Here is a 209217-nt window from a genome sequence, read left to right as displayed (position 1 = left end):
CCGTGTTAGCGTGGCGAGCCCATCCATTACTGTCCGCTCGTGTTCAAGAGCGAGGTTCCTTTCCAGCCTTTTAGTGTCCAAACAACCTCGACCACGTCAGCATTGAACTCTCATTTGGCAAGAACAGGTCCCGCATCTTCACTGAGACATTTTCGGAAGGTTTCTTCCACGTGGCCCAACTCGGCCGACAAAACAAAAGCCAACAGTTTCATCAATTCAAAGTTGCCTTCCAGTGCACTGGAAAATGTAACCTCTCTAATTTGCACTTGTGTGTAATGACATGCAAATGAAGGGGGGTGGTGGGGGGGGGGGGCGCTGTCAAGTGGAAGATTGATGGCGGGTACGTGACCGCAGTCAACCATTAAAATGCTTTTTAACCCCTAAGCATCTCTCATACAGAACATCCATCCATACATACGCTAATTAATTGCATGTAAAAATAGACAAATAAATGATTAATTCTGATTAATTAATTTTGTTTCATAATTTAATAATTTCGCTTATTTCGCAATTCATTAATTTGAAGCAACCAATTGTATTTATTTGCATTCGCCGTTGTAGCTAAACATTGCTGTTTGTCTGTCTGACGACGCGTTCATGGTCGCCATATGGAACTCGGCAGGAAGTTGAATGTAAGACAACAAGAGACAAATCTATAGAGTTCCATCTATTATTCATGTCCTCTCCAAGGGTCAAACATACATATTTCAACATGCGCTCCTGATCTGTCTCCATCTGCGCTTGCTGTACATATTTCAATATTACAACACTTTGGAACCATCTTCTTTGTTTTGCAGCATTTGACCACCAACCTGAGCGTATTTGACATCCTGCTTCCTGTCCTCAACTCGGTTGGCCGTTTGTGTTTGAACTCATCAGAGTCCCCGGGCCAGACGAGTCTAATCTGCAAAGGACATAAAAATGTTCAATAGCTGCTTCATCGCCACTTCAGGCCCGTTGAAGCACCCTGGAGTGCAGGTATGGATTGTACCGTGCGGCGCTTTTGATGATAAAGTGCCATTGTGCCGGTTCACCGGCGGTCTATCACCCCCCGACCCCCCGCCCCAGTTCACTTAATTACTTTGTGAGTATGACAATCAAAGTATTGATTAGCGCACACATACTGCTAGGTGTGGGTTAGCATGGGAGGGATTGTTTTGGTTTCTAGTTGGGATGGCCAATATCATCCTCAGTTTCTAGTTTTCCACAATACTCCAGAATGTGACCAGTCCATTCAGCATCCAAACAAGGAAGTAGCCTGCTAGTTAACATCCAGACAACAAACACAAATATGATGCTAATTTGTTATGAATACACATTATTATTGACCAAAATACTATTTTAAATAGTATTAAATAAAATAAGACAAGTTATTTAGTCTTTCGTGGCATCCGCACAGGAAACAACAATAGCAGCATTCCATACGTGGCATTCAAGCACCGTGGGAGATTAGATTGTATTTTTTTAGTGATGATTCACAGCTTGTATCTTGCAGATTTGGTAATTTGACTGAAGGAGCTGTGAAATTACTCAAGGGAGAGATAAAATGAGAATTTTCTCCGCCTACGCATGAGATGGTATCGCTTTTGTGAAGTTTAAAATCACGTTATATGTGTGTGCTGTTTCAGAGTGAAGACTTTTTCATGACAAGAAAAGGAATAAACGCTGTAAACGTTGCCACAAGAGACACTGCGCTCAGTTTGGTTTGGTTTCTTTGCTAGCTTAGCTTAATCATTGCTAGCTTAGCTTAAATAATAAGTTATATGCATGTTGAATCAGTTTATTTGGTTTCTTTGTGATCTTGGCTTAACTTAAGCATTGCTAGCTTAGCTTAAATAATAAGTTATATGCATGTTTAATCATATTTTATACATTTGTGACCAAAAGCACTTTCAAGCCTAAAAATGGCGACATGACTGAAAACCCAAATATAAGGCTTTCAGAAGATGCATTCAAAGATGTTGCTTATATGTAGTATGTAGTATTCTACCAGTCACTAAGTGTCCGTAATGTCACTTGTATGCTGTCAATGCTAACATGTGCATTTTTTTAGGAGTGCAAAAGTGACTATAGGGGTGTTGTTTCATGTCTAGAGGGCTATAATAACATTAAAAAGCATATTTAGAAGGTCCTAAACATTGTAATTATAAATAAAGAATTCTATTTTGTAGAAATTCACTTATCACGGTTGAACCTGGAAGCCATTAACCGAAATAAATGAGGGATTGATGTACTAACAGTCAAAAATAATAGCAGCAGCAGCAGTAAAAAAAAAAAGGCGGCCACTTCCCTATGCAGCCGGAATCCGATCTAAAATCCATGATTATCCGATGAAACGTGCCCTTGGTTTGATGGCTAATGGATGGCGGGCCACTTCTCCAAGTGGGTCTATTATTGCTTTTGTGTTCTTCTATTTGACTGCACGGAAAAAGCTCCAAAAAGAACCTGTGAAAGCTCCTCCGTCTGAGCTTCGACGGTGGCTCAACCTGTCAATCATCCTCTCGGCGGGTTCGGGTTCCTGGCTGTTTTTTTTGTACCGCACTACCTGGAAGTCTGTCTTTTGTGGCGGCGGGGCTGGTGGCTTGCAGACGTGTTCTGCAGCATATTATTTCACACCCGAATTGGCATTAATGGCAAATGGAACACCGTTTCTTCCAATTCCGCTAATGAGTCTCTCGGAACATCGCCTGCATCGGCCATGTTTGCTGGCAAGCCTGCGTATCTTCCAGACAGCCGAGGCTGCTCTTATTATAGCTTCAAAACGGCTTCAGAAGGAGCAACAATTACTCAGCGCTGCTGCTGCAGCAGCAAAGAGCAAAGTGAATAAAAGTTGGATCAAAATATGATATAAAAATATCTCCGCTTCAGCCTTTATGACTTGCCGGATGTTGGGATATTTGCACTTCAATGGGAGCAACCTCACTTTTGGTTTTTATATATTTAATACAAAACTCAATGACTTCGATTTTTTGTTAGCCTGATGATTAATCCCCATGATTTCTGCCTAGCAACAAAAAAACTATAATATGGTGTTACTTTGCTGTAGTACAACTTCAAAAAAATGCTCATGTCATTTCCCCGCAGGTCCGTGATGGGGGCGAGGAGGAGGCAGCAGCAGGCAGCGAGGAACGTCAATCACGGGCAACGGAAGTTGAGGACGTGATGGGAATAATGTGGAAGGTAAGCGGCGAGGCCCGCAGCGTGACAAGGAGCACCAAGCTGCTAATAAATATTAGCCGGCACGTTTCCACGTCTCATCTCTGGAGACGCTGTTTAATACCCCCTCACCCATGACGTTAATTATTCACATGAAACCTTTGTCCATTATATTAGGTACACTGTATCTGTATCAAAGATTTTACCTTCACAGATAATCCATGGGATGCCAGTCAGAGTCCCTCAATCTTCATCTTTCATCTTTTTGGACAACTTTTACTTTTACACTGCTAGCTAGTTAGCTGTCAATCTCGCATTGTGGCCACCTTTTGTGGCTAGTTAGCATACATCTATTGATTTATACTAGTTAGCTTATGAAGGTTGTCAGCATATCTCTATCTAGCTTGCAAAGCTATAGTTAGCGAATTGATCAAGAGTAGTTAGCTCTTGTGGTTAGTTAGCGTACATCTATTGAGCTATACTAGTTAGCTCATGCAGCTTGTCAGCATATCTCTATCAAGCTTGCAAAGCTATAGTTAGCTCATTGATCAAGAGTAGTTAGCTCTTGTGGCTAGTTAGCGTACATCTATTGATCTATAGTAGTTAGCTTATGATCTCTATTGAGCTTGTGAAGCTGGTTAGTATATTGATCAAGAGTAGTTTTGTCGCTAATTAGTGTATATCTATTGATGTACACTAGTTAGCTTATGAAGTTTGTCAGCATATCTGCCTATCTAGCTTGTGAAGCTAGTTAGCATATTGGTCAACAGTAGTTATCTTTTGGCTAGTTTATGGCTAGTTAGCATGTGAAGTTAACATATCTGTCTCCACAGTAATTAGCTCGTGTGGCTAGTTAGCTTTGTTTATAATTTTTTTTTTCTCATTTCAATGAGATCCCAATCCTCCTTTTTACTGTTTTGAATGCAGGTTATGTTGAATATTTCTTTAATGGCCACGGGCTACAATTTGGACACCCTCGGTTAATGCTAACCTGTGCCGAGTTTTACTGTACGACATTTCCCGACTGGAAATAAATATTTCGCCTTTGCCCCCTTTGGACGACGCCTCGGGGCAAACATAAATCAGTAAACGTGCTGACTAACGATGCGTGGCTCCTAAATAAATGAGTGCAAAGTAAACACAGATGCTAACGGCGGCATTGTTCCCTGCCACAGCCTTTTATGTAATTGGCATCCAGATGTGTTTCCTTGGTGATTATTGATGAAAGACGACACCAAAGCCCAGGCGGACTCATTTTGCAAGGAGAGAGGACTAATTAGACGCAAGGACTAATTAGAAGCAGCTTGTTGATGATGATGATGATGATGGCGTAATCCCACAGTGATGGATAGATGTTTTTGTATAAGCCATCCTTTCCCATGAATATATTCTATTTGATAATGTTCTTTCGCCTGCCATATCCCCCCTCCTGTTTTTTGTGCTGGTCCTATTTTCCAGCAGGACACAAAAGAGTCTTTTTGGTAGGAGAAATAGCGGCGGGGAGGAGGGGTGTGGGTTTAAAAAAGAGCTATTTGAGCTATCAAACGGCTCTTTTCATCTATAGCTTTGTGGAGAAAGTGGAAGTAGGACAAGAGTTTGTGCGAATGCAGGTAGTGATTATTGAAGCAGTGGAATGGAGTGAAATTACATTTGGGAGCGGCCATCAAAAATGGCGCCCCCTGCTGAATGAATAGCAGAGCATTTTCTAGTGTACACTGTACAGAAATGACAACTCTTTGCGTCCCGTTGGTGATGCTCCTTCCATTTTCAGAGCACGCTTCTTATATGGCAAGAAGATGAGCTGCCAAGTGGGTCACTGGAAATCCCCACGTGGGCTACACACACACACACACGGTGGATTTTCACACAGAATAAATCCTTACATATGATTTGACTCCATTGCACGGCTCAATAGAGTCATTTTGCTTGCTTGGAATCTGCATGAATGGCTGCATGTGGCGAGAAGGGGGAATCAGACTCTTATAGTTGTCTCTCATTTATCGCGATTAACTGGTTCCAGTACTGGAGAACAAGCCAAAAAGTTACCACTTCCACACAGAATGGGTAGAGACCTTTTTTCATTCATGGCTGACTCCATGCGGTGCAATTTAAGGTTTTGTCATCCTCCATATCTTTCATTCATCCATTTTCTATGCCGCTTATCCTCACTAGGGTCGCTGGATGTATGCTGGAGCCTATCCCAGCTGAAGGTGTACCCTGGACTGGTGGAGCCGCCATCTTTCCTCCTCCTGTCTTGTGAAGCCCAAAGCTAATCCTACCAAAGACAAACTTAAAGTTCCACCATCCCGCCATGCTGCTCACGGCATCCGTGTAGAGGAGCGGTTCGGTTCCCCAATTGGCTTCATAAAACTCCCCCTCAAATTCATTTCCTAACGTGCCCTTGAGCAAGACACCGCTTGGCAAGACTTAACCCATAAGAAAATATAGTCACTGTGTTTAATTAAAGGGAAATGGTAGACTGACGAGCCCTCTGGTCTTTCTCCATTTGCATATTCACCTCTGTCATTATGGTTTTTGCTAACGTGGTCGCCGTGGTAACCACCATGTGGGCCTTGTTAACTTAACCCCTGCTAGCGAGCGCCATCCATCACCGTTACGGGGAATATGACACCTCCGGGGGCCACGATTCTTCATCGCTATCTTACATGGGAACCACTGAGCTGTTAAAACGCAGCGCAAGGCGATATCAGCGGCGTACAAAAGCGTTGGAGATGGAGCATAGGCGTTGGAGATGGCGCATAGGCGTTGGAGATGGAGCATAGTCAAAGGCTGCTGTGATAGAAGTGTTGGGAAGACCAGGTGTAGTCATAAAGCAAATGTCAGATATATATTTTTAATGGATCGCTCTCCGTCACGTCCAACGTGTCACATCGTGGCCTCCCTGGGAAGAAGTTTGACTCGCGTTGACAAACTAAGAAATGTTTCTGGAGCCCACAAGGTCGCAGCGGCGCTCTGATGCTGTCTTTTTTGAAGTGCTTCAGGCATGAAAGCGGTCGATGTGATCACATTTTTTTCCCCACTATTTATTATATGTACATGCAGACCTTGTAGTGTGCATGTCGGGCCAGTAGGGGGCGATGTAGAACTACAGCAGTATGCACATTGCCACCTTATGGTGCAATTATTTGTTTTTAATTAATTTTTATTGTTAAAATAAAAAAATACAATACAAATTGTAAATAAAATATTAAAATACATTTAAAAATATTAAATACTATTTTTAAAAACATTATATTATTTATTCTGAAATCAATTGTTTATTTATATATATGTGTTTTTACTTTATGTGGCTCTTTCTTCAGGGACAAAAAGAGCTAATAGTTATTTATTATTATCTTCTTGACGCACCGCATTTAAATTCAAGTGTGGCACCCACTAAGAATACCACTTTCTCGGGGGAGACCACCAAGCGAGAGTACATTGCGCATTTATCGCCCTCCTTGTTGTTTGTGTTTTAATTGCATTCTGTTTGATGAGATTGTTTGCCACCAGAGAGGAAACCTACAAGCTTTTTTTCCCGCCACCTACGGTCTATGCATGATACACACACACACACACACACAGAAAGAAGACTAGTTGTGTGAGAGTGACATGTTTGTCTTTGTGGACACATGTCTCTCTGCACTTTGTGTTGCGCTGCAGGAAGCATGGAAGCATGACAGGCTGCAGAGGCACCAATCACACCAGGAAGGCTCTGCTTCCTCTTGTGGGCCGTCAAATTGACATCCCTGTTTTTTTCCTGTTGCTCGTTTGCAGGAATAATCTTTTTTTTTTAAGTATCACAGAGAAGGCCATCTGGAATGCAGACCTGTTGGGAAATGTCAACCCGACAAGCCTATATTTCATTTTTTCAAGGATTCTACAGCTTCTAAAAAAGAAATAATAGAACTTTTACAGCAACTGAAGTGTGTTTTTCAGGGTCAAAAGCACTTTTGGACTCATGTGATCTTAGTGAAACCTCTCCTCCTTGCCATCTTGTTATTGCTGTTGCCATGACAACAGCAGCCATCATGTTTTTATTGTGCAGCAAAACCTTAACTCTCAAAGGGCTGCAGATGGACCAAAATATACTCTCATCTAAAGCTGCTTCTTCACATTGAAGTACGTCCCATACACCATTCAACGTGTTCAAAAAGGAGTAGGAAGAAGCACATCTTATTTCATCCCACCCCTTCTCAAGTCTCAGCAAATTAGGTGTACCCAATGAATTGGCCAGTGTTACAATGGCAGGCCATCCATCCTGAAGCACTTCCTCTATGTTAGCGGCTCAAGCGTGAAGGCGCTACGCGTCGACGTCGTCGGATGACTGATGCCCGGTAATAACCACGTCTCACTCGCAGATTGATGGTGCCGATAAAAACTGTGTCACCGCGTAGAAAGGCTGATTATGACACTCGGCATATTGGAGGGGGTAAGGGAGAACAAACCTGTGCTTGGATATAAACTCATTTGCACATATGGACTGTATGGTGCTGATGAAGCCAGACTACTGCCACCTGCTGTTGCAGAGGAGTATTGAAAACTGTCCAAGGTGCTGAAACCAATTTTATTCTTGCGAAATCTCCTGTTGAGAGAATAACTCATGGTCCTTATGGCCCGATATCAAATCCTGCGTCTCATTTCCATACGTGGATCTCTTGGCTGCCGTATCGCTGTTTCCGCTCTCCTCCCCCTCCGGCCCCACCGCCCGGGTGCCTTCCCGAGATTCATTTAGGAGGATTTCATTTGGGCACAGATCACATTTCCTGCCGCTGCTGAAACAGATCCGTTTAAGATGAGGATTTCCTGGCAGGACAATATTACAACTCTCGGGAGTCTATCTATTATACAGTTAACAATGACACGTTTCACACAAGGCAGATTAATCCTCCGTGTGGGTGTTTGATGCTCAGAGAGTTTAACATAACCCCCAGCGCCATCTACGCTACTTCCCGGCGCAAGAAAGCACCGTTTGATGTCATTCCGAGGGGCGCTGGCAGACAGGCGGCGCGTGTGGACTGTGGATTGGCCCACAGCAACACTAATCCCTGAATCCATCAGGCGACCTTTTACTCATCTGGGCTTGTTTGAAAGTCAGAATCAGAGGCTGGAAATTCTCAGTAGTTGACTGCTGACATCGGTGCATGTATTCACTAGACACACGCTTTCAACAAGATATACAGCATATGTTTGCTACCATTTTTGATGGACTCCTTGCTCAGAGGCAAGGAGGAGTTCTTTAAGGGATCAGCTCCAAAGCTGCAGATGGCGCTATAACTGCCAGGCCTATTGGCACAACAAAAAGTCAAAGAGAGTTTGATTGTTTTTGTTGCTTGATTAATCACATGTTCACGCTTTTAACATGTCTGGAAAGGAAGCAGATCTTATTTGAGTGTAAGGATTGCTGTTTACGCCGCACGGTGGCCGAGTGGTGAGCATGAAGGCCTGGGTTCGAATCATGCATGTGTCAGTTTTCTTCAAATTAGCTGGGATAGGCTCCAGCATACCTGTGACCCTTGTGAGGATAAGCGACATAGAACATAGATGGGTTGCTGTTCACTAAGACTGAGAAAAGAATACGCAACGTCTGCTAGTGGATTGATCACTTGTTCAAGTCCCATTCATTTTACTCCATATATAGATTGGTATACCATACGGTTAGCATGCGTGTGTCAAATCCACATTTGATTAAAATCCACTTGATTGTGCCCTGAACTCCAGCATTATTCAACACTAATTGAGCAGTGGCTCGTGTGATGCCAACACAAGGTGCATAGATAAGCACATAAATAAAAGCGTCTTTGATGAGATGAAGATGCTATCGGGCCTCCACAATGAGATTATCCCGCACTGAGCATTATTGTGCATAAATCCATTATGTGCTTAGAGCCAGGCGGGAAAGGAGCAAATTAACATTCACCAGCGTGTGCAGCTGCGTCGCAAAAGGTTAGGGGGAAAAAAAACCATCAAGATAATCTCTGTCATGTCTTTGGAAGCTTTGCAGGGGGAAGACGCCCCCTCCTTGGATTTTACCTTTCGACATTTCCAATTTTTCTGAGAGGTAGAAACTCACTCCTCAAGAGTTAAGGGGAATTGAGGAAACTGCGGGCTTGTTTCCTCGTCTTAACAAGCGTCGACAAGATTTTGGCGGGTGTTTGTGGGACTTTTAGGAGGCCAAAGGTTGGATTCCAGCTTGTTCTTCCGCACAAAATTAATTCGCCCAAAGGCCTGCAACTCTTGTGGAAGCCTACCATTTTCTCTATTGTATATTTCATTAGCTTAGTGTTTGTTCATATTTGTGCTGCCGTACTCTGTATGTAACCAGGCACGCCCATAAAGGAGGTCTGTGACATCACAGTGAAAACGATATAATCGAGTTAGAAAAGTTAAAAAGCACAATAGGTCCCTTTTAACGGCGGTTGGTGTCACATGGAAGCGCAAGTCAAGCGTACACACCAGGATGGGATGATCACCTTCACACGTGACTACCCCGCGCGTGCTAGCAGATCAAATGCACACCAATTCATTTTAGCAAAACCAAACAGGACAAGTGTGAACACACCTTCAATGAAACACTGGATCTCTCTCACAGGAAGATGTGCTGTTAGTCGGGTTTTAATGAAGATCTCCACACAGCACGCCGCCAAACGACTGCAAGTCAGCACTTGTGCCTAATGGAGTGTGGAAAAAACAATCAAGGTTCACGGTTGCTGCATACCCGACGACAATGTCATACAGAGAGGACTTGACGGGAGGCACGGAGCTGCCGGAGTTCACCTTGGCGCCATGGAGGTGAGTCTCGCGTGGCACTCACCTGTCAGAACAATGCAAACAAGCCGCTTGATGGCTGTCCTGATGTAGCTGCTGTCAATAGGATGATCCTTGCTCTTCTGATACCTGACACTCAAGGTCTACACACGGCCTTGGATGTGCTGGACACGCGGAGGCCGCTTCATTAGGCACACCGTCCAACCAGATCCAATGCAAACATGATGAAGATAATCATCATCATGTTTGTTATTGTGGTTTGCTAGATAGAGAAATTATTTCAATTATGGCAACAATACAAAATCTAAAATCATCACAATGGTTTCAGATTGCGTGCACATTAGTCTAAACTACAAAGCTGCTTGACAAGATTTGTCTTTTTTTTTTAAAACAAAACACTCGAAATCAACTTAGTTTTTAATACAAATATTTATTCATCCGTGTCTTGAAACCTAACTCCATTATCCAACTCATTTAAATCAATAAAACTTAAAAGGCTAAACTGCCATTTACAGATTCAAATAACCATATACGTATTATTGCAATGTTACCTTCTCAGTCAGGCGTCTTAGTTGGTGCAAGCTGCTGCTTTACACACAGAGAGGACTCTGCTTCTTAGACGCTGTTGACAAGTGGAATAAACAACATTGTAGTGACAAATAATGAAAATATCATGTGTTAAAATATGTGAAATTAAAACAAACGTTTATTTGGTTATACTTGGATCATTGGTAGAACACGTACAATATTTTGTACATTAAAATGACCACAGATGCGGTGAACTAACCTTGCTCCAAAATTTCTAATCCTTCCAGTCAGGTTTCAGTCATTATTGATATATTTTCAGGGTCTGGACAAGCTCTTCTTATTGCTGAAATTTTGCAATTCAGTTCCATTGAATACCATTGAATCCATTGAATCACAAAGAAAAACTCCCGCTCCGCGACAGCATCCACCAGGTCGATAGCATACTTCAACCGCGTGTAGTTTAAGCTGTTCCCATGGCTTAGAGGACACTGCTGCTGCCAAAATAATCGAATAACATATAAGGAATGAATCATTACAGATTTAATAAACATAAAAAAATCTCCTGTTCTGCAACCGAAAACACCTCCACAAAGCTCGCAGTTGATAGCTGGCTAGCTGGCAGGCTAAGCTAGCTGGCAGGCTAAAGGTAAGCTAATGCTAACGTCGAGTATTTCATATTATAACACTGACGTAAACAGATGAGGAAATGTGCCAGAAAATGTCAGATAAACATATGACCTGCCCATATGGTTCCACGTCGATGAATTTCCTTGTTAGACGACTGTCCATGTCGTCTTCAACCGTCTCATGTGAAAACCTTGCGCCCTCAAACTTGGCCTTGGGAAGTCTGAGTGCGAAGATCCTCCGACGCATGCGCAGAATGGCCACAAGGTGGCCAGGTTCACTGCTATTACCCAAGCACATTTTACTATCTGGTATCAGGTTGTAAAATCAATAATGTGAGGATACAAAGTTACACACAATCATCAAGTAAGGCATTAAATAAATAGTGAGATTTTAGAGTATAAGAAGTTAAATAATAAATCCTTGGAATATTTAAATTAATATGTGAGGTAATAATTACAGGGCCAAAAATCTTTTTTTCCAGTGTGACGCTGATATCCTAGCCTCGGTATCGCTACTATCGACATCGGGATCGCCCCCACAGCACCACCAGACGGTTCCACGCTCACACCGAGGCACGCTGCGGTGAGTCGGTTTGCTCGGCGAACGGCGACGTTTCTTCTCACCAGAAGTTGTTCTGTCAGCACAGGACGTCTTGTGGATCCAGCGGAAGACGAGCCATCAGCAGCTGTCTTGTCACCGCCAACTTCGAGGCGTTCCGGGGTCGGAAGTTGTCGCCATGAACCAAACAGCAGGGGCCACCAACGTTTACAGGAGGTGTTCCAAAGCAGGGAAGGTAGGAGCAGTGATGGGAATTTGAAGCACCGACGTGTACTTTATATAGTTTCATTGTTGTACTTGTGTTATGTGGTACTTGGATACACTTGGAGGTACTTTTTAAGCTTTGCTCGCCGCTGGGCGAAAAAAAGCCACACCTGCACTGGGAGCTTTTTAATTGGCGTGGGCAGGTCGATACAAACGGTAGTGGATATCCACGGTCGTGGCAATGTTGGTCGATACGATTAGGTTTTCGGTTGTCTGTTTTATTTATTTTTTGTATTATTATTACTATTATTTAGTGTTTTTGCTTTGTGGTGTTAAGTTTGCTGACGTTGCAGCTCATTACTGGTTGGTGGTGCCGTACCAGGATTTGCACCAGTCCCTACTTTTGAAGCCCTTATGCTGGAATCTTACGGTAAATGTGTTTCTCGGTGTTCTTATTGACACGAAATACAAACATGTCCGTAAATGATATAATAAAGTCATGTGGAAGACATGAAGAAAAGTAGAAAAGGTCTTTTTAGAAAGTAATGGCGTCTTCCAATCAGCGCAAATGAACGTCAGCTGCGTTGCTCCCAACTGACTGCCCTCGTAATAAAAGCTAGGACTTGTATTAGTTTATTGTGTAAGTGCACACCTGCCAACATGTATGATAGTTGTTGTACTCGGCATACGGTTTGACCCTTGAATGCACCTGGATGCTTCACTGCCCTCCATTTTGTTGACGTTTGGTTAAGTCCGAACAGTACAGCTCAATAAATGTTTATGGTAGACCCCCAAAAGTAGAAAAAACACATCTTCAGCGTCCAGTAAGTGGGTAATGATTCCAAGTACGCCATAATCCTGTTCAAATGTAAAGCATGGAACCCTGTTAGGAAGTCCATTTGTCATTGTGCTTCACTGATAATGTTCAGCGGTCCTTGAACGCCTCATTGTTGCTCCAGAAGCACCAGCCTGGACACCTGGCAGGTTGATGATGGTTGGTTGGTTAGTGGAATAACAGGCGAGAGATCATGTGACCGCCTTCTCTCGCCTGCTAGCCCAACTCTGGGTTGCTGTACTTTAGGGCTTAAATGTGGAATGTCACGAGTAAACAATGGCAATTGAAGAGAAAAGGGTGGGGTTCTCGAGCTGAAACTAACGTAATAATTACATCTGTCACTTTTATTGCTAATGTTGATCTGAAATTGAAGGAGAATGTAGAGGGGGATCTGCAGCCTTGATGTGTCTGTGTTTGCTCCTTTTCTGCAACCAAACAGCTGCTAATGCTCTTCCTGGGAGGTTAATTGCATTTCCTGTTTTGATGCCCAGCGTCCATGCGTGCGTGTCTCTGTCTGCTTCCTACCTGTGAAGTGTGTGTTCTAATTGCGGCCACTTTCATCCCGGCCTGCGTGCGCCGTCAGGAGATGAGATGCAAGCGGGCCCAAGCCGCCTCCAGGCAGAACCTTTCAATCGTGCCCGCCGGTGGTGCCGATTCGGAGCCGCTGAAAGCTTGACGACGCTTTGATGAGTCGTGTCTCGGTGGAGTTTTTCTATTTACGGCAGCGCTGACAGCCCGCTAGGTCCGTGGGGACGTTTGTTTCTCGCTTTTGGACTTTTAATGGCCGACTTGTGATTGGCTCCCCGCGATGGGCCGCTCCATGCAGCCGGGCTCCCAGTGCCGAGCGTCTAAATGGAGACGGGGGGAGATTAGATGGTTCCGGTGTTCCTTTAAAGGAGAACAAAATGATTTTCTTTATCTGTAACGCAGCGATGTCATGTGCGACCTTCTTATCAGAGATGGGCGCCTTATCTCTAACGCGACACCAGCACAAGTCTGTTTTTCTGTACGCTATAAAGAGAAAAGTGTTGGAAAAAGAAATAAAATATGGATTTGCTCCCCTGCTATTACATCTACAGGATTTTATTTATTTATGTAGGACTTTTTGTGCATTTGTGAGGTCACTGATGATGAACTTGGGCAAACAATACTAAATATGCTGTAACTGTTGGAAGCACACAGTGTGTCCAAAGTGATCAATCATTGACATCCTGCTGGCTAATTGATTGATTATTTGACTTAGTGCGTCCCATGCATTGTGTGCATACATTTGTGATATTCTAGTAGATTGATGCAAGAGATTTCGGGGCTGGGTGGGAAAATGAAGTCATTTCAGGACGTGCAAGTTGCAATGTGAGCAGACTTCTAAGCACCGAGTTTCCCTTTTTAACCTCCCGACATATTCAGCTTTCTCTCCCTTTGTGGCTTTGTTTCATATGCTGGATGACGAGTCCAATTTGTATTATTAAACACCACCAGCCTTTTAATAGTTGTTACTGTACTGTATACGCTCCGTCTTGTTGTTCTTCATTTTATAGATTATTGTGGTGAAAAAATGATGAAAGCATTCATTTGTTTTGATGGTGTGCAGCACATGCTCTCCTGGGCTTACATTACTTGGCCACTAGGTGTCAGTGTTTCACTATAAATAGTTGTAAAGTAAGGTAGTCTTTCTGGAAGTCATGTACTATTCATCATAATTATAATCATCTTCTTCATTCTTTGTGTTCCTTTTATTGTCTGCTTGTGGTGACGACACCTCCCAAGTCCTGATGACACCTCCCGAGTCCTGGGTGTTCTTGCTAAGTCCTAATAACTTCACACTTCTTCCAGCGTTTGCAAAGCAAATCCAAATGGGACCCAAAGGTTCACCGTGCAACATTTCCTTCCTTTTCCTGTATTAAAAATCTGCACCTTTTTGTCTGGGTAGATGCTTTTACATCATGATGATAATATAAAAATAATGCAAATAAGCCAGGCATTATTCCAAGAGCTGCAGTCCTAAATGGATATTTCAAGGCGCTCAAAGGTATTTGGGTGGTAGGGCAGACTTCTTAATTACCCCCCGCCTACAAATGTGCCAAGTATTGATCCACACCCCCCCTCCCCGCTCATTACATTGCGGGACATTATAATGCACGGTTATCACTTCAGCACCCTCACAGGAGTTTATGGAAATGATTATTGATTTCCTCCCCACAGTCTGAGGTGAAATTTTATCTCCATCAGGCCGCCCATATCCGCGCTCGGGGCCATCCTTGGCTCATAAGACACTCTGGTTTTGGCCCCCGTCAACACGATGAGGCAGGAGAGAGTGTGGTCGCTTTGCTTTGAGAGGAAGACAAAAGTAGAGCTGCTGGTTATTACATCACAACACATCATAGCAATCCTTGGATACCATGTAGTTGCGCCCCCTAGTGGCTGGAAGCTGCATAGGAAACATGTCAGAATTCTCTTATCATTACTTGTATATGTCCTTATATTGTATTAATATATACTCTATTAATTGAATCAAAATTATTGATGTTTGCTGTTACAGCATTTGCTGTTTTGGATATTTTTTAGGTGTCATCCTGTCAAAGATATGATGCAAGTGAATTAGGCATGCTTCTTTTGAATGTAACTACCTGATGTTAGTATGTTAATACTCATATGAAGCATATTTGGAACCATATCATTCCATCCATAGGCAGGCGTATGTATTTATATACCTTATTTATAAGCCCAGCCAGAAGTGCTGATGTTCTGTGGTCAGATACTCCAACATAAATAGTCATCCCTCCTCTTGGATGTATTTATTCATGCCATATTATTAGATATTTTTTGTTTTGTGTTCCCAGGCTGCAGGAAAAACAGCTCCATCTGCAATATTTATAGCACCGTAAAACGTATAGACTCGCAAATAAACTTTTTACTGCTCACACGGAATTATTCATTTTTATCGAGTGTGAAAATCCAAAGACGGAGATGGCGGCGGCGGCGGCAGGGGGGGAAAAAAAAAAACATGATTAGCTTTTCACCGCAAATAACAGCCTTTGCTATTATACTTTCTTGAATTTAGAATGAGGCTCTTGCGTTGGGTCACGTGACTTCCCATCGGTCTTCACTCGGGTTGAACTTGGCTGCCTGCAAACCAATAGAGACCTCGCTCTGACGTACAGCAGATCCATAATACCCCGAAGACCCGAGAGCTGTTGTTTCCAAAACAAATATGACTTGTTGAGCTCCAATCTGACCTTTGAACTCTGACAAAGCCCCTCCCTCGAGCCAAAATGGATTTTATTCCGTGCATAGGCACTCTGACACTTACTCTGTAAGTAATCTTACCCGAAAAGGAACACCTCCTTATTGACCCTGAAGGAGTCATCTCTGCTATTTAGTGGTGGTTATTGATATTGATTGCTTAATTGATTCCCTTGCTGCCAATCACCTTATTATTATTATTATGGGATGTCATGACAACAACTAGACACACTAGTTTGACTATTTAAAAGTTTTTTAAATTGAAATGTGTGATTGGCGTTGCATACGTTTAATAAAGCACTACCGTTATCTAGGACTTCATGATGCGTATCTCACACTTTTGTACTTATACTTTTATTAGAGCCATGTAGACATGAAATAGCACCCCTATAAATCACCTTTACACCTATTTTTCTATGTTTGCTCAACTCTTATGCTGCAGGGACTCGAGATGGCTAGCTAGCTAGCGAGCTGGCAAGCTAACCAGTTGGTCTCTAATATAGTTTTTTCTAAACTAAAAAAGCCAAAACTTTACCACTTCCACATGCAATGGTTGGAGAACCCTTTTTTGTGTGTTAAGTTAATATCATGTATGGTCATGTGTCATTACCGCCAGTCATGCCTTGGACCAGCGGTGGCGTTCTACTTGATGACGCTATCTCGAAGGTAGGAAGCTCTGCTTCTTCCTACTCCTTTTCGGACATGTTGAGTTATGCAAGTGTAAATGTGATGTGGGTAAGTGTAACTGTGTTAAACCATCGCTGTGTATATCAACAAATTCATCTTTTTCATGAAATCCACATTCAGCCGTTTTCCTGCAGCGTCCGCTCATGTGACGCTCCGCTAATTTGCATGTCGCCAGCGACTTTACAAGCTGATTGATGGCCACGCTGTCGCCCCCAAAAGCCACCTTGGGCGACGCGATATGACTCACCCCCCCCCCCCCCACCACTTCGCTATCAGACTCCAAAGAATATTCCCACATAGTTAATCTTCCCCACATGCGCAGAAGATATCCGCATTGCACGGGCCTAGAAATGGAACGTCAGCCACGTCTGAACGTGAGCGATTTCAAAGCGGGCGAACGTTCCAGAGAGGACGGCAGCAAGAGGGAGTCTTGATGTCGCTGATTCCTCTGATGAGGAATGATGTCGGCGGGCTTGTAGAGAACGTGTGACAGCGTGACAAGGAATTGCATTAACTTGGAAATGATGCTATCATGCAAGAATCCGGGTGAATTGTGAGACATTTGCTGTTTTTGATTGAAATCCCCGACTCACCGAGGCTTTTTTCTGTAACCTAAATGCGTCTATTTGATGAAGTAGAGTGTCCTATAGTCGCCGGGTGTGCCGTCTACCAAGGCTAATCTCTCATTAGGTGACAAAACCGTTATCAAAAAGCCGTTATCTAGCTCTACGTGCGCCTTAAAATGTTGCCGTACTGTTGGTTTACCATCAACCGACCAGCGCTATTAACTAATTCGGTCTCAGACATTTTTCTAAAGACATCCTCCTCGGTACCCCTCAGCTATTTTTGACCATTTGAATGATGATGAGACTCATCTTTCATCAGTTTGAGCAAAAATCGGTTCCCAACAAAAAAGGAAAATGCCTCTAGAACGTATTTTTGCCACCTTGTGGCAGTTTTTACAGATTAAAGCGGCACCGGACTTGTTCTCTTCTATTGTGGAGTTGTATCATCACTTCTTTCATCACTACTATTACAACATTGGTTCTGTTGCTGCAAAAGATTAGCTAATAAATACCCACGCCGTCAAAGATTGCACTCCAACTGTAATGAGGGTTGAAATATATTAGCACAATGTTGTATTTCATAGCCGAGGAAAAGTTGGAGCGACCTCCAAGGTCAGTGTTAAAACAACACACACACACACACACACACATTATTGATTCACATTATGAGAATAAAAGAAAGATGGCATAAAAGGGCCAGCTGCTGCCGTTTTGTTTGTAGTTGAAACGTGTCCATTTAAACACCTCGCCCCGTTGTTAGTGGTCTTGAGACGACGGCGCCGCTGCCCTCCCTCCCCGCTCCATAAATCAATAACCCTCAAAGTCTGAATTTAGACGCTGCATTAAAAGCTGTGATGGTGCCGCGCCGGAGACGAGAAGCGAAGACGGCGCATCTCGCTAAGAAATCCCATTTAGCCAGGGAGTGGTATTAATTACTGTGAATAACGGTGTCAAAACAACGAGCTGGCGGGGGCATCCAGCGCCTCCCACTCCAGCTGGACTGCTGACAGCAGGCAGATAGCAGCTGAACTTGTTATCTGTGCCTTACATGCAAAGGGCGCTGTTAAAAGCCCTCGTCAACACCGCGGAGCGCCGCTTTGAGGCTGTGATTTGCCCGTGTGGGAGCCAGTGGGATCCGTCGCATCTGCTCGGTATTGAAAGAGGCTGGACGGGTGTGGGGTGTGGTCCAGAACTTTGTTTTTCTTGCGTGCTGAGAGAGTCTGTTTTGCAAGTCTCAAGTTTTTAATGCCAAGTCTAATCATAAGTCCTCCTTACCAGTCATAAGCACTGTTAAGTTTGTACCAAATAAAATACCATGACCTTGTAATTTTGCAAATTAAACAAAGACTCCCAATGCTAGCATGTGTGGCTTATTTTACCCTCATTATGTCTACTGTATTGGCTAAAAAGGGTGGAAAGGTCACTATAGGGGTGCTATTTCACATCCAGAGTGCTCTAATAGTGTCCAACTATGAAAATATTCCATTATTTCCTTTTCTAATAAGGACCCCTACTTCACGGAAGGAACCAATTTACAGCGCTAAAGGAGGGATGGCTGTAGATACTCGTGTCCAAAGGGGCGACCATACAAGCTAAGGTTTGCTACTATTTTGAACTTTGAACATACAAACTTTTCCATTGTGTTCATCCTGGCATGTGGTCTGTCTCAGAACCGGAGTGCGTCCCAGTTCCCACCGGAGCGAGCAGCGTGAGGTGATGCAATCATCCGACACAATACAAAAGTCCACCAAGTCCACCTCCTCCTTCTTTTTCTTCTTCTTCTTCAGAGGGACAAATCGATGCTTTCATTATGCCCTTAATTACGCGACACTACATCCTGCCACGTGTCACGCTGCTTCAATGACAGCCCGAGGAAGAACAGGAGCAAAGGCACACAATGTGTAATTAAGACATGAAAGCAAGTGTTAATAATTCACATCATGTTAAGTTCAATACACGCTAGCTTGCATCGCGTCTCGTACTTTTCTAATGCAATAGAAAAGCAACTTTTCAAGGCGCACGTCTCCTTAATTTGGATAAGAGCTTTGGGCTGACCTTGCCCGCCCCGAGCTGTCACAGGGACAGATCGTTACCGTCGCTAATGAATCCCGGAGCAGGAAAAAACGTCCGCTTGTGCACGTAAGGCGCGCGTTAATCGTGCAGCCGCCACGCGGGGGGTCTATTAGCAGCACGGCTACCCCATGCCGAGCCGGGGAGATAATAAAATGTCACTTTATTTGCTGCTTTTGTTCATTAAAACCTGAATGAACTCTGGATGCACTTGGAAGGCCAAAATCACATCTCGGGATGTTATTTCCAAGGCGGCGACTGTAATTATTTCCCAACTTTCTCCGCCCCGTGGTGGTCCGCGTGTGAGTTTGAATGGAACAGTTGGCTGGAACAGCAGGCGTTTGTCAGGAACTTGGACGGGATTGGCGGCTTTAACCTACGCTACATCCCAAAAAGTCAACGTAAAGTTGACTTTGATCAAATTTACTCCAAGAAGACATCGAGGGCGACTCCTGGACGCGGAATCATGGCGGTCATTATTAATGACATTACAAGCACAGGCAGCAGTTGGAACACGTGTCCAATTAACGCAATCTAATATAAATTTGATGGAGCCTGCCATTATTGGCGCCATGCACGCGTGAGAAATGAAAACATCTGACCGACCGTGCTCGGTCGCAGGGAGACGGCTAATGAAAAAAGATGATGCATGTAATAAGACACGCTAACAGAGAGGAATTTGGTGCAGTCAACGCCGCGTCAGCCTCGGCCCGGTCAACATTTACGTTCCAAGTCCAAGCGTGGCATCAACAGACCGTTAAGTGATGAAACCCGGTGGCCGCGTAATGCTAACAAGCATTAAAGTTGACGGATGGCTCTATTAAGTTGGCTGGAGGAGGCGGCTCGCTAAAGTTTATGATGATTTTAGCATACTTTCTTTCTCTTTTGAGTATCCGCTACAGCAGGGAAGCTTTCCACGCAGTAAAAGTACAAATACAACACGCCACCCACTGTCATGGATGCAATTATAGTTGGAGCCTTTATTTACCTAAAACGCGTTAAGTGGAAGCAGCCACGTTTAGTATTATAAGTTAGTATTAAACTTGAATCATGATTTGGAGTGCATTTGAAAGTGGAAATGTAGTGCTCTTTGACCACTTTTATTAGCAAGTGTATTATACAGCCCTGCAGCAACACAACCAATGTTGGAATAAGACGTGGGCAACACGGATGGATGCCCAATGAAGCTACTGCCATCTGGTGGACCACATGTTCAGTTAAGGGTTTTCAACAACACGGCAGCAACAGAACCAATGTTGTAATGACGGCATTAATGGCGCTGGTGAGTTTATTGTAACGCGTAAAGTTTTATACCAGCAGCTGAGTAGCAACCTTTTTAAAGCGCATGCAGAGGTGGATAAAGCTGCCATCTTGTGGCGTTAATTATTAAAAAAACATCAGGCGGTTGCCTCCAGCCACAGGTCATGCCAGGGGTTGTGTGTTTTTATGGTCCACTGTTTGAGAGGCATTCAGTGGAGCAACTAGACTACTATTGTCCTTGTCCTTGACCTTGGTCTTCTCATTTTTGGCTGGGATCTAATGGACCTTAAAGGATCACAGGACTTCTGAAGCATCCAATCAGATCGCTGCGATGTCATTGCTATGCGGCTCACTCGGCGGGCTGCTTTGGGCTACCTGTTTTTGTCTGATTTGTTATGATATGCTGTGATGCCGTCTTTCTGTGACATTTTGTCTTCCTCCCTCAGCAGTCCCAGTTCCTGCGGGGATGAATATTTCATGGACACGATAGGTCAGTGTTTGGAATTCTGTGAAAGTCTTGGTCTTGATTTCTGATCAGTCAGTCTGTCTTTATTGGCCCAAAAGCCGAGCCAGCGGTGCGCCGTCTCTATAAATCACACTTCATCTTCCTCCGTGACCACGCTGCTTTGTATGCACGGGGGGAGCGCCGCGCGGCTGCACATGCAACCACCGCCTCCCCCCCGCCCTCCCCATGTACAAACAGCGCGTCAGGGAAAGGCACGCTTGAGCCAGCATCGTCGTTCCGCTGCTCCTCCACGACCGAAGCCTCCACGCAGAGCAGAGCGGCGCCGCTAAAGTGCCACCATGAAGGAGAGGAGTCTGATCGAGACGGCCAAGATGCAAGGCAACGTGCTGGTAAGGACGCTTGGGCTTTTGTGTGAGCGTCTGTGTGGAGGAATCTTTGTAGCGCTTCTTTTGGACATCTGTTGTGTTTTGTGAGCATCCTGGGATTGGGAATGCTGGACGTTCACGCCCTTTTTCCCTTTTCTGTAGGATCGTAAATCCCACTTAAAGAAAGTTTGGTCCTCTTTTATGGTCGCCAAAGTAACCTTTTGCTACTGGTGAATAATTTAGTGCTGCACCTTTTTTATGATGCCTTCCAGCTGCATGGACGATCGTGTGGACAATTCCTAGCAAATCTCTCCTATATATGAAGGCTAGCGTCTTTGAATCTTTCATTTGGGGTATATTATGGTTTCTTATTGGATTTCTTGCCTGGTGGTCTTTTCCTCCATCAGGACAACTTTTTTGCTGGACTGATGTGAGATTTGACGTCTTTATAGCTGACTAAGATGGGTATGATGTTTAGATGTGTGTGTTCTTTAATTTATCCAGTTTTTGTCTGAAAATATTAATGTCTGTCACTCATAGAGGGCATTAAATCAGGCCCGACAAGTTTGCTGCCTAGACGGGCTGCTGCGAAAGGGAGAGTCATAAAATGAAGTTTGTCAGTATCATTTTTAAAATATGTATAACAATAGTAACCATTTTTATTTTTTAAGAGGAAAATTGTATTATAATGTCTAAACTGTGCCTTAAACATTTTTCCATAATATTATGGCATTTTAAAACTGTAATATAAATGTACTATTCATTTCTAATTGTAGTTTGTGTGGGGAAAAAGGCAGTTTGTTCCATATAATATTCCACCACCAACATTGTGATTGGAGTGAGGTTCCCCCTTGTAGCAAAGTTAGCGCATCACTTAGATTTGATTGATTTGTCCCTTTTCTTTAACTTTAGGAAAAATTTATATCAGGAGAAACTTTTTTTTTTAGTTTTGTTTAGAAGAAAGTCATAATTTTAATGAGTGACAAAACCGCAACGTCGTCTTGTTGAAGGTGAATGGAGTGAGGTTCCCCCTTCTAGCCAAGTTAGAGCATCAATTTGCTTAGATTGGTGCCTTTGCGCTCAGATTTGGAAAAAATGTATATGCAAAAAATATGTAAATTTTGAGTTTTTTTTCAAATAGTTTAGTAGTGTAGTTTAGTGTGGGAAAGTAAACAATGCAGTTTTCACGGTAATAAGCACTCCATTAGGAACCACCAACAGTGGAAAGTGAATGGAGTGAGTTGAGTTAGCGCTTCAATTAGATTTATTTCTTTTTGCCTTTTGGCTCCTGACTCGTACAAAGTAAAGTGGGGGGGTGTTTATCACCATTGTTTTAATGCCTTTTGCTATAAACAAAGACAATGAATGCAAAGCTACTCCAGCCAAGTGTTGTGTTTTTCATTTCCTAATCCGTCTCATGAAGTGACACATTGTTGTGCTTTAAAAAACAAAACAGGATTGTTGTGCATTTCCTCAGAGGGAAAATCAAAAAGGGCCTTGAGAAGCATTTTAGCCTGGGGAGGAAATGCACCTGCAGCGGCGTAATGGCTTCAATTTCTAAATGGACTCTTGACATGTGGTGGTCCACGTTGGCCCCGAGAGTGACGTCCGGCCTGTTAGTTGAGTCCAGTAAGCGTTGCCTGGAGGCACACTGCTGGGGGGGCGGCTTCTTGTAGGACTTTGCATGTCATGGATTGTTTTCCGTCGCGTTATTGATGTATTTGCACGCGCGTCACACTCGGGAGATTACTTCCTTGATTCACAGCCTCCCTCGGCGGCGAAGGATGCCTGACCTCTGGAGATTTAAGATGCAGCCGCGACGCATCACAGCCCGATGTTTGATTGTGACAGATTTATTACACAGTGAGCCACCCACCATCACCCCCCCCCCCACTCCTTGCATGCGTCCTCGTGGGACAGAGACAGAGTGTGGCGGCTCAGCGGGGAGTCTTGGAACAACAACATTGCAGGGATGTGCATCGAGCGTTGAGGCTGGCCTGCAGACGACGTGTTGAGATGCGGTTTGCGTCTGTCGGGGGTGGGGGTGGGGGGGTGTTCTGTTAGCGAGCCAGGACTTGAAAATGAGAGCCAAAACACCCCCGAGGTGTTGTGCCGCTGTCTGATAGTGAGAAGCCCGCCAAGGTAACGACAGCCAAGATGCTATCAGGGGAAGCAGGACCAGGGAGGGTTTCTTTATGTCTGAATTTGTTTGAACCCCGCGCCCGCCCACCGTCTACTCCACAGACACAAGGATGAGATTATTCCTGCAGATTAGATAAGAGGGGTGGAAGACCACCGCTGCCTTACTGCTAATCCGGCGTCCTTTCCTTGAATGGTGCGCTAACTTCAAAGGTGGAATGGTTTCCTGGCGGTGGTAATGGAAGCACTAATTATGTCTGTCATGGTTCTTCAAATGTCTACGGCCACAGATACTGGGTACTATCGGGGGTTGCCTACAGCCACAGCTGTTAATGCCCATGTGACCAGTGCTAATTAGAAACCATTGGTAGTTTGTAGACCAGTCATCTGGTGACCATGGAGACTGATATTGTTTGAATAGAAAGAGACTCTTCTGGTGTTCGTCCATCATAGCATCCAGGTTAGCATCATTGTTGTGTCGTCAATGACTTTGTACCGCCTCTGGACATGCACAGGAAGCCATCCAGCATTCTGGGTAATGATGTACTTGATGTCTTGTCGTCTGGTCTCCCGGGAGCGGCGTGAGAATTCAATTAGCTTCCATCTCGGACGTAAGCAGCTGGTGTGTTTGGACTCTCCGTCCATGCGTCCATCCGTCCTGGATCCGTGGCGCTCCCGCTGGTGCTCTAAAAACGCCACAAGCACTTCCTTCCCCTCTGTTGCTGTGGCCGTCTAATGAGATCATTAGAGCGGACCAGAATGAAGAAGCACCTGTTGTTGCAGGCGTTCCCCCAACACAAAGCGCTCAGAATGTTCCGTGCGCTGCTGAATGAACAATTTGTGCATCCTCGCTCGGTGATCTATTTTTCATTATTCTATAGATGCGGGCCATTCATTTGAATTAATTGGCGGTTCCGTGGAAGCCTTGTGGCCGTTTTCACGGTGCACGGTTCAAAGGGCGCAATTTTTGCTACGCGCAGACATGCTTTTTTTAAACTTAACAGGCACGCAGGCTGCAATGCGGCTCGTTACCAGACGGAATGGTCCTGAAAGACAATAAAAAAAGCCTTTAGCACCAAAGGGAGATCAGGTATAAAGTAGAAATCTTTCGTGAAGTCACCGCTATCACAGGGGCCTAATGGATGTCACTACCACCAGCAGAAAGAAAGCACCATTTATTCAGGCCCAGCTCGTTTACCGCCTTTAAACAAGCCAAAGTCGAGACCAGAGTCCTGGGGCCCTGCTGAAAACCAAAAAATACATACTTATATATACTCTTGTCCTTTTTTAAAAAGTACAGAAAAAGGGTTGTTATGAAAAAGTACCAATTTAATCATGTCAAAATTGACCGTTTTTTGTCCCCAAAGTTCTACGCACACATGACTTTCACACCAACAACCGAGTTGCAACTTTTTAAAGCGCATGTAGAGGTAGATAAAGCTGCTGGATTTTGACCACAGCCAGCTGGGCTGGTGGTTTTACAGTTCACGGCCATCGCATCCAGCAGAAAATGGTGTTAGATGTGCGCACGCAGAGGTACATAATGACATTTTACAGTGCATGCAGAGTCGGATAAAGCTGCTGGATGTTGTGGTTTTACAGTTCACGCCCATCGCTTCCGGTAGAAAAAAGTGTGCATGTAGAGGTAAGTAAAACCGTTTATAGTAGCAAGACAGACAAAGCTTCATACATTTTTTTTTTTCTAAAATGAATACTTTATTCTTCTCCGTAGTTTGCTGCTTGGCCTTTTAAAGTTCTGGCTGGTTCCTCCACCCTGAAATGTGATTGTGCAGCCTTGCTTCATGAATCATGACACCATCAGACATCCACCAAGGTTCATGGTATGATATACGCTGACCAGTCAGGGAAAATGCTCAAAGACGTAATGCATCCTGACGCTCAAGGCAAGTGTCCATTCTCTGTCCTCTGTCCCCAAAAGTGGCGCAGTCCTGCTATCCGGTAGCTGCTGTCTCATACTCTCATACCGCGTCACGCCGGCGCCTCAGTGAAGCTGAATTAATGGATGACAGCAGCAACCTTGGGCCCCTTCGCCGGTCCCCGCTGATCGGGCAGATGCTCACTGGCACACTTCCATGGCAGAACCACGGTACCGGCGGTCCAATCTGCTCACTGGGCTGGCTGAGAGCTTTATTTATTCTGGTGCACAGATGATTTAAAGTGGCAGCGCTAGAATTATTGTTATTTCAACAGCATCTTCTGGGCTCTTATGTAAATGAAGCAAGGCTACTGCAGGCTGGGAAGTCCGACGTCAGGACAAATCGGCTTGTATGGACATTGTCCTCGTTTGACCCCAACAATTGCTGACATTGTTATTCACAATGTTCATGCAGAAAGCGACAATAAGCAATAATGTCGGCCTACAAGTTGCTAGGGTGCTAACTCATTTGTTGGTATAGAAACGGCTAAATGAACTAAAACACAAATGCGGGGAATTTAGACGACTCAAATTTGAATGTAGTACTCCTCATAGGTCACTAGGTGTCAGTTTTGAGGCAAGCGCCTTAAATGATTTTCACTTTTTAAACCTAATTTGTGGGTGAATGTAGTAATTTTACACTTGTATATTTTTTGTCATTTAAAAAACATGTTAACATGAATAACAGTCTTTGATGTATCGGACCCCAGGGGTCGCCGTAGTAACTTGTCATCGTGTGTGTGAAGGCACGCAAGTTCCTTCTGCAGGAACGTTGAGCCTCACCTCAGTGCTGTAATTCCCAATAAGAGTGAAGCGGTGCCGCCATTGGCGTTCCTGCAGACAGATGCTCCGCATCCCGTCGTCATCTCTGATCCTTTCATCTCACATCACCCCCCCCCCCATCAAACCCCCCTCTTTTTACTTTCCAACACTTTCCCTCCAATGACATCTTCTCATCCGCCGTGACATTTCAATTTTTTCCGGCGGCAAACGAGCGAGAAAAGCCGCACAGATTGATAGATTTTGGACATATTGAGAGGCTTTAAGTGGGGAGGCTGTCAGGTGAGAGTGCATCCTCCCCCCCCACCCCCCCTCCCTCGCAACCACCCACACCTTGGAAAGGTCAATGCGCCTCTTAATCAAACATCAGGCAGGCCAACCTGACTGTCGGCTCCCCCGGTGGGTTTAAAGTTCACCCCCCCCCCCTCGCATCCGCCAGAAAATAATGTCAGGTAGATGGAGCTTGGGAAGCCACTCGATGCTGACTACTCCGAACACTCTGAATGCAGCCACTCTTTACAGCGCATACAGAGCTAGATAAAGGCTGCTTATGAATGTTGGTATGGCATTTATGATGATTCTTAGCGACATCAGACACTCCCACCCAACAAAGGGTCACCTTCCTCTTCTTCTTTCTGAGATGAAGCCCGCTCCGATGGCCGCCCCTGTGCTCCCGCCCCCTGCCTCTCCCCCCATCTTTTTCGGGACGAGTTATTCATCTCCAAAGTGTGTCCGGGAGGAGCCATCCATTACGGCGAGGACCTAATCAGGTTTGCCGTGGCTCATTGCTCCGCTGTGGGACTGCAGCGCTGCTGTTGTCCCGGCACAAATTGCTTGTGGAGATGATGATGATGATGATGATGATGATGATGTCCCCTCTATAATGATGGCTGCTAATGTAAAGCTAATGTACTCGTGAGCCGGGCTTCTCTGCGTTTGAGGACACAAGATATTTTGCTGGCTGATAATTACAAGGACGGCTGATAAAGAATTATGATGTTGGGGGGGGGGCAGTACTATGGAGATGGTATCCTTTGGCTGTATGGCTTGTATAGCTAATATAGCAGTATATGTTTACCATCCAACCTTCACCTTGGGGCTCCTTAAGCGTTCATGTTTCTACTCTATGAACCGCAGCTGCCTGCTGTGTCACTCGTGCAGCCCCCAGACCACCAACCACAATTAACAGGCTGTCAAATCACTGCCCTTTTTTTTCCCCTCCATTGTTGCTTTTTCATTTTCTTGTTTATTCATATTTTGAGAATGTGCTGAGAGCCAATTAAAAAAAAAAAAAACAAACAAACAAACCGCGGGCTGTAAATCGCCCCCGGGCCGTACTCTGGATGCCCCTGGCCTACAGGAAATGAAACGTGAATGAACTGTGGAGGCGTTGACTTTTTCCGCATCAGTGTCTGCAAGAGAGTCCTCAAAAGTCAGCACCCGAGCGCTTAACCTTTTCTTTAATTGAGACGAGCATCACTCGCCTCCTCTCGTTTAAGATGCTTTTCTGCTGAAATAGTTTTAATCTCTCTTGGAATCCTCGAGTAAAAAGAGAGAGGCACCCTTTCTCCGCGGGGAATACATCAACACGGTGATGGAATCCACACCAGCGTAATGCCGTGGAGACCAACATTTCTCATTCACATTTTGCATTTGGAATAGCGATGAACACGGCAACACTTGTTTATGTTTGCTACAGCGGCACCCGCGTCGCAAGCCTGCGGTTTCATGTACGCGTTGGGGAAAGAGCCGCCACGAGGTGATGGAGAGCAAGGCGCAGGAGCCAATGAGATGTATGGAAGTATCACGCCCAGATGCGGCATAACATGACAATCCTCCTCCAGCAAATATTTGCCTTGTTTATTGCGTCGTGCGCCATATTAGCCAAACACTGAAGACGCCTGCAGCCGCCGTGCGCTAACCCCCCCAACCCCCCCAGGCCCTGGAGACATTTGAACCCTGCGAGTTTATCTGACGCATAATCGTTTGTTCAAATAGAGCACGATAAGGGCGGCGGAGAGGATGCAAATGAAATGTTTGCTGCAGCTTCCCGCCGTGCGGTTGCAAATAAATGTCAGGGAAAGCACAGCAGCCTCTACTGGGACGACTTTGTCAGGGCTTCACAAACACGGAGCGTATGCCTTCTAAATATCTGCTCCGCCAGGCCGGGCCTTCGTCGAGCCAGGAGCTGCTTGGGAAGGCACGCCACGTTTACCTTCAGGGCCCCCGCCACACCGAAATGCTCCTTTTCATCTTGCAGGAGGTGTCTGCCTCGATATCCACCACGCCGGCTGCTCATGCGCTCACAAAGAGGGAGGGAAAAGGGACGCGCCGCCGCTTTGTCCAGCACGTAGTAAAGACGGGCTTGTGTTGCCGCTCCCGCCTCTAATCTCTGGGGAGGAAGTCTGGAGGACAGGTGGGGGACATCAGGCGCTCTGTGTGGGGTAACAATGAAATCCCACCCACACAGCCTCCTTAGTATCTTCTCGCACAATACTCCTAATCCTTTCACCCACGGGCCCCCCGACATGGATGGCATTATGGATGCAGCGTTTACTGTCCTGGGGGGGGGGGGGGCAGGCACATGGTGGATGATGACAGCAAGGGTCGCTTAGAGTGATCAGAGTGTGAATGCTTGGTTGTCTACGTATGTGTGGAAAGTCAACTGGGATAGGCTCCAGCCTATAGGGAGGATTAAGCTGCACAGTACTTGAATGAATAAATGAATGCTTACTAAAAAGTTATAAAGTTATAGAGTTATAGGTGTATTTCAAGAAAAAACGACATCTCAGCTTTGTCGTACACAGGAGGTGTTTGTCAAAATACTAAAAAGCTTGAGTTCGACTTCCTTCCTGAAAACGTCATCTTTATGACCGTAAAATGATTTCCCTTTTATACATTACCAATCAAACTTGTTTTGTTTATTTTAAACATTCTTTCTTTAATATTTTAATATTAATATTTATGATATTAATATTAATATATTAATATTTTAATATCTTAAATAATCTTTAATATTTTAACTTTCTCTGAATATTGGAATATGGACTATTTTGTAAAATTACAGCTTCCCCCCCCCCCCCCCCCCCCACAGCAACAGCTGAGTCGTGTAACTAACATTTTAAAGCCCATGCAGAGATAGATGAAGCTACTGGATACTAAAAATGTCTTGTGGAGTGTAAACTGTGCCAGGAAGTTGCCTACAGCCACAGCTGTGAAGTGAAGACTGTGAAGCTGAAAGAGCACATTGTACTAAGTATTTGTTTCTGTTTTTCACTTTCACTTTCCAGTAAAGTACCGTCATTGCGTCCAAAGCGTAGAAGCCAGGCAGGCCTTCATCCAAGCTCAAGCTAAACGTATTCTTTGCGATGAGTGATATTTGAATATCAGCTTCCAGTCTCCATGAAGGAGCCAAGAGGGAGAAGAAAGTTGCGGTCCAAACTTCCATCTTTTTATTCATGCTCCGTCCTTCATCTCCAATGGCGCTCCCCAAAGACTTTTTTCCATCATTTTGCTTTGTGGAGTTCGCCCACACGGAGCCGCGTCTCGGCCCAATTAATAACACTCCCAGTAAAATAGAACAGCAGCGGGACGTCCAGACGCGGCTTTTTATGATGAGCGATGGGGGCTGTTTGGCGTGGAAGCGCCAGTGTTTCCACGGCGGCGCCATCGCTTATCTGAATAGCACACGAGTCACACGCTGAATGTCAACTTATTAAGCGTCGCCGGGACACAAATTCAATTCCGAGTACGGCGCCGGATTAACTCAAAGACGAGGAAGCGGTATGGAAAAGGATGTGCTGCCCCGTCGTCGTCGTTTGTCATCGGCACGGCTCGCTGGGATTTGCTGTGATTGTTACGTGCCATCAAATATTCACCGCCGTTTACTGCGGCCTGTTAGCGTGATAAACGGCGGCGCCTTGGAAGCGTCGTCCAAAGTACGGGATCTAAGGCACCATCCTATCGGGAGTCGGGATACATGCATGTGCTTTTGTTCCATTCAAGCAATTACAAGCTCAGGTGCCGTCTCACCTTTTTAAAAGCTATTAGCATATCATTTGCATATGATTCCGATTTTTTTTAACCCCTCGTATATCAACCTTCATAAATGGAATATTTATACTTGGGGCGTAGAAAACCTGTTTAACAACCTTCTAAATATTACCTTCTAAATCTATATTAGAGCCCTGTAGACATGAAATAGCACCCCTATAGTCACCTTTACCCTCCTATTACTCTGTAGAGTTGACAAATAAGACATAATATAGACTTACATGTTAGTATTGGCCGAGTTAAGTTCCTGTCTTTTTTTTTGTGGCTCCGCCTCTAATATCCATATTTGGGCTGAGCAGGTGAATGAAAAGGATGAAGGTGCAAATCCCGGCCATCTGAAAGTTTGCATTGATTCTCTTTTCCCAAACTCGTCTCATTAAGCTTCTCCCCTCTCGTTAAACTCCACGAAAACTTTTCTCTCTGGTTTTACGAGCTTGTTTAGTGTCTTTTAGCGTGCACAAGTGGCCGTCCTGTGCTGCCTTTTTGTTTTTTTTTTTTTGGTTTAATGCTACATAAATTCCCGCTGGCACTGTTCGCTTCCTGGGAGCGATTCGTCGGCGATGCCGCGTACAATTTACGAGGGCAAATTGGTGGGACGTATATATCAGCGCCGCTTTACTGCACCCCGTCACAGGAGTGATTAAACGGGGGGTGAGATGGGGGGGGGTGCTCATTCAGCTCTCTGCTAGCTTGTTGTTGGGACGTTTGACCCAACACAAGAACTTCTAACCTACCATGAAACGTCTGTCCAAAGATAAGATTCCCTGATAACACTTCAACAGGAAAAAAAAGGCTTCACTACACGTTAAATAATCTGGATCTGCTGGAGCTGCACGTTCTCAAAATACAAAATATGGAAAAATCAGCAGTAATTTGACACAAAAGCCAGATTATTAAGAGAACAAGAAAGTGTGTGCTGGGAGGAGTTAGGAGGAGTGAGGAGGACTTAGGAGGAGTTAGGAGGGAGGTGTCCACCATGAAGGCTAACCCTCTTCCAGGAGCCTATCATGTGACAAAGTACCATAAGAGGGCTTTCAGTAGCGTTCAGCAGCTAAGCTGCAGAGAGTGGAGGGCCGACAGAGTTGGGGGAGGAAAGTGTGTGTTGGGGGCCGGTGTGTGTGTGGGGGGGGCATAAGGATATCCAGAGCGAGTGAGGTGGAGTAGCACACTCTTCCAAACATCCAGGCCGAATGGATCCTTGTGCATCGGTGCGTGTCGCCGTGTGATTGATGGACCCCGGTGGACGGGCCACTAGAAAGAGGAGGTGGGGGGTCCACTAATCCACCTACTGTCAGTAAAGCCTCTGGGCCACTTTGTCCGGGGGACTTTTTCCTTTTTTCTCCCCCCCTTTTATTATTCCCGTGTTGATCCAAAGGAGAGGAGATAGCGGCGGGAGCCATGTCGATGCTAATTGCCACCCACGGGATCGATGGGGCCGCCTCCAAGCTGGTAAGGATGAAGGTGGCGCTGTGGGGTGCATACTAAGGAGGGGGGGGCACTGGGGCTCAGACACTCATCTTAATTAGTGCAATTAGGAGATAAAAGTCTTTATGTGCGATACACAATGTCTTCTAATAGGACTCCAACATTAAAAGGGGAGACGGGTGGAAGGCGGGGCTTAATACGGCCACACCCTCTCCTATGGTAACTCAATATGGAATATTTTTTGGTCATGCTATTGTGTATTTAAGGTGAAAGGGATAGTTGTATACAGTGATTGTGTATTCTAGCAGTGCTGAAGTACACACTAAAGATGTTTTTTTTAGGCTAAATTATAGTAGCTAATTATACAGCATTGTGTGCATGTGCTTGTGTTCTTGCAGGGCATTATAGCATTTTTAGCATTTTTGCAGATATTTTTGCCAGGTTTTTGCACATTTGAGGCAAAATGACATTTTCCAGCATGTTTGTGTATCTTACAAGGACTGGATTACTGTATTGTGTATTTCAGGCCTAATGCTAGCATTTTATAGCGTGTATGTGTTTGTATGCTCTCACAAGGCTGGAGCTCATGTCTCGTTCATAACATGTTTTTGCATTAGTATGTAGTATTTGTGTGTTCTGGCAGGACTGTAATGCTAATTTAGTGTTAGTATTTTTGTGTTGTGATCCAGAAGCTTCATGGGCGAGCCAACCTGAGTGGTTTGTTGTTTTTTTCCGTCCCAAATAAAAAAGCAGGCGTGCATTTAAATGACTACCAGCGAAGTATTGTCATGCTGCATTCACTTGACTTGACGGGCGCGTGCAGCCCGCCTCCGGTGTTCCTTGTCAAAGCCAAGGAACACGTTGCTGACTGTGCGTTTTCGCATGCCTTGCTACAGGATGTAGCAGCAGCAGCAATGGCTTCTGTAGGCGACGTCATACGCAGGTTTAACACGCAGGTTGATGCCATCCTGTGATATTTTACATGTAATGGCGGAATATGTGACCGCATTGATTCTCTTTGAGGGAAACGGCTCAAATAAATGCTTTCTTCTCCTAAAAGAAATCAATAATTGCTTAAAATCCACATTTTCCCCCCCAGTGGTCATTCACCTTTGTGCATGATCCGTGCTGGGAAAAAGCCGTGTGGACAAATACGGGATTAAAGCTATTGATTTTTATGATGTATTATTTATGGCGTGGCTGTCTTTATAAGTCCAAGTGTGAAAGGCAGACATATTAAGGAGGCATTAGATGTACAAGTGTGTGTGTGTGTGTGACATCTGTTTTCGTGAAACGCATTCAAGTCGTAGGCAAAAATGCACGCTAGCACTCTGCCCCGTAATTGTATTCATTACCGCTGTTAGACCAGCAACTTTGGCAGCTTTTCTGCTACTTTATGGCAAATTGTGTTGATTAGAAATGCATTAAAGCGTCACATTTAACATTAGGTACACTTGCAAAGTCTACTCAGATACGATACAAAACCTCCATGGATAAAAAGCAGCTTTTTACAAGGATAATAATGTTTACTCTTGTTGTGGTGTGGGAACGGTGCTACAAGTCTTATATTGGATTGCATTAGCTTGTTCAGGTGTAGCTAATGAAGTGTAGCATTAAATTTGTCCTGGAATTCTTATATTTGGTGTTTCTGGGGCCCGGGCCGGTGCATGGGCGTCATGCGGCGTGGACGTGAGCGGATACATTTGTCAACTTGTGGCCTTTTCAACTTTCATATTTCTGCTTTTTCACTCCATCAGCTGCTGGCGTCTGGCTGAGCTGCCAAAAACCACAAATCAACCCCTCGGGAGGACTCCCCCCCCCCCCCCCCCCCCCATAGGTGAGAGCGTTCACGCAGCAAAGATAACTGAGATGTCTTTTTTTTTTTTTTTCTTCCCCAGCTGTCTGCAAGTGTCCATGTACGCTTTATGTGCAGCCACTGACCTCCTCCTTTCCCTCTAACTTTATCTCCCCCATTCTAAATGGGATTGGTACGCTCCGAATTGCTGATATAAAGCTAACTTATTTACCTGTACCTGTGCCTGTACCTTTAAGAGTAATTACTGTATACTAGGCCTCGTCGGCTGTAACACAAAGCTGCCAAAGTTCAGGCCTGAAACGGAAGGTTTGTCCCCAAAGTGAGCCAGTGGTGGTGGAAGTTGAGGATAGCGTCATCAGGCTTTGATGGCAAAGTGATGGCAGGTGCTGCAGCTTTTAATTGACTGTTTCATTTGAAGTCCAACAGCGTCAGGCCTCAGCGCCTTCAATCGCGCCCTTGTCATTCACAACAAGCCCGCCACAACCTCAGCAGCCATCTGAGCTGCCAGGACTTTTTTTTTTTTTTTTTTTTTTAAATCCGCCGCATGTAAAAGCTGTCGTGTTTGAAATTGCTGTTGCGGAATCCCGGTGACACTTGCAAGCGTGCACGGACTAAGTTGCAAATTGGCTTCTCGTGGTCGGGCAGAGGCGAATGTGGCGCCGAGGGCCAAATTGATACCCTCAGAGCGCGGCCCCCGCGTTGAAGGCGGAGGTTTATGACAGCACTCTGGCTGAAAAATGGCCCCCATCAGAGAAATGTGGCGGTAAAAATTCATGGCTTCTCGCTCTTTTCTCGCACCTGAGCTTTTTTCCTTCCTTTTTCTTTGCTTTCATGCTGCTTTCTCCCGGTCGCCGCTTTTCTCTTTGTGTGACAAGGTCAAAGCTCGCTCGCTGCCGTCTTTGGGCGTACATCTTCCACATAGCGGCTCACATGGCACTCGCCGTCAGCGGCATTTTTATTCCATTTAAAGGTTACCTCCCCACTTCCTTTCTTCAACTGGGCCACCATACAATACATCTCAAGTCTGAGGTGGAATGGACTCTTTGGACGCTTCTTCTTTGTTAGTCCCACCATGACGCTTGGCGTTATTGGATCAATATTGCACGATTAGCAGGTTTATGCATCTTCTTGCATACGGGAGGCTGACACTAATGCATGGGATTGGGGAACTGTTTACACTCGATCTGGATCTGATGTGTATTGAAACCTGGTTTGACACTAAAAATGTTACATAGACATCAGAGTTTGGTTTTCTGTTGTTTCAAGAATTTGTGGCAAAAATCCTGCAAGTTTTGACCTGCATGTTACTTGATGTGTTCTACTTGAGTCTTCATGTTGTTGCCAGCGTGATGCTAGTCGGCCATGGCTGGCTGGCGTGTGGTGGCCATGATGGAGGCGTTTAGAGCGGAGGATGGTGATGGCGGTTTGGTCCGGAGAGACGCAGCGTGAGGCACACTAGCATGAAATGAGAATGCAAACCGTCATAAATCACCGATGGGGATGGATGCTCCGGCAAATGTGAAGTTTTCTTACACGGAACGCCGTCAATGAACGTTTGACTGATGTCCCATGCTGGGCGTGTGTATGTTTAGCAAATTGCAAATGTATGTCCGTTTATGTCGATTTGCATTTCATAGAAACGTACACCGACAGGCCACAACATTAGGTACACCATCCGACGGGATTATTATTCTGCTAAGTTACATCTTATTGACAGCTGTCTCTCATATCTTGGCCATCTCATGGAGGTAAATAACCAAAATATGCAAAGTACAAAACACATTTTACAGCAACACTGCATAATACTGCCCTCTAGTGGTCGGCTGCAGGTTTTGCATGACTGTCTGTCAATATTAGATAATATAATATCATATATAAAAGTAACTGCGTCATCCACAGAGCTGCCTTATCAGTTTCCCACCAAAATAAAGACACATTTTTGATGTCTTCCTCACATTTAGGACACCTTAAATCATACTAGCTCACTTCTCCTCCTCCTCCTGCTCGACATTCATCTCTTTTTATGACATGTTGTGCTCTTGTACCCCAGTCCCATGGATACCGTTCTTAACAAATGTATTTACAAAAGGAAATCCATGCTAAGATATCTTTCAGCCAAGTAAATTGAGTCATTTGGCGACTTAATCTGTTTAGGAAGTTGTCTGTGTTTGGAGATAATTCACAACAACGCTGCCAATTTTACTACAGGGACCAGACTACTCGGGCCTGTTTTTGCTTTTGGGTCTTTTCCCAGCTTTTATTGTGGAGTGTTCAGCATCTTGTCGAGCAGATATGATAGTGAACTCGTATAACTCCTATTTAGTTTCTATTAGGAGAATGTTTCAACCAATCATTGTCTAGGATTTTAGTGTCATACATTGGGAACACTATGCTGTTCTTACTTAAGATTTTACTGCAAAAAATGCTTGTCAAAGATCCTCAAAACTGGAGCATTCTGTCGTTTTGGAGTATCAAAGATCTTGTGTATATGAAAAAGTATATAAAAAACACCATTGATACATGAACGATGGTAAAATCGGCTGATATTTTATTTTTTGTGTCTTAAAAGCTTGTCAGAGATAAGTTGATATATTGTAGTGTACTACTTTGTCCACATGAGAGCGCTGTTGCTCTGCATTGAACTGCGGTAGTCCAACATGTTCAATATGCACTCTTCACTTTATCCTTTGTTTTTCTTCTCGTCAGTCTGGCGGAAGAGCGCAGAGTTGCCTGCTGGAGTACTTTTTGTGGGTGTTTTTTGGGAGGGGGCGGAGGGGGCAACCATAAAGGACCCTTCTAAACTTTACCAATCGACTGTCGATGCCATGACGTCACTGTGCCAGCGGTTTAAGATCGACACCAACAAATCGTTTCCCGCCCCTCGGGAGATGCGCCATCTCCTTCAGCATCATCATCCTCACCAGGACGAGATTCTCGCTGTAAGACGCACGTGTGCTCGTCCACTTTGAACATATTTTGTAAAACGACATTCAAACAAGTAGTGGGCTTTTTTTCTGTCGAGTTATGTCAGGTGACCATTATGACTTCATTTGTTTGCATTATAATGCAGTCAGATCCCATTAAAATAGGTACAAAGTGTTTGAAAAGTAAATGTGGATCTATCCATGGTTCTGAATAGCAGGCGGCGAGGACAGGGTTGCTGTCCATGGTGCTGAAACGCGAGCAGTGTTGCTCGCTGTCCGTGGTGCTGAACGTCACGTAGTGCCGTTGTGGTTGCTGGCCATGGTTTTTAAGCACAGGCAGTGCTGCCTGCTGTCCATGGTCCTGAATTACATTGCCGAGCTGCTCCTTCTTTCCTATTGCACCTACTTTGACTGAGTGCACGCGCACATTGGATTGCTGTTTTTCATGATGTAGTTCAGCACTGCAATCAACAATAATAATCCTCCAAATAGTCCCAGGGTACATGTACATGCAAAGTCAGTAACAATCAGGAAACTGTAAGCGCTCCTGTCATATAGAGGATCTTTCATTAGCGTTTTTGCAGCACAGCTTGCCTATTGTATAGAGGATCTTTGACCGGTGGCGCTTAAAAAAAAAAAACAGCAGAGTGCGTCTGCCGTGTGGAGGATCTTTGAGTAGCATTTTTCCAGAAGCTCTTACAAGATGACCTCGCTCCTGTCGTATAGAGGATCTTTGACTAGCATTGCTGCAGAAGAACAGCAAAGGGATTGAATTTGGAAAAACAGGACAGTGACTTTTTTGTGTCACTTTTTGCAGGATTAAATAAGACCAACTTCAAGATTAAATCCAAAAAGGCATTCCTTTCCATCTTTATCCTATTTTACGGTAGCAAGAAGAAAAATGGGCATTCCGAACTTTTTTAGCAGGTTTGTTTAGAAACTAGAATGCCTCGTGTGAAAGCTCTAATCCCTTCTTACAGTCTTGCAGGATTTCACAGGTGTTCTTGTTGGGTGTGATCTCTCTCTCTCACACACACACACACACACACACTGACATGAATAGAACGTGAGGGTGATTCATTGACTGCCTCTGGCGTCTTTGTTGGTGCGTTAAGTCCGAGCTGAGCTGAAATCAATGCAAACGGTGATTTATGCTCCCTCTTCATCACTTCTGACGGGGGAGGCGCTGCACAGGTGGATCTTTTGTGGGATTGGTTCTAATCGAGCCTGGCGAGCTGCTGGTGGAAAGTGGCGAGCCTAAGTGCCGTTCATCAATTGAGGAGCATCACAGCATATCATAGCAATTCCGAAAATTCAAGTATGCCCTCTGGTGGCTTATTGGAGGCTTGCTAAGCAAATGGCAATTTTTTGTATTTTTTAAAAATGGTTGTAATTGCAATATATTAGTCATGATCACGTATTGAATTTTTCCAATATTAAATGTAGTCTTTCAGAATAAATTGATATGAAATGATGAATAGAAATTTGATTTAATTGATCCCTTAATCACATTTCTTGAAAAGCCCCCTCATGGTTCAGCCCAGGTTTTTAATATTTGATTTGGTCTCGACCTTTAAGGTTAATTAGACGCCTCCTCGGGTGGCATTTAGCTTGGTACAAAAAAAAAATGGAAATGTACTTTAGCAATCAAAGGTTTCATCCCTGAGGTGTCATTTAGTTTTTTTTCCCTTTCCCTGCAGAGTAAACATCTATTTTCTTTTTTTTGTCTCAGTCTGGTCCAATCACCACGCTGGTAATGAGGCTCAGGAGAGAGCTGGGATTCAGACTTGTGACACTTGGTGTGTGTGTGTGTGTGTGTGTGTGTGTGTGTGTGGTTGAAGTCACGTACATTTATTTTTCACAGCCAACTCGTCACACTTACTCTGCGGTCTAATGGCTTGGCGCCTGCACTTTGCATTAAGAGCATGAGGAGGAGCAGATAAAGGCACACACATGGGGGGTCTGGGGGGGGGGTGGATTTCTCATGAATACCATCCATGAGAAGGCAGAGCTCTCAAATCATTCTATTTATCATAATAGTAATAATAATAATAATGCTGATCATGATAATGATTGTAATAATGTAGCACCCTAAGTGATATTTGAACACGTTAGTGTATTATCGTTTGGCCCGACTCGGCATATTAAACCCACTCCACGTGTAAGCAGACTCGCATGTAGTAAAACCTTAACGACTTCTTTACGTAGCAATGCTAAAAAGACTGCATCAAGTTTAATGTTGGCAAACACGGCCGTACAAGCTACTAAAAGTCATACCCTGGCATAAAGGTCCCCATTAGGGCGAAGTCACGTTTTAAAGATGCGCTGACGTGTCCTTACAGCCTCTCTATCAACACCACGCTTTGCTACACATCTTAAAATCTTAAAAAAAATACCTTTATTTGTGAGTTTGATCATGTTTTCTTCTAATCTAGCATGGTGTCCAAGTGTAATGTTCATGTTATGACTCCTGGGGCTTGTGGTGTCGCATTTGAAAAGTGCAGAAGACTTCCGTAGCAGCACACCGGCTGCTCGGATCATGTGCCCGAATACAGTGCACCTTTCTGGGCCACGGCAGGTGGACCCTCCTTCTCTGTAGTCTGGTTCTCCTGACCTTCGTGGCCTCACATCGGCTGCTTTTGCCCCAACATGGCGCACCTTGCTGGGCCAGAGGAGGTAGCTCCCTCCCCTCCATACTGTGGTTCTCCTGGTGGTAGTAGTAGTAATGATATTTGATGTATTATATGTATATGATATTTGATTAGGATCCTAATTAGTTCCAGTCCTCCTTACCTCCAGGTGTGAACAAACGCCGGTCCATAGCATTAAAGCTCCACCCACGGGGCCGTGTTCCAAAAGCAACCACCTCTTGGACGTATTTAAAATAGGACAACAAGACATGTAACCATAGCGACTCATGTCGCCGTGCCAGCCATTATAGCACATCCAAGATGGCTGCCTCCGTGGTCACCTTGCACCTCAGTAGGAAAGAGGAAGTGAATAAATGAAAGATGGAGAACGTGTTTATGCCATCAACACATTTTTCCTTTTCATAATTCATAATGACACGCGTCCGAGATTACTAATCGTCGTCCTCGGCTGATCAAAGTGGACACGTCGGTACGTGCGGCGTGTGTCCCGCTGATGAATTATGCAAGGCGGGGCAGGGCCGCAAAACCAACGACTGCTTTATTTATCATCTGGAAGCTTTTACTAACCGCAGCAGGGGAGGTGGGCGGGGCTAAAAGCCTTGTGAGCATGTGTCATGTTTTAATAGACACATCAAGGCCTCGTGCAACGCTTTAATAAGGGGGGCCTTCTTAAGTCAATGTCTGGGTGTGTTTGGCTTCTTCTTTGGCTTTTTAGCGTCAAGTTTGCTCGGTGGCTAGTATGTTTTCATATATCAGGAATGAATTCAGGAAGACTGTTCCAAGTGTAAACACAAGTTCATCCCTGATATTAAACCGTGTCAAATCTCATTTGGGATGAACTTAAGTTATTACGGTGACTTAAACGGGTGTTTTCAGTAGCCACAGTTTGACCCCGGTTTGATTTCTTTTTATTTGCATTAGTTCCTGATTTATGGCGAACAAATGGTCTCCTTGGAGCAGTAAAAAAATGATCAACATGGCCCCCCCGCCTGTGCTGGAAGTCTCAACTTCCTCCCGCTGGCCGTCTGGTGTCTGACTGGCAGCAACAGATGGCGGATAAGAAGTTGGCGGGGAATGAATTCCTGCTTCCTCATCCCAGTTTTCCGTCTTTTTAACACCTTGAAATCAACACGGAGCTTGGACGCGTTAATACGGAAGGCTGGTTTTGCTTGTGCAGGTGTACCTAATGTAGTGTCCAGTGGGCAGCATGAGATTCAAAGTGAGGTGACGTTCTCTCTTGGCACCACTAGAGGCTCTCCTGCTCCTGTTGGACACCTCACAGGCCTGAGAAGGATGCCAAGCCATCCACCATCTTGGTATGAAGATGCACATGCTATGTTATGCTAACATAACAGATGTTATTTCTTCTGTTTGCTGAGTGGAAAATGACTTTGCATAGATTTCTCCAAACGTTAGCGCAAGGCGCTTATCGCATTGTATCATCGATCTATTATTCATCACTCATTTTGTTTCCTCAGAAGAAGAATGACTTCAATAATGAATGATATCAACCACAGTCTGGCCCTTTTTATTTATTTTTTTCCTCTCCTCGTGTCATCTTTTGAGGAATTGTTGCTTTTATTATCATCACTCTTGCTTCACCAAGCTTTCTGACAAGCTGCTGACAAGCATGCCATCTCCTCCCCCGACAAAACACCTTTGTGGCGCCTCTTAGAAACTTTTGGCCACGTTCCATTCCACTCAGGCACACTTGGAGGGGAAAAAAAAAAAAAACCAAGCACCAAAAACTGTTTGAGATGCACGACTTAAACACTGGAAGTCTCAGGGGAGCTTCTTCTCACTTGCAGAGCGTGTGGAACGTTTGTGGGTTTGTTGTTGTTGTTCTTCTTGAGCGTGTGGAGGCTTCATGTACGGCAGGAAAACAACTTCCCTGCATTGTTTGCAGTGGGAGCATCATCGGGGATTTTAACTGGGACGCAAACTCGCACGTTCTTCTCCGAATCCTGAATCCACGGGTACTTTTTTGAAGTTAACTCGTTCACTGAGAGTCAACCCTGCTGCAGCTAGCTAAAGTCAAAAAAGGTTGGAGAAGGTTTGACTAACTGATTCACGGGTGCTCGACGGGTACCTGTTCTAGAGTCCAGCTTCACTGACTCATGGGTTGTGGTCCAGGATTCGACTTTCACTGACTCATGGGTACCCGATGAAGATCAGAGTTTCACTGACTCATGGGTACCCGATGAAGATCAGAGTTTCACTGACTCATTTCATGCTTAATGGATACTCAAAAGATTTTAGCTTTACTGACTCACTTGTACCTGGTGACGATTTGGGTTTCCCCTACTTGCCGGTACTTAAGAGTTTTTGGTTCACTGACTCATGGGTACTCGATTCCGATTCCTTTTTCAACTCCCAGGTACCTGTCAAGTTTTACAGATTTTTTTTTTCAGTTTCATCGACTTGCATGCTCGACATCGACTCCAGTTACACCGACTCACAGGTACTCGATGAAGATTTGAGTTTCACTGACTCACCTGCTTGACTCACGAGTCGCTATAGTGACTCACTGGTACCCGTCCGAGATTCAAGTTTCATTGACTCGCGGGTGATAGGATGTTGTTACTCGTGTAACCATAACCATGTCAAAGGTGACAGTTTGACCCTGGAACAGATCATTTTGTTACCTATGTGTTTCAGAATTGGAAGAAATTGTTGGACATTTTCGTGCATCCACGCTCCTTTTCGGATGGTTTTGGATCTCCTTCCATGGCGTAGGTGTACCTAATGAAGTGGCCTTTGGTGGTGGTGTGTTCCACTGATCCGATAGCAAGCCTCGCCTTCTTCCCAACATGGAATTGCTCTTCTTCCCTTGACCCCGGGATCATCATCATCACCATCCTCCCCATCGTTTGCTTCCTTCCTGCTGCCATCTTTTTTTTTCTCCAACACCTTTTGACCCGCCGTTCCCGCTCTATCGCGCCCGACCAATTGAAGTGTGACATCACACGAGGGACCTCAAAGGGGTCGAGGCCGATACGGGCTCGCCTTGACCTCCTGGTTGTCAAAGCAGGGACGACATCCCATAATATACCGCAGCCAGATGAATAAAGGAAGCGGGGCGAGAACCTCCTTGTTTCTCACACGCGCACCAATACCCCCCCCCCCCCTCCCTTGAAGCAGTCAGCGGTCCATAACAAACGACCTCATGCTTTTTTTTATTTCTTCTGAATCCGTACGCTCGTGTACGGGCGAGCTCGGGGTCGGGATGAATGTGCCTTGCTTTCGCCGCCCGTTGGTGAGGAATGAGTCTCGCATTTGAAGTGAAGGCAAACACCAAAAGGAGTAGTACTGCTTGAAGTAGTAGTAGTAGTAGTAGTAGTAGTAGTAGTACAATACGGACTCACTTCCTGGTTACTGACTTGAATCAGTGAGAAATAGACTTGGATCCTTTATATGCAATTGATATGGGGAAACGTGTGTGAGTGAGTGACGGGAAGAAAAGCTCTGATCAGCTTGCGTGTTTCGTAGACCCTTACGTGTGTTTGATGTGTAATAATGTCATCTAACGAGGTCCGTTTATGATGCAATCGGATTGGTCCATTTCATTTGACCGCGATTCCCGGTGCCGCATCAAAGACGGTGGCGACGCGGCATAGCGACGTCTCACTGTGAAAGACATCAATGATTCATGCCATTTTCTTTCCGAGCAAACACGGGATGGCACGCTGCCTTGTGAAGCAGGATGGGATGCGGGGATGATAAAGGACGGATGGATGATAAAGGGATGGATTCCCATGGCGCAACAACACGACGATGGCGGTGATTGTCTGCTTTTGATGGCGGCGTCCTGTATTAACGCGGCGCTTGCACAGATGCTGGAGTGAAGAGCGCCACTCAGTCGATGTTGCACCGAGGGCCTTGGCACGGAGGGAATAATGGCTGCGGATGCCCACGCACGGGCATTTTTCAAAACATTCCGACTCCTACATGGGAGCCCATTTACACTCAGCTTGATGAAACGTTTGATGCTTTGAAAAAGCAGCAGCTTAGTGGAAGTAGCATGTAAGGGTGTGCTGTATGACTGTGACCAGCGGGGGCGCTCTTATTTCGGTTTTAGGTACGTATGAACGTGTTGCCTGTGCCGTTATTTGACATATATGTGTGTATATATACATATACACCACACGGTGGCGCTGTGGCTCTACAGAACCTTTGTTTTTGGCAAATTGCCCCGAAATTTGGTTATAGTAAATTTGTGTCAAACAGGATTGGTTGAAAAACATGGCCGCCATCACACCTACCTATCATCATTGAGACGTAAGCTAGCACGTATTTGGGGGCGCCACAAATGAGAACTGCCCCCCCCACTCGAGAAAGAGATTTGTTTTCCCCCCTCGGCGATGGTCACGCTTGGCTCGGGCCGCACGCTGAGCGCCAGTAATAACTTCCTGCGTGTGTGCGGCGCCGTCATGTCAAGCACATGTTTTTTTTTGTATTTTTCTCATCACGCCGTCATGGCGGCGCATCACAGGACCGAACAAATGGCATTTCCATGTGATTAAATCTTTTTCAAGTGATTAAAGTGGCTTTTTATTGTAATGAGGTGGAGCCCTCGGGCAGGAAGATTCTTTAATAGAATATTCCAAATTTAAATGAGATCATTGTGGTGATAATTCATCCGCATGCATGCGTGACATTAAAAAAAAAAAAAGGCTTCATGATAAAATATATTCCTTTAAACATCTGTGTGTGTGTGTGTGTGTGTGTGTGTGTGTGTGTGTGTGTGTGTGCGGGGAAGCATATGCCGGCAGTGAAGGCGTGATGTTATAAATAAGAGCCATCACAAAGTAGCACAACATGAACGCCCACATTGTTTGCACTGTCTGATGATGCCTGCGTTTAATCATGCTGCACTTGATGGGGGAAAAGCAGCAGTGATGTTTTTCAATGGAGTCCTATTTAAAAACAGTCCGGGCAAATTCACCACATGTTTGGGAAAGTGTACTTCATATCTGGCATTAGTTGATTATATAAAAAAAATTAGCATATTATAGCAACACACACAAGACATTCCTATGTCATATATACTCTCATTATGTCTACTGTATTGGCTAATATGAGTGTAAAGGTGACTATAGGGTTGCTATATCACATCGAGAGGTCTCTGTATTTAGAATATTGTAAACAGGGTTTCTATCTACCGATATACCTGAACAACATCCAACATCCTGTCTCCGGTTGTTGTTCCAAAGCTTGCTTTGTGTCGCCGTGACGACAAAAGGGTGTTCCCCCAAAGTGTCACTTGATGGATATTTTCACCTTTTGTTTCCACCTCCCCCGTCTCAATCAGCCCAGGCGGCCATGTTGGCGCTGTGATGGCTGAATAAACAGTTTAGCACTGATTGTTCCCCCGCGCGGCGGCTCATCCGAAGGTGTTGAATTACCTCCGCTCGCTTATTAGCTTACCGTCTCATCACACGCGGATGCACGGAGGGCGGGATGCTGCAGCTGCTGCAGTTCACGTGAGGATTCTCCAAAGTGAAAGGCCAGCTTGGCTGTATCCGGCCTCCATTAGCGCTTATTATTAATGCTGCTGGAGTTTGGAGATGCAGGGCCTGATGTTGTTTGCGTTTGCTTGCGGGGGGGGGCTAATGGTTCTGGGTGGGGCGGCAGCCGCTGTTTAAAAAGGGAGACGCTGACGGGCCCGGCCGAGCAGAACATCTGCGGCGTCAAGGGGGCAGGGGACGGCGAGAGTGAGCTAACGGGCCGGCACCACAATGATGTTCGAGCATCCGCTGGGGACGCCGCTGGGGACGCCGCTGGGCCTCGGGAGGAAGCCGTCCAGGGTGGAGACGGCCAAGAGGTTCTGGAGGGTGAGGTGTCTGTTTCTAGTTGGCCACTTTATTAGGTACAGCATCTTACCGCCTGCGTGTAACGTTCATGGTTCAGTTTATTTGCTAAGCGTGTTGACTTCATGTGTTTACCGTTTAACGTGGTAATAGTTAGCATAAGTTTGCCTGCTTGTGACAGCCGGCACATCTAAACGTGGAGATGAAGGCTCGCCTGATGTGATTGGAAGCGACCAAATCTAACGCTGCTCGTTAAAGATGCCTTTCAGGTCCCTCTGTGGCGCTAATGAGGCTAACTGATGCCGCATCAAAGGCGGCGCTTGTCAGTCTTGTTCAGGAAGCCAAAGTCTCTAATCGGAACAAACCTCCTAACCAGTCCATCCGTCTCCCAGTCCTCAATCTTCATTCCCCGTCGTAGCGAGACGTGTCGGGCTTTGGGGAAGGACGGCACACAGGAAATCATTTTGTGATTGTTGTGCTGTGGCAGCGGTTTTACTGAACTCGTCCGGATGATCGTTTTTCACTTCCTGTCTTCCTCGCGACACGATGCAATTGGTCCCCGACCTGACAGTGATAAGTGGATTTACACCTGATTTATAAAAACACTTATTAGAGACCTCTAGACATGAAATAACAGCCCTATAGTCCCATTGGAGACATAAAGCTCATGATTTTTTTTGGGTTAGCCATAGCCAACCATGAAACTGTGGTGAGGGACAACTGTATTATTGCGTTACACAATCTCAACCCAAGGCCACAAAGTGGACTTATTAAGTGTCAAATAATAAGACTTTCAAGAGTGCAAAATAACTAACCGGAAAGAAATGATAGAAATATCTCTTCTGTAGTCGAAAAAATTGACCTGGAAGAAAACTAACTCCCTTTTTAAGTCGTACTGGAGTGAAAATTAGCTTTAAAAAGTCAACTTGGGTATACTGTGTTAGCAGGACATGTCCTGGGGAAAGAGGACATTTGGTCACTTTAATTGTGAGTTAATTAACGTTGAAGTATAAAAGCAGGGGTGTCAAACTCAGTTTACTTGGGGGGGGGGGCACTGGAGCGAGGGTCTGGGCGAGACTGGGCCGCATCAGGTTTTAAATAGCCAAAAACTTACCACTTCCACACGGATAGGGAGGTTAACTATTAAGTTATTTAACCTTTAACATGAACATGAATCAAATGTAATATTTTTTTCTGGGTACATGATACCGTACATCAAACTTTCATATCAAGGCGGGGGCCTCAAACTAGTGTCCTGCGGGCCACATTTGGCCCGCGGGCCGCGTGTTTGAGACCCCTGATAAAAGCATCAAACATGTACAAACTGCGGGGGGTACCCACACTGCCTGTTTTTGCATAAAATAACGTTTCTTTCCCCAAATGGACCAATTAGAAGCCATAGTATTATTAGTAGTAATGGGCCTTCGTTTATGAAGCCAATGTTTACGTTTGCATTATTGCATAATAGCATGAAGTCATGTTGCTGTCCCAAAGTGAAACTAGCCTTCAGGTTTATCAAAGCTGTGGCCCGCCCGAGCCTTCAAGGTTTTCCATTTTGGTAAAAGGTTGTGCCATCAGAAGTGAGGTTCTAATGAAAGCCCAGCAGCAAAATGCCAGCAAGTCAATTCCAGATCCTTGCGGGGACAATCACTTTCAAAGCCTTCAAGCTAAGATGGCGTCCGCTTCTGAATACAAAGCGCCCGGCCGGGCTGGCAGAACCTAATCTGGACTGGAATCGGGAGCGAGTCGTGACGCGTCCTGTTCCTTTCTCCGAGCTGCCATCAATCTCGGCGCGGCGGGCCTTTTCGCTTCAATTGGGGCCGCATCACTCACGTCGGGCGGGCGCTCCGCGAATCGCTGCATCGACCCGCTAAGTTGTACTCGACCCCACTTGACTCCACTCCATCAGGGCGCCGCCGCCGCAGAACCGCGCCTCCTGCGCCTCCTGCGCCTCCGGTGTTTACATTTCCAGGCTGCCGACGGGCTTAGACTCCTTCACCTTAGTGACAGCGGCACTTGTTGGAGGCGCCGCTAAAACACTCAACGCCGCTTTATTTGTGTTTACTCAGGTTTTAAGGTGTGAAAACTTTATTGACACGCAGTTTGACGCCGCTTATTGAAGGACGTTCAACTTTCCTCCGTTGGTTACACAACCTTGGCTTTCAACGACGTTCCCATCTGCTGGCGTAGCGTGGTGGCTTTTGTGTAGCGTGTCACGTTAGCTTGCATTTTGGCATAGTCGTAGTGTGTATGGCGTAGTTGTTCACATTGTGTCGTCACATTGTGCTTACAACACTGTTGCATAGCATGGTACACATAGTGTATTACTATGAAATTACATATCATTGTGTAGTGTGTCACGTAGTTATGCTGCACTGTGTGTGTTGTCACATCGAGGTCTCTCGTTGTGTTGCGCGGAAAGTAGGTCTCGTAAGTGATGCAGTGTTGCACACATACAGGATGTAGTGTGCAAGTGTTGCATAATGTAGCGTTCCAAGCGCGCATCTCCTGTTTTAGTGTGCGACGGTGCGGTGGCTCTCATTGTGTAGAATGATCCCGTTGTGTAGCGTTTCATGTTTTAATAGTCAATGTGTTTCTGTTGGTGCGGTCCTGAACGCGCCACACTTTTTGTGTAGTTATTTTTGTGTAGTGTTTGTGCTTTGTTGTGTATTCGCACGGCCACCAGCAGACGTTAATAATAGAAAAAAAAGGAACACCGAACGTAACTTCCGCAGTGGCAAAGATTTTGCAACACGTTGCAGTTGTGGGCCGTTTGTAATTGTTGGGACGCGTGCTGCCGCAGCGTCGAGGCGCTAATTTCCAGCGCAAGGCCCGACTTTTATGTGGGCATCAAATATTTATGTTTTAATGGCGCCGATAACGAGCGCGGCCGAGTTAATGGCGCATTTGCCTCCCTCGCCGGAGATGGAAATGAGACCTTCCACAACTTCCAGCATTTGCCATGTTGAACGTGCCTTTGGAAGAAAGATGTAATGTCGAAGTGCGAGCGTTTAGTCCTGAAATGTCAGTGAAGAGCGGTTTCCGTTGGAAGCAAGCGAGGCGCCGCCATGACTTTGTGGGACTAGCGTTGGCTTCTCCCGCCAAGAAAGGCTGGCCTCCAGGAGGGCGGCTTCCGTGCGCACGCATCAGCCACAGGAATATTTTGGGGGCTGCCGACTGTGCGGCCGCAGATAATGGCGGAATTAGCCCTTGGCTGACAGATGCTAGCAAGTGTTGAAGGCAGCGGGCGGCGACCCGCCCCGGAGTCCACGTGCGTGCGTGCGTTCGTGCACGTGAGCGACACGCGTGCAGCTGCGGCGTGCACGACTCCTGGCTCCTGTTTTGGCAACTGAGCACGCTAATTAGCGCCTCCTCGCTGTTGCCTTTCATGGAGGACGACGCGGGGGGGGGGGGCCTCCATCCAGTAGTTAGTCCTCCAGCCCAGCGTGGGGAGGAGGGGGGCGGGGGGGCACGCTCTGTGGTCATTCATGATATGAATATACTCATTATTGTAATAAAACTATCACTAGCATATGCTAGTATTGTTGAGGGTGTTGAAAGACTTTGACATTGAACTCAGCAGCAAAGCAGATCCAGGTTGGTTTCGATAATGGGGGCTTTTGGGGGGGGGGGGTCATCCTCACCATGCCCCCCCAAGATATCAGCAGAAATGCAGACAAATGGCTGGAATTTTAAGAGAATAAAGTCAAAATATTAAGACTAAAAATTATTTTATGGAGGGAACAAATTTTACAAGAATAAACTTATGAGGAAAAATATTATTTTAGTGCAATACTTCAAATTTTAAAGAAACTGTTTTTTTAAGTCATAATTTTATGACAAACAATACAAAATAAACAATTTTTGGAAAATGAGGTGCATTACATGTTAATAGCAGTGTAAAGGTGACTATAGGGCTGTTATTTCATGTCTGGAGTGCTCTAATAATGTTACACAATTTAGAAGGTCGTTTTCTATGCTGTAGCTACGAAACTATTCCGTTTATGAAAGAAGGAGCTCTACCTTGTGGAAAAGGATTCCAGTGTCTGTTTAGCAGCATACAGGAAGTGGAATTTGGCGATCCAAGGACGCATTTCTACGCATATTGTGGCGGTGAAGTAGAGTTTAACGTCGGATCCAATTTTCCTCAAAGTCTCGCTCCACCCCCCCCCCCCCCCATGCATACATACTGTACATCTCCAACGTGATCCCAATATCTGACACGTCCCTTTGGTCCCGCTGAGCCCACAAAGCTGGAAATCCGCACTGCTTTTTTTTTTCCTTCCTGGCAGGGATGGACGGCAAAGCAAAGCCCTCGCTTGTGATGAACAGACATGTTGGCCCCGCTGTGACAAATGTCCGCCCCCCCAGACCCGATTCATCACGGTCCCGAGCGGCGTCGCCAGCAGCACACCTGAATGTGTGCTGGAGATTAGCTCCCCGTGCCGTTGTTTGCTACTTCATCCACGCCGCCGTATCGCCGCTTTTAAGGTCACGAGGAGGGATTGCACTAAAACATCAGTCACGCTGCTGGGAAAGCCTTTAAAGGTGGAGCGCTGCTACTTATGTCTCTAAACCCCTTGGGGGGGTTGGGGGGGGGGGGAGAAAGTGCCGAGACAGGCGATTTTGGGAGGGAATAAGTTCTAATGGAGGAATGCAGCAAACCCGCCAGTCGCCTGTGCTTCTCTTTTCCATAAAGCTTTCCTACCAACCGCCATCTTTTTGTTTGTCCGTCCCATTAAACTGCAGTGTCAGCAAAAAATACGACTCTAATTCAGTCACATGACAAAGTGTCTCTATACTTTTGGGTTGGTGCAACGGCGCTAGAAATACTGATGATGCGTTAGCACGACATCTTGTTGGCGTCGGCATGGCGAAGCATTCAGGAGGTTAATGAAGTTGGCTGACATCTTTTTGACCGCGCGGCGTGTTTCTCCGTTAGCATTGAAGTGGCGGCGTGCATTCCGCGTGGCAAGGCAAGGTCACGAATAGAACGAAGGAATGTTGCCCTGCAACGAGATGTTCATCTCTCATGCCGTTTGTGGCCTCCATCATTTCATTTGCATATTAAATATGCTCTTAAAAAAAAAAAAAAAAATCCAATTTTGCCCGCTAATATGGCAACCCTAATGGCTTCCTACAGCTGGCGTGGCGCAGCGCGCTCTCGCAGAAGCTTTTACTGATCTGGCAGCAACTTCCTCGCAAATTGCCTCTGAGCTGTGATGTTAGCGCGGCTTAGTTTACAGCGCGGCGTAAACTTGTAAGCTAGCGTGTTGTGCTGTTTGACAGGATGCATCATAAACAAGATGCAGGGCTGATCACCCCCCCCCCCCCCCCACCCCCCCGACTTCAAGGTCTTTGCTGATTAAACTTTTACACTGATGCACTTTAATGAGAAACATGAGGAATGTGTGCGTTTCATAGACGTACCTTGGATCCATTAGCATACCCGAACATCAAAGAATGCAGATATGCTAACAACATGTATATTTTGTTAGAGGTGACCTAGCATAGTGTTGCTAGTACAGCAGAAGCCGGCGTCATACCATTTGAGTGATTAAAAAAAAAAATCCCAAAGGTGCATCCCATTATAGTCTTTTTTTAGCTGTTTGTATACCTTTATAATTTGTATATATTTTGTTTATCTATATTTTGGGTCAGTGGGTTGTATATAATTTGTATGCATGAGTCCTCCTATGGTCTGGTCTACCTCGGGCGGCAAGTGCACCGTGCTTGGGTGCGGATAAGACACTCGCCGAACGCGAGGACGCCGCCCCACTGCTCGAGGCCGAGCTGGGGATGAGAGTCCTTGGCGGGAGCGCCGCTGCTGAGTCAGCCCCGGCCGGCATGGTGTCCTCCGGGAAGATTATTTGTCACTCGGACCGTATCGATTCTGAGCCGCTCACAAAGTCACGCTGGTGTTCCGTCGATATCTTTGGTCGGGCTCTTTGTGGTCCCTCCCGGTCCCGCTTGAAGAGGCTTATGTGGTCCTGTTGTGATGAAGCCTTTTTTTGCGGTCGTCACGACAACAGATCACAATGATGCTGATGTGTCCTCTTTGAGAGGATCATTAACATTTACGAGCGCTGCGAGGCAAATGGGAACCAAAAGCTCCTTTTTCCGAACGCTATTAGAGAGGACCCTCGGTCCGGATGAAACCGTGTCCTAGAATGACTCGGTGGCACACACTGGCCACTTTATTAGGAACAGACACGGGGACAAGGCCGGCTGTAAAAAAGTAGAGTTGCTGCAGCCGTGAACGCTTCCAGAAGGCATTTTATTAGGGGGGGGGGCTTTTGTCCATTTGTGGTGATTCCTCCACACCAAACTCATCCAAGCAAGCCTTTCTGAACGTCTCTGAACCCCACCAACTTAGGTCCAAAGAGCGTCTTGGTCAAGCATGATGGAGGATGCCGAGAGCGGCGTCACTCCAAACAGAAAAAGTAGTGCGCGTACTCGTCGCTTCCCGACGTCGGGGCGGCGTTCCGCCTATCTAGTTTGTCTGTTACAGAGGAGAAAATTGCTTGGCCGCCCCCGCCCCCCCACCTGCTGCTCCGTCTCCACTCTTCCTCGATAAATACACCTCGGCCGAGCACTTTCTCCAACGCTTGACTCCAACGTGTGTGTGTGTGACTCATCGGCCTTCGCCACTCATCCGTGGAATGCCGGCATCGGGCTGGAGGACTCCATCGCTACATGCCGGATGGTGACCTTTCACCTCCGACCGCCATTAAGCTGCATCCTCAATTACGTGTGTAGGTTCAACTACATAGTCTAGTTCTACCTTTCGATGTCAACGCAAGCCCGGTAAAAGATCCTCTATAAGAGGATGCTCTGCTGTTTGCGGACTCACTGCACTCTGTATTTGCAATGGGACCTTAAAAAAAAGCACTCTGCTGTTTTTGAGGACCCACTGCAACAAAATGATGATCAAAGATTTTTATTGACAGGAGAGCCTCATCGATAATGATCTGTGAAAAAAGCACTCGCCTCTTTTTATAGCCCGACTAGTCAAAGATCATTCATACTGTATGACAGGAGCACTCTGCTCACCTACTATGAAAAAAAAACACGAGCCAAAGATCATCTATATGCTGTTTTTGAGGACCTACTGCCAAAGATCCTGTATTTGACAGTTGTCTTCACTGTTTTTTTACGACTTACGACGGCATTATTCCATGCGGGCAGGAAGGTGGCACAGCACAGGAAGTTTGGCGTGCAGGTTATGCGCCGGGGATTGTGGGTAATTGCCTTCAGCACGCCGCCTCGCTCTCATAATTAAGTGCGCATCGCATCAGCGCCCCATCGCAAAGACCAAATCAAAACCTGCCGACGAGGAAGGTATTAATTAACAATAAGCACATCTCGGGACAAATCAGGAGTGAGTAATTGGCAGGCAGTGCATGATGGGAACACGTGGAATTGGTAAATGTAATTAATTACAGCAGACACTCGCCGCCGCTCGTTAAAGCGTGAAGATGCACAGCGGTGAAAAGTCAACGTCGCTCATTAAAAGACACTTCAACTTTTTATTTCCGTGCTTCTTTGGAACGCTCGGAGATAACGTTGAAAGAATAATTGTTCATTTGATGCCGCCTCGGCCGCCATTTTATTAGCGAGCGGGGGTCACCAGACACGAAACCATACGGGACTTTTAAGAAAAGCACAATGAAAACGTCTCTACTAATACTGTATCGTTTCTACACTCTGTGTGTATGGTCGCAGCCCCGCCTCCACCCACTCAGACATTCAGACTGTGAATGAATGAATTGACATGTGGCGAAGGGGGTGCTTATGAAATATGACCTCTGTCCGCACTTTGGGGGCGTTACCTTATGTGGGATTTTTTTTCATCATTTGAATCCACTCCAAAAGAGGATGTGCCAATCTGGGAAGTGCTTTGGGAATGTGGAGCACGACCAGCAGGCTTTTATTCCTCCTAGCAAAACATTTGCTAAATTCGTATTCAATCAGCTGCCATCTAATGGCTTCATTTGCGTACGTCTTTAACTGATACACGTGGACGCTCCTCTCTCTCTCTCTCGCTCGCTCACTCTCTCTCTCCCCCTCGCTCTCTTCCCTCCACTATCCTCCTCCTCCTCCTCTTAGTCCCGAGCATCGCGTCCTTCCTCCTCCTCCTCCTCTTCATTGCTCTCCCTCCTCATCGCAGGAGCTCCTTTCCCCCCCTCCCCTCCCCTCCTACCGGTTGCGACCAAACGGGTGCACATCTTCCGTCGTTTTTCTTCCCGCACCTTTTTGTCATCATCAGCATGACCACAGCCAAGGACGCCAACTCGCTCAAAGCGGCTCAGCAGCAGGACCAGGTAGCGTGCACGCTCCTTGCATATACAGTGGAGATGTAGATGTATAGACATAGATGTAGATGTAGACTACATAGACGGCTAGTCACGGCCACCATGTGACATGGGATTGGGGGGTTACTTTGGAGAGGAAGCGTCAAATGAGCATCAACTTCAGGTTCCATGATGACATGAGGGAAAGTGTGTGCGTGTGTGTGTGTCACGGCAAGGTGCCATGATCATGTGTCAATGCCGTGACATCATCAACTTTGCATCTTCCTCTGCCCGTGTTGTCATCTGGAAGGAGGCTCCACATGATGGGCCACTTTATTAGGCACACCTGCACCAATCTCTATGACGAGATATGAAGTATTATCTATGGTCCCCTACTTGGTGCTGATGGAGTGTGTACTGCATCGTAGCTAAGGCATCTTCCTTCTTCCTTCTTCCATGTTCCCAGTATGTCCAGTTGAATAAGTATGACAAGCGCTAGTGGGAGGTGTGGGTGTGTGGGTCGGACGTGTGATACGTGGCCGTTGAAATGCATGGAACAGAAGATGAGTTGATTTTTGTATGCATATTGTGGTCTTTTTGGTTATGATATCCTGATATTTAGTCATATTCTGTCACCTTGAGCTATATTGGTTGAGCGCTAGGCCGTGTTGGCGGCTCTGATTAATAAAGTCAACAAATCGTCTTCTCACACGAGCTGGAGATGACAAAGTGTAGCGGCGTAGGAGCTCGACCGAACATGAGGTGCAGTGGAATGCACGGAAAAGGAATCGGGAAAGGGAAAGGAACGCTAGCTAGCTCACTGTCGCCCCCCTGTGGCTGAGCCACAAAGCGGTAGAACCGTGGTTACTTCTCATCAACAGGTGTGCTCCACAGCGCCCTCTAACAGAAGGAAAGCACGTGCAGGAAACGGAGCAACAAAATGAAAGCGCAAAGCATATTTGTACATATATTGTATTTTTGTACATATATTTGTGATAAATGCTAATTATTGGAATGTGTTTTAATAGAAAGTCAGTGAATTATTTAACTTATTCACTTCTGGAATTCGTATTTTATACATGTTTTTTTTTTTAGATATGACTATGCGGTCCAATTAGTGTACATACATTAAAGTTTGATTATGATGTTGAAATCTAATATAATATATATTATACATGATGTATTCAGCAGTATCATTATCCTGCAAAGTTAATTGCATTCCCGTATCTGATGAATGTATGATGAATATATGATTACTCTCCTTTTAAAGCCTGTGGTTGGCTGGTCCTGTCTCTGGGGTAGGCTCCAGCTCGTTAAGACATGCGTGTATGTTGGAGCTAATCAGCGATGGCGCGTACCAACATTGTCCGTGTCGTGTTCACAGACGTTACGAGCATCTGCCTCCCGCTGGGACCCCCGAGACCCGTGATAAAAATAGCGTGTGATCAAGTGTTGATTGCGTCCTGCACGTCAAGCCATCCATGTAGAACAGGCACCAGTGGACGCATCTGGCGCTCGCCCACGTGCCAAAAAACAAGTGCGCCCGCTGTGATTACGTGAGGTCCTGTCCAGGCCTCCTGATGGATGGTGTGTGGCGGCTGAAAGGTGCAAATGGGAGTCGTGTGTGTGTGTGTGCGTGTGTGTGTGCAGAGGACGTATAGATAGAGGGCAGCTCAGCGCAGATAGCGAAGGCTCTCCGGTAATCAGCCGCTCGCAGCTCCACTCTCAGCACGGAGCCTCTTCACTCCAACATGGCGGAGGCCGGAGAGGCGGCAACTCAGGAGAGGCAATTTGGGCTAATTGTGCTGCTATTTTGTTGTCCTCTGCGGCAGTAGGCTATACGGCGTTGTGCTATTGTCAGGACTCCATGAAAACCGTGCTGAACCAATGAAAGCAGGGTTGCCATGGAAACCACTAATTACCCAACACTATTGGCACCCCGCAAATCAGAGGTTGGACTGGAGTCTAGTGGCTTGACATTTTAGAACAACTGTGTGTCCGGAGAACACCCTTCTCCGGGTTTTTCTACATTTTTCACTTCCTGTAGTCGTCCCAATATTTTTGTCCACGTAGTATTGTTGTGGTTTGACCTTTGGTCTATTTGTTGTTACTGGAACCTCTTGGAAATCAACATGTGATCATACCGTATACTAACATGCTAACATGACCATGACATGTTCCTCTCTCCATACATGGTCCTTCACGTTCCTCTCTCCATACATGGTCCTTCACGTTCCTCTCTCCATACATGGTCCTTCACGTTCCTCTCTCCATACATGGTCCTTCACGTTCCTCTCTCCATACATGGTCCTTCACGTTCCTCTCTCCATGGATGGTTGTCCATGTTCCTCTCTCCATCCATGGTCTTTCACGTTCCTCTATCCTTAGATGGTCCTTCACGTTCCTCTCGCCGTACATGGTCCTTCACGTTCCTCTCTCCAGACATGGTCCTTCACGTTCCTCTCTCCAGACATGGTCCTTCACGTTCCTCTCTCCAGACATGGTCCTTCACGTTCCTCTCTCCAGACATGGTCCTTCACGTTCCTCTCTCCAGACATGGTCCTTCACGTTCCTCTCTCCAGACATGGTCCCTCTGTTCATGGGTGGTCATACACATGTAGCTTCTGCCTGAAGACCAAGGCGGCCATCCTGTCTCATTAGCAGCCTGTCAAATCCTGTGTTCATGTTCAAATATTTGATGAAGAGCCCAAGAGAATCAACATTCATGTCCAGGTGGCATCCATCACAGCAAGCCAGGTCTTCTCCATACTGTCATGTTGTATGGCATGTTGTTTGTATGTACAGCAATGGGGGAGGGGGGGGGGCACAGCGTACAAAAGCACTTTTCTAAAAGTGTAGAATATGAACATAAGGACTGTAGTGGCAGTAATAATCAAACATGACGCTTCTTTTGAGCCGGGCCCTGTCATCAGCAGCGTGTGCACGGCTGCGGTGGGGCGGTGGGGCGGTGGGGCGGTGCCCTGGGGGAGGACTTGTGTGAGTTCCTGTGGGTAGTTGGCATTCAGCTACTTCTCACAGCTATTTGGGGCTCAGTGCGGCTTCAAAGTCGGATCACAGCGTCCAGCATTTAATGAGCGGGGCTTCAGCGGGGGGACGCCAATAATCTGCCTTTTACCACTCTACCGCCGCCGCCGCCGTCTCGCCGAGCTGAGGAGCCTTAGAGGAAGCTCTTAGGCAGCGTGAGAGTGGGAAGTGGGAGAGGGTCTTTTTGTCTCCCCATCCACTTGTTTTCTATTGTGGAAGGGGTCCCGCTCAAATGCAGTATTTGCTATTAGCTATTAGCTATCTGATCCTCTCACAGGCAGTTTTGTGTGTGTGTGTATGGGGGGGGGGCTGCGGCGCCAAGACAAAGAAAGAGCGGCATTAATCAGCAGCGATTTGTGCCGCCTCTGCCGGTTCCACGCTGGTGATGAAGCGCTAACGTGACAAGATGAGAAAAGATGGCTGACATCAGTCACCGCTTGCCTTTGTACCGTCAGATCACATGATCCCTTGACCTCAACATGTGATTAGGCATTTATGGCCCATTGGTTCTGATTTTTAAACAATTTTAAAAAATCTGTTGCCTTGGAAGAGACATTTGTGACCGTCTTCCAAGTGGCGTGCGACTTCGGAGGCGTAGTTTTGACTCAAATGTTGGTTAAAAGCGGAGTAAACACGCGAGTAGTTCACACGCAGCTACTGCCATCTAGTGGTAATGGTTTTATTTCATTTGAACATGCATCAGATTACAATTGAATGCATCCCATAATCAGTTCCCAGTTCCACATGTCCAAAAGGAGTAGGAAGAACCAAGCTTATTAAATCCTACCCCTACATCTGGTACTTTTACAATCAGTAACTGTTACATTTGTTCACTTCCTGCTTTCCTAATATAGTTTAAGTTTAGTTTTTGTCACAGAAGCACGCGGTGATATGATCCATGATATGATAGTGGAGTGGAGGTTGCCTACAGCCACATGCTTTTTTTTTTTTTTAATTCGCTCACCCGGCGACTATCGGAGACACTGAAGTTAATGAAAGCATTTGGAAAAAGCCAAAGAAAAAGCAAAGTGTGATTCAGGTTTTGTCATATCACTTTTGTGCAACGACAAGACTATTTTTCACCAAAACATCGAGTCCAGTCCAACGGGGGGCCTGAAATTTAAGCGTAACCCCTGCTGTGACTGGGGCGGGGGGGGAGAAAACGGCGACTCTTCGGCCCATCATATCATTTTCGGTGAGCAAACCACAGCATGCAAATTGCATTGGGCTAAATGCTAATTCACGGGAGACGGCCTCTTCCAGGCGGCGCCGCATGCAATATGGATGAGGCGGCGCGCTTGTCAGATGTGATCACGCTGACATGTTACATTACATTTCTTTAAAGTGGATGTGGAAGCACACGAGGCGGCGAATGGGTGGTGTCGGGTCATCCCCTGTTATCACACTTAAGCTCCTTTAGATGATTTTCATCCTCGCCATCGCGTCCTAATGAGGTCAATAAGATGTCCGCGTGAAGCGCGGGATGTTTTGCAAACAGATAATTGCCCTCCTGTTTACCGCGCGTCCTTGACTGATAAAAGGCTGGATTATTTAGCAGACGCCATAGTTCATATCAGGGCCGATTATGGAGGTGTGGTGGCGGCGTCTGATGCGGAGATTAGCTCCTCGGCGTCGCCTCATCATGATTGTTGTCGGGGCTTTTAAATGTTTGTCAGCGAGCCGGGAGCCCGCGCTTTTAAATACGCCAATAAATATTCAGTGTTTGGGCTCGGCGAAATGTCACCGCCATCCGTGGCGCCGCTAATAATAATGGCTGCCGGCGTTGAACCACCTCAGGTGGAGTTTGCAAACTGGCTCGTTTAGGGAAAGGTCACATGGTGTCCCTCAGGTGGGCAAAGGTACGAAAGAGCAGACACTGTGGCTGACTTGCTAACAATGTCTCCATTAGCCATCTCCTGCGTCCATATTGGGGGTCGGAGAATAGGACCCTTGTCTCCCTCTTGTGGAACTAAGAGGAACGACGCCCCAGCGTTGACATCAACATGACTAATTGAATAGCACAATAGTTCATTCATTCATTCATGCACTACCGCTTTTCCTCACGGGGGTCGCGGGGGTGCTGGAGCCTATCCCAGCTGTCTTCTATGGACGAGTTAGATACCCGTGTCATGTATGGAGACCAAGTTGTCGGGTAGATTACGATCTTGAGGTGGGTCCGGTAAGCGAGTGCAGGCGTTGGCGTGTTGATGTGAGATTCACGCCCTAATGAGAAGCCCATCGTTGTGAAGCCGGAAGGCGGCACGGCACCAGGCAGCCCCTAATTGAAATGTCGAGTGCTTTACCGTCGGTCGTCGCCCTGACAAATGTGCAGCGAGCGGGTTCGAGTCCCTTAGGTTAATTGGATGCAGGTGATCGGTGGAGGCAGTGCTGTTTGTGACAGCGTGATGCGATACACACCTCGGAGGCGAGCTGGGAATGTCATTATTTCGCTCGGCAGACTTTGTCCTCTATATAAAGTTTTTCTCCTCACCCCCCCGCCCCCAAACAAGACCCCCGAATGAGGAGCTCAGGTGGCCGCTCATCTGTGTGGCTGGCTGCTCCTGCTGACATGTATCGCCTCCAAGCCTGGATGTTATTGTTATGGCTGCGGTCCTTCCCTCCACGCGGGAATACCCAATTGATGGACCGGAGCGTTTGGAATGCGACAGCCCGTTGTGGAGTGGGGGGGGGGGGCTGAAAGTCACCCTCCGCTTGTCTCGTCATGTTTCCAGTGGCGTCCGGCACCACCTTCTCGCTGGCGGGAATCCCGTTTCTAACACCGCCAACCCCCGATCGGCCCCTCGCAAAGTGCCTCTCTTCTGCATCGTTAGCCGTAGACTTGTTTCCATGGCGATGCTGTCACTCAACGCCAGGCAGCAAAGCGCAGATTAAAGCCACTAAATGCTTTTAATTGCGTCGCCATCTTGTTTGTCTTCACTAGCGACTAATTGAATCACATGCTCCGCTCCTTTCCGTCTGCTTCTGGCACAGCCAGCCTCATCAGGCATCAAACGCCACAGGAAGTTTGACTGCCGCTTGTGCGTTTGGCTCGGCACGCCGTTTGGAGTTCCGGGAAGCCATTTAACAATGCCTCCTGTGTTTTTAAGTGCTCCCAATTTTGCGATTACCTGTAGAGGAAATGATCCAAACATGGCGTCACAGAGCTGCATGGCTCCGTGTTCTGGCAACACAAATGGAGTCTTGCCATGAAGTTGAAAGCACACAATTTGTCCAAAAGGCGAAGATGAGGGAGAACTAAGGACGCCTGATGCGTCATGCATCACCAAATAGCTCGATTCTTTTCCAACCCCCCCTGGATTTCAGGATTAAAGACTATCTAATCTTGGTATTCTTAAAATCTCCTCTAAAATCTCAAAAGTGAAAATGGCCCCCATGCCGCCCGTTGGACACTCCAAGCAGCAGCACCGATGGACTTTATTGTGAACGATCAAACCCTCAGTCTTCTTCTTGAGGATCTCATTTAGCCTGTTCTCCTGCGTTAGCGATTAGCCGTCCCAGCGTGCAGGGCTTCTTCACGCTGCTGAGTTTATGATCTCATTCCTGGTGATCCTGGGGGTGTTCTTCATTGTGGCTCATATCGGCTTCCTCCTCCTTCTCCTCCTTTCAGAAGAAGAGCAACGAGCCTCGCGGGTCGTCTTCCAGGGAGGAGGATTCTTATCACACGTTTAGCATCAGCCGTCACTGACCTCCAGCCCAGATCTCCTAATTAAAAGTCATTCTTCTGACTGGTTTGACGAGCAGTCGAGAGGGAGCCCTCCTCCTTGCCGACCTCTAAACCTCAAATGAAATGCTTGTCTCCGTTGGGGAGGAGCTAAGCCGCCATGTAAGGGAAGCCCTGCTGCTGGATGCGGCTCGGTCGGACACGAGACGGGGTTAGGAATCGATGTCCAACACAAACACGGATGGAGGAAGGCCGGGCTGAGGTATTGATCGCGCTGTCGCATGGTGCTGATGGGGTCAACTCGGTGATGATGTGTTCAAGTACCAGCAAGAGCCAAACGTGGCTGTATTTGTTTGTTGAAGCCAACTGTGTTGATCTTCCGGACACAGTTGATCTTCATTCATTCATTTTTCCTCACGAGGGTTGCGGGGGTGCTGGAGCCTATCCCAGCTGTCTTTGGGCGAGAGGCGGCATACACCCTGGACTGGTGGCCAGCCAATCACAGGGCACATATAGACAAACAACCATTCACACTCACATTCATACCTATGGACAATTTGGAGTCGCCAATTAACCTAGCATGTTTTTGGAATGTGGGAGGAAACCGGAGTACCCGGAGAAAACTCCACACAGAGATGCCAGAGGGTGGAATTGAACCCTGGTCTCCTAGCTGTGAGGTCTGCACGATAACCACTCGACCACCGTGCTGACAGTTGATCTTACTAAATAATAATAATAACAATAATAAGTTTAACTTTAGTGCCTTTGAGCCCAACATCTTTGCATGGGCGTCTATCCTAATTGTCCATAAGGCATTTGAGGATATCTGCATTATGTCTTCCAAAGCATTTTCAGTATAAAAATATCCCCGTTTTTGTACTTAAAGTCTTATCTTCCACGGATAAGCACTCCCACAGATGCCAACATTGTATCCTTATGCCCCCGAGTGCGTCTGACAGGCTCGATTATTGATTATGTATTAATAACCGTGTTTCAAAGTGAACAAAATCTGCAAACAAGCAATAGGAGACGCGGCTGAGCGTCCAACAACGACATTTAGCCAAGTACAAATGGAATTGAGTCCTGACCTTGACTGCAACGACGTGCACTAAACTCTTAATGGCTCACTGAAGCAGGCGACCCGCAGAGCATTTTATCCAAATTAGCGCCGCCTAAATGTAGCACACACGCACGCCCAGTCAAATTGCAGGTAATGAAGTCAGGGCGGCATCAGGGAAGTCTCAAGAATAAAAGTTGAGGCCCATTTTTTGTTTTTTTTTGTTTTGTTTCCAAGCAGAAAACAATCCTCAGCCAAGAACATCGATTTCATGTGTCGCAACAAAAAGCAAACCAAGAGTCGGACAGAGCTGGCCTTTGGGGATTTAGTGAGGCTACGCTTTCAAAGTAAAAGCGGTGAGGAATAGGAAGGGGTGGGGGGCACGATGACCGAGGCAGACCTGCATCATGAAGAGAAGAGAAATCCGATCTGCCCGTGGACGGCTGGCAGCTGGCCACCGAAACATGGCCCACCACCCCCCAGCGCCCGCCCTGTCCCACCGTAATTGGGGGCTTTATTGATTTCCGGGGGCCTGTCGTCACGCCTGAGGTGACCTTTTTGTTTGAGAATAATTGCTCCATTAGCGGCTGGGTTCAGGCACCTGCTGGCGATGGCGTCCTATTATTGTGCAATAAGAGTCCTCGGGGCGGTCAAGCCGCGCCGCGCCGCTCCGAGACGGCCGGCCGGCCGGCCGCCCTGATTGGAACCTTCATGAGTTTAGCCGGCGTCGCTAACGTCGCTTTCATTACATTCGGGCAAAAACACACACAACTTCCTTTGCTGTCGTGGAAACGCGCTTCAAAAGCTCTCGACTGCTTCATAAGTGGAAGAGAAAATGAACAATAGAAACATTTTGGCTCCCAGTCGGCTTACGGGCGGCTCAAAGCAAATATTTCAACCTGCAGTTAAAAATATCCAATCAAGTAGCATCTGTTTGATTCCAGAGAAAACACCCGGCTGTTAATTTACAAACTTGGATGTGAATAGTTGGCTTGTTTCTACTTGAAAAACTTCCTATTAAATAAACTCCGCTTGGTTCCTAATAAACAACTCCAATTTCCTCATTCATCGACTTATCTCATGTACAGTGGAACCTCGCTCTTCCATGCTATGACACTTTTGGCACGTTTGACACGTGTCAGGCCTCCAAGGGTGAGTACCCAATTCCACTGTGATTGGGCGAAACACGCTGAAGTTAGTGGTTTGTTTTGTAGAGCTGTATGAGAACTTTCAAGTCACTCCAGCTTTAAGGGTTTATCTGGAAAATACCAAGTACCACAGTAGGGGTTGCCTGTCTGTCACTTTGACTCATTTCATGCTGCGCGGTGGAGTATTGTTTGTTCTTGGGCTTGCTGCTTTTATTAGTCACTACACTCATTGTTGGCAGTCACCCCCCCCCCACCCCCCCATAACAATGGCCCGCAGTGTAACGCGTGGAAAAATCCATAGTGCATTTCTCTGCTTGCTTCCTCATGAAATGATAACTGTCGTCATTCCCAGCGGATAACGCTTTAATTAAGGATTCACCGCCGCTTCCGTGGCGTTATCGGCTGATGAACTGACAAAGCACGATCGACACATTCCCCCCTGGAGTAACTGGCGGACGCTATCGAGCAAAAACCTCGTTTTCTTCACCAGGTATTGACGCACCGTCGCGGGTACTTTGGTGTTGACGGAAGATCGCCACGCTAACTTTGCAGACTCGGTGAGACTCAGGCCGCGTGCACATCGTCCTGGCTGACCCTCACGCTGTTGACCTTGGGGGCTCTGGTCTTGCCGCTGGACGGGGTGGGGGCTTCTCGTGGTGGCAGTGGGGTCTGGGAAGGCAGTAGAAAAACAAAACAAATCAGGATGGCTTAGTATTCTAGTATGTCAACGTGTATATACTGTATACATATACTGTACCTGTCTATATGTACAGTATACAGTATGTGTGTATATGTAATGTATATGTATGCGTATATGTGTGTATACAGTATGTACAGTATATATGTATATGTGTATACAGTATGTACAGTATATATGTATATGTGTATACATGTACAGTATATATACACATGTGTGTGTATACAGTATGTGCAGTATATATGTATGTGTATACATGTACAGTATATACATGTGTGTATATATATATATATATATATATATATGTGTGTGTCTATACATATATATATATATATATGTACATGTGTGTATACAGTATGTATAGTATATGTACGTATGTGCATACACATATATACGTGTGTGTGTTTTACAGTATATTATGAGGGAAAATGTCATTTTAGTAGCATGAATTTATAATATTGAAGTATTATGAGAAACCAAAATAAAGTGCAATAGTCAATAAATAAATAATGTAATAAATAATAGGCAAAATGATAATGAAATTGAATAGATGAATGAAAAAGTGAAAAGGTTAGTGAAGAAGGTCTAAATGCTGAGATGCCTGAAATGTAGATATTACAAATAAAGTTGTTAGTAATGAATAATATTAGACATGTAACCTTGGCAGAGGTCCAAGGACTTGCTTGATATTTAATTCAGGTTATTTGTGCAAATGAGGCTAATTATGGCGGAAGGTCGGGCTCAGACTCTCCATGGAAAAACTCACATTTTTCCTCAGAATTTGACGTAAGAATGTTTGGAACACACCGGCAGCATAACAGGAAGTCAGCTGGGGGGGGGGGGGGGATGTGTTTGACCCGGTTGCCGTGGAAACCCAGTGTGAGTCCAGCACGTACAAAAAGCGAGCCCCACATGATGCTACATTATTCACACGTCTCCAGGCTTTGATGGAACCTTCAAGGTCCTCCGGACTCCTCATCTACTTCCTTCTTCCTGGAGCACCGCAACCCCCCCCCCCCTTCCCCCCTCCCCTTTCATGAGACTTCCTATGCAGCGCAGGCGTGAGATAAGTTTGTCTGTTTATTTATTCACCCCAGGAAAGGAAATGACTTCTCATAACTATCAGGGTTTTTTCACCCGGAGAGCACTTCAGTCAAACATAATGGCGGCGATAAGAGGCGGAGAGTCTATTCTTTCCACGCCAATGTTCATATTTTGTCTGAGGAGGCGATAAAAAGCAGCAGGGCCAGAATACATTAGCCTCAGCAAACATCAGCGAGGGGGATGGCTTTTTTTTTTTTTCTTTCTTTCTTACGACCCCCCCCCCCCATTCCCGGAAACGGCGCCACCGCATCTCGTTTTCCAGGAAGTGCGCATCGTTTCCATGATGGCAATTTATTTTTTTTTTTTATCCAGGAGCGGCGAGATGATGGCCGCGTCACGGAACGAAGGCGACGGACGATAAGAACAAGAGAAAAGTCGCTTTTCAATTCTTCACGTTCACCACGCCGCCAAGACGCGCCCTGAATAGCAATCATGAGGAACCGCCTCTTTCTCTCCGCTTCCTTTACGCTCACACAGGGTTGGCCAAACTGCGGGTCGGGGGCCCACATGGCTTTTTGTTGATCGTTAAATTCTTGAGTGGCTTTCAGGCCACGCCCACAGAAACACCACTTTGACTTTTATCCGCTTCCGATGAGTGAGGGGGGGTAATCCTGGGGGGTACACAAGACAAAGGTTGGTACACGCTGGTGTCGAAGCTTCCGTCCACACAGTGAGGCGCAAAGCTTTATCGAGCAATTCATCACCGCGTGCACGTTACGCGTCACGCTCCGACTCGGCCCGTGTTTAATGTAAAATGATGAAGGCGGATCGGCGGCGCTTGGGCGGATCGCATTTGCCGACGCGTCGCTTCTCTCGCCACGGGAAATGTGATGAAACGGACAGAAACGGTTCCGCATTGTTCCGGCTTTGTAAAGGAAGATGAATGTGTCGAGAATGACAAAGAGATTTGCCCGCCTGCGGAACCTCGTGAGAGTCGGGCGCCGAGCGCTCACGGCCGTGTCAGACTGGAGATAGAAAGTCTAGCGCTCGCTCTTCTGCTTCTATTGTGACAAAACACAAACTGTCAACTGTGGCGTCGCGCTTCCGTGTGATTTAGTCGCTGCGCCGGCAGCCCGCTAATGGACTTCAACCATCCACTCACTCGTCAAACAAGCCTGACAGAAGCGCACACAAACGCCAAGTGGACATTGGCAAGCGAGTCCTGACTCACAGGAACCGCCCCACACCCCCACTGATGCCGCCGTTACTTCTCCGACACACGCGCCACATGCTGAACCACCATGGAATTTGGTACCCACCTGTGTCAAATATGAGCCAGATTGGTTGGGAAAACATGGCCGCCAGGAAGCTAAACGTCGCATGCTAGCATCTCTGCCAAAGCAAATGTCACGAACACGGCTAGCACGCCAAAGTACGACAGAACGAGCCAACGGGAGCTCGGATGCGTCGTGCTATTTATAGCCCAGCTAGCATCACAGTACGCTAATGGCTCCTTTTGTGTTCTGCTGCCTTTTAATCATAACAAGCTTCTGACTTGATGAATGCATGTGATCCGTTTCTGCCGCCTAACGATGCCTTGGGCCCTTTTTCAATTAAGGTGCGGAGGCTAGGGAGGTGGAGGGGGGGGGCGAGGGTCACCCGGAGGTCCGCTTGCTAGCCCAGACACTCGGCTTCATTACAGCCTTAGCGTGTTCTCATTAGTGTCCTGTTTCGCTCTCTTCTCTATCTTCTCCAAACTAATTAGGAAGTTAATCATGCTCCACTCCACTGAGGGTTGGGCCTTTTTCCCGCCAATTGAAATCGTCACGTGATCTCAGCTGATGGCGGTGGCGCCCTTACTGTGGAAAATAAGTCCTCAGGGTTTTTAGGACGTACCAATGAATGCATGCTAGGGTTGGGCGTTACGCTCCAAAGGATAGCGTTACGCTCTAAAAGCGCTGTTTGGGACAGCCGTGATTGCACTCGGCGCTTCCACGGGAACACGGCAACCGTCATAGCAGCCATTTTGAAATCCTTTCCAAGCAGTTTTGATGAAAGAAATAAGAAAAAGAATCAAAATAATAGTGCCTGTTTACTTTTTCATTCATTCATTCATTCATTTTCTACCGCTTATCCTCACGAGGGTCGCGGGGGTGCTGGAGCCTATCCCAGCTGTCCTCGGGCGAGAGGCGGGGCCAGCCAATCACAGGGCACATATAGACAAACAACCATTCACACTCACATTCATACCTATGGACAATTTGGAGTCGCTAATTAACCTAGCATGTTTTTGGAATGTGGGAGGAAACCGGAGTACCCGGAGAAAACCCACGCATGCAAACTCCACACAGAGATGGCCGAGGGTGGAATTGAACCTTGGTCTCGAAATCTGCGCTAACCACTCGTCCGCCGTGCAGCACTGCCTGTTTACTTGTGTTAACAAAATAAAAGCGTCTCCCTCCGACTTCCAGGCAGCAAACTAAGTATGCTACTTTTCCAAAATAAACGAAAAGAAACTTCCTAACATTTGTACTGAAGTTAAAGGTTGAATATTCATATCGTGATATGAATAAATATCCGTTTGAAATTCATAGCGAGTTGATAAAGTTCCTATCTTTTAAAGACTTTATTGAGAAGATCAGACTCCGGTTGGCATCCTCGTTTAAAACATGCAAACTTTTATCACCCTGCCTCTTAAAAGCACTGCACTGGAGAATCATTGGAATTAAAATGAGGAATGGAAAACCGGGAATGGTTGAAATGGAATTGACGGCCAATCCTCCCCCGAAGCCGGTTAATACCATGCCAGGTTGTACGAAGGCTAAGTAAACAGTGGAGAACAGGCTGGATTGTTATGAAGTAAGCGAACGCAGCGTCCTCAAGGTTGTTACACGCCTTTGCTGTGAGGCGTTCAATGCACAGATGTGTCACAGGTTGTGTTCGAGGATCATTAGGAGAATTCATTCCTCCTCCTCTTTCTCCTTCAAATGCATTCTGTGCCCCCCCCACCCATCTCGTCACATCACCAGCTACGATGTCGCATTTCTCATGTCCCACACACTGCTCCTTTCAATTTTCTGTCATCCCGTCTTCAACGCCGTGCAAATTGCACCCTGATTGACTCCCACAATGCATCACTCTCTCTCTTTCTCTCTCTCTCCTTCCCGCAGGAGCTGGTGGGCAGCAACCCGCCGCAGAGGAACTGGAAGGGAATAGCGATCGCCCTCCTTGTCATTCTGGTCATCTGCTCGCTGATCGTCACCTCTGTCATCCTGTTGACACCAGGTAAACGCCACGCAGGACGTACACGCCGCACGAGCCGCACACGCCCGTTATTGTCATGCACGGACGTGTCCATTAGCTTGCCAATCAATGGCGGCACAAACGATGCAAGGAATGCCTACGTCCTTTCGGCGGGGGGGGGGTCACTCGTAAAAGTCCACATCTGTCATCATCTCCCTGTAGCACTTTTTATTTCCCGTCCAAGTTTGACCTTGATGTATAAACGACCTTGGCGATGTTTAACGGGCACGCCGAGCCAGTTAGCGCCAGCATGTTTGTGTGATACGGCTTGATGGATTCCTGGCAAGGACACAACATGTGTCTGAGTCCTCGGGTCTTTTACCTGATCCTGGCGGGAAGTCTACGGACAATTTGATGAAAATTCTTTCTTCCTCCAAGGACAGTTTGAGCGTTTCCTTCCTCAACATTTGAAACATCAACATTTTCCATGTCGGAATCATTTGCCGCTCTCAATTCACTCATCGGTCTACGTTCCTTCCTACCCTCAACTGTGGTCATGAGTTTTGGGTAGACGGGGAGTACAAGCGGCCAAAATGAGTTGGGCTCCTTCCTCCGAGGATAAGGTCAGAAGCAGGAGGAACATGGTGGAGCACCGCTGCTCTGCCGTAGAGGAGGTGACTCTGCCATTTGAGGATGCCTCGTCCGCCCAGTAGGAAGCCTAAAGGAAAGACTTGTTGGAGGGACAACAGTATGTCCCTCAACGTGCCTGGGAAGGCCTCGGGATCCGCTGGACGAAACAGAAGATGATGGGTGGATGGAGGAACCGTATTTCTGTTTTATTGTCCCACAAATAGGCGCCTATAATACGGCATCAGTGAGGTTCTCTCCGTAATGTAGTCCATTAGCGCCCGAGGTGGTCTTCATTACGCCGCTGACCCCCTGCATGCTTCCTTGTCTTTGTCTTTGTCACATTAAGACACTTGAGGCGTCTTTCAAAGTTGCCAGGTGGGCCGCTCGATGGCGTCTCGCTCTCTCTCTCTCTCTGTGGTATTGAAAGGAGGTCGGCCTGCATTAGCATATATAAACTGCTGACACCTTCAATGGCACCACGTTAAGCAGAGAACTTGGGGGATTTGCCTGGAGCTATTTATATTTAGGACAAAATGTAGATAACGTCATCTGTTCCGTCCGAGTCAGCGTTTGAATCCGTACATCTGGTTATCGTAAGTGAGTGTAAAATAAGCATTTATCCTTTTGAACCTCGCCGCCTGACGCTGTCGATGGTTTGGAGGCAGACAGCAGCTGGCGTCAGAAGGTGTTTGTCTTCACGTTGAGACGCCGGCGAGGACGTGAGGATTAGCTGGGGCGCGTCCGTCTGTTTGCCGCCGTATGACAAAACACGGCGCCATTCAGTCGTGGGACTTTTTATTGTCGTCTTTGTGTCAACGCTCAAGAGGAACTGATATCAGCTTCAAATTCTAAAAGATTATTTGAAAAAATCTTTGACTTTTTGTTTTTTTGAGCTGCCAATCAAAATGCAAGCGTCCTCAGCTGGAGTTCATGTGTCGAATTCGGTTCGACACATGTCTCGCTCCTCCCCCTCTATACCCTCCTGCTATCTTGACGTTGACGCTCCCCTATGATTTCAGATCAACAGTTGCAATAAAAGTCATTCAGATCCGGAAGCCAGCCCTTTTTTTGTCCGGTTGCCATTGGTGACTAGCGATGGAAGCTAACAAGCTAAGTCTGCAAATGTAAAAAATGTACCAAAATCTGAAATTTAGGCGCTATGACTGCAGCTCTTGGCGTTTCGGGGGTCCGTTTGTTTGCAGCGCACTTAAGGGTGAAAATATGTGACGACATTCACTCATGCTCCTCCCACATTCCAAAAACACGCTAGGTTAATTAGCCACTCCAAATTGCCCATAGGTATGAATGTGAGTGTGAATGGTTGTTTGTCTATATGTGCCCTGTGATTGGCTGGCCACCAGTCCAGGGGTGTACCCAGCCTCTCGCCCCAAGACAGCTGGGATAGGCTCCAGCACCCCCCACCGTGACCCTGGTGAGGATAAGCGCACAAAAATGAATGAATGAATGAATGAATGCAACCCTGCTGTGTTTCCCAAATGCACCACACGGTGGCGCTGTTACTGAACTCTAATGTTTGATCCCCACACAGCTCAACACGCTGGCTGAGAAGATGAAGCTATGACATTCGGATGAATCACTACTAAATATGGTCCACGCCCGTAGCGGCCATGTTTGAGCAAGATTGGTTGGAAAAGATGGCCGCCATCAGTCATTGATCATTGTCTAATGATGAAAAAGCTTTGATATTTCATATATCTTAGACAGGTTGACTTGACTTTTGCGTGTTTGCATCAGGAAAAGGTACCTTGGAGTCAAATACAGGAATTAGTGTCACGTGAAAGACACAAACCAACTCTTTTGGTTCGCTAACAGTTGCTGTAAAATGTCTGTTTTGTGTTTTGAACCTGAATCAGCTGAGATGTTTTGTCCGTCTCATCTTCAGACTTTAGAGACGTTGCCTCACCCACAAGATGACACATCTCGCTGACACATCTCCCGGCTTTCATCTGTAAAAAAAAAAGAAAAAAGAAAGGCTTTGTCTTGCTGGATGTTTTCACACCAGGAAATAAGTTCCAATAAGTTTGAAAGCAGCCACATGTTAATCACGTCCTCCAGCGTCCACGGAGGGAAAAATGAGCCACAGGAGATGATGATGATGATGATGTCGGGAGCATTGATGGATGAAATGAAGATGAAATGAAGAGTGACCCGCCGTCTGCTGGTGGAATGAAAGCTGACTGCTTCTATTTAGCTCGTATGCTCTCCCACCGTCTTTGGCCAACACGTATTCATCCTCATCATCCTCGTCTTTTCTTTGTTTGCAGGCGAAGATGACCGACTCGCCCTCAAGGGGAAGGTGACCGTCGGGGACCTCTTCAGCAAAGATTTTCAAGTTCACGACCCAAACGCTGGATGGATCAGCAGTACGTCCATTTCCTGTTGCGTTTCCATCGTCACGAGCAAGGGGGCGGTGCGGCACGGCTTCCTGATTATGCTAACCTGACCTTTTCATGTCTGGGAATTTATGAGCCCAGTTGAGGGAACTGCGTTCGTTAGCAGAGCTATGCTAGTGTTGATCACGTTTGTGTCCTGCGGTCTCATTTCTTGATGTTTCGCTGTTGCAACGTCTATTTCGTCGGGTTACAGCTGAGTAAGAAAGTAGGCTTCGCTACACATCTCGAAATGAAAGCCTGCCAGCGTACTGTCCGTCAATCAGCCGGAAGTCTGATCATGTTTTTCTTCAGCAGCTAGGCTAACCTAGCATTATGCGGCGGTTCAAATATGTTAGCACGTGCAGTAGCTCCTGTCCAGATTGTTGCACGTGATGCGTAGCATCTACTAAGTTGGGGCGAGTGCAGGGTTACAGCCTAGTGAGAAAATAGCAGGCTTCGCTACACATCTTAAAATGAAAGCCTGGAGCTCTGCCAGCGTACTGTCCGTCAATCAACTCCAGTAAGTGTTTTTCTTCAGCGGCAAGGCTAAGCTAGCATTATGTGGCTGTTAGCAACGTAGCTCTCATAGCTAGTCCTTCAGGCAGGGGTGTCCATTTTTGGCCTGCGGCTCATTTTTTATTGGCCCTCGGCATGGTATTAAAAAATAAGATGCATTGAATTATTACATTAATTCATTTGTAATATAAAATAGATATATTCTTTTATATTCTGCAACACAAAGCCCAGCTATCAATCTTTTGTTCGGACAGCTTGGCTTGCATGAAAGTGATGTCTAAGTTTTCCCGACATTCCTGCCTTTGGCTAAACTCTTCATCATCCTGCGTCTCCTGGAAAGACCATTCCACGTCAAACTGGAGCATCCATCGTTGAAGCCATTAGCATACAAGTGTACAACCTTTTAGCGTTTAGTTTGGTGATTTACTCCCGTAAATTGCCTTGTCATTATATCTGCAAGGGTTCTGAACCGTGCTTATCCACTTGAAGATCTGTCTTTATTTTTGTGATAACAAAAGCTGCATGGGTTTTCCTCTATTAACGCCATTAGAAATGCCTAATCATAAAAATCCCCGCCGTCGGTCCGTCCTCGCTTTTGTTTGTGTGGCCCGCCTGCCAAACGATTTGTTCCGCACGCCTGAAAAGCCTCCCAATTACCTGCGAGCACCACACTCATATTTCTCCCCTCTCTGCGGCGGCGGCGGCGTGGATGCAGCTATTGGTGCAATAAATAAACAGCAGCACAAACAACACCAGCGTGGCTGCGGGAGACCCAACCGGGGGGGGAATTATGGCCGTTATTTTGTGTCCGGCAGAAACAGCCGTCGGCCATCACGCCGCGCAGACAGGAACGGGTAACGAGGTGCTCCGTCTTCAGTCGTGCCGTCCTTCATTGTTACGGCCCCCCGTGATTGGCTCTCCAGTTAGCGGAGGATCAGACACGGTGATGAGCGCCGTGATTGTTGGGCCTCGTTCCTGTGATCGCGACCTCTGTTCTCCGTATGTTGCCGAGCAGGAGATGGCTCCCCCCCGGCCCGTTTGTGCCCACCAAGCCCGTAATCCATCGCGGTCCAACAAGCCTCGGAGAGAACAAAGCGCTCTTAAACGCATCTGGACGCCGACATCTGCTGTGCAGCAGGAGCCAATAGCGTTATGTAACACCGCTGGAGTGGAAATGGAGTTCATGCACACTCATTTCCACTCATTTACACGGCATGGGAGTCTCGGCGCTATGAAGTCTGGTTCATTTGGAGCACGTTAGCGTGGAACCTCAAAGGAACGTTGGTGTGGGTCAGGTTCAGGGTCTTGTTTCAGGTGCCTGAGTCACTTAGTCACTTAGTCTTGTTACTATCATAATAATGTCCAGTTTCAGCACCCGTCCATTCACTCAGGTGTGGCTGACGGCCACTCAGCGCGGCGTCCCGTATGTACGGCGGTATCTGGTGGTTGCCGTGCCGTGACCGTGACCGCTACTCAGCATTCCAGGCGGTTTCTGAGCATATTGTTATTTCTAGTCAGGATTGTATTTGTTTTTCCAAGTGCCAAGAAGACCTCGCAGGGCTTTGATCCCCTCATTGATGTGCTGTTCACAGCGCCGATCTCTCGCTATTTGTTTTCGCTTCACTGCAGCGAGACGCGGAGTGGAAGACGACAACACATCATCAGCTGATCATTTGGCCTCATTATCACCTGAGCCGCTTTACTTTTTGGAATTATTCCAGCGCCGACTAACTTGGCCCCCGTTTTTATGTTTCCTTTCCGCAATTAGCCGCTAAATGGAGTGTTGGTTCTGCGCTGTCGTTACGCGGGATAAAACTTTAGCGCGTCTAGTTTGAGATGATAAATCGGTGAATTTGCGGCTGCCTTTCAACGACTTTAACGGTTATTTTCATAAAAGAACCCCCACTTGTACCTCATGAGGCGTCTTCCGTAGCATCGGGTGCTGTAAAGCCTTGTTCGCCCTGGTGCCGTCTTGTCATGCTGTTGTCAAACTTCCTTGTTAGCGGCCGGTTGGCTTGCTAACACAACACAACACAACACACAAAAATGTTACACAATAGTTTTACAATCGTAGTTTTCCATGCCTAAAACAGTTCTACGGGCATATTAATGACACATTTTCTTCATTGTCAACGTCATTGTTGATAAAGACACGATGTGGCAGCCAGATCAGCAGAGAAACCACCTTCCAGTTTTGCCATGAGTTACTTCTTGAATTTAGTAATGCTTTTTTTTATCACTTTATTTGGCTCCATTTCAGCCGTGATCAAAATAAATGCAGACACTTGAGGCACGGAACTCCTATTGAATTCCAAAAATAACTCACGGCAAAACAAGAAGGTGGTGTCCATGTTGATCTCACCGCCACATGGTGTCTTTCACATCGTCGGTGACTGTAAAAGTAACCTTACATGTTACATAATCGACATTTTGTAGACTGCTGCTTTGTTTCTGCTTGTGTGGTCCCCATGCGTACCTTACCACACCGATTAGATTATTTTGAAAATCCTCAACCAGGAAGGAGCAAGGCGGCCTAGCGTATGCTGGCTTCCCAACACAGACTCACGAACCAGGCTTGATGATCCCCGTAGCAGGTGTAGCTAATGTTGCTCAATTTAATACGAAAAGTCAAACGCTGAGGACTTAATTGACATGCAGGCGGAGAGAAGGAGCCGCCGCTGGTCGCAAAGAATGAACATGAACACGGAGGTCGATTTGAATAACAGCGCCGAGTTTGAAGCCTTATCAGACGGCAAAAAAAAAAAAATCTCGGGGAGCTTTGAGATAAAGCCAAGCGAGGATTTTTACTGCTCCTGAAGGTTTCCGTGGCGACAACAGGATTACGGCTTGTTCCTAAAGATGGCAAGATAGCAAGAAAGTGTTTGTGTTGTGGAAAAGGATCACACAAAGTGTAAACGTGTCAATACGGAAATGATATGTGACAGATAACCCCGGAGACATCAGTATTCCGAGCGCGGCGTGTGCACACCCCATCGTTATAAATCTCCCCCGGTCATGTGACTGCAGTTAGGCGACGCCGCATAATCACAGCGTCCACGCCGCCTGAATCAAACACAGCATCAACATTATTCCGCCGGCACCAAGGTGAAGCACGCCCCCTCCCCTTACACAGCCTCCCCCCCCCGGGACGACTCCAGCAGCTGCTCGCCATTTTAATGGCCGCGCCGCCCGGCTGATGTCGGCGAGATAAAGCGAGCGGGGAGCTGTTTGTTCGGCCGTCAGCCAGCTGGGGATCCCGCCGAGCGTTATCGCCATGACTTTGAGAGCGTCCCACGGCGACAGGAGTGAAGCGCGTCTTGTCATAAAGTGGCGGCACGCTTGCCGAATTGCCTCGTTTGGCCTTGATGCACAAACTGAAAAGGTGCAAAAACGTTCCCCCTTATTGACGTCTTCTTTCCGAGCAATGATGGGAATGTCACCTCTTAACGTCGAGGAGCCATGGATGCTTCTCTTGGCAATGACACGTATCAAATTAGCACAAACACTGATGATTGACTGCAGGCGCCGACATTCCGCCGCGCCACCGTCTCTCATTCGACGGCTGTCGATAACCAAACGTTGTGCTGGAACGCCCAGGAGGAAGATCCAACAGGACTGCGGCGTCCTACATCCGCTTCAGTGCAGCCCAGGAGGAAGATCCAACAAGACTACGGCGTCCTACATCCGCTTCAGTGCAGCACCTGCTGAAACATCACACCACCAATCTGCCGTTTCTGATACCCGTCTGAGCGAAGCTTGAAAACCGATGCTATTTTTGTCACATCTTCATGTTCTTTCAGGTCCAACTTCCATTTTTCATCTGTAAACTGTACAGTATCTTCATCAGGGATGCAGTATTATTCTTTGTTTACATCACAATGCGCGGGCGACTGGATCACCACAGGGACATAGAACAGCCACCACTAGCATGGGAAGCTAGCGAGCTAACTAGTTAGACTTGCCAATTTACTTATTCTAATCTTAAAGTGTCTAAAACGGATTGGGGAAGACTGACCAAGAAGTCCAAAAACTTACCACTTCCACACTGACTGAGAGGATAGCCTTTTTTCACTATGTAGGCTCTGCTGGCTGACTAGCTAGTCTCAAGACCAAATTGTCTTAAATATTTTTGACTCATCGGCCACAAAACAGCGCTCATTTTTTTATGAATTATAAATAATTATTATTAAATTATTAAGTGATATAGTGAGGGTGCGAATATAGCGATATAGCAATATACTGCAATATAGCGAAGGACGACTATCCTGACATATAGTGGATTGGTTTTAGCATCTTTAAGGTCAATTGATTGTAGATTGCATTTTCGTGCTTCATTTTAAAATCCTTTTATAAACCTTCCGTCCATTTTCTATGCCGCTTGTCCTCATTAGGATGCTGGGTAAAAAATCATTTCCTTGGAGGAAACAGCCATGTTCCCCACAGAGCGGTACCTCTGTTTTCATTGACTTTGTTCCCAAAGAGCAATATTGTACGATAATCCAGGCAGTGGACAAAAATGAAAAGGAGAATGTTTTCCCGCAAAGGGAATCATATGAAGGCGTTAGGAAGCCGAGGTTTGACTGTTTTCATTACCTTGGTGAATATGTGGACGTCTGCCTTTCCTCACTATTCCATACCAGGCTTCCCCCTTGGATTTTTATGCATGTTTTGCCATGGCAGCCCGCAATAATAGCTTTCGCATCGCACTGGAAAAACCGCCAATTTGTCTATTTGTGCCTGCGGAAAGGAGAGATGAGAAAAAGCATGGTGTGAATTAACACTCCATCCTCCCACGCAGCTGAGAAAAAAACCCCAAATGACATATGCTGGTGGTTGTGACATAAGCACGGGAGTGTGTGTGGTATAAACAAGGCTAACTACGCCGTTATTATTGTGTTATCATTTCAGAAAGCGCTGCCGGACGGCGAATAATACAACTGATGATTTGTGCTAAGTCTTCTAATGGCTGTAAATGGGATGATAGCGGCTTAACCGTCTGCGTTTTGCAGGCGAAACAAACGGTAAAAATAAAAGGCAAGGCTTCACGCTTTGTTGAAATGAGAAAACAGAAGCGGCGGCGGCGGGCCGCGGGAGCTGATTGACACCCCTGAAAAATGAGTTCCGTTGTTAAAAGTGGCCGGCGGCAGGTTGACTGTAGCTCTGGGTGGTTTTTATATTTTTGATTTGCAGCAGTTTCTGCTTCATTTGTTGGCGCTGCCATTCTTCACTTCCTGCCCTCATTAATCAGGAGTCAGAAATGGAATTGGAATTCAACTCCAGCTCTTTCATTAAGAAGCGGGAAGGAAGCTAAAGGACAAGTAGTGTGATTTGCCATTTAGGATCGCGTTCATGTTTTTTAATGACTGTGATACTGCGGAAGGTCTGCCATTTTTAATCATGCTAACTAAAATGATAATGAATGAATGAACCCTACAATTGTTATTGTAGTTACACTGTAGCCCCTCACTTATCACACTTCATTTGTCCTTGAACCGGCCGTGATAAGTGAATCCCTTATTTATTTCTCTAAATAGACTTTTCAACATTATTAGAGCCCTACAGACATGACGTAACATCCCTATAGTATCCAATCGTTGTTTTATTTATAAAAAAATATATATTTATCTCCTCCTTTTATAGCAGAACTCGAGGCGCTGAGAGAGGGAGGTGGTCTTCGGGTTGCTAACGGGTTCCGGGGTGTCAGGACCCTAAATAAGCACAACAAGGATCACATGTTGGGCTCCTTCTTTTACCCCTGAGGTTGTCTTGCAGGTCTTTCTTGTAACAGCGCACCAAATCCATGACCCCCTCCCGCATTCATTAGCATTCAATCATCTTCACACATGACAAAGCCAAATAAAAAGCGAACCCAGAGAGGTTGGATGACATTTATATTGAATGAATGTACCCGACCGCAAGTGAGTTACTGTCACGCGAACAAGGCACAGGCCCAATGATTGACAGCCTCCCTGCACCAGCTAGCCTTGTATATGATGCCTCTCCTCGCTACCTGCCCCCCGCCCCCCACCCTGGAGAGGGCAGGCCCGTGGCCCAAGGCGGGCTGCTGTATTAATAAGACATAGCGCCATGAGAAGCAATAGATCAGCACAGCAAACAGCACCCTGGGCTAACAGGGAAGGAGAAGCAGAGCGATGGATTGAAGGGAACTGGTAGCGCCTGAGGTAGCCGGGAAAAAATAAATAGCTGCTGGCCTTGAAGGGAGCGAGCGAGCGAGGAAACAAAGGGTTTGAGAGGTGATGGCGGGCCGATAAGGACTGAAATGATGAAGAGGACGAAGCCTTGACAAGGGCGGTCGTGGGAATGATCGGGGGGAGTCGCTGTCCGGGGGACCACAGGCTGGGAGGGAACTTTTAATGAGGAAAAGCACAAGTCCCAACAATCCTACCGTAGCTTGCCATTTTATCCTGAAGATTCATGCATTATTCACGCAGAAATCCAGGGAAAATGCTTATTAAAAGTGTGTGGGGGGGGCCTCCTGAATCCATAACTTTAATTGGCTTCCAACCCTCAAGGAAGTTTCAGGGAAATTGCTCCAGTGGTTTTTGCGGAAGGTGAAGTGGAAACCGTAATAACCCGGCAGAAAGATAAGACGCGAGGCCGCTGAGAAGATACCAAACAGGGAAACCGATGGGGGACGAGACCGCTGGTTCACACATCACAGCATATCCACGGATACCAAAGCACTTCCTCCATCCCGAACCTGAGTTGGATTTCAACCCTCAAACCTTCAGGAGAATCGCCTACGCTGTTTTTGCGTCCGTCCGGTAAAATCAACATCGGAATACCAATTCACTAAAACCATCCTGCAGATTTTGAAGCATTTTCCTATAAAACATCGCCTTTTTGTTGTTACGGAAAACCATTAGCGCTAATTGGCCGCCATCTTCCTCGAGGTGCTATTTAGCCGTGGCAGGAGCGCTTTCATCAGCGATAATGGCTTATTTGTTTGGAAACACTTTGGAAAGACTTTTCCACATAGAAGCCATGAGCCAATAATTATTAAATTATTAGTAATTATTATTATTATTAAATATACATATACATATACATATACATATTATTAAATATACATGATGGCCAGCTTCGCTTTTCACGCTCAACTGGTAGGAAATGTGGTCCTAAAAATTATTCATTCATTTTCTACCGCTTTTCCTCACGAGGGTCGCGGGGGTGCTGGAGCCTATCCCAGCTGTCTTTGGGCGAGAGGCGGGGTACACCCTGGACTGGTGGCCAGCCAATCACAGGGCACATATAGACAAACAACCATTCACACTCACATTCATACCTATGGACAATTTGGAGTCGCCAATTAACCTAGCATGTTTTTGGAATGTGGGAGGAAACCGGAGTACCCGGAGAAAACCCACGCATGCACGGGGAGAACAAACTCCACACAGAGATGGCCGAGGGTGGAATTGAACCCTGGTCTCCTAGCTGTGAGGTCTGCGCTCTAACCACTTGACCGCCGTGCCGCCCCCCTAAAAATTATTTTTTTTATTTTTATTTATTAACTATTTTATTATTATTATTATTATTATTTGACTTTTATGATTAAATAAACATCCTAAAAAATCAAATGGATCAACCCATGGAGGTGTGGATTTGAGGTTACAATACAACCAATGTTGTAATAGTGGAAAGTACCAAACTGCTCCGCCAGCGGTCCGAGCACTGATGGGTTGATTGTAAACGGTACGCAGCTGACTAGCGACATTTTAAAGCGCATTCAGAGATACATAACGCCGACGAACGTACTTCCTGTCGTTATGAGCACATCTTCGCCAAAGCTCGCACTTCCCGACATTGAATCAGAATCCTAACAAGCTGTTTAAAATTGCATGAACGTGTCTCACGGAGGCCCCGGCAGCGGGCTGCAGCCCCCGCAGACTGTGATTAATCAACGGCGCTAACGGCCGCCATGCTGACGCCTCGTTATGTTTGACGGCTTTGCTCTGCTCCCTCAAATCAAGAGCTCCCCGCGCCGTCGTAAACGGGGCCCGGACCGCTGACGGGGACGTCTGTTTCGGGCACGCCGCCCCCTGCTGGTTGAGTCTAGCTTGTATAGCCTTGTTTGCTTACCCGACTAAGATAGATGATGTCATCAGAATATTACAAGCAGATCCCAGTGCGGTTTTTGGTATGTGTGTGTGTGGCACTGTGACCTTGGTGTAATTCCGCGACTGATATATGATGATTTATGGCGCTGGTGTTAAGAATGTAGAATTAAGACCTCCGTCTCTGTTCTCTCTCGGCAGATAATGAGTTGTTGTACCGTAGCCGTGACGGCGATGTGGTGTGGTTCAACGTCGACACCGACGAGAAGACCATCTTGGTGCATCACAAGAAGTTTGTAAGTCATTCTCCCGCTCTGGGCTGCAATCACAGGAAGAGAGAGAGGGATTAAATCCAGCCTGTCTCACAGTGTCAGCGATTTTTTTTTTTAAGAGTCATTAATGCGTCTTATTACTCACAAACGTGCTACGCAAAATGAATACTTGTTGAAGATGAATGCCACTTTTTAAAGAAACAATAGCGTGCATGTGTCTTTTTCAGGAAATGTACAAAGCCAGCAAGTACGAGGTGTCTCCCGACATGAAGCACGTGCTGCTGGCCTACAACGTGGCGCCGGTGAGCTCTCGTTCCTTTGTTTGGTACTTCAATTAGCGCCGCCCTGACACGGCCGTCTGGCTGGCATCTTAATGAGCAGGGTGGGAGTTAATGGCGGTGGCGGACAATCAACATCATTAGTCTTCAAAACGCCAGGAGAGCCCAATGATCTACCGCAACGCTCCAGTTAACGTCCCTGTGGTCTACAAAAGTATCCGCTGTGGTTTTAGCAGCTGCATCAGATTTATCTACCTCTGCGTGTGCTTTAAAATGTTGCTGGGAAACCAACTTTCTCATGCACTCCACATCATTGTTAAATCTCAAAAAACAGGATACAGAGTGAGATTTCAAACAGCCTCTCCAATTAATGTAAACACCCTGGTAGTAATTACAGCAGTGGCTCTAAATTGGAAGTGTTTGAAGTCGCCATGCTAATCGCTAATGCTAATCACTACAGAAGTTATTTCTATTTTATGTAAGTAGTGATAGACAAGGCTCTGGAGTCTTATTGGTCAACTGAGACCAGGAAAGAAAGTGCGTCTGCCCCCGACCTTAGCCGGGGGTCACGCCCCATTTAACAGCTTAATTCAAGCCCGACACGTTTGCTGCCTAAACAGGCTGCAGAATAAACAGTAAAGTTGAACTTCTACCGAGCATTGGACGTATTTGATCATATTTGTCCCCTCGCTAGGTGTACCAGCACTCATATACCGCCTTCTACATCATCTGCAGCCTCCAGACACCGTAAGTCTTTGCCTCAACGGACGCAAACATCCAATCACCATGCCTCCCGACTGATGACGACGTATCATGACTTGTGACATTTCTTATCCAACGCCTTTCTTGGCTTTGGGTTTACTTGCCTTCCAGGGAGACGTGGGACCTGAACCCGCCCGAGGTCCGCAACGCTCAGCTGCAGTACGCCGGCTGGGGTCCGGAGGGTCAGCAACTGGTAAGGAGGACATCCCCCACAATCCTAATGAAGTGTCTGGTGAGTCGAGGCAGCTAAGAACAAGCACAAACATTGGAGCTGAAGCCTGACCTCCATTATTTACATCCTGCCGTGTCTTCTTCACTGATCCGCTCCTTTTGCTATTGATCTCCGGAGGATTGATGACGCCGACTAAAAGACTGGAGAAATACACCATCTTCCTGGCCGCCTCGTAAAGATGGCCGCTTTACGAGTGGACGGGATGGACTCTGTATCGAAGGATTGACTGGTGCATGCGCTGCACGGGGGGGGAGGCTGATGCTCTTTAGGCGTGTTTTTAAGGCGTGTGTTACTGGACCGCGATCGAGGATCTGCCCCAGAACCTTTCCTGGATGCAACTACAGGGGTCTTCTGCATTTCTAAGACGAAGCATCATAACAAGCCGTCAGTGGCGTAATTAGCTTCAGCCTGGCGGCTTAAGTGATTACATCCTGCAGCACAATGCTATTAATTACCTGTTATCTCGTCAGCGGATTAACTAACTAACACGCCGGCTGGATTGATACAGCCTAAAGTTTGCTGACATTAGTCATGAAATTGGTGAACATGACGAGAAGTCGCAAAAGGGCAGGGGTGGATAAAGGTCAGTGGAGTCTTCATCTCCCATCATGCATCCTGCGTCTGGGCCTGCGCCATACTGATGCATCTAATGAAGTTGAATATTAATGAACTTGGTCCCATTGTTATTGTATGAGGTGACAAATTCACATTACGGCTGAGGGTAATTAAGGGTCGGGCCCATGGAGGTTGTCGCTGAGAAAAGGGGTCGGCTTTGTGCTGTGACCTAGAAAAGACTGAGACTCCATCAGTACCGGAGTGTGGCGCAGAACCACAAGGGTTAGATGAGCGGCGTTCATCACGAAGACTGCACGCTTTCTTCAGCTCCAAATGATGACAAAGGTTGTTCAGTTGAGAGGAAACTCCTTGGATGGTTTTCTGGAAATCAGTTAGCAGTTTTTCAGGGTTAGGGTTAATAGACGGCGTCTTATGAGGTCTCTGTGAGGAACCACGGCTCTGGTTGACTAGTTGGCTTGCTAGTGAACAATGGTGATTAAAGAGAGAAGGGGAGTGGTGTTGCAGCTGGAACAGTCCATCCCAAATGGGAGGAGGAAGTAGCGCTGATATTCAGGCTATATACTGTACTCCAACCTGGGGGTTCCAAACAAGGAGGCTGAAGAGCCGCGGGTTGCCGACCCCTAGGTTAGAGTATAGGTTAACAAAAGTAAACAAAGTAAACTCTTCTTGTCGGCGAATAAAATTGATTTCAGCTTTAGACATTTTCAAGATTCTGCGAGTGTACACAGCCTATTATTGTCTGCAATGGAACAGTCCACCTTCAGTTATCTGGGAGGCCCTGCAGCTCTGGCAGCATGGAACAGATCCCAAATCTGGTCCCTGGGTCTGCTGCCTTATCTCACATTGAGAGTAAAGCCTTTTTTTTTTGGTGTCGCTCAGATAAAAGAAAAAAAAAAGCTGTGACTTCAAATCCGTGCGCTGCTCTCTTGTGTCAGGCAGGTGAAAGGCGCCATGCTAATGTGTGTGTGGACCTCAAGGTCGATTCTCACCTGTGATAAGGTGACGGGTGTGCTGTTCCGGGTCAGCCACCCGTGATGGTAAATGTGTATGCACGGAACCACAGGCTGCGTCCTCTGCATGCTGATAATGACACTCGTGCAGTCTTTTCTTGCACCTTCGGTACCGTTTGTTTGATATTTTAGCTAGCGGCGTTACACAGAAACTACTTACCATAATTACCATGATAAAAACTACCATAATTAGGACTTACTTACCCTTACATGTCACTAACTGACAACAACGCTCCAGTTACATAATGTGACCTGCATATTAACCTATTTTTAGCTGTTTTTGTATCTTTAGAACACAGAAAAGTGCCATTGTCCAATTAGATTGGAATCCCCCAAGGTTCTGTCCAAAGACCATTCACGTTTTCATTGTACCTGCTCCAGAAGTCCCTTTAATCTTTGATTTCCTTCCGTAGATCTTCATTTTCGAGAACAACATCTACTATCGCTCCACCGTGGAGAGCCGCTCCATTCGCTTGGTGTCCTCCGGCAAGGAAGGCGTCATCTTCAACGGGCTCAGTGATTGGCTGTATGAAGGTAAGCATCCTTAACTGCCGACCTGAAATGGGATGAGAGGCGAGAGTAGTCAATCGGGTCTAATTGTGCTTCTTAGGCTCGTATCGCCGAGTCGCCGCGCCACTCCCTCGTGTCCTCAGCGGTGTTAGCATTTCGGGCGCGTACACTTCTATTCTGTGAAGGTAAATTAAAATGGAATCTGCCAATTTGCTTCCGCCGTACCGAGGCCAAGAAAAGGAATGAGTGAGTGTTCTACATTGCTTGATTTGCATTAATTCATTGGTGGCGCTCTCTCGATGCAGATGTCACACAGCTCGCCTAGCATCATCGCAACAGATCAAGGCCACCGCGCCTTAAAAATGGAAGAAAGAAAAGGGGGGGGGGGGCTGTGTTAGCATCCCACTAATGAATTTGTATTTGCAGCGTCGGGTGCACGCTCTGCACCAGCGGATCGGCGTTTTTAATAAAAGTGTCAGGTATGGAGGTAGAAGATGGAGACAAACTGGCACATGCTGTACAACATGCTGTTAGCGGTGGATAAAACCTTTCATATCCGCGTGTGCTAATGGAATTGAATGCCTGGACGGCAAAGGTTATCTGACTGTTTTTAATTTCATGTTGGCAACATGTAGCTCTTGTCGTCATTAGTTTTCATTGCTGACATTAAAAGTCCGTCCTTGCTTGGGTGGGTAGCTTCAGTCAGTGTTCACTCGGCCTGAACGGTTGGTGATGAAATTGAAATGTGCTTCTATTTATAATGTTTACATCCAGATCTCCTCGTGGAAGTTGTGTGCGCTGATGGCTTTGGTTTGTTTAATCTCTTTAATTTGGCCAGAATGTGGTCTGGGCTCCAGTAATAACTGGGATGGCCGTCTTTGTTAGCTTTGTTTGACTTATGATAGGTTGTCCTATTTTTCTCACATGACTAAGTCAGAGAAAATAGTGTTTTGGTTCTATCGTCAGCATTTATCACCTAGTATCCTTGCATAAGAGTGTACAAAAAAGGCAAAGAAAACATAAAGCAAGTCAGGCATTGACGAATCTTGTCCTCCACCACTTTGTTTATCCGTGCTCAAACAATGCCCACCAAGGTCTAATGCTATGCATGAAATACTGCCAGTGAAAGACCGAGCGACTGACTGACTGACTGAAGCCCATTCAGCATTTACTTAATAGTATCACTTTAGTCCGCTTGTAGGAAAAACCGCACTGCTTGTGTAGTGATGTTGACTGGCTGAGGCGGCCGGGCTGATTTTGCTTGCTAATGACCGAGACTCTTCCGGGGCCAAGGTCAAGACGGGGCTCAGAATGCCACTGAGGAGAAATGAGTTTTTTAAGCCGCGCCTGTTGCCGAGCGGCAGATTTGATGCGGGGAGGGCTAAAAAGGTTGGCAAATAATCTCCCGGGCTTGAATATCCTCTGGTTTGCAATGCCGCCTTAATCCATCTGTGTGTGTGTGTGTGTGTGTGTGTGTGTGTACATAGTGCATCCAATGAAGGCGACACCAAAAATATTAAAAGCAACATTTAAAGAGCGAATGAGAGTCTCATGGATCATGTGACTCCTGCTGCTTTCCTCTGATAAAAGAACCCGCCGTCACTTTGATTTGATCCACGTTTGCCCTGCGGATGTTTGTCTGTTTGCATGAGAGACTCACACCTGCGGGTGCAATCACCGCCCAGCCCGCCCGTGTTGGTTATGCCTTACAAAAAAAGTCAACCTCTGAGATGACATGAAAACACAATCAAGGCTACGGCGCTGCACTATTGAGGCCAGCGCTAATGAGATTTCCTGACATCGTCGGCACGGTTCAGGCGGAGGTAACTGCAGTGTGTTTCACATAAATTGTTATTTCACTGGCTGACAAACAAACGACGCCCACTCACAAGTCAGCCTGTTCCCTAAGCCGTAGAGAGAGAGAGACGTGCATCTGTGCTGTTATGAATCTTTCAATGTCATTTCAGAATTGCTAGTAAAGGACTGGAAAATAAGCCCGGTGCTGTAATTAAGCCAGTTTTGCTGGACTTAAATGTCCCTGTTATCTCAAGGTAGCGCCTCACTGGTGTGCCGCTTTTAACATGGGGTAATACTGCCCTCTGCTGGGAACATGTGAACACGACAGGCAGCTTCTGTCTTCAATCTGGCTTCTATTACATCTTCAATGTACATTGAGGCTGTACTTACTCTCTGGTCTTTTTGAACCTTTCCTGTTGAGCAGCTTAGTGATGGTTGGTGATGATGGTTTTGCTTTACAACAGACGAGTCCGGTTTACTCCCCTTGGTCCAACTGCGTGGCAAACAACAGAGAAAAGACAGGGTTAGCTCACATCAATAACTGATCAAAGTCTGTGTAGGGAATATTTGGGAAGGGTTGGTCAGCCGGTGCAGGAATGGTCGGGATGTAATTTTACTTTTGTTTCTCCTTGTTTCTACTTGACTACAATCTTTGCTCCCATGGCAAAAATACTGCTTAGCCAACTGCACCAAAGTAGGCACTAATATTTTCTTTTTTTGGTCTGGCCTGGAGTAGAGAACAAGTGTGAGCATTCGTGGCTTCGGCGCCTGAAAGTGTGACCATCAGCCATTAGTGATGAAGTGCGCGTCGGCACGGCGGAGCTCAGCCATTAGCAGTCTTCGGGGTCAAGCCTCTCTGAGGTGAAGGGTCCTTCAGCAAAGTGCCAATTGTCCGTGGTGAGCGGCTGCGCACGTCTGACAGGAGTCTGGTGCACAAAGTCGTGCTGCGGAGAAAGTGTGAATATCGTTAGCATGATCAAAGTGAGGGAGAGACTCCGGGAGTAACTTCTTCAAGCCTTCTGGAGGTCTATGCTCTCTCAGTGCAATCTTCTTAATAAAAGTGTTTATGTGCACAAATTATCGATGTTGGCAGCGACAGATCCCCTCAAGGGGCGAGAGGGGGACCGGAAAACAAAATGTACTTCTAATTAAAGGCCATTAAACACATCTTCTATCTTGTTGGCTGTCAGACAACAGTGTTAGCGAGCTGGCCTCCAGCCATGTAATTAAAACGCGCTTCTGCTTTGCCGTCTTCATACGTTTCATAGCTGTGTTGTGATCACTATTTCAGAGGAGATTTTCCACTCCCACGTCGCCCACTGGTGGTCTCCAGATGGCGCGAGGTTAGCATACGCCACCATCAACGACAGCCTGGTGCCCAAGATGGAGCTGCCCATGTTTACTGGCATGCCGTACCCCACCGGGAAGGAGTACCACTATCCCAAGGTAGAACCTCTGACTGTTTCAATGACATTTCTTCACTTTGTAGAGTGGCTGAAAAAAACATTTGGCAGGCTGGCGAGGAGAACCCGGTTATCACTTTGTATGTGGTCAACCTGAATGGTCCTCTTCACACCATCGAGATGAGGAGACCTGATGACCCGAGGTTAAGGTGAGGAGCGCGAACAATATGTTTTGTAAGAATCCTGCAACCCAGCCACCAAACATGCTTCTTTTATAATGGGGGTGACGGGTATGGAACCTTATTCGCCTGCACCATGACCCGCTGCTGCTACCAACCGAGCCATCCAGCCAGCAAGCTTGAGGGATGATATAACGGACGTGATGACGATGGTGCTTGTTGAACAAAAAGAAATAGCAAAACAAACAAACTTAATTTGACCTGACCAGGTATTGAACTCTGGTCCCACGCACCGTGACCCACTGCTGCTGCCAACTGAGCCATCCAGCCGGCAAGCTTGGCGGATGTTATAACAGAGGTGATGATCGGGATACACAGCAAAACAACTAAATAAGAAGAGTGCCCTGCCTTGGTATTGAACCCTGAGAGTCTGAACCATGACCCACTGGTTCTATCCCCTGAGCTAGCCACCAGGTACGCATGCAAGGTGTTATAACCATTCAGCTGGCAAGCTTGGTAGATGTTATAACGGAGGTGATGATTACGATGCATGTTGAACCTTGAGCGATAGCAAAACAAGCAACAGTTGACGTGACCCGGTATTGAACTATAGTCCCATGGACCATGACCTAATGCTGCTACCAGATGGATAGCTCAACTGGTAGCACCACAGATTCATGGTGCAGGGGAGCGAGGTTCAATACCCGGTCAGGGCAAGTGTAGGTCATTTTGCCATTTATCCAGTTCCAGCACCTATCGTAGTCATCACCTCCGTTATAACATGAGGAATGTCTGCCAGCTGACTAGCTCCATTGGTAGCACCACAGATTCATGGTGCTGGAGTACTGTGTTCAAATCCTAGGCGGTCCAACAAAAAAAAAAAAAACAAAAGTGATAGGGCGTTGCCTTCCCAGTCGGCACAAAAAGGGGTGTGTGTAACTTCCCCCCTCAACTTGAAATTATGCGGGATCCCGCCTCCAAAATGATCCCGCCTCTTGAGGGATTGATAATTAAATATGTGCCTCCAACTGGATGAATCAACATAAAATGAGAAGTAGGTGGAGTTAAGTGAGCGCAAACTCGTATAGTGGGGGATGGCCGGAGGGGTGGAGGGTGGCGAGGTGGGGAGGGGGGGGTGGGGCATGGCGGTCGTGAGGGAGGTTGCGCATGGGGTGGATAGGAATAGTCAGCTGGCTTTTAAAAAAAAAATTACAAAATTTCAAATAACATTTCAACAAGATTGCTATTTTGGCAACTTTTTTTTTTTTGCAACTGCTGCTGGGATTTGAACCAAGAGCTCCCACACCATGAATCAGCAGTGTTACCACCTGAGCCAACCAACCAGCAAGCATGCTTGATGATATGAGGAGGTCATGAGTACGCTAGGTGCTGGAGAAATGTTAAAACAAGCCACAACTGCAGTGAGCGCTGCTGGGGTTTGAACCAAGAGCTCCCACACCATGAATCAGCGGTGCTACCACCTGAGCCACCCAGCCAGCAAGCATGCTTGATGATATAACGGAGGTCACGATCACAATACATGCTGAACCTGGCGAAATTGCAAAACATGCAACATTGGACATGAGTGGGTTTTGAACTCAGGTCCCATCGACCATGACCCACTGCTGCTACCAACTGCGCCATTCAGCTGGCAAGTTTGACTCATATTATAACGGATGTGATGATTACATGCATGTTGACCCTTGAGAGATAGCAAAACAAGCATAACTTAACATGACCTGTCCAGGCTTTGAACTCTGGTCCCATGCACCATGACCCACCGCTGTTACCACCTGCGCCATTCAGCTGGCAAGCTTGGTGGATGTTATAATGGAGGTGATGATTACGATACATGTTGAACCACCATTTCATTATCAGTAGATCAAACGTAATGTAGACTCCAACGCTGAACAGAGGAGTCATCTTTCTTGTAATGTCTCCCTCTGCTGGTGACGTTTAAAACGCGCATTTTAGAGGGACGAATACAAATGTATGTCCACGTTAATACTGTATTAGGGCTAAAATATATATTTTAAAAATATGCGACATTCCTTTTCCTTCCTCACAATGTGAGCATGAGTGCTGCCAAGACTTTGGAGATGTGGTTCATTGAGATCCATACTGCTAAACAAGCTGTACACTGCCTACTCTGAAGTATATCTTACATCCAGTAATGGGTATATGCATTACGTTGCATGTCAGTGAGTTCTACGTGACCATGGTGAAATGGGCCACCACCACCAAACTGGCTGTCAACTGGCTGAACCGGGCGCAGAACATCTCCATGCTGACACTGTGCGAGGCCACGACAGGGGTCTGCATCAAGGTCAGTCTAGACTGTGTAAATTCGGCGCATCCGAGTTGTCCTGTGCCAAGCTGTCCTCTGTTCTCCGCAGAAACACGAGGACGAGAGCGAGGGGTGGCTTCACAGGCAGGTGAGATGCTGACGTGCATCCAAGAGCCGCTATTAATAGCTCCCGCCAGCGTGACACCTAACGCTGGAGTGCTGTCATGTCTTTTAGAACGAGAAGCCTCTGTTCTCCAAAGACGGTCTGAAGCTGTTCTTCACACGGGCCATCCCACAAGGAGGCCGTGGAAAGTTCTTCCACATCTCCATGTCCATCTCGCAGGTATGCGAGTCACTCGTATTGACATCAACATGCACATTTAATAATATTATATTCATATTTGATATTTTGGTTGACCTGCAGCCCAACACCAGCACGGACACGCTGCAGTCCATCACGTCTGGCGACTGGGACGTCACGCAAGTCCTGGCCTATGACGAGGAAAGCCAGCTCATGTGAGCATCACGGATTGGCTATCGTGAATCGTTGCCCGTGTTTTTACTCAAGCTTGTTTCCCGTCCTGTAGATACTTTCTGAGCACAGAAGACGGTCCTAAGCGAAGACATCTTTACAGGTATTTTGATATGTTCCTAATTTCGGCGGGAATTCTGGGTGTTACCTTTTGGCCTTTGTGTCCTCAGCGCCGACACTTTTGGCTCGTTCAACCGCCGCTGCCTGTCGTGCGGGCTGTCCGAGACCTGCGGCTACATCGGCGGCTCCTTCTGCCACAACATGAGCTACTTCCTGCTGCACTGCCAAGGTCAGTAAAGAACAGGATGTTTGGGTACTGTACACAGAGGAAGTATAACACATACAGTGCAGCCTAGGCTTTGGCGGCCATGTTAGCAATGGTGCCGAGGAGAAGCGTAGTATAATCCGCTGTTAAGGAATGTTCATGTGGGAAAATATCTCATTACAACCATTTTTTGCATTTACCGTATTTTCTGAACTATTAAGTTGCTCCCGAATGTAAGACGCACAAGGCCAAAAATGTATAATTAGGTAGAAAAAAAAAACCTTACATAAGTTGCATTTTATGTGGGTAATTTATTTTACAAACCTGTTTGTTAAGTCATCTTGGAAGGCAAGTTCTAACATTAATAAAAGAACATGAAAAATAAACATGAACAGAATTTAAATGTTAAGTTGCGGATATTGGTGCCCTCTTGTGGCTGTCTGGTATATGTAAGTCGCAGGAACAGCCAATAAAAAAGTGTGACTTATAGTCCGGAATATACAATAAGATTTTATTTGCTAACCCAAAAAGCACACATTATGCTGGTAACATGTAGAAAACAATGTCATTAAAGTCTCCGGTTTGGCCATTGGACACAAGCTAAGCGTTTTTTTGTTTTTACACTTCCCTGACTGTACCCAAAATGAGCCCAACCATGATTGTCAAATGCAAGTGAGCCTAAAAAAAACAACCAATTCTGTCCATACATTTGATTTATGTGCCGCACACAAAAGCTATCATCCTCACACTGCAAGCAAACATGATTCAGTCAGAATGGCTTGTGCTCCCTATTTGCCAAGAGCAGCACTCACTTCATTTGTTTTCCAATTTTTGCCTTAAAAGTTGTCAAAGCTTTGCCTCGATTGGGAAAAAGCTATTCCGCTCTGACATCTTTTATTATTGTTGTGTCACTGTTGTCTTACTAATACGATCCTGGGGTCCTGGTGCTGTTCCACGTAGGCCCAGACGTCCCGTTCCTGTCTGTTTTTAAGACACAAAGAGATGATGATGCAGAAGGTGAGTACGACCTACACACACACAGTACTTCATTTCTCTTAGGAATTCAATAATTTACAATTGATATATTGAAGAGATGAAAGCAGAAATCAACCCAAATTATGTAGTTTTGTTTCCATAACTTGGTTGTTCTGTAACTGTCAGAACGCCACTGAACACATTGGTTTTGTAGAGTATCATTCTTCTAATGTAACACATAAACAACATTAACCTTCCACACGGCGACATAATCTGATGGCGCCTGGCAGAGGATGTTATTAAATTAGGAGCGTGTACATGCAAAATCACATTACTTCCTGTACGCGTGTGTCAGGGCGTCCGCAATGCTTTATTTACTCAGGTGGAAGAAAACACCACTTCAACAGTGAATTGACCATTTTGTCCTTTTCAGGTCTGGCTGAAGTCCACAAACTGGAGAGCAACGACATGCTGAGGCTGACGCTGGACGACATGCAGATGCCCATCGTGGAATACCAGGACATCAACATGGAAGACTACAGTAGGTGTCCATGTTTGACGCAGATCATTATTGGGAGTTGAATCTGTGTGTCGTCCACAGCTTTATCAATGCAGATCCTTAAACCAGCCGCCTTTGTGGAGACGTCCCACTACCCTCTGCTGCTAATCATGTAAGCTTGAAACACACGCATGCTAATCTAACCATCACTTTGCACTGAGATGATGGTGACTGTCTCGTTGCGTACGCAGCGATGGCGTCCCCGGTGGCCAGAGCGTGTCAGAGCGCTTCCACATGGACTGGGCCACGGCGTTGGTGAGCAGCTTTGGTGCCATCGTGGTGCGCTGCGACGGGCGCGGCGGCGGATTCCAGGGTACCAACTTGCTGCACCGAATCCAGAAGAAGGTCGGCGTGCTGGAGGAGCACGACCAGAGGGACGCCATCAGGTAAGGCGGTGTCTGCAGCCGACACAGGAAGGAGACAATACATTTCCTTTATTTACTTTGCAGTTTCCTCCTACAAGAGGCGTACATCGACAAGACCAGAGTGGGAGCGTTCGGAAAGGTGAGTTTACCATTTGCACCACATATTTGCTTAGACTGACTGCTGCTGTTCCGACGACACCCCCCCCCCCTCCCCCAGGAGTACGGAGGCTACATCACCAGCTTGTTGCTCAGCGACGACCTGTCTCCTGCCAGATGCGGTGCCGTCCTCTCGCCAATCACCGACTTTGAATTATACGGTTAGCCTCGTTTCCGTTTTGCACAGAATTGTTTGCTTGGCAACTGAACAACATGCTAATTCTAACACAACTTCCTTTTCTTTCAGCATCAGCGTTTTCGGAGCGATATCTTGGAATGCCCAAGCCCGACCCCAGGGCATACACGGTAATTATGAATCATTCTCCATTGGAAAAATTCCTGCCAAAGCTAAAACAACTTCATGTATTTTTCTCCCCAGATGGCCAATCTAGCGCACCGCGCGGCTCAGTTCCTCGACAAGAAATTTCTCATCATCCATCCAACAGCAGACGGTAAGAAGATGGCGAGTCTGTACATGGGATGATATAGTATTACATTGTGTGTCTCGCCCCCCCCCATGTAGAAAAGGTCCATTTCCAGCATACAGCAAAACTGATTGCTCAGCTAATCCATGAAAAGGCCAACTACACATTACAGGTATGTGGTGGTGTTACTATGGTAGCATAATGTCAGAAGTAAGAATTGGGCACGTTCCAACACTAGTATGCCCTATATAGTACATAGTACATAGTACAGTGTTTTGTAAAAGTTGTACTGATGAGTGATGAGGGCCACGTAAGTAATGCCTTATTTTATGCTCGCGCTACATTTACAGAGTGATGTAAAGTAACTACCTGCTTTAATTTATTCATGCTTGTACCCCCGCCTCTGGCCCGAAGACAGCTGTGATAGGCTCCAGCAGGCCCGCGACCCTCGCGAGGATAAGCTGTAGAAAAATGAATGGAGGCCTTAAGCCGCAGGAGCATGCCCAGCTAGCGGCGTGTTGTTCAAAGTGCAAAGATGGCGGAGGACCGTTAAAAGGAAGACATGGACACCAAGACCGTCACAAATTGTCATGCAGTCATCGCTGCAATGACAATGACAGTTCTTGATCGTCTTAGTGGCCATGTCTTCCTTTAACGGCCCGCCCCCATCTTTCCAACATGCCGCTAGCTGGGCATGCTCCTGCAGGGCTTTCAACTAGCAAACAATAATGTCTAACTTACAGTCTGTTGTCGCCGTTGCCAGATCTATCCGGACGAAGGCCACTTCATCCACAACGAGGGCACCAAGCAGCACCTCAGCCAGTCGCTGGTCAACTTCTTTGAGGAATGCTTCAGGCTCCCGGAGCGGCTCCCGGACGAGGTAGACGAAGAGAATGAAGACGAAGGTTAGCTTGACCGATGCACCCGACACACCCCGCCTCGTACAAAAACCCACCCAGACCCGGTCAGTCCGTCAACATGTCCAAGCACAAGAATGGTGTCCTCAAGATTATGCAACCGCAGCATGCTGGACTTGAGACTGCCTCCGGAGCAGCCGAGGATCTCCTCCCATCGCTCATCATCTTCTGTCTCTGGAGTACGAGTGACACTGTGGAATACGCTGAACCGTTCACGTGCGGCATGATGGACGAGCCCCCGAGCAGCAGGACTGGCGCTGCGGAAGGAAAGGAAACATCATTCAAACTTGTACCATAATTGGCAAGGAAAAAATAAATCATACCTGGTCGGTAGCGTTCATGAAACTCTGTGGATACAGGAAGTGTCGCTGTTTTCTAACGTTGTGATGAACTTTCCATGTTGGACTGTGCTTTTTGTTGATGTATGTAAAGTAGCACACAAGCACCCACCAGGTTATCCAAGCCTTTTGTTTCCACTGTGTCGCCATCTTTAACCGGATACTACTTCCTTTACTCGTTTCACTCACCTTACTGCCTTACTTTGACCCCCCCCCCCCCCCCCCCTACAAAAATACTACAAGTAAAGCGAGCAAGCACATTAGCAACTATCGCCAGGCGACTCTTTGAAAAGCTCAAACTTCAATTGTTATTGTTTGTGCTGTATAATATTCCCGGGAATATCCTTGCAAAAACCAAATTTGAACGTTGTAAAGTATATTTTTTAAACGCAAGCCTTTTGGCTATGTGACACGAACTAGCACAATGCTATAAAATGTACAGAATCTGCATGGTTAGTAGACAAAATGGCCTAATTTATATTTGTAGCAAATACAGCACTGCTTAGAATGCTAACAATAAAATGCTAACACTAAAATAAACAATGACTGAGGCGCATTTAACCATTTTTGTTCCATTGCATGTCTTTGCGTTGAACTCGGTACCGGTTTGACATCTTGAATGTTCTTTAATGGGTAGCATCAATGACATTTCTGGTTGTACTGTGATTGATGTGTAAATGTTATTTTATTCTGGAAAAAATGCTTTTATCCGATTATTTGTGCATTTCAGCTGCTTTTACCCGAGGTTACATCTAACTATACACTTACGGGCTTAAAGTTGAATATAATAAAAAGGTAAAAGGCCACGAACTGCATCAGTTTTGTTTTTACCGAAAAGACGACAAAAGAAAATGGAGGTTATAATAAAGACTGACTCTGCCTTCGATGTTTTGGACTGTTTAATTTGACAAAAACAGCAATCAAATGATTATTTAAGAATTTACATTTGAGAAATATCATTAGCATGTGTCATCTTTGATTGAAATTCATGCTAAATTAAGTTTAAAAAAAATTACAATCATAAAATTGCTAATAATTTAAATCAGTTATTTTTTGTTTGGTTTAAAAGTAATAGACTTGCTCAAAGGCACTCGTCTTATGGGTTTTCACCGGACTAAAGTTGTATATGAGTGCTTGGGCCTCCGCATCCTCTGACGCAAAGCTGTGAAAATTCTTCCTGGCTGTTAGGAGACGCAATAACGTTTGGTTTTTTTAAAAGCAATACGCAACCCCGCGATGAAAGAATAGAGCAGATGTCCTACCTTCTCCCACAAAGAACTCGGCCATGAAGAAGGTGACCTGGACGGCAGAGGGGCTGTGAGTGATGTACGGCTTCCTCCACTCGAATGCGTTCTTCTCCGGGTGCCACTGGGTGCCGTAAATTGGGTAGTGGAACGCTGAGTGGGGAAAAACAAGTTTCAAGGCTGTGGAAGTGGAAGGGATGAATGAATGAATGAATGAAGTGTGTTCTTTCTACCTTCAATTGTGGACAAAAACTCTGTTTTTCCGTCTGTGTTTGTGGAGAGAACTTTATAAAACGTCTTCAGCGCTTGGGTTGCGTTGAACGCCTTCAAAAGGAAGCAGACTCTCAGATGTTACATGGACAAAACCATAGTGGCAACATATACTAATTCCTAATATTGTAATTCATGTGGTGAATAAGGAACGTACCTCCACAGCCAAACTCCAGCGGTGGGAGTTCTCGGTCAGAGGCTCCAACGCCAAAGCGTCCATGAGTTCAGCCGGGAAACCTTGGAACATTCTGCTGTCTTTGGCCTCTGTATGTAAGGGGCGGTTCTCAATGCGTGAAGTTGCAAAATAGAAGAAGTCTTGAACGAGTTATGTTGTTTATTTTTGGTATTATATAATCACCATTTTGATGGTTATATTTATGATTATTATTTATTATTTATACCTTGAGTGAAGCTGAGAGGCAAGGACACGCCCCTTGTGTCCGTCTCCGTCAGCAGTGAAACACCATTGGTCAGCAACAGCAGCTGCTCAAACCCCAGGCAGGTGCCCCAAATAGGGAAGTAATCTCCTCTCTTATTGGCCTACAACGTCAGATGACAAGACACGTTGACTTCCATCTCAAGAATATGCATATGCCGTCTTTGTGTCACATTCACCTCAATGGCCATCTCGTAGAAGAACTTTGCACTCCTTTGGTAGCCTGATGAGAAGATGCTGGCCGCTCCTCCAGGGTAAAGAACACTGTTGACACCACAAGGCAGCATTTTTTTTTTTTACTTTCCATCTTTGACCATGACCATTTTTTTGCACTAGATCTTTAAAAACAGCATAATGATATTTGACCATTTGATCATTTTTGCAGTACATCCTCAAAAACAACAGAGCACTCAGTCATATACAACATTCATATTTTTGCAGTAGGTCATCTGAAACAGCACAGCGCTCCTGTCGAAGAGGATCTTTGATTAGTATTTTCGCAGACACAAGTGTTTCTCATATTCAGAATTATTTTTCGAACGCCAAAAATTAATCTGGCACTACCTATTAGGAAAAGAAATGTGCACATTTACGCACATTCAGGGGGAGACTCTTATTTTGAAAAACTCTTACTTTGAAAGCACCAGTTCCGGTGTGTGTGTGTGTTACAATGGGTAATGCTCTAAGCCCATCTTAAAAACACATAGAAACATGAAGTTTGTCAATATCAAAAACGACGTTATACTTTTTTATATATATTTATACTTCTTTTCCTAAAAGAGGCTACGAGGCAGCTCCCCACTAATGCATTCGGCTTCAATCAGGTGATTTTAAAAAGTATAGTAATAACCAATTGAAAGGGTCTTTACAGTATGCCATGAAAGGTGGAGTTAATTACCCGTTAATTGAGTTGAATAGTCTCCTATATTCCTCATCAGTCTGGTTGATCCTGTAGCAAACACACAACAAAGAATGTAAAATGTTGACTAATAAATACATTTCAAAGTTTGGATGAGTTAAATGATAAAGACGTACATAATAGGGACCACCCTGGCACCCGCTGACTCCAGGAACTTGACGTAAGAGGCAGCAATATAAGCAGTTTGATTCTCTACCAGTGTGAAAAGGTCCTGTGCCAGGATACCTTTCAAATGCAAACTCCATTAAAGACGTCGAGTGAAAGAGCGGAGTGTTTCGGTGCTAAACTCACCTATGATGGGGTTGTCATTCCGGCTGGTTGTGGTGGTGGTGGTGGTGGTGGAGTAGAGCGGCAAGAACGCCAGATAAACGCCAACGAAAAGCACGAACATGATTCGAAAAGTGCAGCACGACCGTTTGGTCCTCCCGCAAACGCAGCGTCTCTCGGCGGCCTCCAAGTCGTCAATAAAAGCCATCCGAATTCACCCAGCGGAGAGAGGACGTGGCCAAAAATAATCAATAGTTTGAAGGATATTCACCTTCGGACTTTCAACCCTTGCCGCCATTCCTCCTCCTTCTCCGCCTGTCAAGCGCGTGAAGGCACTTCCGGTAAGACAATGATTCAGGGGATATTTATTTATTTATTTTAATTTGGCTAAATTCACTAATTAATATTACAACTCTACGCGTTTTTCACAATTTGACCATTGTAAGTTGAATTTTTAAAATGTATTGCAATTCAACCTAGTGAGATATTCAGTTTAGATGCCTATAATAGAAAACAAACAGACGTTCGTGTTTTGAAAGAAAAAAACTTTATTGAACCAAGCACCAACACATTTGTTTTTCTACATTTTACTTTTCAGCATGAAAACATATCGCTAGTTAAAATGTTTAAAAGTCCAGTATCATGTAAATACTGGCGTCCTCCACCCCAAAAATAAACATTTGAACTCAGCTCCATTTTCAATCTACTAAAACACGAAAGTACAAAAAAGAAAAAGAGACACAACATGAGACAAATAATAAAAAAAAAGATAAATTACATTCTTAGATCTTTTGATTTCATGTTTATGTGCTGTGACGGTATAAATAATTCACTGGATTTAAATTAAATAGCCTATCGAGATAAAAAAAAAAACATTCTAGAAAATAAACAATGAAGTACAGTGCATTTCAATTTGGTGGTCACTGGAGGGGCAAACAAAATGCAAATAGTGGAAAAGAAGCTTTGGCCATTTCAATGTTAATACTGTTTTTAAAAAATCTCCATGACAACCTGTAAACATGACCCTCCTCGTGTGGAGACACATCCATCCTCAGGGGGGACAATTTGGGGGGAATATGACTTATGTCAATTGGTCTCTTGGAAAAAAAGATGCTGCATAGATTAAGCTCACATCTAGCACATTCCCGACAGAATGATGGCTACAACTAAGTGAAAACTGGCCCTGCATGAATGCTTCATTATATGTGCCAAAGGGACGATCCGTCAAGGCACAAACGGGACGATTCCAGCCTCACGGCGTACGTGAGCGCCTCAAAGGCCACAACACATCTCAGTCCGTGACGGCGCGGCGTCGCTAAGGGTTCTTGTGGGTCTCCACGCAAAGGACGATGTACTCGTTGGAGCAGCTCCGCGTCTCCTGGCCCAGCAGCAGCCCGGAGGTCAGGCAGGAGGACTGGCCCGTGACGGACACGTGGTCGGCCCGCCAGGTCTCGCAGTGCTTGTCCACCACGCGCATCCCCCTGCTGTTGGAGCCGTGCCAGATGCTCTTCTGAGGCCTGTCAAGACACCGTAACAACTACTTGCAGTTTGTTCACGAAAAAGAAGACGAGCGGGAGGATGCTTACTGACCAGAAGGGGTCGGCTAGAACATCCCGTCCATCAAAGGAATAAATGGGTATCCTGGTATTGATGGCGCCCCCCTCGCCGCTAAAGATGGACCTCCAGTTCCTGAACAGCACGTCCCCCCTGAGGTTGGTCACGGGCAGAGTGTCCCTGAAGCCGGGGTAGACCACGTGGACCAGGTCCTGCTTGCCGGAGGAGATGAAGGCTCGGTAGTTGTGGGGCAGGCCCATGGCTTTGGCCTGCTGGTAGCACAGCTGGTCGGCGTTGTCCAGGCCCGTCATGTCGCCCGAGTGGGGCTGGTTGAGCGCCACCAGGTTGAGCTGCGACGAGAGGGGTGAAGTTAGCGGAGCCGCGGAATGAACAAACACCTCGTTAGCGCTTAGCTTACTCTGTCTTTAGACGAAGGCACGCGCTTGATTGTGTCGGCTTTGATCTGCTGTGCAGCCCGAGGCTAAACAGGAAAGGCTGTTGAGTTATGGCAATATTTTGACAATATATCAAATACTGGGGGGGGGGTACCTCGGTTTGTGTTATGATGTTACTGGAATGGTAGACCAAGCTGCCAAGCTAGAAAAGGGAAAGGCCTCTGTTACATTTCACCCAAAAAACATTACATTTATAATTATATTTATATTACCTGTATCTCCTTCCATCCCTGAGAGACCTTGAGGAAGAGACTTCCTGTCCCAGTGACAAAGACCAGCGTCCCCTCTGCGTCACTGAATGTCTTTTGCATCATCGCCTCCATGGTGGCGAAGGTTTTCACCTATTTAGGAAAAATAAGTAAATAATGCAGTTTGAGGCAAGATGAAAGATTTGCTGACAACAATTCGACATACAGTAGCGGAGCCTCCTGAGGGTCCACGTGGTCCAGGAGGTCCAGGTGGTCCAGGGGGGCCGGAGTAAGTCAAAGCTGTCACAACACAAAATGACATAATTGAACATTATATATATGGTTCATATTCACAGTTGGATGTAAAGTAAGAGGATGATTGACACACCGTTTCCACCTGAGCCTGAACCTGAGCCGTACGCCGAGTGACCCCCCGGAGGGCCTGGCGGTCCAGGAGGTCCCGCCAGACCAACGCCTGGTGCGCCGGGTGCCCCGCGGGGGCCAGGAGGGCCGACCACCGACTCCCCTTTGGGTCCCTGAAACACATGAAGGGGATGTCAAGGCCTGGTTTGTGTCAATTCAATGTGACTGTGTCGCCATGGAAACGTCACTCACCACCAGGCCTTGTCTCCCGGGGCTGCCCGGTTGCCCGGGTGACCCTGCATCTCCCCTCTGGCCCTTCTCTCCTGCGATGCCTTGGTCGCCCTTCATTCCCTGACGTCACACACATTCTATTAGGCTTCTTTGGCTTCAAGACAACAAAACCTTGCAATGAAAGACTTACCCGTCCTTTTTGATAATCTATGTGGAGAGAAAACAATTAATCACACTATAACAATTTTTTTGGGATATTTTGGTTCTCACCAGGTGGCGCCGGGATGCCGGGAAGTCCTCGCTCGCCCTTTTCTCCTTTCTGTCCATTCTGACATTGGCCTTTGGGGACAGAGAATCAAACTTCCTATTGAGTGTGCATGTCAATGCGCTGCCGTGTCCTGAATGCACCACAACCACGTACCGATCGGCAAGCTTCCGTTGAGCTGAAACATCAACACACAAGAGTCAGGAATGCTTTTCCAAATGGAATGTCATGCTTGTTATACGAGTCGATTGCCAGCCTGCAGATACATGTCATTTTGTAGGAATTAACGTGGGCTTACAGGCACTTTGCAGAACGGCCTGGGAGGGATAGGGAACACGGTCTGCAGGGGCTGCGGGTGAGAACACAGTTATTGACGACTCCAGGATTTATCAAGCATTTTGGAGCCTTTTCTTACTCCTCTCTGGTATCGGAATATCCCGGGACGGCCCGGCGGTCCAGGAGGGCCTGGACGTCCCTGTGGGATGACATAAGACATTGATGGTGGTGTTGCTTTCAGGGTGTTTCAGGCACATGATGGCGTGTCACTCACAGGCTGGCCCACTGAGTCTCCTTTCTCTCCCTTTGGTCCCATCACACCAGCACGCCCCTACATCATCACCATAGGCTTAGAATACATCTTGTGCTTGAGATGATATGATGATGTACTCTGACTTACAGGTCTTCCCGGAAAGCCAAATTCCCCCTTTGGCCCCGGCATTCCTATAGGTCCCTGTTATGGAATGGGGTAAACAATCAAGTAAATCAAATCAGTAAACAACAAGACCTTTTTTTATTTGACTTACTGACGCTCCAGCTGGTCCTCTTGCACCGCTATCGCCCTGAAAAAGTACATTTTCTTTCATTATTGGGACGTATTGGACAGCTACACATACACAGTCGGCTGCAGAACTCACCTTGTCCCCTTTAGGTCCAATTACACCCGCCAGGCTTGACGTGGATCCATCCCCGGCGATGATCATCCCCGGCTCGCCCTTTTCACCCTGCGCATACACCAATGCAAACCGTGGATGCTTGAATATGTATGGAGGTTCCACTGACGTCACCGCAACCCAGACTTCCTGATATGGGCATGCCCAGTTGAGCAATGCCCCCCAGCAAATGTTTCCAAAGCTAATTTTGTTTAGTTGAGGCAAGTATCAGGCAGAAGTGGTTGGATGCTAGTGTGGCTCACATTTGCCCACTTTTTTAATGTTATGTTGTTGTATTTGATGTATGGCATCTATTAAGGTGAAAAAAACTTACAGTGTATACACAACAAGTGCTTCTTGGAGACACACACTCATTAGCATTAAAGCTACAGACACACAAAACCGTGTGTTCCCAGTTCTAATACATTATCATGGCAACCTTGTTAACCTCTATGAGACTATGATACTCTGGCACCACCTTGTGGTCATAGGCTGTATTGCTGTTACTGCAATCCTTTCCAAACTTCAACAGATGTTTTGATGCTTTCTTGCATTAAGATGGAGTGCGTTACGAGTGGAGAAGGTGCGTGTGGCGGGCACTTACCTTGAGTCCCGTTGGTCCCTGAAGACCTTGCAGTCCAGTGTCTCCCTTAGGACCCGGCTGTCCCTGCACATGAAAGGAACATCACGACATGTTGTCCTACATAAGTCCATGTGCTCGTTTGGACCGTCGTCTGTCAGCCACAGCTGTGTTCTGATCCGCTTCTTATTGTCATGTGACACTCACTGCGAGTCCCTGAGCCTCCAAAATCCCTGAGAAGTTGTAGACGCCATCTGTGTCGTTAAGGAGGAGCTGAGGAGAGACCAGCTGCAGTGAGGGATCGTGTCTAAAGCGACGACAGTAAACTGGTCTTGAGTCTTTTTGTGACTTACCTCCTGGAGGTTGGTGACGAGTCCTGGAGGCCCAGGAGGTCCTGGTGGGCCAGGTAGACTGAGCCCGTCCCGTCCTGGCTCTCCCTAAAAACCCAAGATGTCAGCATTCCACTTGCGTAAAATGACTTTAGTGTGCTTTTACCTTCAGCCCTGTAGCGCCAACGTCTCCTTTAGGACCCTGAACACAACACAAGAGCATTCATTAATGATGATAGGCTGTGTTGTGGTTTTGGGATTGTGCTGGCCCACTCCCTAACCTCTGAACCTCTCGCCCCCTGTGGTCCTGCTGGCCCGGGTGGACCTGCAACACCGGGTTCGCCCTGCACACGGGAAGAACACACACTCATCATCACGCCAGCACACGGTTTTTACAACATGGACACGTGGTTTAGTCAACTTGACCCCGGACCTTAAGACCTGGCTCTCCTGGAGGACCCTGCAGACCTTCTTCGCCCTGAAAGACACAACCAAATCCACAAAAGTCCGACTTGTTGCCCTAATGTGAGGGTGCTTCTATACCTTGGCTCCCTGAACTCCTGGCACTCCCGGATGTCCTGATCCAAAACCACTCAGCAGTCCCGACCCTTCCAGGTCCTGAAAAGGTTCACACAGGTTACCAACAGTTTTCAATTCAAATGTTCTCCGGTCTGAAATGGACCTCAAAGTCAAGGGGAAATCCTCTCGCCGGTGGACCGGGCGGTCCAGGTGGACCCGGTGGACCCCTGGGGCCGGATCGCCCCTCTGGGCCCTCTGGTCCTGGAAGTCCCGGGAAGCCTTGTGGGCCTTGATCTCCCTGAATGAGGACAAAACATTAGAAACAACAGAAGAACACGGAACAAAGGATGAGCAGCATCACCTTTAGTCCTGGTCCACCGCCCTCTCCGGGTTCTCCCTGTTTGTTTCATGCAATTGCAAAAATGTTATTTCTCATTTGGTTTTTTTTTTGACAGACGAAAAAAAGACAGATGAAAGCTCACCTTGTCTCCTTTCTCTCCAGCAGGTCCTTGCTCTCCATCCTTTCCATCTACTCCCTGAAAGACACATTTTTATTATTATTATTATTATTATAATGATTGGCTTTAACCAGTTGGGTGGTTGCAGTTTGCTACTGGATGTTTTTGCCTCGCAACAAGCGATGTAAGCAGGAAGAAAAGAATTTGAGCATTAAATACTGAATCCAGCTTTTGGGGCTTTTACAGCCCAAAAGCCCATTCATTGAGTTAGTTGAAGCCTTTAATGAGAGGAAAGACACATTTCCCCCAAAGGTGCTGCTGTCCGGTCCATGTTCTGGTGTTGGGACCATAGCAAGAGGCCAAACATGAACAAACATGCACTTTTGTATCATAAAAGTCGGGGGAAATTGTGCCTTTCTGGTCCATTCAATGTGATGGAACCCAGTGGTGATACCTGACCAGAGCCAGAACCAGAACCGGAGCCGCTAAACGACACATCCTGGAAAAGTGAGCACCAGGAGACTGAAGACTCGGTTTGCATTTCAACGTCTAGACTTTGTCAGCATGCAAAAAAAAATAATGATACAGGTTGTTGGACTTACAGGAAGTCCGGATTCTCCTTTCTCTCCATCTTTCCCAGCGGGCCCAGGTGGTCCAGGAATGACGGCCTCAGACGGGGCTCCAGCGGGGCCTCGAGGTCCTGGAGGGCCGGGTGGTCCCTAATAAAGCAAAGTTAATAATAAAACTCTTAATGTGTAAGGAAACGCTGATGATGTTTGTGAAGAGGGCTCACTCGGATGATGTCTGCATCTCCATCAAAGTCCTCCAAGCCGGAGCCTGAACCCTCCTGAGGAGCACCAAGCAGGAATCACACAAAATAATCAATAGATTATTATTAAGCTTAAAAAAGGGTCTTACCAAGAAGGATAGGCGTCCTGGAGGTCCGGGAGGTCCTGGCAGGCCCGGCATTCCAACGCCAGTATCACCCTGCCACGAATGAAAAGAAATAGATGATTGTGTGTTTATTTCTGAAAGGAATCAAAAAATAAAATGTACCTTTTCCCCTTTCGGTCCAGGCTCTCCTTGAAGCCCTGGAAATCCCGGAATGCCATTTTCTCCCTGAGAACAACAGGATCTCATGTCAAGACTAAACTATCAGAAGTCAAGTGACAGCAGAATGTCGCCCTCTAGTGGCCAAAAGCGCATATAGCGTTAATACCAAATAGGTCATTTACTTACAAGAGCGCCAGTTTCCCCTTTGCTTCCCTACAAAATATTTTCATGACATGTTCAGGTGGTTTTCTGGTACAGAAACAAAGTAAAATATGGAACATACAGGCTGGCCGTCCTTCCCTGCAGCTCCAGGTGGGCCTGGAGGGCCCTGAGGTCCAGGTGGACCGCGAGGTCCAGGCTCGGCTGCGGATCCAGAGCCATGTCCTGGAGGGCCGGTGGGTCCTGGGGGCCCTGGTGGACCCGGTTCACCTCTGTCGCCTTTTATCGGTGTGGTTGGCGCCTGCAAGGACTGAACAATTAGTAAGAAACACACTGAACATGCCGAAATAATCAATTCTTCATCAAAGTAGTACGTTAGGACAGCTTGTACTGGATTTATTAGGAGCTACAGTTCATCAAAACGTGTGCACTTACAGAGTCTGGTTTGGCGGCTGCAGTTGCTGTGCTTGGTGTTGGTTTGACTGGAAAAGAGTACATATGCCAAAATATCATAATAATATCCTAAACGAGACCAAACACGTTTATGATGCAGGAGTGAAGATCGCAGGTAAAAATATGAAATATGTTTCAGTTTTTTTTACCTTCAGCGGTGGTAACCTCCACTTCCTGTCCTGATGCCTCCTCGCTGTCTTCTTCACCGTCATCATCATCATCATCATCATTAATACTGCTTGGCATCTCAGTGGGCGGAGCTGGGACCGGGGTGCTGTCGGTGGGGTCCACCTGAGGGAGACATGGATGCTTTCTATGCACATTGAAACAAAGATCTTCAAGAGCTGCAAGCTGTGATCCCCCGCATCGCCATGGCAACGCAATTACAACAAAACGTCAAGGTTTTGAGGGCTTTGCACTGTTGGCCGATTCATTAGGAACACCTAATATTCAAAATTCCTACTTTACAAAGACAAGAATGCTCAATGTTCATGTCTTGTGTATTAAAGTAACAATATGTTGGAGTCTGTGGCCAATAGGTGGCGCTAAGATCATTACAAAACACCAAAGATGCACTTTTATGCCCTGCATTGATTGATCTGGCCGTCACAACTGGCATTTAAATTCATATTCAAATCAAACATTTTCATCTGCCATATATTTTTTCTTCAAAATATGGAAAAATATAAACAAGTTCAAATGTCAAATTTAATTTAAAATGTATTTAAATGACTTAATTCTACATATTTTTATTTAGTACAATGAATATAAAAACTACTCTAAATATATATAATATTGTAAAAATAACCAAATAATATTTTAAATATTCAACGTATGGTTTTTTCAATAGACTGGCAATATAATTAAATTAAAAAAAGTCCTACCTCTTTATACTCCCTCTCCTCCACAACCTTCTTCACTTCTTCTTCTCCCTCCATGTCTTCGTAGACGCCATGGCCGCTTCCGAATCCAGACGCCTGCAGAGGACATATTTCAAAAAAAAAATTCAGGCAGAAATTATAATGAAAAAGCTATTTGACACATACATGTAGTGTCAGAGATTTCATAAGTACAACTAAATGATGTTATTATGTTGAGTTTTTACTAGAAAAGCCCATCTTGTGGTGAGCAGACATGTAAATATGATGTTAATCCTGTCTGGAGTTACAATCTTGGCGTTGGAGTTTCCTGCAATGTATAATTTGGCCAGCAGAGGGAGACAACGCCTATTTGTTGTCTTCATGCTGACCTTTCTTTGCTCTTTAATTTGAGCATGTGTGTGTGTGTGCCATGCTCACTCACATAAGGGTCATCTTCCTCACACTGGTCATCGGGGGCCGTGGGATCGGACTTCAGCACCAGCTGCTGGATGGATCCCTGGAAGGCAAAGATAGGGATGTGTGATGATTTAGACCAATCCGTCTGTCAGTAGGAGTTATTCAGCATCATTTTATTACAGCATTATGAATATTTCCCACGCCGGACATGATATTTGCCATCCCTTTGCAGATACGAGACCTCCATCCCTTTGGGAAGGCTTTAAACAAGTATTGGAGTGTATCTGTGGGAATTTGTTTGGAATCTGTGACATCATCGAACTTGTCTTGCGGCGTGTGGAAGCATCGAATGTGTCCAAAATGTCTAAGGCGTCCAGTCCAGGCTCGCCGCTTGTGTCTCATGACTTTTATCCGCATTCTGTCTGCTTTGTTGCCATGAATCAACATGACGTGGTTATTTGTCACCACGGCCAACAGCTGGAAAGCAACAAAGGAGGGAATGGAAGGAGGGGCGCTTACTGGAAGATAAGATGAAGACAAGGCAGAAAGATCTGGAGGGTTTCTAGGTGATGTCACACTGCATCACGGACGACTTGGGTCCTTTTCTTCTCCAATTTTGCTTCTTTTGAGTGCTGTTTTTCAGCAGGCGCTATTCTCGTCCCTGTTATCCAGCGCCAGGAATGTCTGACTTTAAAGAGGAGCAAGATGTGTGCGACATCTGGAACGTTCCCCCTCTTCCCCCCGCCACCGCGGGGTAGCAGAGGAACCTCCTTGACGTATCGGCTCCCCAGCGGGATGAGTTCCTAACCTTTTTTTCTGAAACTCTGCTCACATTTCTAATAAAATCTCAGTCCTCAACTGATTGCTGTTTCGCATCTGGACCTGCTGGACCCCATGGACCTGCTCCATGGTCCAACAGAGCCACACTATGAATGTGATTGGCGGATTCTCAGACGACAGCATGGTTCCTATTACGCTGGTATCCTTATATCACTCACACACCACTCCTAGAGGTCATTCAATGTCGTAAAAGAACACGGAACATTGTAGTACGTGTATTGTTTCACATGGGGGACAAATTAATTTCAATGACATATTCAACAGCGGCGGTGTGCCAAATGCATAAATCACGCTTTGTCATTTACGGCCTTGTAAAAAAAGCGTGCAGACGTGTGCTCTGCGTCTCCCCGCGGCACTCCAACGCTGCCAACGAGCGCCATCGCATTCATCCTTCAAATGGAAAACAAGGAACCCCCAAAAACGCCACGCTTGTTAGTAAGTTAACGCTTTTACTCCTGAACTGCTGCACGTAGAAAGGGTGAAAATGAGTCAAAACCTGCAACCTTACTGTGCTGTGTGTGCTATTACTTGTCAGACAAACACTCCACAAGGGGGCGCTGTTACTAAACCCTATAAGTCAGATTGACTTACAATTTTTTTGCCGAATCAGCAGCAATGTGGCACACACATTTAGCTGTGGTGCCTAATTAAAGGTTATACATTTTGCCCACAACCCATAGGGGGCGCTGCAGCTGAGTATGTAGACAGAAATAAAGACTCACCACAAAGCGGGGAAGGCCAGTACCTCCGGCGTTGCCTACAAAGATCCCCGAGCTGGCCTCAAAGGTCAAAGGTTGGGGGCTCCTGGTGAAGGCGACACGGTGGTACTCCTCGCAGTCCATGAAGAGACGCACCTGAAAAGACAACCTGGAATTACGGAAAAGGAGACACGATGATGGTTCTCCACACGGCATGGGTACCAAGGTGTACCTCTGCGCCTTGCACCGTAATGGTGAACCTGGCCCACCGTCCCGTCATGTCCGCCATCTTAAAGGAAGCTGCTTCCTGTGTCTTGCCTCCTGTGGTGGGGTCGGAGTAGTAGAAGACCACCCTCTGGGAACCGTCCTCCACCTCAGACAGCGCCACGCCTAACTGCACCACCTGCAGGACCAGAGGCAAGGAGACGTCAGCCAGGGTGCAAAGAAGGCGGCGCTGTGAAGAAGATACCCGGTACTTTTTGGTAAGAGTCCGTGATGGCGAAGAGGATGCCGCCCCGCCTTGTGGTGGGCTTGGCCGTGACGGTGATGGCAAAGTCGTAGTAGAACGGGTCAGGGATGAACGACTTGGTGAGGCGGCCCACGTTGGCGCCCGCTCCGAAGCTGTAGGCGGGGTAGCCCTGGAAGCCTGTGACGAAGGACACGGACGGCGGGAGGGGGACGCCGATCAGCTCGGTGAGGTCCAGATCTCCATGAGAACCTCGGTCTGGAGAACAGGAAGAAGACAGAAGCCGGGTTAGACGAAGTGAGGAACGACAGAACACCAATACAACACCCGTATCAACAAGGTTGCCCTTTCAAGGAGAATAAAGCTCAGTTTCTTTCTGTTTTGATTCAACATTATACTGAGAGGTGTTCCTAATATTTTGACTTTTCCATAGCCGTATGATGGGATGGTTGTGCAGCTGCCCCCCACTCCAAAGACAACACCCGTACTCTTTAGATTTTAGAAAGAAGTTAGTGTTTGTAAAATGGCATTTTTTTAATGCAACTCTTGTATTGGACTCTTGTGATATATGTCGAATATGAAACTCTTTAATGTTATGATTTTTCCGAGTGGGAATATGCTTTGTAGCATCTTTTTCCACATTTCTTTCCGCTTGCCTTGCTTTATTTTTATGAGTCCCATAAGTCTGACAACATGTCAGACATAAATACCCCACCGCCTCCAATGCACGTTGGCCCGCACAATAAACAAAACGTGCAGCACTGACAAATAGCGCCCCTAGCGGCGGTGGAGCCTTGCAGCAGCATCTGGAAGGCATTTAAGCCCACCTAATATACTCCTGCAGCACAAAGGCAGCTCCTGTAGATCAGACTCACCGCACACTCACACTCGGGGAAGTGAGGCGCACTTCTGCCACATGTCTTAATTGGACCGGAACCCCTCGTTAAGAACAGCAAAAGCGGCCATCTTTTTTGCTTCCTGGTTCTCCTATTGCAGGAGCTTTATAGAGGAAATGATGAAATAGGCGCTTCCCTGCAGGCCCGGAGACGGGTCCTGGTGAGGTTCTTAGGCCGACATTCCCACACTTCTTCCCCACCGGTGACATCACCAAACAGCTGGACGCAAACAAAGACACGCACTGTACCGTTTTCAAGTTCTCAAGGAACTCGGCAGACGCATCCCTGCGAGTGCAATTTTTAGCAAGGATGTCAAGAGGAAAGCTCGCACCATTCCTGTCTGGAGCTTCTTCTTGGCCCGGCCCGAGCGAGCACCTGCACTGGAACAGGAAAAATGTAGCACGCCCTGCTTGTAGCATTACGCCACAATATTCCCACATCGGGATGCTCTTGGTGTTTCCGTAGTAACCACTGTTTACATGCTTGGAGAGACATCCAAACAGTTCTTGCTCTGCAAGAAGGGTCACCGCGTTGTGCGGAATGCATCCAAGTGGGCCAGTTGTTGGACATCTGGATCCATATCAGATCCATATCTGCACCTGCACATGTAATCCATTCTTTTTGTTATCGATATTGATAATATCCACCGAAACAGGCAGCATATTTTGGGATTCCCAACAGTTGGGATTCCGTGCACCATTGCAAACGACAGCCACAATAATAAACATACTGTCTCCCAAAACATCTGGAAATGGACACCTGAACTAACATGGCAATCATTAGCAAGTACAATTATACGTCATGTGCTAATGCTAGCATGAAGCATTCATTATGGTGACTGTTTCAGCGCATATCAAAGCAAAGAAGTAAAGAAAGCCATGGAAGAGAATGACACTGATTAAGCCGCAAGCACACCAGGCAGGCCATTTAGATCCAAAACATTTGTTTTCACCACATTCGGTGTCCTGGACGGCTCTGAGATCACAACATTTGGTTGCTATTAGCATGACAGATCCTGGCATATTAATAAGAGTCGAGTCGCAAAGAGAAAGGACGGTCAAATGCAACACATCAGGACTTCATCGCCTTTGGCTGATAAGCGCTAAAGCGCCGGTGCCAACTGTGACGTGTTGCTCGTGTTCAAACTGAGCGGAGGTGATGACTTCATTCAGCGTTGGGAACCAAACGGGGAAAAAAGAAAAAAAAAAAGTTAGCTGACCTCGTTGGCTGGAAAGGAAACAAATCTCTAACATGAGCAAAATGTTTGCAGGGAAATTCCACAGCAGTCAAGGCATATAATGTGCATATTTAACACCATGTATACTCATTCATACAGAAAATATGTGCATATTTAACACCATGTATATTCATTCATACAGACAATAAGTGCATATTTAACACCATGTATATTCATTCATACAGACAATAAGTGCATATTTAACACTATGTATATTCATTCATACAGAAATTAGAATAAATCCCTTGAAATCTCTAATACTTCACCTATTGTGTACAGCACAGCAACCAGCACGCCCCCTAGTGGCTGCTACTAGTACAGGGATGACATCCTCTATGCTGCTTAACCTCACTAGGGTTGCGGGAGGGGGGGGATGCTGGAGCCTATCCCAGCTACACAGCTCAGTGCTCATTGGCTCATCGTCAGGGGAAACCACAAGACGTGGATTCATCAAGACCCAGACGTTGGCTCCTTGACATTATTGATGGTTTCAGTTCTCGCAGCAGATCCTTGACATCCAACAAAAGTCTTTGGGATCGGCATGACCATAGATGAATACAGCATATGTGGCGCCCCCTACGGGTAGAAATTCTCTTTCCTAATTACAGCCAAGGTGGGCTTAAGTAAGAGTCTCGACCCTCGAGGGAACTCATTTCACATCCTTTAGGGACTACTAAGTCAATATTATCAGTTCCTAAGCAGTAAGGGGGGCAGGACGGATTGAACCGAGCCACTTCCTGGTGTGCTGGAGTGCTGACTAATTGTGAGAAAGTCTGACTGAGCACAAGGAGAGCTTCCCGACGTGGGAAAGGACTGGAGGCAGACTTTGGAGCAACATTTCTCCAGGACGAAAACCGGGGACAAAAAAAAAACTGGCCTGGTTGAAGCCAATCAGAGCCCAATCATCATCATTGTAAGAGTCGCATACAAAGTATGGAACCTGCCCCTCAAAAGAGGGGGGGGGGGTGGGTGCAAATAAAGTGGCACATTCTTGCCTTGCATCCAAATTTGATTTTAAGGAGGTAGAGCAGGGTTGGTGCAGCTCGTAAAAGATTGTCATGTTTAGTTGGACTGACTCACTTGAGCTTGAATGTGCTGCGCTCTTTAAAAGCATATTTTACAAGCTTTTGGCAAAATGTAAGCTGGGAAAAACAGTGGATTGGTGTATGTACATTCAGGATTTAGCATGCACAGCCCTGCGAGCGCACGCCAAGATGTCCAGTTAGATGTACAGTACGCTAAGGAATGCCCTGTCCAGCGTGTGAGAGGCCTTTAATGCGGCAACGCATGCAAACAGCAACAATAACATCTTGCACATGTTGCATGTCTTCTTCCCACTCCCTCATTATTCAAAGCAGAACCACCCAAAATGCTCCCGAAGGCTTTGCAGTTGTTTGGACTGAAAGAAATGGGGTCAATGATACTCAGGACTTTCATTCCCAAGTATGCTGAAGACAAGCTGGCAGGTTGGATGCAGCCAAATAGTTTCGCCCAGTATGTCTTTCTCACACACACGCACACACACGCACAGCTTCCCTTGGAATTATTATTTCCCACTCCACTTGCTTGACGCCGTTGTTAAAAGACAGTATTACTTTGTTCCATCAAGTTTTGTGTCGCTTTAAAATGCATAATTAGGATTCACCAGTGGGGAAGAGTGGGGGCACAGGAATACTATGAAAAACATAATCATTTTATGAAATATTTTTTGTAGTCTCATGAGAATAAAGTGATTTTTACAATGATTTGGAAAAATGTAATATTATATACTAATAAATTTGCAGTCTCAAAAGTAATCATTTTACTATTAATTATTACATGTATGAAATAAATTATTATTACAATATTATTAATTAAATGAGAAAAAAATCATAACAAGGCCATAGTTTTATGCAGAAAAAGTAAGAAAAGCAAGAAAAAAAATGTGATTATACCAAATAGTGGAGTTAAATTTATAAAATTATAAAAAGGAGAGCTAGCATAGCAGGTAAAAATGTAAGTGTATAATAAAGTAAAGCTGTCTTGAATAAAGACAAGACGACGTTTAACGACAGCAAATGTGCCGAGGTGCAACTTAACAGCGAGCTTTAATCTTAGTCAGCATCGAGTCATAAAATAATCCCCAAAGAGCCCCCCCCCCCGCTTCTCCTTCAATGATGCATGCCAGAGCTTTGGAGTCAACTGAAGGTTCGCCACCATGTTTGTATTCGCCGCATAGGAGATACTTGTGTAACTTATCCAAACTGTTCATAACAGGGGGGGTGCGGAGGGGGGGGGTGCTCCTGAGTGATACCATCTGCTCTGGCTCGACTTGCCGAGACTACAGCGGAGATCCAGAAAGGCCCCATCAGCCCGGAATCTGAGAACGCTCTGACACCGGCGCACACTTTTGTCAACGTTACGGGAAAGGGAGTTTAAAACGAGAAAAAAAAATAGCAGTGGAGTTGAAATTTCGACCTTGCGAATGCTGACTGCGCAACACCTGCTTGCACCAACAACACAAAAAGGGGTAGCTTTGCATCAAAACACCAATTGGTATTGAATGCCAAGGGGGCTTCGCTACACGTCTGAAAATAAAGATGGTAAAAGGTGGATAGGGTGCACACATAATAGCGCTTCTCTACTGGAGTGTGTGTGTGTGTGTTTGCTCAGGCCGTAAAGCTCTCCAGATTTGGAAGTCAGCCTCTTTCCCTTCCTAAAACAGCACACATCACATGTGCCCGCCATCCGCCATAAAAATCCACCAACAAGTACCTGCTGGACCGCCTGACAGCTTCTTCGGAGCTGCGAGTTCACTTCCTGCTGCAGCTGACAGCGCTGAAGCCGCAAGCATTTTGGATGGAGGTCTACTTTCTACCTCCAAAGTGTTTCTAAACAGTTTAGCCGGTGACCCGAGTGGGAATGATTTGCGGTAAATTGGTTCCAGGTCGTCTCCCTGCTAACAAATTGCTCACAAATGCTGAGAAACAAACGCACCTGGTGCGCTGAGGAGGTGGATGAGCCTCCGAAGAGATAGCAGCAGGTCTCGTGGTGAGGGTGAGACGGACGACAACACAACCGGACTAGAAATGACAAAATAGGCTTCAATTTTTGCCATGTTTAGAAAAAAAAAAAAAAGTTTAAAAATTAAAAAATAAATAAATAAATAAAATGTAAGAATATTCACTGAAAAGTAATAATAAAATAAAAAAAATATATATAATAAAAAATAATAATATTTGAAAATATTCAGTGTAGTAATTTGTCGTGTAAAAATGTCACTGTGCAAATTAAGCCAATACAACTATTAACTATTAAGTATTACAGTACAAGCCACGTGTATCCCTTCAGCGTTCCAGTGTACCATTCAAGTTACATAAATAAACGTGTAAAGTGTAGCTGCTCTAGCTGGTGGTGAAGTCAGTCAACGATACGTGTATATCAACCGTGTTTTGTGAAAAAATAAAACAGCTAAATAAATCCAATGTACACCCCTGTTAATCACGGCCCCTCTTGGGTCTTGGATCTGTCCCAGAACTGTTATTTGCGGTCACTTAGGGAAAGGCGATGCATGTTTCCGTCAGAACTCCAATGTTTACATTGCAGCTGCAGAGTCCAACAAGCTCTTACGTGGCAGTAAGACATTCAAATCCTCATTTAGAGCTTCTAAAACGCGCTAAATCCAAACATTTATGTGTGTTTTGATGGAAAAAAGCTTGAATTCCGGCTAAACTGCTTCCTAGTTGAAAACGATGACGTCAAGGGAAGACATTGGACCTGGACCAAACAGTTTTAAACCAGATTCCGATAAAAATGCATGCCCCTAAACCTGGAAGATCTGCGCACATACAGTATTATGGGAACTATTATGTCTTTTTGTTGCCGGGGGAACCCTTCCTGTGTTCCACAGAAGCTATCCCAGTTTCCCAAATGGTCCCGAATGGCTAAGCCAGCAACATGACGCTTGTAGTTCTCTTCACCAGGACACGTTCATGTTTCCAAAACCAAGTAACACCAACCACTGTGGTGACGTCCTGTTAAACACGGCCAGATACGCGATCTACTCTCTATATTTAAAGACGACCACACAACCAGAGGGATTCCTCCATCGGCTTCAAGCAGCTCACATTGTTGGTTAGCACAATTCCACACAGACACTTGAAGCCATTTCAGACAATCTTTCTGAAAAGGTGCGGGACACGGGTCAAGATAAAATACCTACAATTTTGGTGCAGATCCAGCTAAAGATGAGCCATTAAAAACACACGACTATTTCTCCTGAGCTGCCGCACAAACAAGGGTGAAAGTGTGTCACAAGGTGCACCACTACAAATACACCACACGGTGGCGCAGTTTTGCTGTTAAACCTTGAAATTACAACCCGTTGTACTTGTAAGTGTACGGCGTTTAACTGAACCGCCGCCGAATTTGGTACACGCCTCTGCGGGACTGACAAGCACATCCGTGTTACATTTCAGCAAGATTGGTGGAAAAACATGGCCGCCATCAAGCGAAGTTAGCAAGTCATTGCCGAGAAGTCATTGTCCGTTTGTCTAATGATTGTAAACATGAGAGGATAAATGTATTACATGTATGCTAGCAAGTATTCAGAAGGATTTTGAACATCACCCACAGGGGGCGCCACAAATGTCATTCACAGTCATGAAATAAACGCGGATGTTCTTTCATCCAAACTAGTCCCGACTTGTATCCCGGTCCACATCTTTGTTGGACTTTAATATCAACACTTGTAGAAATGTTTAGACAGAACATCATCAGCAAAGAGCATCGCTGCGGCCAACAGAGTTGTTTTTCATGTAAATGATGTTGTGAAAAGCTAAACAAAACGGCGAGGCACAAATGTTTGCTCAGGTTTACCAGCCAACGGTGAGGAAACAATCAAACAGAGAGCAAACCTCCATTTTAAATGCGTCTGGACTGAAAAAAGAAAACGCAGCTGGAAGCCAGCTGAGCACACAACACAACCACAGGAAGAAGAAGAAGAAGAGGAGGAAGTATCTTTGGACATGCCAAGCAACAATACTACTACTAATCTGAGTGAGGATGCTGAAGTCATCGCAGTCACCTGCTTGTTTTCCAGCTCCATCTTTTCCGCCCTGACTAACTCTTTCCAAGCTCCGACACCAGGATGCCAGTCACTCCCAGAACAACAAACACTTTTTTTCATGCGATGTTCCACTGAAGCTGCTCTGCCGTTTCCTAGCAGGAATGTTGTTCCATGTGTCTACTCGTACAATATTTTGGGTCACGTCCTAGCGCACACAGGACGCACTGTTGGACCCGCCCAGCATGGCAGTGAGCGTGTTTGCATGCTGAGCGAGCGCTACCGCTTCACGCTCATTGCTAATTTTACAGATCTGATGCCTTGTTTCAGTCCGAGCTAGCATCTGAAGCCATTAAAAACAACAACAAATGCCTTTAAATTGCAATAAATCAGGAATATCCCATTTTACCTTCAAAATTGTCATTAAAACTAGCAATAAACAATAAAGCATTACCATGAGTTAGCAGACTAATGTTTTTAACTGAGCTAACACTACGTTTGTACATTTATCTGCATTAGCTGAGCAGCTAGTGGAAGGAGTTGGCATGCTAACGCTAACTTCGTAGCTAGCTGATTTATCCGAGTGAGCAAGCTAATGCTAGCGAGGTCAGCGGAATTCTTGGCGTAGAAAAAGTAAATTGTGTCATTTTACATTTTACAACCTAGCATTTGCTAACTCACATCTTACAACTGTTAAATAGTTTAGCAGTGTTGTAATCTCAGGGTGCTATTCCTCTCCATGCCTGCGGGTGGTGCTGTTGGCCCCCCCATATGGCAGCATTTGGATTGCTAATCTATTTTGAATGCATTTTCCCCTTTTCGCGCACACAAAATGTGTACAAAAACGACAAGCACAGTTCAAAGTCAAAGTGACGCGACGGCCGCCACTTCCTGCATTTGTCTTCGCGCTTTGAAGCGAGCCGTCCGTTTTTAAGCGCAAGTAGAGCTCCTTGTTTGGGCGCCAGTAAATTTAGCCGTTCCTGTTTTTAAACCCCCACACTCCCACTCGTGTTTGCTGGAGATGGTCTTGCAAGATAGCAAGTTTCCTTCTCAAAACACAATAAAGCTTGCGTCAGAAAGTAGGGCAACTGGAGGGAACTCGTAAATACACCCAGGACAACTCGGATGCAGCTGTCGGGTGGCAACTGTAAAGCATTTGAGTACCGTAACTCTTCAAAAAGAACCTCCCTTCTTTGTTTACTTCAACTCTGTGAAGTCCGCGTCAAAATAGCTGCATTGTCCCTTCACACCTTCCTGTCGGCTTCATATTTAAAGCGTTTATTGTGTTTCTGTGGCGGAGCTAGCATGCTAAACGCTAACGTACACTGTACTTTTTGTGATGTGTGTTTTTTTTTTTTTTTGATGTTCCAAGTCAGCGAACATGAGACTGCGGAGCAGATGACGGACATCAGGAGCGCAGCAGAAGCCAGCTGGTGTTTAGACAAGACAGATCCTCACAGGACGCTGCTTGTGGAAAGAATGACAAGATCGTGGCTACTACCTTCAAACGCCTAATGAGCACAGACTGAAAACTTAACATTTTTGGACTTCTGTTAATTTTAACAACTGTAGCGTGCAACTGAGTGTCGATTAGGTAAACACATGACGGAAACACATGACATTTGCCCCATGTTAAAGCTATTTCAGCTTTAGTAGTTAAAAGACGGAATTAGCTTGGGGACGGGCGTGAGAAAGCTGAGTAAGCTAACTGGTTACCTTACTTAAGGTTACTGCTGTTGGGGTAACCCGCTAGTGTAAGCTACGTTAGCTGCTACCACACTAAAAATGGGAGTTTGCGCAGTCATGTTAGCTCTGTTGCTAGCAAGCTAAGAGCTATGTTAGCCGTATGGCTTAGTCGATTGGTTAGCCTGCTAAAATGGAGTCAACCAGTTAAAAAAACATTATGCAGTTAAGCGGTTGCTAAGCGCTAAAAACGCTAGGCTAGGAAAACCAAACCTGTATAAATAACATAGAGGTACAAAGAAACTTCATGTTATTTCATAAAAGATGTGTTAAAATACTAAAATTTCTAGACATTTATACAAACATTCTCGCCTAAAGAACGATTTGCAACTGCTATTTGTAGCATCCAGCGTGCAACCTTTGACCTCGGTGTGCAACCTTCAATGTCGGCTTCCTTCCTGTCTTAAAATGAGGGAGTGTTTTTTTTTATTGCTGAGTGGTTTCAAGACTCTGCTTCATTCTAAATGTCACGGCAAACAATTAAGCTGTCGGGAGCCCTCACTCGCTAATTAGTGGCTGAGAGGTGCGGAGGACAATGCCGCCTTTGTGGAACGCCAGGTCTCCTCTGCTGAACACAGGGGCTCAGACAGGGGAGAACACTTGAACGCATCGCAAAGCATGCAAGACACTTCTTCCGGGAATTTGTTTGAGTTCCACCTTCATTGCGGCGCATTGCGGCGTGTCACGTTCAGGGAGTCGGGACATTAAAGTGTCATGTTGTGGGTGCTGAGCTTATCCAAAGCAAACACTCACTTCCTCAGGGTAATTAGGGTAATCATTGGCACCACATAAGGTTTGTGCACAATGTGTGCACTTAAGTGTGCAAAGGAAGCCTCATGTGAACATTAAGAGGGAATTTGCTGTATTTAAACACTCACCACCTTTCATTTGTGTGAAAAAACAGAGGGACAGTGCCCAAAATATTACCCCTAGTGGTCAGATGTGCGTTATTATTTTTGAATAAACTGCTAGAAATTCTATTCTCAGAAAGTAAAAAAGGCAATAAGCCATAAATGGCCCAATACAGACTCACCAAAATGCCTTGACATGATAGATATTGTTACGGAAACAAGAATTGGTGTGGAAAGTAAGGACTATAAATACGTTTTATGGGTCTACACTGGGGGAGTCATGTCTGACTCAACAAAATACATGCACCCTCAGCCATCAGGAAACCTACAGTATAAGGGCACGTAACATTGCTCATTTTTGTTCTTATTATTAGTCGCTTTATTAAATGAGGCTTTTGAAATATTGGTATATTACATTATATGTTGTGTTTTTCTTCATTTTGATTAAGCTGCTATGCCTACTTCCACCTGTTCCTGGGGAAAATCACAGAGTAGTCGCCATAATTGAAGCTGCTATGCTAGTTTGTCCAGTAAGTATTGAAAAAAATGACTTACCTGGCATCACTTTTTCCTACAATAACCTTATAGGTGCTAGTTATATTCCCCCCAAAAATGTGTTTTTAAAAATGTTAAATTCACTGGCCGAGGGCTGAGCTTGTGACTTGCAATTATCTACTATAACGCTAGGGGTCAGTGTTTCCCCGAGAGTGAGCAAGCACCACCTGTTGACTAGCTGTTTAGCTTGCTGCGCAGTCATTGTGAACAATGGAAACTGAAGGCAGCTCGGTGCAAAACACATTTGGAATAGTAATTCATGGAAAACAAGCCTGCTGAGTCATCCATTCTCTACTCCTGATGCAGCAGAACCAGAGGAAGAGGTGACGCCTACCGTCCAGCTGGTACCCGGACGAGCAGCCGAGGATGTGGAGCAATAATCCAACAAACCAGGGAGGAATCCTGCACCAGAAAAAAAAAGTTATTCAAAGATCTCTCCATGGAAAAGAAATGCTGCGTTGTTTACCGTGAGATCATCTTGACAAGCTTGTGGAGGATGGAAATTAAATCCTGCTCACAAGCGAGAGATGGAGACCACTCTGACTCCTCCGGGTTTGCTCCAAGTTTAAAAAGTCTCCTCCTTCCCTCCCTCTCTCCTCCCTTCCCTCCTGGGCCAAACAAAGGCAGCTTCAGTGCATCAGAGCCCCCCCCTTCCCAAAAAAAAAAAAAAAGAAGTGGGCTGAAACCTGACACCAGAGGACCACCGGCTTCTAATCCTGTCCTCCCCTCACACACACACATACAAATTAACACACAGCAGTCAAGTCCTTCCCCTCACTTTCGCTCTCATTTGAAACTTGGGAGGCGCGGGGCCTTGACCTTAAAGGGGCGGCCGCATCATCACCGCCATCAATTTGCCTTTTATGAAACCACAGTAAATCCGACATTCAGACTGTTTGAACTTCCACGGCTTCAATCGCGAGCAAAGCGCGGGAGGTCCATTTTACGGCCGTTATTAGGAAGGGTCATAAAGGTTCACAGCCCAAAGTGCACAACCAATCAGGGCCTTGCTATAAGTCATGATGTCACTATTAGCTCTAATGCCTCTAATACGGAGGTATAGGTTTTGACATCCAAACACATTTTAGAGAATGATTCTACTTTTACATATGAAAAAATATGACAAAAAGATACTGCAAAAATGGCCCCGTGGTGGCTTATTTCACAACCACATTCAATAAAAACAGGAGAGACTTGAAATTGGGTGATATTGGGTTTGGGTCTCCTGCAATTTTGCTTTAGTTGGTTCAACAAACTATAAGACTTCTTTAGATCGAATGCTACACATCCCTGTGGCAACATTCCAAGTGGGATAGGAAGTAAAAGCATCCTGCCGCATTGTTGACTTATGCGGAATACCTCAGTGGTGAGAAACCTAAGATGCTAAGATGCTAATCCCCCCCCCTCCACCCCAAAAAGGCTTTGTCGGCAGGTCCAAGCTCGTCCCTCGGCAGCCCACCCTGAAGAGGAACGATAGCTACATGGCGGGACAGCCTGGATCATCTCATCATGACCCCCCCACCTCCAGTCAGTGTTGACAAGACCCCCAAGATGTGTCGCCTCTGGCCAAAGCTTCATTCTGCATAAAATGTCTGCTTTTTATGCCCCCGAAGCTGGAAAATAATCAAGATGGTGACCGTCTGTGATGCAGCCACGTCGTCTGGATTCAAGAGTGTTTTCAAAGGGACTGGAATCTGTCTTGGGGAAAAAAAAACAAAAAAACAAGACGGTTCATCGTCAGGAGATAAAGATGGTGCTCGGGACCTTGTTCCTGACAGTCCTGGAAGATAAGCGCTAGTGATGGCATTCGAGGGATGCCGTTAGGAGAGGCGACGCTGGCGATAAAACGGTCGCACCTCAACGATCTGGCCAAGGCTGGCTGGTGGAAGGTTACAGAAAGATATACTCAGTAGTAGTAGTTGTAGTAGTAGTAGTAGTAGGGGTTGTGGCATGGCTGTTCTGTGTGAACAGCACCGCCACAGGACGACCAAGCCGCCATTATTCCAGCTTTGGAGGTAGTAGTAAAAGAATACCTGTGAAAAACCCTGCAGTGCCTGGACACCCGAGGGCTTTTTGGGTGGTAGGTGGGCTGGATGGTGACTGGCAGCGACTCCAGCTGAAAGGTGACTTCTGATTGGAGGATGAAAGTTGATCTGAAAGGAAGAAGAAGAAGACAATGACATGTAGGGAAAAGTGTGACATCCGTGACAAAAATGGCTGCATGAATTTGAATGAAAAAGAATCACTCATAACTTGTCATCTTGTGTTTTGTTTGGACTTTAAAGTCTGAGTGCAAGCAGTCTGCAGGGAGGTGTGTGTGTTGTGAGGGGGAGGGTGTGTGTGTGTGTGTGTGTGTGTGTGTAAGTCAGGCAGCCAGACTTTGTTCATTCATCCCTCGCTTGGCTAAGAGCTGCAGATCCCAGCGGAAAATACGACGGAAAAAGTGAAGTCCTCCACGAAGAACAAGTATAAGGAGGAGTGTTGGGCCTTGTCATGACCACGCCGCCACTGGCTCCTTACTTTTTACACCTTTTTAATCACCGATGCTAGCACCCGTTAAAGCACCTGCCTGTTTTTACTAGTTTTTACTAGCTTAGCTTCTTTTTACACTTGTATGAGTTAAGAAAGTTGAAAATGGAAAGGTATGGAACATGTCACATTATGGTCATTGCACTTTGTGCTTATTTACACAAAAACTGGCTATTTTATTGCTTTTATCTTTTACTATAAACACTTAGATGGTGCCTGGCTTATTTAAGACTAACTTCTTTCAAAGGTAGCATATGCAACACATGGCTGGTTTTCTGGTGCCTTGATGGTTAATAAAGACTTTACTATGGCCACATTTTGACCCTGGAACTGATGATTTCTATGGAGCACATTATCTTCCAACAATTTAGGAAACTTTCTTCGCCTTGAGCGCAGGATTCCGCCCCTACGCTGTACGGATGAGCAGTTTTTCCCCAGGACAGCAACAGCTGGTTCCAATGTGGCCAAGGATTAAGAGAGGCTCCGTCTGCCTTCCCGGCCCAGGAAAGTAGTACACATTTTGGAGCTACTTGAAGAACCCCCAGTGTGAGCTGCGCTAGTACATAAAAGAAATGCACCCCAGCATGTGATGCATGATATTTGACAATAAAAGCAACGTGAACATACACACGATATTGGATTGTTTTGGAGGGTGCAGGTGTACCTAATGAAGCGGCCAGGGATGAACAAGCTGAGGAGTGGGAGGCCTCACATCCAAGTGGGTCTGCTGTCAACATCTAATGTGGGAAGATCCTCAGAAAACGCTGAGTCGTCCCTCATAAATCATGTTGACTTCCCTGGCAAGTCCACGACTACTGCTGCTCGACATCCCCTTTGATGGAAGCCATGTTGGCCATGTGACATGCTCTGCTCGCGAGGCTGAACGATGGCGACAATAACGTCACCATAATGGCGGTTTGGCCGGCCGGAGGCCGAATACTTTTGGCTTCTTTGTTTTCCCTGCGAGACGACCGCAATGTTTGCCTCCTTCAGAGCTCCGCCACCAAGAACAAGTGCGAGGACGTATGCATGAGCTTTTTGGGAGACGCCAGACACCATTACACATTACATTTACTGCTTTTCCTGTATTTACCTTCTTTTTACACTTTAATGACAATGCATAATGCAATAACTGCATTATGACCCCATCACCCTTCATTCAAGTTTAAATTACAGATGCACGATATCTTTTCTTTCAAACCGATACCGATAACCTCAAGACTGATATGGTATCAATAACTTTTTAAAGTTAGATTTAAGTCTAGTTTGTTTACAACTGGAAGTAAGAAGGACTGGAACTAAATAGGATTTGACCAACTGTACCTGATTCGTTCTAAGCAAATATCATGACATTACTACTAGCACATCACTGCTATCAGGAGAACCAGAGTCTAGAGGGGAGGGAGCCACCTGCTGTGGCCCAACAAAGTGCACTATATTCGGACACGTGCTCCAAGCAGCCGGTGTGCCACGGATGTTAAAAAATCTTGAAAATGTGTTTTATGACTTAGTAGGTCGGCATTTGTGCGCCAACCACTGAAATAGATTTTCCTGACTATAGTCATCACGCTAAAAAAAAAAAGGCACACCTGGTCACCATGGCAACAGCGGCATCAATAGGCAGAAAGGGCCTCCTTTTTTGTTCTCTGTGGTCTTTTTCATTGCTTTAAAAATGCCTCTTTCAACACCACACAGCCGTCTTTTATCTTCAAGGACCGGTGGGCCCAACCGAGGAGTCGTGACGCACCTCCATGGCTTTCTGGCCGAATCATTTATCTCTTTTTAAGGAAAAAAAACCGCAGGTGAAGACACGATGGAATCCTAAACTTTGCACGGCCTAATGTGTGATCTCACCATCACCCCCCCCCCTCCCCCAGGGAGGCCACAGAGGGGTGCTAGTTCGTACATTGGTCTTTATAGCAGAATACAATGGAAAAACTGTCTCATACTTTACTGTCTAAAGCCCTGTGTCTTCTTACTTGGATTAAAACGGAGACAGTCCTCAGGATCTCATCAGCACATCATGGCTCTCCAGACAGGACCTCCAGCAGCATTCAGAACCTACACATCATTGGACTCATCAATCACACAAGAAGACAGCAACAGAACATCACAACACCAAAACATAGTCCAGTTGAAATACTGTACGTGTCGGTTTAAGGTAGAACTGTCCAAAACGTATTGTCGTAAAGGCATCACAGACATCGACTACTACCACTACAACATAACACGTAACTTAAAACTGATGTTTCCAAATGCCCGCAAGGCATGCTGGGTAGCCCAGCAACAATACGAACAATAAAACATTGTTTACTATGTTAACTCCTCCTTGTTTACTTCCCAGACGACCTCCTCAAAATATTTTGCTACCCAGCATGCCTTGCGGTAGGAATATATGTGTACTTGTTTATCATGGGTATTGTACTTCGGTAGGTTACGTTGCGTGTTGTGTTCCCGTGACTTCATTGACTCACAGCTGCCCCTAGTGGACGACAGGTACATTACAACATCATCATGTTGATACATTTACAGTTAGCCTGCTGTGTGTTTGCTTTAAGGTGACATCTTCACAGGACAGTTCTTGAAGTTGTGCCTGACAGTTCGGTCGGAACACACATGGAGCCACTTAGCGCACAGAAGCTCACACAGACACACGGAGAAATAAAACAACGACAAGTCATCGCGAGTCACTGCAGACTTTGTGGGAAAGCTTTTACCCACAAGTGTCGTTTAAGTGTTGGAGTTTCCCCCTAATGAGAACAAATGGCCTCGCTCGGGAGGGTTCTGGTCAAATAAAAGCAGTAAAAAGGTGGAATGATTTAGCGCCTCAAGCGTGCAAAGGGTCCTTGTCTGACTCAGCACACTTCACTCACAGTGAGAGCAGGATGAAAACCATGAGGTGGCGGCAGCTTGGAGTTCGCTACATGATCCGGGAATGGCGTCATCGTGACACACGGTGCTCACCTGCTTTCAACATTATCGCGTCTGAAACGTCCAGCTTAGCCAGCACCACGTCGACTAAAGTTGGAGGACAAGTAGTCAAGAAAACTGGGATAAAATAGCTAGAAACAAAAAGGGAATGTGACAATTCCCACTTTGAACTCACCTTCCTTGGACAAGACTGATGAACATCGACAGCATCCTTTCTTTGCCGTCATCCGTGGAAGCTGGAAGACAGCTGGTGAAAAACGGATGGAGACAAAACGAGCGAGTGCACCTATCGACTCCCTCTCATCCACCTGTCATGGATGTCAAAATCAATAGCATTCATGCGTGGTACAAAACGCTTCTTTACCTGGCTTGAACACGACCTTGGATGCAAACAATCATGGCCGCATGCCACAAGCCGTTCATTCCTGCGCTGCCATCTGAAGACCGCCGGCGTTCCAGGCTGGAAGAATTCCTGTCATCAAAGATCCTTCAAATGTGTGAGATGTTTTTTTGTGATGCTTTCAAAGCCACGGTGACCTATGATCATTACCCGATCCTCTCTTTCGTTGTCCTCTTTCCTGCAGGAAACAGCAGCAGGAAGGACACAGGCGCTGATTCCACTGAGCTGGAAAACTGTGTTATTTTTTTATTGCTCTAATCCTGCAGTCACCAGGTCAAACATCAAATATAGTGTAGAAGTGTATAGTGTACATAGTATAGTGTATATAGTGTAGAAATAAATTATGATAAACACTACACTACACTATTGTTGCGATTATGCCTTTTCTACAGATGGCTTTCTTCTGGCTTCTTATTGGCCACAAGTGTTGCATTAGTTTTGAACCGGTGTACCTTTGGATGTAGTAAAAGGGCTCATTAGCGTAGCTTAGCAGCGCGGCTTTGAAGGGCAGTCAACCATCAGCATCTTCATCCTCCAGTGTTGCAGATATCTTTAACAGGTTCCTCTCCTCCTTGCCCACGGGTGGGAGTGTGTCGGCAGATGAGTGGATCCATGTGTGGACACGGGAGGCTAGGCAAAGTGAAACATTATCACACACGTTTCATCCTAATGACATCGGCAGGGAAGGTCCAAGGTCTTTCATCAGTTTTATTGGGGACTCCAACCTCTGGGGGCCAGCAGGACTTGTGGGCGCCTCTTTTGGAGGCGGATGCTGGAAGCGGACCAGCTCCCAGGCCTGTAATATGGATCAGAACACATGTAATTAGTTTATATTTATATTCAACTAAATCATATTTACATTTATTTTTAATGTTTGTTTTGTGTTTGGTATTTTTCTAAATACTATTTTATTGTCATGAGCAATTTTTTTTACATTCTTTTTTTTTACTACTACTAGTACTGCTATTTACTCCTACATAGGGAAGCATTCTCCACATTGACGCTAACTACTTTTCATAACCTTGTACAAGAGGAATAAAGGAAATGTCGCCACCTTTTGGCAGATTAAGGCACTGACGAGGCCATTGCACACGCTGCGTTGATACCAAGTGCCCACACGGTGGCGCCACATATTTGAACTCACGACAGGCCACATATCATTGTTTCAATGTATTTGACTATGACATTTTGAAAGGGAATTTCAATATAAATGTTTTTTTTTTAATCCAAAATGCCAAAAGTGATGTCTCACCAATGCTTACATCAGCTGCAAGACTTGACTGGATCTGAATGTCAGATACTTGCAATTTCACCCCAGATTGATTTATTTGGCTTCGTATTTGACTTGGTTCTGCGTTGAGTAGTAGTATTAGGTCACCTGAGGCCATTGTCAGCCTCTAAGCTGTCGTTCGATTGGCCGAAGACACGGCAAGAAGATTAGTCCTGCAGGCGTAAGCTCGGCTCCGATTAGGATTAAACAGATTTTTGTCACTTTGGGGGGGACGTTGCCAGTTCATTAGATACACGCAACATTAGGTCCGGTACCAGAAGATCCGTATATAAAGCATAATAACAGTACAGTGGCTCCACCTACTGGTCAGGTGAGTCAATTACAGTTTAATTACAGGCTTTTTGTGGTTGCCTTATTTAGCACACAAGTCTCTCCGGCATCAGAAGGAAGTTTCAAGAATGGGATTTGGACAAATGAGGGATTAGAGGTGTGTGTGTGTGTGTGTGTGTGTGTGTGTGTGTGTGTGTGTGTGTGAGGGAACTAACACCAGCTGGCATTTCACCCGTTAGTCCAGATAACAACGCGTGTTAGCATGAAGCCAAGAAACCACAAAGGCAACAAAAGAAAGAAACGTCAATAAGAAATCAAAGCAAGCCTCACAAGGTCAAACGATACAACTTGCTGGGAATCAATTAAAGATGGCCGCCAGCAGCGCTACCAATCAGTGGCGATCTGCGATAGTTCCCATGACAACAACAGGCAGCTTGTACGCTTGTATAAGTAGCATTGAGCAGCTCGCCACAGTAGATGCTAGCAAAAATAGCCAAGCTAAACCCCGCTAACTTATGCTAAGCTAATTTGAAGTCATAGGGTGGTAATTGGCAGCATGCAACACTCCATTATCAGGATGAAAAAAGCCCGCTGATCGATTTGCCGCTCTGGAAAAAAAAAACCTTACCGCCGCCTACACATATTGATCCTTTGAAAGAGACAATTGGGAAGTCAATAACAAATCTTGCGGTTTTACTGAAGAGAGGATGGAGGGAGGGAGGCGAGGATGTGATTCATTCCGATGTTGCTGAGGTTTACATCTGCCCGCTCTTTGATAGTGAATAATAAGAAGTGAACAATAAGCTAAGTCAGGTTTTGGAGCTGAAGGCCGCCATGGCGAGTCAGCAAGAATGAGCATCATTGAGACAGGTGAGTCTAAAATGGGGTATTTTGTGAATGAGGTTTTGCATGGGGAGAGACGGTCACTGTGAAAGGCCTGCTTTGTGCCTCCTGAAGAGGAGTGTTGTTCTTGCCGATGAAGAGGAGGGAGGCGGGAGAGGCAGGTGCGTCGGCGACAGCGTTGGGGGGGGGGGGGGGACAGTGGACCACTTGTGGCTCCTTTTAGGGTCTCTTCAGTGGTGACCCCCCCCCCCAACACCACCACCACCACCACCTCACTAAGGCAGTCAATTAGAGACATTGTGTCAATCAATTTCTCATTTTCTTACCCATTGTTGACTGGCCATTATAGTGAGGCCTTGTTGCCTAGCAACCGAAGCACTGCGGGAGCTTTATTTCCTATAGGACGGGATGGGAGACTCCGCCTCTTTTCATTCTTCCTTAATGAAGGTCACGCTCCTGTGAATAATTATAAATTAAAACATTAAGTTCCGTAATATAGTAAAATAATTCCGTTAAATATTAAATGCATAGTAGTGCATTCATTTGACACCTTAGCACGATTAAAAGTATAAGCTAGGGTTGGTTAGTTAGCTTTAACCCCAGGTAGCATTATTGCAGGCTGATTTTATTTATTTGTATTTTTTTATTAATATTACATCAACAGTTTATGAGCTGTCGCAGGTTTGTGCGTCTAATTTATACACTCACTCCCTGCTAAGTCCCAAAAAACAGTCGCGTTAACTAGCTAGCAACGGGGCAAAAACTAGCTAGCTAGGCTAACCACGCTAGCTAGCATCTTTGTTCGAAGTGTGTAGCGACTTTTTTTGTCTTTTGTCATAATTCGAAAACAAAACTTTCAGAGATTAAACTAGTTGCTTCGTGGCTTGAAAGATGCTTATTCAAAGTGTTCCTACCTGCAAACTCCATCGAGTGAGGTTGGTTAGCCTCGGCTGCGTTGCTACATTGTGACGTTTCTACTTGCTAGCCATGTGCGGATCGATACTGAAATATCGATGCAACTCTTTATGCTCTGAAATCGATCGAAAACCAAAATATCTGCCAAACAATGACAATTAGTAATATTTACTTATTTACCATTTTCATATAGTTTATATATTTGTAATCTTTATGTTATATGACATTGGCATCGCCGATACCGGCATCAATTTTACTCAGTGGCATCGTACATCACTACAACCAGAGGGTACCCAAACTGTGGTGCACATGCCATTTATGGTACACAAGGTGCCGCAATTATTAAAAAAATATCTATTTAGTTAATATTGTATGTCAATATTTCTACACTAAATGACTAGGTGACACACAAACACAAGTCATTGGAGGTCACATTTAATGCCCTGGGCTTTATTGTCTTATTTTAGTGAGAATCGTCACATTATTTTTTTATTTTTTCCATCTTTTCAGCCTCCAGGTGGGACGAGTAAACCTCAAGGATACACCACAAAGACCACCAGCACTACTAAGTAATGCTGCCTTTGTGCCGGACTCTTCACAGAAGAGAGGACATGTCATTTCCCCAAAAGGAAGGCACCCAAAAATACTTGTGGTTTTTGGCCTTGCAGCCGTCTGGAGATTATTTTCCCCCCCAAAAGAAAAAAAAAATAAGAAAAAAAATAAAGGGGGGTGATGGGGTAAGGTCACCACCCCTTCCATATCCCCAACCCTCGTCATTTTGCATTTTTTTTCCTCTCTTTAATACCTGGAATGATAAACATGTACTGCTCTCTGGCCTCCCTTACCACCTTACACAACCAAACAATGACATTTAAAAAGCTTACAATCAAGTTTACCACAAGAAAACAAAACAAAAAAATACAAAAATAACTTTGTTGTACAAAAAAAGTTGGTGGGATTTGTTTAAAAAAAGAAAGAAAAACAAAGGGGACTCCAATTGCATGAAAATGAAGGACCAACCCCTTAAAACCCAAAATACAAAAAGCAGCATCTGTATCAAAAAAACAACAAAACATCACAAAAATAGTGCTTTAGTAGGAAGCAGCAAAGGCTTCTGGGAAGAGACTTCATCCCTGTTTTGTTACGTATTATTTGCGACAACGGTCAAAGGTCTCACGCCTCCCCACCCCAACCAATGGCGGCCATCTTTCCTCGAGACCCCGAGGCAGGGGTGCCCCAAGTGCGGCTCAGGATTGAGATGTATGATTCGATATGATAGAAATTAGCCAAGATGCTTTGATAGCTTAGCATATATTGACCTACACATCTTATCCGCTCGGCACCCCTCTCGCCGGACAATGTTTGGACACCCCTGCCCTCGGGGGCGAGGGAGGGCGCTTGATTTGTTGTAGAAAGACACCCAGGAGTCTGCAGCTAGCTAACGTGTACAAGAGCACAGGAAGCAAACAAAAAATGGTACAGTGTACAAATAAAAAGTGTAAACACGGCACAATAATAAATAGATCAAAGCAGCAGCTCGCACCATGCACATGATAAAACTTCTCTGTACAACTCATTCTCTCAACATACCTTTTTTTTTCCTCTTTTGACTCCCAAGTGCAAAACATCACAAACGGACAGTTTCTTTTTTTTCAAGTAATATGTACAAATATTTTACTGTACACATATTCATTTTTGCCGTATATTCATAATTTACACTTTTCCACGGTAACAAAACACAGTTTTTCATTAAAAAGGATGAGTCTCTTGTCACATCCTGGCAGTCCCTTTTTTTTTGCATCCCCCAACTACGCTACGATGCACAGCACCTAAAAACAACAAAAAAGTAGACTCCGCCCCTTTGTGGCCGCTACTACGTCACTTCCATGGCCACCGTGTTGTCTGTTATACTGCTCAGGGACGGCTTGTCCTCCTCGTGGTTGTCCCTGGGAACACAAACGCGTGACAAATGTTAGCAAGATGACTAAAAAAGGGTGGCGGTCTGTCTGGCTCCACTCTCACCTGGAGTTCATGTCCATGGGCGGCGTTGCGGACACTTTGGGCTTCTGCAGGTTGGTGCCGGTGGACAGTTTTAAGGCAGAGGGCGGCACCCCGGCCAGGGTGCGGGGCAGGTGGCGCCCGGCCAGGGCGGGGGCCGAGGGGACGCTCAGACAGATGTTGTTCCCGATGAGGACCTGAGTGGAGGCGGGGGCGGCGGCGTTGCACCCGAGGAGGCCGAGTGCCGGGACGGAGGAGAGTGAGACGGCGGGGACGGCGTTGGCGGGTGGAGGGGCGGCCAGCTGGGGGGAGGTCTGGAGGAAAGCGGGGGTGACGGGTGGGGTCGTGGCATTGGACAAGTGCAGACCTTTGAAGACCGCTGCCAAAGGAAGACAAGTGTGTAACACTGGTTAATACATTGGAGCTCATCATGCCCTCTAGTGGCTGTGAGCGGTATGGGGATCATCGTTAGAATCAAAATACGTTCCACATACCTGCGTTCCCCAGGACACCGTTGACGCCGCTCGCCAACACCAGCTCCTCTTTGGACTTGAATGCCAGCAGCTGGTCAGCGGTGACAAGAGCCGAGGCGGCGAACTGGGCGCTGGCCTGGTCCAACGTCTTGGACACCAGGATCTGGACAGTGGAGGAGGATGATCAAGGGCATGTCAAGGACTTTTTCTTTGGTATGTAACAGCGCTTGTAGGTGACAGCGAGTATGATGGAGTAGACATCTGACTTACCAGCGGGTTGGCGGCGCTCATGGAGTTGTTGGCGTGTTGCGGCGGCTGCTGCGGCGGTTGTGGCGGCGGCTGCTGTTGCTGCTGTTGGCTCTGCTCCAACTGCTGCTTCTGCATGACAGCCAACTGTTCTTGGTGCTGCTGGTACTGCTCCACCGTCAACACTGCAGCGGGGCAAACACCATGCCGGTCACAAGCAGGACGTGGACAGGTTTCATCCAAACATCAATTCATCCCCCTTCTCGGCACGTCAAGACTGCGTGGAGCCAGCGTGGACACTTGAGTGGCTGCTGTCATTAATAGTGCAAGATTCCGTTCCACAACAGCAGCTCATCACTCACTATGAACTCATCAATAACATCGACTGCACCTGACTGAGCCGCAGCAAGAATGGGACTTTCCTCACATTACCGCTACAAGGATGTAAACCTCGAGTGTCAGAAAAATTTAAAGATGAGTGGGCCACTTTGACGTCCATTAGGTCAGCCAGACCAGTGTAAGCCAGGTAAAATAGATTAGTATTAGTGGCTAGGCTTTTAATATGTTAATATTTTCTTCCACACCGAGGGAACCACTTGTTTCCCTTGTGTTGGCATGGTTGCGGCAGACAAGCGATTGTTTATGGATGGCCTCCTATTCATTTTTATAGCACCTGTAGATGTTGCAGTAATAATGCAGCATATATAATAAACTCACAGTTGACAGGAGCGCAAGTGCGGTTCTGCAGGCAGGATCCCCCAGACAGTGTCCGAGTAAGTCCTGTCACCGTCCGACTGAAATCTCCACAACCTTTAGAAGGGGAGTCTCCTCCAACCAAAAGGTGGCGGGATAGCGTCCGCGGTCTGAAATGCCTCCAGCGGCAAGATTTAATGTTCAAAAGAATGCGGCCAAGGTCCGTGGCCATGGCGGCTGAAGATGACGATGACGACAGCGGATGTTGTGATGCTGAGGAGACGGAGGAGACGGGTCGGGAAGAGCCGATCAGGTCCGAGGTATTGGTTTCTGAGGTACTGGAGTTGCGGAGTGGAGAGCTTGGAAGTGACGAGGTGAGCGATTCTGGTTCTGGGTCGGAGTCCAGGTTCTGGCAGAGGTCCGCATGCGCTCGGTCCAACAAGAATCTGGAAGCCGCAGGAAAAAAAAGATAAAATGTTAGCGCTGAACCGAAGTGGTTTGCCGCTGAGACATCCGGTGGAGTTTAAATAAAAGTGGCCATCAAAAGCCTGATGCTAGTGGTTGGTGGTTTCAAATAAGGGATGATGTCTCACAGCCCATCTGAGTTCTGCCAGAGTTCACCAAAAGCTGTGTTTTTAAAATGCAGAGGAAAATGTGCTACATTTTATGAAACCCTTCTAAAATATAGTTTAAAAGAGTGTCATTGCTGCGAGCCGCCCACCGGTCCTTGAACATGACACAGCCCAAAGACTTTAAACCACAACAAACACAGAAATATGTTCTCCATAATGAAATGCTTTGCTGCTACATGAATCAAAACTAGTGATGGTTGTGGAGTGGACTGCTGCTGACCATGTTAGCATCATTTTAGAATTCACTCGTCTGACTAATTAGTGTGCCAGCAGCCAAACCTGCAGGATGTGTTGGCCTGAGGCCACAGTGCGAACCACGGTGGGGAATGTGTTCAACATTTTAGCAAGCAGCTTGATGTTATTTGCCAAAAGATACTTGGGAAACAGCCAGCGAGGCCCAATACGCAGCACCGTTTCTCTGCTCAGTTAGCATCGAATACCGTCTTGTCCCCACAAACACACACCTTGAAGAAAAGGGTCTTCTTCACTCACCTGCCACCTCGGCCCAAGCGCCGTCGAGCCAGACCGATGCAGCGTGGCGGCGCACTAAGCGAGGTCAGACAGTAGCGGAAGCTTGGGTGACCCAGCCCACCCTCCAGCGGACTTACCCACGGCCAGCTGCCACTCTGGCCAGGATTGGACTGTAGGATGGAGGCGGAGTGGGAAATAACAATTACATCAGGCAGAGCGCTCTGGACTGTAAAAATAGAAGCGGGGGAGATAGAGAGAGAAAACACTCACGGCGTAGTAATGACAGCCGGCTTTCCTCCTGAACGCATAGCAGCCATCTGGATCGTTCTCTTCCTCTGCCTCGGAGGAACCTGAATTAATCTATGTGGTGAAAAAGTAACACTTGAGTAAACAAAGAGCTGAGCTAAGCAAATGTTAGCGCATTTGCATGGTGACTGGGTGTCATGTCATACCTGGGAGAAGGGTTCTTCGTCAGAGCTGGGGAAGTCATACTGGTTGAGGTCCTTGAGATTAAACACAGAAGGTCCCGTGTGATGGGGCGCAGACATAGGGGGGATCTTGGGCTTCTTTTCGTATTTCCTTTTGGTTCGCACCACCTCCGTCTTGTCCTGCTGGTGAGGGAGAGCAGAGGAGGGGGCGAGTGATGAAATGTTTACCCGGCATCTCAAGGATGGAGATGTTCTCTTTGCACAGGCAAGAAGTGAGGACGTCGGGGCATTGATATGCAGATGGGAACACGTGCCAGATGCTGCCGTGGAGGCAGATGGCGCCGCCCATCCTCCCCCACCCGTGCCACCGCTCACCCCCGCTTCCCTGTTGGGGGACGACCCCTCCCTGACTGAACACACTCCAACTAGGATTAGTCAAAGCCTTTTCAGCTGTTAGACGCGGGAGACAAAGACAACAGAGAAGGGGACGGGAGGGGGGGGGGGCTCCACAGGATGGACGGTGTTCAGAGAAGAGTAGCGGGGGTGGGCTGTTGGGTCACTCAAGCTAATTAAGTCATAATGGCCACCGATGGCACTAGAGCAACAATAAAGCTGTGTAATGAGGTGTTCGAAAGCCTGCTACTTTAGGTCCACACACCTTCTTGTAGTCCATGTCCAAGTGGTCCTGGTGTCGGTACTGGTTGGCACTGGGAATGATGGGGATGGTGTAGATGGGCTTCACCAGAGCCTGCTGGGCAAGCGCCTCTGCCATCACCTCGCTGCCAAAGTCAGGCATTGTGTTTCTGTTGTGAGAAATAAAAGCATTTAGGACTGAAAGGACTTCTCATTACCAACAACATCACATCGCTCTCACAGGGAAAAACTTCAAGCACTTTGAACATTGATTTTTAATGGCTTGCCAACATCTTGGCTTTGGTACACGGGTCCATACTTCATCTGCATCTTGCTGAATGCTGTAGCAACGTAGTAAACAATAAACCTTTCAAATCACACCTGCTTTCTTTTGTGACTTGTTTAAATAAAGTTTGTATGTCCAGTCATCATACATCGTCTCATCTCAACCCTACATATTTCTTATTTCTGATTTTATTGTCATTTCTAATTGCTGAAGCACCATGTTTCTAACAAACCCTTGAGCAAAAAGAACTTGGGGATGACAAGAAAATGTCTGGTGGAGACCAGCAGATAATAAATAGCATTGGAATACTCGATGTGCTGCCTTGCTTTCCACCTGGGTCACTCAAAAATCAGCATAATATCATGGAGCAGACCGCAGAAGTCACATAGAAAGAGCAGAACGGGCTGGCAGGGAGGAGGGGGGGATGTCAGCGCTGGTGGACAAGCAGGCAAAAAGCCAGGCCGGGGGGGGGATAACAAGAGGAAATTGAAATGTCACTACAAATCAAATGGGGACTTCGAGGAGGGGGCTCCAATTTAAGCAGTCGGTGACAGCTCGTTTCGCAGGAAATTTGTTCCATTTGGACATCGTGTTGGGAGGGATCACAAAGGCTCCACGCTTTGGGGACGAGGAACGAGTGGGCGCCAAGGTTAGGAAATAAAAACAAGTCAAGAGGAGCACCTAAAAGGCTCTCAGGGCTAGTGAGACGCCACCATGTCGTTTGGTAGATACGGCCAATCCAGCTAAATGAATGCAAGTCAGCCACCCAAAACAAAGCAGCAAATGTAAGCTGGATGTAAAGTGCTTTTGTGTTAAAGGCATCCTTACACAGTAAAGACAACCAACAACAAACAAAAGCTCTTCCTCACCGCTTCTCTACAATCTCCAGGGTGAGGTGCAGCAGTTCTCTCTTGCTTTTCTCCCTCCTCTTGATCATCTCCAGGATGGTGACAGCTCGACTGAGGTCCCGGCGAAGCTTCAGCATCTTCTCATATGAAGCCTCGTCATTCTTGCGGTTCTAAGAACAAAAAAAGTGTCACATTGTGACAAGGTAACGGCAGTACACAGATGGGTACATGACTTCCTGTTTCTGTGTAGCCTACCTTCCTGGTCTGCATCTTCTCCGTCCGTCTGCGAAAGGCCACGTATGGGTCGCTGGTGCTGGAGCCGTCCCGCTTCTCCTGCTTGACGACAGGGAGGAAGGTGCCGCCCTTGCACACCTTCCTCTTTCGGCTCCAGTAGTCAAACACCTCCTTGATGAGCTCGTCGTCCTCCTTCAGCAGCAGTTTGGCCTCCTGGAGACTGACGAACTGCGGAGAAACATTTTGAAATGAGATGCAAAGATGTTTGTGCCCCCAGCTGCCTTTGCAGCAAGAACAGCTTCCACTCTGCTGTTTGCTGATTAATTTATGGACGGTCGTCAAGATAGCACAAGTAAACAAGAATAACGCTTCACCTGCTGCCCGCTGCCTTTCTCCAGGCGGTCTATCATCCCCTCAAACTGCAGCGCCGTGATTTCCATTTTCTTTTTCAGCTTATTCACAAAAGTCTCGTCCCCTGAATCTAGGTCGTAGTCTGGCTGCTCTGTGTCCAGACTGAAAGCTGCGGCGAGAAAAAAAAAAAAAGAAGCGACGGGTTACTGGAGAGCGCCTCAAAAGCAGATGCTTTATTTCACTCCACACAAGCCCAGCGGCTCAATTTCACTCACGCCAATAAATAGCCACATCCTCGTTGAGGGAACGTGTCAGCTCCCCATTAAAGTGTAACCGAGCGCTTTGGATATTATGTTGACATTTGGGATACACGGCATGGCCGCTGACTCACGCTGTATGTGAATAAGCTGCTTTGGCATATTGAAATCCCCCGGGTACAGGGACTCGTAGTGCGTGATGTTGCATTCGGCCTCCGGCACGGGGATGACCATGTTGTCCCGCTTCTCGCCGTAGACCTGCTGCGCCGAGATGGCCCGCTGGAGATGGTGCTCCTGGAGGACAGAAGAGAGGGAAATAGGAAGCATTAATAAATCATGTTTGCAATCAGTAGAATCTACCACGGTATTAAAAAGTCACTGTTTGAAAACCCCAAAAAATGGTGCATCGTACTGTTCCTCCCATTTGATATAAAGCGGAAATCCATCACAGCCACTATGTGGAACACTTTGTCACGTCCTGCGTTATTTCTCACAGTGAGAATTGGGCTTCGATGTGTTGAAACCACAGGCGTGTGCTGTGTTGCCAAAAGTCTGGCATAGACAGCAAGGATGATAGCAGCCCCGTTAGTATTTAGCCATGTCGGTACACCCCTAGTTGCCTCGTGTTGCAGTATTCCGCCACCCCATTTATGGAAATAGATGTTGCAAAGCAAACACATAAAATACTCATCCTTGGATTTCTGGTAATATTTCTTCTTGGAAGCCATTTCCCTGTAATCACGTGAAATTGCTTATCCTGTTAGCACACCTGCTGATGATACCGAGATGGAGAGCCACTGATGCTGTATGCTAACTAGATGCACACAGCTTTTTTTTTGGTCGTCAACCGCAGTCTTTACACATTCACAACATATTTATTTATTCTTGTTTCAGTTTGATTGCTTTTTAACTTCAGTCAGGATATCAAGAGTGGAAAATTCCCACAAGTCTCCCCCAGAATCTGGATGATTTTAACAATTCAACAAGTCTGAAGAAGCAGATCTTAATCGTCCCTGTTCCGCCATGTCTCAGCAATGTTTTTAAATGTACCAGTTTAGCAATCCAATTGCTCATCACACCATCCAACAACAGGTAAGGCAAACAATGACAAATCATTTTTCCACCTCGTGACACCACTGCGTTTGTTCTGCTGTACCAAAGGTGGAGGCGGATGCAGCTAAGAGCTTGTGTTTTTTCTTCAATTCTTTATAATGGATTTATTGATTATCATGCCCATCCTGCAGTGTGCCAGGCTCTCCATGGTAATACATAGCAACAGATGGCCTCCGCAGTCACTGCTTGTTCTGACAACTATCCCAATAGGGCTCCTACACATTTTAACACGTTAGAAAACTTTCCCGGTCCCCCCCGTCACAAGCAAATTCCAAGATGTGGGTCAGCGTTTGACGGCGTAATAAAAGAAAAAAAGTGGCACAAATTACACCACAAAAAAAAAGTGTCAGCGCTCAGCCGAAATATGCGACCGCATGCGAGAAGATCGCCGCTTCACAGCAACAGTACCCGAGCTGTGAGCGAGTATTCAGGAACACGGCACGTGGCCAAGAAAACAACCATCTGCCTACAAAAACACGGAATGCGCAAAGTGCAGAAGACCAAGTCGAAATTTAACCGGCTAAACTGATGACAATTACTGTTAGAAACACAACAAAACGCGATCAACATTCTAGACAGTAAAACTGCACATTGTGGAGTGGCCTTTTGTTGTGGCCAACCTAAGGCACGCCTGTGTACTAATCATGCTAACAAATGTACAGACTTGTGTGAGTAATATGTGAGCGAAATATGCCTTCCACGTTACAAACCAAATGGACCATAGGAGTCAGGAGCTCAATACTTCACATAAATACCTGTTGATAACGGTCAAGCCCCAATCCAATAGATGGGCTTGAATGCAGTGCAAGTAAGTGTACCACCAACAAACGTCGAGTGTACGAACAAATTGTTCCAGGAACCCACTTCACTTTCCGTCAGGGCCACAGAGCTGGGAAAAAAAAAAAAAGTCTTTTTCACAGCACCGCACGTTCCTCCGATTGAAATGTTCCCAAGAAAAATAAAGGTTGCCATGGATACTAAAGCGTGGCCTTCAGCAGGTGTTTGCAGCTCATGCTGGCTGGAGCCATCCATGACAACACTGAGATGCTAGGACATTCTGGAGACTGCGTTGATTCCTGAACATTCCTGAACACATAAGACAGATCTGGACACGAGGCTACTTAAAGGAAGGGTCAATAGAACTATGCATGTATGCCAGACATTAAGAGACCATGTGGGTTTGTTATTGAGTCAGATGGGAGTTCCTTTGCTGGCCGACATGTGGTCAGTCAGTCCGTTCCCGCGTTCCACTGACCCCCTGGGGCAGGATGTGGGTCAGGGAGCTAAGCCACAGTAGTAAAACCTCTTTATCTCTTTTGTCACTCTGTTATGTAATGCCGCTGTGGTCCAGAATGGGGGGGGGGGTGTTCTGCTGACTTGGCCTCCTCCCCCGTCTGTGTTTTCCTTGACGTTTGTGTCTGCTGTTCAGCATCACAGATGGGCTCTCCTGCTGATGAGCAGAGGGACCAAAGCACCCAGAAATGATCAAATTCGATGCTAAAACTGGTTTCTCCAAGTACTAATCACTCACTTGCAACACAAATTAAATACAAATGTGGATGATGGGTAATGGGGTTTTTAAGGATCAATTGCAACTAATTAAAAGTACTTTGTTTGAATCTCCTGTAAAAAAACACCCTATGGATGTCAGAACACTGCTGTTCACAACTGCCTACGACCTAAAAATTTTTAATTAATTTTGCCTTAAGAAATAAACAAGATTGCAAAATGTGCTTTTCCTTATTTTTCTCAAGCTGCTGTGCCGTCCCACACCTCTGACTTACCATATAAAAGTACCAAAGTACCTGATTATAACCACACAAGGACAAAGCACAGCCATGTTCAACCACTTCTGCTATACGAACACGCCACAAAGTTATCAATAACATAATTAAATGTATATTTCACACTCAACAAAACTAAAAATGAAACACTTACATTAACATTTAGTTAGCAACCATGCTTTTATCTAAAATGCTATATGATTAGCACAAGTTTCCGAACCGAAAAAATAAGTGTTACTAATAAAAAAACAGTAAATCCTGGTCCTAATCTGTCTAGCGGCGACCAGACCGCACCACCGCCGCCACCAAGCGCGGCCCACATGGTGGCCCGGGAGCTGTCAACACGCGGATGCCGGTTGTCAAAGCCGGCGGAAGCTCAGCGTCTCCCCCTGGCCTCTGCACAGCCACGGTGCACCGCGTCCGCGGCCTGCTCGCCGGGAGAAAATCAACAAAATGGTGGAAGAGATCCACGTCACGTGACTTCTTTGTGCTACCCCCCGCATATTCTGGCAAAACTGGCGGGCACAACACGACCGAAGAACGGTGTGCGGTTTATAAACCCCCCGCCCGTGACAGCCGCCTTCGAGCGGCGTCGTTACACGGCGAATTCGCGAAGATCCGTCGTGTGCTCGTCGGAGCAGACATGGTGGCCATTTTGAGCGAGCCTGCGCAGGCAACGTAGCGGTTGCCCGCCAGGTTGGGAAAAACACCGCCAAAACCTCAACCGCCAAAGCTCCAGCAGTCGTTGAAAACATACCGATTCCTCCTCCTTTTCCATCCCGGTGGGCATCTGCGGCACCGCCCGGTTGATAGAAGCATATTCGTGTAGGTCCGGTAGATCCTCGCAGCGGAAGACGGGCAAGGGCTTGCTAGCATCCAGCGCCCGCGCCCGAAACGACAATTTACTCATGTTTTTATATCAAAAGACGCAGCATAAAGCTCGTGGATCTGCGAGGAATAACAGCAGTTCCGCTTGTAGTTCTCATGGATGGATCCGGGACGGTCCTCTGGAATGAGCGGCTCGATCGAGGCTGGGCTCGGGTCCGTAGCAGCGCGAGCAGCGCACGGGCAGGCCCGCGTCTCGGTCGCTCTCTGTCGGTCGCTGTGGCTCTGGCGCTCCGCTCTCCCTCCCCGGTTCAATGCGCCATGGCCAACATGGCGGACATTACAAACTCATGTAGCGCTCCGCTCGCTCCGCACGGCCCAACCCCCTCAATCGCACCAACAGCCATTCCCACGCAGCTTGGCACGCCTGCGCGCTCGACAGAACCGTGGGGTCCGGAGACAGATGGGGTGGGGACCGAGGATGCTGAACAGGGGACGTCAACTTTTTCCAGGAAGGGAAATTATCTTATTATGCCGGGAAAACAAATATGCCACCACTTAAAAAGCACTCCTCGATGATCAAAAACAAGCAGGCGCCATCATAAAACAATGTTCGTATTAATATTTTCCTATATTGTTTCATATATCAATCAAATTTACATCCCGGCTGCTGACATCTTGCAAAGATTGCCACCCTATGGTAAGTTGTACTTTTCTCTCTACAAATGTAATATTGATGCCATGCATTACGTAGGAATTAATGTATGTAAATAAAGCCAGCCCAAAATGAAGCATTTAAAGACACATACAACATGAATTTAACCTGGAATTGTTGTCATCTTTGCTGAACCATCCTGATGAGAGGGGCAGCAGGAAAACCATCATCCATTTGGGAGTAATCTGCATCCTCGAGGACCTTGATAAAAATCACAAATGTTTACTATGCTCCCAAAAAATATTTACTGCAACACACATACAGCCGTTGTATTCTACTATTACCTAGTATTCACTATAATAACAGTACTTTGGTTGGATTTACACTATGGGCAGAATGGGAGGTGGTTCCATGCAAATCAAAGCTACTTCATGTTAATGTTATTTACGACGATATGCACTTTGCCTTGCGACTATTAATGGGGTGAAATGAGCGATGATAAACACATTAAGGAATATAAAAGAGCACAAATGGGATTTATTGGGAGCCAGCATTGTCGCGCACAGCTGTGTTTACACAAGGCTAGCCACGCTAAAGCTAGCCTAGCCTGACCCTGCGCCATTGCCATCAGCCAACCTAACACTTTGGAGACTCCCCACAGCACTCCAACAACTCGGAACTAACTTGCTCTCGCCTCCCCCTTGCTTCTCCTCGTCGATATCGGCCAAAAACACCAATCCCGGCTCAGCCGTAGCCAACATACCCGGTCTTGTAGCAAAGTCCCATGGCAGGAGGATGGTGGTGACAGCTCCTCTTGTTGCTGACATACTGCTAGCCCAATGCTAACAGTGGTTAGCTCCCCTTCAGGACGCCTCGGAAAAGGGAACTCCTCTCGATATTTCTGCTATTTTTCAAAGTACGAGCAGCTGACAGCGATGCATCGGTGATCGCTGACGGTTTTTCGCAAAAAGAGGGACATTATCAGTCCTGGGATAAACTTCCAAGGATTTCGGAGGCGACTTCGACAAACATCCAAAACTGACCACCAGAAGCCACTTAGCAGGCGAATGTTGACTGGCGTGTGAAACCAACCAATCACAAGGGAGGAGCGACAACAAACGCAAGTTCTCTTGTCCACAAGCCTCGCCCACTCACTGTAAACAGCACTAATGATAATGTAGTAGAATATATTTATATTTAGTCGAAATTACACTTTAAAAATGCTTGTAGTAATTAAAGATAAGGTCCTTTTCTGTTGTTAAGAATCTACTCCGAAAATGCTAGTCAAAGATGCCTTGTATAAGACACGAACTCTTCTGATTATTTAAGAATTCTGCAGCACAAAAAAACAGTCAAAGATCGCGTATATAATAGGGACTCTCTGTTGTTTTGAAGGATTCTGCAGATAAAATGCTCGTTAAAGAGCTTCTCCATGAGAGAGACGCTTTGCACTACAAAAAACGTTTGTCCCTCATACATATCTGGCAGAATTAAGCTATGTTTAAAAAGATTATATCATACATTATAATATATTCTGTACACGAATGTGGAGATTGTATAATTCTAATGGGGCTGCACAAAGAAAAACATGCATTAATATTACTTTGATGTTTTTATGTGCTTACTAAGCAAATGCTACAGAGCCTATTATCATATATAATCATTGCAGTGCTTATAAATTCTCATATAATGGATGTTGTGTTGTTGTGTGTGTGTGTGGTACCAAAACCTGCTTGTGTTGCAAATCTCTGCAATGCAAGCAAAAAAGTGAACTGTCAGAGCACAATCTTTAATAATAAATACTCACATTTTTAATGCAATTCCATATGTTGTTCTGTTTTTGTCCACTAGAGGGCAGTAAAGCACCACGTAAAGCCCAGCAGGCTCCCAGCAGCATTGCGATGCACAATGCAGCATCTCTCTTTCCAAGTCGGAGCCACAAATCATCATTGCTGCCTTGCCAAAAGTTACATTACCGTGCAGTAATTAGCCTGAGAGTACTTTATCAATGGGATTTTTTTTGTTGCTTCAATCCCAGAGTCCTAAATACTGAATATGTTGTGTGCTGCTGTGGTTTGGGAGATCAAAACACTATAAGACACACATCCACACCCATTATCCACCCCCCCCAAACAAGTTGGGACAACCGCTGGGATGAGCTCACAAGCAGGACGTCGTTCCAATGTGCATCGCCACAGGAGGACGCCGCCTGAAAATTGGATCGCCCGGCTCGCATCACTGTTTGGGCTAACATGCTTTGAGAGATTTGTTTTTGTAGTCCCAGCGTGTCATGTGACTGTAGTCACTGTCACGGCTGTTGCATTTATTCTGCAGCCTCCGACTCACATCACAGCCACTGAGTTTTTTTTGTTTTTTTTAAAGCAACAAAAAAGGACTTGACTTCGGATCCAAGTCCGTGTGTGTGTGCGGTGGTCAAGGATGCTGGAGAGCTGTCGCCATGGCAACCACAGCATCACACCCAACAACAAGAGGCTGCGTTGCGGTAACGTATGGATCGATCGATTACTCCTCCTTGTCCAGACCGAACCATTGCATTGTTATGATAGGTATTAAGAATCAACTGCAAACCCCCCAGACAAAGATCCTCTATGTGACAGGATCCCACTGCTGTTTTTAAGTATCAAAGAAGATCCCCTTTAGGAAAAGAACTCTTTTTGCTGTCAAAAGCTCTATTTGTAATGATTGACAGCGCAAATTCTCATCAAAGATCCTCTTCATGACAAGAACCCTTTGCTGATTATACAGCTTGACAAAAAAAATCTAATCAAAGACAATTTTGCTGTTTTTAAGGACTGACCATAAATATGTTCATCAAAGATACTCCAAGTACCGACATTTTTAAGTACCGACATTGAAAAAGAAACGATCCTCAATAAGGATGTTTTTAAGGATCTAAAGTGAAAATAACAATCAAAGATCTTCTATAACAGGAACCCATTGCTGTTTTTACGGATCGGCAGCAAAAAATGCCCATAAAGACAAGAACATGACAAACAGCAAACATTCTAGCCTTAAGCTCCTCCAAAAGACTAGCGCGCTCTTCTGTTATGAAACATTGACAAAAATTCTAGTCAAAGATCCTCTGTATGACAAGCGCACGCTTCTATTTATAAACACTGCATGAGAAAACGGCGAATCAGAGAACCTTTAAGCGACTGTAGCGCTGTAGCTACCCCGAGTGTAAAAACGGGATCTCTTTAGCAAGGCGCACTCCAAAACAAACACACCTTGCCCCGCCCCCACTGAACCTGATGAGTAACCTGAAATTAGCCCTGTTGGCTAAATCGTTACCATCAAAGCCATTTCACCTTGAGCGCCATCTCCATGACGACCCCTTGAAATTGACACAGTGGATGCATGCACATATAGTGTACATCTCGTAGGTAGCAATGGAATCCCAGCACCCCACCAATCAGCCAATCACAGTGAATATCGCCTCATGAGTGCACACATTCCTCCTCCTCCTTCCTCATGGTCCACTGATGCTCCACCATCCTATAACAAGCTCAGAGGTCAGAGCGACAGTTAACCCCGGCAGGATGGGGAGGAGGCGGGGACACGACCTATGTCTCAAGGACGCCCCTGGCTCAGGATGGATGTTGTTAGTGGAAAGAAAATCCCTGCATCCACACCAATTTGTTCTTCTTGAACAAACGCTATCCAGTAGTATTTTTTTATCAATTTAAACGCGTGTCAGAGGTCCCATATTAGTGCGTTGCCCAACATCAGGCTGGTTTCTCCTTCATGGAACCTCGAAAAAGAGCCCCATGAAGTGAGGGGGATGATAGATTTGGGTCTCAAAATCAGCAGCAGACCTTCGGGTAGTAATCCCGTCAAACAAAGACGGTGTACCTAATCAAGTGTCTGAGCACACACACGAGCTGCCACACGGAGATGAAGAGATGAGGGCTTCACTTGGCTCGCCCGTCGGGTTTGCGGCTGCCACGCGGCCTCTTTAACCCGGTGAGTGGGAGCCGGTGCATCGGTGACCTTTAAATCTCTGTTTTTCCACTCCTGCCTTCAGCGGGCCGGACCTCCATTTCTCAGCTGGGATTGCAGGACGGGAATCAATTTAGCACGCGCTGCCGAGCCTGCTCCGCGGGATAAACATGATCAACTCCACTGCAACACACACACACACACAGTGGCAGAGCAAGTAATGCTTTTGGGTTGGAGGATTTATCGACGCTGTCTTAAATGACGCTTGGGGCGCTCTTGGCGGGAAGTTCTGCCCACTGTGGCCATTTTTCTCAGAAAAAGATGAGGCACAGGCAACTCTTACTGTATAACGTCATTCTTACCCAAACCACACCCACCAGGGGCATCGAGTCGCCTCTATATTGGGGGGTACCGACTGCCACATTTATGAAATTCACTCATGACGCTCAGCTCTGGAACCAATTAACCATGATAAACGAGGGATTACTGTATTCTATTACAAATTCTATAATTAGTTCAACATTAAATCAATAAAAATAAATCAGTTTAACTATTAATTAAATAATAATAATAGTATGACTTTATCCTATATTAGCCTAGTTTTCAACAATTTTTTTTGTTTGTTTTAATATGATATATTTCTACTTTATGCATTTTTAATATATTTTTTATATTTTTTTAATTGACTTGTTTGCTTGTATATTTTTTTCTGCGCTTTCTTGCCTTAAAAAAATTAAAATTAAAAATGTGAGGACCTGCTAGATAAAGCAAACATAGCTGGGTGTCTCGTGAGTGCACTTTCTTACCTTAAAAAAATATGCATATATACATATATATATTTATATTATATTATATTATTTATATATCTTTATTTTTTTTCCTACATCCCTTGTTGCTAGTCCGCCAAGGGTAGCAACAAGGGATGTGAGCACCCTGTCATATATTATTATTATTTGAACAGCTTTATTTTAGAATGTGTAAACATGCAAATTATTGACTTATTACGTATAATCTCTTAGAAATAAGCCTTATTTTTGAATGATACAGCAAGAATTGTGTTGTGTTTTTCTTCCAGTCGCTGCTTAGCTCCGTTAGCTCTGTGATGCCGTGAACTGAACCAGAACCGATGGCAGGTATTCCGAAGAAGTGGGTCAGCAGGTGTGGGAACACTGTGACACTGGAGGAGGGGAAGTGTGTGTGCATGGAGGGAGGGGGGGGGTTGTCCTTTGGATCGCCCCAAAGGTTCTCCCATGTCCTTCCAGCCTGAAGGACAAAGACTGGCCAGGTTGTTCCATTGCTGCACATGAGGGAGGTTTTGTGTCTTTTTTATAAGCAGCATCAATCCATGAAGTGTTGCAAGGACGCATCCCAGCAGCCACCATTGGACGGATTCCTCGGACATCCTGATGTGTGTTTGAGGTAAGACAAGGACAGCTAGCAAGCAGCGGGGGTCGCTTTCCGCTCTTTGGGTGGGCGTCATGTGGAGAAAACACCGCCGACAAAAGATGAAGAGATTTTCAAGCGCTGTCAATCCTTCAGGAAGGAGGAAGCGGTCGCCGACGGCGTGTTTGTCTTCTTCTACACATAAATATGCGGTGTATCATTGCATAATGTTACAGATCACATGACACCTTCACAGAGTCAGTGATGAGAGACCAAAGCAAAGAAAGGTAATTCTCTTTCAAAGCCCGTCAGGAATATTTGGTGTCAGTCACGCTTTGTTTTTATTTGTTTCAACGCTTTCTTTGCTTCCCAGCTTCCCGGGATGAAGAAGTGTCCCTGCTGTGAGACAACACCAACAAAACCTCTTCCTGTTGGTGTTGCCGTGCTTTGGGAGCGATGGCGTCCTGTTGAGGCAACCTGTTCTCCACTCATCATGAGCTCCCACAACCAATGTTGGAATAGAGGTAAGAAGCAAACTGCTCAGCTTGGCATTAATATCTCATTGTTTCATAGCAACACTTTAAAGCGCATGCAGAGGTATATGCTGATCACTCGTCAACAATCAAATTATCATCAAATGCAGATACTGCCACCTTGTGGAGCACATTGTCATTGATTAAGAGGTGTACTGAACAACACAGCAGCAACAGAACCAATGTTGTAATAACCTAGCATGAATAGCGTTGAGTTCATTGCAAGCATTACAGCAAGTATAACATGCGTAGGGTTCACACCAATATTTTAAAGTGCACGCAGAGGTATATGCTGATCACTCGTCATCAATCAAATTATCATCAAATGCAGATACTGCCACCTTGTGGAGCACATTGTCATTGATTAAGAGGTGTACCGAACAACACAGCAGCAACAGAACCAATGTTGTAATAGCCTAGCATGAATAGCGTTGATGAGTTCATTGTAAGCAGTACAGCAAGTATAACATGCGTAGGGTTCACACCAATATTTTAAAGCGCATGCAGAGGTGTATATATAGTAGGTATATAATCAAGAGGTTGCCTACAGCCACAGCTGTAGTCAGGAGTGTATCTAATCTTTTCGCTATATCAGCATACGCTCAATTTGGAGTTTTCCCGACCCCCTTCTGTAGCTAAGACGAGGTTCTTCCACACCAAACTCGCAGCCCTGAGTATGTGACAGGAGGCCATTTTGAGCGGCACCAACACCATGTGACCGCCTCAAAGACAGGAAGATTAATGAGATGCCCAACTTCCACGCCGTCCTCCATGAGGAAAGCATTCAAGCAGCTCGGTGGCACACAAACAGCCCACAACCGGAAAGCGAGGCGCGGTCTTTCTTCTCTCATCATTAAGTGAAGTGGATTTGTAATTAGCGCCCGAGGAAGATCATCTCCTCCCCGAGCGGCTCGCCATATTTGATCTACTGAGTGGCTGGGCTTGTACAAAAGAAATAAGAGCCACTTGTCTGTGGGCCGGGTGGAGATAAACATGAAGGTGGGAGGCGGGGAAGGACGCTGCCATCGTCCTCATCTCGCTACCTTTATTGGAGGCCACCGCGAATGGATCCACCTGTTTCGTCACAAAATCCCTTCCTGCAGGGACGTCTTTGTGTGAGTTGAATCCATCATGGAATATTCTCCTGGCAAATGTAAACAAGCTTCTGGAAAGCTCAAGTAAAAATGATAAAATACTGGAATCAAACACGGAATCATCACACAGTGCGTTGTTGTGTACTGAACCAACATTTAATTATTATATTTAGGGATGTCCGAGAATTATCGACCCGATATCAGCAGAAAAATGCAATATCGGATGTTTTCCCGATCATGAAAACCGATGCTAGAAACATTATTATTATTATTATCATTATTATTCTATCACAGGAGATAGGTCATGTGACACATATCGGTATCGATATCAGAAATGGAGATTTTGGACATTTGGATTTTCGGCAAAAAAGCCAATATCAGACATCCCTAATGAGAATGTTTCATTTTGCCTAATTGAACCAAAAATTTTATTGACATTTTATAAACTATCTTTATTCCTTTAGTGTATCATGAGCCCGGAAATGTGGTATTACAGTACCCAGAAATGTGGTATTACAATACCCACAAATGTGCTATTATCGTACCCAGAAATGTGGTATTACAGTACCCTTAAATGTGGTATTACAGTACCCAGAAATGTGGTATTACAATACCCACAAATGTGCTATTATCGTACCCAGAAATGTAGTATTACTGTACCCTTAAATGTGGTATTACAGTACCCATAAATGTGGTATTACAATACCCACAAATGTGCTACTATCGTACCCAGAAATGTGGTATTACAGTACCCTTAAATGTGGTATTACAGTACCCATAAATGTGGTATTTTCTGTGTTTTTTCACCTAAGATACTGACATAAAGAGAGTATGCATGCTATTGCTTGCTGCCTTGGCTCTCTTTTCTCAATTTGGGGGCCTTGCAAAGCCCCCGAGTGGGACTGTAACCCACATAAAAGCTTATTGATCCAAAGCCAGGAAGCTAAATGAGTTTGTTGGACAGGTTACCTATGCAGAGGAGTGAGCTACCCTCCTTCCTTCCTTCCTTCCTCCCTTCCTTCTAAGAGCAAATATTAGCACTGCAGGAGCCTGGAGCAGAGCCTGAGATAATGGGTTGGGGGGTAGGGGGGGTTCTTTAGCCCGATCCAGCAAGGTGAGACCACAAAGCACAAACCCGCAGAGACTCCAAAAACAAGACTAATCTGCCGCTCGGCCCACCTCACACCCACTGCAGACAAAGATGACGCGGAAGTCACAAGCGCGCTTGATTGTGCGTCTTTGAAAAGATAATGGCGCAGAGAAACAAAACGGATTGGCCAACGTCTTTATCGGGCTGTGGGCGGAATTTGGTTTGAATGGGAAATTTTTAAAAAGCGTCTTGTTGAAATATTATGGAACGGCAGCAGATGGAGAGGACAGAAAAACCAACTAATGGTGGGGGGGGGGGTATTTACATGGAATATTGATCCTGGAGGTCAGCGAGAGAGGGGAGATAATGATCAACTGGTCAATATTTTCTACAGGAGGGGAGAAAATGTGTCACAAAACACAACATGTTGTGAATATGAATGGTCGGTTCTTAGATTTAAGGCTGCTTTCACACGCCAGGGCAATAATCCAGAATAATCCGAAACCTTGAGAGAATGGTTTTGTCTGGTTTGGGGCACTCCACTCCACTTCACAAAGTCAATCCAAACAATCATCACATCCCAGCTGGAAGTCTAGCAGGTCCTCCTCCTCGGCTCTGGCACCGCGAGGAGTTCCGAGACGCCCGCTGCCGCAGGTTCTGGGATATGGATCCATGGAGGTTCTTCATGGAGGAGCTGGAGGCCATGGTGACCACCCAAGGGTGACGGAGGGTTTGGTCGGCGGTCAGACGACGAGCCGGATCCGCTTCCAGCAGACCCCGGATGAAATCCTTGGCAAGTTTGGACACAGACGGCCAAGGCTGCGGAAAGACAGGATGAAGCTGAGATCTAAAAATGACATTTTTAGATGTGTAGTGAAGCCTATGGAATGCTCTTACGCTTACCTCATCATTACAAAGTCATTAAAAAATATTAGCAATGCCAGCAAAGCTGTGATGATAATGGCCCCGGAGGTTGTGCTGAGGAGACCCTATTGTGATGTGATGCTAAAGTGCTAACATTACAGTCACAGTTTTTGCCTATTTGCTGAAGAAAACAAAATTTTTAGATGTGTAGTGAAGCCTATGGAATGCTCTTACTCTTACCTCATCATTAAAAAGTCATTAAAAACATTAGCAATGCTAGCATAGCTACATATGTGATGCTAAAGTGCTAACATTACAATCAGTTTGCCTATTTGCTGAAGAAAACGAAATTTTTGATGTGTAGTGAAGCCTATGGAATGCTCTTACCTCATTAAAAAGTCATTTGAAAAAAAAATTAGCAATGCTAGCATAGCTACATATGTGATGCTAAAGTGCTAACATTACAGTCACAGTTTTTGCCTATTTGTTGAAGAAAACAACATTTTAAGATGTGTAGTGAAGCCTATAGAACGCTCTTACTCTGAGCTCATCATTAAAAGTCATTAAAAAACATTAGCAATGCTAGCATAGCTACATATGTGATGCTAAAGTGCTAACATTACCGTCAGTTTGCCTATTTGCTGAAGAAAACAACATTTTTTGATGTGTAGTGAAGCCTATGGAACGCTCTTACCTCATTAAAAAGTCATTTGAGAAAAAAAACATTAGCAATGCTAGCATAGCTACATATGTGATGCTAAAGTGCTAACATTACCGTCAGTTTGCCTATTTGCTGAAGAAAACAACATTTTTTGATGTGTAGTGAAGCCTATGGAACGCTCTTACCTCATTAAAGTCATTTGAAAAAAAAACATTTGCAATGCTAGCATAGCTACATATGTGATGCTAAAGTGCTAACATTACAGTCACAGTTTTTGCCTATTTGTTGAAAACAACATTTTAAGATGTGTAGTGAAGCCTATAGAACGCTCTTACTCTGAGCTCATCATTAAAAGTCATTAAAAAACATTAGCAATGCTAGCATAACTACATATGGGATGCTAAAGTGCTAACATTACCGTCAGTTTGCCTATTTGCTGAAGAAAACAACATTTTTTGATGTGTAGTGAAGCCTATGGAACGCTCTTACCTCATTAAAGTCATTTGAAAAAAAAAATTTGCAATGCTAGCATAGCTACATATGTGATGCTAAAGTGCTAACATTACAGTCACAGTTTTTGCCTATTTGTTGAAGAAAACAACATTTTAAGATGTGTAGTGAAGCCTATAGAACACTCTTACTCTGAGCTCATCATTAAAAAGTCATTTAAAAAAAAAAAAAGTCAGGTCATTTTTGCATCCGTAAACCACAAACTACCAACCAAGGCCTGGTGTGTTGAGTCAAAAGTAGCGCAACGACACACCTGGGCGGCCATCTTGGCGCCAAGAGCAGCTTATAGGTAAGCCGTGATAAAGCCACATAGTCGAGGCTCAGACGTAAAGACCCTTCAAAGCCGCTTGAAGCTTTTCATTCAAATAAAGCAATAAAAGTGAGATCCCGGCTGCTCGGCGGGCCTAACGAGCAGAACTAAACCCAAAGGAAGTCTAAATGTCAGCGGGCAAAGCCCAACTAATAGAAGGCCTCAGAGGTGGGACCACACGGAGAACACGTCTGTGTTTATTCCATCCGGCCTCACAACAAAACCAAAAAATACATTTCTCTCGTGGTGACCCCAGCCGACATCCCGCCATCTGCTTTCAAAACCGCCGCTGCCGTGACATCCATCCGGCGGGAGAACAGACGCCATTATCATAATTCAGCATCCTTAAATTATTCATCACCGCTTTGCTGCGCCGTCGGAAGTGCGACACCGAGAAGGGCCGCCTCAGGAAAGCCGTGACCTTTGGAGCTTCCCGCTTGTTTGGGATCAAATATTCCTGATGCTGATGCCGGATCGGACGGATGACTTCACGCAAAATAACACAAGCACGCAACAACACTTCTTCTCATCCTAAGAATGCCTTGTCTTGGGGGGAGGTCTCACTCTCTACTGAATTCTGCAAACTTGTTATACCGTATACAGTAACTAAACAGAGTGCTCTCGTCACAAAGAGGATCTTTGACGAGCATTTTTACAGGAGACCCTCAAAAACACCAAGCTCACTTGTCATATAGAGGATCTTTGACGACAGCAGATCACTCCTGTCGACACAGCGCTCTTGTCATATAGAAGATCTATGACTAGCATTCCGCAGTAGGTTCTCCTGTCATATAGAAACCCTCTGCAGATTCCAAAAAACAGCAAATGTTTCCTGTCATATTGAGGATCTTTGATTCACATTTCTGCATTATATCGATCCCTGAAAACTGCAAAGTGCTCCTGTCATAGAGCGGATCTTTGACTGATGTTTTTGCGCTAAATAAGTAAAAACAACAGCACACTCCTGTCATATAGAGGATCTTTGACTTCACTAGATCACTGAAAACAGTGCTCCTGTGATTCAGGAAAGAGCATATAGCACTCCTATCATATAGAGGATCTTTGACCTGTGTTTTGTATGTGCTGTAGGTCCTCAAAACCAGCATGGCAGTTCTGTCATATAAAGGATCTTTGCTGTTTTAACTCTTTTGAAGGATGGACTGCAAAAAGGCCAGTCAGAGTGCAGAGTGACATAGAGGATCTTTGGCAAGCGTTTTGCAGTAGATCCTTGAATAGAGCAGAGCGCTTGTAAATCCTTTATCCCAGCAAATTCTCTGTTTGCAGCTCCTGCAGCATCCGTGATGGGAAGGACGGGAAGACGTTCCACTGCCAGCTGGAGGAAAAGCAGCAGAGACTACGAGCTAGCGTCTCATCGGCCGACAAAGACGAGCGTTGTTCCCCTGGAAGCCAGCCACCTGCAGGAAGGTTATCTCCTGGCTTTCTTTTCCAGCGCTCTTCCGGCCAAATAAACAAAGGCTTTATTGTGTTTGGGAGCGAGGAGTGGGTGCAATACATCACCGAGGAGAGAGGAGCGCCGATAAGGCATCAGCACTCAGGGAGCCTTCAGGGCCCGCTTGCTTCATTAAACTACATCTTGTTAAGGAGTGAATAAGGAGCATCGGACTTTCATCCCGTTTGTGATCCATCCTCACCTGACCAGCATGCTAACCATTACAGACCGACACAGGCGCTGCACTGAAGCTATGGCGGCCTGGTGCTTCTCCATACATCTACGCCACATCTGGGACCGCTTGCATGCCGAGTGGGCCTCCAGGCTGCAGGGACGTGTGCACCGACCGTCATATTGGATGTCGGCTTCATGGAAATGGGGAAGAATTCAGATGCAAGGTAAAAACATACATACGCCTAAAGTCAATCAATTTAAATGCTTATTTATAGATTTTTAAAAAAAAATAATTTAATTACTTTGATTTATTTTAATTTCTTACACTTGAAAAAAAATAATTTAAATAAAATAAATCACTTAAAAATCAATACAAAATACAATAAAATAAACCATTAATATTATAAATAAATGTATATCATAAATATAATATAATTTATATAATACATTTTATAAAGTTCCGGTTAGTGATATTATTTGCATGATAAAATTTTTTAAATTAAAAATAGTAGACATAATAATACAGCTAAATAATAATAAACACAACATGCCGTCCCTAATCAAACAATAAAAAATTGATAAATTAATTATTCTTTTTTAAAAAAAAAAGATATAATTTGCATTATTTTATTGCATTAATATTGGATGGAAAAATGAGATAATTTAAAATATGTATTAAAAAAATCCATTATTGCAATGGAAATCCCAAAAGACGATTCAAATAGCAACTTCTCCTTCAAAGGTAGAGTTGATGACCTTGAAAAATATCTAATTCACCTTGAAAGGCATCCTTTAAATCCTTCCAGTACATAACAGGTCCAAAAAGGTAAGGAAGAGGAAAAAAAAGGGGGGGGGGGTGCGGGGGCTGCTTGTTCATTGGCTCGCAGCTAAACTTCCTTAATGTAAACATCAATACAGGATGCAGGAGAGATTGTGCTGTCATGTACAATACACACACACACACACACACACACACACACACTTACACACTAAGGTGTATGGCGGTTATGTTCATGCGGTGTTCACTAGGGGGCAGGCTGGCCTCACCTTTTTTCCTCCTTTTTATCACCCCCCCCTCCCCAGGCCGCCTTCCTGCTGCAGATGTTTGGGTTGGGTCAAGAAAGTGTGCAGTGGGCGGGGAGGGGGGGAGGGGCTGTGTGAGGGATTTCCATCACATGCACAAGAGACAAGGAGCCTGGATTCCGGCCGATGTGTGGATTGAGCGATAAGGTGCGAAAAAGCCCCCCCAGGCCACACACACACACACACACACTCTCCTCCGCACTGTTGGGTAAACACATCAGTGTGACACTGTGTGGCGCATGTCCCCGGGACAACGGAGGAGAGTGTTCAGGGTGGCGGGGGGTGTAATGTGCGTGTCATTTTGTGTGTTAGTGGTCCCCAGCTTCTGAGGCTTTGGCCGCTGAGTCACCTTCCTCTCATTGCTGTACACCCCCAACCTCCCACATCTGCAGTCAGGTGGGCGTATAGCTAGGTCGGGAGCCAATTAGAAAGGGGGCGGGGACCCGCTCAACTGTTGATGGACCGATGATGCATCAACGCATAACAGACACTGATGATTCTTTGCCTGGGAACCCCCGGGGATGTCAGTACTCCTGAACCCCTGCAGGCGAAATCGTGATAATCAGCCCAAACACGCCGCCCCCCTACTGTGTGCCCCGTGCTATTATTTTTCTGACAAATACAGCACATGGCGGCGCTTGACTGTTCTGGGTGTGACCAACGCCACCCCAGGAAGTAACACAAACGGGATAGGCCGCTTGCTAACTGCTCAATGTGACGAAAGGTTTGACTCTGAAGAACCGGAAATGAGAACTACAGATCCATTTTGACACATCTAGACAATGCAAGAACGCTGATTCTCAAACAGTGGTGCAAGTACCGCTGGTGGTACGCGGGCTCCATCTGGTGGTACTCAAGAACACTTTCATTCAGCTGAATCAGGTGGGTTGGTTTTGCAAAGCCGACACAAGACTCACCTCTCCATGGAAGCTGCATTTTCCTCTGAGAATTGACCGGTAGAGTCGACTGCGGGAGTCGTCCTCGAAGGGCATGGACCCACTCAGCACCACGTAGGCGATCACCCCCAAAGCCCACATGTCCACAGCGCAGGAATAGGGTCTCCTCAGCACAACCTCCGGGGCCATGTACTCTGGGGTTCCACATGTGGTTCTTAAGGACCAGGTGCTGCTACCCCCGGTACCACTTGGCGCCCCGGACCCGCTAAAAGTAGCCAGTCCAAAGTCAGTCACCAGCAGGCGGGCGTCGTCGCCCGGGTGGTAGTAAAGAAGATTCTCAGGTTTCAAATCTCGATGAGTAATACCCAAGGAATGGAGGTAGCCCACCCCGGCAAGTACCATCTGGAGGGCCCGGGTAGCGTCCTTCTCTGTGTAGTGCCCCCTACTGACCACACGGTCCAATAGCTCGCCACCGGTGGCCAACTCCAGCACCATGTAGACCCGTCTCTGCCCCTGGAAAACCTCGACCAATCGCATCAAGTTGTCGTGGTTGACTCGCCTCAGCACCGCCAGCTCCACCTCGCACACCTCTCGCGCCTGGGGGGCCTCCACCTCCATCAGCTTTATGGCGAATGGGCGGCGGCTGGTCCTGTGTTCAGCCCGCACCACCCGGCTGAAGCTGCCTCGTCCGATCAGGGCCTTGATGTGGTATCTGTCTGGGCAGAATAGGAACGGCGGTGAGTCACTGGAGTGTGACTCAGCATCTGGCGTCACATCTGGATCATGTCGGGAGTCTCCTTGCGGAAATGATGAGGGAAATTCTCACAGATGATGAACTTCCTTCTTGGTTAAAGGTCCCCTGTTACGTTAGATTGGCTATTTAATCATGGCTTAACCACTTCCTCCTTAGAGGGAGTTTATCCTAGACTCTGTTGCCAAGATGGGAGTTTATCCTAAACTATGTTGCCAAGATGGGAGTTTATCCTAAACTATGTTACCAAGATGGGAGTTTATATCCTAAACTATGTTACCAAGATGGGAGTTTATATCCTAAACTATGTTGCCAAGATGGGAGTTTATATCCTAGACTCTGTTGCCAAGATGGGAGTTTATATCCTAGACTCTGTTGCCAAGATGGGAGTTTATATCCTAGACTCTGTTGCCAAGATGGGAGTTTATATCCTAGACTCTGTTGCCAAGATGGGAGTTTATATCCTAGACTCTGTTGCCAAGATGGGAGTTTATATCCTAGACTCTGTTGCCAAGATGGGAGTTTATATCCTAGACTCTGTTGCCAAGATGGGAGTTTATATCCTAGACTCTGTTGCCAAGATGGGAGTTTATATCCTAGACTCTGTTGCCAAGATGGGAGTTTATATCCTAGACTCTGTTGCCAAGATGGGAGTTTATATCCTAGACTCTGTTGCCAAGATGGGAGTTTATATCCTAGACTCTGTTGCCAAGATGGGAGTTTATATCCTAGACTCTGTTGCCAAGATGGGAGTTTATATCCTAGACTCTGTTGCCAAGATGGGAGTTTATATCCTAGACTCTGTTGCCAAGATGGGAGTTTATATCCTAGACTCTGTTGCCAAGATGGGAGTTTATATCCTAGACTCTGTTGCCAAGATGGGAGTTTATATCCTAGACTCTGTTGCCAAGATGGGAGTTTATAGCCTAGACTCTGTTGCCAAGATGGGAGTTTATATCCTAGACTCTGTTGCCAAGATGGGAGTTTATCCTAAACTCTGTTGCCAAGATGGGAGTTTATCCTAAACTCTGTTGCCAAGATGGGAGTTTATCCTAGACTCTGTTGCCAAGATGAAAAACAATTAACTTGACTTCATAATCCCCTGCAATGCAAAAGTGACTCCATTTTTGTAGTCCCTTGTGAAGTTCTGGGTTTTTCATGACATTGTGAGCAAAAACCATCCTACCGCAGGCTTCGCTACATGTCATAACACAAAACCCAGAGCTGGGCCAACTATCCGTCAGTCGTCCCCGGTGTCGGGTGTCGTGAGCACATATAAAAACAGTTATCCACCACTGCAAACGACAGTAAAAAAAAACATATTAGTAATTATTGCTGGTAGCTGATTGAGTGGAAATGCCCCCCCCACGCGTCTATTTTTACACACACAATGTTGTTTGTTTAGAAGCCACAATTATCCACTTTCACCATCAGTCCTGGTTGAGTGAGACATTAGACACGCGGCGCTCCACAGATAGCTTAGCTTTATGTTTCAGTGTTTGGATGATGAAGACAATAATTAGACGGGGCGAGGGAAGACGTGCAATTAGCTGTTACTGTGCCACTTGGGATCGTTGGCATGGAGAGGAAAATAAATGAAACAGGAAAGTGCTCCGATAAACCACCTATACGTACACGTTGAATCTTCACAATTGGGTGGAAAAAAATCGGAAGAAATCTGGAATCGTTGGAGGCCGTCTTAGAACTGCTTTCATTCCAGCAGACTTCAGCAGTTTGATAGGAATGGAATATTTTTCTCTCAGTTTTGGATAAATACTGCGACATATTTGTGCTTGACAGAGACCAAAAACTTGGAAAACTCGACTGGTACTTTTTCTTGTAAATGTATGACTTTTTTCTGTGAGAATGAAGTCTTACATTTAAAATAAAGTCCTAAACGTACATAATAGCGGACCCTGAAACACCATAATAATTCATTTCAATAAATATTCCTACCTGGCCGTGACACGGGCATCAAACGTGTCCTTGTATGTCTCCGCCTCAACCGGGTGCCGCTGCTCCGATGGTGGATTCTTTCCTTTTGCGGAAAACCAGTCACCCCTCTCCACTCTGGTCTTCAGGTCCCGGTCCCCGCCAGGGCGGTCAGGCGGCGCTCTGCTGAAGGCCACCAGTGACTGCATCACGCTGCCGTAGCCCTTGGACAGCACCTTGGCGCTCCCGCAGCCCATCGTCCGAGTGGAGGGGACGCTCCCCGTGAGACCAAAGTGTGAGCAGGTGTGTTAAGCCCCGCCCACTGAAGAGGTGATGAAATAGTCAGTCAAACAGACGGGTTTTTTGAAGTCATTGTCACAGGTGGCTTCAGCAGCACAATGGATGGGTTTTGCACCTACTTTCCATGAAGTACCCTCAATTTGGTCAACAGCTGCAAACAAACAGTGTTAACATTTGGGCACAAACTCTTTTGAATTAACTTTATTGTCCCATTTACATTTGTTGTTATGTTTTTACATTGTCACACAGAACTAAATAGACACTTTTTACTTATTTTATTGCCATATGTCATCGCCATCGGCTATTTTTCGCAATAAGCTTAAGCTCACGGTTTAACAAAAGGTGTTTAATAAAGATAAAAACATTTGAGAGTGGGGTTTTATTGCAATTGAGAGTATTAATTAAGCGTTTTAATGCTTTATTAGTGCACATTCATTTGCATTTTAGCACATTTCTAAGTGATAGGTAGGCTTTTGCTAATAAAGCGCTGCACGCAAAAAGGGGGAAACTTTGTCACAACATCACCCCGACTGTACTTCCTGTGTTATTATTTTTATAATCCACATTTCTTAAAATAACTAGCACAGCTCTACAACTTGCAGAATCATTCCTAAAATTGGTACACGTCTTTACGAGACTGACAAGCACACTTGTGTCCAATTTGAGCAAGATTTGTTAAAAAAACATGGCCGCCATTAAAGCAAAAATATGAACCAGATTAAGTGTTTTTTGCTAGGGAATAAAAACCCCTAGCATGACTTCCTGGATTGTTGATGATACGAGTGTTGCCTCACCTTCTTTCTTCCCTCCAGCAACTCCACTTGGGAGCTTTTCAAGGCAAACAGCACATAGCTTAAATATTTTATTCATCTGCAACTTGTTTGTGCTGCAGACACCAGAATGGCCGCTCGGTCGCATGTTGCCGGGTTTTGTTTTTATGCAGCGTTTCAAAAACATATTTACTTCCAAAATCAAGGAAGTGGGGGACATTTGCTGTTTCTTTTAATGTTCACATTTTAAAAATAGAATTAAATTTTGACTTAGAAATAATAGCACAGGCAGCACGTTTTGACCTATTTTCACCCTTTTTCAGTAGTAAAAGCGTCAGATTGCGCCCAACAATAGCGGCGTCCATTTTGTTCCGGCTTTAATTGAAGCCCATTTGAACTCGCAGGTATATTTGCACTCAAATGCGAGTGCGATGACGCCCTAATGAACACCTCTGGAGTGATTATAGCAGCCGCAACGTGACATTACGACAACGTGGCGGTTACAGAGCAGAGGCGATGCTAAGAGCACAATGATTGTGTGATTGGAAGCCATCTTTGGAAAGGTAGAGTTAGGTGTTGGACTGTGCAAGCGTTCTACCCTAAATAGTCTTTTTTTATTCCCTCGGAGAAGCTTAAGGGGATGCACACACACATACACATATGCGAGTGGGGGGGGGTAAAGCTATCACATCAGCACTGAGGTGGTAAATCGCCCTTCAGAAGACCTCCTCGGGGGAGTCAGCAGTTCAGCGCCTATCGAGCGTCTATCTGATTACTAAAAGGCTGTCCTCTGTTATAAATGAAGCCGCAACACACGCCTGAGGCGCCTGAACGACGACGACGACAACGGCGGCGGCGGCGGACATGGTTAAGAGGTCCGGTCGAGGGACAGAGGGTCGTGCACCCACCTGTCAGTCGCTTCGCTTTCCTTTCATTAGCCTTGATTGTTGTGTTTGTTTGTCTTCCTGCCGCCGGTTGATGCCATGTTGTGCGACGCCACACAAAGCGAGGCACCCGAAAAGCATGCTTGGAGGAGTTTGGCGTGGAAGCGCTAGCATGAATAATATCAAATATAATAGACTAATAAATGAAGTAATGTGTGTAGAAGAAGATGATGCCCAGAAGAAACACATTTCCTAATACCCATTCTAATACTTTATTCAGGAATACCAAAACAGGCTTTGCTACACATCTTAAAACGCAGCCTGGCCCTCTGCCAACTAATCATCGTATTAACCATCATTATTACCATATTTATTATTCATCATCATGACCATCTAATGGATATTTCATTTTCAATGTGTGGAATTTTCATTCCATTTATTTAATAAAAAAAAATCCCAATTTAGCCCTCACCAGGCAGTCATTTTAATATTTATTTTATGATTTTTTTACATTTATGATTAGTTAATTCTTACTATTTTTATTATTAATTCCAAGTATTAACTTTTATTATATTATCATATATATTATTATATTACAATTTAATATTAGATAATTAGTAATAATAATAAAAATATAATTGATACTACATATAATTTTCAATGTATATTACATTTATTTCAATTATATTACATTTTGGATTGAACATTTTTTCATTAAAAAAAATCAAATTTCTCCAACTTGAGGCAGCAATTTTTGTCAAGTTCCCTTTGGTTTTCATACAATCCCCACTTGAAGGGGATGAGCCATCTACCCAGAGGTGTAGGAAGCGTATTCACTCAATAAATAAGCGGCTTGTCCTGTTTTGCATCTTTTATTTTCAGTTGCAATTTAGGGTGCAGTTTGCCACTTGAAATTAAAAAAATGGAAAAAAAAAGAAACATTTTAATTCTGTGCAAAGTCACAAATCCCATGCCTCACAAATTACTGCAATAGAGAATAAGCAAATTAAGCTTTAATATAATACCAGGTAAGCATGAATCAGGTATGAATTCCACCACTTCCCATATATTTATTGCTGTTTTATTTATATATTATATATATATATATATTTTTTTTATGTGTTCTTAAATTATTACTAATTATAATAATAAATAACATTGTAATTTATTAATTAATTCATTCAGAATTTACTGTGATGTTTATCATAGTTGTTAACCTTAAATGTATTTAACATGATTTGTATTTACCATGAACTACTTCTTAATTTTAACTGCGAATGTACACAAGGAAAATTCGCACAATATTCGAACTCAGCCATGCTTTCTCTTAATTGCCCTTAGCATTAAATAAAATTCAGTTAGCTTTCAAATCACATTTCCAAACCAAAGTGAAGTAAACGTACTTAATACATACGCAGCAATATAAGCTAACTATTTACACAAGTCACAATTTCAACCACATTAAATCAAGTTAACCACGATACCAACAAGCTTTAACACAACAGTCAGTGCACGTGAGCGTTAAACAGTCAACAAGCCACGCACGAGACGCCGTGGCTAAGCTATCGTTAGCACAGGAATCTTTACATTGAAACAGTTTGGCGTCTTACCGGCAGCCTCTCTGGTGTTTGTAGATCTGTAGCTCTGATTTGTATGGGCGACTTACAAACGATTGTTAAACAGTCTCTGCCTGGTGCCGCTGTTTGCTTAATTGCTCCACCTGTGCTGGTGTGCGCCACTTATTCCGGTCCGGCCTCGATTGATGTCACGAAGGTTCCTCCTCCCATTTTTGTTGACGTGTCTAAATCTCAAGTTTGACTTGACAATTTTATATAACTGATGATACTATAATTAGTTAATATTATTGAGTTTTTGTCTGAAATGATAATAGAATATATGGATGTAGTATCATGTGATTATTCCATTGATAATAATAAAAAGAGATGCTATATGTATTGTGGTCAAATGAGAACAAATGAAAAATCAGTTTAACTTTGGTTTTGATTTGATAATCTCCTCTCTGCTGAAATAAGAGAATCGTGCAGCCCCACGCCGCCCCACGCACCCCCCATGCACAGCCCCCCGAAGATGATATATTGCATCTGTTGCTGGAGCTTTTCAATTATTTAGTGAGCCGGTGGCACAAAGAGAAGTGACGTGAGTGTAATATCTGTAACGCATCCATCACCGGATGAGAGTTCAAGGCAGCCAGCAGGAGAAGGTCCGATTGGAGGACACGCAGGCCCGAGCTAAGGGGTGGCCGTCCTCTCTCTACGGCCACCCCACAAAGTATTGAATTCTTTTGAAAAGCTAAAATATTCACAAATGAAGTGCAAAGCGGGCTGATATTATTACAGCCTTAATTAGGTTCATTATTGATAACAACATTGATTTTGGTTCATTATTATTTTTGGAGGGGAGTAGCATTTATTACAAAAATTGATATTTTTTATAACCCTAAGGTCCTACTCATAAAAGTGCAATTCCATTTTTTTTACTTTCACTTCAGAATATCTTTTCAACAACTTAGATATAGTTTTTAAAAATGATATTGTCACAAGAATCCCTGATTTTTTTTCCAATTGGAAAACATTAAAAATAAAATATTTTTAAAAAATGACATGCAAAGTACTTAATAAAGAATAATTATTATATTTTTGGTAGAAATTCAAGTTTATTTAATAAAAAAGTAGACTTTTTGAGATGAATTGAAGCTTTGGGACCCCAACCAACCACAGTGAGAGCCATTATTCATAAATGGCCTAAACACGAAACACTGGCGAACCTTTCAAGGAGTGGCCACTCATCCGAGAGGTCACAAAAGACCCCACAACAACGCCTTACGTCAATCTTGAACGTTTCATAAGGTGTTACATCTGACGTGAGAGTCGCCCCCCCATTTCAGAGTGACGGTCCTTTCCTACCACTGCATGGAAAAGTGCCGGGAGTGAAAGAATTAGATGTTAAAAAGCGTATGGATTCATTTCTTTGACTTTCTCAGCATCCCGCTCACAATCAATCATGACGACATCACGCAGTAAGCAACCGTTTTCACATTTCCTCACAATGCAGTCCGCTGCACGCCGAGAGAAAAATGGCCACCCGAGCCGGAATCAATCAGCCGACAGCGCGGGCTGTGTGCGTTTCATTTGGCCACCCTTCACACGCTGGAATATCAATTCATCTCCAAATTTCCACTCGGTCCATCTTCAGGTGTTTATTATTGAGATGGCCGCCGCTGACGATGAACTGGAGATGACGTCTAAATTACAGCAGAAATGAAGTCGTCGATACGTCGATGCTAATCCTGGAAGGCGTGTACGAGACGAGCGCCGTCGCTCTGTATCTTTAACCCGGGATGATGCTTCATCAGTGTCACGGTGATGTCACTGTGAAAGGTGAGAGGGTGGCCTTTTGCCTCGCCAAAGGAGCGATGCATCAAAGGCAGCGAGTGAAAGGTTACGGCAGGCGTTGGCGTGTTGGTGTCTGTGGACTCCATGATTGGCCTCCTCTCTCGCTTTCAACCCTCACTGCTGGCTGAAGAAGAGGACGCTTCATGTGGAAAGGGTGGAAGAGTGACCAGATGCCAGTTGGCGTGCGAGGCTAGCCATATCACGTCACTGTTCACCCTCAACAATGGTTGAAATCATCAGAATTGGCAATACAATATTCCATCCGTGCATTTTTTTGTATGGATTAGTATTATTTTTTTACAGTAATTATACATTTCAAACAATTATTAATTTACTAAATATTTGATAAATATATTCCATTTGAGTCAGGAAATATGATAATCCAATCATGCACATTTGACATTATTTCAGTGATTTTTATGACTTTTTTTGCAGTAATTATACTTACCTAAACTAGTATTAATTCAGTAAATAATTGATAAATGTATACAATTTGCATAGGAACTATAATAATAAAATTTGACATTATTTCAGAGATGTTTTAAAACCTGTAAATCTATATTTATACATATGATAAACAATTATTAATTTACAAAGTAATTTAAAACATGAGGAAATATAGTCATCCAATTATTTCAGTGATTTTTAGTGATTTTTTTACTTACCTAAACTAGTATTAATTCAGTAAATAATTGATAAATATATACAATTTGAATTAGGAACTATAATAATAAAATTTGACATTATTTCAGTGATTTTTTTAACCAGTAAATCTATATACTATACATATTTTAAACAATTATTTATTTACTAAGTAATTTAAAACATGAGGAAATATAGACATACAATCATGCACATTTGACATTATTTCAGTTATTTTTATGACTTTTTTTGCAGTAATTATACTTACCTAAACTAGTATTAATTCAGTAAATAATTGATAAATGTATACAATTTGCATTAGGAACTATAATAATAAAATTTGACATTATTTCAGAGATGTTTTAAAACCTGTAAATCTATATTTATACATATGATAAACAATTATTAATTTACAAAGTAATTTAAAACATGAGGAAATATAGTCATCCAATTATTTCAGTGATTTTTTGTGATTTTTTTACTTACCTAAACTAGTATTAATTCAGTAAATAATTGATAAATATATACAATTTGAATTAGGAACTATAATAATAAAATTTGACATTATTTCAGTGATTTTTTTTAACCAGTAAATCTATATTCTATACATATTTTAAACAATTATTCATTTACTAAGTAATTTAAAACATGAGGAAATATAGTCATCCAATCATGCACATTTGACATTATTTCAGTGATTTTTATGACTTTTTTGCAGTAATTATACTTACCTAAACTAGTATTAATTCAGTAAATAATTGATAAATGTATACAATTTGAATTAGGAACTATAATAATAAAATTTGACATTATTTCAGTGATTTTTATGACTTTTTTTGCAGTAATGATACACGTCCTACTGTACATATTTTAAACATTTATGAATTAACAAAGTAATGATATTCCATTTGCCTGAGGTGCTAATATACAAGCTAAGCTATGCTATGAGTGGAAAAGGGAGCATAATTCTATTTGCACATGTTTGTTTTAGTGCTGACCTGCCAGCACTGCCACTCGTCAATCATCCTCCGTGGGGGCGAGCGTGACAAGCTTGGCTAATTTGTGTGGACGACATCAGAATTTAGCGTCTCCTTGCACATCAATCAAAAGCAAAGGTTCATTTGGGGCGTGTGACAGGAAGCGTCGTTTCCAGCCACGGTGCAGCACGCCTTTCCTGAAGTGCTTTTTTAAATTATTTTTTTTTTACCGCGAATGAAGTAAAGGCCGCATCCTCACCAATTGGGGGGGGGATCACACACAAAAGGCGCAGCCAGCACAGGAATGCAGCGTCAGCGCAAGCGGCAACGGCTAACGACGACATCCCTCATCAGCCGACAGTCAGCCTGATTGCTAAAGACGCCTGCTTAGCTTGTGGGAAGTATTTGTCAAGGCGGGATGCTTACAATCAGCCTTGCATAAAGTGATGAATGCTAACATTAGATGCTAGACAACGTCACCGTCGCCAACCATCACGCCGAGTGGGCCCGGCAATCATTCCTCCACCCTAAGGAGGCATAAATCCCTGCTGGGAGATGATAAGGCGGCGAGGAGATAATGGCGTCCCGCAGCACCTGAGAGGGCGTTCGTTACCGCCGTGATTGTTGTGACAACAATGTGGCGAGGTGAAAGGGGGGCAACGGGACGTGATTGTCAGCGGTGTTGCCGTCGGGGGCCATTGTGGATGTTTCTGCAAGCTTCAGCAGGCAGGAAAAAGGGCCACCGGTGTCCTAATAGATGGGCGGGGGGCTTTTATTGATGACAAGGAAAAGCATCGGCAGAACCAATGTTGCAGCAGAACCAATGTTGCAGCAGACATCAGACCTCAACTACTCAACTACTGGCGGAAATGCCGTATCACCTCCACGTCCATAATCGGGTCCCTCATCTCCACCCCAGCTTTGCAGCAGCGTTTAACTAGGAAATGCAACTCCGCCCCCTTGCTCGCCATATTGATCATGTGTCAGGCCGCGACTCCCGTGAGGCGACGACAAGCAGGGGAAGCATTACAAATGATCTAGATAAGAGGTGGCCGCCATCTTGTTTTGACTCTCCTCCATCAGCATCCTCCTCCTCCTCTTCCGTCAACTCTCGGGGATGATAGCGAGGAAAAGTCCCCCGTGATGAACGTGTTGTCGCGGCGATGAGGCCGCGCTCCAGCGTGTCATAAATCTCGCCCGGGGAGAGCGGCGTGAGATGGGTGGGGTAAATTGTACTATGATAAATATTGAGAGGCGCGATGAGCAATAGTTTTGTCACAATGCGGCGTGAAATGTGGCTTTGTGATTGGGCGGAGGCACAGAGGAGTAATTCAGGCGCTTACAGGCGAGGACGCTTGTGATGAAGCGGCAGCCTCGAGGACGGGCGAGGGGACGTGTCGTTGGGAGAGAACATGCAAGCTAATGCAAGCTAATGGCTTTGCTTTCTCTGCAACCACAAGGGTCTTGTCTGCTCACGTATGGCAGGAAGTGCCAAATGAAGACATACTCTTATATGTAAAGCTAAAAAAACACTTGACATTTTACAATTTAGATCCATATTTTGTAGCTTGAGATTCTTACACTCATTAGTAGTATAGCTATTTTATGTCCCATGCCCCATAAATGCACCGGGCTTGCCATTTTACATAGTCAATTGTCATCTAAGTGCAACATAATGCAATACTGTTAAAGTAAAGGTACATTTCCAGTCTTATTTCTTGCAATGTTAAGATTTAAAACTGTACTGTTTGACTTGCAATGCATTTTACTAATTGTCATTAGCACTGAAACTGAATATATAATACGCCTAAGCACTCTTATGTCCCATTCCCATAAACGCACCAGGCTTGCTAGCATAAGCATTTATCCACCCAACCACTTATGCTACGGTAGGTTCTATCCAATCTTCTTCAAATGACCTACTAATGTTAAAACGAGCTACAACTGTAGTATTTTTTATTATTTAAAATAACATTCATCGATTGACAACAAATGGCCTTTTTTTATAGTTTTTGTAGCACGTCTGTCAAAGCAAAGCATATAGCAATAGGTGTCCAAACAGATGCCTGACCCAAAAAACGCGAAAGCTAACTATAAATATAACTATTCGTTTTAATATTAATGTCAATTTTGAGCTTGTTTATGTTGTATATAATAAATGGAGACATTCTCCCGAGTTACCGTCTTTGTTATTTGATAGCTATACATATTTTTAGTCAGTCAGGCAGTGTACAAGGTGTCATGCTCTGTGAGAGGACCTGTTGTGTGGCTGTTCCGGTTTTGGTGCTCTTATTTTGTCGGTACTTCCTGCTTTGCGTTCGCCACGCTCTCGCACCTGCTGCTGATTGCAATTACACTATTACAGCATTTATTATCAAAATGTACTTGAACCTGCAGGTAAGGAAAGAAGGTAAGCAGTCTGGGGTTTGCGCTCCTCGGTAAGTATTTAAGTAGTCCGGGCAGGCGTTCGCAGCGCCACCGGGACCAGAGCCAGCTGTAATAAGGCCCAGAATCAGAGCTTGTTATCTGACCACTTAATGATTTTGCCAGTGATTATCAAGTGTCTTGAGGGTCACAGGGTTCCACTTTTAATTCAAGGCCTAATTGGCCCAGGTGCTCACTTGGCAGTGGGGAAGGAAAAAAAAATCCTTTGTAGCTCCCTGGAGTCCTCAAGCTTTTTTTGTTTTAAATCTCCAATTTTGACTTTCTTTCAGGCTTTGGTCGTCACACTTCTCTCCACCGGGTTGACTTCATCCTGCGGCGGGGTCACGTCCAGTCATTGTTAATGTGAGTACAATTACTTTGATGGCATTTTACTCAAGCGCCTGTCTCAAAATCTACTGGAGCAAGAAGAGAATGGCACTTATAATACTAGTTTTGAAGGAAAAAATGCCATAAAATTAGTTTAATTCACATATTTTACTTGGTAATGGATGTGGAGTCACTTTAAGTCATTGTGCATGCTATGGGATCACTGGAAGGACAAAATGGTGGCCATTAGCATAGCAAGCTACAAGCTAAGCTAACTAACTGAATCTGTAAATGCCAACCGCTCTGAGTCTTAGACCGATGAATCTGCTTTCATCACAAAGGGACACATTAAGTTCAACCTTTTGACCAGTCATCTATAGCACTCAAAATCAATGAGGTTCTCGGTGCCCAAGACCTGTACCCATTTGACCTTTGAGCTCAGGTCCCTTGGCCATCTCCAGTCAATCATTGAAAATCAATAGGCCTTTTTATAGTAGGTTAGAACAATTCACATTTACTGGTCGTTTGTCATTTCACTGAAGATTTGTCTGTCTTACAGCTTCTAAAGACCATGGAGTCAAACACTTGGTTCGGCCTTGTATTGATCTTCACCGCTATCTACAGTCTCCATGCAAGCAGGTGAGTTTCTGTGTGGGGGGGGTGAATCTTTTCAGATCTGCCATGGAGGTCATGCATGTGGAAGGAAGCTCCTGATTGCTGCACATTGCAGGCACCCTGTCTGGTGGGTTGGTGTTTAGGGTCTTGTCATGTTTAGTATCCAGGTACTGTTAAGGTGTAATGGAAGCCCAGGTTGCTTTGATAGCAGCCTGCAGGTCATCTCCATTGTTGGGTCTGGTGTGTCATCTTGACAATACTCAGTTTCTCTATGGGTTCAGGTCAGGTGAGTTTGCTGGCCAATCAAGCACAGGAACACCATGGTCATTGAACCAGCTTTTGGTACCTTTTGGGCGTGTGAGAAGATGCAAAGTCCTTCTGGGAAATGAAATCGGCATCTCCATAAAGCTTGTTAGAAGGAAGCGTGAAGTGTTCTAAGATTTCCTGGTAGATGACTGTTGACTATGCACTTTAGAAAACATGGTGGACCAGCACATCACATGGCTCCCCAAATCATCACCAAAGTCACACTAAGTCCAGTGTGAAGTTTCAATTGTCTGACTTGGGAGCTATGTGATCTGCTGGTGTTGGTCCACCATGTTTTCTGAAGTGCATTGTCAACTGTCATCTACCCAGGAAATCTTAGAACACTTCACGCTTCCTTCTGACAAGCTTTATGTAGATGCAGATTTCATTTCCCAGCAGGACTTTGCATCTTCTCACACGGCCAAAGGTACCAAAAGCTGGTTCAATGACCATGGTGTTCCTGTGCTTGATTGGCCAGCAAACTCCACCTGATCTGAACCCATAGTGAACCTGAGTATTGTCAAGATGACACACCAGACCCAACAATGTAGACCTGCAGGCTGCTATCAAAGCAACCTGGGCATTGCCACACTCGGATGGCTTCCATGCCTCAATGCATTGATGCTGTAATTCATGCAAAAGGACGCCCAACAAAGTGTTGAGTGCATGGAAATGAACATTTCATAATTGTTTAAAATATCATTTTCCATTGATTCTTATGCCATCTAAGTTTCACACTGCATTTTGGGTTTATCAGCCACAATCAAAATGTCAAGTTTGAATGCTTAACTGTAATAAATCCCTATAATATATGGCTTTTAAATTCTGAAATGAGTGAAATTTCTTCATGGTTCTTTTTTTTAGATGCAGGAATCTAATTTGCATGAGAAAGTCCAACTGACAGCTATTGTATAGTGTAGCCTATAGCAACATTATGTCGCATATGTATAAAGTAGAGTTAAAAATGGGTTGTCATTACTTGAAATTTGACGTTTTCTCTTTTTTTTTTAAAAGGGGGCAACGATGACGTTGCCTCCTACCAGGCTTTCAGCTCCAGTTGGCTCATTAGCAGGGACGCCACCGAAAGGTTGAAAATATTCCCCAAACTCTTAACGTAAACTTTCTCACACTGTACTGTTTATGCCTCTCCCCGGAGCCCCACTAACATTTTTGGCCATTACCAACTTTAGTAGAGTGAATAATGGCGGCGTTATTAATGTTTTGGGGATGCTAAGTTGTCTTCTGGGAAATAAACCTTGGGTTTAGTCCTAATTGTTGCTGACTTTTGACTTAAAAGGCAATATTTACACCAAATGTAGGCTAGTATGGGCAGCTAATGGCTTCCAACATTTCAGTAAAGTAGCTATTGGCTGTCGCTTTGTCGTCTAATTTGCATATGATGCTATAAAAGAGACAAACGCCTTAATTACCTATGGGTTTATTGATTACTGGTTAGCTTAATATTTAATATAAAGCACTTCTAATGGCGACCCAACAACCTGTTAGGACTGCAACAAGTGTACCACTTCCACAGGATGTTGGAGCAGACAAATATGCAGCCTGAAACCTCACCGCCTCTCGAGCCACATCTCCAGAGTACGCCATCTCGTGCCTTAGCCGTTGAGCAATCACCCGGCGAGACGCGCTCAATTTGACCCAACAAAGGCGTCTTATTACCCTCCCGTAATTGGAAACACCTCGCAAGGACGTGGCGCCACATCATGATTCCATTTACAATATTTACAACTCAATAAACATTTGGTTTCATCCGTCGTCCTTCATGCCTGCGAGTGGCAGATAAGACAGAGGTTAAAGAGAGCACTAAACAGAAATTGGCACAAAGCAGATCATATATGGACGCCAGCGCTGGAGCGTTCCTTTGAGAAGGATGCAGCTTTACATGGGAATTAGCCGCAAATGATGATGTAGGGGCCAGGCTGGGAATCAAGCGTGGGATACAATCAGGCTTTGGAGAGTTTCGCTGGCGGAAATGAGATGTGCTTCAAGCATGTTATGCTACAAGGAGGGACGCCACTCTGATATTTATATTAAAAAATAAAAAAATACTCTTTAGCAACGTGGTGGGGGGGTAGCTACACCTTCAAGGTCACATTCAAGCAATGCTAAGATGCATTACATGGATATAAATATGCTACTTGAAACTATTTTACCTGTCTCGAGTGACGTCAGAAAGCTAGTTATGGTAGCTCGAAGTAAACATTAGGGCCGTAATTGTTAATACTGAACGGGAGCCTATGCCAGCTGACTTGGGGCGTGAGGCGGGGTACACCCTGGACTGGTCACCAGCCAGGTAATTTATTGGTATTACTATATTCAATGCAAACTATCATTAGTTTTCAAATAGTGTTCAGGAATGTAGTATTTGTCAAAGAAAGCATCTGCAGTAGTAAAATCAGGCTTAATCCTGTGTCTACGCCCAAAATCCCAGCATGCTTTGCAGGGGTGCTTACAGACCTGCTGTTTGCTTTGATGGCAGCAGAGAAGGAAAAAAACATGAGTGGAGTTCACTCGGCGAGCATCTGCTAGGCCATACGAGAGGAGATAAATCTGCAACAGGCGTGATGCATCTTCATTAAAGTCAGCACTCAACACCTCTCTGAGAAAACTGCCAAACTGTCCAGATGCCACATTTAAGCTTTGTGAAGTTGTTTTTTTTTTGGGGGGGGGGTGAATTAAAAAAAAAAAAAAGGGAGTGTTTGGTTGGACATGGACGAGCGACTCCATGTGGGAGTGCCGCATAAATGTAGACATCAATCTTGCTTAAACAATTACACAGCGAGATGGTCATTTGCATAGAGCGCCATGGCAGCGACTGGAGGGGAGAGGAGAGGCTCGCTAGCGTGCAGCTGTTTGCACGATTAGCTCACAAAATCACCATGTCAGGATGCATTAGGAGTAGACTTCTGTTTTGCAGCAGGAGATGTACGTCCAAAATAGGCAGAATTTTGGCGACGGTGACAAAATGGAGTACCCAAAAACCCAACCGCAGATCTTAACCACTTCAACTGGAGGCCTGCCATCTTGGATCAGTCGCTGTTTTGGTGTTTTTATTTTATGTTAGGGTTCAGAACCTATGCTAATGACATGCAGTTTTAGCTTCCGTTTGGATGTTTTCTCATGTGCCAAATGCTATGTATTGCTTGACTGCTGTTTTGTGTATTGGTTAGCAGGGTAGCACAAAAACTACACACCCGATTCTGTCTTATTGAGCAATTTCAAAATGACAAGATTATTTAATCTTGCTGGAGGTCCGTGCTCCTCTAAAGTGATGTTTCCTGTTTCCTGTAGTGACCTCAACCTTCCTGTCTGCCAGCCACCGCGTGGGGAAGGATGAAAGACCTCTAAGATCATCAGGTGAGGACCTCTGCTAATAACACCACGGGCGCGTCTTCGCAGGCTGCCCTGTGTACATTTCAACATATCAATAATGCATGACGGCAAGCGTTTGACAAATCGATAATCTTTACCACAAACATCACAAGCCTGCGGGGAGACGGCGTGCACACCACCGACTTGGGACAAGGTCGCACGCTCCCTTAAACGCTCTTAAAATATGTCAAATAGATATTTAATTAAAAATAAAAGTCTGACTTGTGGAACAAAGGAGTGGGGGGGTGTAACGTGTGTTGTCACTATAAGAAGCAGTCTGTTTAATGAGTGACGAGGGCTGATTTATCGCCACCGCAGGGCCGCCTGGAACAAATCTCTTCATAACGCCGCCCCGATAATATTTTCCATTATGATGGTTTGTTCCACATGCATAACAAATGATTGGTGTTGGGCTTTACATGATAGAAACATGCATTTTGATTAAGTCCCACACCATTCTTACAAGTACTGCATCTTCCGTGTGCCTTTTCTCCATGTTGCCACGGCAACTTCTCGATCAATATTCAATTTAAAAGCGGCACCACAATTGTCGTCGTTTTTATTGCCGAAATAAATGTTTTGTTCAGATAGCTTAGCATATATTGACCTACATTGGACCGTTTTAATGTATCAAAATGGCTGCCGCATCATTTTTTTTTCTATATGCGGTGCATAATGGAAAATATTTGGACACCTCTTAAACAAATGCTCAGTATGAATGACGATAAAAGCTTAAGACATCAAAGAGACATTCACTGTAACAGGAAGTTGTTGGCGCTCCACGACATCAGCAGGCGGGAGACGTGGGGAGAAACACAAGTGGCCGTCCAGAAACACAAGTCGAGTGGCTATCGCTGGTGTTTGCGTTTGACTCCTCGCATTCATTCTGGAGATCCTAGAATCTCTCTCGCTCTCTCTCTCTCTCTCTCCTCCGCCACCCGACTAGAACCCAAACACCCCCCCAGTGTTTACTGTTGTTCCCGAATCCTGTATTGGAAGATGATCCCTGCTTTATTCAAATGATGAAAAAGCCCTAAGGCTCTCACTGAATCACGTACATGAATAATTTATTGACCTCATGACTCGCATATTAATAATACAAAGAGAAATCTGTTACTCTTGTTGAACGTTTGACAGGAGCCACTCATCCTATCATTAGGTCATTTAAACCGTTTTCATCACGCTATTTGTTCTTTTGTATCGAGTGTATATGGTACCCTTGCTAATATTGATTTGACAGTCTTCCATCATGCTTGTAGACACTTATGCCATCCGAGGCCCTCCTTTTATGCGAGAGTGACGTCTCACCTTAATATTTATGAGCACCAAATGTGACATATTGTTTTCCATGCTTAAAAAAAAAGCTGTATGTTTTTTCTTTTTCCAAATAGTCCAGCATTACATTGTTGTTTTAAAATAAAATAAAAATTCATATAAAAAGAAATGAGGGACAAAATAAGAATTGACATTGAACACTGAAAGCGTAAAGAGAACTTATTTGACGGCTGAGACGTTTCTTGGCCTACCAATGTGGAAATTCCCCGTCGTGTGCTTTTTAATTCCCGGAATCAGCGGCAGCACCTGTGTTTTATACAGCTGCCGTGATAAAAGCGGCGGATGTGCTGACGCCCCGTTTGCTAGCTTGTGACTGTTTATGCTTTTGAATAAACAAGGCGGCCCTTAAAAGGCGCCTTATCGCGGCGTCCATACTGTCCTCGCTCAATGAGGTGGAGAGTTTACAACTCCATGAAGCCGGGAGACTTTGGGGCAGATGACTCAAGCAGCCACAGGACGTTAGCTGATATCGCCGGCCGCTAGCGAGGCCTGGTATTTGGAGCGCCTTTATCTTTCGGGACGCTTGGGAATGCACCGTGCACATATATTCACACACTGCGCCTTAGCCTGCGGGGTGGAATTAAAGGCTGACGGATGTGTGCAGACGCTACAACTGATCATTCCCGTCACATCCCTCTTGGCTGCGGCTCTCCCAATGGGTGACGGAGGCACCGGGACCCGACTAAACGAACGATGAAAGCCAGCCAGATGGGAGGAGAACAAAACAGCTTTAGGAAAATGAGAAGGTAGGGAAAAAATACAATTGAATGTCAGGGAAAGTCAAAGGGAGCGCGCCATTTCATCCAAGAGTGAGCTCAATTCCACAGCAGGGACCCTCCAGTGATCAGGAAACTCCTCGGTTCCTTGACAGATGACGTGGTCCCATCTAAGGGGGAACAAACTAAAGCTATTCCCGATCGCTCGGTCTTCCTATAGTCCAAAAATAGGGAAAAATGCAGTTGTAGCATTCTCTATTGACATGCTAGCATCATAATCCATTAGACACGGCTTTATGACTTATGGACAGTTAGTTTCTAAGTTTGGTTTGATGGCAGCCATGTTTTTCAACCAAATTGTACAGATGGGTGCGCATGCATCCCATAATACTGTGTCCCAAATTTGGTGGTGATTGGGTTAATAGAAATAACAGCTGACCCCCTTTTAATGTCTATTCAGGACTAGAGTTAGCTTCCCGGTACTTTTTCCACATAATTGTGAATGTGAGTGGTTGTCTCTGCAGGTCAGGCCTGTGATTGACAGGTGGTCAGTTCCGGGTGTATACCTTGCCCCTCTCAGCTGGGGCGGACTGCGGCTTACCCGTAACCCTGAACAGGATAAGCGAAAATAAATGTAATGGATGGACGAATGTCTAAAGTAGAAGTCACGCGAGCCTTGTACATGCCGTGATTGATATGCAGATCAACTGGCGAGCGCCGCGTGACATCGTTTTCCCCGCCCCGGTGATGGATGAGTCCTCCTCCGCCAAGGTCACCCTCGTGATATTTGACCCTCGCTGCGAACACGCCGGAGGGCGAGAGATTAATGCGCCTTAATAAAGCGGTCACCGCCGTGCCGTTATGGAGTCTGACACCGGTATCCTAATAAAAGCCGGAGGTTAACGTGTATTTGTGCTGCGCTTTGCTCATCATGGCGCCTATAAGTATTATATACTGTCCATACATTGAGACCATTCCAAATCAAAGCCAAATTCTAGCCTTGATGCTGGACCTCAGGCAGTTAAAATGCGTTTTCTAAGCCCGTCTTTGTGACTGTAGCTTTAATGCTAATACACCGCCATATTTTAACAGCAACATCATACTTAAATTACCAGGATATTTTTCTAAAATGTGTAGCAAAGCCTGCTTCTTCCATGAAGTGGTGCTTGAAGACGTAGGACCGCCTTTTCTAGCTCGGGACAGGTCACAGGGTGGTATACATCTTTTTCCTCATCAAGCAGCCTCCAGATATTATATATAGTCATATACCGTCTCCTTTAAATCAGCAGCATAAGAATCCCCTTGTGATTGATTCGGTCACCGCCGCCTCCTTAGCACACGCAGACTATTGGCCTTACGCAGCCGACACCCGGCACATCGCCACAAACTGGGAAATCAGGCAGGGATACACAAAGGTCAGCGTCTGACAGGACTAAGACATATTGCACCTCCAGAGTTCCTCTGAGGACCGAGCAACTTAGCGATTTCACCTCCTCCCGCCCGTCTGGCACATTCTGGGGCAAAGCGCCATTAGTATTCAAGGACAACAGTCATGCTTCACAAGTCATTTCAATAGGCTGAGATCTCTTTGGCTTTCAGCCGCTGTTAATGAAAATTGCCCCGCGGCGATAGCATATTTTTCCCATGTAGCGTTTTCAACATTGTTTGGTACATTGATTGCCCCTATACCGCGCTTTAACGATCAATATTTGTGTGCATGTGGAAAAAAAGCATGATTTATATACAGTATATATATTTCAAAAAATGTTTGTTTAATATTGTCGCTGTCTTCCTCCTTTGTTTTCCTGAGCGTTACATTCTCCGCCAACCAATCACCATCTTGTGATGTCTAGCTCCACCCCTCTAGGCATCTTCCAAACCACTTTAGCGCCCGATGCAGACCAGGAAGACGTGTTAGCAACACCAACATAGGTACAGTATGTGATGCTAAAGTGCTAACATTAAAGTACATTTTTAAGCACAATGATTCCTCATTAGTCGCTGTTAGCCAGGGTGTCAAAGCTGTGGCTGTGGGGACACATTTCTGTCATTAAGTCACTTGCAGTACTACTTGTACTTACAGGTACGGATAGCTGCGTTTTGGCCAAGTCTCACTGTCATTAACACATTTTTTTTTTTTCTTCAACGGAACCCCCCCAAGGCCACCGGTTTAGTTGCACGCATCATTCGGCTGTAAATAATGTTTTTTGTTTCACGCGACCGTTGCTACAAGAGCCCCGGACCCGCTGTGCAAACACCTCCCGCTCTGCAGCACGTCCACATGATTAATAACGAGAGCGAGTAGCTCCGGTGCGTGTACACGTCCCAATAATTCACTCGCTGAGGAGTGCAGCTGTTTGCACACTGCCTGGAGAGTCGGGGTGTGCGGCAGGAAGCCTTGGCAGCAGGAGGGGAGGGGCTTAAATCGAGAGATGAGCAAGCAATTCGAGGGGAAAAGAAAAATTGCAATAAACGTGTCGGGGTGCTGCTTTTTCTACGCCACGTTAGATTAGCGCGGTGTTAAAAATAGTGCGGGATCGGTCTGTGCGCTCACAGAACAAGGGTTTTTACAGCGGGTGTGCCACCACGCCTTCTTAAGTGATAATAAACTCCGCCCTGTGGGTTTCACGGCCGCCATCACAATGTTTTTTTTGTTTTTGTAGATGGCAGCAGACTTCTAATAGGAGTATCAAGAATAGGATTTACAGCACAACACTGCGGGATTTACGAGGCGCTTGTTTGGCAAACACACGATCATCAAAACACTTTTTGTTGTTGCTTTTGTGCCCCGGGGTTCTAACACGGAATAAGACATAATGAGCATTGATAGTAGCTCAGGCGCAAAATGACACACACACACACACACACACACAATGACACCTCCCTGTTTTCAGGCTGCCAAATGTGATAATTACACAGCCGTATTAACGGATGTTATCGTTCTATAAATAAGTTACGAACTACGAGCTTAGCACAGAATTTTGGAAGCCGAGTTTGCGGCAGACCTGAGCTGAGCTGTTGACGTTTTGTTTCTAATGCCGCCCTTGCTGGGGAGGTGGGAACATGCATTTAGTTTGTCGCGTTAATGCTAATGCGCTACTTCATCATATTTTGGTGCCCCTTTGCACATATACAGTCATCCCTTGCTTTTTCTTTTTTCCCACATCTGACGCTAGCTTCATTTTAAGATGTGTAGCAAAGCCTGGTTTGTTGTGCATTTTTAATGCCAATTTGGCGAGAATAGAGCACGTTTTGTATTTAATTAGATCAACTCCTCTGCTCCTCATTCCAATTCTATACCGTCATTGTTTGTATTCCTGTATCTCTGTTCTCTGTGGGATGTTCCGTGTTCCACATGTAGTCAAATGTTGTGTGGGCATAGAAAAATCAACATTCATTCAGTTCTTTTTTTTTTTCATGTTTTAAGAAGTGCAGCGCCGGAGCACAAAGCCTGCGTATTAACGAGGCCCACCCACACACATGCACAGGAACAAATGACAAAATAGGCATCAGATGGGTTTCCCCGCATTGAAGTCAAGTGCCGCCGCGACGTGATCTCATTGCTCTCGTTGGAGCGCTTTGTTTGAGAGCGCGTGGAGGAGGCGGGAGATTTTCATTTGCTTTACCAGCTCGTGCACACCCAATGCAAACTCATTAAGTCGGGCGAGCCCGCATAAGTGCAATAAATGACCGCCTGATCCGACAAGATGTGAAGAATTACTTGTTTGAACGTGTTGACTGGGTCACTGCCACATGCGCCCGTCCGCATCTGATCTGGACTCAAATTGAGCGTTTACACTTTTGTAGCTTTCTGGAGCTGAACCTAATCTAATCCAGATTCAACAGTCACCTTTTATAGATATTTTTATAGGTGTTAATTATTCTCTTTTTGTTTACACACAACTTGGAGGACGAGGCGACATAATGAACATGAAGCAAAACGCCATAATTATCATTGATGGGCTCGGGGGGGAAGCGGGTGAGTCACAGCGGGTGGGGGAGTGTCTCTGATGAGTGACGAGCATCTCGATAGACAACATCGTTAATGTGCCGTTGTGGCATCTGCAGAGACCATGAATAATACGTCTAATGATGTTTGTACTGCGCGACGACACACATGGAGCGGCGGGCGGCCATTTAGCATGAAACCGCCATTCCAGACACGCACGTACAGATACTCATCCACTCATACATTTCCATTTAGACTAATTGAGGCAAATTGATTGTTTTTCCTGCAGAATCACGTGTGATGAACTCTGCTCACGCTTTATATAGTCGGGGAGCAAGAAGCGTGAAAATGATGGGGTTCTCATTTTCAGGGTGATTTTCGGAAGGATGTGACCTTTTTAATATGCCCCCCCTTCCTTCCCCTCGACTCTCCTCTCCCAATCGTCCGCCCGCTGCTTGATGACTCAGCAGCTTTTTGAAAGGCGTGACTGACAGGTGGGCACAGAGTGGCATTTTCAAGCTCGTCATTTCAAAATGACAATGAGCCCCCAGATAAGCCAAATGCATTCTGCCGTTGACTAATACAATATTGTAGCGCTTGAGCTAGTTTCAGGTCGACTCTTATCGCTCTTAGTTGATTATTTACTTCCCCGCAAGATGGAAAGACTCATTTCCATACAGCTTTGTAGCTATTCATGCTAATCGTTACATATTATAGTGAAATGTTATTGTTATAAATGTAATCAGAACAGGTCAGGTGATGGACACAAATTTGGAAAACATCACTTTGTAGGGTTTACATCAGTATTTCATTTTTAAATCTATTGTAAATTAGATTTAAAAAATCAAATTTCAATTTAAATGTGCTCTACAAATGTAGAATTTGAGTCTACTCTTTGATATATTCATTAAATAAGTTAATATAGTTTGGATGTCCGACATTTTATTGTACTTTTTGTATTTTAGAAATCCTGGCAAATATATTAACACTACTGCATTTCAATTTGTGGCGATATCATCATACGCTAATTAGCTCTACCACCGCATCCTTTTGTATTTAGGCCCCCTACAAAAAGAATATGCTGCCGGCATAGATAATTGAGGCATTGATGAGCTCCGTGCTACCAAAGACAACATCCTAGTGACGATGCGCTCACCAAATATTTTCCAAGGAAGCGTCCGCTCGCTAACAAAGAGTGGCCAGAAAGCGATGAAGTCATTAAAATGAATAAACTGATGGAAAGGTCAAGGTAATTAACCTGGTAGATGTGCTTACCACGCTGCGGTGGCGCCGCGCGTCACAATGGCTGCCGGCTGTAATTGGTCACGGTGAGGGGGCGGCTGTTTGTCGTAGCGGCCGGGAAAAGGCCAACACACAGTCTCCTTGTAAACACTGAATTACATGCTAATTAATTAACTGTGCAAATTTCAATTACACCAGTGGAGAATGATGCAAAAACCTTCTGCAGCAAGAACTGCAGCGTGTTCCACTCGTGTGGATGCGTTCAGTGGAGAGGTTTTGGGAATGACACGTTGGTGTCACACCTGGTGTTTGCTTTCTAGTGCCTTAGCTCAATGTAAAGCTCAATTACTGGTCTTTTTACAGTTACGGAGGGGGCGGAGTCTAAATTCAAACAGTAGGCTCTGATACCCATATTGAGGTTTTATTGAATCATTTGTATATCATTGTCAGGGCGAGATGTTGTTGTCAATCCATTATTCCATTATTATGGACACGGGTATTCATTCAATCATGAAGATGGATTGATGGAAGATGGACCTTACTGTAGCTATTGGGGCGTCGTCTCTTGCTAAACACGACGGGAAATCACTGTTCCATTTCCAGCAAGGCCCTGACTCCAAAAATGGACAGAACCACTTCATTATCCTAAGACACTGACTTTGAAACAAAAGCTCAAACCAGTAGGACACTGGCATAGGACCAGTAGAACCAAGGAGGATACCGTCAGTAGAAACGATGAGGCGTTCAGACTGAACCAGTAGAACAAACAAACTGTCATGCTAATCTAGAACTAGTGCCATATGGACATAGAACCACTCAACAACCTAGAACAGGTGACAAATGGACTGAACCAGTAGAACTAAAAGTACCTTTGTCATGCCAATCTAGAACTAGTGCGATATGGACATAGAACCACTAGACAACCTAGAACAGGTGACAAATGGACTGATCCAGTAGAACTAATAGAACCTATGTCATGCCAATCTAGAACTAGTGCGATATGGACATAGAACCACTGGACGACTTGTGCGATGCCGACCTAGAACTGGTGCGATACAGACATAGAACCATTAGACAACCTATGAGATGCCAATCTAGAACTAGTGCGATACGGACATAGAACCACTAGACAACTTAGAACAGGTGACAAAAGGACTGAACCATTGGAACCTATGTCATGCCAATCTAGAACTGGTGCGATACAGACATAGAACCACAAGACAACCTGTGAGATTCCGACATAGAACATGTGCGATATGGACATAGAACCACTAGACAACCTAGAACAGGTGACAAATGGACTGAACCAGTAGAACTAAAAGTACCTATGTCATGCCAATCTAGAACTAGTGCGATATGGACATAGAAGCACTGGACAACTTTTGAGATGCCGACCTAGAACTAGTGCGATATGGACATAGAACCACTAGACAACCGAGAACACGTGACAAATGGACTGATCCAGTAGAACTCATAGAACCTATGTGATGCCAATCTAGAACTAGCGCGATACGGACATAGAACCACTAGACAACCTAGAACAGGTGACAAATGGACTGAACCAGTCAGACTGAACTAACAGAACCTATGAGATGCCAATCTAGAGCCAGGCAGACACGGACATAGAACCAGTAGAACTGACAGCTAACCAGTGAGACACGAAGATAGAACCAGTAGAATTGACGGATAACCCCCGAGTTGCCGATCTAGAAGCAGCGACACAGACGTAGAACCCTCTGAATTTTGTCCACTTCCTGTGGGAGTCATATCTCTTGTGTAATGTGAGCACATGTCAAGTGTGTGCACGGAGGGGATGTAAAGTAAGAAAAAGCGATTTGGAGTGTTCTTGTTGGAGCGTAATCTCCCAAAGTGTGCTGTCAGAGTGGAGGAGAAGATTAGCGAGGTGTTGATATTCATCTCCACTCCTCCATCATCTAATGGCTATCTCGGCCAAGGCTCTCATCCGCATGCTAACGGGCCAAAGGCGGGCCGTCGCTCTTTCATGCGTTGAAGTGCGCTCCGTGAGACGTGCGTCTGCCGGGCCTTTCATAATGCATCAAATGCATGCACGTGCATGTTTGACTTTACATATGGCACTGCCCGAGCCGGCGACGCATGTAAAATGCATGACTCCTTCACGCGTGTGTGCGCTTTTGACAAGGCCGTCAATCAATGACCTGCTTTGACAGACGTCGTTATTATTCCCCAATCGCTGCATGAAACTGACCGCCTCCTGGTGCTAAATAATGCTAAAGTGCTAACAAGAGCGCTAAGCTGGACTACGATGCGCTTCCGCTCATCCGTAGTTATCCGATTCCTCCAGTGCCGCTCGCACGTCTGCTGTCAAAGTTCAAAGCGTGCAAACACTTTGGCGAGTCTCTTTGAAGAAATGTAAATGTTACACGGTGCCCTGATTGAAACGCAATCAGACGGAATGCGCACAACAAAGACGACTGCAATAAAAACGTCTCTTAAGCTATCATCACGCCGAGAAAAACCTGCCTTTTGTCTCTTTTTTTTCATCACTGACAACTCCAGAAGTTGAAATTAGCATCCGTGTGTCTAATTGAACGGGAAGTCTTATCAAGGCCGCGGTGGCGACATCTCGCCATCAATGTCGCCGCACAGCTGATCGCTTGCGGACTTTCTTTATGCGCTTCATTAAAAATGTCTGCCATCAAAGACGGTTTGAGTCGCCGTCGGCAATCGTGTCCGATTTCATATTCAATGCAGGAAGTAGACATAAACATGTGTCAAACCCTCGGAGATGACCTGATGGAATCAGACTGCTGCTGAGCGTATGTCGGCAATAGTTGGTGGTATGGGGGGGGGGGGGGGGCGGAAGCAAGAAGCAGTTTGGACCAGTTATTGTCTTAACCGCTTTCTCCTGAGAGTCCGTTCCAGGGTCAAGCTGCTGTCTCACATCATGAAACCAATTTAAACCTATAAGTTTACATGGTGATGTCATGTGACTGCTAGCATGTAACCTCCAACCTGGACCAATTAAATGCTTGATTGCTAACATTTGCTAACACGTTTTGAGAAGATCGGTAGCAGCATCTTAAGCAGCTAAACGAGTATTATGGTCTATCCAAGAAGGAAATGATGCTGATAAAAGTGAGCGTGTTTATTAATATTCGTAACTGGAGCCACATGTTTGTGTGGAGTGGGCTGGGTTTCTGGCACCGTGATTGGCGTCCCTGCTTTTGGATTAATTTTGTTTTTGTGATTTTCTTTCAGGTAATACTCCTGGAGTTGGGCGACGTATGGAGCACAGGAGCCTCATGGAATAGGTATGTCGTCTAGTGAACGTGATTTTTAACCACTGTACCGTGAAATATTGTCAGGTGTGCCGTGAGGAATTATCCAATATCAATTTTTTTTTTTTTAATCTTTCCCCTTCTCCTGCCAGGATATCGGCTTTGTGTTCATCTAAACAAGCCCAGGTTTCACACTGAGTGAGTATCTATTCATTCATTTTCTTCCACTTATCCTCACGAGGGTCGTAGGGGTGCTGGAGCCTATCCCAGCTGGGCATCTATAGACAAACAACCATTCACACTCTCATTCATACCTATGGACAAATTGGAGTCGCCAATTAACCATGTTTTTGGAATGAGGGAGGAAACCGGAGTACCCGGAGAAAACTCTAGAGAAATTGAGAAATGATATTATAATTAAATCTACTGTACAATGTCATTTTTGGTTAGTGCTATGCCATAATATTTTTCCCAATGTAAAAAAAAAAAGTGCCACGGTTCAAAAAAGGTTGAAAAACACTGGTCTAGTAGCTGACACAAGGCGCTGGTAATGACTTGAGAAGAAATGGTGTACAAGGTAAGTACTACCCCATTGATGTGGTAATAGAAGACCAATGGCCTTGCTGGTGGAGACAGTAAGAGCATACAGTACCAGGATCAAACAGCCTTAAATACACCATGTGAGTATTTCCATGATTTTCAACAGCGATAGCATCTCCGTCAGGACTTTGAAGATGGATGTGTGAAAGCAGCTCTAATCTGGGCTCATTTCAGCCAAGCGTGCTTTGGAGCGAGGAGAAACCTTGTAGGGATGGGGGGGGGGGTATATATAGAGAATTTCCAAGCACATTGATCCCAACTTGAATAAAATGTGTTCCTTTTCCCAGCCTTCAAATGATTTCAGTGTCACATGATCGCTGTCCACATATGCTAACATGTTTGCATATTTCTCTTATGTAGATCTTAGCGTCATGCCGATTGGTTCAGAGACAGATGGGAGTTGCCCTACTAAGTACGAAGATGAAGTCTTTGACGGCTTCTTGAGAGCAGGACTCCTGTCAGATAAAACATGGCGCCAAGGGTGGTCTCCTGCGGTCTCGCCCGCATCATTTTGTGCTGATCAGTCGTAATGTGTGCTATAAGCTTAATTGGCCGCTCTCAAGCTTTGGAAAATCATTAAGCGTATGAGATTATGGCTAATTTCATTGAAAGGACCGCTATAAAAAGCTTGGCTCAGCAGAATGGCGCAGGACGGACGCACGCAGGAGCATCCGTGATTTATAGATGTGGATGGCGAGGCCACGCTTTTGGATAAACTCGGGCTCGGGAGTCAATTCCTCATTGGTGCCGCATAAAATTAGCATGGGAAGCAACTGACGGGGTGTCTGATGAAGTGGTGTCTCGGCAGCCATCTTGTTGTGACAGCCACCATTTTTCATAATTCCGCCATTTGATTATGGCGGGGCAGTGATGGATGAAGCCCCGCTGACGGCTGACTTAACGCTTCACGCCGACTCCAGGTGGGCTTTAGTCCTCGACGCTTTAACTTCATGAGACGTATTTTAGGTTCAAAGTCAGAACTAAATCTGACACCAAGGAAAACGGTAGAAATGCTCACTCTTGCGTGGCCATTTTGAGTCATTTCTGTGTGAAGGAGTCCTCTGCTACGTTTCTGATTGGTGTCATGATGACGATAAAATCAGCCCACGTGAATGGTTCATGTGCAGTGGCTTATGGGACATGGTAATCCAGTCCTGACATTGCTGGTACGCTTTCACACAGGTACTGTCCCGCCTCTGTTACATTTACTGCGATTGTTCTCTTATGTGGGATTTCTGTATGAAGGAATCCCCAAGTACACGTATGATTGGTTCTTTTGCCGCTATGGCGATAACGTCAGCCCTTATTTACCTTTTATGTGCAAAGGTTCATGGGAGATGTAGGTTTGTATTTACAGCCATGCTACTGAACTCTTTGTGTGTGACTTGTCATGATGTTTTGTTGGAATAAAACATCTGGGAATGACATAGCGACATAGCGTGTGATAACCTACATAGCTACAGTGTGTCGTCTCCGCGAGGGAACATCAGCGTCAACAGAGCTTCCTTGCCCTGCTCTGTCTTATCAATTTACCCTTTCGCTAGTTGTGCTTTATCACAAGTAATTATCTTTCATCTCAGGGGCCTCCACTGTTTTTTTTTTTTTTTTTAATATGACCCGCTATCTGCTTTTGACTGGCACACAGGATTCACGTCATTTATCGGCCCGCTAACACGCAACCCAATATGCCTTCTATCTCCATGTCACTATGCGCCCGTGATGCCGGGGTCTGGTGTTATCGCGGCCGCCGGCCACTCCAAAAGGTCCACGGGAGTCACAGGGGACGCTTTCAGCCTTTTTAATGCCGACAAGCTTGACACATAGATGCGGTGGAAACTGAGTCCCCCTGGATAAACGGTCTCCCGGGCGGTGTGGGGGTGTCGAAGAAATCTGTACAACAATGGCTACAATCTCCATAGACATACTTTCCATTGAACTCCTGCTATGGTAGACATGCAGTCCGGTCGGTGAATGAATGATGAATGAAGACCGCCCCCCCCTTTGAGACCTTTTTGAAGTTTTTCAGATCATTACATGTAAAAAGAGGAAAAGGCTTTGCTACATGTCTTAAAACAATGCCTTTAACACAGTCAACTGCTTTAAGTGTAGGGGTTGTAAATTAGATTTTATGTTTTTTTTTCAGCGACTTGGCTAATTTCGTACGATGTTGCTGTTGGAATGTTAGCACTTTAGCTCACATAGCTATGCTAGTGTTGTGTGTGTGTGTGATATATGGCATCCGTTACAGCAAACACTGGTCCAGTTAGCCTTTAGTATAATTTCATACATCATATTCACATATTTTGGGTTAAAAACAGGTGGAAAAACAGCCTCTTGTAAGAAACGCCCCAACCCTGAACTCCCCAATTTCAGGATGTAAACGTCTCCTCAGCATCCGCAATGTTTTGACGATGAGGCTCTTCTTGCTGACAATCTTCCTTCATGGTAATTTCCATTTGTTGATGATTATTTTCCCTGTGAGGACGAGCTCCTAATTGCAGCTTGCCATTTGCTGTCACTTTAATCACCATAATAAGCTCTGGTGTTAAATTAATGGCTTCTGAATGGCACAAACAGCCTAATTAGCGGCATTCTCCATCACGACGATGACGGCGAAGTCGTCGTTTGACGAAATGTCACACATGTCCTCTCGCTGGCCAGTCAAGCGCACGTTATTGGCTGTCTTTCACTTCCTTCCTTGCCATTTGACATATAGATTGTGTCCGGGCCAGACAAATGTGTCCAGGAAGCGTACCATTACTATTGTCATATTGGCTGACGGCACTTTATGGCTCAATAATGCTGTCATCACTCATACTGTCACTGACCACAGTGTGCTTCACATTAGCTTGCCTCTTTGACGCTGATTTATTCCGTCCCGCCCCTCAGCTAGTATCGGGTATGAGGTGAGAAAAAAATCAGTCAGCATCAGTTGTGCCAAACTCTCCTTTGCCAATATTGGATTGCAGTTGGTAGACGCACCCGCAAACAACGGCGCCCCCATAAATTACTTTTGGGGGAGCGTGACTGTTTCGCAATCTGATAGACGCCTTCTGCTTTGACCGTCCCGAAAATGTCAAGAGAGAGCAGCCTTGAATCTTTAAACAAAGGCCTTCGCCGCACCCATCTGTCGTGGAACACCCATAAATAACACGTGACAACACGCCGCTCGTCGTTTGACCTTTTCCTCAAAGAGAAACTTGTCCAAACTAAACTGTCCTTGACACAAGGACACTATCTCATTCCCGGCACGGGCGTCCTTCCATTCCGGCTGATATGAGCGCACGTCAGGACAGGGAAAGCAATCAATGGGCTTAAACGAGGGGAGCGCAATTAGGCGGCAGGCCGGAGCACGCTCTTTGGAGTAAACAAGGAGCAAGCTGCCTCAAACGGCTTCTGTCTATCGCCATGTGCCTCATTGATTTTTCTCTATTTTTAACATTTCTATTCATCGTGTACTTTGATGACGGGATTCTTCAGTAGAGAGAGGGAAAGATTTGACAGATGACGACGACGCACAAGAAAAAAATAATCACATTATCCACGCGTACGCCGCATTATCTTTTTAAAGGCAGGCCTGTTTATGGACAAAAAGCACATTTACCAATTTTAATTACCGACATCCATAAACATGACTGACAATTAGAGGATCAAACCATGCGCCACCTGCTGGCTGGAAGCTCAATTCTACTCTACTTTACAAATCAATACACGTCTCATTTTTTTATCAAGTGACTTTTTGGTGGGGGGGCATGCTAGGAATCATCTTTGGTCATCCCAAATATTTGGAGACTCCGGAATCATCCACTCCACTCCACATTATATCTGCCAGATCTTCTTTTAGCTAAGCCTCAATCCCAACCCCAGAGGTCACCGGCTCATCGACGCCTCTGCGGGGCTACGGTCATTTGTGTGGCACTTGACAAGCTTGGCAGGGAAAGGGGAGAGGGCGGGAGGTCAGTGGTGCGCCAACATGTCCCCACCAACTTGGGGTCCTTGTTAAAAAGGATCCACTGGAAAGGAGGCAAACATAGCAACAGGAACATTGTTTTATTGTGGACCTGCATGAAGGGGCGGACGTTTGTAATTCTCAGAATTACCTATGAATCTTGTAGATCCTATATTATAGTATATAAATATATCTATTTTAAACAAATATAAATGCTGATAATAGAGGTAATAGATGCCTAGTGCTAAGAAAAGAAGTATCATGCTAGGTTAGCCTGTTCACTGAAAAAAATCTTATTTTTCTAATTTTTTTCTGCTCATAACCATGTTCTAGGGACAAATATTACCTTTGCATCATTATTAAAAAGCCACTCTTGCATAATGGGGGACCTTTAATGACAGGTTCTGTCATGCTAGGCTAGGCTGCATGTCGTTTTTCTCAGAAATAAAAACAGACTTATTCCAATGCAGATGTGCTTTGGGGCGGGAATGTTAAACAGCGTTATCAGTCACCATCTTGACTTGGGGAAGCGTGACATTTAGGGAATAGTCGGTCTGCCATTTCTCTTTTTTTTTTTTTTTTTTCATTCAAGCATCGATAAAATCAAAGCATTTTGAATTCCACGTGGTCATGGTAGTTCATGTTCCCCGTTGAGCCTCAGACTTACCAAGTAGGACTTTTCAACCTTTTATTGTGCTTCCGTAATCCCTGCAAGAGATGTGCAGTTTGCGGGATCGGCGCTCCCATATTGCTGCTATTCATGTGAAACCTGGGCCGTGGGAGACATTACACATCAATCACAGATGTAAGTGTCTGTGATCGATTTTCAAACACTCTGCTTTGTCATTTTGAAGCCTCTCCCAAGAGAAACTGAAGAAAGCGTCAGGAATAACCATCAGTTTTTCCATAAAGAGCTCGTTAGAAAGGAGATTGTTTCCTTCCAAATATGGCAGCGCTGTACTGAGGCTTGATGATGACTTTTCTCTTTTTCTTGTCCTTGACTATCTGCAAGGTCTGTGCTTTTGAGAGTCAACTGTAGGAGCTATTTTGAGAGTTAAACGAGAATCTGCTTAATTACTTTGCCTGTGTTTTGGGCCCACCTACCCTTCCATGCGGTGTCCCATGGCAATTTTCATTTGTAGTCTTGTAATGCAGTACAGTTGTACTTAAACACACTAGTCACTGATTGTGGCTCAAAGTTTGGTGTAGCGCTGCTGGCTAATTAGTCTCGGTTAAGGCTCGTTCTGGAAAAGTTCCGCTGTTGAATCCCAGTTAATGAGGTTTGAGAAGCAACGTCGGGGAAAGTAGGGGTGATGTTTCCGCGCGGGTCAGCGGCGGGGAGATGCCGGGGAGGGCCAACCCGCTCTCATTACCACGCATGAGAAGAGGTGACGGTGGGTGCTGTGACCCTGGTGGTCCGCTCATTAGCCTGCATCCTTCCGCCCGCTGGGACCTGCTAGCCCGGAGCCACAATGGAGGGGGTAGATGACCACACAGGTGACACAGTGGGAGGGCAGATGGGTCAAAATGTTGGGTTGCTCGGATACATTTGTTACCAATCTGTTATGAAAGGTTGAATGAAAACCAGAAAACCGAGGCAGTTTTTCCCAAATGATGTGTTCAAGACACCCAATATTAACAAAGTACATTTTATCTTGAGGAATTATAGTTTTTCATGCAAAATAATGAGAAATGAGAGGCTGGAATGTAAGCCTAAGTGACAACAAGAAGTATGTTTTCATTTTTTTGGTACATGGAGAACATATTTGTGGTGACCATGAAGGCATATGGAGGATTTGTGTTCAAACTCTGATTTGACATCTCCATTTGGCGTTCTCAGACGTGCATGACAGGTTTACGGGTGATTGACATGCTGTCTATCCGAATGATAACAAGCGTACTTGGTACAAGGGGCCATTCGGTGCCTGTCCAAACCAAAAATAAGTGTCTTGTAGACCACCATGACCCAGATGATTGGACTCCACAGCCAGTCTTTAAAAGCTCACCAAGGGACACGTCAGGCTTCCAGCCGTCCTGCATGCAAATGTGATGACACCACATGGAAATCCCATCATTCCTCAGCAGAGCTTGTCACAAAAGTTGGACTCATCCTCTGCAGGACACCTTCTCTTCTTTCCCCCTCCCCCCCTCCCCGCCGTCGACCTGTCAGCTCTCATCGCGCCACCGCTGCTAAGTCATACGAGTCAGCTCGTGCTAGCTCAACTTGTCACGCCGCCCTGCCACCCATCCTTTGCCTGCGTCTTACTTCCTTCCTTCCTCTTATTTCTTCATTTTGGTGCCGGGGCAAGCTAAAAAGGCAGCAGAAGACCTCCAAAACCTTCTCTGTTTGATGCTGGCACCTGTCTGTCGAGGTGGATGTTCCAAGTTGAGCCTCGCTTTGCTCCTCTGTCACTGCTGTTTGTTGTCGGGGGGGGGGGGTGGCGAGAATCCATCTTCTCCATATTACTACTATATATTTGATCTCTCTTCATTTCACATTCCCCTGCCTATTTATGGCCACTTAGTTTTATTTAACATTCTTTATTGATCCCCCAGGGGGAATTCTCAGAGCGAGAGATCACTGTGAGCACAGCTATGTCACACCACCCAGATCAGCTGACGCTTTAGCATCGTGCTCAAGGACACCTCTCTGCTATCTAACGCCAATTTACATATTTCCCGCCTGTAGCGGGTCTTGAACCGTCAACCCCAGCGAGCCAACGTCCTTTCAGACAGTAAAAACGTTTTGTCTGAGTGCGTTTTGAAAAATATTTCATGGAAACCGAAATGCAAGTGATTCAACTACACAATAGGCTGAGTACGTTAACATGGGTGAATAGGCTAAATTAACATAACAAGCAAGGTAGCGGTAAGGCAGTTCACCGAGCTCCCGATCTCATCCACAGCACTGTAGCCCTTGAATTGGTCTTTGTTAGCATTGTTGGCATCGTCGGTATGTTGCTACAACCCCAGAGCGCCCTCTCTCGGATGTCAGTTGTAATGTTTAACGTGGTTAATGTCAGTCAATATGAATTAACGTTTGAAAACACGTTACAGTTTACAATATAATATACTATATGTCTCCAATCTATGGAAGTGCGACAGTAGCGTTCCCCAGGCTTTGCTACACATCTTAAAAATTGAGTTCTGTCAGTTAGCTTGGGAGCTGTAAGTTAAATTTTTATTTTCAGCATGCTGTTGCTGTAAGAATGTAATGTAGCGCTGCTGACACGCTGTAGCCATGCTAGCGCGGCTGACGTTTGTGTCCTCCTGTCCCGTTCCTTAGTGTTCCGTTGCTTTATCTGATATTAAAGAGAATGTGACTGGAGTGTAGTGTAAAAATTTCCCCTCCAGCTGCTATTTCTGCATCAGATGGCAGCCTGGGTGGGTTCAGACGAGAAGAGGGAACATTAAACCTCAGCTGACGGACTCCCGACGTCACTCATGCGGCACTTTGGATGCCACATATATAAATTAGCTACGCCAGTCTCCGAGCCCTTCAGAGATGTGGGTGGTGCAGCGAAATGAAGTTTTCTGACAGACCCCAAAGTAATCTCTGCGGGGATTTAGCTTGCTGTCCAGACTCCAGATCCAATGAAAAATAAATGGTGGCGCCCGGGGAAGAAAATGGACACATGATGACAGCGTAGCAGGTGATGGCGGTCGTTCTCTTGTTCGTATTAACCATAACAAACCACTCGGGAAGATCTTTGTGGGCCTTAAGTGAGTTGTTTTGGTGATTTCTGTGACCGCTTGAGCTGAGGGATTTAGGAAATGGAAAAAGTAGGACAACTTTCACGGAAGTAGAAGAGAAATAACTGGAAATTTGGAGTCCTTTTATACCATGCAAATTATATTGACAGTAATAATGTAACTACAACTAACGATGATTGTTTTTGTTGATTTAATCTGAAGCTTGTTTGGATTGAGTAATAGGTTAGACCCGAGATGGACCAAATCAATATGAACCAAACACGCTTGTTGTAGTCATTATTATGCCCCAACTCGATTTCCCCTCCACGTCATTCAGTTTCCCGATAGCAGGCGAACCTACAATTTGCACTTTGTTCCCATTCACGTCAGTACTATGACATTTGCATTCATTTAAGATAGAAATACAGAAATGCTACAATAACAGTACAACGTCTTATGCTGCCTTAGCATCACGGAGATGCGGTGTTGCATCCTCAGACAGAACTAATTGGCTCTTTGATGGCGTTCGGACACGTTTGTTCCACTTCTTGTCGCTCAACGCCGCAGCCAGTCTGCCAGGCGACTTGAACACTGAGAAGAAAATGAGCTATTAAAGCAACCGGAGGAAGAGCGAAGGAGATTAATCGGACAAGTGTGAGCTCCGCTGGGCGGAGGCCAAGAAGATTTAGAGAAAGCCGTATCTCCACTCCGCCGTCTGAATTATGAATGCAAAGGAGAGCGGTCGCTGTCAAGTTTGTGATGAATATTTCACTCATGCATGAGAGCGTCATTAAAGGCTCGGGAGTGGAGCGCTGTACCTGATGGGGTCCGAAATGTTTGTCTACTGGTGAGGCGCCGTCACTCTCCATTAGCGAATACACCAATTAGCTAACCCAAACTATTTATACACGGACAAAGGTGAGACACGGTATGTGAATTCATCAGGTGGAGGCTGTGCTACAGCCCTGAATCGTCAAGATGCGTACACTGGAGCATTTCCCGCCAAGTTTAAATTAGTCTCAGTGGTTGATTGAAGTGCGCTGGCCTTGGTGCTGGAATTTAGACACTTTGAAAATCCTTTAAGTAAGCCCAAATGGGCACACTGCGTTTTGTGTGTCTGTAGCTTTAATTTTAATCAGCTGTTTGTCCAAGTCCCTTACACCCTTCGAAATGTTTATTAGAGCTCTCTAGCCATGAGTTAACACCCCTATATTCATCTTCATCTTCATTTTATGAACCAATATAGTAGTAGTAGTAGTATTACGTTTTGTTACCTATCACATCCAAGGTTAGCAGGTTGGTCGGCGACCACTCCCCCACCTTAGCCCCGCCTCCCGCAGCTCCCACGTCTGACTGATAGATCGCTAGCAGAGCACCTGGGATTCATGGAAGGTTTTCATGGAATGATGGACTTTGTAAGCACCTTTTCTGATTTAACGATAATGATTTAAAAAGTCACTTTGGCGTGCAATTACATAAGTCAACATGGAGGCTGAGCCAGGCTTGCCTCAATGTTGTAATTACCACGCTCAGATGAGAATATGACAATCTGTACAGTCGACGCGCACTTTAGCCTCAATGAATAATCACAATAAATTCCTCTCATCCAGTTTCCCTGATGAGGACTCGAGCCACATGCGGTAATCGACTCAACGATGGCGCGATGAAGGTCGAAGCTGGTCATTGACTTGTTTGATTACAGCACAAGCAAAGCTCTTAATCCAGGAGTTGCCAGGGAATGCTAATGAGTCACCTGCCTGGTTGTGTACAGCGATAACGAAGGCAATCGGGTGGTTTCGGGGCTGGGCCGGGGTTGAGGCTACCTCCAAGAAGCTGGTCCTGACGCAGCGCCGAGCTCTTCGGGGTGTTATTACCGAGTTCAGCCTAATTGCCCGCAGCTGTTTTGGTGCTGGCATGTCGATAACACGGCGCAATTAATGAGACAATGTGACCCCCCATGGCTGGGAGAAGGAGGGGGCGTGTCTTTCTGGCATTGCATGGAGGTCACATGACAAGTCGGCTGGATAGATTTTCTTCGCAGAGAAACCAGATCGTCTTTTTACATTTCATTTAAAATGATTAGTCATTTTACTGTAGCATTTTTATTTGACTTTTGATGACGCCATAAATACCCGAGTAATCTAAATCTGAAGGACTATCAGGCATCCCTCGAGTGTGTTATTACGTCCAAATCGCCGATGCCATAACTCTGATCAACACACTTGTAATTCCTGCCCTGTTTTCCTCAGCAGCAGGATTCCCGCTTTGCTCATTCTGGCTTTTTTCCCCCCATTGTGAAACCCAGAGAGAGACCACACAGGAGTCTCATCTTGAAATATTCATCACCGTCCCGCGGGGCTCGTCCCGTGGAGATGCTGCCGCAAACGCGGAAAGCAAATAAACTCCAAAGTGGTTTCGCTCACAGTAAACACTTTGCCCTTCCAAATAAGTTGCAATTACGGCGCCTTGGGAGCTGCTAATTCCCGGTGTCTGCTTCCCACCAGGAAGAGAGGAAAAAGGTGCAGATTTTTCTTTTCCTGTGCATGCTAATGATGGCTCCTCATGCTGATGTACACGTGCACCTCGGTAAATTGCAATAACGTGCAAAAGGAGTTCACCTCAAACTAAGAGACCAATTAAAGTTTTGGCAGTTCATTCCTTCATTAGAGTGCGAAGCCGACGATTTCAATGTTCAACTTTCTGACACTTTTTCATATTTTGAGATGCTGATTTTGGTGTTTAACTAATTAAAACACCCATGTGAGGACTTTTACATTTTGGATGTTCGTGTAAATATACAAGATTATAGCCGTTGGATAATTTCCATGTTTAGTCCCTGAGAGCAGGTCACGTACACTAAGACTTGATATCAAAGAATACATAAATAAAATAAGTGATAGGGATAAAGCCATGTATGATTGACAGACGCACTATAAACCTTGCAATCCTGTCGACACTCCGGTGAGACCTGAGCCGCTGTTTTTCATCAGAGTTCAGCTTGCGGTCCCGGCAGTTGAAGTAGAATCTGTAGTCATTGTACACACGATTAAACCTGCTGAAGATTTGTCAGATCAAAACATGACAACTTCGCAGTACCCTTTTTCTGACACTTTTTAATGACTTTTTAACAGTTGTATATGTTCATACAGTCTTTTTAACATCAACAAACCCGAGTTACCTCATCGGTTCCTTCGATTTTTTTTGCTCTACTTTTGACTTTTTACAAATTACGCTCGGGGCACTGCCAACTGTCAGTCAGCTAGAGACTTGGGAGCTAAAAAATGAGTAATGTTAGCACCGTAGCTACGCTAGTGTACATATGTCGTAGAGTGTGTGTGTATATGTATATATATACACGTATATATGTATACACCATGTATGTAGCATGTCACTGCTCATTTGTTATGAAGAGCAAGACAGCTATTGAGTCTCAAGACCTTGCAGATCATTTAATAATTGCTGGATTCCCTTCAGAGTGTTTGAAAAGTATTATGTCTTCCAAGCTCAGTAGGACTCTTCAGCCCACGCACAGGTTGGCGCTCTACAACATTTTGTATTTTTCTTTGAATGTCAAATGAATAAGGCTGAAGGCTGTACGTCCGAGACTTTTTAGGGACAACTCTTACTTATGTTTTTATTGTTGTATTATCTGTAATAAGCCATCACCTCCAAGATCAGGCTTTACGTGGCTTGAACATGGTGGTTGAATGACTAAGCACATGCCATCAGCTGTGGACTCGACTCTCCGTCGCAGCGCCACTGGAGTCACGGAATGTCAAAATCCAGTGGATTTCCTCTGGAATGAGGCCACTAGTGTCCCCATTCCGCTGAGTCACCGCAATTGCCCGGAGCCTTGGACTCCCTCAGGTGCCCGCCGTGTTCCTGCACGCACCTTGGCGTGCTACGGAGCTTGGCCCTATTAGCGCAGCGGCGGCATCATGCAGGGATCACGCTTGATTAACCATTTGGTTAGTCATCCTGTCCCTTTGTTTGGTCCATGCGCTGCACGACTCTATGGGAAATCCTTGAGCGGCTCCATTTGTAAAGTCGACAAAGGAACAAATTTAGGAGTCCAGTGGATCTGTCAAGAAGCTCACTTGCTCTCGGGAGACATTTGTCGCTGCCACATTAAATCGGCTAACTCTGAATTAAAATGCAGCTTCTTTGTCGCTGGATTAAAACGATCCCGGGCGATTAAAGGTCCCCTATTATGCAGACGTATCTTAATAATCCAACAGCAAGTTGTGTCCTTCGAGTGGGGGTGTCCAAAGTGCAGTCCCGGGCCCCGTGGCACACTCTGACAGCATAATTGAACAATAAAATGGAAATTGAATTGAATGGTGATGTTTTTGTCATATCAACCAAGCCCCTCTTTCCCCAGGCTTCGCTACAGCGCTTAAAATCAAGTCTGAAGCTATCTGAAACGATCTGTCAGACGTTCGTGTCCTCCTGTCTCACTCCTTACGTTGTTCATGTGATGCGTGGACAGTAGATGTAGATGGAAAAGTGGATCAAGTACACAGTAGCACTTCTCATTAGCATTAAAGCTACAGACACAAAATTGCGTGTTCCCTGAGTTTAGTAGTCTAAATACCAGCATCAAGGCTAGACTATTGTGGCATCTCCTGTGGTGCCATTAGGCCTATTTTAGGGGGGCTCCAGCTCCCCTAAAATGTTCTTAAGCCCCCCGACAATTGAGTATCTCTACTAAATCTGTCCAAATGTTGGAAAATTATATCCCGGTTCTTGTTCCTTATTTGTTTTTTGGATTTTTTTGGAATGTTTACTACATTCATTCATATCCTGTGGGATAAGGCCCCCTGTCCTCAGAACCTAGTGACGCCCCTGGGCATCTCAGACTTATATACTGCAGTAATATACCACAGTACTACAGTAGGGGACTTCAATGTGGGACTAAATGGCTAATTTGATTGGTAATTTGTCTCTGTGTTGCTGGAGTTGATAAAGTAAAGCGACTTGCCGTCTTGTGGTATTTGGCTCTTGTTTACTTGCTCCTTTATTTGCAAAATGTTCCCCTGTGCGTTGCCTCTGTTAATTTGTTTCTTTAATTTTTCTCCCCAATCAATCCTCATCCCCCCCCGCCCGACGTGCTCCATCGAATCGGCACACTTCACCTTCTATCTTTTGTTTGTCATTGTTGTCAGTCATGTCATACACGAGGTCTTTATCACGTCTTTTATGATTTGTTTTGTCATTTCTTCATTGTTTCATGTAATTGCTTATCCAGATGGATGAAGTCAACTTAGATTTTTTATTATCCTGGATGTCAGTTTTTTTGCAGAACTTCACTTCACCTTGTTTGTTTGTTGTTTTGCTCACATGCATTATTCAAGCCAGACAATGCAAATTACATTTCGTTTAGCTGTAGACATCGCCACAGTACCGCTACTTAGCGCACGCTGCTCAGAGGGGCATGAAGAACCCAAGACGAGCGGACACGCAGCAGCAGTAGCGATGCGTCGGCTCGGCCTGAAAAGAAATAGCTGAAAGGCACTTTGAAGCACATACACGCGTTTGACGTCCAATCAATTCCACCAAGGATGGATATCTCTTTCATGCGTATGGATGCTGAGGCAGCCTTTTAAGCTATTATATATTATTTTTCATTTGGGGGGAATTTTAATTGGTTGGAAGACTGGCTGGAGATTTTGGATTTTAAGCACTAGCCTCTTTTGCAAAAAGTGCAAAGGTATTTTGGACGAAATTTACTTTCTAATACACAATTTCCACTCCTGCAAGACACAACACAGCTTCTGGTTTTACGAAATTTGCTGCTCATGATTTTTTCAAATCCTTAGTTTCATTCCCAACCGCACCAATATAATATCCATAAATCTTCCACATGTATACGTCTCTTAGTTCCAATCTCTGGTGGTCCTCATTACCCACGGATGAAGCCACATCCCAGCAGTTTGAGAATCGGTGACATCGTGCTTAAACGTTCCATTTCCTTTTGCCTTCATTTTTCACCTCTGGGGTCGTACGTGGCGTCATTTTCGATCAATTCAAAGGCGACTCAGTCAACAAGTTGTTCATCTTAATCTTCGTCTTGAGGATGAAGATTTAATTCCTGCTACGCCGTCATAAGGAACTGTCATGTCATCTGCTGGGTGTCTACTGAATGTGACACTCCACATTAAGGAACTAATGACATTCCCCTTTCCAAGCAGCTGTCTTATCCCATTCTCCTCCTTGCCACACGGCCGATTTGTATCCCCTTTTTTACCGGTGCAATTGAGTATTTAAAGGTTGAACTGCATTATTTGACGGATGAGAATAGGAGAAATCAATGCCAGAAGTCACGCTATCTGATTTTCTAATCAGCCAGTACTGTCACCCATTTCTTTCTGGCTTCATTAAATAGACTTCCTTTTTGCTCCATTTCATGCGAGAGCCTCAGAAAGGCTGCATGGTATAATTTATCGACATCCTGGTGCATCGGTGTATCTTAGAAAATGGCCGCAGGAAAGTTCATTTTCAGTAAGTTGGATTGGGATTCGGATAACACACGGCAACGTAATACGCAAATAACACCGCCAGCGAGGCTATGCAGGTCGACGAACTCGTTGGTCGAACGAGATAACGACCAGCATCCAAACTCTTTCAGGGTTTGTGATGTAATAAGTTAACTCGCCGACATCTCGTCAACATTTCCCCATAAAATCTGTGAATTTATTTAAGCTGAACACCTGAAATCAAACATTTACAAGCCATCTGCCACTGAAATCTGCCTGCCTTTTTTTTTAATATGAAAAGCACAAAATGCTGTTGGCTGGAGAGTAGAGGGGTCTGCGGGGAGGCGAGCTCGGGCAAAAAAGGACTAGTGTCTCTCTGATGTGGTGCTGGCTTCATAATAAGGATAAGCCCACCTCGCTGAGTAAACAATTACTTTTCCGAGGAAGGTAAGGAGTTGAAAAGCTCCAGTCGGCTCCCATCTGTTGTTGCTGTTTCAGGGGCGGGAACGACACTTCGACCTTGCAGGCCGAGAGATCTCTGGAACGCTTTCATGTGTCCCGACAGAGCGAGCAGCGATATTCACCATGCGCAGTCATAGGCTAATTGTGGATTTAAATCCACAGCCTGACCGCATGGCACTCGGAATACCAATTAGGCGAGCGCACGGGGCTCGGAGCGGGGAATTCTTCATGCCAAGCAGCTGTTTGGAATCATGTTTAGTATCTTTTTTGTATTCCATGAATAAGTCATGACAGGTTGCGGGGTGAACAACAACAACGACGACGTCGGTGGTGGGTTCCCGACACACCGTAATGAAATGTCGGATCCTTTTCATGAAGGATGGGAATGGTGCAAAAGGTCAGAGTTCAACCTTCAGTCAGCCATCAAACGAAGCTCAACATTCCCTCTCTAATTGTCAAGCGCCCCGCCGAGCAACAACAACATTCCGGCGCTTAAAGGATTCCCGCAGACCACGATGGGAGGCTTAGGGAACGCTCAATCGGGAAGACGAATTCATTGACGACTTGGGTGCTCATTTGCAACGAGGAGACAAATCTCCTGTGGCTTGTTTCATCCACTCAACCTCAAGCATCATCCACTCCCACTCCCACCAGGGGAGGTTCTTCCATCGGGGACCACTGGTAATGGATACAGTGGTACCTCCCACTTTTTATGTTCCAAAGGTTCTGTCCAACCAGTACGATACGACAGCGGGAAGCACTGTGTCACCAAATAGTTTGAGTCTGTGTGCTTCCATGTTTGACATCCTGTGAAGACACAAGGGGCTGTTTAGTTCATCCACTGCTTTGACTTTAAACCTGCTATTTCAAGGGTGGGGGTTGGGGGGGGGTTGGAGAATCGCAGTCTTTGCATGAGAGGTGCAATGCCGTCAGGCGTCGGGGGCTTGAAATGACTGATTTGTGACTTTGGCTTGTCATCTTTCACACTTGCACCGTGCTTGAGGTTGTCAGAATATAACAAGGCCCCTGGCGTTCTGTTTCCGATTGGCCTGGATCTTTATTTAATTATTTTTTTAACTGCTAACCTTAAGAGTGGTGCTAGAGGTGATTTCTTTACATAAACTACAGCGGTGCGGAAACGTCCATCGAGCACAAACGGGGCCTTTTCAATTCTCAAAAGAAACTCTGAGCTGAATTCAAAAGGTCATTTTTGGCGACCCCTAGGGGTTGTTATCAGAAAGACCATTAGTAAAGACATTCAGCTTGTTCTGGGCCATGTTTCCTGGCCCATCTTGCAAGTTTTATAAGTTTTACACACATTTTGCCTGTCGGTCTCCAAGGTGGTACACAATTTGGTGGTGGTTTGACCAAACACTCTTGTTTATGACCTTTTAAATATGTATTTTAGAGCCCTCTTGACATGACATAAGTTATCGTCACCTTAAAACTCCTACTACCCAATACAGTAGACATAAGACGAAAGAGTAAAAGCGACTTGTGTTTCGTATTTGTTGCTGTCAGTGCTGGACAGGAAATGACGTTTTAGCTTGCAGTGGGTTAAAGATGTTTGTGCCTGTTAGAGAATTGTTCCGGCGATCTAGTCTGGTGCTTACAGGAACATTACTGACATCTAGTGACCATTGTACAGTGCTGCATGTCTTTCAATGTGTTGTCCTGTGTACCTGCTATATTAGTTTATTTAGCCATAAATGCTTATTTTAGGCAAAACAAAGTAATTAGCTTTGGTATGTAGCCATATTCAACCACCAAACAGCATGATTTATTTATTCATATATTTTTTAAAAACTGTAATAGACTGAACTCCAACTCAAAGTGGCGAGGGAGTACTGTAGTACAGTATTAATACTAGTCTGATCCAGACTGGATCCCATTCACTGTGCTTCTTTGACAGTAAAAGCGCTATCAAATCTCATCACATCAGGTTGTTGTTTAGCGTGTTTGTGTCCTGTTCGATTCCATTTTTCTTCCTTTTGATCCGTGAGGGCACTTTGCTCGATTCAGGGTTCGTTCCATGACTCCTTATTGAGTCATAGAAAAAAAGCACTTCATTCAAAGATGGAGTCACTTGAAAGAGTGTGTGACTGTACGTTGACACGACCCTGCCTCTCCTCTTAAACACAGCAACAAATACCAAAAAAAAAAAGTACAGTGAATGAAACACAGTGCTTGTGTAACATCCACCCAAGCGGATATCACTTCCCACACAGGAGTTTAGTTTTCATATGCAAATACAGCTCAAGGTCTTTTCTCTGCAATCTCGCCTGTGTGTGTGTGTGTCTGTGTGTGTGTGTGTGTGTGTGTGTGTGTGTGTGCAGGAGTAGTATTAAGCAACACGGCGGCCGACTCTCATCTCCTTGCAACTTCATCAGTTTTAAGAATGCATGCGAGCCAATATAATGGTTCTCTTGGCAAAGACAAAAAGAAAGTAATATGATTATTACGTGCAGGGCTGCCTGCAGCTATGCCTGAGGATAATTAACATCTGATGCCAGATTCCTCCTGACTGAAAAATCAGGAAAAAAAAAACATGATCATTAATTAGGAGATTAGGAACAGCACGTAGTGTAGTGGACAGTGTGAGTCCATTAGGCGCCATTTCTTTTCCATATCGAGGTGACATTTTGACGTGTGGATGTTCTTTGTTGGAAGGTCGGGTTCTGCGCCAATAAATAAGACGTGCGGTGTGGATGTAAACGAAGGCATCATCTCTCACGTTAATGCACCTCGTCATATAATTACTGCACTGTGGATAATCAGCGTGTCCTTTGACCTTTTGCTGTAGAGCCAGATCGTATCAGACGCGACGCTTTATTGGATCACGACTTCCCGGCCTTAATTTTTTAATTAGCCAGCGATTACCGGAGTGCATGTGTTTGTGCCCTTACTAATTAATATTCTGCTTGGGGGCATATTTTCATGGCTTTTGTGGCTTGCTATGATATGCCGTGATGTATTCATGTCATGTTTTGCCTTTTTATATTTCTGGAATGCACGATCACGTCTCCGCCGCCGCGACCTTCATACTGTCACAGCGGAGGCCTGCGACACTGTTATTTTTTTGTTTTTTCCTCTCTATTTATATTCACCCGAATCACCGGACCATCAGACAAGCTGTCACCTTTGAAGGATGGGAAAGGTTTTATTGCATTTTGCCGCTTCTTTGACAGAACTTTGCCGGACTACAAAGTGGATTTTGTTTCCACTTTGTCAAGACTTGATGGATCCTTCTCGTTGTATTTCTTTTTTTTTTTGTATGTTTAGTCGTATTCAATTAAACGCAACAGACCTCTGATGCTTGTCATTAATATTCATGCACAAGGCGACCTTCGTGAAAGCAAAATGTATAAAGGTAGGGAAACGTGTGTGTGTGTGTGTGTGTGTGGACCAGATGTCAAACACAGAGGTGATAATTTAAACCCAAGATCTCAAACACAATTATCAGCTCGTTAGCACAGAGAAATTAAATTGTCTCACCTTGTGGCACACAGGTTAACACTTTTTAGGGAGCATATGCCATTTTTCGTCTCATCTGCTTTTATTCATCATTGATGGGGAGCGTCAAGCACTGGTGGTCATCATATGTGGTAATAATTGTCATCATAATCCCAAGTATAATATAGTATAATGTTGTAATATAAAGAATATAGCTTATTTAATCCTTTTTCACCAATAATGCTATTTTTCTGGTTTTTAAAATGTTATTTTTGCCTAAATGAAGCATTTCCAAGCTCAAATACTAATTTAAGGCATTCAGAAGAAGCATTCATAAATGTTAAAATGGCTGTAGTCTGCACTGTCACTGTAATGTTAGGTGAGACACACAAGCACCAGACTTGATCACCACAGCAGGCTTTTTTTTTTTTAGTTTTTTAAACCCTCGATGTCACTTCCTGTCCACCTCCCCACTCTCCTCCCATGATACTGGGGCAAATTTGCAGCAACACACTCAAGCTTGAGTCTTATTAATGTCTGAAATCGCTACTAAATCGGGTAAAGCAAGTGTAAAAGTAATGATAGGGGTGCTATTTCATGTCTGGAGGGCTCTAACGAGTCTTATTGAGAAGGTTGTAATCTAGTTTGTTTATGCTCGAACCACAAAAATGTTACATTTCTAAATAAGTAGTGATTCAGTGGTACCAAAAAGGTCCAACCAAAACCAAAATTATTTTCATCCAATTAATCCGTTCCAGACACCCCCAAAAAACAACAAACATCCGATAGATATGAATTATAATGCCAAATGGATGGGTGAACATTTGATGTCACTGGTACCTTTTATGACTTACACTTCATTTGTTGGCGAAGGCGGCAAGCGGAGTGCGGAGAGACGAGTGTCGGCACGCCTGCAACGACTTCTCAGCATCTCGCATCGTTTGCAATCTCTGTTTCGGTAACACCTTTACCGCTTTCAAGACATTAGCTTCCTCGAGTCCTCATTTCTTTGCCAAGTTGGAACTTCCTGTCCATTCTGGCGACATCAGCACCATCTTTGTACTTTGCGTATGATGAGTTGGTTTTTGAATTCAATGATGTGTCCGACCGTCATCCATCATCCAAAATCATCCATAATCATGACGACTACTGCCACTACCAAGGGGAATGCTTGGCTGGTCACCGCCCGCCATTACTTTGGAAGGTGGAAAAGCAGTCCACAAGCACATTAAAAGCTCCCATCAAGGTGTTGAGTTGCTTTGATGAAACACCAGGCTGTGGTAGGCCTCAGGATGGATTCTTTGCATCAGTTGTGCCGAATTCCTCCATCTCCGCGCTTTTTTTAGCGGCTTTACTGGTGTGACGTTTGTGGCAATTAGTCTTCACGAGTTTCTGTCATGAATAAAAGTGAAAAGAAAGCTTGCCTGTGAAGCTGTTGGAACACTTGTAATCAACTGGAAGTGATAGTTCCCCGAGACGTGATGTGTGAACGCCGGAGACTTATGATGTGATAGCGGTTCCCATGGCAGTTCCACTGGTCTTCCGGCTTCTTCTCCGCGTCTTCATTATGTGGTGATGACGCACGGCCCCCTTCGGTGAGGTCCAAGCATCTGTTTGTCTGGACGACCCTCTACCTTATTGTCCTCATCACTCATTAAAGCCTCCTCCTGGGGGATGGCAATAAACGAAGGAGGTGGGAGGGGGTGGCGATGCAGCCGCCTCAACGCTCTGGGATCGATGGCGTCCGAGGTGAAGACCGCGGGGGTTGCTCATCACGCCAGACAGGCTGATAGCGTAGCAGGATGCAATTGTGTGCGGCCAAATGGTGTTTTAATTGAGGGCTTTTTATTGGGAAGTGCAATGTGGCGTGGCTCAGTCGCTTCCGAGTTGACCTCCAAGGCGCATGGAGGAGCTCCAAAGACGAGCGCGCTCCAGCCATTGATCGCCTTAAGTGCTATTTTCACCATTAAATGTTGCAGAAAAAGACTCTTTACACGCTAATCGCTGTATACCGGAGTTGAGAATTGTGTATCTTTACGATATGCCTTTGTCATATAAACATGTAAAAAGGGCATCTTTTTATGTGAAGGACATATTTTCTCCCCAATTTTAAATGCCACTCGGTGGCGCTATAATAATGTATTGAAAGTGCGCTGTCCGAAATCTAGCCTTGACCCTGGAATTTAGATTTACACAATTTTGTGTGTGTGTGTGTGTCAGTGTGCACTTTAGCCACTCTTAAATGTTCAGTAGAACGTTTATATTTGAATTTTCTTTGTATATACTTGTCATATGTTGCATTTATATGCATCTGGAATTATTTACTATTGTAAAACTATTAGCATATTTGGCTGTCTGCATTAGATTAATTTGGATTTGCATTAATTCTTATGTGACGATTTCATTTTGGTTAGAGTCTGACCTTCTGGAATGACTTAACGACGCTAACCAAGGTATACTGTAACTATCGTCCAATGTAGTAGATGCCGTGTATCTCATACAACACTAGCAAAGCTACGTAAGCCAGCATCATGCTGCGTTTGCTGAAAAACAAAATCAAAGTTCCCTCTCCCACGTCTGCAGCTGACAGTACCAGGCATCATTTTAAGATGAGTCGTGAAGTCTCTTTCACTAAGATGGTGGGCGTCTCCGCAGCGTGAGCTCATGGATACATTTTGCTGATCAACAGGCTGGTTGGATGGAACATCCATGAGTTGGACACGTTTTCCCAGTCGACTCTTCTGGGAAGACCTCTTACCAGATTTTGGAGTATTTGGGAGATTTGTTTTCCATTCCACCTCAATCTCAAGTCCATTTGATTTTTAGAATTGGAGTCATACAATTGTCCGAAAAGTCGTGACTGATCATTGAGGGATTACTTGGGGCCTGGATGGATTTGAGCGACAATCTATGACAACAATCTGTCCAGTGATGCATAGTTGGATTTATATGATATATTATTTATAAGCGCTTTCCATGCTAGGCGATTGGATGGCTACAATGTCCGCTATTTATGTGCGATTGTCCAAACGCGATGCCTCATTAGACCTTTGGTGCCCCCACGCTTGCTGCTGCCTGGCTCAAACACATTCAGCCGTCTTATTATGTGTGACTCTGGAGGGGGGGGGCAGCCGGGGGCGTGTCCGCTGAGGGCTCCCGACTGTTCCAGTCAAGCTGTTCCAAAGCAGGACCCTTTAGTGCGTGGAAGCATCTGCCAGTGACAAGGTCTGGTGCTGTCGTATTCCCCCCCAAAACAGACTCCCAACCGCTACTGTTCTTTATATAAAGCACCTGAAGTGACTCATCCCCCCCTCCACCCCCCACCGTCTTCACACATTCCCTTTTTGGGTTTGCTGCCTCTTGTCACATATTCCCATCGCTTCCTGCCCTAAAACTGTGTGACTCCCAGAGGAAGGAACGACTGAAGCTGGTGAAGTCGCACACGCTCGGCAAAAACCCTGACTTATCCTGACATGACCCCCGAGGGGGGGTTGTAGCGCCTGTGATGTGGAGTCGGCGCGGATCACGGCGACTTTGCGAGCTTCCTGGCGCACGGTCCGACGTATGGTGCAACATGGCGGAACACGGGAACGACGTCATGTTGTTCTCGTCATTTCCAGAAAAAGTCCTAAGAAGACATTTTTCACCTTCTCTCTGATTGGTCAGTTGACTTGAATAAAAACATAAGTCGCTTATGTGTGAAGTTGAGTTGTGGTTCTCTTGCTTTGAGTGGTAGCAGCACTAACCACTGTTCCACCATGCCGCCAAGAAGCCGTTAAGTTGTCAAGTCTGACAGCACGATGGCAGCTTTCGATTAGACGCAAGCTCATTTGCATATTAGCTGCCAAATTAGCGATGCCGAGCTCACTGCGGCAGGGCGGAGAGTCATGAGACTTGAGCACGCGTGCGCTCCGACTTGTCATTGTGATGAATGAGTCAAAGGAAGTTGCGATGACGTCAATGCACTCTCACTTTTTTTTTTTTTTGGTGCGCTAGCACGGCCCTGAGCAGCTCGGCCCACGCGGTGGACGTTCGGCATCACATGTTGCCGGCAATGAGCGCCTTGTTAAAACGTCTGACTCCCGGAGGCAGATGAATCATATCAACTGCGGACAGCGTCAACAGAAAATACCATCCGTCTGGCTTTGTTCTCCGCGCTAATGCCGGCCCGTGTTTGATGCTAATAGCCTGGCCGCGGACCACGTTAATCAACGCCGTCGCTGGCCTGCAACCCGCGGCTTCAAGAGGCGTCATCAAAGCAAATTGTTTCATCTGGGGTGAACATGACCTGGCAACGCCACGGCTTTTGTAATCAACAGATGCATTGACACCGTTAAGGGAGTTCAGTGATGAAGTCAACAGTGCTAACATGCTAATATAGGTGTCATGGTGTCACTGCTGGCTAGCATTAGCAGCGGCCGTTCCACAGCTTCACGATCGAGCTTGAGACAGCGCTAGCTTCCGCTCGCCATGCTGAGCAACGCTCCGCTTCCAAAAATAAGCTTCTTCATCAACGTTTAGCACCTGCTGCGTCATGACCATAAATCACGGCGTCGTGTCCAGACGACCTCCTCCCACATCGTTTATCATTTTAGTCAATTTACAAACAAAGAATAGGTTGAAGAGCAGATTGGGACATAAATACTAAATAGTGTTGATAATGGTAACGATGCATCTTCCTGCCAACCACAATGAGCTGACTATAGGGATGCTATATATTGTTTTTATACAATAACTGTTATGTTCCCCTGCATAATAATGTAGCGTGATTCAAAACAATAAAAGATAATCAACTGTTTCTACAGCTACGTCCGCACTCATAAATGAATAGATTTAATCAAAAGTCAACTTATATACGAATAGAAATGACAATAATGATAAAATGAGGCAGCCTAGAGGGTTGGAAGGCTTTGTGGTACGTCCGCGTCACGCTAACACTGATGACCTTCACATATTGCAAAGCAGCGCACGCTCCAAAGTAAACAAGGGGATGACATTTCTTTCATATCAGCGGGGGAAAATAAGAAGAGAGTGAAAAGGCGGCGTGGAGATGGACTCCGCGATGACACGCCTCGCCTCCTCATTTGGAGATAATCAAGGCGTACAATGCGGCGGTTTTATTTTGCAGGAGGAGCGGCTCCAAACGAGACCAAATTAATTCAGTGGGGCCTGCGTGATGGAGCACAATGTCCGCGCTATTAAATGTTATTTCACTCTGTCTTTTCTTTTATTGTGCAAGAAAAAAAAGTAGGATGCTGCGTGAATGGAAATGACACAATGAGCTCCGATGATGAGAATGCAGCTTGTTTAAATCTGGCCGTTGGATGCAGTACCTCCAACATTAAAATGCTCATCATGTTGCTGCTCTTTCAGTCCAATTACAATTAAAAATTATCTTTTAGCATCACGGCTACCAGATTTAATCTCCATTTATTACTACTTATACGACGAGTAATGTATTTCTTACATATTTTGTAGTAGTTAATGATTTTTTTGCAGCACCACATAGTGAAAAATGAAAGTATTTAAGGGCCATATTGATATTTTGGAAAGCAACACATATTGTGAGCAACAGTGCCTCTGCTGGTTGTAGCCACATATTGCACCCCAATTGCTCTGTGACCCAAATAGACCCAAGTATCGCTTTAGAAGACCCATTCACTGCATCAGGCGGTTTGAGGTGGTATTTGTTATTCCATGAATGAATTGAAACTTCAACCGCTTTGGTGTGATGCAAAAGCTCCGAGCACTCAGGGGGAGGGGGGGGGCGCATGTTGCTCTTGTGCTCGACACAAATCAACACGCACGTATACATCTCATTGCTGTGTTAGCTCTACAAAAGGACGCCGCACAAAAGAAAAATGGCTTTACAAGCAGCTGACAACAGAGATTAGGGGTCAGAACCGGGAACCCGAGCAGGCAATTAAAAGCGAGGAGGATGCCAAGCAAAAAAAAAACAAAACAAAAAACAAAACCCCCCCAAAACAAACCAGTTGTTGTCGGCGGGAAATGAAGAAGTGAAGCACGCAGACGTGTAGCCTTTTGTGTTGTAAACAAAGTGATGATAACAAACGGCTTGTGCTTCACCTGCATCTCGTGTGTGTGTGGGTGTGTGTGTGTGGGTGTGGGTGGGCAGCCAGATATGCTAATGTGACGTGCATGTGAGCAGCGTGCACAATTGCTCAGCCAAGCCCTTCTCCCCGGAGCCCTGCAGACTTCATAGTGTGCATCCCATGTGCGGTAAGCAAAGGCTAATTAAATGCAAAACAATGAGGTTAGCATTGTCTGTTTCTCAGTGATGCTGCAGCTAAAGAGTATGGGCATGTGGACCCAAACCTGTCCTATCATGACGCCAGACATAACCGCCGACTAAGCAGAAATGGGTGCCACTATTTACATGGCTTCTCTTATTCCGATATTCATTTGAGTTGGTCACATGACCATGCCGTACAAGATACCGTAGAATTGCGTAAACTTTGGTGGTTGGTGAGTGATCCATATTGATACTTTTACATTGTGATGATGCAACTCCACAATAAAAGGGATCATGTTTGTAATGACTGTTGTCGTTGGGGTGTTGGAAAACCGAGGTTTGACTGTACTTAAACGACTATTCCTATCAACCCTGTATGTCACAAAATTCTGTAAATAGATTTTTCGAGTTCTGGATTGGCCTGTACCTGAACCTATTTGGCATCGGTGTCATATATAATATGTATGTAAACAGTTTTCTTTTGCCTAAATGAAGCATTTTTTCAAGCATAAAAATGGCTAACTGATCTAAAATACATTTTGAGGCATTCAGAAAACACATTGAAAGTTGCAATATGTATTCTACACTGGTAACTGGATGTAACTAGTTACCAGTGACCTACGGAACATATAGCCTTTATGTATATTGACTAATAGGAGTACAAAGGTGACTATAGGGGTGTTATTTTAGGTCTGGAGGGCTCTAATAATGTTAAATTCTATTTTAAAAAGATTTTTTCATGCTCTATGGAAATATTCCATTTATAAGTACAGAATCCTACTTTGCAGCAGTTGACTTATCATGATAGGTTATGGTTACCAATTAACCGTGGTAAACGAGGGCTACCCTATAGACTAAAAAAAGAAGAGAACAGATGCACAATTGGATCTGAATCCAATAATAAGATTTCTCCAGTTGAAACAGTGCCTGATTGTGTTTAATAAAAGTGCCTTTCAGTCACTCCATGTTCCGACGACCAACAAATGACTACATTTACGCTGAGGCTGCATTATCGGCGCCGGAGTGGCGTGAAAAGTACACGCTGTCATTGTTCTCTTCCATTTGTTCTCTTCTCATCAGGCCCTAAACAACCCAGACACTCTTAAGAACGGGGCGCGCCGTGCCGAAATTAGCATGAAATTCTTTTATTGCACATCGACCTACCTGCGCGGCGACATCAAAGAGGAACCTGTGAATTATGGCGAGAGACTCTGATAAGAGGCGTCGTCTGAGGACCGTCCTTCCAACAAGGTTATCGCGCCGCTGAAAGCTCGCCGCTAGCGTGATTTGATCGCGGAGGTAACTGACACAGTCTGACATGCAAATACGTTGGCTGAGAGTTGCTGTGTTTCATCCGCCTGCTCATCAGTTCGTTACTTAGACTCGAGTAGGGACGCGCTGGACCGTGCACGACATCGCAACCGCCCCGGGGTTGGCTTCAGACATGGAGGATCCTATACTCTTATACTACTCTGATACTCCTCTTATACTACTCTGTACTCTTTTTGGAACCGCAGATTGCTCCTGTCATGTTAGACATCTTTGACAGTCTTTGTGCATAGAGGATCTTTGACTGGCATTGCAGTACGTCCTTACAAACCAGGTTGCACTTGTCATGTAGAACATCTTTGACCAGCAATTTTGTAGTAAATCATTCAAAAACATCAGTGTTCTTGTTGTATAGAGGATCTTTGACTAGCAATTTGGTAGTAAATTATTCAAAAACATCAGTGTTCTTGTTGTATAGAGGATCTTTGACTAGCAATTTGGTAGTAAATAATTGAAAAACATAAGGGTTCTTGTTGTATAGAGGATCTTTGACTAGCAATTTGGTAGTAAATTATTCAAAAACATCAGTGTTCTTGTTGTATAGAGGGTCTTTGTCATTTTTACATTTTACAGCATAGCACTCCTGTCATATAGAGGATCTTTAGTTTATTTACAACATGCATACAGACTACATTGGAATTCTTTGTTACAATTCACAGGCATTTTTGCAGCATGTACTTGAAATAACAGATCTCTTCCATCACGTAGATGATCTTTGATCGGTGTGTTTGCAGGCGATTTATTGTATAGATGATCTTTGACGAGTGTTTTTGCAGGAAATTCTGAAAAACTGTCTTATAGAGGATCTATGACAAACATTTTTGCAGTCCGGTCGTAAAAACGGCAGAGCAAAGTGTCTGTCATATAGAGGATCTTTTACTAGCGTTTTAGCACTTAACAGCAGAGGCTGCTGTCTTCTCGTGGATCAATGATGGTCATGTTTACAGTAAACCCTTAACAATAGCAGAGCGCTCCTGTCATACAGACGATACTCGCGGTCAAATAGAGGATCTTTGACTAGTAATATTTCTTCTGGTTGAATTCATGACTTTATTATCCATTTGCGCCTTGCATTGACATGATACACAAAATAAAAGCATTAGTGAGAAATATGCAACAAGGTTCCTTTTCACCGATGGCCGTCAGAGTCCTTTTATCCGTATTGTGCAGTTGGAGTGAAATAACGTACTTGTGTGTTTGTTTACTGTTGTCTTCCCGGGACTTTCCATAATTGCATTGGCCATATCTCAAGTAACAAGGTCGACGTTCATTATCTGCCAGCAGCAGCGACGGATTCCGGCAAGCCACGCCAATGCTGACGCGTCACACCGTCCTACCATCGTTTTTTTTTTTTTTTTTTCCTCTCCTGTCAGCAGATAACGGCGAGTTTCACCTCACCTCTGCTGTGGACCAGAAGCACAATAAAAGCCCGACACTCCAGTTTTCCATTGTGTAACACGGGAGCATCCAGGTATAAAACATGCACAAATCTTAACCAGACAACAGTCCAGGGTTTATTCCAGAGGAGACTGAGGGACTTCCGCAGCCAAGCGGAGACTGTGGCCTATGCACACAAAGCAACACAACGTAAGCATGTGTGTGTTTCCCATTTCCCAGTATGACTCCAAAGACATCTACAGGAAATATTTCCTCTTTCCAAAGCACGTAATTAAAAACCCACACCCATGCTGCTTGTAATCACTTCCCATGCTGCGGGATTGCATGTGAAGGCGACATAATGGCTCCATCACCGAGCCTTTTTTCACATGTAAATCTCTTCCTCATTGTGCAGTCTCTCAATGTACAGGCGGTGAGGTCCTCATTATGGACGCCCTCTTTCGCAATTCTGGGAAAATGTTAATGGTTGTTTTTGCAAAAGGCATTCATCATATGTGGAGTGCTTTTTAAAAATATATGCTTTGCCTCGGGCTTTGATTTGGAGAGGATGATTGGACGTGGTGTGAACCTGAGAGTAGTAAATAAGCACCAAGTAAGATCACATCGCTGCTGTAATGCTTCAAAAGTCTGCAAATGAAGAGCTAAACGAGTTTTGTCTGCAAGCTAATTGACTTGAATGAAGGCCACCGCCAAACGGAGCGATGGCGGTCGATCTGTCGGCTTCCGAGAAGCTTCGCGTTACTTTTGGTGCTTGTTCACGCGTCAGGAACATCCCTGACTTGGCTGAAAAGGCTACATTTAATAAGCTAGCAAGCTAGTAAGTAGTAAGCAACTTCACTAAGCTCCCGATCTCAGGCCACATCCCTGTTGTCACCTGCCTATATGGCGCCCTCTTGTGGTTTTGATGGTGATGTTCACGCCTCGGCTTATGTCAGTCAGCATGAAATAAATCAATAAATCGCACGACACAGGAGTGTAAGTACTCAATGGTGCTTCTTTTTGGAGCTCATTAGCCATCCATCACGTGACGCTCGTCACGGCCAACGTGCCGCTTCCTGCTCAAGTGGCCGGCCAACCGCCTGCCCTGCTAGCTCGCCTTGAACGGTGTCGGTTGCCGTGAACTGCGACAACGGCCGTGTGTTTCGACTCTCTTTTTTTCCTCTCGTCGTCGTTTCCCTCGTAGTTATGCGTACAGTTCAAGGTGGCGGCAAGCTGCCACCACTTTACTTGAAAATGCCGACTCGGAGGCTTTTGTGTTGGCGGTTCACGGACACCTATTGTTGGCCACCGTGAGGCGCTTCTTTGAGGGAGAGATGGAAAAATACTTATGCTATTTAAACTGTATTTAATCCACTATTAAACTCACTAGTCCACTGTAGTAGACAAGAAATATATATAGTAAGTGACAAAACTGGAATATAATAAATAATGCAATCTTAGTCTTGAATAATAATGATAATGTTGAGACTTCATTTAAGATGCAGAGTATTTCTGGGCTGTATTTTGCCCCATCCAGGCTCCTACATAAAATCTCCCCCACGTGTCACCCGGCATAGATATACGGTATAAATACTAGTATATATTTGACGGAATATAACGACCGTGTAGCAGAGGATGCTGGCACCCAGATAGCGAGCTATGTGTTGCATTCATTGCATCACTATTATGTCATTGTACATTCCCCCCCCGCTGCATCACGGCCGATGTTTACAGCTTGTCCACTTAAAAAAAAAAAAACAAAAAAAAACAACAAAACATCATGAAAATCAAAGTAGAGGAGAATGGAAGAGAATTTTCGAAGCGCCGCCACCCTCCGTGTGAAAATAATGGGATTATTTCTGCTGGTATCCTTGGCTTTGTATCATTAAAACACGGCATTGAATGCTAAATAAAATATTGGTTTAGCTAGACGGCTGGAATATCAATATCATTAGCTTCCTGTGGGGGTGGGGGTGGGGGGGGCGGCTGACACAAGGAGGGTTGCTTATTCTGCTGAATAAAAATTGGACTTACTTGGTTTGTCTGCAGATAAGCTGGCATGCCGACAATCAAACTTTTTATTTTTCTTTGCCGCACAATCAACACAATCTGTTTATGTCATGCAGATTTATTTCTGCCTTTAAAAAAAAAAAAAAAAGTGGATCAACTCTGTAAAGTTTACGAACCGTTTTTTTTACGTCTTTATTTGCTCCTGGAAGTGGTTCGGCCACACACGCGCACGCTTAAATCCTTCCCGCCTCGATTTGTTGCGGTGTGCCGCGGAAATGGAGTCTGAGCGGGGAGGCCTGGCTCCCACCCACTCGGCATGGAGGCAGGGTTTTATCCTCATGCTAATTCCCCCCAAAAACCGGAATATGGCAGGTGTTACGCTTGGCGGCGGCTTCCTGTTTTTCTCCCTTTGCTGATTTTGCCAGATAACCGCTTCCTCGCCGGGGAGTTTATTTCCAAC

The 209217-nt window shown here is 45.4% G+C and overlaps 5 protein-coding genes and 3 long non-coding RNA genes across 31 annotated transcripts; 2 read left to right on the top strand and 6 right to left on the bottom strand.

Annotated features, from left to right (window-relative positions):
• Window positions 1-10949: 10949 nt before the first annotated feature.
• Window positions 10950-93402, top strand: LOC131108925 (A-type potassium channel modulatory protein DPP6-like). 5 transcript variants are annotated; one of them, XM_078792432.1, is made up of 27 exons: window positions 10950-11098; window positions 11561-11872; window positions 67005-67119; window positions 69993-70091; window positions 78893-78987; window positions 79191-79265; window positions 79936-79988; window positions 80115-80196; window positions 82235-82355; window positions 85420-85574; window positions 85643-85740; window positions 87913-88036; window positions 88107-88145; window positions 88233-88340; window positions 88422-88513; window positions 88585-88632; window positions 88700-88818; window positions 89755-89811; window positions 90203-90310; window positions 90371-90440; window positions 90520-90714; window positions 90778-90832; window positions 90911-91010; window positions 91097-91155; window positions 91229-91301; window positions 91373-91446; window positions 92038-93402. In XM_078792432.1, exons 2-27 carry the CDS (start codon window positions 11816-11818, stop codon window positions 92182-92184), a joined length of 2418 nt encoding a protein of 805 aa, XP_078648558.1. In that variant the 5' UTR covers window positions 10950-11098; window positions 11561-11815; the 3' UTR covers window positions 92185-93402. The 5 variants fall into 5 exon arrangements, with proteins under 5 accessions (XP_078648558.1, XP_057916352.2, XP_057916348.2 ...); XM_058060369.2 differs by lacking the exons at window positions 10950-11098; window positions 11561-11872 and adding an exon at window positions 20955-21357; XM_058060365.2 differs by lacking the exons at window positions 10950-11098; window positions 11561-11872 and adding an exon at window positions 36188-36421.
• On the bottom strand, window positions 62356-95993 carry ggh (gamma-glutamyl hydrolase (conjugase, folylpolygammaglutamyl hydrolase)). 9 transcript variants are annotated; one of them, XR_013627829.1, is made up of 19 exons: window positions 95690-95993; window positions 95515-95623; window positions 95378-95428; window positions 94659-94743; window positions 94445-94583; window positions 94201-94307; window positions 94007-94097; window positions 93792-93926; window positions 92016-92448; window positions 91644-91735; window positions 89718-89775; window positions 88678-88810; window positions 84519-85072; window positions 82194-82377; window positions 80108-80249; window positions 78910-79010; window positions 72529-72634; window positions 69573-69674; window positions 62356-62762 (listed from the first exon to the last, which is right to left on the bottom strand). XR_013627829.1 is itself a non-coding variant. In XM_058060409.2 (9 exons), exons 1-9 carry the CDS (start codon window positions 95871-95873, stop codon window positions 93592-93594), a joined length of 1020 nt encoding a protein of 339 aa, XP_057916392.2. In that variant the 5' UTR covers window positions 95874-95991; the 3' UTR covers window positions 92302-93591. The 9 variants fall into 9 exon arrangements, 1 of the variants encoding a protein (XP_057916392.2); XR_013627830.1 differs by having other exon boundaries at window positions 88678-88805; XR_013627828.1 differs by lacking the exon at window positions 91644-91735 and adding an exon at window positions 90516-90726.
• Window positions 95994-96201: 208 nt separating this feature from the next.
• LOC131108940 (uncharacterized) lies at window positions 96202-118230 on the bottom strand. Its single transcript, XM_078792431.1, has 42 exons — window positions 117275-118230; window positions 117143-117210; window positions 106493-106740; window positions 106249-106419; window positions 106041-106172; window positions 104504-104578; window positions 104086-104178; window positions 103351-103492; window positions 103184-103230; window positions 102873-103058; window positions 102776-102802; window positions 102593-102655; window positions 102455-102523; window positions 102330-102383; window positions 102139-102255; window positions 101561-101614; window positions 101440-101475; window positions 101242-101376; window positions 101103-101177; window positions 100993-101037; window positions 100841-100903; window positions 100726-100761; window positions 100584-100667; window positions 100438-100503; window positions 100255-100317; window positions 99636-99722; window positions 99525-99560; window positions 99398-99451; window positions 99272-99328; window positions 99137-99196; window positions 99020-99070; window positions 98878-98899; window positions 98727-98795; window positions 98647-98663; window positions 98478-98576; window positions 98251-98398; window positions 98089-98162; window positions 97887-98015; window positions 97769-97816; window positions 97638-97700; window positions 97256-97569; window positions 96202-97182 (listed from the first exon to the last, which is right to left on the bottom strand). Exons 1-42 carry the CDS (start codon window positions 117547-117549, stop codon window positions 96981-96983), a joined length of 3954 nt encoding a protein of 1317 aa, XP_078648557.1. The 5' UTR covers window positions 117550-118230; the 3' UTR covers window positions 96202-96980.
• A 2702-nt stretch (window positions 118231-120932) lies between these two features.
• Window positions 120933-122374, bottom strand: LOC144899489 (uncharacterized). Its single transcript, XR_013627620.1, has 3 exons — window positions 122211-122374; window positions 121317-121398; window positions 120933-121115 (listed from the first exon to the last, which is right to left on the bottom strand). It is a non-coding gene; the product is annotated as an uncharacterized LOC144899489 (long non-coding RNA).
• A 131-nt stretch (window positions 122375-122505) lies between these two features.
• Window positions 122506-125531, bottom strand: LOC144899574 (uncharacterized). Of its 7 annotated transcripts, XR_013627823.1 has the most exons (6): window positions 125399-125531; window positions 123394-123464; window positions 123121-123298; window positions 122819-122893; window positions 122633-122740; window positions 122506-122576 (listed from the first exon to the last, which is right to left on the bottom strand). It is a non-coding gene; the product is annotated as an uncharacterized LOC144899574 (long non-coding RNA). The 7 variants fall into 7 exon arrangements; XR_013627820.1 differs by having other exon boundaries at window positions 122633-122846; XR_013627822.1 differs by having other exon boundaries at window positions 122512-122740.
• Window positions 125532-126416: 885 nt separating this feature from the next.
• Window positions 126417-138983, bottom strand: LOC131108924 (enhancer of polycomb homolog 1-like). 6 transcript variants are annotated; one of them, XM_078792428.1, is made up of 15 exons: window positions 138678-138983; window positions 138069-138175; window positions 133672-133831; window positions 133304-133449; window positions 132951-133157; window positions 132717-132865; window positions 131587-131731; window positions 130953-131111; window positions 130771-130860; window positions 130522-130670; window positions 129422-129843; window positions 128729-128889; window positions 128480-128621; window positions 128010-128364; window positions 126417-127933 (listed from the first exon to the last, which is right to left on the bottom strand). In XM_078792428.1, exons 3-15 carry the CDS (start codon window positions 133769-133771, stop codon window positions 127861-127863), a joined length of 2298 nt encoding a protein of 765 aa, XP_078648554.1. In that variant the 5' UTR covers window positions 133772-133831; window positions 138069-138175; window positions 138678-138983; the 3' UTR covers window positions 126417-127860. The 6 variants fall into 6 exon arrangements, with proteins under 6 accessions (XP_078648554.1, XP_057916345.2, XP_057916346.2 ...); XM_058060362.2 differs by having other exon boundaries at window positions 138083-138175; XM_058060363.2 differs by lacking the exon at window positions 138678-138983 and adding an exon at window positions 138599-138616 and having other exon boundaries at window positions 138083-138175.
• Window positions 138984-146524: 7541 nt separating this feature from the next.
• On the bottom strand, window positions 146525-152707 carry LOC131109149 (serine/threonine-protein kinase H1-like). The gene is made up of 3 exons (XM_078791721.1): window positions 152697-152707; window positions 151944-152634; window positions 146525-146793 (listed from the first exon to the last, which is right to left on the bottom strand). Exons 1-3 carry the CDS (start codon window positions 152705-152707, stop codon window positions 146548-146550), a joined length of 948 nt encoding a protein of 315 aa, XP_078647847.1. The 3' UTR covers window positions 146525-146547.
• Window positions 152708-163953: 11246 nt separating this feature from the next.
• LOC131108703 (uncharacterized) lies at window positions 163954-167191 on the top strand. Its single transcript, XR_009120515.2, has 4 exons — window positions 163954-164001; window positions 164306-164378; window positions 164902-164981; window positions 166798-167191. It is a non-coding gene; the product is annotated as an uncharacterized LOC131108703 (long non-coding RNA).
• The last annotated feature ends 42026 nt before the right edge of the window (window positions 167192-209217 follow it).

Source organism: Doryrhamphus excisus, linkage group LG7 (genome assembly GCF_037039965.1).
Source record: "Doryrhamphus excisus strain RoL-2023G ecotype Guam linkage group LG7, RoL_Dexc_Guam_v1.1, whole genome shotgun sequence".
Classification (NCBI taxonomy): domain Eukaryota; kingdom Metazoa; phylum Chordata; class Actinopteri; order Syngnathiformes; family Syngnathidae; genus Doryrhamphus; species Doryrhamphus excisus.
The sequence above is the reverse complement of the archived record's forward strand: the minus strand, read 5'-3'. Positions and strand labels throughout refer to the sequence as shown.

Bases quoted from the DNA above. Each gene is read 5' to 3' on its own strand.
- ggh (XM_058060409.2), bottom strand. From the start codon at position 95,873: ATGGCTTTTATTGACGACTTGGAGGCCGCCGAGAGACGCTGCGTTTGC. The intron at 93,927-94,006 runs GTAGAAAGAACA...TTCCCCACTCAG, and splicing joins GTTTTTGTCCACAATTGAAG to CGTTCCACTACCCAATTTAC. The intron at 93,711-93,791 runs GTAGGACATCTG...GTCTCCTAACAG, and splicing joins CGAGTTCTTTGTGGGAGAAG to CCAGGAAGAATTTTCACAGC.
- LOC131108940 (XM_078792431.1), bottom strand. From the start codon at position 117,549: ATGTGTGTGTGTGAGGGGAGGACAGGATTAGAAGCCGGTGGTCCTCTG. The intron at 106,173-106,248 runs GTACACCTTGGT...TTGTCTTTTCAG, and splicing joins TTACGGTGCAAGGCGCAGAG to GTGCGTCTCTTCATGGACTG. The intron at 99,071-99,136 runs GTAAGAAAAGGC...TCTCACCCGCAG, and splicing joins TATTCCGATACCAGAGAGGA to CCCCTGCAGACCGTGTTCCC.
- LOC131109149 (XM_078791721.1), bottom strand. The intron at 146,794-151,943 runs GTGAGTCTTGTG...GTCTTTCCGCAG, and splicing joins AATGCAGCTTCCATGGAGAG to CCTTGGCCGTCTGTGTCCAA.
- LOC131108925 (XM_058060365.2), top strand. From the start codon at position 36,308: ATGACGTCACTGTGCCAGCGGTTTAAGATCGACACCAACAAATCGTTT. The intron at 85,575-85,642 runs GTAGAACCTCTG...AACATTTGGCAG, and splicing joins AGGAGTACCACTATCCCAAG to GCTGGCGAGGAGAACCCGGT. The intron at 88,037-88,106 runs GTCAGTCTAGAC...TGTTCTCCGCAG, and splicing joins CGACAGGGGTCTGCATCAAG to AAACACGAGGACGAGAGCGA.
- LOC131108924 (XM_058060360.2), bottom strand. From the start codon at position 137,344: ATGAGTAAATTGTCGTTTCGGGCGCGGGCGCTGGATGCTAGCAAGCCC. The intron at 132,866-132,950 runs GTAGGCTACACA...TTTTGTTCTTAG, and splicing joins AGAAGATGCAGACCAGGAAG to AACCGCAAGAATGACGAGGC. The intron at 129,844-130,521 runs GTGAGTGAAGAA...TGCGGCTTCCAG, and splicing joins CGCTTGGGCCGAGGTGGCAG to ATTCTTGTTGGACCGAGCGC.